General features: G+C 37.6%; 1 protein-coding gene, 2 non-coding genes and 1 pseudogene across 7 annotated transcripts; 2 read left to right on the top strand and 2 right to left on the bottom strand.

The window, feature by feature from the left end:
- Window positions 1-29,323: 29,323 nt before the first annotated feature.
- On the bottom strand, window positions 29,324-155,588 carry Chrdl1 (chordin like 1). Of its 5 annotated transcripts, XM_090326062.1 has the most exons (12): window positions 155,424-155,588; window positions 151,391-151,530; window positions 117,640-117,752; window positions 114,362-114,455; window positions 73,589-73,734; window positions 71,597-71,690; window positions 53,774-53,841; window positions 44,922-45,090; window positions 40,989-41,198; window positions 35,134-35,301; window positions 32,840-32,929; window positions 29,324-30,369 (listed from the first exon to the last, which is right to left on the bottom strand). In XM_090326062.1, exons 2-12 carry the CDS (start codon window positions 151,476-151,478, stop codon window positions 30,239-30,241), a joined length of 1,371 nt encoding a protein of 456 aa, XP_090182188.1. In that variant the 5' UTR covers window positions 151,479-151,530; window positions 155,424-155,588; the 3' UTR covers window positions 29,324-30,238. The 5 variants fall into 5 exon arrangements, with proteins under 5 accessions (XP_090182188.1, XP_090182187.1, XP_090182185.1 ...); XM_090326061.1 differs by lacking the exon at window positions 155,424-155,588 and having other exon boundaries at window positions 41,004-41,198; window positions 73,589-73,731; window positions 151,391-151,497; XM_090326059.1 differs by lacking the exon at window positions 155,424-155,588 and having other exon boundaries at window positions 73,589-73,731; window positions 151,391-151,497.
- Window positions 71,893-72,436, bottom strand: LOC150041344 (large ribosomal subunit protein eL18 pseudogene; annotated as a pseudogene).
- A 76,545-nt stretch (window positions 155,589-232,133) lies between the features above and the next one.
- On the top strand, window positions 232,134-232,301 carry LOC150041345 (U1 spliceosomal RNA). Its single transcript, XR_016533994.1, has one exon. It is a non-coding gene; the product is annotated as a U1 spliceosomal RNA (small nuclear RNA).
- A 20,571-nt stretch (window positions 232,302-252,872) lies between these two features.
- On the top strand, window positions 252,873-253,093 carry LOC150041346 (small nucleolar RNA U3). The gene has a single exon (XR_016533927.1). It is a non-coding gene; the product is annotated as a small nucleolar RNA U3 (small nucleolar RNA).
- The last annotated feature ends 10,335 nt before the right edge of the window (window positions 253,094-263,428 follow it).

A 263,428-nucleotide genomic window follows, 5' to 3' on the forward strand; every position in this document is an offset into this window, starting at 1 on the left:
CCTAAAGTCAAGGTGCCATGGAAATTCCATTTTGTATACACTTACTTTAGCAGAAATTCGGATTCTTTGTTTTCATGTCACCCAGAGAGCCATATTTTGCCTATTTGTTCAGTCATTAAGTCATTCAACACATGTTTTTTGAACACTTACTATATATTAGGAATTTCTTCTACCTCTGAGGATTTGATACTTGTACCCTTTGTTTAAATGTCGGAACTGCAGTAACTGGTACAAGGACAGACATTTAGACAAATGAAATAGAATAGAGAACCCACAAGTTAACTTCTACATATGTGGCCAAAATAGTTTTCACAAGGTTAAAAAGAGAATTGAATGAGGAAAAAAGATTCTCCAGAAAATGTTACTATGGAAACTGAATATCCATCTGAAAAAGAATACAGAGCTTTACTTTAGACCATATTTAAAAAATTAACCTAAATGGATCAAAAAAACTTGACATAGAAACCAAGTCATACAACTCTTAGGAGAAAACATAGAGGAAAATCTCATTGTATTGGACTTGGCTACGTGTTTTTGACTATGACATAAAAAGTAGAGGTAACAAAAGAAACAAAAATTAACATGGACTCCATAAAAATGTTTAAATGATTCCATCTCTATGGAAGAAAAGCTGGATGCAGTGGTCTATGCCAGTTATCTCAGTGACAATGGAAACCCTAAAAGTAGGCAGATCCTGGCACATACTGAGAAGAGATGCAAGAAGCTCTCCTAAAAATAATCAGTGAAAAACAGGGCTGAAGGTGTAGCTCAGCTGTATCCCCTCATCAGCTAAGCAAGTATGAGGCCCAGAATTTGTCACCCACCACTAGCACTACCACTGCCACCAGCAGCACCACTACCACCACCACCACCATTACTACTATTACTACCAGAAAACCTCTGATAATTCCATTGGAAAATGGAAAACAGTGCTAACCTCCCCAAAATTCTTTATAAAATTGTCATGTGATTAAATAATTTTGAGTTACATATTGAAAGCTGACACTGAATATTTGGGAAGCATTATTATTATTATTTGGTCTTTCGCAGGGCTTGAACTCTGGCCTTGTGTACTGTCTCTTAGCTCTTCAGCTTGGCTAGTGCTCTAACGACTTGAGCCACAAAGCCACTTCTGTTTTTTTGGTAGTTAATCGGAAATGAGTCTCAATGGAATTTCATTCCTGGGCTGGCTTTGAACCTAGATCCTCAGATCTCAGCCTCCTAAAGTAGCTAGGATTACTTGTATGAGCCACCAGTACCTGCCTTGAAAATCATTATTTATAGCAGAATTATTTAAAATAGTAAAAAAGTAAAAAAGCCCAAATAAACTATAATCCAGAAAACAATGGAATATCATTCAGCCTTAAGAAGTGAAATTGTGACTCATGCTTCACTAGGGATGAACCTTGAAAACTTATGCTAAATGAAGTAAGACAGACACTGATGAAAGAAATATTGTGAAAAAAAAGAAATATTGTGTGATAGTGAGACTAAAGGTAGATATTCTTGGGACAGGATAACAAAGGCTTGGTAGCTATGTGCATATGATCATATAAAATTATATCTAAGAAACGGAGTTTTTTGCTATTTTACTTCATGTTTGTGTTTTTCCCCTTTGTAGCTGTTTTTTTTCCAAATTTATGTACTTTGTGTCATGTATGTAAGTTTATCTGTTTTGTAGAGGGTAAGGAGGAGTACAGACTTGATGGGGCAAAGGGTAAAAAAATGCTTCAGTGATACTCACTAGATGGTATATTCAAAATGAACTATACAACTTGTATGGGATGGAAAAACTGGGAGAAAATGAAAGAAGTGACATTGTTCAAAAAGAAGTACTCTCACTACCTGACTTATGTAACTGTAACCCCACTTTTACAATAAAAATAAATTTTAAAATATATTGTGTGAGTTCAGCTATGTATCTAAATAGTCAAGTTCAGGAAATTTGGGGTGAAGGAAACGTTATGTAGGTAGATAATGAGGCTTGCACAATCATGTACATGCACTCAATGCCACTGAATTGTACAGTTTAAATGATTCAAATGATATATTCTATGTTATATGTTTTTACCACAATAAAAATCTTCAAGAATGCTGTCTGCAAGGATGTTTCTTTGCTTTCCACATTTGCATTGGCCTCATACCAATTTCCCACTGCCTAGGATTAAGCAGCTTCCCTCCAGTTCTCTAAACCCCAGCCCATCAGTTAAATTGCCATAATATCAAGCCACTGGAAAGTTTTTCTTTTGCAAGGATAAGTTTCCCAGAGATTGGAATGTCCATAGTGATGCCACCATGAATCAAAACTCTGCAGTAACCCTGTAAGGCAAAGAATTCCTTAATGATCCCTAGAAAATCTCCTTTCTTCCTCATATCTGTTCCATTGCCCATGAAAATATTCATTAGTACCACTTGAAATTTGTGAGGCATTTTAGATTTGATGAAATATATTCACATTACTGTTAACCTATGGTAAAAATCCAGAAGCCCAAAGCTCAACATTTTTAGTCCATTTTACAGAAGAGGAAATGGAGGATCCGGTTCTTAAACTGACTTGCTAGTCCAGTTCTGCTAGCTCCTATGTTGTATAGCTGGGATTTCTTGAACTGATATGACTGTGCTTAGATCTCTCTTTCCTTCGCAGGCATCTGTATGGATCGCAATTATGTTTGAAATTTAGCTCACTATGCCCTCCCCTAGTTCATCTCTCCTCCTGTGCTACCCACATTTGTGAATGGGGCCAATATTATTCCCAAAGCAGAAGCCTCAGAGTCACTGGTGATGCTTTCCCTTACTCTCTTCTCTCAGTCAATTTGCCAGGGTCTTTGTGGATTCTCCCTCTTAAACTGTTTTAAAATTATTTTATTCTCTTCCTTTCATGTTTATTGCCACTTCCCCTCATCTAGTCCATCATCTGCATCTAGACACATGCAGTAGTTGCCTGAGTAAGCTGCTTGCCTACAGTCTTGCCCTTCATAATCCATTTTCTTCTTCCTTTTTTCCTTCCTTCCTTTAAACGATGACCCTTGGATTTCAGGCCCTAGGATTATCAGTATGAGACCCCCGTGCCTGTCACAATTCATTTTCTTAGAACACACAGAGTAATCTTTTCATAATCAATTCCAATCATGTTTCATTTCTGTTGTTGGCAGTGAAGCTTTCTAAAAAAAGTAGTATTTAAATAAACTCTTATGCATGGGAATAGGAAAAGATGAATAAAATATATAGATTTAACCTTTAGGGAATCCAGATTTCTACACCCTTATAACCAATGTGTCTGACAGAAAGAGTGAAGAAGTAGACAATTCATTTAACACATCTGGGCTTTATTATCCTCAGTTCTAAAATGGGGACCTATTTTCAGTCTTGACAGGCTTGGGGTAAGGCTCCAGTATTCTAATAAATATAAAAGGGCTTAGTTAAATTTCCGGTTAAAATACTTACTTAGTACTTATTTAAAATACCTATTTAATACTGTAGAACTTTTTATGGAGAATGCACACTTTTGTTTGCCCTGTCTACTTACTCCCATCCCAAGAATAATGATTCCACTTTGGGAGTATATGTAGGTTTTAGTTAGCTGACCCAAGTACTCATGGAATATATAAACAAAAATAAGCTAGGGACTTATTTCATCCCCTAGATACAGTGCTTCATTTAGGATAGCCATATGATCCCAGCTGTTCTGTCAGACTGAATCTCAAGACTTTGAGTCAGAATACTGGGGGAAAATCTTTTTTCTGGTTTGACATGAATGGGTTAAAATGTAGCTTTGTATATAGCAGTCAAATGGCCTTGATCAAGAAGGAATAATTTACCTAAGAATGAAGCTTTTATCACAGAAGTAGTCTCATAAATAGGGAAAGAGAACACAAGACTGGGTAAACAGAAGTAAGCTCGCTGAAGTTTAAGTTTCTCCCTGAACTATCCATGTACATTCATCAGTAAGTTTTTTTAAGCCAAGAAAAATTGGGACAGATGTTCAGTAGATTAAAAGACTCTTGTCCTAACAGAATCGTTGCTATCATTTTACCTTTTAATTTGAATATGTTAATGTGTTTCTTCAGTCACACTCACACCCCTCCTCTCTTTTCACACTCTCTTCCCTACTGGTATCTCCCCAATAGCCCTCTTTTGGAATTCATGCCATTAGTTTTGTGTTCCTAATTTGTGTACTTTGATTTTCTTAGGCCTAGATTTTTATCAGATTGCTTAAAAATGAGTAAGAAATCTTTTTAAATACAACGAAGTCCTAAGAAGAATGGGTGGGTCCTGAGGTTGCATTAGTACACATCTCTCCACAGGATAGAAATCTTGCTAAGAAAGTGCCCTGAAAATGGATTGTTCAAGGTTTTCAACAGTTTCGTGCTGCAAATGATGTCAGCTGCTTCTATTTTGAAAGAGGAAAAGAGATATCCGCTTTCATACATTTGTTTCCTCATATGTAGTTGACAAGAGAAAGAAACCCTGGAAATAAAATCCTTGCAGGTGGCTAATGATTCTGCTCCGTTAGCACGTGTGATGAAATGAAGACTTTGGTTTGTAAAGAATGCCCCTCTAGAGGATCGTGGCTTTCAGAACTGAACAGCATGAGGAAGCCTGACGAGCCTCAGTCCACAGTGTTCCCTTCTCTGCACAGCTTCTTCTAGTCCCAAGGCTGAATCTGAAGAACAAATGCTTTTGAAACAATACAGCAGCCAAAACCCTAACAAAGGCACTTGCATTCATCATCCAAATTGCTGTTTTTCTCCAGTTGCCTTGCCTTCTTGACTATTTTAACACCCACGGGCATTTTTTCTACAGTTGGTTTGTGAAGAGTTTCTCAGATTTGGGGCAATCAGATGGGAGAATAAGCTTCTATATTGGTATAATGGTAGGTCTCGCTTTCTATAAACATTATCAGATCTATCCTGGAGGTAAAGTATGAATCATTCCCATACTTACCATGCATGATGAAGAATACAGACATTTAGGATTTGGGTCATGTCTTCTTTGAACACAGCGCTTAGTTAGCAAGACAAGAAAAAAAGTGTCACCCATCATGCCCCTTCTCAAAACATGTTTTTTTGTCTTATACATTCCTATCTATTTTCAGCCTCAAATAACATGTCACTAAAGATATCCTCTCTGGTCATATCCCTATGTAAGTCTACTTTTACCATTGACTACACTTGGATTTAACATTTGCTTGCTTGTATGTATTTTTTTCTATTTTTGTAAATTAAAGCCACTTTTCCCCAATAGATTCTACATTCTTTGGAGGTCTGGGTGGTTTATGCATTTATTTATTGATTTATTTAATGGTCTATGCATTTATGCATTTATTGTTTAACATACACTCATGCAAGTTTTACTGTCAAGCAATCTCTCAGCAGGTTATAAATACTACCTCATTTATTTCTACTTGTGGCTCCATAGAACATGATTATTGTCATGTCTATGGAAGCCACTGAGACACAGAGGTAGTGTCATCGCCAAGCCCACCAAATTAACAAGAGACAGGGCTGAGAGTCAAACTCTGGCAGTCTGGTTTCACAGTCCATGCTCCCAACCACTCTGTTATGGTACTTTGCTTGCCATTAGATCCTCAGTACATGCCACAGCCTGACATAAAAAAGTTCATTGAATGAATTAATGGATCTGGCAGTTGTAACTCTGAATGAAATAACTTCAAAATAATTTCAAAATCACACATTGATTTGTAACTCAAATATTTATTAAGTTATGCCTTACCTATGGCATGATATATTGTAGCTTTCTGTGTGATTATTTTGATATTCTTTGTTTTGTTTTTCCCCAGTCCTGGGGCTTGAACTCAGGTCCTAAGCACTGTCCTTGGCCTTTCTCAAGGCTAGAGCTCTACCACTTGAGCCTCACTTCCCACTTTTTCTATGTATGTGGGTACTGAGGAATTGAATTTGGGTCTTTGTGCATGCTAGGCAAGCATTCTACCACTAGGCTAAGCTCCCGGCCCCTTATATTCTTTGTGTTATGTGTTATTTTAAGCAGTACTGGAGTTTGAACTCAAATACTTACATAGATTAGTCAGACACTTTACCTTCCATTCGTTTTTGCCCTGGTTATTTTGAGATAAGGTGTTGCTTATATTTACTGAGGCCTGTCTCTAGACAGCAATACTCCTCGTTTACACTTCCGATTGATATATGGTACAATTGATACATTGCATGGTAGTCATATGCTACCACACTCCATTTCTTCTGTTGAGATGGAGTCTCACAAAACTTTTTTGTCTAGGCTGGCTTACAACAATGATTTCAGCATTCCAGGTAAAGTGAATGACAGATATCTGTCATCATGAACAACTGCCTATTCCATCTGACTTAAATTAGAGTGCTTTAAATTTCTATTTAGTGAATTATTGTGGAAATGTCCTGAAACAAGTTTGCTAAAAGATATGTTTTACTGTATATCCTATACACCGTACTGATATGTTCTAGTAGAGCCTTAATTCACTCAACCATCTTGAAAATAGCTGATGGAAATTTAGCAAACTATGGCCCATAGACCAAATTAGAGATTTAATGTGGAGCATTGTGAACAATAATCATATTTTGTACATTTGAAACTTGCTAAGATGTTAGGAGTTTGTTAATTTTGAAAATACATCAATTTGCCTGCCTGGCACTAGTGGCCCATGCCTGTCTAGCTACTCAGAAGGCTGAGATCTGAGGATTTCAGTTCAAAGTCAGCCCGGGCATGAAAATCCATGAGACTCTTATCACCAATTGACCACCAGAAAAACCAGAAGTTTAACCTGCTATTCTTTTGCCAGTTTTTCAATGTGGAAATGTAGAATGTAGATTTGAAAACAAGAATTATATATTGTAGGCCAGGAGTTTGGCCTAGTGGTAGCGTGCTTGCCTAGCGGTAGCGGGCTTGCCTAGCGTGCATGAAGACCTGGGTTCGATTCCTTGGTACCACATACATAGAAAAAAGCCAGAAGTGGTACTGAGGCTCAAGTGGTAGAGCACTAGCCTTGAGCTAGTACCCAGGCCCAGATTTCAAGCTCCACAACTGACAAAAAGTATCAATTTTAAATATGAGCACATGTGACAATAAATATTCAAAGACATAAGCAAAAAATGATTAAAAAATAAGTGAACAAGTCTATAATTATTGGTGGATGCTTCAATATTTCTCTTTTAATGAGTAGAACAAGAGATACAGAAAAATAAGCAAGTACAGAGCCTAAAACAAAAGCATCACCAACTTGACTAAGGTGCCATTTATAAAACATTTCCCTCAACAACAGAACAGAAATTCTAATATACAAAACTGAGGGTATATTCTGGATTATGGAACAAACATTAAAAGAAGTCATACAATGATCCCAAAGAATCATACTAAAGGCACTAACAAACTACTCCAATGCTCAGAAATGAAAGAACATCATTCTATATAACCCACAAATATTAATCAAACATTAATATGAAAGAAATTAAAACTCTTTTAAATTGAATGAAGGCAAAATCGCAACATGGTACAGTTGTGGGATGCAATTAAAGTGATATTTAGAGAAAAATTTATTTTTTCATATGCCTCACTAATCAATATATTGGTATTGTGTATCACTTAATATTATAAAAAATTTTGCTATGATTTTTGTTTTTATTATAATTGTCAAAGCACACCAGTAAGTTAACGGTTTTCACTGTAACATTTTGGAACATATACGTGCTGTATTTTGATCATGCCCATTCTCACTTCTACATTCTTTTGTTTTCCTTTTTTCTCTCCTTGCTTTGGTCCCTTCCCCTTTTGAATGAAAGTTTACAATATATAATTCTTTTTTTTTGCCAGTCCTGGGCTTGAGCTCAGGGCCTGAGCACTGTCCTTGGACTTTCTCAAGGCTAGAGCTCTACCACTTGAGCCTCAGCACCACTTCTGGCTTTTTTCTATGTATGTGGTACCAAGGAATCAAACCCAGGTCTTCGTGCATGCTAGGCAAGCACGCTACCACTAGGCCAAACTCCTGGCCTACAATATATAATTCTTATAAATAAATTATTTTCAAATCCACATTCTACATTTCCACATTGAAAAACTAGCAAAAGAATAGCAGGTTAAACCCAAAGAAAGAATAAAGCATAGAAAAGAAGAGCTAAAATCAATGAAACTAAAACCAGAAATATCAGTGAAATCAAAAGCTCATTCTCTGAAAAGATTATTATCATTGACAACCTCTGGCTAGTTGACCAACAGAAAAAGGGAGAGAAAATACAAATTATCATTATTAGTAATGAAAGGGGGCACATCATTAAAAAAAACCTTTAGATATGAAAAAGAAAGGGAATATCACATAACTTGATACCCATGATTTGACAATTTGGACAAATGGGAACTGGAATAGTGTAAAAGAATTCAAGAATACAGTTAGGAATGTATGGTTCAAAGGGATTAGAGAGACTATTAGCAACGTTTCTACCATAGAATACTGTAAATCTCTCTGCTATCAGTATCTTACTCAACATCCCACAATTTGTTGGGGACTGGTAGTTCACTGGTAGTTTTTTTTTCATTAAATGTGTTCCAAGTACTTAAAAAGAGAGTATTTTCAGGCTTCACCATGCCTATAGGATAGGTTTTATGATTTGTTGCGCCTACTTTGCTAATGAATAAATGTCTATAGTAGGCAAAATTTTATTTAAGCCCTGTTTTTATGGCATTCTGGTAGGGATAATACTAGAGAGTAGAGAGACCTCACCACTTAAAATACCATTGCCAGATATCATTATTTACTAATTAATAGATTAACATTACCAAATGGCCTTAGGGTAGTTTGAATCAGCTCGGTATTATGCTAAGTATTTTATGTCCATTAACTTATTATCTGTCAAAGCAATGCTAGGAGGCAAAAGTAATGAATATGATAACATAACAAGAGGCTCAGAAACAGATGAAGTACCTCAAATTCAGATGGCAAGCATGGAAATTCAGGCTGTCTGATTTCAATGTCACTGTTTTAGTCACATCACATTGGAGCTTCATGTTGTAAGTCATTGTCTCCTCTCAGAATAGACTAGCCTACAGTGAAACTGATGACAGTCTTAAGTTCACAGGCTCTGGTAATGGACCTTCAAGTGGCACAGATACTGGTAACTTAATAGGCAACTGTATATAGCTCAAAACATCTCTTGACACTCACTGAATTTTATTTTTATAGCACATCAAGTTACAATTCACATACTATCAATTGCACCCCTTTAAATGGTACAAGTAGATATGTTCTAGTATATTCAGAGAATTGTATGGTTCTTCTCCATTAACTCTATGGAAAGTGACTAGTATTGTTGATAGTAGACAAACTTTGATAAATGTTTGGGAATGTTTCCTATCAAAACTCGAACACTGACTATTCCTAATAACTTCCTCTAGCATTTGTCACCGCCGTAGATATTAACATGTGCATTTAGGCTGGCTTTCGGAAGCTTGAGAATATCCGACCCACAGAAACCAGCATCGGACCTGGCCAGCGAGCCGCGAAAGCAGCGGAACCCAGACGGGGAAACAGAACAGCAAGCAGCTGAACCCAGACATGGAACACAGGCAGCGGAGGAGACCCGAGGGGAGTGAAAGACTCCCCAACACCATGGAACACCCACAGACGGAACGTAGAGGTGTGAGTAGCACAGCGTGTCCCCAAACACATAGGGAAAGCAGAGCGGTGCCAAGCAATTGAACTTAACTCAGACCCCTCCACCACGCCCGAGAAAGACTGGCAGGAGCAGGGGGGCAAGGAATTTAGAATCCTGTCCCTTCCCTCAACAGCCCCCTTCCCCAGGCCATTGACTGGAGATTGACAGGCGGGCGGCACTAAGACCCAGCACCCCACCAAGGGAGGCGGAGCTGTCCCAATTCCCACCAGCCCAATGGGCTCAACTCCCAACCCTCTGACTGGAGAATGACAGGCGGGCGGACCCTAAGACTCAGCACCCCACCAGGGGAGGCAGAACTGTCCCAGCTCCCACGCGCCCACCAGGCTCCTCTCCCAGGCCACTGGATCTGGAGAGTGGAGGGTGCTGGGACCCTGCCTTACAACAGCGGGTAGGGTGTGCGGGAAAATAGGAGCCAGCATCTGCCCCCCCTTAATTCTTGAGCGGGGTATCCTCCAGCTGGGAATCCTGAGCAAGACAGCACTGAGGGGCCCCCCACAGTCACAGACTCTCTGACAAAGCAGTGGAAACACAGCAGGGATCTGAAGGGCCAACCAGCAGCCAAACTTGCCTTCTGAGACTCAAAAAGGCGTGGCTCCGCCCTTGGAGCCCACATCCTCAGCTGGGCACCGCCCCTGGGAACAGAGCAATCTCCTGCTGGTCCTACTGAGAGCCCCTGGAAACTCTCAAAGCCCAGACCCTTGACTGGGGGACGCCCATGGAAGCAGCACAGGAAAACGTCTGCCCAGCGCGCCCAGACTGAAGCTCGCAGATCCATCCCATGGTCCACTGTGAGGCCACTGGTTGGGCTAAGAGCTAGTCGTGCAGCAACACATAAGTTTTATTCTAACACTTTCTAAACTTTGTACTCAAATATGCTACCTACTTACCAACTTAGGTCAGTTAACCTTACACTATACCTTTTCTTCATTACAATAATATTCTTACACTCCTACGCTAATCCTCTTGTACCTCCCCTGACCTCTCTCATTCTATTTTTCTATATCTGGGCCTCTGTTCATTTTCAACCCTTATAATGCATGGATCTACACTATCTAGGTGTTTAATTATTCTCTAGGCTCAGAGGGACTTAAAGACAATAGAGATTGGATTGAGAGGCTTATTGTTTTGGGTATAAATCGCTTATCAGTGGTTGTATTAGACTGGTCTGTAAGTGCACAAAAAGAAAGAGTGATAAAACCAATCAAAAATTGTGAACATCTAGTGTCTGGCAACTACAGAGGTCTAGGTTGGTTATATCTGAAAAACTATAATCATGTTTAGTATTAATCTTGCTCCCATTTTCAAATGGGCAGAACAAGAAACTCAAGAAAAATGTCAAATCAAGAAACAACATCCCCCACCCAATGTAAATAGACAATGGAACAGTCACTGGCAAACCTAGAGGAGAGTCTTCCAAGTGCTATACAAATGCAATTGATAAACATCATTAATGAAAAATGTGAAAATATAAAGAAAGAGATAAGGGAGGAAGCCAAAGCTAAACAAATGGAAACCATAAACAAGGTGATAAGTGAAAAAGAAGAAGCTATAAAAGAGGCCAAATAAAGGTTTTTCAAAGAAAGACGGATGAATTCATAGAATCCACAAATAAAAAGATGACCGAACTCCAGCAAATGTCCAGAGAAAATAAAGCTACTGACCTAACCACTCAAATGGAAATCAAGGAGCTAAAAAAATCCATACATGATCTAAAAGAAGAGATGCAAGGCATCAAAAATGAGCAATTACAAGCAAGGGAGATGAAAAATAAAGTAGATAGCTTTGATAGCAGGTTAGACAATGCAGAGGAGAGAATTTCGGGGCTGAAGATAATTTAGTTATTATAGAGAAAGAAAAGAAAACGAGTCAATCCAAATCTAGGAAATATGAGAGAGCGCTTCAGGAGGTCCAAGATACAATTAGGAAGCCTAATTTAAGGCTAATTGGTATTGAGGAGGGTCTGGAGAAAGAGGTAAATGGTATTGGAAATATACTTCAGGGAATCATCTCAGAGAATTTCCCAAATATCTAGAAGGGCAGGCCCATCAAGATAGAAGAAGCTTTTAGAACCCCAAACAGACCTGACCAGAAAAGAACATCCCACCGCCACATCGTAATCCAAACTGGATCAATAGAAACCAAAGAAATGATCCTAAAGGCAGCCAGGGAAAAGGGATCAATAACCTATAAAGGCAAACCAATAAGAATAATCCAAGTTCTCAGCAGAGACCATGCAAGAAAGAAGTGATTGGAAGCATATATGTCATGCCCTTAAGTCAAATAACTACCAACCAAGAATACTGTACCCAGCTAAGCTCTCATTCATAACTGAGGGAACAATAAAAACATTCCATTCCAGGGAAAAGCTGCAACAATATATAGCAACAAAACCAACACTACAAAGAATTCTCAAAGATGTTCTACACATAGAAAACCAAAATAAATGCAATATAGGGAAAGAAATGGCACCTAAACAGCATACCATCTAAGGACCACAAGAACTGTCAAGACACAGGCCCTAATAAAAGCTTTTAAAAATGGTAGGAACTAATAAATATCTCTCAATCCTGACTCTCAATATCAATGGACTTAACTCTCCAATTAAACGGCATAGGCTGTCTAGTTGGATCAAAAAGCAAGAGCCATCGTTCTGTTGTCTTCAAGAGACACATCTTACCCAAAAAAACAATCATCTTTTGAAAGTGAGAGGTTGGAAGAAAGTTTATCAAGCTAATGGCCCCCATAAACAGGTTGCAGTTGCCATCCTCATATCAGATAAAATAGACTTCAAACTAAAATTAGTAAGAAAAGACAAAGAAGGTTACAACATACTACTAAAGGGATCTTTCCTCCAGGAAGACATAACGATCCTAAATATTTACACACCCAATCCCGGAGCTCCGAACTTCATCAAGCAAACTTTACTTACACTGAAACCATACATGAATCGAAATACAGTGATTGTTGGCGACTTTAAAACACCACTCTCACCTATGGACAGATCAACAAGGAAAAAACTCAACAGAGAAACCTTAGAACTGAACAACTATACAGACCAACTAGATCTAACAGACATCTGCAGAATATTCCACCCAGCAACAACACAATATACGTTTTTCTCAGCTGCACATGGAACATTTTCCAAAATAGACCACATCTTAGGCCATAAAACAAACCTGGACAGATTCAGAAACACTGAAATTATTCTATGCACACTCTCAGACCACAAAGGCATCAAATTGGAACTGAACACACATCTCCACCAACGAAAACCCTGTAACTCATGGAGACTGAACAACACATTGTTGAATCACCAATGGGTCATCGAAGAGATCAGAACAGAAATCCAACAGTTTATGAAATTTAACAATAAGGAGCACACAAAATACCAACTCCTTTGGGACACAGCAAAGGCAGTACTCAGAGGAAAATTTATAGCGCTGAGTGCCTACAACAAGTTGGAAAAATCGCAAACCAACAAGTTAATGTCTCACCTTAAGCTCCTGGAAAAAGAGCAACAAACCAACCCTAATCCCAGTAGAAGAAAGCAAATTATAAAAATCAAAGCAGAATTAAATGATTTGGAATCCAAAAAACTATAGAAAGAATCAACAAAACAAGGAGTTGGTTCTTTGAAAGAATTAACAAAATTGACAAACCCTTAGCAAGTCTTACCAAAAAAAGAAGAAGCATATCGAAATAAACAAAATCGCAGACGAAAACGGTAATATCACGACAGAAATTACCAAGATGCAGAATATCATGAGGGAATACTTCTTAAACCTTTACACCAACAAATTTGAGAATCCAGAAGAAATGGATGAATTCCTAGCCAACATTAACATACCCACACTGAACCAAGAAGAACTAACCCAACTCAACAGGCCTATGTCAAGCACTGAAATAGAAATGACAATAAGAGACCTTCCACCTAAGAAAAGCCCAGGGCCAGATGGATTCACAGCTGAATTCTATAAGGTCTTCAAAGCAGAGCTCACACAAATACTGCTCAAGCTCTTCAACAAAATTGAAAATGAAGGTTCTTTACCAAACTCATTCTATGAAGCCAGTATAATCCTCATCCCATAACCAGACAGAGATTCATCAAAGAAAGACAACTATAGACCTATTTCTTTGATGAACATCGATGCAAAACTTCTCAACAAAATACTGGCCAACTGTCTACAACAACACATCAAAAAAATTATACACTATGATCAAACTGGATTCATCACAGGGAGGCAAAGCTGGTTCAACGTACGCAAATCAATTAATATAATTCAACACATCAACAGGAGCAAGGACAAAAATCACATGATTGTCTCAATAGACGCGGAAAAGGCATTTGACAAAGTCCAACACCACTTTATGTTAAAAGCTCTGGAGAAACTAGGAATCCATGGAACATTCCTCAATATAATAAAGGCTGTGTATGACAAAACCATTGCTAGCATTATACTTAATGGTGAAAATCTAAAGCCATTCCCTCTAAAATCAGGAACGAGACAAGGATGTCCACTCTCTCCACTCCTCTTTAACATAGTATTAGAATTCCTAGCTAGAGCAATAAGGCAAAGAAGCAAGCATAAAGGGGATCCAAGTAGGGAAAGAGGAAGTAAAACTATCCTTCTTTGCAGATGACATGATTCAGTATTTAAAGAATCCTATAGACTCTACTCCCAAGCTCCTTGAGCTGATTCAAAACTTTGAATGGTAGCAGGGTATAAAATTAACCCTCAAAAATCAACTGCCTTCCTCTATGCCAACAATGAGAGGAACGAGGCAATAATCAGGAAAGAAACTCCTTTCACAATAGCCTCAAAGAAAATAAAGTACCTAGGAATTAGCTTAACTAAGAATGTAAAGGACCTCTGTGATGAAAACTTTAAAACCCTAAAAAAGGAAATTAAAGCAGAACTAAGGAAATGGAAAAAACCTCCCATGCTCCTGGATTGGATGAATCAACAATGTGAAAATGACAATCTTGGCAAGGGCTATCTACAAATTCAACGCAATACCCATCAATATCCCAATGGCATTCTTTAATGAAATAGAAAAGGCAATTCAAAATTTCATATGGAATAATAAAAGACCCCGTATAGCAAAAACACTTCTTAGCAGAAAGAACAGCTCTGGAGGAATTTCAATTCCAAACTTTAGTCTCTATTACAGGGCTATAATTATCAAAACAGCTTGGTACTGGCACAATAACAGGCCTGAAGACCAATGGAATAGAACTGAGGAACCAGATATTAAACCACAGACCTATAGCCACCTAATCTTTGACAAGGGAGCCAAAAAAATAGAATGGAAGAAAGACAGCCTCTTCAACAAGTTGTGCTGGCAGAACTGGTTAAGCACCTGCAGAAAACTAAAGTTGGATCCTTCTTTGTCACCTTGCACTAGAATTAACTCCAAATGGATCAAAGACCTGGAGGTAAAAGCTGACACACTGAAAACATTACAAGAAGGAATAGGAGATAAACTAGGCCTCTGGCACAGTACAAAACTTTCTTAATAAGGACCAAGAATCACAGCAAATAAGAGAAAGGCTGGATAAGTGGGACTGCATTAAACTGCAGAGCTTTTGTATGGCAAAGGACATAGCTAGTAAATTAATTAGAAAGCCTACAGAGTGGGAGAAGATCTTCACCAACCAAACAACGGACAAAGGCCTCATATCTAAAATGTATCAACAACTCAAAAAATTGAATCACTCCAAAACTAATCTCCAAAGTAACAACCATCCCATTAAAAAATGGGCCAAAGACTTAAAGAGAGTCTTTTCTGAAGAAGAAACAAAAATGGCCTATAGACACATGAAGAAATGCTCAACATCTCTGGTCATAAAAGAAATGCAAATCACTCCAGTTAGAATGGCCAGGATCAGGAAAACGAATGACAACAGATGCTGGAGGGGATGTGGCCAGGAGGGATCACTACTACACTGTTGGTGGGAGTGCAAACTCATTCAACCATTATGGAAAGCAGTATGGCAGTGCCTCAAAAGGCTAAACATAGAACTCCCCTATGACCCAGCAATTCCACTACTTGGCATTTACCCAACCATCCAGAATCTAGGGCATAGTAAATCCACTGGCACAACAATGTTCATTGCAGCATTATTCACCATAGCAAAGATATGGAACCAACCTAGATGTCCCTCAGTTGATGAGTGGATCAACAAGTTGTGGTATTTGTACACAATGGAATTGTATGCTGCTGTCAGAAAAAACGACATCGCCCCATTTGTTAGGAAATGGAAAGACTTAGAAAAAATCATATTAAGTGAAGTAAGCCAGACTCAAAGGAACTTTGGCTCAATGGTTTCCCTCATTTGTCATAATCAGTAGAAACCTTGGACTCTACTAGCAGAGATCTGCAATAGAGCAAAACCTTGATACATAAGGCCATATTGTATGAAGCTAATTGAAAGGACCTCCAGGATATTGAAACAAATCCATATAACGAATGACTGTTGTCCTTAATGTCCTATGTTATATCTCATCTCCTTTGCTGTCCCTTGGGTATCTCATATTGTTACAGTATCTCACTTTGTTATCTGATATATTGAATTTATTTGTATTTGGTTATTTGAAATTTGATAGGGAAGGGGGGAAAACCAAGACGTGGTGGGGTGGGGGGGGAGGGTAATGGGCACCAAGACATGTGAAAGGGTATCAATGTATGTCAATTAATGCACCTTCTATCTGGCAAATATCATGTAACCCTTTTATTAATTACAATAAAAATATTAAAAAAGAGAATATCTTCTTTTTGTCATCAATAGCTAGCCCTATACAGACTTCCTACAGAAAAACCCATGTGTGAGATACAAGAAATACCTTTCTTGCTGCCCTGTGGACATAAAACGTCACCAATACAAAACTTTGAAAGATTCTAACAGGACTGAAATTTTCCATTTCAATCATTTCTTCTGGTTCTGGCAGTGTTCTTAACATGGGGTTTACAACTCTCATGGAAGCCAGACAGTTAATATGAAGGACCTGAAAAATCTATCTGTGAATAAGGGGTTATTTTCAGAAGTATATTTATGTTTAGTAAAGCATAAAACAAAAACCATGTGACTAAATTCCAAGGAAGCTTTCATTATGCATTTTCTCAATCAGCAGATAATAGAAGAAAAACTCCTGCGTGGTCAGATAATCAGAGGAAGCTGTGGTGGGTAAAAAGGAAGTCATATGGACAGAAAGTTTTTTAAAAAATTGAATTAAATGATGTGAAGGAAAGTAGCAGAAAAGCGGGGGGGGAGGAAGAGAATTATGGGGAAGTGACATATAGGTATATGAGAATAGCATAATGAAACCCACTAAAATGATTAAAAGGGGGAAATAAAAGAAAGCTAACAAACAGTAATACTAGACATTGTTAATCTGATCAAAGTACCTATCTGGAAATATTACAATGAAACAATAAGAAAAAGAAATCGCATTCACACTTATTAAAAGATGTTAGAGATCTCTGTAAAATAAGCAATTGATTTTTGGAAGAAAACAAAGATCTTTCATCACAGAATATAATATCCTCACTTGGCAAAGGACCTACACATTAACATTTCATTCCACAGAGTAAGGATCAGAAAGGGCCTCAAGTAAGTATAGAGGAATATAGAAGTCAGCCTTTATGGTGCCTGAGGCATATCGATCCATCAAATTTGTATTTTTGATATTCTAATTTCAACACATGGATTGTTTGGTTGGTGCCACTGCACAGAATTAACTCCAAAATGCTCGCCTTCATTAATGCTCGAGGAATTTCAAGAGAAAATAAGACAATGCTGAGCACTAGTATGAAAAATCTAAATATGTGATCAAAACATTGTATACCCCAAAACTTTAGCAGACGACAATGTAGAAAAAATGACTTCCTTTCCTTGAAGGTCATTCCTTCTTTCTTTCCCCCCCCCACTCCCCCCCAAAAAAACCTTCCTGTCCTATACTTACTTACTTGGGAACTTTCCCCATCTCTTTAACCCAGAGGCTCATTATCTATCCAAAGCCATTCAATCAACCTGAATTCTCTGTGCTTTTCTGGAGGGGTTCCTCTTCAAAGTTAGCAGACTGTCTCAATATTCTTGGAGTTTTTCTTTAGATTCCGAAACATCAGGGCACTCTCACAGGCCACAGTTTCAAATGCATACTGACCTTTTCCTTTCCACCTAGCCCTTTCCCCATCCCTAGCCCTCCCAAGCCTGTTCTCTTGCTCCAGGCATCCCCCTGACTGTGTCTTGGGGTTAATATCTGGCCCTTTCCAATCCACCCTATGTGATTATAGTTTTGTTTCACATTCAGGAGAGTAATCACACTCAGACTGGGTCTTCACTAGCTGAAGCACAAGGGACATTTGAGGAAACAATAGGCCAATCCTTGCAGAAAGGTAGGGGGGAGAGGTTTGGTTGCCTGACAGCTGCCTGATTGCCTCAGTTCTTCTCTTTGTCTGCCCTGACCTCAGGGCCATAAGTGGCTACTTTCCCCAGCACGAACACACATGGCAAGTGTACAGTGATGACTTGAGCTACTTGAGAAGAGGCCATATCCCAAGAGACACTCGAGATCAATGATTTTCTTAAAAATTGTAGAGCAAAAGGCCCCCAATCACTGGGTTGAAAAATGTGCCTTTCTCCAACTTCTGTATGACTGCCACCTAGTGGTAGTCATGGGTGGGGGTGGAGGTGCTCCCACAACTGCAGTCAAAAACTGGGTGCATTGTTAATACATTTAAAAGCAACCTGAAAACCAATTAGAAGTTATCCCAACAATATTAACATATACTGGTTATTCCCAATAGTATTAGTAATAAAATATTTCTCTCTTTAAAATATTTCTCTCTTTAATGCAACACTGCCTCCACCCTACCCCACATTGTTTCCTGTCCTTTCTAGACTGCCATCTTTAAGCTTGACTTTTCAGATAATTGTTTAGATTCAGAACCTTTCTCCGCTGTATAGTTGGCATATTAAATGTCCCTGCAAACTTCTATGTTAAAGATTGTGTTTCAATGCAGCAGTGTTCAGGCTTTTTGGGGAGGTGATTGAGATGTTGGCTTCATCAATGAATGAGCTTGGGGCAAAGAGCTTTGCTATAAAAGTAATGAGCTATATCTATGTTTCTGACTAGTACATAGTGAACAGACTTCCTCTGACCCATTCATTTACCAGGCCTGTTCTGCCTCAATACAGGCATAAAAGAAATTGGGCTAAGTAACCACAGACCTAAACCTCTGAAATCATGAGCCAGAATAAACCTTTTATCCTTTAAGTTGATTTCTCTCAGGTATTTTGTTACAGTGTGGGAAAGCCAACTAATAACCTCCTCATGAAAATATTCCTACCTTGTGTTCCAGCTCCTTAGGGTAATGTTTTTTATTTTCCTTATTACAATTTCTTTATAGGGATGGTTTATAATAAGTACTCAGGTTTTCTCTACTAGGGAAACTTGCATTATAACAGGAGTCACCTGAAGAATTAACACTTTAGTGTGAGAGGGTTTTATTTTCCAACTCTTCTAATGCAAAGTGGCTCTGTTCAAATAAAGTATGATACAGAATCTCCAACTCTTAATTCTAAGTTTTGCCTTAATTTCATTTCATCTGGAACATTTTCCTTGACCTTCTACAGAGGATAAGTCCCCATGACCTACTATCTATCATATTTAATTGCATTTTTGGTGCATGTTTTCTCCCTTAGACTGTCACCCATGTGTAAGTAGATACTGTATCTATCTTATTCACCATTAAAATCCCACAGCCAAAACTAGTGCCTGAACCATTTGAAGTGAAGCTCTCCCAACACTACAGCCTGAAAGTAAAGGAATATCGGAAACAGCCATGACCCATGTTGTACTGCAAGGTTTTGATTGAAATTAGCAACAATTCGGAAGTTACTTTTTAGAGGGAAAATGTGGTTAATCAAGTTTTCCTACCTCATAGCTTTGGGATTCCATTTTGAAACAAAATGCCGTGGTCGTGGTCGTACTCCTCTGGCATCCAGCTCTCACTTGGCTTTTTCCACTGATAGCTGACCCTCTACCTCTTGAACCACACCCCTATTTCCGGGCTTTGAGGGATTAATTGGAGATAAGAGGCTCTAGGACTTTTCTGTTTTGGCTGGCTTCAAATCATGATTTTCAGATCTCAACCTCCTGAGTAGCTAGGATTACAGGTGTGAGACATCAGTACCCAATTCAGGCTAAAGCCTGTATACAGTGTTTTCTTTACCTTGTGTAGCTCCTGATGTAGGGACTATATGGATGAAATCTCAGGGTTTTTAATTCCTTTCCCATTGATTCTTCTTAGCACAAGCACAGGGACACACCCAGCCAGGTATTAAGGGACTGGTGAACAGACCATAGGTCTCAGAACCCATGGAGAGCCGCTACTCATCCTTCCTACCAGCATCTCTGTTGCTATGGCAGCTGTTATTTCCCATTATAAACAAATCCCCCAAAATTGGCATTTTAGAGAACTAGTAGGCTCACAATTGAAAGGATAAGCCAGGAAAGTAGGAAGGACATTAATACTCTTTACAAGTGATGGAGGTGGCACTGTAGGTTCTTAGAATTGACCCATAAAGCCAGCTAAGTGCTGCATACTTCTTCCAACCTTCCAAATCTCACCCCTCATATACATTTTATTACCTCCATTGTCCAAAAGATTTCATTTCATTTAGCCCTCTGTAATTTTGTACTTATAAAATTCATTTTGAGGGCAATAGAGAATACTAAAGACTTTATAAGCGAAAGGTATCTGGCAGTTAAAGCAACTGTCACTAAAGTTCACTAAAATTGCTTCCTTTGGTTGTTGAGGCAGGTGGTTAATATTGGTGGTGCCTGAGGTTTTATTGTTGTTTTTGTTTTTGTTTTTGTTCTGTAGAGCAAAGCAAGTTAGGTAGCTGGATCCAAATTGGAGAGTGTGAGAGTGTGTGGTGAGGTAGAGGGAGAGAAGAACTGTCAAGAAAAAAATATCTTAACTGAGATTTTTGCCTAGAGCTTTCTCTTTACTACTTCCCACCCATCTATCCCATCAAGAAATAAAATTCTCCACAAAATTCTTCTCCTCATCACCTACCCCTGCCCCTAGGACCAGGCTTAAATAGGTGCTAATTAGTACTGTATACAACTACATTTAAGGTTCAAGGGGCTTGTGTGGGCTGGCCTGGGAATCTCAATAGCAAATGGAATGGGTTTCTATAAGTAAATGATTCTAATTTCTAAACTTTTGGGCAATTGTCCATTCCCATATGAGGAGCTACTTAGAACTCAGAACTTCTGCTGCATACATTAATGAGTCCATGCCATGGGTCTCCTGTATGGGTTTATTGATAAAGGCTCCATAGACACTAGAGTGGAGTCCCTTAGACTTTAGTCACTGTGAAAAAATAACTTAGAAAACAAGTTAGGGAAAGACATTTATGTGTCCCACATTTTCTGGAGATTTCTAGCTATGGTTGATTGGTTCTGCTGCTTCTCGGCTTGAGACAATGATGAACATGATGATGAGAATATTTTGGTGGAGCAAAACATCACATCACAGTGCACAGGAAATAAAAAGAGAATAGAGAGGCCAAGGCAACAGACACACTCAAAGGACATGTCCCCAGTGACCTACATTTTCTAGCAAGGCCCCTCTTCAAAGGTTTCTACCACTTCCCAAAATAGGACCACCAGCTAGGGAATGAGGCTTAAACAGATGATCCTGTAGGGGATATTTTATATTCAAATCATAGCAGTATTTACAGACACACACACACACACACACACACACACAGATATACACACAGGGAAAGTATAGGGATAAATAGAATTGTAATTTGTAGCTATTTTAAATACACAGTAATACAATATAAACAATATACATAAAAGCAAAGATAATGTATCTGGGCTACAAATGATTTTTTTAACTTTGCCAGTACTAGTGTTTGAATCTGGGCTAGGAAAACACTCTTCCTCGTTAAACATGCCTCTAGCTTTGTTTTATTCTTTCTTGAGATAGGATTTTACTGTGTATTCCATGATGTCCTCAAACTGGCAGTCCTTTTGCGTTAGCCTCCCGAATATAGAGAATATTGGTGTGTTATCACACTCAGATGATCCTCATCAGTCATACTGAAATTATAGCAAAAACCCTTTATGGGATGCCTATGTCACAAATGCAGAATGTGAGTTATATTTTTTAAAAATAGGTGTACATCCACGGGCTGGGTGTTTATCCTAAGAGGTAGAGTGCTTGCCTAGCATGCATGAAGACCCAGGTTTGATTCCTCGGTACCACATACATAGAAAAAAGCTAGAAATGGTGCTGTGGCTCGAGTGGTAGCGCTCTAGCCTGGAGAAAGCACAAGGACAGTACCCAGGTCCTGACTTCAAGGCCCAGGAAAGAGGTGTACGTCCAATATTTATCAGTTATTTGTCTTATGGTAAATCATTTTGCAAGAAAAGCAATTTTTTTCATTTGTATTTCTCAACATAGATTTTGTTTTTTTAAGTAGATGATAAATAAAATCTCCTAATGTATTGTTAAGCATTCCATGAGCTGTTTTGTTTTCCTACTAGGAAAAGAATCTCAACAGATAGTATCTTCATTTTGCAAATATTTACTGAGTGCTTGAAAGTGCAGGGCACTGAGTCCCTGCCTTTTTAGATATCTCCAATCTAATTAGGAAGACTATAGGTGGACAAATACTTTACATTTTTACATATACAGCCTTGTTATGTGAGCCTGCCATTCTGAAACATGATGCACTATACTTACACAAACTTAGGTGGTATAGCTTATTTTAATGCTATATTTCAGAGTCCATTGCCTCTAGGTTACAAACTTGACTGGCATATTCCTGTACTAACTATTGTAGAAAATTGAAACACACTGGTATTTGTGCTATGTAAACCTAACCAAATATGGAAAGGATACAATAAAATTAGATTCTGCAAGAAAGTACGGTGTACTTGTACAGGACACATAACCATAGAGTTTGGAGTACTGGGACTTGCTTAGGAGAATTAAGTGACAAGTGTGTGGCAAGTGAACACCCTACACTGTACCCATACTACACTATGTATAAAAAAGTGATTTCTTTAGTACTAAGTAACCCAGTGTACTCTGACTTGATTACTTTAGAAGCTTCTATTTGTCTTATTTTGAAATGTAATAACCCTAATATGCATGCATTTTATACAGCCATAGAACACTTTTTTCTGTAAGACTTTACAGAGGAGCAGGCTTATCACTGTCTTTCACCTTCACATATTATCCCACTGAACAGTCTTTGGGGACAGTAACACAGGAGGAGCTACCACCTCAGATGGTAATGATGATATTTTTTAGAAATCACTCATGTGAAGGTTTTTTGAAGTTAGATTTTTTTGTGATAGCTATTGAACCCAGCGGCTACCGCTGACCTATATTCCCAGCCTCCTATTTTTTAAAGACTAATTTTAAAATAACCATAAAATTCTAAAGTATATTGTCCCATAATATAGTCATTTGTTATCATTATCAAGTATTATGTACTGCACATAAATATATTGCTGTCTTTCCAGGAGCATGAAACCTTTCTTTATGCCAGAGACCATTTAAATATTTATAACAATGTTCAAGAGTCATATGGATTATCAATACATATAGAGGGCCTAGACTACCAATGAGAAGCATTATATGCTTTACTCATCCTGTATCATGTAATTTTGAGGACTTTATATGATCTGAAGGATGGAGGTCCCCACTGTGCAGTAGGTTTGCTTGCAGTAGCATCATCAAAAATAAGAATAATGAGTGAGGGAAGGAGTAACACAGTCTGAAAAGAAGTATACTCATTACATGACTGGCACAACTGCAAACCCTGTGTACATCACCTTTATAATAACAATAAAAATTGAAAAATTTAAAAAGAAATAAAAAGAATAATTTCTCACACTATCGCATTACAATAGGTATAATGCCAATAAGTGGTAAGATTCCAGTTTCAATGTACTCTTATGGTATTAGTGCCATATATGCAGTTCATCATTAGCTAAAATATAGTTGGAGGACTTAGTACACAAGGAGAAGGGCTGTAAAAAACAGGAGAGGTTCAGGTAAGTCTTCATCAGGAGGGGAATGTTAGGGCTGGATCTGAGTTTTTTTCAGTCAAACAAGAGGGAAGAACATTCTTGTGATGGAAAAAGAATACTCAGAAGCACAAAGTTACAAATATGTCTAAAATATATGGAGAGAACTGTACAATGTGGCTGGAGCCTTAGATTCAAGAGGACACCTCTCTCACTTGGAGCTTTCAAATGTGTCTGGGAATTTCAAGTATGATTGCTGGAGTGGGGACCTTGATGTCAATTTTGAAAAGGGAAATCAAAGTAGTACATGTGCTCTAAAGGAAAAGGAACTTGAAGGAAAAGGTTATCTGTGTCCTGGAGGCTAGCATTCTGCACACGGAGAGTTGAGGCTTCAGAAAAAGGCTGAAAGTTGGAATCCAGAGGATTTGTTCTTAGGAAATGCTCTGATATGCTGGGACACAAGATTTTCTTTTGGTGCACATACAACAAAATACAATTCAATAAGCTTGGGTGTTGTCCCTGAGCTATATTGCTGTAGCACTCTACCTCTTGAGCCACAGATCCACTTCCAGCTTTTGTTGGTAGTTAGTCGGACATAAGAGTCTCCCAGACTCCTTCCCTGGGCTGGCTTTGAACTGTGATCCTCAGATCTTAGTTTCCTGGGTAGCTAGGATTACAGGTATGAGCCACTGGTGCCTGGCTAATATGATTTTCAATTTAAGGTGACAAAATAAAAACCCAGGTCAAAAGTAAGGCCATCATTCTATTTCTGCACAGAACACAGCAGTTTCTAGAGAATATAAAATCAATCTAGAGGAGTGATTTCAAGTGCCATTACTATGTTAACACTTATAAACTAGCACAATGAGCCCCACCAGCAATAGAACAGCTGGCAGTGGTAGTGACTATCAAGAGATATGTAGAGGTGGAGGCAGTGCATACACATGAGCTACTTCCTTCACTGTATGTCTTTGCATTCTGCAGGAGCGAGAAGTAAATTGTCTTGATCTGTTATCTCTACTTCCTCATCTCTCACTCTCTTTTACAATCCACTAGTGACTCTGGTCACATTTGCAACATTGCTATTGTTCCATATTGCCAAATCCAGTGCATGCCTTTCTGTCTTTATATTATGTGACATCTCAGGAACAGACTACTTGACACGTTTGATTATTCTCTTGAAGCCCTTTCATATTCTGACTTCTGTAATAGCACACATTCAGCTGGTTATTGAAGGTTTGAAGGATTTGTTTGGATCAACATACATGATAAAACTCTTCTTCGATACAAAACCCTATTCTCTACAGCACTTCTTTTTTAAAAATATTTTTATTAAAGAATTTATTAATATTGATTTTTAATTTCAACTGATGTATTTAACAAACAAGTATTCAAGAAGGGAATCTCTATATACAGTCACTGGCACTTAGATTTTAGAACATAATTAAAATTAGGCTGACATATATACATATTAATCTATGTATTAAAACATTATGTCTGTAGAGTCATAAATTTTTATGTCTACGTAGTTGTGTTTATATTTGCAGTACAATATCCATAGCATTGGGTATGCAAATATTGACTCCTCGCTCTTATGCTGTTTGGATCTAATAGCCACAGATTAAGGATACCATGCGCCTTTTGTTCCTTTGGTCTTAACTTGTCTCACTCAACATGATTCGCTCTAGATTCATCCACTTCCCTGCGAATGCCATTATTTAATCTTGTCTGTTGGCTATGTAGAATTCCATTGTATATATATACAACATTTTCTGTATCCATTCATCTGCAGTAGGACATCTGGATTTTTTCCATCACCTGGCTATTGTGAATAGTGCAGAGATGAACACAGTTGAGCAGGTGTCCTTATCATATCTTGGGTTATGATGTGGTATGGTGGGATCATAAGGAAGGTCAATTTTAAGTTCTTTAAGAAACCTCCCTACTGCTTTCCAGAGTGGCTGAACTAGTCTACATTCCCACCAGCAGTATAGTAGGGTCCCTTTTTCTCCACAACCCTGCCAGCAACTGTCATTGTCTGAGTCTAAAATCTTGGTCATTCTTGTTGGGGTAAGGTGGTATCTTAGGGTTGTTTTTATTTGCATTTCCTTTATGACCATGGATGATGAGCATTTTCTCATATGTTTTTCTGCCATTTTAACCTCTTCTTTTGATAAGTCTCTGTTTAGTTCTCTTGCCCATTTAGTGAATGGTTTGTTAGGTTTGGGGGATTTGTTTCTTGAGTTCCCTGTAGATACTGGATATTAAGCATTTGTCTGATGTATTATTGGTAAATATATTTTCCCAGTTGGTTGGCTGTCTCTCTACTTTAGTGGCTATGCTCTTATCTGTGCAGAAACTTTTTATTTTTAGGTAGTCCCATTTATCGAATCTCTCTCCAAACTGTTGTGACCCTGGGATTCGCTTCAGGAAGTTTTTTCCTGTGCCTATGAGTTCCAGTGTCTCTCCAACTCTATCGTGTTGCAGTTTCAAGGTTTCCGTTCTGACATTGAGGTCTTTGATCCACTTTGAGTTAATGCTTGTGCATGGCGAAAGGCTAGGGTCAATTTTTAGTTTTCTGCATGTGGCTGCCCAGTTCTGCCAGCACCAATAATTGAATAGACTGTGTTTGTTCCACTGTATATCTTTGGCTCCTTTGTCAAATACAAGTTGCCTATAGGTATGTGGTTCTATTTCTGGGTCTTCTATTCTGTTCCACTGATCTTCTGTTCTATTTTTGTGCCAATACCATGCTGTTTTTATTATTATGGCTCTATAGTAGGGTTTGAAGTCTGGTATTGTAATACCACTGCATTGCTCTTTTTGCCTAGAATTGTTGTGGCTATTCTAGGTCTTTTCTTGTTCCATATGAACCTTTGGATAGTATCTTCTATTTCAGTAAAGAATATCTCTGGGATTTTGATGGGGATTGCATTGAATTTGTATATCAATTTTGGCAGTATAGCCATTTTCACTCTATTGGTTCTCCCTACCCATGAGCATGGGATGTCTTTCCATTTCCAGGTGTCCTCTTTAATTTCTTTCATTAGGCTTTTATAGTTTTTATTAAATAATTCCTTTATATCTTTAAGTTAATTCCTAAGTATTTTATTCTTTTGGGGGCTATTGCAAATGGGATCATTTTTTTGATTGGCCTTCTCTTTGCGTATTATTGGTGTACCAGAAGGCTAGTGACTTTCGTAGGTTAATTTTGTATCCTGCTACTTTGCTAAAGTTGTTTATTAATTCTAGGAATTTGGGAGTGGAACTTATTGGGTCACTCAGGTAGAGGATCATGACATCTATGAATAGGGATAGTTTAATTTCTTCTTTCTCTATGGGGACCCCTCTGATGTCCTTTTCTTACCTTATTGCTCTGGCTAAGGATTCCAGCACTATATTCAAGAGAAGTGGGGAGGGTGGGCATCCCTGTCTAGTTCCTGATTTTAAGGTAAAAGTTTCCAGTCTTTCTCCATTTAGTATGATACTGGCTCTACAGTTCTTCTTGCTTAAAAGTTTGCAAACAGAAGATCAAAGTGGTGATTCTGTTAAAAACTGCCAATACTCCCAGTTCTATTCCTCGGTACTACATACATAGAAAAAAAGCTGGAAATAGTGCTGTGGCTCAAGTAGTAGAGCTCTAGCCTTGAGAAAGCCAAAGGAGAGTGCTTAGGCCTCGAGTTCAAGGCCCAGGACTGGCAAAAGGAAACTGGGAATGGTTCAGAAGGAGGCTACAAACCAATGGTGAATTTCAATGCCTCGTTATCTACAGTCAATAATTGAGGCTTACTATGCATCAGACACTATTCGTAATGACTTTATAGGCATTGAAAAAAAAACTTGCCTGCAAGATTGCAAGCAAAGACAATACTCTCATATCATCCCAGTTTATAGTTGAGGAGATAGACAACCACAATTTTAAGGAAAAGAGCTGACTTGAAAATCCAGGGAATATGACTGCAGTGTTCATAATATGAACCACTATCTGATAGTGTGAAAGGTATTACCCATCTGCCAGTTACAAGGTCATTATTGACCAAAGAAAGATTCAATCAGTCATATATAACTTGCTGCACAGATGAGTTTTCAAAATTACAGGTTTATTAATTTAGAGATCCAGAAACACAGTGACTACATAAATAAGTACCATTTATTGGTACATGTCCCGTAAGAACAGTGAAAGGGTAATACTGTTATGTTACTCTTACTTGTTTACATGAGCTAAGTAGAAAGTGGCTATTACTGCAAAATTGTGCTATGGTCTTATTGTCCCTAGTGTGTTTATGATACAAATAAATACACAAGAACCATATCCATTCTTCTTTACTAACTACAGGTGGCTTAGCCTCTTTTTGTTATGTCCTATTCCTGACACAACACTGAATACTGAAGGGTTTCCATATTGACTTTACTCAGCTCCCTGTTTCCTGCTTCCACAGCACTTTGGAAAGGCATGTCCTAGCACCTAGAAACAGAAATCTATCTAGGGAAGTTCTCTAGGGTTTCCCTTAAGTTTGAGCTTTCCGAGAACAGCTGGGTGGGAAGGCTTTGGGGTGAATCATTCCCAAAGGGGAATCACCACTTTGCTTCGGAGATCTGGTTGCTGGTCTCTACACTATGGCAATACTAACACCTTTAATAGGGAGACTGTTTACCCTTCTCTCTCACAGTATTGCTCTTTACCTTTGCATCACAGGATGTTCTACCTCCCTCTCCTGAGGAGAATGTGTGTGATGAGCTAGTGAGAGGCTTGTCCTGGAAACAAGGCCCCTGTGACTATTTTATGGAACTGATTCTTTTATGTCAGGTGTTTGTAATGGCTGGATGACTTACATTTCTCCCTATCCATGTCAAATACACTACAGAAAAACATGTCATCATACTGGTGGTCTTGGAGTGAAAAGTATATTTCTGAGTTCTTAATATATCTAAGTATTCACTAGAGTTCATTCATGCCCCTCATAGGGGATGAATCTAGAAGACAGGCTTAAGTACTTTTGCTCTAAAGAATTTATTGTTTGAGGGAAGGGATGACACTGTTCAAAATGAAATGTACTCTTTCCCTGACTTATATCATCGTAACTCCTCTGTTCATCACCCTTACAATAAAAATTAAATAAAAAGGAATTTATTGATTTTACACGAAAGTGATTTCTAAAGCCAGGCCTTAAGAGTGGATAATTTATGCTGTGGTATTTGGTCTGCAAACAGACATTACAGAAACAGCCTTCTCTAGGATCTCCAATTCAAATCCATGCTTGCTGGAGAATACAAGGTTCAAAGTAAAATTTACAGAAAAATATCTCTCAGAATTCTCTGCTTCCTAAATGAACAATAACTCTCTTACCTCTTCAGTCAACATTCAGAAGTTCATCAAGATTGAGTTTCTTTGCAAAACAAAAACAATCCTCCCCCCCCAAAAAAAAATAATTCCTATAATTGGAGGAGGAAAACTGCCCTTTGAAGGAGCTTCTAGATTTAATAATTCTCTTTACATTTTCTGACTAGACAAGTATATATTCAAGAAAACAAGTGAGTATCCATCTACTAAATGGTAAGTTTTTGCTGTGATAACAAAATCATAGCCTGCTGGACTTTTATCATTTCCTATCTTCAACTTACTTTGTCATATATAGATTCGGTTTCTGAGAACTTTACTCATTTCTAACATCTTTATGGAGTCATCAAAAGTCAGACACAAGAGAAAGGAGATGGTTAGGGGAAAGTTCTTGATCATTTCAAAGTGAATAAGGCCAGAAAATGATGTGTCTATTCTTCAGTCTGCCACTACATTTAATGACTACAACATCCACCTCAAAGACTTACAAGAAACTTCTGTACCTATAATTCTTTATTCTCCTTGCCACCAACAACTGCCTATGTATTTGGGAGCTAAAGAATGCCAAAATGGAGGCTATTGTTTGATGTGTGTATGTATGTGGGTATGATATCTGTGTCTGGGGATGGGAACTTAATGTTTTCTGCAGTGCTGGGTATAGAGCTCAGGGCCTCAAGTATGCTATGCTAGCACTCTACTACTGAGCAATATCTGTAGCCCCAGAGTTGGTTTTCTTTTTTTTTTAAAGAACAAAAGACACACTAACATTCAGAGTCAATTAATTGCTCTGTACTCCACACACTCACTAAGTAATTCCCTTCTCTTTCATTGCATTAACTGTCTACATACAAACATTGGGGTTCTGTTTACTCTTTCACCTGCAAATAAATGTGATTCTCCAGTAAACTAGAGATACGTTGTGTTATTCCATCCTTCCTCCTTCCAGAAATCATTCATGAGTCTTCTAGTCTCTTTAGAGGAGCTAAGGGCTGACACACCACTGCACAAAGAGGAGCAAATTACACTGTGCATGGCGTGAATAATTGACTGCATTTGTGTTTGGGTTTTAGGGCACTGTTGACTTAAGCGAAATAAGCTGGCAGACCAGCTGCAGCTTGAGTTTTCTTGCTTAACACTTATCCAATCCCTGTTGGTTTTGCTTAGCAATGGCCCTTTTCAGACCTTTCCAGGTACAAAACTTTGACCAAATCTTCCAGCTCTGTTCTGCACACTCGACTTGAACACATCTGGCTGATCTGAGATTCTCCTTCAGTGAAGATCTTCCATTGGCCTACAAGGCAAAAATAAAATGGCTAAGAGTGTAAGAGGAGAGCAGAGCAAATTAGGAACATAATTAACTCACCTCATCCTTGCCATTTATTCCTAGACCCTCCATGGGGTTAGAAATAAAAATGTCAGATGGTTTCAGTGAAATAGCCATGAAACACTTTGCTGGGAGCAGAGATGAAAGGAGTTTTTACTTCAAAATTTGGTTTTGGTAAGAATCCCAAGAATAACATATGACTTATTAAGAGCCAAACCTAAGCATTCTTGTTTGCTAGTTAGGTAGCTCACTTGGCATAAGGTCAAAAAGAGGCACTGGATTGGATTACTTAATATATTTTCTTGAGCACCGTCTGATCACATAGGAGCCCCATATGATGGTGTGGGGTTACCACATTGGGCCATCCAGATTACCGAATTTGATCTCTCATTTCTCACTTCCTCTGGCAGCAGAGTGCAAGGTACACATTACCTTCTATCACTGTACATCTTCACTTCTAATGTCTGTGGGTATAGAGTATATACAAATCATCTTTCAGGTCTTCTGAAGCCAAGCATTGTGACTTGCTCATGGTATGAACTTCAATATGTTTTTGAAGTTAATAGTAATTTCATTAGTTATATCATTGATTCTAGAGTCCTAGGGTCTGTCTACCACCTTTAACCCCACACTCTCACGTGTAAGGATCTTAACATATTGTAATTTTCATAGTGTACATTCTATTTTCTATTCATCCTGCAGCAGACAAATAATTGACCTCATCAATTCTATTTCTAGGTGTCTATGAATTCTTCTCAAATGTCCCTCAGGAATTATAATCTGACCCACGTTCCAGGTAAAGCTCTCTTTCTGATTTTCAATACCTACTTGTTCTTCAGTTTCCCACTGCTAAATCGTGTTCTTACTAAATCATTCCAGACTCATTTCTCTCAACACCCACCTTGCTGATTTAACCAGGGATATGTCTCACATAGTGACTCTTTTTCAGTATCTCATTGTTTTATTATAGCATAGTAACATCCAAGTTTATAGACAATTGCTAATAGCCTATCACTCTATCCTTCTACACGGAAAGCACCTCCTCCTAAAACCTTAATGCATCATTCATCTGCTTAAGATTTTCCCCTGTGATTTTCTGTCCTAGTGATCTAATCCAATTTCTTAGCCTGGTAAACTAGATTGTTTCTTCATAAGGTGACTACACCGAAATGATTGCTGGATGAATCTATACAATAGCCCAGAAATGCCAGGTGCCAGTAACTCATGCCTGTAGTCCTAGTTACTCTTGTAAGCCTGGGAAAGAAAGTCCACAAGACTCCAATTAACCACCAAAAGCTGGAAAGTGGTGTTGTGGCTCAAATGGCAGAGCACTAGACTAAAAAAAAATGCTTAGGGACAACCAGAACCCAGTTCCTGAGTTCAAGCTCCAGGGCCAACACAAAAGAAAAGCCCAGATATACATTTCCAAAGCAGCTCTGTGTCATCAAGATGTTATTTGGAATTTTTGAGCAACTCCCTGTGTTACCTAAATGATGTGAACTTTTCACTGGCTTCTTCTGGGCCTTCTGATTACTTCCTACCAACTCTTCTCATCTTTCAGTGCATCCTATTTGGGCTTTGTGATCATTCCTCGCCCCCACCTATATTTCTTGTTTGCTCCTGTCTGAGTCTTTTAGGCTACACCCTTTTCCTGGACTGAGTTTTTGACTTGGTGCCCAGTCACACCCTTCTCTTTCAAAACACACCTCCTCCCCGAAGCCTTCCCCGACTAAGCCCACCTGGCTCTTATCTCATTGTTCTTTGAAGATTCCCCTAAGCACTTTAGGTATTCAAGTTCTCTAAACTATACAAATTCACACTGAAGGCATTTTCATGTCCTGTCTCGTCCATTAGAATTCCCAGCGGATAGAAATTTTGTGGCTTTTGTCTCATTAAAGCTAATTCCCCGCCCCTACCATCACTGCCATCCCAGTGCCTCACAGTATCTAGTCCTTCTGCTCCATCTAGCGTAGAAAGTGGGAGAGTTGCAACTCTGAGTGAATTCCTGAGAGCATTCCAAAAGACATGACTACTTGGGAGTGGCAGGGAGGTAGTTCTAAAAGAATCAACACAGGAGCGGATATGTATACCTTTGCTCTCTGAATTTCATCCCCACCATCAGAGCACATGGCCTTTCAGATAAGAAGTCTCCACAATTGGACTTGGAATTCTGTGAAGCTTTCTTCAAACCTACTTGGCTTAGTAGTTTCCTAAAGGACAGTCCAAAATATTTGATTACAGATAGCTAATGCTGGGACTATGTCTGGGACTGGATTCATCATGTTCAAGCTTTATAGATCACATTCAGCCACGCTATTTACTGCTAAGTCTCCTAGAGGAAAGTAGAATATCCTGTGATATGATTTTCATATTGAACATTGCTAATGTACATTGACTTCACTTTTGGTGGGAGCAGTGAAAAAAAAGTTCCACTTACTCAAAGTTGTCCTGGTCACCAGTTTGAAGTGATGAAGTTCCTCAAACATCCTCTTGGGTATCTTCTCAATGTGGAAGTGCTGGAGGATGCCTGGGGCCAAACAGAAAGTGGGGCAGGAGATCAGGCATTCTTTATCTCTTTCTGCAACCAATAACTCCTTTCCCTGCCTGGGATGGACATATCATGTCATGTATTGGGGCTTAGGAGTATTGAGCATTGTGTAGGAGTATTGAGTATTGTGCAATGTGCTTAATCAAGAACGCCAGGGCTTTAATTGACTCCATGTGTTTCCTTGGCTCATTGACCGCCTGTTAGCTTCTTCAGGGATTTGAATAAGGGAAGTAATACTGGGGAGCATGGGACTCTATCTTAAGAAAAGCCTCATAGAATCAAGCATGGGTGCTGGATGGAGCTTCTGTAGCCACAGGCAGTATTAGGAAACCTGCCTCTGCCCCAAATCTGCATAGACTACAACCCTGCCAAACCACTGGGCTGCCTCTTGGCTAAACAAGGAAGCCAGAAGTAGGACCAGAAGCATGTGATTTGTGTAAATGTACAAGCTATCCCAGTTCTTGAACTCATTGAAGAGCATATTTTTTCTTTGGGAAATATTCACAGGTCCTTTAGACTTCAGTTTTTGAAAAGAATGATGAGAGTTCAAATAGAATGGTCTACACAGTGTTAACCTTGCCTGTGTAATTTTCATTAGAATAAAAGGTAAACAACTGAAAATTGTCCAATATTCAAAGAACAATATGTTATCATCCTCCTTAAATAATGTTCTACAGGCCTATTGTGGCATAAGAATATGCAGCTCCACTATGCATCTGCAATGCCACACTATGATCTTGCAATGTTGAGAAGGATGCTATGTAGATGCTTCTCTAGCAAGTCACACCTGGGATGAGAGATGGGTGAAGAAGAATGGGCTCACCACTTGGGAAGCATCAGACCAGTGTCTAATCATAGGACTAGTCACAGATGAGCTATGAGGTTAAAGATGGCAAACAAATGTATCTAGGTCAAAATAATCATGGGCAAAACAAAACAAAAGAAAACATGTGCTTGAACACTTTTGCTCAAGGATAGTGCTCTGCCACTTAAGCTGCAGCACCACTTCTGGCCTTTTCTGTGTTTGTGGTACTGAGAATGAACCAAGGGCTTTGTGAATGCTAGGCAAGCGCTCTACTACTAGGCCATGCTCCTTGCCCCCATTCTAGAATTTTTTAAGAGTGGGGAAGGAACATATTCTTTAGACAAAGAGGGGTTATTGGGAAAGGGTGAGACAAAAGCCCTAGACATTCTGCCGTAGTATTTATGAAAATATAGTCCAAGTATCACCTGTGTTATTATCAGCAGGCTATGACTTGTAAATATTCATACACTATACAATGCCTACTGAGTCCACATCTCGGGCTTAGGGCCAGGTAGCTGCCTTCAAAGGCTGAAGCACATGGAAGTTTGAATGTCTTGAGCCTTCTGTGGTAGCCAACAGAAAAAAAAATGTATGTTATGTCCAAGTAAAATCTCACCTTTACACTTGAGTTCCTAGAAAACATGTTTGAACTAATTAACACTAGTCTTGTACATTCAGGGGTGTGTGAAAATATGTGTGATCACAGTGAACATCATTCTACTTGTTACAGTATTCACTTGGAATAGTTACAAAAAGTGTTGTGCATCATGAGTAGGATTGTTTGTCCAATAAAACTACAATCTTCTTGAAGACAGGGATGAGGATTTTAGTTTGTTATATCCCAGAGTACAGAGCATGATTCTAGTCTTTAGAATGGAGTTTATAAGTTTACAGGGATGTAAATTAGAAATATAAGTAAAATACACTGCCATTCTGTAGTTTGCAACCTTGGTTGAATCTGTGGACCTTTATGAAAATACACTGATGGCCAGGCTCTGCTTAGACAAATTAACCAGACCAGGCACTTGGTATTAAAAAACAAACAAGGAGAAGTTCCCAAACAAAACTAAACAAAAATCACCCTGATGAGTATGATATACCTCCAGAGTTAAGAACACCTTTCCAACTTTTTGATGGTGTGCAAAGAAAATTTCTAGAACCCATGAGGTTAGTACTTAACAGAGACATGATTAATAAAACATGGTCGTGTTTAATTTGCAAGGCCATAATAATAATTGTGTTAGATATGTTTCAGTTTCTAAGCAAAATGGAGAAGTTCTGACTGAAACACAGGAATATGTTAAAACCAAATTAAGGTGAGTCTTCTCATTCTTTTCTCTTCTCCCTTACAAAGACAAAAAAGTAATATCTTGCTCACCCTTTCGAATGGTCCAAATATGGACTTCTACCTGAGGTGGTCTCTCAGTCTCCAGTGCGATTTTTCTTGTTGTCTCTCCATCTTCCATGAAAACAGACTCATACACAGGCATCGTTTCTTCTCCACAAAAGTAGCCTTTGCTGTCAAAGTTTTGGCTTGGAAGTTCTTCTGAAGTTAGGAAGCAAAGAGAATTTTGGCATATTTTCCCAAAATTAGAAGTGAACTTCTGTATTTACCTGTCTCATTGTTTATAACATTTTCCACTTTTCACAAGTGGATAATCAATAAGAACATCCTTACAAAAATAGAGGTACCAATTCTTTTTAGTCCTGGAGTTTGAATTCAGGCCTTCATGCTGCATTGTACAACTTGGGCTTCACCATCAGCCATGTTTTTTAGTTTCAGTTGTTTTTCTGAGCTTTTGTCTTGGGTCCAGCAAGGTCTCCAGCATAGCTGGGATTATAGGTTTGCCTACAACACCCTGCTCATTTATTGAGATGCTGTATTACTATTTTTCCTGTGCTATACTGTCTGCTATACTCCCAATCTGCCTATCAAATGGCATGGGTTACAAGCATGTGCCATTACATTCAGCCCCAGAGATCCTATCCTTATTTTATTAGTTCATCTCAGGTTGCCTCTGTAACAGCCACTAAATCACAAAGAGATGCATAACCTCTCGTTGAAGTTCACGCAATAAAAGAGCCCATAATTGTGCAGACTACAATTAAACTAGATCTCCTTACTGCTGAGAAATAGCTAATAATGAGATGGAAAAATGTAGACAGATACAAACTGATTAGGTGCTTGAAGAAACACAAGATTCTCCATATTGTGTCAGATTCACGCTCTCTCCAGCCTAGTTGTTGCCAAGAGAGGCCCAGGGAATGGGTTGAAAGAGGGCCTTAACTTTTCTGACATCATTTAGGTATACTTAGAAAACATTCATGACACTCATTTATGTGCATATACTTGCCCAATGGATCTATCCAAATTGCCTTGACATTTCTGAATGCTCTTTGATTTGTTTGTAAGGGGAATGATAATACTGGATCAACACCAGTGCCAAAGCCTAGATGTCAGATTAGTCATATGTATGCTATGCCAAATAAATGGTTGGGAGACACAAAAAAATTGGTCAAATCCTTCAACTAGAGATCATTTAATGTGCAAACTGTTGGATTTCAGCTCCCTGGCTTAATAAAAGTACCAGCGTCTTAGTACTTCATTCTACCCCACTCTTCCTTTTCCTCAGCCCTCAACCAAACCTGGTTTATTTTTGCTAGCTTTGCAATCAGCGCCCTCTTCAGTTGTGTATTCAAAGTGTGTATTCAATCAAGAAAGACAAACTTTAGACCTTCTGAAAACTGAGTATACCATCTGTGAGAATATCTCAGTGGTTGAGGATGAAGCTTCTGGACTGCAGTGTGTTTTGTATCTGTGATTTTAATTGGGGAGACTCGCTGTCAGCCAATCACACACAGCTGGACTAGAAGTTATAATCAAATTGCTATTGTATGTCTTTTGCTGACTTGATTAGTTTCCCCCTCCCACCATTTGGCACTGGAAGAACAAAAACATCATGTTCTCCTGACAATTCCAGGTTGGATTACTCAATTTGTGGATTATTCTAGAATCAAGCTTCCTTTCTCCTTTTGTCTTTTTTAAAAGCTGTTTAATTACTTGGCAGGACACTTCTCGGTGATGTTAGGCAATTAAGGGATGTGTGCTAACACTGTTCAACTGAGGAAGAGCAAGTCACTGAGTGTACAAGGACTTCTTCATATTCAATTGTTACTTCCAGACTGGGAGCTAAATTCAACTGTTAAATTTTACTCACTTCCTTAATATTGGCTATGGTTCTAACTGACATGAAACTCAGTCCAAGATGGCACTGGAGTAATACGTTCAAAGTCCTCCCAGGATGTTGTAGAGTCCTCTTACACCACCACCTCTCCCCTCTTCATGAGCTGAACTTACTATACGGAAAGGATTTTCAAACAACAAAAGCCATTAGTGAGTGAGTCAGCCATGCCTGGCACTTGAAAACATGAAAAGGTCCAAGTTTATCTTCAGTAGGATCTACTCAGCAATTTCTTCCACTTTCCTCCTTGCACACTTCAATGTGATTTCTGATCACTCAATGCTCACCTGTTTTCCTTTCTTTCCAGGGAAGTATGCCAGGCCCCTAGTTATATCTGGCGATTCCCATTTCTCATGAGAATGTTCCTGATTGTTAGAACAAACTGAGAAACCAGTCTCTATGGAAGTAATGGTGATTGTTGAAGAAGATGCATCTTTCTTGCCCAGGAAACTTTCAAGTCTTAACACGGGCATTTTATGGGGGAAATAATAAAATAACAACAAAAGGAATGTGTAGGGAATTTGAGGTGTTTGGGTGGTATAGGAGGTTTAAGAGGTTAGTTGGGGAACTTTTCAGAAAACAGAAGTCTTACCCAGTCCTAATGTGTGAGGTAAATGCATGAGCCTCTACCAGAGCAAAGAGATATGGTCCTGGTTGGTCACTAGAGGAGCCTGCAATCATTTACCATTGCAAACATTGTGCCTAACTTCTATACAGTCTTTTGTATTCTAAAGAAGATAGAAACACTTTGTTTTAACATAAAAAGTGATCAAAATATGCATTGGTTGGTGTATCTTTTTTCATATTTAATACATTACAAATATCCTTCCAGGCTACCTAATCTTGGACTACAATGATTTTAAGGACTGTATAATTATCTTACATAGTACAACTGTACCATACTTTGGCTGCACCCATACTTGTGGAATTACAATTGTTTCTAATTTTCCACAAATATAAACAGTTCAATAGCAAAGCATTTTGGCTTTCATGATCTCTCTGATTTCTTTCTTATTTGGAAGTGAAAATAAATATCTAAATGTTTCGGTAATTAACATTACCAATGTGAGGGAAATAAGTTAAAAGCAATGCCTGATGTGGGTCTTATTTTTTTCAATTTTCCCCTTTTTATTTGAATCACCTGTATCAATAGAGTTAACAGCACATACCTAATGGGATTTGGTCTGAAGGCATGAGATTCAAATAGGAATATTATATAGTGAGAGGGCAATTTAAGTAAGTACTAGTACAATATCCAAGAAGTAATGTACCTACTACCTGATGAATGTAACTTTAACTTCTCTGTATATCACCCCAACAATAAAATAAAAAAGAACATCATCTCAGAAATACAGAAGGAAACTCAGATCTCAAGAAGAAACAGAGTTTATCCAAGATGGAGCACCAGAATAATCATTGAAGCTGCTGTGTGTCATCAAAGAATTATCTTTACAATAAAAGACTTCCAAATTGAAAAAAATAAAAAATAAAAATAAGGTAAGTAATAGTTTTTATCTAAAGTTATCCTGTATTACTGTTTTAACTTTACTTTACCAGAAAACTGTATTGGTGAAATTACAACTGAGTGATGCTAAGAGATTTGGAGATCCAGTGCAATTACAGACATGGATGTTATAAAAGGTCATGTTTGGGGGCCTCTAAAACCCATATAGTTAGAATGTGCCTATTCTCTAACTCTAATAAGCAATTTTCCTTGTGAATTTCAATGTCTCTTCCTCTGCTCATTATTAGCTAGTTCTTGTCTTTCCCAGACACACTTTGTCCCATTTATTCTGAAAGACAGAGATTGTTATATTGTGGAAGATTTTGTTTGGGACTTGAATTAGTGCTTCCTAAATGTAATGTATTGGAATCACGTGACGATCTTGTTCTAACCCAGGTTTTAGTGCAGTAGATTGGAGTGGGTTCTTGAGAATCAGCATTTCGGCCTATAGCAGTGTTTCCCAACTTCCCATTCCCTCTCCCTCTCCCACTTTTTCTCTATCTTCTTCTCCTTCACTTTTTTTTCCTTCTCCTTTTCGCTCTCCCTCTTTTGATATTAGGCACCAAACTCAGGATCTGAGCACTGTTCCTTAGCATTTTTGTTCAAGGTTGGTGCTTGAACACTTGAGCCACATCTCCATTTCTGTCATAGTGCAATCTCCTTTCACAACTAATATATGCTAAGAAAGATGTGAAAAATAGCAAATTAAAAGCTCTGAGAATAAACTTACAAGGACTTTGTCTAGATGTGGCTAGGATGCATGATTACCCATCTCTTACTCTGCCACTGCCTGCCAATACTATGGAATATATTTTGATTTAACTCTTATCTTAAAACCATAGTTTAAATGAAGTACCTTTAAAACAATCAGTAAACATTTCTTTATGGAAAAGACAATGGCCTGGAAGTAAGCTAACTTTTAGGCCTTGTTTTATCAGTTAGTTTTTTGGCTCCAAACAGGTCACTGTATGCATCTCAATTTGCTTCTTTTGAAATGCTAAATAATATATTATTGGCTCACATATGTAATCTTATCTATGTAGGAGACTGAGACCAGAGTATTGTGCTTTGAAGTCAGCCTACACAGAAAAGTATGAGAGACTCTTACCAAAATAACCAATCATAAGTAGCTCCATGTCATTGACATGAATTTGGAGACATAAATATATATATATAGAGAGAGAGACATATAAGTCTATAATAGGATATATTCTATAGATATATTTATACATTATATTATATTGATTTATATGTATCTGACATACAGACTCAGCTTAATTTTAATTATATTTTTAAATTTATGTGATTGCACATAGAGATTTTTTCTTGAATACTTATTTGTAGAACATGACATTTGAAACATGATGTAAAAACTCAGTGTTAATAAAAACCTTGTAATAAAAAAAGTCAATATGAGGCTCTGAGTTCAATCCCCCAGTACTAGCAAAAAAAAGAAAATGATAAAAGGCAAATTATTTTGTGGGTCATAGGACTTGAACTTGGCCTGGGCGCTGTCCCTGAGCTCTTCAGCTCAAGGCTACGCCCTACCCTTGAGCCAAGCCCCACTTCCCATTTTCTAGAGGTTAATTGGAGATAAGAGTCTCAGGTTCTTTTTTTCCCTCCGGGGTGGTTTGGAAACTTGATCCTCAGATCTCAGCCTCCTGAGTAGCTAGGATTACAGGTCTGAGCCACTGCCCCCAGCTAAAGATGAATATTTTTAGTATTGTTAAAGGCTGAAAAGTGAGATAGCTGAGTGAGCTAGAGAGGTACATAATATGTAGTTAAAAGGAGTTAGTTCTGGTGCATAGTAGGGTAACTACAATCAACAACAATTTAAAATGTATTTCAAAATGATTATTAAGAGTTTGAAGGTTCCCAACATAGTAAAAATGATGCTGGAAGAGAAATAAGTGATAATTACCTTGCTTTGATCAGTTTGTCTTGTATATGTGTCTCAAATGATCACATTGCACCCCATAAATATATACAAACATTATGTTTTAAAACTTAAGCAAAGAGAATTTAAAAAACTAAAAACATTCGAACTTGGAGATCCCTTTAACCTTTCCAAAAGAGGCTAATGAGGCCCAGAGTTTCTATTGCATGTTTTTAAGGTCACACATGATTTATATTTCAATTAGAATCTAAACTCCTTCCACTATAACTTACCTGTCTCTTCTCCTATCTGAAAAGGGGGATGGATGTAACTTGTGATATATTAGTGAGAAAATGAAAGGCATGATTGTTTTTCCTTCTAATAACCATGTTGATGTAAAGTCTTCACATTTTAGAAAAGGGTGAGCTAAGTAGTGTGGCTATGTGGGAAGTAGCAGACATAGAAAATCTTCACTATAGCTCTCAAGGAAAAAATGACATGCATTTTTGTAAGTATTATTTCAATCATAGATCAGTTATATTTTTCATACCCAAATAAAGTTGAACATGACTAGGTCAGTCAACCAAAGACAGGGCTTCCAACCAACGCACCTTTTGTCTTTTTACCTGGACACACCTTGCAGCATTTTCCATCTATTTTTTGAGGATACTTGCAGGGGTATCGGCTGGGGCAGTGGATTTTCTTACACTCTTGCTTCGTGACATTACAAGTGCATAGTACACACTCCACAATGCCAAATGCCCGGAGATTTGGGTGCCAGGACTCGCCATGGGAATAGGTCTTTCCATTGGAAACACAGACTGGAAGAGAGTATGGGACTGGTGATTACAGAGCTAAGATGGCTTTATATGCTTAGAATCCAAGCCCTGGATGCCTAATATCCTTTGGTTTTGTCATACATATAAAGACACATATAAAACTGTCATTCTAATTCCAGGGATGGCAGTACAAATCTGTAACCCCAATTCCTTGGAAGGTGGAGATAGGAGGATCCAGAATTCAAATTCAGTTTGGACAAAGTAAGTGAAGCCCTGTCCTTAAAACAAAATAAAAACAGGACTGGGTAAAATTTCAAGTGGCTGACGGCTTACCTAGAATGCATAAGGCTCTGGGCTCAATATGAAAACCATCCACAAAATAGAAACAAAGCCCGGTGCTGGTGGCTCACATCAGTAATAGTAGCTAGTCAGGAGGCTGAGATCTAAAGACTGCAGTTTAAAGCCAACCTCAGCAGAAACGTCAGTGAAATTCTTATCTCCAATTTACCACCAAAAGCCAGAAGTGGAGGTATGGTTCAACAAGTTGAGCATCAGTCTTGAGAGAACAAGCTAATACTGCCTGTGGCCCTGAGTTTGAACCTCAGTCGTGGCAAATAATAATAACAACTTGATAAAGAATCTCTAGTAGAATTTAGCAATATCATTATCTTCAGTGTCATAAAAGTTCATATAGAGACTGGTGCTCTTCTCATGCATGTAATCCTAGCTACTCAGGAGGCTAAGTTCTGAGGATTGTGGTTTTAAGCCAGCCCAGGCAGGAAAGTCTATGAGACTCTTATTTTCAATCAACCACTAGAAATGGAAGTGGAGATGTGGCTCAGAGTGGTAAAGTGCTAGTTTGGGGTGAAAAAGCTCAGAGAACCATATTGTGAGTTCAAGCCCCACAACTGATAAAATAAAAAAGTTCATATAGTCCATATGCATAAAAATTCCCTAGAGAGATTTTCTATCTAGTAAGTCTAGAAGCAAAAACTACTGCTCTTTCCAAAGTGCCAATTCATCTCAGATGCAGAAGAAAATCTGTTTAGAATGTTAAGTACTATGGGACTGATCCACCTGCACAAGTGAGCAGCGAGCTTCCTTTCTGCTATGGGCAGGGAGGTGTTAAAACCAGACTGAGAGGCAAGGAACCAGTGACTCTCTAGTAACTTGTGAAGGGCAAGCCTTTTATGCCTCTAATCTCCAGGCCATTAATATAGTCTCATATCTTCTCATGTTAGTAGATTATTTTGCTATAGTGAGTTATTGATTGCTCCACAGATATCTTTTGGAACTCTGCATGTGTTGACTGGGAAGTTTTTTCTGAGGGGCCTTGAAAGACCAAACATCTGGACTGCAGGCCCATGCATGGACTATGAAGAAGAGTACCATGAATGTCTTTCCATATAAATCAATCTAAAACTTATTAGGCTCCTAATTTAAGGCACAGAACTGGGTTACGGGATAAGAAATGTGCAGAGCTATGAATGAGGAAGACTAAGAAAAAATTTTTCTCCCTTTTTGAGAGTACTCAGACTGTGGATATTTCAAGCCCTGACTGGGTCTGGGTATGTTTATCATTATTAACATCACCTCATCACACCCAGGGAGACCTGTCGGCATCCCAGGCATCCCAAATCAACAACATCTCTAGGGTAGGATATATCATTTTAGGCAGGGCTTGGGGGGGATGAAATAGCCCCACTTGGGGCGTTTCTAGGAACAGAATGATTTGGCTGCAAAACAATAGGCTCAAGATGACTCATTGGGCTATTTCTTTCTCATCAAGTCCACTGGGGCATATTAAGAACTATGAATGATATTGGCTGCCTTTTACTGTCCTTTGCAAGAGTTGCTAAAGTACTGGACAGTCTTAACAGGTCAGTCCATGTAAAGATTTCCAAGAACCTAAACTGGCAAGGCTCCCAATCATAGTGAGTCAGAACAGATATTGACACTGTGAGACTCAAATCCGTGGGCAGAATCACATAAAACAAGTCAGATGTGTTGTTTACTCTTCTCCTCAGTGACACTCCCTCCTAGTCAATGGGATCAGGAAGGCACATAGTCTTCTTCAAGAGTATTTGGAAGTTCAACTTCGAAATTGTAGGTTCCTTACTCCTTCCCTTTGACTTTAATAAGGAGCCAAAAGATGGACCACATTATTGGAAGGAAATGGGAGGTGAAAGGCGACCCATGCTGGGAACATGGAACGCAGGAATCTTAATGTTATACTGCTAGGTTCTCTGTCCCTTCACAATCTTGGGACTAAGGGAAGCATCCAGACTAGTTGAGAGTCCATACTGCAGTGGAATACAGTATAGTCAATTCTCAACAAATTCTTCAGATGATTTTGAATCATCTAGCTGTGCAGTTGGGAGTTGGTGTGGAGACAAGGATTCTTCAGTGAACTCTGATAGAAAGGTCAGAAGAGAATTGCTGCATTCTGATCAATAGGTAAGATGCCTAAGTGGATTCCAGCTGAAGATTTTGTACGACATGGGAGACACTGAATGATGGGAGTTTCCCCTGGAAATGAAGAGGCCTTAAGGAAATTTTGGGATTTAAGGTCTTCAAGGATCATTTTGCCACTCTTTTATGAAATGCTTTTCAGAGTAAATGGGATATATTGCAAGATATTTCAAATTGTAAAACGAAAATGAATCTTTAATTCCTTTTTATTTCATGAACTTGTGTCAGAAAGCTTTGAAAATTTAAAAATAATACATTTCAAATCTAACAGATCAATAATAAATATTTCTCATTACTTTAATATGCCATTTTATTAAGTTATATTTATTCTTTTAAGCCTGTAGGTTTCAAAAGCAATTTTGTTTTTTATCTGTAATCTAAAATTTATATCTAAGTAGTAACAGATGTGATCAACTAGCTTTGGCTTCACTAGGTATGTTGAGATTTATAGTAGGATTTCTTTGTAATGGACTGTTTTTTACCTCTATCATTCAATCATTTGGTTTAATTTATTATTTTAACCCATTTAGAAAACTGCCTTGATTTGATTATTTTTCTCTAAAGGAAAGAAAACTTGTCTGTGGTTTCGTTAAAAAGGAACCAAGGAGCTGATTGACAGAGTGCCCAAAAAAGTAAGAAGCAGTCCACTGTTTCATTGAATTCCCTCCTCTTCTCACCTCTGCTTCCAGGGTTGAAATGGTGGAGGTCATAGTTCTGCGGGCCATGGATATGTGTGAGATGTTTGTTGCAGTCTGTCGGTCAGCTGAATGGGCTACAGGTCAGTGTTAACCTGAGCAGTTGTCCTGGCACTCAGCCAAGAATTTCCTGGATTTCTAGCAGGACTTCTCATTGCTAAAGAGAATTTTGTTTGCTACACATGGAACCACAATCTCCACACAAGGACAGAGATATCTAACAAGAACGACAGGAGAATCTGATGTGCTTGAAGTGTGTGAAAGATATAGGTATACATAGATGCTTCCAAAATATGGGGCATGGACTCCTTTTTAATTTGAGGTGTCTGACCTGTTAAAAACCCAAGGAATTTTCCCAAATAAGCTATAACCCTCAGGGATAGTGGAAAAAGTGCTGGTGGCTGCTTCATAAACTCAAAGGGGATGGAGGGAGCACTTAGCCAAAGGTTCATTCCCACTTTGTACACTTGGCTTTGAGTGATGCAGATGTAAATATGCACTATATGTGGGTGGGGGGGGGAAGAATCCTTTTCTAGCCTTAACTCTCTCAAGACTAAGAATACTAAGTTTTTGAGGAGGACAAAAAGACACCCCTTACCTTGTCCATGTTTGTGTTTGTTATTGATGACGATCTGCACGATAGTCCCTGATGCTTGTTGAGAATCTATAAGAGCTCCCCGGTGACTTCTGGCCCCAGGGAAGCGAGGTAGACCTCCAGCTTGTCGACTTGGTGGGGGATCATAGTGAGAACGTGGGTAAGAGTGTCTCTATAAGAGGACAAGAACAAATACATTCCAAAATATCCACTAATGAGATGGCAGAGATTGAGTTACATACATTTGAAGGTACTAGATTCTTTGATAATTTGGATTTTTTTACATTATAAATTATTTTCATTTTTCCTAAATTGACTCAAGCAATTTGTAGCTTATTTGTCCAATAGTAACCAATATATATGTATAAGAATTTCAAACAAATTTAATTCATATTTGTCAGTCATTTAAACATTCAAGACATTAATTTTCTTCTCTTTTCTTTCTTTTTTTTTGCCAGTCCTGGGGCTTGAACTCAGTAGCCTGGGCACTGTCCTTGGATACTTTTTGCTCAATGCTAGTGCTCTGCCTGTTGAGCCACAGCACCACTGATTGTGACTGCTTATCCACCTTATCATAACTTTACACCAATGGAAACAAGGATGTGAACACGCTAAGGAAGCACTGTAACTTGCTGGGGTTTTTCCCTCCTGTCATTGAAAAGATTCATAGATAAAATCCTCAGGAAGAAAATAACTAAAAAGGCAAAAGTGTGCTTCCTTCTCTCAGTATCTCATACTTTCCAAGCTAAGAATTTAAGGTGACAGAGGCCACAGGAGAGATTTCAAACACTATGTAAATCAGGAGGAGTAGGAGAGCTGCTAATCAGGGATGGATGGTGGCATGGGCTGTGAAAACTGGTTAAGCTTTTTACAGGCATTTTGTGGGGAATATTTCAAGAAGACGTTTCCCAGGCTGAGAAGGTGTAGAGGAGAACATAGAGTCCATAAAAGGAAACAGTTGAAGGATCACATTCCTAAAGGAGGTTAGAGCCAGATCATGGAAGACTTTACATGACAAGCTAAGGAGTGAGCCCTTTATTTGGTAAGCCATAGAAGTGGGTTTGTAGAAGTCTTTGGGATTTTTTTTTAAATAATAGAGAACTTATCAGAACTATTTCAAAGTAATGAACCCTGATGATATTTAGGGTGATCTGAAGAAGAGGAAAAGAAGAGGCAAGTATAGTGCTGGCAATGGTATAAGATCATAAGTAGGCATTTCATAGACAGCTATTGCATTGGTAGGAGATAGTATTACACTAAACTCCCACAGAGCCCAGGCCTTTTTCTCTGCTTCCTGCTGAATACTCAGTTCAAAGAAGAGTGCCTAACATGTATAAGAGTTTAATTAATAATTGTTTAATGAATGAAACTGTCACCCCTCAAGAAAGCTAAAATTTTGCAGTACAAATAAGGACTTATTCTTTCAGTAAGGGTTCAAGACACGTGATCAAGACACCCTTCTGCTCCCTAATCCTCTTGCAAAATCGGAGGTAGACTGCTGAGAGAGGAGGATGAAGTGCATGGCAAAAGCCAAAGAATGTTAACTGTTTTAAGGGTGAAGGAGGTGAAACCCATCATAAATTTTCATAGGAAATTACAAGGGACGATCCATATATTCAGTGATAGAAATAGTAGAGAACTTTGGGAAGAGAGTTAAACATTTATTAACGGTATGTGTCATAGTTGCACATGTTGCAAATTTTGCTTTGAGGGCTAATATTGCTCTCTCTGGAGGAGGGACGAGTGAGTACAAGCTGGAATAAGTGGACCTTTTTTAGTCTTTTGAAAGAAAAAATTCTCTATATGCCCTTCCTGGTACGTTGCCATAAAAATTCAAACAAATACAATTTTCATCATTTTTTAACATGCACATGGACAGGATTCTCAGTGCAAATATTTCTCATTCCCACAATGGCTCAGATGTCTTTTTTTCCTGCCATAAGCACTCACATTCCACACAGGCCATTACAGATTGTTCTGTCCTTTCTGGAGTTTGGTAAAGTTTTCCAAAGAACAGAGAAAAGATACTTTGCCTGGTGGGTGTCCCATTGATGCTGAAAGGGACAAAATTAAGAGTCACTGACCCAGGATAAGTTGCAAGTACAAAAAGTTCTCTGATTCATGATGGTGAGCACTAAATGAAAAGCTGTTATTCAGCATCAGGGGCTGATATTTTAGAAAATGATTCAAGACAAAAATTTAAAAGTAAGAACAAAAGCCTTACGGGTTTTGATAAGAGGCTGTATTGTAGAGTAAATCCCCCCTCCCTGCCACACACAGCTGAGAATTCTCTCAGGACTTCACCTTGTCAAGCTTTGTTTTAAAGACTGAGGAACTAATGCCAGATGGGAGAGGTACTTTATTCAGGAAGTAATAAAGGTTGAGTTTGGGGAGCTACTGAGAGGAGGAAGGGATGTCAGAAAGATAAAAGAGAAGAGGAAGAAGAGAATGAGTAAACTACAAACACTGGCTGAAAACTGCTTCAAAGGGACATTCTTTTAGACAAAGAATTTGTTTCAGGTACACTGTTTCATGTATACACTATTGGCTTTCCACTGTGCTACTCGTGATAGTCACTTTAGGAGCCATCAAAAAGGGCTAATGTTGGCAGGGAGTTTAGCCTAGTGGTAGAGTGCATGCCTATCATGCACAAAGACCTGGGTTCAATTCCTCAGTACCACATGCATAGAAAAAAGCCAGAAACAGTATTGTGGCTCAAGTGGTTAGAGCTCTAGCCTTGAGAAAGCCCAAGCACATTGCTCAGGCCTTGAGTTCAAGGCCCAAGACTGGCCAAAAAAAAGGCTAATGCCTCGGCTCTATTCTTAAGCATTGTGATGTAATTGGTATGGGGTGAAGCCTGGGCATCACGATATTCTATTTTCCAGATGTCTGTAATTTGAAGCCAACATGGAGAATCACTGACTTAAGTCATCTAGAATTTGCGAAGAGGACTGGGATATGATACTGTGTGATTTTGATTTAGGGATAATGACTCTTTTTGAATCATCATCTGTAAACAAATGAGAAAGACTTAACAGGAGCCATGATGAGTTTAAAACACTGAGCAAGAGAATTGGAGCTAATTTCTGAATGTGACATTGGAGCTATCTTAAAAACTAGTACCAAATATAGTGAGTGAGAGAACAGGTAAAAATCTGTTTTTTAGAAATGACCAGAAAGCTATATACTGTATTTTATTTTGTTCAGTGTTTTGGTATTCATAACTTCCTGACTTAAAGGACTGAAAAATATTTCAGGCTTTTGAGGTTGTTCTAAAAATATTTTTTTGCTATTGTCAAAAAATCCACTCCAGAAACTTTTTATTTTTAGGTAGTCCCATTTATCAAGTCTCTCTCCTATCTGTTGTGACATTGGGATTCTGTTCAGGAATCTTTTGCCTGTGCCTATGAGTTGCAGTGTCTCTCCTACTTTATCATATAGCAGTTTCACGGTTTCCGGTCTGACGTTGAGGTCTTTGATCCACTTTGAGTTAATGCTTGTGCATGTGAAAGGCTAGGGTCAATTTTTAGTTTTCTGCATGTGGCTGCCCAGTTTTGCCAGCACCAATAATTGAATAGACTGTGTTTGTTCCACTGTATATCTTTGGCTCCTTTGTCAAATACAAGTTGCCTATAGGTATGTGGTTCTATTTCTGGGTCTTCTATTCTGTTCCACTGATCTTCTGGTCTGTTTTTGTGCCAATACCAAGTGGTTTTTGTTATTATGGCTCTATAGTAGAGTTTGAAGTCTGGTATTGTAATACTACCAGCATTGCTCTTTTTGCCTAGAATTGTTTTGGCTATTATAGGTCTTTTCTTGTTCCATATGAATCTTTGGATTATATCTTCTATTTCAGTAAAGAATGTCTTTGGGATTTTGATGGGGATTGCATTGAATTTGTATATCGATTTTGGCATTATAGCCATTTTCACTATGTTGGTTCTCCCTAGCTATGAGCATACGATGTCTTTCCATTTCCTAGTGTCCTCTTTAATTTCTTTCGTTAGGCTTTTGTAATTTTCATTGAATAATTCCTTTACATCTTTGGTTAAGTATATTCCTAAGTATTTTATTCTTTTGGGGGATATTGCAAATGGGATCATTTTCTTGATTTGGCCTTCTGTGTGATAAATGGGACTACCTAAAAATAAAAAGTTTCTGTAGAGATAAAAACATAGTTGCAAAAGTAGAGAGACAGTCAACCAACTGGGAAAAGATGTTCTTCGATAATACATCTGACAAATGCTTAATATCCAGTATCTACAGGGAACTCAAGAAACTAATCCCCCGAAAACCCAAGAAACCATTCACTAAATGGGCAAGGGAACTAAACAGAGACTTAAAAGAAGGAGAGATTAAAATGGCAGAAAAGCATATGAGATAATGTTCATCATCTATGGTGATAAAGGAAATGCAAATAAAAACAACCCTAAGATACCACCTTACCCCAACAAGAACGGCCAAGATTTTGAACTCAGACAATGACAGTTCCTGGCGGGGTTGTGGAGAAAAAGGAACCCTACTACACTGCTGGTGGGAATGTAGACTAGTTCAGCCACTCTGGAAAACAGTGTGGAGGTTTCTTAAAGAACTGAAAATAGATCTTCCCTACAATCCCGCCATACCACTTATGGGCATCTACCCTGAACATCATAACCCAAGATATGGTAAGGACACCTGCTTAGCTATGTTCATCTCTGCACTATTCACAATAGCCAGGCGATGGAAACAATCCAGATGTCCTACTACAGAGGAATAGATACAGAAAATGTGGTATATATACATAATGGAATTCTACATAGCCAACAGACAAGATAAAATAATGGCATTTGCAGGGAAGTGGATGAATCTAGAGGGAATCATGTTGAGTGAGACAAGTCAAGACCTAAGGAACAAAAGGCGCATGGTATCCTTCATATGTGGCTATTAAATCCAAAGAGTATAAGAGCGAGGACTCAATATCTGCATACCCAATGCTATGGACATGGTAATGGAAATATAAACATAACTATATGGACATAAAAACCTATGACTCTATACACATAATGTTTTATTTCGTAAATTAATATGTTTCTATGACATAAAAACTCTTAGCCTAATTTTGATTAAGTTCTAAAGACTAAGTCCCAGTGATTGTAAATAGAGATTCCCTTCTTGAACACTTGTTTGTTAAACCTGCCATCTAAAATATGATGTAAAAATCAACGTTAGGTAGATACTACCTATAAATTTCTTCCTTATTTGTTCTCAGGTTTAAGACATAAAGGTTTGCATGTCCATTCTCTTGTGTAGAAGTCAGTGCCATAGAAGTTGAGAGTAGAATGGTGGCAATCCAAGACAGAGAGAATATAGGGAAGGAGAAAGTGGGAGAAGTTAGGCAATGGCTACCAAGTTAGATAGGAACAAAAACTATTGGTATGGTTTTACATAGAAGGTTGTTTATACATAACAATGATGAACTGTATATGCTAGAAGAAAGATTTTGGAAAATTTACATTAAAACAAATGATAAGTGAGGTCAGTGGTATATTTAACATGATTTACCACTACAGAATATATACCTTATTGAACATCACATGTACCTCATTAATAAGTATAACTTTTCTATTTTATATAAATTATTATTTTCAAAAACATGTAAGGATGTTATTGGCAGAAAATGGAAAACATTAGAGTTCAGCCAAGGCTTTAAAAGGGTCTTTATAGTTATTATACTTTATTATAAACTCAAAGATATCACCATTGGCAAGAGTGGGCAAAGAAAGGCATAGGATTCTTTGTAGTATCACTTAAAATTTCAAGTTAATCTAGAGTTATCTCAAAATTAACATTTTTAAGCTCTAGGTATGTAGCCAAGTAGGTAAAGCATTTGCCTATCTTGAAAAGGGCCTTAAGATCCATCCTCAGCATTGCAGACAGTTTAATTTGTGCCTTCAGAATGAGTTCTCAGCTAGACAGCCATGAAAACATTAATCATTACTAAACTGTAGCTATCCCTGTTTGGAAGACTTTTTAAGCCAGTTTCTTTCCCAAACCACTATTCTGACAGCATGAATAAGACATGGACTTTAAAAACTGTTTCATGTCTTTCAATCTCAGATGATTTCACTTCTGTAATGGTTAAGTTCAATTTAATTTACTGGGGTTGGGGCAAAATATAAGAACCTGGCTGTTGTCCCAAACTGATTATGTATGCTTGCTTCCATGCTTCCTTGGCTTTTCTACACACACACACACACACACACACGAGAGAGAGCGAGAGAGAGAGAGAGAGAGAGAAAGAGAGAGAGAGAGAGAGAGAGAGAGAGAGAGAGAGAGAGAGAGAGAGAGAGAGAGAGAGAGAGAGAGAGAGAGAGAGGAGGGGGGGACAGCAAACACACAAGGAATGATTTATGTGAAATTATGACCCGGCAATCAGAATGTCTTAAAAGTTGATGCATTTATTGGTTCCCTATCCTATTTGCTTCATAAAATTAGTAAGCTGATAGTATTTAGCCCACTTGGCAAAATAAACCAATTAGGTATGTTTCTGGAGAAGTGACATTTTAAATATTTCTCACAAATAGGAACAGACTAGTGAATAAGATCTGATTTTTTATTATCATGTAGAAGTTAGGCCCACACAAGGTACTTAGAAGAGATTTTATTTTTTATCTTCTCACATTAGACTCTTCAACAAAAAAATGAAGAATTTCTCTGTGAGGAAAAAAATCTTGTTTCTTAAAATTAATGCAAAGCTCTCCGTAGCTTCCATCACTACACATACTTCACTGCAAATACCAATTCATTCAACACGTGTTTATTTATTGGGTGCCTACTATGTGCCAGGTACATATTTTTCCATGACTACAGATGGTATGTATTATTCAAATCATATCCCACAATATCTATCCTTTTCAGAACAAAGGAAAATATTTACTTACAATAAAGTGGAACCATCTGGTCATTTTAGTCCAGCAGTCCCAAATGTTTGTTTCTAAAGATAGGATTTTCAACTCCTTTGAAAATCAATCACTATCTCAAGGTCCTCTATTGTGTATCTAATGTCTTTTTCTACAAAAGTCTTCCAGTAAGTCCTTCCTCGTGGATAGTTTACAAAGAATAATAAAGCTGAAAGTCAAGAGACTGAGGTTTGTGGGCAGCATAAAATTAAGTCAAGAAGAAAGGCTAATTAATGATATTACCAGAAAGATCTCCGATGTGGCATAATGCTTACTACAGTGGCCAAATATCTTAAAGTTATTGATCTAAATTTTATTTGGAATCACATCTAGTTGACAATAAATAATTTTAGCCTCTGTCAAATTCTTACCACCACAATGAGAAAATGGGGCTGAGAAAAGAAGAAATTTGTGCTGCAGAAAACTGAGGCTGATATTATCTCCTGTCAGGACCTGGGAGTAAGCCCACTATAAATCAGACAAAGCTGAATGGAGAAAATCTTCTTTCAGTGTCTATATTACCCAGCAAATGAGAATGCACACTGTCTCTTGTGGGATGAATCTGTTCATGGGAGATGTTTGTTCAGGATACTACTCTCCACTTCACATACAATCTTTCCACATTCATTTAGAAAAAGCAATACCCAAAAAGCAATACTACTAGTGAGTAACACATATCGAAAGTACTTGGTCCCTGGTGAATCTTTGGCAGGGTATTGATAAACGGGGAGCATAAAAGTCAGACTGGCCCAAGTAATGATTGGAAAGCTCAGCCTAAGTCCTGTCTAAATCATTCAATTTGTAAGCTCTATGAACCTCTTCCTCACATACTCACAATCCTCAGGCCTTCTCTATAATTTATCAGGCTCCTAGACGTCTTATCTGCAATGTTTGCTGAAAATTTATTCCTAAGATTTTACAAAATCACTTTAATTTTACTCACTATAAAATGAATTCATGTTCATGGAAAAACATCAAATAATATGGGAGAAAGTAAAATCAAGGTCTACTTTTCTTCTTGCTACTCCAAGATTATGTTCTTAACACACTTATATATGACCTTCTATATAATGTATGTATACACACACATACATTCACACACACACACACACACACACACACACACACATATGTGCACACAGTTTTAACAAGTGCAAAATGTCTTATAGATTTGGTATATTTAATAAAGACTCTATCCATAGATTTTTTAAATCTCCATTTGTGTTTATGAAAACAACTATATAATGGAATACCTGTTTATGAACAGCAAACACTTCTGAATATTTCCTAAGTCCCTTAATAGGATTCTTTCTTTGAACTGGAACATCTCCTTTTCAGACTCTAATATGTTTGAAGAATAACACTTCTGAGGCATGCTCTTTTAAAGAGGGTTTTTTTTTGTTAATTACTTCAAGTCTAAAAGGAACAAAACTTACTAAATGGAGCAAGATGGCTGTATAGCAACCCTAGTCTGAGATTTATGTTCCTACACAACAGAGATTTATCAGAATGAAGGGAAGATAACTTTATTACTACATGACCAAGGAGCCTTAAAACTTATGAGAAACATGTGGACATGTCCAAAGTGTCAATCAAATGCTACCCACGAGGTAGCACAATCTTACAAAGGGATTCCTTATGGAGGACATAAAGATTTGATAAATCATCCAACTTCTGATCTACATGAAGGGCTACAGTTTGTGTATGTGGTATTCCTGCCCTGTTTACCAATTATGCAGAGCATTTAAATAGTTATAGATTAGTGATGATATCATTTAAATTTTTGGTTAAGGGAAAGAAAAGTAGTGTTTGAAATGGGCCCTTTTTTGGATTTGCTGGGATAGTAGCCATGGGGAGAAGCAAGTTTGGCCTGATGCTGTGGTGTGTTGAATTATTTGAGCTATTCACACTTACTGCCTCTCTGTTGGCAGGTTGCCGGAAGATATCACCATCAGAATGTTCCCACGATAACTCTCCATCTCCTGTTTATTAAAAAGGAATAAAGAAAGAATCATACATACATAGAAGGGAAAACTATCACCCTTATGACCCAGCCACATTTTTGCAACTATGATTCTAAAGTTCTCAAGATGCCTTAGCTCTTGTGGCCGCCTTTCAATAAATACCACCAACATATCTCCGGGTGAGCCTACGTCTTCAAAACAACTCTGAAGAAACAGTTCTTTCTCAACAGATCACCTGGCAACATTATCTAGAATACGAAATATAAAGGGGAAATAATCACTTTTCACCCTAATAGAGTCATCATTGACATTTTTTATTATTTTATTCCAGTGACAGTTAAGTATTTTGCAGATCATATTTAAGTCAACTTTAAAGTATCATTAAACAATGAATTTTGAGGATTTGATATGTCTCTATTGTTATGTTCACTGTGATATCTCTGGGATGTTATGACCTGATCTGAGAATAAAGGTAAAGCTCTCTAGAATTAATTTAAACCACAAATATCCAAAATATTCACCATTATTTTTGCCTGACACATCCCATTTTAGTTCTACATTATCCACTCTTTAGACAGCAAAACCTTATCACTGCTGTCTTCCAGAATCTCTTAAGAGGACGATATTACACGGAGCCTTTGGAGAAAGAAAACGCAACAGACATGTGGCTATTCCTCAGCTGATTAAAACACAAGAACAATAGGATACTTTCCAAGACCATTTTGTTACCTATGTTCAAGCAAGCAGATGGGAAAAGAAACCTTGTATTTGAGATATATGCAGCACGCCAAATGCTTACTATTTTAACTATCTATCTATCTATCTATCTATCTATCTATCTATCTATCTGTGAAGATAAGCAATATTCAATTATCTATTTAATGAGATACCAAAGAATATGGAAAGCTAAACTTATAAAGAATTTTCAGCTTTAATAATTCTAAGCTTTCAAATACCTAAAACTGAATAGTAACATGTTAGTAGTTCAAGCATGTGTTAATAACTTCAGGGAAAATTATGTAATAGCATTGCATTTTAGGGCTTGAAAACAACTAAAAATCAATTTGATAGCAATTTTAGGATTGACAGGTTATTTATTACAAAGTATGGATTTAACTCTTTATGATTCAAAGAGCATCTATCAATGAAGAGTTTTAAAGATGTAATTATGAGTACTAGGTTAATCTTAAAACACTAGTTTTACTATATAATAATAAATATTCCTTGACCAGAATCTTCTGATAATTCCCATTTAAGACTATAGTCAGCCCTCATCTTTTTTCACTGAATGTCTGCTTTCTAATTCTATCAATGTCTCTATAATGGGAACCCATTCTTACTTCTCTGCTTTAGCATATGATATTTTTCTTTTGAAATTACTTTAGATAATTTAGGGTTTTTATTCTTTAGAAGTCTTACCCAAACACATTTCTTTCTGATGGCCCAAAGGACTTAGTATCCCATCGCCTTAAAATGTAGAAAATTTTAGGCAAAACTTAGTCTAACTATTTCATTGAACAGATGGAGAAACCAAGGCCCAGGAAACAAAAGTAGCTATTACTAGTCAAATAAGAAGCATGTGAAGATTAACACCAAAAAATCCAGGTTTCTTGGTTCCCAAACAAATGTGTCTAAGTTTATTCTTTGTGTTCTTTGTGACTATTATCACCAGGATCAATAACAGTTCCTAACAAATTGTAGTTACATGGTAAGTATTTACCAAAGATGGAATTGGAAACATCTGACCATCCTATACAATTTCAGCTCTCTTTTAATGTTTCTTTTCTCCTTTCATCCCAGCCCTTATCACTAGCCTCTATTTTTTATTAAAAAGATTTTATTAACACTGGTTTTTTATGTCGTATTTCAAATGTCATGTTTAACAAGTATTCAAGAAGGGAATCTCTATATGCAATCACTGGCACATAAATTTTAGAACATAATTAAAATTAGGCCAAGAGTTTGTATGTCATAGATACATATCGGTCTATATAATGTCTAAGAGTATATGTCAAATCATATATTTTATACCTCTGTAGTTATATTCATATCTCCAAGTTCATGTCAATGACCTTGAGTACACGAGTGTTAAGGCCTCATTCTTGTACAGTTTGCATCTAATATCCACTGATATCAAGAAGACCATGTGCCTTTTGTTCCTTTTGTCTTGACTTATCTCACTCAACATGATTTTCCCTAGTTCCATCTACTTCCCAGAGAATGCCATTATTTTTATCTTGTCTGGTGCCTATATAGAATTCCATGTACCACATTTTTTTGTATCCATTCATCTATAGGGGGGCATCTGGTTTGTTTCCATCGCTTGACTATTGGGAGTAGTACAGCGATGAATATGGACTAGCCTATATTTTTAATACTTTACTTATTTTGTTCGTTGTCTACATCCTCCATGACACATAATTTCTCCCATAAAAACAAAGGATTTTGTCTGTTCTCTTCATAGTTGTAACCTAGTACCTAGAACAGTGATGGGCATAGTACTCATCCAATATTTGGTACATGAATGAAGAACAAAACATTGTTTTCTGCTTTTGTTTCCTAGTCCTGTTTATCTACATGGACAGACTAAGAATCCCCTGAAATCGGAGAGTATGTCTTAGACTATCTTTGAATCTTTTTTAAATGAAATTTTATTATTTATAAATTGCCTGGTCTTACTTTTTGTTGTTCTTTTTGCTAGTTGTGGGGCTTGAACTTAGGGCCTGAGCACTATCCTTGGGCTTTTCTCAAGGCTCCCACTCTGCCACTTGATCCACAGCACCACTTCCAGCTTTTTCTATGTATGTGGTACTGAGGAATAGAACCCGGGTCTTTGTGCATGCTAGGCAAGCACTCTTACCACTAGGCCAAACTCCCAGCCCTACCTTTGCATCTTTTTAATAACTATTTCTCAAAGTATGGTCCCTAACTAACAACGTTAGTATCATCTGGGAATTTGTTAGACATACAAAATTTCAAACTTCTTGACCTACTAAATCAGAAACTCTGGGGGTGAAGACTAGTGACTTAGGTTTTGATGAACTCTCCAGAGGTTTTTGATGCACAGAGAAATTGGGCTGGGCCACTTGGCATACTGCTGGATACATATCAGGTATTCAATACATGTACTAAATTAAACTATATAAAAATATAGAATAAAAACATGAAGCCAGTATTCTCTCCTCTTTATGGTCATTCCACATTTGAGTGAAGATGCATGAATACCTATGGGAATGCTGACTACTATGCCCAAAATTCAGTTAGCATTCACTGAATGGGGATAGGATGTAGCTAGACACAGTAGAGTCACATGCCAAGCAAGCATAAGATCTAATGTTCCAATCCAGTACTTCACAATTAAAAATGTATTTGAATGCATGTTGGTATTCAAATACATCAATATTTCACAGAAGGAAGACAGAAAACAAGGCTGCTCAGAATATTTGCTCCCTGATTGGAGGTATAAAAAATCCTATTTCAAATACTCTAAGAACAGGGCTGGAAGCATAGCCTAGTGGTAGAGTGCTCACATAGTATGCATGAACCCCTGGGTTTGATTCCTCAGTACCATATACACAGAAAAAGCCAGAAGTGGCATTGTAGCTCAAGTGACAGAGCACTAGCCTTGAGCAAAATGTGTCCAAGGACAGTGCCCAAGCCCTGAGTTCAAGCCCTAGGACTGGCAAAACAAAACAAAACAAATATAAGAACGTATGCAAATCAATATCTCAAAATACAAATGGACTATGTGTGCTTAGGAGATACTAAATTGGAGAAGTAAGCCGTCAGATGTAATCATGGAGAGATTCCTAGAGAACTGAGTGCCATTTTTAGAGATAGAAGCTACATGGTATAAATACACTATGATGTGAGCACAGAAAATCTCAAAGGAAGGAAACAGCATCTGTAAAGAACCAGAGCTTTGGAAACAATAAGTCAAATATTGGAAGAAGAACACAAGATGTGGCTTGAAGATCAACTTCAAACATAGAAACAAGAGAAGTGAGGCTAGTAATTTCACTAGGGGAGAAAAAGAGGAGTAGGAGGGGAGAGAGAGAAAGAGAAAGGAGGAGGAGGAATAAATGAATGAGTTGTTGAGGAAAATAGGAGTAGGAATAACTACTGGACTTCAAAAACAGGCAGAAAATTTGCAATTGATTCTGTTACCAGTTTTGATGTAGGGTTCTCTAGGGTTCAAAAAAAAAGGTATTTCTGGGAGCTTTTTTCTGGCAACAGAATGAAGAGTAGCCAGAGAGCAACTGGAAGCTGTGAGGCCAAGCAGGAGTCTGCTGTGGTGATAGGTAATAGGGTACAAGTATCTGCTAAATGGAGAAGAGTTGACTCAAACTACTGCAAAATATGAAGCAAATGGCAAGACTTCTGGGAGATTAGATCATGGTTGAAAGCAGAGAGGAAAACAATATAAATGGCCATTAGGCTGCAGATCTTGAGAACTGCAGGATGCTATTAACAGCGACTGAGGAACTTAAGATTCTCTTGTCTTGTTTCAGCTGTTAATGGAAGGTTTAAGCCAAATTAAAATTGACCAGAAAGAAGATTAGAAAAGAGGAAAAGATTCCCCAGCAATTGGCAAAATGAAATGCAAAATCAAAAGGATATGGCTTCTGCTAGGATCTAAGTAGCTAAAAGAGAAAACAAATTACAAATGAAAGTTATAGAATGTCTCCTTTCATTAAGTATCTTTTTTGTTTCATGATTGGCATTAACAGAAAGCACTTCATTACCATGGCCTTCTCAGAAGTGCAGTTTATTGCATTTAGGCACTGGAATTTTAAAGAGGCTTCTAATTAAGGAATGTCTTTAAGTACTTAGAGTGCAGTCAGAACATGGACGTGGTTTAGAAGCATATAGTCCCTGTTACAAATGAGCAGAGCGGTAAGATGGCAAAGCAATGAGGCAAGACGGTGTCAGGCATGACAGGAGAAGATTAATCCCCTGTAACCCAAGTTCCAATGAATGTGTCACAACCTGTATGTGAAAACCTGAGCACTTGTAGACAGACAAGTAGCTAAATTGTAATTATTTTACTTCACTACTTGAACATATGCATTAAAGTTACAAATAATATACTATAGGAATATATAAATATGAATAACTGCTATTATTTCTGTTGCTTTTGAGTTTTCAAAGTCATCAAAATGACATTATATAAGTTTGAATACTACATTTCAACATGTTAGTTACCGTATTTAATCTACACCACAGATAGACTGAAAGGATCTTAGGTATTCACATTTTGTATTGGTATGAGTAGTTTTCAGACTGAAAAGGCATCTATCTTCATAACTAAAAACAGATACAGTGTACCAATTTACAATCTTAGATATAATATCCCAGGAAAAATAGGTACCAAATACCCTAAAAAGTTATCGCTTTGCTCTTTTTCCTGACTCACTGGACAATTTATCTTGAGTGATATGGAACCTTTTTCTTTCAGCCAAGGCTTTGTATAAAAAAATACAGTGATGCTAGTGGAGACAGATGGATTGTAGTTAATTCTGAGAAGCAACAAGATGTAATTTTAACCAATTTTTTAAACTAAAATGAAAAACAACTCTGGGGTACTGTATGTCAAACAATATTCATTTAACCTTAAAAGCCACATGTGTTTATTCAAACTTCAATTATGCTCTGAGTGGTACCCTATGGGGCCAAAATGGCTTGGCTTTCTGGTAATGGGAGAAACGGAGAGCAAGTATTTAAAAAATGGTCAAAAGTTAGGCTAAAATTCAGACTGTTTATAACTTCCATGGCTTCCATTAACCTCTAGTTGGCTTGAGCAGGTCAGGGAAGTAAATCCTGTTCTCTCAAAAGACTAAGTGTATGAGGAGACTCTGAGATACCCACAAAAATATGTATTAGACAACAAAACTACACCAGCATGTGGCCACTTCTGAACCACACAAGATATCAGAAATAGGGTGGTTAGAGGGCCCACATTATCTTGGATAATGTAATTTTTAGTGCCTATTTTTTCAGGCAGGGATAATTATTATGATTCCTCCATCTTCCTTCCAAAAGTGGCTTGGTTGAGATGGTAAATGATATAGTCACTAATCATAAGGGAAACAGAAATGAAATGAAACTCTGAGACAGAGGAAGTGATCTCTATATTTTCATAACAATGAGTTGAAACCAGAAGAGCATGGACAAATAGTGAAAGGGTTCTGAGAGAAAGCAAAAGAGTGTAGATAAAATCTCTACCTGCCATGTGCCAGTTTCCATGTGAGCTCAGTACACCGTATTCAAGCTGCAGATGAAATAGCAGGTGGAAGAAGATAACCTTAGAATACATCTGCCCAACATTTAATTCTTCAGATTCTGTGAGGAAGCAAGTGTGCTGAAACCCGAGGAAAGTTTCCCCCCCCCCATGAAGGAAGTTTTAACCAACCATGAAAGAATACTTCCCTACTGATAAACTCTTTAGCTTTCAATACATGATATGCTATTGGTAGTATGAGAAGTCTTCCACCATCCTGGACAGTTATTTGCCTTTTTAGAAAATACTTTATTGTCAAATAGAGCAATTTATTGTTTGGGATGCCCATACAGGTTCTTAGCATATTAAATAAAATAGGCCCTTGCAAAGTATAAAAACAAAGAAAATAGGGAACGTCCTGCCAATAGTAGCAAGCCAAATCTGAAGAGTACAAAAAGACTTATCCAGAGATGTAAAATATTTTTTAAAGCGTACTGTAGAAGTCTATGTATTTTTTAAAATCAGGAGACAGGAGATAAATCAACTATTTACTAGATAATGCCTATGACTTACACTCTGTGTTTTCAAATAGGATGTGGTTAAACAGATCTAAGATCATCATTAGAAATGGGAATCTTTGCTTCCAAGAAGAGTCCTGATTGTCTGCTGAATGGCTACTCTAACCAGTCACTGAGAACATGATCATCGCAAGCTCTGTCACTTCAAATAGCCTCTAGGAGAACAGAATTCCTTGTGTAGCTTCATATCCACAAATTGATAGTATAATGTAATAATGGTTAAGGGAACAGACTGGAAGTAGACCTCCTTGATCCAAATTTTGTCTCTATTCTTCTTGCCTGTGTGATTTGGGGACAAATTAATTTCTTTGTGTCACAGTTTTCTTTTTCTTTTAACAAGGAAATAATGCCTACTTTATAGACATATGAATATTAAATGATCAGCCCCTACAAAGTGCTTGAAACAGTGCCTAGCACATGAAAAATATCATACAAGCACTGTGTGTGATTCCTCCTTACCTTTTCTCCCTATCTTTTCCTTTCCCCCAATACTTTATCTTACTCCCAAGATGACGCATGGTAAAACCAAGTTTAAGAGTCTCTCACAAGTATATAATTCACAGAAGAGGATTAAACAAATTCCTAGCAAAGAGGAAAAGTATAACTTCCTACAGTAGGGGATTCATTTTGTTTCAAAGTTATCAGAATCTGAGGTCTTGGACACATGTGCACATGCATGCACATGCACACACACACAGAAACACACAGTCAAATGGCTACAGAGATTCTTCTTTCAGCTCAGGCATTCTAAATTAGCTTAGATGTTTTTATAATTATGCTAGTCATCTATAATTGAATCTTTTTGAGTAAAAACATTTGCAGCTAGGTGTTTGTCTTAGGCCTATAATCCCAGCACTGGGGATGTTAAGGCAGGAGGAGAGTAAGTTCAAGGGCGACCTCGTCTAAAAGAAGGAAAGGACGAGAAAGGGGAAGTGGAAAGGTAATGGTGAAGGAGAAGGGAAGAAATGAAGGAAGGAAAGAAGGAAGGAAAAAGAAAGAAAGTGGGGTAGGGAAGGGAGGGATGGAAGTATCTTAAACCCCTTTTCTCCTTTTGCTGAGAGTAAAAAAGGATAGATGTCTGCTTCATCTGGAAGCAGTCTAATTTTTATAGTTAACAGAATGTTAAAAATTATAATTATCACAGTCATGTGTCATCCCATTATGAAGTAAAATAAAAATCGAATCAGACTACTCAAGGGCTATTCAATGATTTACTTGTACTTACTGGTCAAACTGGACATGAGGAGCACTGAGGTTCTATTTCTTTAAATGAACACCACTTTGAATTTCTCGCTTACATAAAGAAGTGTGGACTACTAGTGGAAGTGGTTGACAGTGCATCTGATTTTAATGGGTAAAGCAAAGCTGTAAGTGAATGCAGTCATCCTGAGTCTTTGCTTGAAATGAGTGGAAAATTATGTCAACTGTCCACTTTCCACCTTACCTGCACTCTTAACTGTTATGGGTTAGGTAATATTCAAATAAGACTGCTCTACCTGACTTGAGCTTGGGTGGGGGGGGGGTGTGTGTGTGTGTGTGTGTGTGTGTGTGTGTGTGTGTGTGTGTGTGTGTGTGTGTGTGTGTGTGTGTGTGTGTGTGTGTGTGTGTGTGTGTGTGTGTGTGTGTGTGTGTGTGTGTGTGTGGTTGTATTGGCTCTACCACCAGCCCTATCCACTTTCATTAATTTTCTAATAGAGGGATGTATTTATTCTGGAGCTGGCCTGGACTGTGTTCTTTTTATTTTTGTGTCCTGCTATAGCTGTGGGAATTAGTTTTCATTGTTGCAACAAGAGACTTGGGAACTTTTTGCCCATGTTGGCCTTGCCTGGAATCACTATCCTCCTGATATCTACCTCCCAAGTAGAGGGATATAGGACTAGGACTTCTCAGGACCAGATCATTGTATCTTTTGTTTGTGGTAGTAGGGTTTCAACTCAAGTCCTTGTACTTGCCAGGCAGGTTCTCTAATTCCTGAGCTACACCTCTGCCTTTTGTTTTTCAAGACTGATTTCCATGTGTTTATAATGTTAATCATTAACTCAGAGTGAATCTTATAAGTGTTGGAGGCTAACATCAAGAAATTTTTTTCTGCTATGAACAATGGGCACATTTAATGACTTGGATCTGGGAAGCCATAACATTCCTTGCAGTAGTTAGAAAGAATACAAGTTGAAGAAGAGTGGTTTTCACCACCCATGAAGAAATAATTGCTGCGAAATGTTTCACTGGGAATCATTTATTTTCATTGTAGAACCAGACTCAGAGATACAAAAAAACTCAATCCAGCCTCACAGGAAGAAGGCAAATTATTGACCCTGACAGGATAGCCCAGATGGTCAGTTAAAATCCATGGTTATTAATTTGTTAGGCTTAATATGAAAATCAATGCTGTCTTGTCTTGACTATATAGTCTCCAAAGGATTATCTTTTTACAAGGCAATATTGTAGCTACAAGTCATTCCAATAAAGAACACAGTGACCTCATAAGGGTGAAGGTTCTAGAATAGTCATCAAGTCTTTGGAGATGGAAGTCTGAGCACAAGGAATAGAGCAAGAACAAAAACAACCTGTAAAGTTTCTGTGGAAGGAGACAGATTCTAGTTAGGATTTAGAAGAGAAAAGGTAGGTAATGATGGGAGAAATCTCTAAGAGGGTTGATTATATTGAGAAGTAAATGATTCATTCTTGTAAAAGGAACCCAAATAGGGACCAGTGATTGTATTGCTTTTGAAGTATAGATGAGAAAATACTAATTGAAAAAGTATTAATTCACTTTTAAATGTTTTCTTTTACAGTGGTAAGAATATTTAAGATGTGATATGTTAAATGTGCAGTCAATTTTATTAACTATAAGAATGATATTCAGCAGATCTCTAGAACTTATTCTTCTTAGAAGGGGGAACAGTTGCTAGTCAACAGGCATAAAATTTCAGTTATTAAAAATAGATTCTTATTTTTTAACTCTTCATATCTTTAGAGTTTAAATTTTTATTACCTTTAAATAGTTGTACAAAAAGTTTCTATTTAACAATGCAGTTTATGAATAAAACGCATCTTGATCACATTCTTAATTTTATGTCATGTTTCTTATTGCCAATCTTTGCTTTGATTATAATATCATGACCAGGAGATAGTGGTGTTTCTGTAGGAAATTTGGGCCCATACAAAAACAACTCAAGATTGATTTGTGAAGATTTATAGTTAGACATGTTATTTTCTCCAGTTTTCTTTGATTTTGAGAACTTAGATAATTTTTCTAATTTTTAAGTGTGTTTATGAAAACATAAACTATTTTATCCAGTCTTTTCCACATGATTCCCATACTCTAATCAAGCTGGCAACTGAAGTACAATTTTTCTGCTTTTTGGTAAGAAAATGAAGCAGTAAGTATAATGGAAGTTGTCTTGAATGCTGAAAAATTTCTTTTAAACAGGTGCTTCCAGTTTCAGTTACCTTGAAGCAGTTACAGAAACATCTCAGTTTAATGAAGAGAGACTTTGCCTTTTTCCAGGGTTTACTCAAGATGGACAAATGAATGATGAATGGATTTTCATGGTGGTTACATGGACTTGGATTGAAAAAAAATGCAAGTATACTCATTTCTCCTGCTTGCCTAGCAAAATTAGCTTTTGGAAACCTGGCAAGTACTTTTGTGATGGTAGTTCTGATCCATGTTAAGAAATCTATCCTCAAGATATACCATTAGTAATATGTTAGAGGAGACATGGTATTTGGTTATTTGAAATTTGATAGGGAAGGGGGGAAAACCAAGACGGGTGTAGGGGGGAGGGTAATGGGTACCAAGACATGTGAAAGGGTATCAATGTATGTGAATTAATGCACCTTCTATCTGGCAAATATCATGTAACCCTTTTACTAATTACAATAAAAAATAAATAAAAAAAATAAAAAAATATGGTCTTTAAACTTGTAGATTTTCCAAAATGAGAAATTAAGATACAATAAAACAATGAACAGCACAAGAACATACTTTTCAATGATGAATTCTTGTTATGATTTACGGGTGTCTTGTCCTTGCCAAAACTCATAGTATTTTGGTTGCCAATTATAGTAGTGTTGGGAAATAGGGTCTTTAAAGGGATTAAAAACTTTCTTGGGAGATTAGTTTAGTTTTTTTGATAGCAGTAAATTCCTTTCAAATTTTTACATGCATGAAGTAGCCCTCACCAGAAGCTCAGCAATTGAAACACCTGAATATTTGATTTCCAGCCTAAAGGACTCTAAGCTAAATAAATCTTTTTCTTAATAAACTACCAAGTCTCTGATATTTTGTCACAGCAGCAAAAATTCACTAAGGTATGTGTGAACTAGAGTACTCCAAAGAGTCACAGAAGATGATCACTGAGGACTACAGTGATCAGATAGGACTTTTGAAAGAGGTGCAGCATTGCAGTTATGGTCAGCTGATTCCAGACAAAAGGACCAAAAATATATGTTAAAGAAATGATAACCTCTTCAACAAATTGTGTGTGGGAAATTGGCTATCCATATGTGATAGACTGAAATCAGATCCCTATCTTTGGCTTGTACAAAAATCAACTCAAAATGGATCAATGATAAGGTAAAACATGAAACTTTGAAAGTACTAGAGGAAAACATAGGGAAATCACTAGAAGATATAAGCATAGGCAAGAACTTTCTGAATAAGACTCCAATAGTTTTAATGGGAAATATTATTTTTAAGATTAATTTATTAAGATGGTATTTCTAATACAAATCAGAGCAAGTATTAAAAATCGTTTGCATCAAGTTAAAAATCATTAGCATATCAAACCAAACAATTATCAGAGTAAAAAGATAGCTATTCATCTGGCAAGGTATAAATATACAATAAAGAACTAATAAAACTAAAACAAAAAAAAGCTCCTCAGATTATATAATGAGTTATACAATTAATAAATGGCCTAAAATTAAAGTTGTCGAAAGTAATGGTAATAGTTACATTAGAAATAGTCAACATCCTGGGTTAAGGAAATGCATAGCAAAACTACACTAAGATTCCATCTCATTCTAGTCAAAGTGGCTATTGTCATAACAAGTAACAAATGTTGCCAAGGTTGTGAGAAAAGGAACCCACATACAATATTACACACTAGTGTAAATTAGTACAGCCACTACGAAAATCAGCATAGACTTTTCTCACAAAAGCTAACCATGGAACTACTATATGCCCTGTTATAGTTCTGGATATATATTTTAAGAGATGTAAGTCAGCATGAAATAGAGATAGCATGCACATTTATTTTTTGTTGATGTACTATTCACACTGAACAAAATAAGGAATTAGTCTAAGTTCCCATCAATATTTGAATGGATAAATAAAATGCAATATTACACTTTGAAGAATATTACTCATCCATAAATAAGAATGAAATCATGTCATCTGAAGGAAAATGGATGGAATGGAGATTCAGAAAGTCAAATTTACATATATTTGCTCATATGTGGCATACAGACCTAAAAATTGAGTAAATATAAATATAAGAGGAAAGCTGTTGGAGGGGATTGAGACAAGCAGTTGGTAAGAGGAGGAAGAAAGAGTAACTGAAGATCAATATGATTCAAGTACATTACGTATGTGTGAAAATAGCATGATGTACCCTATTAAAACTATGAAAAATGAGGGGAGAAGAACTTGAGTAGGTAAAAATAATAAAGACGGGATGAATTTTATCAAAGTGTATTGTATGCATATCGTAAATATAATGAAAATCCTTGGTACAATAAATTTATGCTAATATATATTTAAAAATTAAAAAAAATGGGACTCTGGAGTCAGAGAAACTATGTCCAATATTCAGTTCTGCCATTTAACTACTGTGTGTTTCTGGAAGGTTACTTAACTTTTTTGCCTCCTTTTTCTCATCTATACACTGAAAATAATAGAGTTTTTCATCACAAGGGTCAAATGAGTTATTATACATGTAAATATTTACCCAGCCTGGCAGAGAGTAAGTGATATAGACAGATCATTAATAGATTAAATATAGGCAGTTATAGATATGATATAGATGCATTTACATGTATCCTAACTATCATATACATATAATGGTATGTATATATATATATATATATATATATCAACTACCAAATTTATCAAATACATACTTGGCTTTCAGTACAGTCAATAGCTTACCCCAAATACTTGAACCTTGTTCACAATCCAAATATAGTCTTTCCCTTTGTTCAGGTAAGATAAATAGGAGACAAATGGAGGGAAGATGAGTATGGGCTTATATTCAGGTCTATCCATTTAGAAAATGGCAGTAGTACAAATTCCAAAGATTTTTTTTTTCTTTTGATAAAGTCGCCCTTCAGCTTCTGGTGGCTGTTTGGGCTGGGCTTCTAAACAGATGAGGTTTGCTGAAGAGCCAGCAATGACATGCACTCTGCCAGCACTCTGTCAACTACCCCAGCCTTGAGACATGTCTAAACAACAGAGACTGAGGCTCACATTCAATCTGCACTGAGAATTGCTGTCTGACCCAGGTAGAAAGGTACAAATATGTGTTTGGTGACAGTGTGGACAGGTTGCTTCAATGGGGCTCTTTATATGAAGGTTTTCAAATTCAGTACTGAAAAGCTTATTTTTTCTCTTCAATATTTGGCGTGCAGTTAGGGTGGTAAGAGCAGGGCAGAAGTGTCTGAGTTCCCTGCTGCTTGGGTAATATGCTTATACAAGATACAAGTCTGTGAAAATATCATTTCTACAGACTAAAATAACTAGGTGCTTCACAAATGAGAACTTCAAAGGAGTTTCAAGCACACAATATACAACTGAAAGTTCTAAAGATATTGAAAGCACAGAAAAAACAACTTTTATGGAAGTACAGGTTTTAGTCTTTATGAGGAAAGATGAAAGAAAATAATATATTTAAGTAGGAGAAGACATGGCAAATTATTGAATTGTCAAGTGTCTGAAGGGACAATAAGTGATCAGCAATAATTAGCTTTCATGTGCTGCTTCTGAGCACATAATAACAGAAAGGAAATTTAAATTGTGACAAGAGAATTGAAGACAGTTATCTCCAGAACCAGTTACTACAAGAAGGACTAGAAATAAAGCTCTGTCTATGGAGATTAGGTAAATAAAAAGACAAAATGATTGCAGACAGAAAAGGTTCAGTTCTACCTAACTTTAGGATAATAATGAGTGCTTCTTAAGCTATCACTTTACCCTGGGCCCTCTTCTAGAACTCTGTATCATATCAGCTCATATTGTGGGCAGTGAATATAATCTCCATTTTTACGGCTGAGCATGGAGTAAGGAGGCTGAGTGTAATGTAAGTCTTACAGCCATCTTGGTGCCGCTTGCTAGATGGAGGGAGTTCTGCAGTCAGTGCTGAAAAGCCTAGAGGTGAGAGAGGCTATTCATTGAATGCAGCTGCCTACCTCAAGGTGAGCCAGGAGAACTCTGCTTCAGACAAATGCAAATATCATAGCCTTAGGGAAGCTTTGCATAGAAATGCTCCTCCAATTCTGCCTGGATAACTTCCCTAAATGGCTTGAATCACCCACCTCTGGACAAACTCTTGAAGCTACTTGAGGTGGATCTTCCCTAGATGGAAAAGTTCTCCTGGTATTTGAGCTTATACCTGAGTATGTCCATATAAGGTCTGCTTTTGTTAAGGCTTGATCTCTACCCCAAGCATGTGGTTGTCTTTAAAAGCTTGGTGCAAGCTCTGGTAGGGGCTGCTAGTCTTTGAGACAGTAGTCCACCATGCTTCTCTGTTCTTTCACCTATGGCAAGAATGCAAAGGTTCTGAGAAGTAGTTTTTCCCAAAGTAACAGCACAGGAAAATGGGAACCCTGCAATGAGAAAATGATGTCCTGGCTTCAGAGCCTCATTCCATGACCTTGAGAATAAAACATTCTGTCTTTTCATGATTCTTTTTTTAAATTTTTGCTTTTAGTAATTGTTCTTCAGTTTGGATTTCATATAAGCCTTTCTCCAAATAAAATTATCTTGACCTAATTGGACTACGAAGCACAGCTGGCTCTATTAATAATCACATGTAGATTTCTGCTTAGTATATGTTTTTTTTTAAAAAAAACATTGGGTAAGTTCTAATTAAGTTGGGGTGAATGAGAAGGGAGGTGAAAGACAAAATATCTATTTTTTTCTGACTAAAATGTAATATCTTCCCTGTGGTGAGAAATCGGTATAGAAGGACACAGAGCTTTATTGAAGTAAGTGTAAGTCAAATTGTCCTGCAACTGAATCCATATTTACTCATAGGCCTTGGACAAATAGTATATTAGAAGTAATAATAAAAGTATATTAAATGGTAGTCACAATAAGGCCAGTACCTCCCAAAGAAGTACTAACTATAGTGTCCTAAAGTGAAATAGTGAGAAAAGAACCAACTTAGCATGCTATAAATTAGGAACTTGCTAATACTAAAATAAGATAAAACTATGATGTTTGTCTCCCAAACTTTACATGTGCAGTTGTTTTAGAGGCAGCCATTTTGCCTTTTGCTCATCTCAATTACTATAAAATAGCTGTTACTCTCTTACCTCAAAAATTGTGGCCAAAATTATTGGAAATAGATAGTTTCCCCCACCAGAGATTGAAACAGATTATTTTTTTATTACTTTATTCAGGTTTCAATAATGGGTTTAGTTTTAGTGCACTAAAGATAGATGTAAAATCACCATTCCAGGCTTTTATCAATTGGCTAAAAATGATCCTTGGAACGTTTTCTCAAAGTGGTGAAGCACACACCACCATTTTGTGTGAGAAAGAATTAATAGGTCAGTTAAAATGCAGGCTCTGGGACCAACTCTAAGGATATTACATTGGAATATTTGTGTGATCCAGATGCATGAATTTCAGCACATACCCTAGAAAATTGAGAAACATGATAGAGAGAGAGAGAGAGAGAGAGAGAGAGAGAGAGAGAGAGAGAGAGAGAGAGAGAGAGAGAGAGAGAGAACAGAATAAATATTCAGGGGTAGGAGCTCAGAAACAATATGGGTGAAATATGAAGTATGTGAATGTAAAAATATCAGCCTGACATGTATACTAGTGGCAACAAGGGCCATTCCTTTAAATGGTAAAGTGGCATGGATCTGAGCCTGGAATCTAGATGTTGCCAGGATTCAAATTTAGCTGTTGGGCTCACTGCTTTCTGAACATGGACAAAGATCTTAACTTATTGGCATTAGTTTTTTCCTACATGAAATATGATAGTAAAACACTCATCTCATAGGGTTGTCAGGTGATTAAATGAGTTCATAAATGTAAAGTTCTTGGAATTAGAACTAGAATGTGGCATGTACAATATGTGTCAGTATCAAGACTTTTTGTTTTGTTTTGTCAGTCATGGGGCTTGGACTCTGGGCCTGGGCACTGACCCTGAGCTCTTCAGCTCAAGGCTACTGCCCTACCACCCCCCTCCAGCTCCACTTTCAGTTTTCTAGTGGCTAAATGGAGATAAGAGTTTGAACCAGAATCCAAAGATCTCAGCCTCCTGAGTCGCTAGGATTACAGATGTGAGCCACTGTGCCTGGCTAGATATCTAGACTTTCTGACAGAGGTATGCAGAAATTAAGACTATGGTTTTGGAATATTAAGATGACAGTAACACATAGACGTTATTTATTCCACTACCTCAGTGCTTTTCTTGGATGCACATTTCAGTCACCTCTCCTGCTGCTCTAGGCATAAACATCATAATTTCAGTCAGAATCAATGTTTTATTTGCATCCCATTTTTGAGTGCTCACTATAGCCAATATATTGTTGTAGATCCTTTCTTGTATTATTTCACTTAAAACTGACAACCATTTTAATTCACTTTAAAGACTGGTACAATGTTGGGGGGAAATCATCCAACTCAAAATTTCCAGGGCTAGCATTCAAATTGAGGCAATCTTGCTTCCGAGGCTGTTTTTACAAGTAGTCTATACCATGAACTCAGTTCAAGCCAGGCCTCTCATACTGGAGAGGTTATCATACTAACTCTCTTACAGGTCTTTCCTTTTGTATTATTGCTAACCTTTGAGAGCCAGTGAGATCTTCACAGATAGATTTTATTGTGCTATACTCACAAATTTCTACCGGTTTCACAATGCCTAAAAATTGAAATTCCAATTCCTGTCCATGGCCTTCAGAGCCCTGAATAGTCTGACTCCTGCTCACCTCCTCAGCCTCAACTCATCTCTTGCCAGTTTCAACCACAACCACTATATTGCAGCCACACTATTCGTTAGACTCCAGGAATGCTCCAGGCTCTTCCCTGACTTTGAACTTTTCTCTCTGTCTGAAATGTCCTTCCACAGGTTCTTTGCATGGATAGCCCCTTTTCATCTGTTAGATCTAAGCTTATAGGTCACCTTCTCAGAGGACTTCCTGATCACTCAAGATTTGTTTTAAAAACTCATTTCCATCTCAGTTTTCTGTTTATGTTATAGTACATATATACATATATTGTTTATATTTATATATCTGATTATTTATTTTTGTCTTTTCTGGAAGAATGTGAAATCTATAAGAGGGAAAAACTTGTTTTCTAGTATGTGTATGTATACGTGTGTGTGCATGCACACACACGTGCATATGTGTGTATGTCTTTGTGCATGTGAAATGTATTGTATATATATTTATTTGGTTATTTGAAATAGGATAGGGAAGGGGGAAAACAAGATGAGGGGCAATGGTGGGGGGGATATGGGGACCAAGACATAAAAAAGGGTATCAATGTTTGTGAAGTAATGCACCTTCTATCTGGTGAATATTATATTACCCTTCTATTAATTACAATAAAAATATATGAAAAAATAAAACCTCCCAAAAAAACCCAAAAAACAAAAGCTATGTTTTGTGTTTTTCTTTCAGTGAAAATATTTCTAAATATCACAAATTAGCCTATCACAGAAAATTCCTTTTATCTAAGAATCCTTACTAAGTCATGATAGCAGAACCTATATCTAGGATATGGGACACATACCTCTGCATACCCGGCAACAGGAATCTGGAACTGAGACTGGGAAAGCACAGGTCAATTTGGGGCAAGTCTTGAGACCACAATATACATTCCCCTCCTGCCAAAGACAAACAGAAATAAGATCAGAATTATCTTATATAGGTTAACAATATCTGAGATAAAGTTTAAAATATCACACTGCTCGTTTACAATCAGTTCCGGTATGTCATATATTTTATGATGCATTGTTTTTTTTTCCTGTCTCTCTCTCTCTTTTTTTGACATCCAAGATATCTTTAATGATGGGAGAATGTCCAGGATTAGTTTTTATAGCCTTGGCTGGCCCGTCAGCCTCTGGCACGTTCGAACTTCCGGCCCTCGGAGCTGACCACAAGTTTTGGTGTGGCCGTGCGGAGTTCCTGGGCCTTGCCAAAGTGCGAGTGCCAAAGTGTCTCAGCCAGGGAGCAGCCTTTCAGGGAGTCCTGGGCCAGCTTTTCAAAGGTGAGGATCTTGCCCCCAGCGTTAAGGATGCAGGTGCGGGCCTGGTCGGTCACACACAACACACACACCTTGAGCTTGGGCACCTCCAGGACGGGCCCATCGTCTGTGACCGTCCCCATGATCACTGCTGTCTTGTCCTCCCAACCAGGAAGCTTCATCTTCCAGATCATCTGGGACAAGGACAGGGGCGGCGGGTTGGTGCGACTCATGCATAACCTTTTCAGCACCACTTGGTTGAAGGTAGAGTTAGTTCGTCAGGCCAGAAGCCTGTACAGCTTCACCAACAACCTGAGGTAGATTGTCCTGGCTCTTGGGTTCTTTGTGCCGAACCCTGGGGTCCTTGTGGCGGATGTTGACAGCCATGATGGCGCCGCCTGCACAGCCAGACCGGGAAAGGCATGGTTTTCTCTTATTTACATTTTTTTTTTCCATGCCAGATGAATTAGAAATCCTAGTTAGTTCTTTTGGTCCAATGTGAGAAAAATATTCTGTGAAGGCTGTCACTGAGCTTTGAACCACCAAATAATAGTTTCCCTCCTCTTCTCTGTTCACTGCTCTTTGCTTGCCCAAAACCAAAGATATAGGCCTTTCTTTGAAGTAACACAAAATTATTCATCATCTCATTTACATAGCTCAATAGCATGCAAGGTAAGGAAGAAGACTCATGGTACTTGGGGTTTTATATGTCCTTGCAATAGTTTCCACTCCCTAAAATAATACCTTTCAAATGATATTCCCTAAACCCGCCCTTAGTTCTCAGAAGTATATCCTTGTAGAGCTAGAAAGAAAACTAGGCCATAACAAAATTCTCTATATTTTTATAAAATTCTAAAAAGAAACTATCTTCCGTTGACAAACCAGTGTTTAATGCACCTCACAAATAGAAAAATTGTTTATCCACCCAACTTTTCTCCTTCATGCTTCATTTTGAATAATTTTACTCCACTTCCTAGTTCTATGTAAAATATTCTTTAGACTGCACAATTAGGTAAACGGGTAATTTGGGATACTTTATTTATGGAGTATGCTCAGTGTATTTGACAAGTAATGTCATGAGAATGTCCTCATTACAGGATGCCAAATTTGTAGAACCTTCAGAAATGGGAACCAAGTGACATCTCATTTTCTTGTGAATTGGATCAATTGGCCCTACAATGACAGCGAATTTTCTATCCACAGCAGTACAAACACTTCAATAATTATATAAGACCTTTCATAAAGGGTTAGGTGGTGTAACTTTTATGAAAATAAAAAGCCAAATCAATTTAAACAGCTCATCTTTTCACATTTAAGCATTCTTTACAGCTTTGAGTCCTGGGTTCATATTTTCAATAGAGATTTTCAAAGTTGATGGAGATGAGGGAGTTCAGATCAGCAGGGCTGCTTCTGCCTTAAATGCAAATAATTTTTCATTCAATTACCTTACAGTGCAAGCTCATATGAAAAATACAAGTACAGAGAAAGCTCTCTTATTTGGGTATGGATTAATACAGACGTTAAGACACAGGATCTTACCGAACAGCTGCACTGGGTGCATTGATTCGGTTGTCGATTCTGAAAGAGTCCTTCCACCATGAACAGCTCTCCATGTTGGTAAGTGGTCCCATTATACTCACACGACTTACTGGTCACTTTATTGTTCACCTGGGGTAAGGAGTCTTCTGGAACAGGTTGTAGAAAACAACACAACATGTATTGGTTTTCATCATTGCAAAGAAATTCATAAATCCCAAGAGCAGATGGGGCTGTACTACATGAGGTAGTTAAAAGACAATCCTGGCCAATGATTATAGATATTATCAGTCAAAGAATAGCAGCTGACATTACCATCCATTAACCTTTTGTTAGTGGAGCATTTATTGACCACCTCCTATGTAGCAGATACTGTAATAAGCATTAGAGAGAGAAGAGTGAATAGGGCTTTGACTTGGTGGAGCTAATCATTCCAGATGGATATTGGTAACTTGCCAGAAGGATGGAGTCCACAATATTTCTATTGAGTCTTTGATTCCCTTAAAATAGGGATGGTTGACTGTATATTAAACTATAGTAGAAGGCTTTGTCCCCATTCATATTGAAATCATTTGTTATATGCTTGCATGTTTGTTTTGGCCTATGGAGCTTTTGCTTATGATCTGTATATATCAAGGCAACTCATGCCAAAAGAATACAAACCTAGCACTTGAATGTTTTTGGAACTCACATTTGTGAATTATATTAGCCTAGCAAACTACATACAAAGGCACTTCACAAATACTATAATTGGCCTTATAAATCAAATAGGATAGACTCTTTCCTTCATTTTTCATTTGATGAAAGCAATTACATTGAATGACTTATATGAACTCAAAAAGCTAGGAAATGCTCAGTTAAAGTCCCATGACTGACCCCCCCCCCAAAAGGCTATGAATGGTTAAGAGAGGGAATCAAATTCCGGTCTTCTGGCTCTAAACTTCAACATCTGGCAATACACACACACACACACACACACACACACACACACACACACACTAGTGTTTGGTAAGTACAACACTAAGTCTCTTCACTCCATGGAATGTAGCACAGGGTTCCTGTACAACAAAAAAGTCAAAGCATTCAGTGAGTTGATGCTGGGAATGATCTCTACAAAACATTTCAATAAGGATACACTGCCTGTGCACAAATGTATACACATCTACACACACATACACATACCCACACATACATATACTAAAATATAACATATAGCAATCAACAAGTCTTAAGACTCAACAGATATTAGCACTGCCTAGCTCTCTCCTACAAAAAGAGAGAACCAGGGAGTACCACGAGCCAACTATCTTAAGAAATCCACAACAAACTCAAGAAGTAACAGAGAAGGACTCAAACCAGAAAAGAAATCCAGATAAAGCTCACATCCAACTTTCTCAAAGAATTCGGAATGCGAGGACCCCTCCCCCACCCCTCGCCGCCAGCTCTGAGCTGGGAAATGCGGCGGAGGGCTCGGGGCTGGGCAGCCATGACTGCCGCAGAAACCAGCATAGGACCGGGCCAGCGAGCCGCAGAAGCAGCAGAACCCAGATGTGGAACCAGAACAGCAAGCAGCGGAACCCACATGTGGACCACAGGCGGCGGAGGAGACCCAAGGGGAGTGAAAGACTCCCCAATACCATGGAGCACCCACAGACGAACGCAGAGGCGTGAGTAACACAGCGCGTCCCCAAACAAATCGGGAAAGCAGAGCTGGTGCCAAGCAATAGAACTTAACTCAGACTCCTCCACCCCGCCCGAGAAAGACTGGCAGGAGCAGGGGGGCAAGGAATTTAGAATCTTGTCCCCTCCCTCAACAGCCCCCTCCCCCAGGCCATTGACTGGTTACTGACAGGCAGGCGGCGCTAAGACCCAGCACCCCACGAAGGGAGGCGGAGGTGTCCCAGCCCCCACTCTCCCAACAACTTCCTCCCCAGGCCTCGGACTGGAGACTCACAGGCGGGCAGGTGCTAAAACCCAGCACCCCACCAAAGGGGGTGAAAGTGTCCTTGCTACCACCAGCCCAAGAGGTTCCTCTCCCAGGCCATTGACCTGAGACTGAAAGGCGGGAGGGCGCTAAGACCCAGCACCACACCAAAGGGGGCCGAGGTGTCCCAGCTCACCCGCCTAAACAGGTTCCTCTCCCAGGCCACTGGATCTGGAGAGTGGGGGGCGCTGAGACCCTGCCATCCAACAGCGAGTGGGGTGTGCGGGTCAGAAAGGTGCGGCTTCACCCTTGGAGCCCACATCCTCTGCTGGGCCCTGCCCCTGGGAACAGAGCAGACACCAGCTGGTCCAGCTGAGAGCCCCTGGAAACCCCCAAACTCCAGACCCTTGGCCGGGGGCCTGCCCCTGGAAGCAGCACAGGAAAACCAACCATCTGCCCACAGTGCGCTGAGACTGAAGTGCGCAGACCCATCCCACGGCCTACTGTGAGGCCACGGGTTGGGCTGAGAGCTAGTGGTGCAGCAGCATACAACCTCTGGGAACAGGCCGAACACTCACAAAAACTGCACAATCTGACCTAGTCAGCAGCAGAATCAATTTGGCTGAGAACCACAGGTATTCACATAGTCCCAGAACCACCGGTCCCAATCCAAGTAAAGACTGCCACATACAGACCACAGAGTGAACTACAACAACAGTTCTCCATGCCTAGGAGAGCACAAAGACGAATTATGACATACATAAATAATCAAAGTGCCACGCAAAGCCCAAAAGGAAACAAGAGCGAAGGGGCGAGAGAGATGTCACCATCCCAAGAAATGACACCTGAAGAGACACGAAACATGACTCAAATCAAGGAGATCATTTTGGAAATGAAGGCTGATTTCCAAAAACAAAACCAAAAAATTTCCAAGGAATTCTTCGAATTCAAAAGAGAAGTGGAAGAAAACTTCAATACCCTCTCAGCAGACTTGATCAGCTCAGTGTCCACACTTCAAGCAAAAATGGATGCATTAAGCAGTAGATTGACTGAGATGGAGAATAGAACATCAGAAACGGAAGATAAAACACAAGAGCTGGAACAGAGAATCACCACCTTGGAAAGATTAGTCAGAATCCACCAGAGAGAACTCCAGGACATGGCAGATGCAGCAAAGAAGTCTAATCTACGTATAATAGGGATTGTGAGGGGGCCGAATTTCAAAACAAAGGAATGCAACCCTTATTCACCAAAATCATAGCAGAGAACTTCCCCAACCTCAAAAGGGAAACTACTCACATTATTGAAGTTTTCAAGACTCCAAACAGGCAAGATCCTAGAAGGAACTCATCTAGACATATCATAGAAAAGACACTAGACCCAAATACCAAGGAATTGATCTTAAATGCTGCAAAAATGGAGAAAGAACTATACTACAATGGGAAAAAATTGAATTATAGCAGATCTCTCCATGCAAACCCTAAATGCAAGAAAAGCTTGGAAAATATCATTGATGTCCTGAAGACCAACAACTTCCAACCCAGACTGATATATCTAGCAAAACTAGCATTTACATTTGAGGGAGAAACAAGAATATTTCACACCAAAGAGAAGGTTTATGAATACATGCACACTAAACCAGCATTACAAAAATATTAATTAATCGAGAACAAATTGTAGAACATCAAGAACCCCCATCAAGGAGCAAATATCTATAATTCACTAAACACAAAAGGGGGGAAAAAGAGAGAGAAAGAAACTTAGATGTAAAAATAAATAATGACAATGGACACTGACCACTTCTCCATAATTTCCCTAAATGTGAACGCGCTGAACAATCCAATCAAAAGACACAGAGCAGCAGACTGAATTAAGAAACACCACCCATCCATATGTTGCCTCCAAGAGACCCACCTCACCACCAAAGACAGAAACAAATTCCAACTGAAAGGACAGAAATGAATTTTCCACTCCAATGCACCATGCAAAAAAGCATGAGTAGCAATCTTAATCTCAGACAAAATTAACTTCTCAGTAAAATCAGTACATAAAGATAGAGCCGGCCATTACATATTAGTAAAGGGTACAATCCATGCCCATAATATTACAGTTATAAACATTTACTCCCCCAACACGGGAGCACCCAAATTCGTCAAACAAACTCTCTTAGAATTACAGAACAAGATAGCCTCAAACACAATCACAGTGGGAGACCTCAATACACCACTCTCAACAAATGACAGGTCAACTCAACAAAAGTTAAGCAGAGACACCATCAACTTAAACGACACCATAGCCCAGCTGGGCTTAACAGATATACACAGAGTCTTCCAACCAATGGTGAAACTTTTTACATTTTTCTCAGCAGCACATGGAACACACTCCAAAATTGATCATGTAATAGTTCATACAGAAAACCTAAGCAGATATAAGAGGTCTGATAGAATACCACCATGCATTCTATCAGACCACTGTGGAGTCAGACTAATTCTGAAAAATGCAGTCAAAGTCAAAAAACATTCAATCACTTGGAAACTGAACAACACACTTCTGAATAACTCCTGGGTGACAGATCAAATCAGAAAAGAAATAAAAAACTTCCTTGAATGTAATGACAATCAAGAAACATCACAAAGGAACTTAAGGGACACACCAAAGGCAGTTCTAAGAGGCAAATTTATCGCACTAGGAGCGCATATTAAAAAGACAGAAGAAGAGCATGGAAATAACCTTAAAAAAACTGAAATACCTAGATGAGCAAGAAAAAGTTAACTATAAAACAACTAGAAGGACAGAAATAACAAAAATAAAATCAGAAATACAGAGATTGAAATAAGATCTACTATACACAAAATTGATAAATCAAAAAGTTGGTTGTTTGAAAGAGTCAACAAAATAGACAGACCCCTGGCAAGATTAATCAAAAAAAGGAAAGGGGAGACTCAAATAAACAAGATTAAAGACCCCACGGGAACAATCACAACTGATTTCCAAGAAATTAAGTCCATAATGAATAAGTGCTACCAGGGCCTATATTCAAAGAAACAAGAAAATCTAGTAGAAATGGATGATTTCTTAAATAAATATAGGCTACCCACACTGAACAACGATGAGGTAAACAAACTGAATCAACCAATCTCTTACAATGAAATTGTGGAAGCAATCAGGGAAATGCCAACCAAAAAGAGCCCGGGTCCAGATGGTTTCACTGCGGAATTCTACAAGACGTTTAAAGATGAAATAACTCCTATACTCTTGAGACTCTTCTGAGAAATAGAAACAGAATGAGCAATACCAAACTCATTTTATGAAGCTAATATTAATCTCATCCTTAAACCAGGGAAAAACCCAACAAAAAAAGAAAACTACAGACCTATCTCTCTAATGAACACGGACGCAAAACTCCTCAATAAAATATTAGCCAACAGAATCCAGAAACAAGTTAAAAAAATCATACACTATGATCAAGTAGGCTTCATCCCACAGATGCAAGGCTGGTTTAACATTCGCAAATCAATCAATGTAATACATCACATTAATAGAGCTAAGGATAAGAACCATATGATAATTTCTCTGGACACGGAGAAGGCATTTGACAAAATACAACACCCATTCATGTTGAAAGCACTAGAAAAAATAGGAATAAGAGGTACATTCCTCAAAACAGTAAAAGCCATATATGAAAAACTTACAGCCAGTGTTATACTAAATGGTGAAAGATTAGAACCATTCACCTTAAAATCAGGAACTAGACAGGGATGCCCACTCTCTCCACTTCTCTTCAATATAGTGCTGGAACACTTAGCCAGAGCAATAAGGCAAGAAAAGGACATCAAAGGGATCCACATAGGGAAAAAAGAAATTAAAGTATCCCTATTTGCGGATGACATGATCCTCTACTTGAATGACCCATCAAACTCCCCCAAGAAACTTCTAAAATTAATAAACTACTTTAGCAAAGTGGCAGGATACAAAATTAATCTTCAGAAGTCAGTAGCCTTCTGGTACTTCAACAATACATAAACAGAAGGCCAAATCAAGAAAATGATCCCATTTGCAATAGCCCCCAAAAGAATAAAATACTTAGGAATATACTTAACCAACGATGTAAAGGAATTATTCAATGAAAACTACAAAAGCCTAACTAAAGAGTTAGAGAGGACACTAGGAAATGGAAAGACATCCCATGTTCATGGCTAGGGAGAACCAACATAGTGAAAATGGCTATACTGCCAAAATTGATATACAAATTCAATGCAATCCCCATCAAAATCCCAAAGACATTCTTTACTGAAATAGAAGTTATAATTTAAAGATTCATATGGAACAAGAAAAGACCTAGAATAGCCAAAACATTTCTAGGCAAAAAGAGCAATGCTGGTGGTATTACAATACCAGACTTCAAACTCTACTATAGAGCCATAATAACAAAAACCCCTTGGTATTGGTACAAAAACAGACCAGAAGATCAATGGAACAGAATAGAAGATCCAGAAATAGAACCACATACCCATAGGCAACTTGTATTTGACAAAGGAGCCAAAGATATATAGTGGAACAAACACAGTCTATTCAATTATTGGTGCTGGCAAAACTGGGCAGCCACATGCAGAAAACAAAAATTGACCATAGCCTTTCACCATGCATAAGCATTAACTCAAAGTGGATCAAAGACCTCAACGTCAGACCAGATACCGTGAAACTGCTACAGGATAATTAGGAGAGACACTGGAACTCATAGGCACAGGCAAAAGGTTCCTGAACAGAATTCCAGGGTCACAACAGATAGGAAACTCAATAAATGGGACTACCTAAAAATAAAATTTCTGTACAGATAAAAACATAGTCGCAAAAGTAGAGAGACAGCCAACCAACTGGGAAAAAGATATTCACCAATAATACATCTGACAAATGCTTAATATCCGGTATCTACAAGGAACTCAAGAAACTAATCCCCCCCAAACCCAATAAACCATTCACTAAATGGGCAAGGGAACTAAACAGAGACTTAAAAGAAGGAGAGATTAAAATGGCAGAAAAGCATATGAGAAAATGTTCACCATCTATGGTGATAAAGGAAATGCAAATAAAAACAACCCTAAGATACCACCTTACCCCAACAAGAGTGGCCAAGATTTTGAACTCAGACAATGACAGTTGCTGGTGGGGTTGTGAAGAAAAAGGAACCCTAGTACACTGCTGATGGGAATATAAACTAGTTCAGCTACTCTGGAATGCAGTGTGGAGGTTTCTTTAAGAACTGAAAATAGACCTTCCCTAAGATCCCGCCATACCATTTCTGGGCATCTACCCTGAACATCATAACCCAAGATATGGTAAGGACACCTGCTTAGCTATGTTCATCTCTGCACTATTCACAATAGCCAGGCGATGGAAACAATCCAGATGCCCTACTGCAGATGAATGGATACAGAAAATGTGGTATATATACATAATGGAATTCTACATAGCCAACAAACAAGATAAAATAATGGTATTCGCAGGGAAGTGGATGAATCTAGAGGGAATCATGTTGAGTGAGACAAGTCAAGACCTAAGGAACTAAAGGCGCATGGTATCCTTCATATGTGGCTATTAAATCCAAAGAGTACAAGAGCGAGGACTCAATATCTGCATACCCAATGCTATGGACATGGTAATGGAAATATAAACATAACTATATGGACATAAAAACTTATGACTCTATAGACATATTGTTTTATTTCATAAATTAATGTTTCTATGACATAAAAACCCTTAGCCTAATTTTGATTAAGTTCTAAAGACTAAGTCCCAGTGATTGTAAATAGAGATTCCCTTCTTGAACACTTGTTTGTTAAACATGTCATTTAAAATATGATGTAAATATCAGTGTCAATAAAAAAAAAATACAATTGTTTAAACATTATTTTCCAAATGTATTGAAAACAATAAAGGCTAATAATAATAAAAATTCCATCATAAAAATGTAACAATAGGAGCTGGGAGTTTGGCCTAGAGGTAGAGTGCTTGCCTAGCATGCACAAAGACCCGGGTTCGCATCCTCAGTACCACATACATAGAAAAAGCCAGAAATGGTGCTGTGGCTCAAGTGGTGGAGTGCTATCCTTGACGGAAAAGCCCAAGGACAGTGCTCAGGCCCTGAGTTCAAGCCCCAGGATTGGCAAAAAATTGTAACCATAGTTAATATTTATCTTGTGTGCTGCATCCAACTGTGAGTATTCTTATATTAATATTTCAATAGCATTTCCAATGTAGATCCGATTATGCCCATTTTGTAGCTGAGGAAACTAACCTTTTTACAAACTAGAATGTTGCCTAAAAAAGTAGCGAAATTGTCAATGTATTTTTCTCTAATTTTAATAGTTTTGGGAATCGTTCTATATTATGTTGCATAAGTTAATCTAGAGTTAATTTCCAATCAACTCACTTTTTACATTTTACTAATTCATGACTCTATGGCATGTAAAGCCATAATAATATGATAACATAAGGTAACCTAAATAATGTTACCTTAAAAAGGAGAACCTTTAGTCCAAGAAAGAGTTTAACTCATATCAACTGAACCTTTGTCTAGGCTAGGAGTCCATGCCCCTGCCCATGGGTGCATACCGTGTTAAAGGACAGCTGCAGCTGGTAGAGGTGAGTAAGTCTGATCAGAGGGAGGACAGGAACAGGGCCTGTGCTCTAATTATTCCAAACATCAGCATTTTGTGGTAATGGAAAAATACAATTACCTACAAAATAATATTTGCCATGGCTCTTACAGGAGCTGGCAGATCTTTGCAATAAAAAATGTTTGAAAATATTTTTCCTCAGAAGAATGTAGATTGAGTTTTGAGCTGTCCTTCCTCTAATGTATCAATGGTAAGACAACTGTAGGTTGAAGTTTTCTGCTGGAAGCATCACCCTGAGAGCCTCTTGAAGTAGTCTTCTCAGTAACCTTATCCTGGAGTCTATTAATCTACTCAACAAAAGACAGGGGTGAGCAAAATACAAGTAGACAAATGAGAATCAAAGAGAAAGACAGCAATAATGGTCAAATTTACAACTACTTTTCAGCATTAAAATTATCTTAACATCTCATTTATTATTTTATTCTTTTAACATCTCTAATAGTGTAGAGAAAGAATTGTGAAAACAAGGTTATTATCACAAAATATTTCCCCCTTATCAAATAACCCCTCAATAGGTGAGCCAACTCAGTAATATGGCTTTATTTCTGTCAAGAGCTGTGTGCTTTTTTCATAGAAGACATATTAACATTTCAGTGTAGAATCAGATTTAGCTAGCTCAGGTACCAACTCCCCGTAAGCTTGTAACAATCTCTTTTACCTCACTGTGGATTGATTTTTTTTCTGATAATGGGGTGTGAGTCTCAGATCTCTTCTGAATCTTTAGAGGGCCAATACAGTATGTTCACAAACTACCAAAGCAAGGACAGCCACCTCAGTCTACTGTCTTCTAGCCTCTCCCTTCCCAGATTTTCCGAGGTGGCTGGGCTTCTAATCAACTATGCTTGGAATACATTTGGCATTACTAGCCAAAACTGGCAGAATATCAATCTAAAGCCAAGCTGGCTTCAGGACTCCTCAGAAGAATAAATAGTACAAAAAATGACCAGGCACATTCCTTCTAACTTCCCTTCCCCCTCCTGTTTCTAGTCAAATGCTTGCAAAGTACTAACACCGAAGTGTAATGGAGAAGGACATCATGAGGGAAGTTGAAGAGAACCAAACCATTTCATACAGATAAGATGGAAAGAAGCAATTTTTCTCCCTATGTGAGGGATGATCTTATATGTATATATGTGTGTGTATGCGTGTGTGTGCATGTACAGTTACACAGAACTAGAGGTAATCAGAAAATATCTCTTATCCTAAATGTCTCATCACTTTTTCCTCTCTCTACTTTGGGCTAAATGGCTGCCATTTTGCAATCAGATTTTATAATCCCAAGACTTTCATGAAAGACTACCCACGGTCACTAACATCGTGGGCTCTTTCCCCTTCATAGTGCTAGTAAATTATACTAAGTCATCTGTGGTCTTATCCCATTTCCTTCTGCACTGTTCTTTCCATGCCTGCCACTGCCTTTTTTTCCTACTCTCTGGAGCCTCAAAGTATTTATGTTGGTTGTTCTTTTCCCAATCTCTCTATCCACAAGTTGAAATGTTCTTAGGAAAGCAGTTTTTGGCTAGTCAAATAAAGCAGTCTGAATATCAGATCAATAAGCTCCCAGTGTAGAAGATAAGTGCAAAACTCCCCAAAGGATTGAAGGATTAGTTGCTAAGTTTGCTGATTGAACATGCCATTCCTTTTCTTGCCATTGCTACCATTACTCTGGTTTCAACTTTACTTTGGATGGCTGAGCCTGAATCTAACTTTGATCTGCCTCTCTGATATTTTACTGATAGAGTCCTATAATATTGTCAGGCTACTTGGAACATTGTGATGGAGATGAAGGTTTAGGCTTGAAAGAGGTTATATTCTGTAGAATCCAAATGGTTATACTGTCAAAAATAGAAGGGAGAAGAATCCAAATAAGCTAAAAGAGGGAGCTGGTATAGGGCTCCATTTATAGATAATGTTTTCCTTAACCCTCAATGTCATGATGATAAAAGAGAAAAAAATTAATCCTGGTCTTTGGGGTTTACCCACACAGTCTTTGGGGTTCCACATGCTGTGATTTGGGTGTTTGTCTTACCCTAAAGTCATAAGATGAAATTCTAGCCCCTAAGAAGTTCATAGGAGGAGACAGTACTTCTTGGCATGTGCAAAGTATGAAGATTCTAGTTTTAGAATATTAGTGCCCTAAACAGAGACCTGTCAGTAGACACTGGAGATATATGATCAGTCATTAATGCCATGAAAGTTTTATATATTAACATATAATCTCTCTATGCTGATATAGAAAGACATTATTCAATGAAGACAGTAATAAGGCATAAAGGGATTTTACACATTTTATGTGTAAAAGAAGAGCATTCATTCATATTTTTTTTATATTTTCCTAAAGAAAACCTAGAAAGATATGGAAGAAAGTACTAATAATTATGGATGTACTTCATACTCGGTGTGCATATGTATGAGTGATAAAAACTGTGCAGTTGTAGGATAGTGATAAATTAGGTATTTTTCTGCATACTGTTCTATATGTATGCACATATAATCATGTATTTATATATGCATTCATATACTTAGATGATACAAATGCATTTCTCATTCAAAAAATAATTCAAATAACTATTGGAGTGGTTCAAGTGGTAGAATGCCTACTTAACAAACATTAGGCTCTGAGTTTACTCTCCAGTACTACCAGAAAAAATTAAATTTGAAGACCATATTTGAGAAACTGTTATGTAAAACGCTAGACTAGAAGGTCATTTTGGGTCCTTCTAATGCTACATAATCAATTCTATGAATCTAATTATGTGAAGCCCAGTTCTAGTCTTATTACTGGAACAAATCCTAACTTGCATTCTGTTCTTAATCTGATTTCATCGAAGGGGTTCTCTCCTACTACTGGTGGTTTTCAGTATCCCTGAGGAAACTGGGGGCTGTAATATTTCTTTTTTCCATATATTTTTATTGTAATTATAATTAATAGAAGGGTTACATTATATTCACCAGATGGTGCATTACTTCACAAACATTGATACCCTTTCTCATTTCTTGCTCCCCATTTCCCTCCCCCACTCCCACCCCTCATCTTGTTTCCCCCCTTCCCTATCCATTTTCAAATAACCAAAAATGCATATATACAACAGATAACAAGGTGAAATACTGTAACAATATGAGATCACCAAGGGACAGCAAAAGAGATGAGAGATAATCTAGTACATTAAGGACAACAATCACTCATAATATGCCTTTGTTTGTATACCCTGGAGGTCCTTTCATTTAGGGTCATACTATATGGCTTTATGTATCTAGGTTTTGTTCTATTGTAAATCTCTGCTAAAGCCACGGTGTAAATTTGGAGTGGCTTTTAAGCCTTCTTGTAAATGGAGGGAAAAAGGCACATAAGAGTGCTAATATGGCCTCTGACAGAATGATAACTACAGTAGGGAAGGGACACATGAGTACTGTGTTGTGGTGATGCTAAGTCAAAGTATAAAGCAACTCTGCAACTCATCTTACAGAGTGAGAACTTCCCATACAGTAAAGATTTGTAGTTTCCCTTAAAAATTCATGGTATGAAACCAGGTGAGTTTGGACAGGTTTTTCTTTAGGAAGCTCAATGAGATCAAATGGGTCTCTCACCTGAACTGATGACCTGCCATGCAGATCCTTCACTTCCCAGTTAAACTCCACCAATTATATTTTTCCCTGGTGCCTTTTGATGTGATGACCACTAGATTTGCTTTCTTTGGTCATAAAGACTTCATACTTCTCTGGCTCCTCACACTAAGGTCCTGCCAACAGTCCTTAGTACTAATTCCATTAATTTATACCATACACCAGAGGAAGATAATATTTCAAATAGATATTTGCTTCTATTTCCCAGTAATAAAATGAGGACAAACACAATTGTTTTTGGAAAGGCTCAGGAACTGAAGAAGTAATATGACACTTAGGTGGTCTCCAGCTTCCCAACAGGCTTCCATCTGGGACCGAAAGTGATTTAGGATTGTGTCTGCTCTAGAAGTCCAATGTTCACAGCTGACAACATACTTTTCAGGTTCTGCTAACTTAGCACACACCCATCAACTTGTGATTTGCTGCCTTTGCGGTAGGAGGTCTAACTTTAGAGTGGCAGTCATCTACCTATGAGCCCCCAGGGCTAAAGCCACATAGACAGGGGACATCACAGTATGACCCAACATGGGTATAAAAAGTATCTCAAAGGCACCTCTGGGATTTAACATTATCCTGAATGCTCTACTGCCTGATCCCTGGCCCCTCTGAACTTCTTGTCATTTCTGCCTTGACTCATGCTAAAAACAACTACCCTCATATACTATCCTTGGCTTACTCACATCCTCCTCAGTCCCAGGGTATTTCAAACACACTCTGTTTTTTGTAGCAAATCTAATGGTCTGTCTATACTATGTTCTAAGTGATGAATAGGTTCAAGTGACAGGGCCTATGTCTTATACTTCTCCATCTTCTGTTCAGATTGTGCCAGTTTCTCCTAAGTGTTCTATAATACAGAAGCCCTGTCATCATTATCACAATACCAAGCCAAGGTACCTGTGATACTTCAACAGCACTAGATCTCTTTGTGCGACTCTGTCCACATTGCACACAAGCTTTCTGTTTGTATGTGTGCGTGTGCGTGCGTGTGTGTGTATGTGTGTGTGTGTGTGTGTGTGTGTGTGTGTGTGTGTCTGTGTCTGTGTCTGTGTGAGCATGTGCACTTGTGTATGTACATGTGTATGATGAAAGTACTTACTGGTAGACCTTTATCATAATCCAGTCATCAGAGGGAATTTTGACATTCTTCCCTGCCCAATTCTTTCCACTTTACTGAGCAAATTTATGATGAGCAGCAGCATTATTCAGCTCATGGACCATTTTGACCTCATTACAGAAGCTTCCTAGGGCTTCTTATGTATATCTCTTAAGAGAAACCATAAATGGATTTCTCTTTAGACAGACAGAAATGAGATTACAAGCTACAAAAAAAGACAGGAATTTAATACCAAAACAAGGATTTGAACTTAGGTCTCTTGATTTTACCTAGAGCCACAAAATATGAAGGCTAGACAAGACCATGAAAATAATGTTCAATAACTAAGAAAACACAAAATAAATCTTTGTTTTCAGAGGTAATTCCTCAATCTCAGATCTTCATCTGAAGGAAAAGAAGTGTTTCCAAAATGTATCTGATTGTGTTTATTACTCCTTTGTGACTATACTGTGGGTTTTTAAAACTTCTAATTACCAAAAGGTATTATAAATGGACTTGTGGTTGCAATGGAAATGTTAAATCTATTATTCTGCATGATGCCTAATTGTTAATGACATTTTTTGTGGTAACATGTGTCATTCACTGCCTTCCTCTTCTTAAATAAATTAAGGATGAGTTCTACTATTACTTGGTTAGTTTAATCCTTTGGGACCTAGGCTTCTTTGAAGGCCAATGACCCTTTGAAATGGACAAATTAGTCACTACCCTCAAGCAGCATTTACAGAAACAATGTGAAGCATCTGGATGAGACAGTGGGGAGTTCAGTCAAGCATTCCTTTGTATTGCCTACACCAGCATTTCCCAAGGCTGCTCTGCAGAGCAATACTAGTCTGCAAGATGCTCTCTGAAAACAACATTCTGAGCTTCAATAGAAGTGGGGGAAGGATCCATAATTGTGGCTCACAATGTCCCTCTTGCTAAAAAATCAGAGAAAGCCCATAGTATGACGCTTATTTAATGTAACTGAGCATTTTGTTTGAAACCCAAAGTTTGTTATTTTATTTGGATAATAGCTATGAACAATATTATGTAAATGCTTTGGAAAGCATTGCCCGGCACTATTTCTAATACCTAGATATATTGAGAATCTGGATATTTACCATCTCATGGACACTATTAACTAATGAATTTCAGACCCTACTCTCTCAGTCATCAAAATTTCAGCTACACCTTCTATCTGGCAAATATCATGTAACCCTTTTATTAATTACAATAAAAAAATTTCAGCTACAACACAACATATCATTCTTCCTTCACTTCCCTTTTCCTTACTTTTCTTCTTCCTTTCCCTTTTTCCTACCTTTTCATTTTTATTTTATTTTCCTTTTCATAACAAGCATTATTATATCAAAATTTCCCCACCCCTACCTAAGTAAATAAAGTATATTTTTAAAACTGGACCATATGCATTGATACTTACTCAAATGACATCAGGTAGCTGTGGATACCAAAAAATTATGCCCAAGATTTTACTGTTTACCTGTATATGATGAGAAGCCAGTAACATGATTTAAGCAAGGATGTGATTTGGCAAGACACTGAATTTATGAGAATGTTCTGAGATGAGTGGAGCAGAGACAATAAAATTGAAAGGAGTATGTGGCAGAAGACTTAAAGAGCCTATTACTATCACAGCATATAAGGAAGTAAGGAGGAAAGGGAGGAAGGCAGGAAAGAAGGAAAGAAGGAAGGAAGGGAGGAAGAAAGGAAGGAAAGGAGGGTGGGAGGGGAGAAGGGAGGGAGGGGAAAGATTTGGTATTTGAAGATTAATGGAGAAAATGTATCCCAAATCATGTGTTTTGCTGTATTTATGAAACCTTTATTTAGGCTTCAAAAAGAAAGCAGTTTCTGAAATCTGGAGGGAAGAAGGGTAAATGGGTAAAAGATGAAACTTTGGGGGGCCGTGAGTTTGTCCTAGTGGTTAAAGTGCTTGCCTAGCATGCACGAAGACCCGGGTTCAATTCCTTGGTACCACATACATAGAAAAAAGCCAGAAGTGGTGCTGAGGCTCAATTGGTAGAGCTCTAGCCTTGAGAAAGTCCAAGGACAGTGCTCAAGCCCTGAGCTCAAGCCCAGGACTGGCAAAAAAAAAAAGATGAAAGTTTGGGCTTTAGGTTACTATAACAGGTTCCCTTTTCCTAAGACAGAAAGGAGGAACTATTAAAAGGAAAATTAAAATGATCAATTTTCTCTTCATAAGAAATTCCTTTAAAATCACAGCCAAATCCCTTGTGAAGGGAAGGTAATTGAGACTAGAGTACACAATATTGAGAAAGGAAAGAAACGATACTAGGGAATCTAGATTCAAAAGAACTCCACTACTGGTCGCCATGGAAATTCTTTCCTTGGAAAAGAGGGATCAAGGACAAAGAAACTTCAAAGATTATTGAAAATGTCCAGTTTGAAACTATGATGCTTCTTTAGACAGATATACACTTCTGCCATGATGCTTTATTTTCATATTAACATAAAGTTATTATAGGAAAAGTTGATTGTAGGGCTCATCAACTAAGTAAATAAAGTGTGTCGCCATTTTTGGATTTACCAAGGCTAGGAAAGTAAGGAAGTTCTATTACTGTTTTTGGCCAGTTATTCTCAAATCCAGAGCAAGGAGACCAGAATCTCTGGTAGGCGTGGTTTCAAACTCCAAACATCATTTCATCTTTGATTTGAAAATATTCTTTTTTTTTGCCAGTCGTGGGCTTAAGCTCAGGGCCTGAGCACTGTCCTTGGATTTTTCTCAAGGCTAGAGCTCTACCACTTGAGCCTCAGCACCACTTCCGGCTTTTTCTAAGTATTTGGTACCAAGGAATCGAACCCGGGTCTTCGTGCGTGCTAGGCAAGCACTCTACCACTAGGCCAAACTCCCCGCCTGAAAATATTCTTTTAGTGAGAAAAGTCACTGATGAGAATTGAATATATTTGTATAGCACAGACACAGAAAGGAATCTGAAAATCAAGGTTCTTATCATTACAGTAATCACAGCAGTTATATTAACAAATAATATTTATAGATTTGTGCTTATACTGAGCATGCTTGATACTGAAATCTTTAAGTTCATATTCATTAAGTCTTTTCTCCCCGTGGCCACCCTCTAAGCTAAGTAATGCTACCATTTCCTGTAATACATGAGGAAACTGAAGTTAGGAAGTAATCAAACAAGAATTAGAACTAAGGTAATTGCAGCATTATTTACCATTGCTAAGATATGGAACCAACCCAGATGCCCCTCAGTAGATGAATGGATCAGGAATGTGATATTTATACACAAAGGAATTCTATGCTGCCATCAGAGAAAACGACATCACCCCATTTGTAAAGAAATTCAAAGATTTGGAAAAATCATATTAAGTGAAATAAGTCAGACATAAAGAAACATAGGCTCCATGGTTTCCCTCATTTGTAATAATTAGTGTACATCTAGGATTCTCCTAGCAGAGGTTCACAATAGTTCAAAAGCTATGTACATATGAACATATAGGATGAGGATAAGTGAAATGAACTCCAGGATATGGAGATAAGATATTTATATTTGTAGCTATTGTGTTTAATGTATTATGTGAAGTTATTTCTTCTTTTTTTTTCTCTTATGGTTCATCCCCTGTTGCTACTGTATCTGACTTTGGTACCTGGTATATTGTATATAGGTTGATTTGTTTATTTGAATTAGGGAAGGGAAGAAGAAAAACAAGATGATGGAAAAAGTGTGATATTCACAAAATAACATGTGGAATGGGGAAGTAGAAGAAAACATGGAAAGGGTAACAGTGTTTGAGAAGTAATGTACTTACTACCTTATGAATGAAACTGTAACCCTTCTATACTGTACCCAGACAATAAAATAAAATTTAAAAAAAGAATTAGAACTAAGAACTATGACTTCAGAAGTGGAGTTCTAGTATATTTCTCTGGAGATAGAGGTTGTATTATCTGAAGGCATAGTTAGAATGAAGGGACTACATACATACATCTTTCTTGTCCACTCTAATAGCTTTTCCTAAATTTTCACTATTACTCTCAAAAAGAAACCTCTTTTTTGTCTCTCTGTCACACACACACACACACACACACACACACTGTACAGATATATAGATAGTCAAAAATATAGAAGGGGTGATCGATAGGACTGACTACCTGTTACCACTGAGACTTAAATTGTAGAGAGGAGAGGAACCTATCGCTTTTTTTGTACCTTGTTGTGAGTTATCTATGGTATGAGCAATGTTGAGGAGCCAACTGGTTACAGGCCAGTGGACTGTTTAGAAGGAAATAATTTCCATTATAGAATCTGTAAATGATGGCTAGCTAATTGGACTTATCAGAGCCCAGTAGTCTTCCCTGCAAACATATGTACTGTGGGAACCAGCAACATTGCTGTCACCTAGGAGCAAGTTTGAAATGAAGAGTCACACATGTCCCTTTAGGTATCCTGACCCATTGCCTGAACTTCTATAGGACATATATTGATTCATATGGTCAAGTTTGAGAAGCAATATTCTTATTTTTGCCAGTCCTGGGGCTTGAACTGAGGGCCTGCGCACTGTCCTTGGGTTTTGTCAAGGCTAGCACTTTACCACTTGAGCCACAGCACCACTTCCTGCTTTGTTTCTGTATGTGGTACCGAGGAATCAAACCTAGGGCTTCCTGTATGCTAGGTAAGCACTATACTACTATGCCATGCTCCCTGCCCAGCGATACTCATTTGTGCTTCAAACTCATCCCAACCTTTGGCTTCTCAAAACTGAGTATTAATATCATCTAATGAGAAACTGATATACATCCTATAATACAAAGGATTACCACAAAGAATTACAGAATCTCCAAATCAGTGGGAAACTCTTGGCTACAGAAAATAACAAATACAAATGATAAGACTTTTAAATATTTAAAACAAAGCTAAGGAGACAAGGAACCTGAAAGGCTTTTACAGATTTATGTCAGACACTAAAGCTCTAGCAGCCCTTGAAGGAGTGATGTACTTTCTTGAACTTTTCTTCTACCTATAATTCTTCTCTAAAATTATACCATGAAACCAATTGCTGAAGAAGTCACAAGACACATAAACTTTTATTGTTTATTTGAAATAGAGAATGGAGGGGAAAATCAAGATGGGGATACAGAGAGAGAAAGGGGGAGAAAAACATGGGGAAGGGTATCAAATTTCAAGAAGTAATATACCCACACTACCTGACAAATGTAACTGCAACCCCTCTATACATCACCTTAACAATAAAATCCAACTGAAAGAAAAAATAAGAAAATACATGGAGAAAACATTCAAAAATATTTTCACAAATATTGGTCTTCAAACTTAGTATTAAATAAAATAAGAAAAACATGTCTGTTTTCTCCTTTCAGTACATACCATCAAGTATGTACTGATGATATGGGAAATTTATTTTATGACATCATAATAAAAGGCTCCTGAGAGAAGGATTAGTTTCTTATTTCATCAAGGCTAATAATGTTCCCTAAGTAGCAAATATTTCAATGTGGAGAGTAGTTGGTGACAGTGTCAGTCTCACTTGGCCAGTTTAACCTCTTTCTTAATAATTCAACTTTATTTCCATCATTATACAATAGTACTCAAAGCTGTGTACTCATCAATTCGAATATAGTGTAGTATATCCAGCTATACTGTATTTCACACCCTTACTTGAAGCTAGGTGGACCCCACATAAATGAGTTCTAGTGGAAATGAGGTGAGAAACACCTTACACACATCTTAGAAACATGTCCTATATAATCCTCTTCCTTCAGAATGATATGAGCTGAGGTTCCAACAAGGGCCTCTAAGGCACTAGAGTAAGAAGAGGTCACTAAAATGAAAAAGACCTGAATTTCTAGATGATTCCATGGGGCAAATACCCCTTTGCAGTCTCCCTCCCACTCATATTCTGGTGTTGTCTTTTCTAACAGACTAAAATCACAGGTTGTAAATTCCACTTCAGTCTATAACATTACATTACTACCACCTATACACTTTTTTTCCTTTTTTTGTCAGTAATGGCCCTACGTGCTATCACTGAGCTCTCAGCTCAAGATTAGCATTCTACCACTTGAGCCACAGTGTTACTTCCCACCTATGCTTTCTATCTTCACTTTCCATAGCCCTTTCCTATCTTGACAAGTAAGTGCCCTCCACAGCAGTTAAGAGTGGGAATTGCCTAGAGTCAATGTGCTTAGAATTCCCTCTCTGATTCAAATTCCAATCAAAAGTAAATAAAAGTGAAATCAAAACCAGAGACATGGGAGGTCCAATTGTTCTTAGGCATGTTGCCCAATGGCAATCAATCCTTGGATCCAATGGTGCATAGGACCTGGCTCAGAGACCTGACTTCATGTTCGTGACAGGTCTACATAGTATCTGAAAGAATGCTTATTGTCTCAATGAGTTAGTCCCTAAGCTATGTTCCTATGTGTCAATGTCAATGACACTCTGAGAAAAGCCATGCAGGCTCAGGCAAAATAAAAAATCAAGATAGATTAATCCAAAGGCTAAGCAAGGAAGGCCAGAGAGAAAAAAAAGCTTAAAAGTAGGAAGTAGCTCATATAGAGTATATGTTTGTTAGGCTCATTCATCAATATTCCTCTATACAAAAACATAGTACTATTGAAACTCTGGGTGCTTTAGAAATCAGGTCCTAACAATGTGACTTTCTCTTATCAATGAAATATGAGCAGAAATAATCAGTGGCACTTCTAGAGTTTGTAAGAGCCAAGGCACCATTTGCTGTTTCCTTCCCAGACCCATAGATCTAAACTCCAGGTGATACAATCTATTAGCCAGTGTTTTTGGAGAAGAATGATGTGCCAATCTGATGTGGACATAAGGATGTAACAAGTCTTTCTTATTGTTTTAAGCTCTGAGATTTGTGGGCTCTTAATTTATCTTACTCTAGTTAATTATAACCATTATATGTCATCTGGTAAGAGAAATGAACTTTGATATTCAAAATGGAGTGAAAGTATTACCGTGCAATTTCTATATCTCCACCTCAGAAGAAGTCAGGATAAGAGTGATACCTTCCTGAAAGTGATCCTTATATGCACTGTAAGCAGTTGAAATGATATCTACTAATTCATGCCATTGTTTATCTAAAAGAACCAACTTTAACCTGTTACTTGTCTTTGTAAATTAAGTTTTATGAGAGTGAAGCCATGTCTTCTCATTTACATGTCATCGATGTCTAATTTCACACTGCACTAGAAGAACTGTGGCAGGAATTCTCTGCAAATGCGAAAATATTTATTATCTGGCTCTTTATTGGAGAAAAAATTCTCTGGCCTAAAAGAAGTCAACTGAAAACAAATCCATGGAGGGTCTGGAAAAGAAATTGAATATGCAGTGCCACTCAGTAAAAAAGTACATATTCTTTGTAGCCAAAACCATACAGAGATAAAGAGTTGGTCTGGCAGAGTTTTTCTTTGTGCTTCAGGCCTTTATTGAGACACAGAGGCAAAGGAAGCCCTAATACAATAATTTCCAAGGAGAACATTGTTAAAGTTGTTGTTTATGCTCTAGCTTCCCCAGTATCAGGATAGGGACAGGATCTGAACAAAGGATATACACAGTATATGTCAGGATTAGTGAACCTGACAGTCCTCAGGATGACTCAGTGGAAAGTTGCTTAAGGGCTTGCTTGAAATGATTCACTGCCCAGAAAGCCCATGGCAAGTCAGATTCTTAGGCTAAACTGGGTGTTACAGTTTGTCCATCTCCCTGAACTCAGCCCAGGGCAAGCAGGCAGGCAAGAAGTGCAGACACTGGTTCTTGGAGGGTTTGACAGGGTCTTAGCCTATTGGATGTCCTGTGCTGTGGCCACTGGCTGCCCTCCAAGGGTGGGGGGATATGGTGTGGCTGGAATGCTAGGAATCCTGGGCTGGCTTAGCAGGCTCTCTAATTGGCTTGGTGTTCTACATGCTCCAAAGACTTTCTGTAGTGTCTTTGGCATTCAATGTCTATATTGGGCTTCAGAGTTTTAGAACTGGGTGGGTCCCTGGAAGCCTTCTATCTCAGTACCACATCACTCCTTCATTAGGTGGTACCAGAAAACAAGCTGGCCATTCCACTGCTCACAGGACACAGGCTATTTAGCTCCTTGCCTTGGCCTGGCTTTTGGCAGGGCTGCCTGGAAGAGTCAGCTGCCCAGCTATTAACAGGTTTTTCTTTAATTTGACTACTGCTGAGTTACTCTTGGTTGGCTCCAGGTTGAGGGCAAAGGCCTGGAGTGGAAAACACACAAAAGAAAGATGAAAGGGTACTTCACTTAAATCACCTGGATGCTTCCTTCACATAAAGTGACCGAAAATTCAAGCTTTAGGTGGTCTTGGAGGCCAAAGTGCCTCGGAGTGTACAGAAGCCTCCTATGATTCTCTAGTGTATGCCTGAACACTGGCCTGGGCCAGGTCTATTAATAAAGGCCATGTCTCTCTAGACTTAAGACAGCATGAATTTGGACTGACTCAAAGGCAGTAAGACAGAAGCAAGGTCACCTTGCAAAATACACCATAAAGGCTAATAGGATGGCCTTAGAGAATGAATTCAACCCAAAAGCATTTGTCCAGAGCCTACTTTGTGCTTTGGCATATGAGAAGATACAGACGGGTTCTAAATTATTTCCAAATGTCAGGGGATGAATTTCAGCTCTAAGCAGTAATGACAGTGGACACAAAGAGGGTGTTTACTCACTTAAAATTGGTCTTCAAGAGATGTAGTAAAAGCACAATCTAGGAGAACAAGTAACCTGGATCCCAGGCTTGCAAATATTATTAAAGAGCATTGTGGTTTTTGGCTTCTGGTTAAGTTCCTCAGTTTCCCAAAAATATGTAGTCAAATTCAGAGGAAGGTGATTAGAAAAAATATTTCTTGATACACTGGTATAAATTCATTGCACAAAGGGGTGTCGTTACACCATTTCTGCATGTGCATACAATATACTTTGAGCAATATTAGCTTCCAGATAAACTAAGGAAATAAGAGTTGTGGGAAGGCAAGTATGTTTACATAGACAAAATATCACTCTAAGGTAAAATTTTCTGTAGCTGCAGAATATATGAGTTTTGCTCCCAAGACATTTATGATCTAGTTGCAGGAATGTAAACAAATGCATAGAAGGTATAAAATTAAATTCTTTGTTAAATTTAATTCAAGATGAATGTGTCCAATGAATGGTTGTGCCATCTACTATAGTAAAAATCTCTGGTCAAAAGTGTCAATTAGCACTTAAACTAATTACTCTTAAATGCAAGTTAAAGCATAGCTCATTTATCTCACAGCATTCACTACATGTCCTATGGTGACATGTGCTATTGGATAGTATTCTGAAAGATAACATGCTCCGGAGATGCCCAGAGAACACAGAACTTCCTTCCCCTCCTAGGCCTGAGCTCTTGCTGACTGTTTAGCTATAACCAGTGGGATGAGCTCTGCTTGTAGTCATGATTATTGCCTTACTCAGGGAGCTGAGCAGCTCCACACTCCCCATTGTCTCTCTTGCTTTGATCTTTCCCCAGAGCCTATGGGAAAACCATAGCCATCAAGTCCTCCCATAAAAAAAATCCATTTTAAGCAATACTATGAATAATCGAGATAATCCAGGAATTCATGCATCTTTTAGAGCATCCTGGGCTGTTTGCTCAAGAGGTATTGTATGCAAAGTCCCACAAAGACCAGCTTGATCAATCAAAGTCAATCTTATACTTATTAGTTTGGAGAAACAATCATGAAATAGGACTGAGGAGAAAGTCCTCACATGCTCTCGGCACAGCACTATTAATAACATGAAAAAATATCTAATGTCATCCTGAAGACTGATTTCAAATCAAAACAAAGCAAATAAAGGAAAGCAAAACAAAAGAACAGCAAGACAAGCACAAGGGCTCCCCAGGGTACCTCAAGCTTGTGGGATGGGTGTGGGTGAGTGGGAGAATATATGCGAGGTCACACGCTTCAGAATGCACACAGTTATGTGGGTGAGATGGGGCCTGGGGAGGCAGATTTACAAGCCAGGCAAACTGATGTGGAGGAGTCTGTTTTTGTCAGGTTTCTTTTGGTGGGGGTGGGGAAGAAAACTTAACTTTTGTCTAACAATCTCATGCCTCTGATCCCTCTAAAGGGGGGCAGAGAGGACAGTGTCATAACACAGTGTTAATGACTGTTATTTTAACAATCTAAACTCACTGCCCCAGGGCGCCAGGAGAAACTAAACAGTCTTACTGCAAAGGATGCAAGTTTTAAAAATCAAATAAATAGCTGAAGGCACACTCACACTGAACTTGTGCCCAACTCAGTGTCAATCAACAAGTTTCCATTGAATGCTGGACAAGCCAACCCCTCTTGCAAAGAGAACACAGAAAACATTGTAAGTTCAATTTGGGGGCAGCTGGATGATCTTATGTATCCTGTCCTTCCCATTTTTTTCCCCATTCCTTTTGCTCTTGCTTTGTTTCTCAAGCTAAGACTTTTGTTTCTAATCTAGTCCCTCCCAAGTTACTTTCTTTCTAATGCAGCAACCTGGTTCTGGCTCCAGTACTGTGGTTCTTCTCTGTTGTGTTCCCATATATAAGGGCAGACTTGTGAACCTGGGCTTCGAGAAAGATCTGTGCTGGATTTCTTTTTCACTGCTAGGGACTAGAACCCCCAGTCCTTATGTATACTAAGCAAGCCATTTCCCATTGAATTATATCCTGTAGCACATATTTTTATGGAACAAGCTCTTACTATATATCTCAATCTTACTCTAAACTCATATATAGACAAAGCTGACCTTGGATACTTGATCCTCTTGCTTTTTGTCTCCAAAGTACTGAGCTTACAAGTATATGGATCCATTGCCTGTGGTGGGTTGGTACTTAATAAAACAATAGCTTCCTACCTGCCATGTGCTCAAGACTCAGAATACTCAAACATTCAAAAAATAATGCTGTGGTTCCACATGGCAACTTTTATGCTTTGATAAGCTAACATACTAAAAACTTATTATCACAGTGTTAACATGTAGGCCTACTGAGATATTTAAAACTGGCCACACATGGCCATCAAGTATTAGCATAAAATTTACACCTCCACCTGGTCTACTTTACACTGAAATAATAAAAGTATAGCTCGTTCTGAGGCTTGTACTCAGGGCCTAGGCACTGTCTCTGAACTTTTATTGCTCCACCACTTCAGTCACCACAGCTTTAGTTTTGGCTTTTATTGGTAGGTTACTGAAAATGAATTTCATAGACTTCTCTGTCCAGATGGGCTTTGAACCTTGATCCTTAGATCTCAGCCTCCTTGGAAGATAAGACTATATAGGTGTGAGCCACCAGCACCCAGCTAAAAATAAGTTAAGTTTACTGATGGTTTGTTATGGACTAGACTATGTGCCAAACAACTTACATGCCTTCAGTTATCCTCACAATCTGTTCAGGTGGAGCCTGTTCCTGTTATGGTTCTATTCTCTCTCTCTCTCTCTCTCTCTCTCTCTCTCTCTCTCTCTCTCTCTCTCTGTCTGTCTCTGTCTCTCTCTCTGTCTCTCTCTGTCTCTCTCTCTGTCTCTCTCTGTCTCTCTGTCTCTCTCTGTCTCATCTCTCTCTCTCTTTCTCTCTGTCTCTGTCTCTGTCTCTGTCTCTCTGTCTCTGTCTGTCTGTCTGTCTGTCTGTTTCTGTCTGTCTCTGTCTGTCTCTGTCTCTGTCTCTGTCTCTCTCATTCACTCTCTCTCTCTCTCTCTCTCTCTCTCTCTCTCTCTCTCTCTCTCTCTCTCTCTCTCACACACACACACACACACACACACACACACACACACACACACACACGTCCAGTGATAGAACATACAAAGAAGGTCCTCTGAGACTAGGCCTCTCTCACTGTGACATTTCCAGCTTCCTTCTTCCTGCACAGACTATACTCAACTGCAGTCATAGGTCACACATATGGCTTTGTATGTGTCCTCCCGCTTTCCCCTTCTCCAACTGGCAAAGTCCCATTGGTCTGTCAGAACCTGGCTCGAATGTCAACTTCTCTTTAAGACCTTTTCTGACTTTCTGGCTATTGTAGCTTGTGTCTTTCTCTTTTCTTTGCCTCTACAGGCCTTGTCCACACTTCTATACTAGTGTGCTTATAATGTTCTGTTTTAACACTCTTGTTATGCCTGCTGTCCTCACTGTGGTGTGGGTTCTTTGAGACAGGGATTCTCAAAACAAATCTGACACCTAGCATAAAGTTTACATTCTGTAATGTTTGTGAAATTAGTGAATGATGGAGTAAGAAAATAAACAATGGGATTCATACCACTAAATTCTAGTTAGGCAACTCCTTTCCCTGTGCTTCTCTGCAACAAACAGCTATCCTTCCACAAATAGGGTGAAAGGGTTGCCACTGGAATTTTTTGTGGGACACTTCTTCACTGCATTGTGCTCCTACTCAAGTACTGCCCACTAAATGCCAGTGCCATGCCCTATCACATCACTGTAATAACCAAAACAGTTCCAAAGCCCTGGGAGAACTGGATCAAAGTCAGTCTTTCTTGGTTTGGAAGCAGCCCTACAGTAATAGCTATTTCCCTTATCTCAGTGGTCTGAACAGCCCTCTGCAACAAGGTCATGGGGTGCTCATTCACGAGGTGGTAGATGACAGGTTTCCACCAATGCATAAATTAAGAAAGGAAAGAGCAAAGCAGTCCTGGCCAGTGTGCACAAGAATGATAGCTGTTAATGAGCACATGAGAGTACAATGAATCCTGTTCACTGATGAATTGGAATTACTGCAGCCTGGCCAAAAACAACAGTCCTTTCAAGGTTTTAAGTTAGGCTCAAGACTTTTCACCTTGTCTGTGAGTCCATTCTCAGCATTACTGCATGTTTCTGTTAAAGGATTGCTCACCTTTAAATGTCAGCCTTATTGAGTAGCACAGTCATTCAAGGCGCCCCTGAGAATGTGTTATAAGACAATGGAAAGGCAAGGTAAAGGGGATGCTAGAAACATATGGTTACTGTCTGGCTAGAGTTACTGTCACTGGGATCTGTATGACCAAATACCAGAATGCTAAGCTTCCAGCTTTTTCATAACATGTCCCTGTCCAGATGCAATCTGGGGAACTAGGATTTCAATTCCTCTTTTCCATTGTGGAATAGTATCTTACTTATATAATATACTTATTTACACTTTGTAAAGTGTTTTTCATCACATTTATACACAATTCTAGATGAGAGAGTTTGGTTTTGCCCATTTCTATTAACGGAATTGTTTTGCATGCATTTGTACATTTTTCTGTTTCACTTTTAATCAATATTAAGCTTGCAATTAACTTTACATTAGTTTTAAATTACTTTGTTCCTCTTATTAATGCCAGAAATACCTCTTTATGACTAGTTTTCTTATGCTCAAATTCATCTCTGACCATTCTCCCTTTTAGAAATGGAATGAGAAAGTTATTTTATCTTTCTGAAACCAACTGAAGTCTCCTCTGTATTTCTTTCACCAGGCTCAGTAATTACAGTTTTCCTTCAACATTGTCTCATAGGTTTGATACTCTAATCCTTTAATAGTATTTCTATAATAAAACCATCTTTTTTGTGTGTGTTTCAGTCTGGTGGGGGGGAGGGGTGGGACCGCCTGGGCATGCTCCTTCTTCAGCTTTTGTGCTCAAGGCTAGCACTCTAAAACTTGAGCCACTGCTCCACTTCCAGATTTTTTTGTGGTTAATTGGAGATGGACTTTCCTGCCTGGGCTAGCTTTGAACCACAATCCTTTGACCTCAGCCTCTTGAGTAGCTAGGATTACAGGTGTGAGCCTCCTCAAACTCATATAATAAAATCATATTGAATATCTCCAGACATGATTTCCTCAGAGGATAATGCCAGAGGGGCATTTCAAAAATGTACTTTTCACTTAGAGCAAAACAGGGATATTTTTCTATGACTAAAGCTGGTAATCAGCTCATAATGAATGACACTCATTGAAGTTCCCTAGAAAACATTAAGAAGAAGTATGTCTGTCTTTTGAAGCATAGAAGTTTCTACATCCATTAATGCTAGTTACTGCTTGTTATGCCTTTCATTGTCAAAGAGAATGTGGTCTCTGGAATCCTCCTCATTATTCGAAGCATGTGAAAATCAACATTTGCTTGTTTCCTCTGAGACTGCTTGGTTGCCATAAGATTTTATTTCTTCAGATCTGTCATTGACCTCTTCTCTAATGCATTCACATCCTTAGTCTCAATATATGATGGAAAAGAACTCATCACACAGATTAACCTTCAAAACAATACTACAGGAAACAATATCAGTCCCCAAAGGTCAAACAGTGTATGATTCTGCTAACATGAGATAATTCAAGTATTCAAATTCATAGAAAAACAATTGATTGATGGATATCAGAAAGGTGAGGTGGGGTACAGAAGAAGAGAATTTATGTTTAGTTGGTAGAGTTCCAGTTTGGGAAAACCAGAAACTTCTGGAAATGGACTGTTCTGGGGTGTGGATGGTAGTACAAAAATGTAGATGTTTTTGATACTATTAAATGTACACTTAAATTGCTTAAATGGTTAATTTATATTATATATGCTTTACTATGATAAAATAAAATTTTAAATAGAAAAAGGATAAAATAAAAAGGAAAGAACAGATGGAAGGAAGGAGAGAGAATATGAAGAAATCAAGGAGGAAACAAAGTTATATTTCCCTGCTTTGTACTTCATAACCTCTATTTCTCTTCTATTAAAACAATAAATGAATAGAACATATGAACAGGTAGTGGTGAGTGTGGACTGTGATTTGGCCTATGATTCCTGGAGGCATGATTTGTGAGTGTGGAGAAATCAAAGCTGTATGTATTTGTTAATGGAAAGATAAGAGGGTTTGTGTGGAGATTCACCTTCATATCTAAAAAATTTCTATTCCCTTTCACCTCAAATATAATCTCCCATCTACCTCCTGAAAGCAATTTGGATTTAGAATTATTTCTTAAAGGTGTAAAACTGTATATTTACTTCATAGACAGTCCCAGTTCTGGGAGTAAAGCTCTTGAAAAAACATTTTGCAAGCAGTCACACATAGATTACTAAACTACTTTCCACTGCTTTTGTCTTAATGAGTATGTGGCAAAGACAAGGGATGACAAACATTCAGCCATCTGGAAAATACACTACTTATTGTATCTGATTTTGTTACCTGGTATATTATATATACGTTTATTTGTTTATTTGAAATAGGAAAGGGAAGGGGGAAACAAGATGATTGGGAGGTGATGGGGGAGGGAAATGGGGACAAAAACATGAGAAGAGGTATCAATGTGTGAGAAGTAACGCACCTACTATCTGGTGAATGTAACTATAACCCCTCTATATATTACCCTGACAATAAAAAATAAAATAAGGGCTGGGAGTTTGGCCTAGTGGTAGAGTGTTTGCCAAGCATGCACGAAGACCCAGGTTCAATTCCTCAGCACCACATACATAGAAAAAAAGCTGAAAGTGGTGCTCTAGCCTTGAGAAAGTCCAAGGACAGTGCTCAGACCCTGAGCGCAAGCCCAGGACTGGCAAAAAATAAAATAAATAAAAAAATGGAGCCCCATGAAGAGGTGGATGTTGGAATATATCTCAATAACCAGTATCCCAAGCCTTCCAGTTTCTAAAATAATTTTAGTGAATATCTGACAGTGTAAAAAGTTAAACACAGAATTCAGACAAAATTATTCTAATAAGAACTGCTATTTATCTTAGTGGTTTCAAATAATCTGGCAAACCTTTGGGGTTATAGCTATTTTACATCCAAAATGTTGAACTGAAACCCTTTGGCTCTAGGCACTAGATAATAAGTATATTTGGTTACTTTGAGAACACATCCGTTTGAAATCAACAATTCCAGAGTCAAAATTTGGGGAGTTGACAAATCATCCTAGGAACCAGTGTGTCCTCTACCATGAATAGAGAACTAACTAACTTTTAATCTTTGGAGGAGGTTTGATGTTCCCCAGCACTGTCAAAAAGAGTTGTCTGATTTCCCAGATTCCTCTTTCATGTTCTAAATGTCCAAAACTCATTCAGGGGCTCATCTTAGCTGGTAACCTTGGGATCTTTTCCCCAGCACAGCCTTTTCACTCTACAATCAAATTCTGTTTTCTAGAGTGTCTGTTCTAATTATATTAACTATGATTATCAAGAGTTGAGTTTACCACTGTCAAAGACCTATGCACATATCAAGAGTTAAAGCTGAAGTGGGTGCGGTGGCTCACAGTTGTAAACTTAGCTGCTCAGGAGGCTGAGATCTGAGGATCGTGGTTCAAAACAAGCTGGGGCACTAAAGAACATGAGACTCTTATCTCAAATTAACCTCTAGAATATGGAAGTGGGGCTTGCCTCATGGTAGGATGGTAGTCTTGAGCTGAAGAGGTCAGAGACAATAGCCAGGCCCAGTGGTAGGGTGGTAACCTTGAACTGAATAGTTCCGGGACAGTGCCCAGTAGTGCCCAGGCCCAGAGTTCAAGCCCTACAACCAACTCAAAAAAAAAAAAAACCAACAAAGAATTAAAACTAACATGTAAGATGTAATTGACAATTTCAGGTGTCAGGCAACTTGGTCGGCAAGTGGGGGTGGTAGTGAGCAAGCTTGATACACTAGCTCAACAGGCCTTGTAATCACAGATCACAGGCAATCAAGGTACCAATCACTTCCTCTACTCACTCAAGTAGAACTTTGGTTCAAGTTAGTAGTCCTGCATCTAGGATGAAAGCCCATTAAAGGACTTTTACTTTTCCTCAAAATACCCTAGATGTGAATTTTATTTCAAATGAAGTTGAAAACAGACTAAGCTGAAAACACTGATTTTATTTTAAACTACGTTGATTGCTTTTCCCTTTGAGACTTTCATTTGTTTATCAGCAGAAATTCCTGGGCCAGTTCCGAGAAATGCCATTCATTTCTGGCCAACAGCAAGTCATGAACGATGGGTGGGGTAGAAGGGGGTGCTCCCCATGGAGGGGCGTGCTTTGTGGACGTGACAGCCAGTGGCCCTGTATGTTCATAGTAGCAGAAGAGAAAAGCTTTGGGTGGGAACACTGGGCAAGCAGGGGTGTCAGGCCAGATGGCATGCTACACACATTACTACTGCATAGTTGGACTTTGGCAAATGCCACATGTACAAATTACTTCCAGGGTGCCTACCTTCCCCATTATCAGACAATGTTGTCATATTGTCCATAGCCCTTTGCGGATTCCCAGGTCCCTCCCTTTTTTCATATATTTTTATTGTAATTAATAGAAGGGTTACATTATATTCACCAGATAGAACGTGCATTACATCATTCAGATAACAAGGTAACAATATGAGATAAACAAGGAACAGCAAAAGAGATGAGAGATAATATAGTACATTAAGGACAACAATCACTCATTATATGGCTTTTGTTTCTATATCCTGGGGGTCTTTTAATTTTTGTGTCTACTATATAGCCTTGTGTATCTAGGTTTTGCTCTATTGTAAATCTCTGCTAGGAGAGCCCAAGGTTTCTACTGATTATGACAAATGAGGGAAACCATTGAGCCTATGTTCCTTTGAGTCTGGCTTACTTCACTTAATATGATTTTTTCTAAGTCTTTCCATTTCCTTACAAATGGGGGCCCTCCCTTTTTTTTACGAAGTCTTATCCAGGACCGCTTTCTAGAATCTTCTGACCTCCTTTCTGAAAGTCTCTCTTGGGCCCTATTACTTTGGTGCATTCCTCAGTCCAAGTGATCAGAAATAATAGGATGCTTGTTTTAAATGTAGTCCAACTCAACTCAAATTTTTAATTTAGGGACTGGTACTCATCATTTTATCAAATGTCCAAGCTTATTCTTAAACTGTTAAAAATTTAGCACATAGGATGAGCTTAGGACCTAATGAACTCCTCTAAGTTAAGATACTGTTTACATGAATAAATTCTAGGGACTAAATGGTATGATCTAATACTTCTTATAGCATATACTAAAGAACATGAATCTTACAAAATGCTCTACAATAAACATCCTGAACTGGAGGCATGATTCAACTGTCAGAAAGCTAGCCTAGCATGTATTAGGTACCGAGTTCAGTCCTTAAAACCATAAAAAATAATTTTGAGTCCTAGAGCTGAAACACTTTGTATTCTATTACATTTATGAGTATATTAATAAAGTATAGTAATATGTTAAAGGATCTAGGAAATTGAATATTGAAAGTTTAAGTTTGTTTTAGTTGGAAACTCTGAAATCTATTTCACAATATAAGTATTTGCCCAAGGAAACACTCTTACCATCCCATAAAACTATGTTCCTTAGGGCAAACTCTGGGCATGTAATCTAAAGAAAACCGTTATAATATTGAAAATTTCTTAATATGAAACATTATCTACCACAATGAAAAGCTAATTCCCCCTACAAGTCTTATTTTCATATAACCCAGGACTTCTGACATAATAACAGAAAATCACATTCTTTAAAAAAATTACTTTTGATCATTTGATTTTTAGTAAGTGTTCAAGGACAAGTATATGAGCCAAACTAATGGAAACCAAGTGTGGAAAAAAGTTAAAAGGGTCTGTGAGAGTGGTATGTATAGATATAGAGGCTGTAATAATCAGTGGTGGACCTCATCTCTGGCAACTCTTAGCAACAGACAATATAAGGATGTTAACAATAATAAAATAGCAGTAGTAATAACATAAAACCTCTGATATACAGTGAATAGCATTTTAGAATTGTGAGGATTTTGGAAAGCTTTGGTCAGAAAGGGGTGTTTTTTTTGTGGTTGTTGTTCTATTTCACCATACAACTCAGGCTTTCCTTAAACTCACAATCCTCCTGCCTCATCCTCCAAATAGTGGGATACAAAACATGTGTGATTATACTTGGCAAGGATTTTACTTCATTTTGTTTCTTTTTTATTTCAATATTCATTTTGTTTCTTTTAAACTCCCATAAATCTTTTGCAGCAAAGCACTGGCTGTTGATCAATTATTGTCTTTATTCTCAGGCTGCTAAAGCAAAAGGACAAGCTAACTGGCTGTTATTCTTTACAAATAATTGATATTTTCGATAAAAATCTAAGTGGCAGACGGTCATAGAATTCAGAACAGGACAGAATATGAAAGGTGAAAAGGGTAGAGATAAGGCAGGCATAATGGCAACAGCAGCATGTTGGCAACAGCAGTAAGTCAACAACAACCCCATGATAATGGCAGGTAGGAGATAACAAGAGGAGCCAGAAGAAAAGGGAAGCTTAAAATATGGGCAACATTTTTCAGTATGTTAAATATAGAATTATCACATGACCCAGGAATTCCACTTTACTCTATTTACAAATCTGCTACAAGTATTTGGATATAACTTTCGTGTGGCATGTGCTTTTAGCAGATTTGTTCACAGAAAAGAGTCGATACAACCCTGATGATGACCATCAACTAATGAATTCATAAATGAAAGTGGTATAACCATACAATAAATTATTATTCGGTCATGAAAAGGATTGAAATACTGGTATATGCTACAACATGTACAAGAGATTTGAAAGCATAATGGCAAGTAAAAGAATCTAGAAGAAAATAGAATACAGTGTGATTTGTGTGAAATCCACATTGGCAATTTACAGAGACAGTAAATTAATTGTTGTGAAGAGCTGAGTGAAACAGAAAATAAAAAAAGTGACTTGTAATATACATAGTTCATGCTTTTAGGATAGTGAAAATTTCAGGAACTAAATTAGTGGTGATGGTTGAACAACATCGTAAATGTTCTTCATATCACTGAATTCCACACATTCAAATTGTGAATTTAATGTTATATGCACTTTACTACAACAAAAACAAAAAACTCCTCCTTGAACTTATGCCCTAAAAATCTAGAGGGAGCAAAAACAACACTTCACATCTTAATTATTGTAATATTGGAAATCACAGACATAGCTATAAAACAAAACCTCTTTTTAGACAAATGCATGGGGTGGAGTAAAGGGCAAAATTCTCAAGGTCAGTGTTGAAAGACCAAAAGCCAGTTTCAGAATGGTCAGGTGATCTTCAACTCTCAAAACTGTCAAAGGTAACCTCTCTTTTCAGCAGCCACAGACAAGTCAGCCACTTGAGAGAGATGAAAACAAAGCTTCCCTAAAGTTATTTAAAAAAAAAACTGTCAAAGGTAAAACAACACATATATAACTTTTTATCCTGGTACTGAAACTCAAACACTGGGCCTCATAATCTCACTCAAGGCTGGTTACTTAGAGATAAGAATTTGTTAGATTTGTCTATGTGGGCTGGCTCCAAACTACAGGTCACAGATCTCGGCCTCCTGAATAACTATGCTTTAGGAATGAACCACTGGTGCCCAGCTCTAGCTTTAGCCTTTTGTAGCCTGTTCTGCTATAGTATAGATTTGTACTATGCAAAGCTCTCTGTGTATTTTTGTGTTCATGTATCTGTGTGTCTATGTGTTTTAAAAAAAGTAATGTAAAATGTAAACCACTTTCATTCATATACAATTTTCTCAGAATATTAATAATTTATGCTACTGACAGTAGCTGATTGCCCACTACATTAACTCAACAGAAATCAGAAATCTAAGAAGAAATAATAGTACTCTGTCCTATTTTTTTTCTCCTTTAATTCTTTTTGGCCACATTCTCTAGCTTTTTGGTGTTTAGATTGTGATTCTGTTATGCTTGTGTATTTTCTCTTGTTTCTATTAACTCAACAGTCTCAGTCCTTCCTTCAAGCCAGTGTCACCATTAATAAAGTGAAGCCTATATTCTCTCTCTCTCTCTCTCTCTCTCTCTCTCTCTCTCTCTCTCTCTCTCTCTCTCTCTCTCTCTCTCTCTCTCTGTGTGTGTGTGTGTGTGTGTGTGTGTGTGTGTGTGTGTGTGTGTGTTTTGTTGATGTTCTTAGCCAGTTCTGGGGCTTGAACTCAAGACCTGATTGCTGTCCCTTAACTTCTTTTGAGCTTGACCATTTGAGCCACAGTGCCACTTCTGGCTCTTTTCGAGTGGTTTATTGGAGACTGGAGTCTAATAGACTTTCCTGCTTGGGCTGGCTTCCAACTGCAATCCTCAGATCTCAGTCTCCTAAATTGCTAGGATTATAGGCATGAGGAACCAGTGCCCTGTAATACTCTTTTATTAGTATAACTGTTTTGCCACTATTCTGGTGGCTAAGTTTTGAGTGGTATTTCTCCAGACTCATTTTTTTTTGCCAGTCCCGGACTTGAGCTGAGGGCCGGAGCAATGTCCTTGGACTTTCTCAAAGCTAGAGAGCTCTACCACTTGAACCACAGCACCACTTCCAACCTTTTCTATGTATGTGGTACCGAGGAATCGAACCCAGGTCTTTGGGCATGCTAGGCAAGCCAGTAGGCCAAACTCCTGGCCCTCCAGACTCATTTTTAAAGCTCTATCTTTTTCAGTATACAGCTGAGCAGAACATATAGATTTTTAGAAATGCATAATATTTAAAAAATTCCTGTGTTTATTAGTCCACTCACAAACTACCACTGAAAAATAATGACATAGGGCTTTCCAGCCTTCTCCTTATGAGACTATGCAGCACCACTGGAAAGTTTATTTTTTTAACTTATCTGGAATTTAAAAGACTTGGTAAGGAGTGCCTCTCCTGGCAAACCACACTGTCACTATCCCTAATAAAACCATTTCATAGAGTCAAACTTTTTCACACCTAACCGAAAAGAAATTGTGGATTAGGTCCCTGGTAACCAGATCAAATCAGTTATTTTGGCAATTTTATAACAGCTCTTTAATAGTCCAGGAATGCTGGAATGCCTCCAAGGGAACCCAAATTTGTTAATTCTGAATAGCAAATCCTCAGTGGAATGACCATTTAATAGACAGTATCACAATTTAGGTTCCTGCTCAGTAGAAAAATCTTTCTTTGGTGATAAAAATTATATATATATATATATATATATATATGTATATGAAAGAAGTGATACAGTTTCTCTACCTCTTCTCCTTTTGCTACTTCATTCTTCTAAGAGAAAATATTTAATCCCTACAAATCTCTGATTATCAAGGACCACATTATGTCCTACTTAGAGAGCAGGAAGAAAGTAATGACTTGATAGACTCCTGTGTATATTTTACTTTTCTTTAAAGAATGTTCAGCTTACATGTCCTACCAGTAATGATGGGCCCTACAGACATCTGTGGTATATGATCAAGACTTGACCTAATCCATAGAGATTAGGACAAAGGGGCTGGGAGAGTAGCCTAGAGGTAGAGTGCTTATCTAGCATGCACAAAGACCTAGGTTCGATTCCTGGGTATCATATACACAGAAAAAGCCAGAAGTGGTACTGTTGCTCAAGTGGTAGAGTGCTAGCCTTGAGAAAGCCCAGGGACAGAGCTCAGGCCCTGAATTAAAGCTCCAGGACTGGCAAAAAAAGAAGAGATTAGGATAAGTGCTGCAGAAAACAAATTTTTATTTGCTATTTATGGAAACCAATACAGATGTCTTTCTGATAATTCTAGAAAAAGAAGTAGACATATAATCTCTGATGTAACAGGAACTGCAGAAAACATATTCAAATATAGGAAAGAGCTTTGGAAGGTAAGGAAGCTTTGGAAGCTTCACAGGTAAGGAGTTTAGAAAATAAGAATGAAGGAAAACTCAGAGATAAATGGGAAGAGATGGTGCCTCTGTCTATTCCAGTGGAAAATGACTTCCAGCATGAGGCTGTGACTATCTAGCTGAATGTTTCCCTGTGTTACATTGTTATTGAACAATGTGAGAAAACACTACCACACACACACACACACACACACACACACACACACACACACACACACACATATATACACCTTTCTCTTTTTGCTGTAGAATTTGTTAATTATCTATTCTATTTTTAAGTGAGGTATTTCCATCATAGTACCTCTACTGGATTAAGACAGAAAACTAGAGCCCCTTACTTTCACAAAATATTTCTGTGGCCCTGAAGGCATGAGTTTCTTCATGCCTAACAATCACTGGGCTGGAAAAAGTTCAGAAGAGTCATCATATCCATTCCCAGTCTCAAAGGACTACCACAGCTGTAGCTCATATGAATGAGTATGTTTTGCTTCTATAAAAGTTCAGTAAGGAGACTAACATCCATTTATTGTAGGATTTAGGATACTGGGATTGTGGCCCAATGTTCTTCCTTTTATCAAACCTCATTCCACTCTCTGCTGTTGTTTAAGCTCATTTGTTTCCTTTTAGTTTTAATAGAAAGAAAGAATAACTGTTTACTTTCTGATTCCATATGTCAAATATGTAATTTTCCAAACAAAGAAGAGTAATAACATGAAAAAATTGAAAAATAAATGAATGAAAGTTGAAACAATTTTATTAAAATGATATTCTGGGACATAAAATATAGAGTGAAATACAGCAATAAACCTGGTCCCAAGCTATATGGTCCAATGGCAGTTGGGAGTAGGTACAGATAAGTTGGGCTTCTTCTCCTCCTTTCCCATTCTTTCCTGGCTGCTATGAGGTGAACTTCGTCCTCTAACATACACTCATACTATGATGCACTGTGTCACCTCAGGATTAAAGGTAACATTGCCAAGTAATCAGGGACAGAAATCTCTGAGCTCAGGAACCCAAAGAAATTTTTATTAAGACTTGGAAAATATCAGTTTAAGTGATGTAAGCCAGACCCAAAGAAACATAGGCTCCATGGTTTCCCTCATTTGTGACAATTAGCATATGTTTAGGATAACAGAGAATCCTAAAGGATTCTAGAGGATCATAACAGCTCAAAAGCTATGTGCATATGTCCACAAAGGATGAGGCTAAGCAAAATTAACTCCGGGATATGGAAACAAGAGTTTTATCTTTGTTGTTCTTAATATACTATGTGAGGATATTTCTTTTTCTTCTGTTCCTTTTAAGGTTTATCTCATATTGTTACCATACCTGGCATTGTTACTTGGTATATTGCATATGTTTATTGTGTATTTGGGAAAGTAAGGGAAAAATAATACTAGGGGGAGGGGGTAAGAGGTAAGGGGGGAAAAACATGGGAAGGGGTAACAATGTCCAAAAACTAATGTACCCACTACCCGGTGAATGTAACTGTAACCCCTGTGTCCATCACCCCAACAATAAAATAAAATTTTTCAAAAAAGACTGAACTCACAGTATCTACAAACATAATCTTTCCTCCTTTAGACTCACTTCTCAGTTATATATTACCATAATAAGTGAAAACTAAGTAATATATTTGGAGATTAAATCATATTCCTCATATAGAAATGGGGCAGACAGCTCTGTACACCCAATACAATTTCTAAGTTGTAACTGAAGTCCTGGTTCAAGGTCATTCTCACAGACTAACATTACACAAGGCAACAGAAGCAGAGAATCAAGCATGAGAAGTCTAAACTTAGGTACCAATAGTTGACTTAGAGTAATTGCGCTCTAAGTTCTAAAATGATCAACCATTACAAAAGGAACAGAAAATTCATGCAAGATGCAGTGTCAATTGATAATGTTCTTAAATAAAATCTAGAAACTCAAGAAAAATACAAAACTAAAACTGCCATACAAAAGATCAGAATTTATATAAAAATACAGATATATGAACAATCTAAAGTGTGTTTCAAATAAATATTTAACATTTCAAAGAAACAAAGGGACTAATATCCCAAGAAATGGTAGCAGATTACAAGATAGCAACACGCAAACTTTTAAAATTACAAACTTGGGAGAAAATATAGTTATTGAAAATAAAAAAGGGTGGGGGGGGGAGGGTAATGGGTACCAAGACATGTGAAAGGGTATCAATGTATGTGAATCAATGCACCTTCTATCTGGCAAATATCATGTAACTCTTTTATTAATTACAATAAAAAATATATTATAAAAAATATAATGAATGATTGTTGTCCTTAATGTACTATGTTGTCTCTCATCTCCTTTGCTGTCCCTTGGTTATCTCATATTGGTATAGTATCTCATTTTGTTATCTGATATATTGAATTTATTTGTATTTGGATATTTGAAATTTGATAGGGAAGGGGGGAAAACCAAGACGGGTGGGGGGTGGGGAGGAGGGAAATGGGTACCAAGACATGTGAAAGGGTATCAATGTATGTGAATTAATGCACCTTCTATCTGGCAAATATCATGTAACCCTTTTACTAATTACAATAAAAAATGCAGAACATACTCAGCAGAAAAAAAAAGAAAACTCAACATATATCCTAAATAGTATGCATGGAAAGAATTTGTGAATTGAAGAATAGAGATAAAGTAATGTCATTATGGGATATATGTTACAATGGAAAACCTATGGCAATATTAAGAGATGTAGAGAATAAATTAAATGAGATACAAAAATATACATCGAAGACAATTTTGCCATAGAGAAAAAAGATAAAGGGAGAAAAGGTAATTTTCAGAAAAATGACTAAAATTGAAGAGATAAGTCCTTTGACTGAAAACATCATTCTAAACAGGCTAAAGAAACATAAATCACACATTTAAATATCTCATTGTGGTCAGCAAAGAGGAAAGAGAAAATCTTAAAAGCTAGACCGAGAAGACAAAAGAACTTAAAAGAACACTATGATCAAACAACAGAGTTCTCATCGACATACAAAAAAAAAATCACAAAGTCATTAGGTAATATCTTCAAAATCTTGAAGGAAAATGAAAATGCATCTATAATTTTATAACCAGCCAAACTGTCTCCAAGAATGAGGGCAAAATCAAATTATTTTTGTGCATGAAATTCAAGAACGTTATCATTATTACTTACAGAGAATTGTTGAATAGTTAATGAGAAGAAAAATGGCCTAACAAAGAAACAAGCTGTAACAAAAAGTAAGAAAAGAAAAAAAATAAAAGTTTCTGTATTCCCCAAAGCAAACTTTTTACATTTTAAACACAACAGTATTTACTTCTTTCAATTTTATCTGTAATTTATGGTCTCAATTGAAACATATTTTTTGTTGGTTGTAGGATCTGAACTCTGGGACTGGGTGCTGTCCCTGAGGTCTTCAGCTCAAACCACCACCCTACCCTTGAGCAACAGCACCAGTTCCAGTTTTCTAGTGGTTAATTGGAGATATGAGTCTTGAAGTCTTTAGTGCCCTGGCTGGCTTTGAACTGGGATCCTCAGATCTCAGCCTACCGAGTAGCTAGGATTACAGGTGAGAGCCACTGCACCCAGCTAAATTGCAACACGAGCCATTAGCGCCAGGCTTCAACACTTTTTCCTTTAATATAATTGGTAGCCTATACTTTCCACTTTTCCATTTCCTAACAAATGTGGCAATGTCATTCTTTCTGACAGCAGCATAGAATTCCATTGTGTACAAATACCACATCTTGTTGATCCACTCATCAACTAAACATAGAGCTCCCCTATGACCCAGCAATTCCACTACTAGGCATTTACCCAATTGTCCAGAAACAAGGATATACTAAAGCCACTAGCACAACGATGTTCATTGCAGCACTATTTACCATAGCAAAAATATGGAACCAATCCACGCAAGAACTCTTAACTCAAGAACTCAGTCTGGGAGCATGGCCTAGTGGTAGAGTGCTTGCCTGGAATGCAGTAAGCCCTAGGTTTGATTCCTTTGTAACACATATTCAGAAAAAGCTGCAAGTCGTGTTGTGGCTCAAGTGGTAGAGCACTAGACTTAAGAAAGGCCAAAGATAGTGCCCAGGCCCTGATTTCAAGACCCAGGACTGGCAAAAAAGAGAGCTTCAGAGAAACATAGAATCACCCTATAGGATGACAGCACTTCTACTCTGAAGACCTAAACAGGGTCATATAGCTTTCTCTGGGAATGAGGATGGGATGACAGGCATTCTCTGAAGCATTCCATGTCTCCATGTCTTTGCTGTGGGAATCAGGCCTCACTTGGAGGGAACAAAATGTCATTGAGAGAACCCCTGCCTCAGAAAATTACCCTAACCACAAACTGTGAAAGGTAACATCCTAGCAACCATGTGAAAATGTTTCTGCCTGGCTCCCCCCAGAGTTATTCTTAATGTAATAACTGTGCAGTCTGAAGGAGTCAACTGGCAGTCAGCTTTATACTGTCATAAACCTCTTTGGGTCAGTTCGTTTGATTTATGTACAGCTCCTCATCATTTCCAAGGTATGCTTAGATGCAATTCCAACACTACTTGCACAGGACACATGCCACAATGGTACATCTTCCCTGATGCCTACTGTCCATGGCAAGATGAGGTTGTTTACAGTCCCTACAACACATCTGGCAATGCCTTTTAAATGATTAAAGGTCCAATGGAAATTTGTTGCTAGTTACTCAGTAACTTATCGGTGTCTACATGTCTCACATGGGCTGTAAACTGTATTGAGAGGCCAATTTGAGCTGCCTAAATATGTCCTATTGTTATTTCTGTATGGAAACTTCCCTTCAGAGGACTTGGGATGGATTGGATGAAGAGAAAAAGAAGTCTTTTACCTGGGCAGCGAGGGCAGCACAGATGAGGAATATGCACAGGAGAGAGGCAATGAAGATTTGGACATCTGACTCTGCTGCAAAGCACATTCCCATTCTGAAAGAAAGAAGGCACCAAGTAAACAGAAATGTCTTTTAAAGGTCACTGGGATTGTGCCAGTTTGGGAAACAGTCACTCAAGAAACTGAATGCAGCAAGAACTTTTCTTTTTCTCATCACCAGCATCACTGCTAGATAGATTGAAAAGTTATTGGCAGGTTATTCTATGGCTGTGATCATGGCTGTTCTATATTCAAAGCCTCCCATTAATTGTGGGAGGCTTCCTCTGGCGTGGCTCTGTGGCATTTCTACCCTTCCCCTATTCTCACTGCATGTCTTTTCCAAGAGCCCAGTCTGAATTTGTAATCATCTGCTTGATGGCATGTAAGGGAAGGAATAATGAATAATGGGTCCCCTGAGCTGCTACCCACCCCTGTGCAAGAAGGCATCCCTAGCACGTGAATCCTGGATTCTATATAACTCTGCCTTGGTCCAGTAGACTGAGTGACTCCTCTCCTCATTTCACTTTTCAGCCAACATTTTTTTAAGAGTTGGGAATTGAGCTGATTAGCTAGTACTCCTGGGTGGGGCAACTGGGTTCCTGCCTGATTCTCTGTTAGATGATCCCTAGCTTTGACAGCTTTCAGCTATTGCTAGAACAAAGGATGACTTTGGAAGTATATTTTACATTTACATTTCTCATCCATAATTCCTTTGAAGCAAAGGCTACTTGTATCTGTCAGGCTCTTATGGGGAAAGAAGGTGATGAAACACATGGAGAAAGAAAAGATGCCTAGTGTGTGAGCTGTTGGTATTTGAATTTTATTAACATTTACACTGCCCTGTAGACATCAAAGTCTCAGCCTCCAAGGGTTAGCTATCTGTCTCCAATGTGTCAGATCAAGAATGTGGCAAAAAGAATGCCATAATTAATCAACTAATCTGTTACTGAATGTTATATGTAATATATACTCTGGTTGTTTAAAGAGGTAAACTATTTCTTTCCCAAATCAGAATCATCTTACCACATCCCCTTTCCTTTTCTAGTTTGCTTTCTAGACTAATTTGTTAGAATGCAACATTTGGAGGGGCTGGGAGTTTGGCCTAATGGTCGAGTGCTTGCCTAGCATGCATGAAGACCCGGGTTTGATTCCTCAGTACCACATACATAGAAAAAAGCCAGAAATGGTGCTGAGGCTCAAGTGGTAGAGCTCTAGCCTTGAGAAAGTCCAAGGACAGTGCTCAGGCCCTGAGCTCAAGTCCAGGACTGGCAAAAAAAAAAAGAATGCCACATTTGGAAACGCCACAGAGACTCCTTACGTATCACAGTGCTTAGAGTTAGGTAGTATCATCTGGAAATGAAATAAGTGAACCTTATCAAAAATCACACTCCCGGGGCCAGGAGTTTGGCCTAGTGGTAGAGTGCTTTCCTAGCATGCATGAAGACCAAGGTTCGATTCCTCGGTACCACATACATAGAAAAAAGCTGGAAGTGGTGCTGAGGCTCAAGTGGTAGAGCTCTAGCCTTGAGAAAATCCAAGGACAGTGCTCAGGCCCAGAGCTCAAGCCAAGGACTGGCAAAAAAAATCACACTCCCACTCCCCTTGCTTGAGTGCTAAAATGAATCTTTAATATTGTGCACTAAAATTCATTATAGAGGTAGGAAATTAATAATTATAATGATAATTATAGTGCTAATAATGGAGATGGCAATAAGAGCTGTTAAATTGTTTGAATGTTTACCATGCCCAAACTTGTTTTAAGTGACTTAGATTACTGAATTTAATCTTTACCAAAATTCTTCGAAAGTGGTGATATCATCATCTCATATTAAAGAAGGTGAAGGAATTTTCAGAGGTTGAGTAACATGCCTGGCATAGCATGGCTTATAGGTGGTAAACTCAAATTTGGAAACTTGATTCATATTAATTCTAGAACCTACAGACTCTTAGTATCTTCTGATCTTAACTGAAGATTAGGTTTCTACATGTAAAAAATTCTAAACACTCAAAATTCTGCTCAAATGGAAAAATATCCACCCTTGTAAATGACACTTCCTTCTATGGTTGGGCATGATGTGAGAGTTGAAGTCTTTGCACATGTCCAAAGTAACAATCTGGTCTTGAAATGTCTTTCTGAATTCGGAATTCTTAATTCTTTTGTGTGTGTGTGGTGGAGATCATGGGGTTTGAATTCTGGGCCTATGCACTATCCTGAGCTCTTCAGCTCAAGCCTACTGCTCTATCACGTTGAGCCACACTGCCAGTTCTACTTTTCTGGTGGTTAGAGATAAGAATCTCATAGAATTTCAAAGCCTGGGCTGGCTTTAAACCGAGATCCTCAGATCTCAGCTTCCTGAGTAGCTAGGATTACAGGAGTGAGCCACCAGCTCTCAGCCAAAAATTCTTAATTCTTATGCCAAGTGTAAAGTTTCCCTTCCCAAAGGTCTTAATGCAATAGTTCTCCATCAAAGGGAACTCACTTATATCTGAAGACGGTTTTGGTTATCACAACTCTACTTTGTGCTATTATCATTTAGTAGGTAGAGGTATTTACCAGGGTTGCTGGAAAATACCTTACAAAAGACAATCCTTATCACACAAAAAAATTCTGTCCTCAAATGTCAATAATATGGAATTTGACAGACCCTAGCCTAATATGATCTTAGGCACTTATTTAGAAATATAAACCAGAGCTGTAGTCCTAGGACACAGCTATAGAAAGAAGATGGAACTACCTATTTTATTTATTACAAAGATGATATTCAAGGTATTCAAAAGCCTGCAAGTGACTGGATAGAAGCCAATAGCAAACCAAGACAATTGTAATCCTTAACAAGGTACAGGCCAAGCTTTTAGAATCTTAGCATAATTAAAGTTATTAGCTGAGGCAACATAAAATACACTTTCCTAATGAACCAGTGTATAATCTCTTTTAATCTCCTGTCTAAAGTCCAGGTATAAAAATTAGTTTCCACAAACTATTTGATCTTACAATTTAGGCATTTTTTCCAATTATCAAGTTCTTCCTTCTCCCAACATGTCTTACAACATTAGCCTAAATGGCTGTAGATACCTGTCCATAGCAAATACTCACAGATCCCATGAAAACAAAGTCAAAAAGCAATAGAAAAAGCAAGGTCTGTTTTTCCTTGTGTCTTAATTTTATTTATACTTTTATGCTGGCTATATGAACATCAGAAGCCATTCTGCACACTGAGGAACAAACATGAGAAATTGTACCTCTGAGCAGATGCAGCCCACACAGTAAACCAACCCATATGGTTCCAGGTAAGGATGCCATTTCTCCCCCACTCTATACTTCTTGTCTTGAAACATACAATATGTCTCTGAATCTGTAAGAAAGGAAATAAATAATATGTCTGTTAGAAAATATGTGCCAAATCACAAAACCAAATGTGTTCTCAGATTCTATCCACTTTCATATCATGTTAAGTAATTACACATCCCTTATGACTGGCTCAGTGTTTTACATACTTTCCTTTCTGGATTCTCACAATGATCCATAAATACTGTTAGTCTTGTTTATACTCTGAGGGAAATCAAGAGTTGTATAAATGATAGTAGCTGAGAGTAAAAACCCAAATTTTAACTATAGTTCCCTTATAATGGCAAAGTGAACATATCATTTGGGAATATAATTTGAAATTCAAGCTAATATCTGAAAAATAGACAGTAGAATTTTTTAGAGTAAGTATCTTTCCCTACATATGTTGACACTATCCAATCACTAAATATTTGTGCACTTGCTGTTTCTCAAGCACTATACTAAGTACTAGGAATAAAATGATGAGCACATTTTTTTACACACAGTTCCTGCTTCCATTTAACTTTCAGACTTCCTCTTTCATGAACAACTCAACAGTTAACTCATTTCATTTATTGGCATAAAAATTTTGGCAACCCATGATTTCATGTATGTCACATAAAATTTTGAAAATTAATGCAACTGTTTTCAGGAGGAAAATAAAAACTAATAATTGATGCTATTAAAAATTTTGGCAACCATAACTTTTCTGTACCCTTTTAAACTTGAGCACATACCATATTATTTGTCTTGCTTTATATATCTTCTTTCATTATTAGGAATGTCAGAAAGTAGACAAATTTTATTCTTCAGCTTTTCCCATCACATGATCCAACAAACTCTGGGACAATGAATGTAATCAATTTCGAATTTTCTGGTAAATTGAATTTCTAAATCAAGTGATTTATCTTCCGGCTTTTCTTTATTCCTTTCTTTCTTACTTGCTTGCTGGCTTGCTGGCTTGCTTGCTTGCTTGATTCCTTTCTTGGCTTAAACTCTGGGCCTGATAGCTGTTCTTGGGCTCTTCAGTTGAAGGCTAGTGCTCTGCCACTTGAGTAACTAGAATTATAGGCATGAACCACCAAAGCCCAGCTTGTCCCCTCTTTCTTATAAAAAATGAAAAATAAACCAATGCTCTTCTTGCAGCAAAGACATTATTTTTCCTCATTTCACTACAGATTTCTCTATTATTAAAATTGAAAGAGTAAGGTGCATGTGGCTCATGTCTAATCCTAGCTACTTAGGAAGCTGAGATCCAAGGGTCAAGATTCAAAGCAAAGCCAGACAGAAAAGTCTGTGATATTCCTATCTCCAATAAGCTCAGAAAATCCAGTAGAGCTGTGGCAGCAAAACAGCTCAGAGACAGCACTTAGGCCCTGAGATCAAGCCCCAGAACCAGTAGAAATCAAAATGAAAAGATTAAAGGAAATACAGGCAATTGAAGAACTGAGTTATTTTCAATAAATAATAAATGTTATCAGTACTGCAACTATTTTAAATAATTGAGATCAACTAGTTAAAGATAAAGGGGTAGGGCCAGAAGTTTGGCCTAGTGGTAGAGTGCCTGCCTAGCATGCACAAAGACCAGAGTTCAATTCCTTGGTACCACATACATAGAAAAAACCAAAAGTGGTGCTGTGGCTCAAGTGGTAGAGCTCTAGTCTTGAGAAATGTCCACGGACAGTGCTTAGAACCTTAGTTTAATCCCCATGACTGTCAAAAAAAAAGGAATCTGAAGTCAATCACACACACAAAAAATACAGTGTCAGAGTGCTAGCTTTGAGGGAAAAAACCCCAAGGACAGTGCTCAGGCCCTGAGGTCAAGCTCCAGGACTGAAAAAAAAAATAAAAAGGGGAATGTCCAGGATTGTGATGTAGTGGTTGAATGCTCACCTGGAATGCTCAAAGCCCTGGGTTTAGTCCTTGGTACTACATACACAGAAAAAGCCAAAATTGTGGCGCTTTGGCTCTAGAGGCTGTGTGCTAATCTTGAGCAAAAAGTTTCCAAAACAGTACCCAGTCCCTGAGTTCAAGTCCTAGGAGTGCCAAAAATCCAATGGAAAAAGTATTTAAGAACATGAAAAGGCATTTTTTGTTGTTGTTGGTTGTTGGCCAAGATGTTGTCCCTGAGCTCTTCAGCTCAAGGCTACTGCCCTATCCCTTGATCCACAGTGTTACTTACAGTTTTCTGGTGGTTAATCAGGCTGACAATGAACCATGATCCTCAGATCTCAGCCTCCTGAGTGACTAGGATTACAGGTGTGAGCCACTGCTCCCAGCAATGAGCAGGCAATTCTTGGGAATAGAGAATGCATGCAAAATGATGTTTTTACCTCCCTAGTAATCAAATATATCTACAATAAGAAACATGCCTCACATCACTTATAGAATCTATGAATATTTCCAAATGCCCTTCATATAAATTCTAATTTCCTTTTCTTTTCTTCTTTTACTTATATGTTTTGTAAAGGTGATGTACAGAGGGATTACAGTTGCATAAGCCAGGTAATGAGCACAGTTGTTTTTGAACAGTGTCACCCCTCCCTCATTTTTTGACAGTCCTGAGCCTTGAACTCAGGGCCTGAGCAATGTCCTGGGCCTTCTCAAGTTTACAGCTCTAGCACTTGAGCTACAGCACTACTTCCAGCTTTTGTTCTATATATAGTACTTAGGAATCGAACCCGGTTCTTTGTGCATGCTAGGCAAACACTCTACCACTAGGCCAAACTCCCGCCCCACCTCATTTTTGCCCTGTTTTTTCCATTACACTCCTTCCCCAATTTGTACAGTTTATTTTCAACATAGTATCTAATCAAGATAACTGCTGAATTGATTCACCCTTACTTCTACCATTTCCATGCTTCCAATTTCCTTTTCAAACCTTTATAACTTTTAAAAAATAAACTAGGAGAGAAATCTGGATTTGGATTCTAATTAACACTAGCTGTGTGATATTAAACATGTCCCTTAAACTCTTTCAATACCAGTTTTCAACATCTATGAAAATGGATTATATTTCTTAAGCAGGTATTAGAAGATGACATGAAAGTAAGTTATAAAGTATTTTGAATGCAGTGATTTTTCTATTTACTTTTTCTCTATAAAGTGACACATACATGTTCAATGTAGAAGATTAGAAAACAGACAAACACAAAATCACAATAAAATCATAAAACTATGTAAATATGCACAGAATCCCAGCATGAGAAATGATCATTTTAGCATGCTAAAAACATATAAATTACCCATGACTGAAGAAATCCAAAAGGAAAAAATAGAAACTATTTTCTACTAAGTACAAATGAAGACTCAATATATCAGTTAGGTAAAATTCAGGAATAATTTCTATAAAAAATCATATTTAAGTACTTACAGTATAAATGGAGGAAGCGTCAAATCAGTACTTTAAGAAAGCAGAAAAGGCAAATCACAAAATCCAAAGAAATAAGGAAGAAAAGAAATAAATGATATTCATTGGTTGGGTACAGGCCTACCCAGGTTCAATTCCTCGGTACCACACACTTAGAATAAAAGCCAGAACACAAGAACAGGCCTGAAGACCAATGGAATAGAATTGAGGACTCAGATATTAACCCATAGACCTATGGCCACCTAATCTTTGATAAGGGAGCCAATAAATAGAATGGAAGAAAGACAGCCTCTTCAACAAGTGGTGCTGGCAGAACTGGTTAAGCACCTGCAGAAAACTAAAGTTGGATCCTTCTTTGTCACCCTGCACCAGGATTAACTCCATATGGATCAAAGACCTGAAGGTAAAAGCAGATACACTGAAAACTTTACAAGAAGGAATAGGAGATACACTAGACTTCCTTGGCACAGGTCAAAACTTTCTTAATAAGGACCAAGAAACACAACAAATCAGAGAAAGTCTGGATAAGTGGGACTGCATTAAACTGTAGAGCTTCTGTATGGCAAAGGACATAGCTAGCAAATTAACTAGAAAGCCTACAGAGTGGGAGAAGATCTTCACTAACCTTACAACAGACAAAGGCCGCATATCTAAAATGTATCAACAGCTCAAAAAATTGAATCACTCTAAAACTAATCTCCAAAGAAACAACCATCCCATTAAAAGATGGGCCAATGATTTAAAGAGAGTCTTCTCTGAAGAAGAACTAAGAATGGCCTACAGACACATGAAGAAATGCTCAACATCTATGGCCATAAACAAAATGCAAATAAAAACTCAATATTAATTAAATATTAAATATGCAACTAAAATATTTCTATATTTTTTTAAATTTAAAGTTGTTGAAAACTATCATACAATGAACAGTCCAGGCAGTTTCACTGGTGTATTTTAGCAAACATTCTACTTCACTTTTTAACAAAAACTGAGCAGTAAATGCTTTGAAATGATGAACTTGATGAAAGAGCCATTCTATCCCAATGCTAATCAAATATGTTAGAACAGAAGCTACACATCAATATTCCTCACAAACATGGATGATAAAAATTATCAACAATATTTTAGTGAATTAAATCAAATTAAATATTAAAATAATGGTATATGAACAAATAAGTTTCATCTTGGAAATGTCAGCGTAGTTCAACCTTCCCAGTTCGATTAATGCAATGCACCACATTCAGTGTATAACCCACACTGTCACTGCAATAGGTGCAGAAAAATCATGTGACAATTATACATTCATTCAAGACTAAAACTCAGAAAACTGGGAAGAGAACTTCTTCAATTCGATAAACAGCATCACAAAAAAAAACCCTAACATTACAATTTAAAAAATCTGAATTCTTTCTATGTCTGAGATTCAGCCAAGGATATCAACTCAACCACTTCTGAAGATCTTTACCAGTAAAGTCAGACAAGAAAAAGAAACAAAAGGCCTACACATTGGAAGGCAAAATGTAAAACTTTCCATTTAGAAATGTCACAATTTCTACACAGAAACCCCAAAGAATAGATTAACATGTTACTATAACTTGTAGGAAAATTTAGCAAAATTGAAGGAGAGAATCCCAATCCACAAAAAAACTGAAAGAAACCAAGTACACTTATACTTTCTATAACAAATAAGTGGAAAATGAAACTGTGTTAGCCACCATTTACAACTTCTTCAACACATGAAAATCTTGAGGTATAAGTCTATAAAAAAAACTCTATTCTCAGAAAACTGCAAAGAATTGATGAAAGAAATAACTAAGATCCAAGAAAATGGGAAGATATATGGTTTATTGTGGATTAGAAGATACAATATTATCAAGATGTCAATTCTCCTCAAACTGAATTATAAATTCCATGGAATTCAAATCCAAGTATTTGTAGGGTATTTTGTAAAAAAAAAATGGTAATCTAGTCAAAATTTTATATGGTAAATCTAAGGAAGTAGAATAGCTAAAAAAGTTTGAAAAAGAAAGATGTTAGAGACTTAATATAAAACTATGATTTCAAAAACACTATAAAGTTGGCAAAAGGTTACATAAACAGATCGATAGACTATCAAATAACTACCTATACATATGTAGTCAATAGATTTTCCACAAAGGTTCAAAGGAAATTCCATGGAGAAATGATAATGTTTTCAACAAATGCTGCTGCAACTTTTGCATAGTCACACACAACACAAAAAGATGAAATAAACCTTACTTCATATCTTACATCACATACAAAAGTGAAAATATTAAACCTAATATTTTAAAACTTTCAGAAGAATATATAGAAGACTATCCTGGTAACCTCGGGTTAGGCAAAGAGCCATAAGCAAACAGCATAGCCTATAAAAGAAATACTATTAAACATGACTGTGCTCAAAGAACAATGACAATAGCCGGGAATAATGCCTTTGAGGAAGGTGGATCATGAGTTCAGGCTCAGCTTGAGCTATATATTGACATACTGACTGAAAAACAAAACATGAAAGGGGATGAAGAGAAAATCCACACTAAACGTGCTTATTGCAAATTATATTTGATAAATGACTATTTTCTACATTATATAAGTAAATGAGAGCAAATATAAAATATAAACACATTTTTAAAAAAAGAGTACAGTTTAAATTGACCTTTTACCAAAGAAGATAGAGAAATGTCAAACAGATTAGTCATTCCGTAAATGTAAATTGAACCTAATAAGCCAATTATTAGCATGACAAAACTCAAACAACTTGACAATTTCAAGTGTTAGTGAAGATATGAAACAACTGCAACTCTCATATTCTGCTGGTAATACAGCCACTCAGGAAAACAACTTGGCAGTCTCTTATAAATTAAACATAGACTTACTATACACCTCATCAGTCTCAATCTTAGTTATTTTCCCAAGTGAAATAAAATGTATATTCAATCAACAATCCGTATATCAGTGCTTAAAAGTGCCTTAATTTATACTCAACAACAACTGGAAACAATTCAATGGTTCTCCAGCTGATGAATTTATAACCATCTGGACAATGGAATATTAGTCATCAACTTAAAATAACGAACGGCTGATCATAAAAACATTCATGAAGCTCAGAGACATTACACTAAATGAAAAATGTCAGTACAATTACAGTTATTTGCATTCTGGAAAAGTCAAATTCATAGGACAGAACATGGATGGCAGTTGCAAAGACCTGAAGTAGAGAAAGGAATTGGCTACAAATCGGGAAGTGTCAGTCTTTGAGTGATGGGAAAAATCTATATTTTTATATTGAGGTGCCAGCATGACAGAATGCATTTACCAAACTCACAAATGTGTTTTATTTGTTCTTTTTCTTTTTTTTTATTTGTTGTGGGACTTTAACTCTAGGCCTGGGCATTGTCCCTGAACACTTTAGCTCAAGACAACCTACCCCTTGAGCCACAGCAACATTTCCACAAAAGTGTTTTCTTAAGATCAAATTTTACTGATTGTAAAATACATTAATATAAAAACACTTTGTTATGCAGTTTTATGCATTTTTGACAAATGTATAATGACAATATCCACCACTATACTGTTATCTAGAATAGTTTCATAGTACTGAAAATTCCCTCACTCCTCATTTCCCTGCCCCTACACATGGAAACCACAAATTTCATTTTTTCATATATTTTTATTATAATTAATAGAACGGTGACATTATATTCACCAGATAGAAGGTGCACTACTTCACATACATTGATACCCTTTCACATGTCTTGGTCCCCATTTCCCTCCCCCCATCCCTACCCCTTATCTTGTTTGCCTCCCTCCCTATCTGACTTCAAATAACCAAATATGCATATATACAATATATCAGATAACCAGGTGAAATACTGTAACAATATGAGATAACCCAGGGACAGCAAATGAGATGAGAGGTAACATAGTACATTAAGGACAAGACACAAATTTCATTTATTTTCCAGTCCTGGGCTTGAGCTCAGGGCCTGAGCACTGTCCTTGGACTTTCTCAAGGCTAGAGCTCTACCACTTGAGCCTCAACACCACTTCTGGCTTTTTGCTATATATGTGGTACCAAGGAATTGAACCCCAGTCTTTGTGCATGCTAGGCAAGCACTCTACCACTAGGCCAAACTCCCGGCCCACAAATTTCATTTTTAACTCTTTCGTTTTATCCTTTCTAGTATGCCACAGACATTAAAAAAATCTGTTAAAATAAGCTTCCATTTAACCATATTTGCCTAAAGTTCCTCCATGGATTTTCCTCAATTTCTCTCTCTCTCCTCCTCCCCTCTCTCCCTCCCTCCCCCCTCTCTCTCCCTCTCTTTCTTCCTCTCCCTCTCTCTCCCTTTTCTTGTGCCAGTCCTGGAACTTGGACTCAGGGCCCAGATACTGTCCCTAAGTATTTTTGCTCAAGGCTACAACTCCACTACTAGCTTTCTTGGTAGTTTATTGATGATATGGGCTTTCCTCCCCAGACAGGTTTGGAAACATGATCCTTGGGTTTCAGCCTCCTGAATATTAGGATTAAGGCATGGCCACTGGTGCCTGGTTCCATTTCTTTTTATTGCTGGGTAATATTCCATTACACAGATGAACTAAAGCCTATATATCATTTCTCTCCTAATAAATATTTTGGAACCATTTTGTGGAAATGTTTATTGAATTAAAGATTCCATAAGTACTAGAGTACATGTTTTGGTGTGGATATAAATTTGAACTCCTTTAGGTCATGAGTAGTAGTATATTTCCTGGATTGTATGATAAAGCTATATTTTGCTTTCAAAGCAATTGCCAGACACAGCTTCATTTCTAGCTTTTTGGTAGTTAATTGTACTTTCCCATTGGTCTGGCTTCATATTGCAATCTTCAGATCTTAACCTCTTGAGTAGCTGGATTACAGACATTAATCACTGGTGCCCAAAAAGCATGTCTTTCAAATAATTAGTCCATTTTGTCTAAAGTATCAAATTTGAGGATATAGAACAGGTCACAGTATTGTCATTTATTATTTTAAAAGTATAAGATCTTTGTTTCATTCCCATATTCTTTTTGTTTTGGTGGATCATGGGGCTTGAATTTATCCCGGGCACTGATTGCATTTGAAAAAATTGCAAACACACAATTTATTATGTCACCTTAAGCACCGGAAAAAGAGCAACAAACCAACCCTAATCCCAGTAGAAGGAAGCAAATTATTAAAATCAAAGCAGAATTAAATGAATTGGAGTCCAAAAAACTACAGAAACAATCAACAAACATGGAGTTGGTTCTTTGAAAAAATTAACAAAAATTGACAGACCCTTAGCAAATCATACCCAAAAAAAGAAGGGAGCACACCCAATTAAACAAAATCACAGACAAGAATGGTAATATCACAACAGAAATTACCAAGATCCAGAGCATCATGAGGGAATACTTTTCAAACCTTTATGCCAGCACACTGAAGAATCTAGAAGAAATGGATGAATTTCTAGCCAATATTAACATACCCACACTGAACAAAAAAGACCTAATCCAACAAAACAAACCTATTTCAAGCACTGAAAGAGAAATGGCAATAAGACACCTTCCATCTAAGAAAAGCCCAGGGCCAGATAGATTCACAGCCGAATTCTATAAGTCTTCAAAGCAGATCTCACACCAATACTCCTCAAGCTCTTCTACAAAATTGAAAATGAAGGCTCTTTGCCAAACTCATTCAAAGAAGCCAGTATAACCCTCATCCCAAAACCAGACAGAGAGTCATCAAAGAAAGAGAACTATATACCCATTTCTTTGATGAACATTGATGCAAAACTTCTCAACCAAATAATGGCCAACCACCTTCAACAACTCATCAAAAAAATCATACACTATGATCAAACAGGATTCATTACAGGGAGGCAAAGCTGGTTCAACATACGCAAATCAATTAATATAATTCAACACATCAACAGGCGCAAGGACAAAAATCACATGATTGTCTCAATAGATACAGAAAAGACATTTGACAAGATCCAACACCCCTTTATGCTAAAAGCTCTGGAGAAACTAGGAATCCATGGAACATTCCTCAATATAATAAAGGCTGTGTATCACAAACTCACAGCTAGTATTACACTTAGTATAATAAAGGCTGTGTATGAAAACCCCACAGCTAGCATTGTACTTAATGGCAAAAAGCTAAAGCCATTCCCTCTAAAATCAGGAACTAGACAAGGATGCCCACTCTCTCCACTCCTCTTTAACATACTATTCCTAGCTAGAGCAATAAGGCAAGAAGCAAGCATAAGGGGGATCCAAGTAGGGAAAGAGGAAGTGAAACTTTCTCTCTTTGCAAATGACATGATTCTGTATATAAAGAACTCTATAGACTCCACTCCCAAGCTTCTTCAGCTGATTCAAAACTTTGGCAAGGTAGCAGGGTATAAAATTAACCCTCAAAAATCAACTGCCTTCCTATATGCCAACAGTGAGAGGAACGAGGCAACAATCAGGAAAGCAATTCCCTTTGCAATAGCCTCAAAGAAAATAAAGTACCTAGGAATTAACTAAGAATGTAAAAGACCTTTTTGATGAAAACTTTAAAACCCTGAAAAAGGGAATTAATGCAGAACTGAGAAAATGGAAAAATCTCCCATGCTCCTGGATTAGAAGAATCAACATTGTGAAAATGGCAAACTTCCCAAGGGTTATCTTCAAATTCAACACAATACTCATCAATATCCCAATGTCATTCTTTAAAGAAATAGAATAAGCAATCCAAAATTTCATATGGAACAATAAAAGACCCCGTATAGCAAAAGCACTTCTTAGCAGGAAGAACAGTGCAGGGGAATTTCAAAGCACACTTTAGACTCTATTATAGAGCTATAGTGAGCAAAACAGCTTGGTTCTGGCACAAGACCAGGCCTGAAGACCAAAGGAATAGCCTGAAGAACCACAGAACTATGGTCACCTAATCTTTGACAAGGGAGCCAAAAAAATAGAATGGAAGAAAGACAGCCTCTTCAACAAGTGGTGCTGGCAGAACTGGTTAAGCACCTGCAGAAAACTAAAGTTGGATCCTTCTTTATCACCCTGCCCTAGGATTAACTCCAAATGGATCAGAGACCTCGAAGTAAAAGCCGATATACTGAAAACTTTACAAGAAGGAATTGGAGATACACTAGGTCTCCTTGGCACAGGTTGAAACTTTCTTAATAAAGACCAAGAAACACAACAGCTCAAAAAATTGACACTCCCAAACTACTCTCTTTTCTCATGTCTTGGTCCCCATTTCCCTCTCCCGCCCCCACCCTTCATCTTGTTTTCTCCACTTCTTTATCCAATTTCAAATAACCAAATACAAATATATGCAATATATCAGAAATAAATCATGAAAATCATTGATAATATCAACATGTATACTAATTTTCAAGTAAACATTATATGTCCTATTTCATTATTATGGCTGAATAATAGTTCATTATATATATACATATATGTGTCAAAACTTCTTTATCCATTCAGCAATCGAACAACTAGACTGATTTCATAGTTTGACTACTGTAAATAATGCTATGATAGACAAGGTTAGGTAATTGTCCTTAGTTAATACTGACTTACATTCCTTTGCATATATCCTCAGGAATGGTAGAGCAAAGTCATTATATTTTTCATGATAACACATGAACTTTGACACATATGTTCATTCTCGTTTAATTTATTACGAGACTGCTTCTTTGGCCTATGAGTTATTTGGAAGTTGCATTTATCATTGATACTGGTCTCTAGTTTAATTTCAATATGGGCTAACAACATACTTTATATGATTCCTACTCTTTAACATGTGCTAAATTGCATTTTATGATCCAGAACGTGTTCTATTTAAGTAAATGTCACCTTAAACCTTGTGAAGCATTTGTATTCTGAAATTGTAAGATGCACTTTCTTTATCAATCTATATAGCTATTAATGTATTATGTATCTGTCTATCATCTGTATATCAGATAATGTTGAGTAATAATTATTAGTCTACATAGGTACTTACTGGTTTTCTGCCTGTTATCTCGGTTTATTGCTAATAAAAGGGAGTAGAACTTTCTAACTGTAATGGTTTGTCTATTTATCCTTAGGTATATACAAAATAAACATTGTGATGCCATTTTTTAATTGACATTATTTTTCTATCTCTGGTAGCTTGCTCTGAAGAAATGCAGCAAATAAAGCTTTCTGTGGATTTTTAAAACTATTGTATGTCTTTCTCCATTTGTTTGCTTTTGTTTCAATCAGCATAATGTCATCCAGGTCCATATATATTGTGGCAAATGGCAAATCCCCTTATTTAAAAATGAACATCCTACTGTACATATTATTCTAAGTCAAACAAACCTCATACCCAGTGAAAAATAAAACACAGGGTATAGAGAGGAAAAGAGGACATGATACACAATAGATATAATGTAGGATGAATAAGTCTGAAGATGTGATATATAGTTTAAAATATTTTATTTCATCCAGAATTTTGCTCCATGAGTAATACTAATTAGTACTGATGTACTAATGTGCTAATGTAAATGGTATACCCATCTCTTTCAAATTCTCCTTGTACATTGCTGGTATATTGAAAAGCAATTAATTTTTGTATATTACTTTTTGCTTCACAGAATGGACAATCTTGTTATCTGTGAACAAAGGAAGTCTTCTTTCTTCCCTCCCAACTACATACCTTTTATTTCCATTTCCAATCAGAATGTATCTAAGAAGAATTGCTTCTTTTCAGGTCATTCAGCTGTTTTCTTGTTATAATACAAGTGAAAATTTCCAAGTCCTTTGTATGTCAAACTGGAAAATAGAAAGCCTTTCTGCTTCTTCAAACATCAGAAACATTATCATAATACTGTTATCTTATTAAAAATAATGCCTGATTCTACACTAATTATTAAGTATGCTGTTGCACATTTTTTAGTTAGTCCTTGGCATGGACTCAGGGCCTGAGGATTGTCCTTGGGTTCTTTTTCTCAAGGCTAGAGCTCTACCACTTGTGTTACCATGGAACCCGGTACCACATCGAACCCGAGTCTTTGTGCATGCTAGGTAAGCACTCTACCACTAGGCCAAACTCCCGGCCCTGGGTTGTTGGATTTCTGAGGATTCAATTTTCAAGTTCTCTGTATGGCCTGGATACTAGACCCATGTCTGATATATAGCTGGCAGAAATCTTCTATTCTATAGGCTGTGTTTTAAGCTCATTGATTATGTCCTTTGCCATGCAGAAACTCTTTGATGCAATCCCATGTATTAAGTCTTTTTTTAATTTGCTGTGTTTTTTGGATCTTTACTTAGAAAGTTTCTACTTATACCTAAAGTTTTCCCTACTCTTTCCTGTAACTGTTTCATGGCTTTAGATCTTATTTTGAGGTCTTTGATCAATTTTGAATTGATGCTGATACAAGAGGATAAATAAAGATCTAGTTTCAGTTTTGTGCATGTGGATATCCAATTTCACCAACACCATTGTTGAAGAGGCTTGCTCTCGTGTATGTTTTTGGCTGCTTTATTGAATATTAAATGTCTATAGGTCTGTGGGTTTATTTCTGGTTGTTTTATTCTATTCCATTGATGCCCAGGCCTGTTTATATGACAGTACCAAGCTGTTTCCATATCATGGCTCTGTAATAATGTTTGCTGTTTGGTACTGTTATTCCTCCAGCACAAGTATGTCTCTTGACATACTTAGCTATTTAGAGTCTTTTTTTGTTCCATAAGAATTCTTGTATTGCTTCCTGTTTCTCACTGAAGAATGTTGGTGTGATTTTGTTGGGTATTGCATTGAAGTTTTAGGTTGGTTTGGAAAGTAAGAATGGACTAAGGAGCTAGAGAGCCATCTTGGAAGAAGTAAAAAAGACCAAGACACAAATGGAATCCTGAACATATCTGTCTATAAAGGAAACGCAAATCAAAACAATGCTGAAATTCCACCTTACCCCAATTAGAATGACCATAAAAAATGAACCAAAGAAAATGATAAAATGGTAACAAATGCTGGCAAGGATGCATCCAAGAATCCAAGAAGGAGCCCTAATACACTGTCGGTGGAGTAGACTTTTATAATCACTCCAGAAATCAGTGCAGAGGTTTTCAAAAAATAAACAGAATTACCCTATGACCCACCAATTCCATTCCTAGGCCTTTATCCAAAAGATTACAAACCAGAATACAGTATAGCCAATAGAATGCCTACATTGATTGCAGCAGTATTCACCATAGGCAAGGTATGGAATCAGCCCAAATGCTGCTCAGTGGATGAGAGGATCAAGAAAATGTGGTGTATATACAACAGAATCTGACACATACATTAGAGGGAATGACATCATATCATTCATAAATAAATGGAAAGAAAAAGAAAAAATTATATTGAGTGAAGTCAGACCCAGAGACACAAACATTATGTATTTTCATTCATATGTAGAAGCTATAATTAGTTTACAAATGTATAAGTATTTTGGGTGGTATACACAAATGTATTAAATGAAATATAGTAAATTCACAGGAGATTTTAAAGAGTGTAACTCCTTAGAAAGCCAAAGTAAAACACCAAGAACTGGATAGAGGAGTAGGCCAATTGGGAAGGAATAGAAGAATAAAGAGAAGAGGGGGAGAACCAATCAAAATGCTGTGTATATTTTACAAAATTAAGAAGAATGCGGGAAAGAATTGGTGGGGGAGGGATAGATGAGAATGTTGAATGGGATAACACTGATCAAGATATATTGCATTCAGAAAAGCATTTTGCTTAATGGCAAATCTTTTGTATAACTACTTAAAGGTAGTAATTTTTAAGATTCTATACTAAAATATATTTGAAGCATAATCTATTAAGTATTCATCTGTTTGGAGCTATTACTAGGTTTTCATTTCATACCATTTTTAAGTTCCTTGACAAACATATTCTGGTATATAAATATCTTTATGCAACATTGGTTGTTTCCTGAATATATTCTTATTAGCAGATTTCCTGAGTTTGGAATTTTTTTCTATATTACCAAATTTCTCTACAGAAAACCTTCACTAATTTCCCAACCCATTAGAAACTGGATGATAATGCTTAGCTATGAATATTTTGTTTCCATATTTGGTAATTTTATAGAGGAAATATGACTGATAATTTTTATTATTAGCAATGTTGTGCATATATGTGCATACATAATCATTTTATTTAACATTCTGTAATAGTCCCATTCTCCTTAATATTTTGTATTAATTTATATTTCCTCAGTAAGAATTTATATTCGATATCATTGATCATCTGAGATAATAAGAAAAACTAAATAGTACTTTTTTATTAAAGAATGTATTAACATTGATTTTTTACATCATATTTCAAATGTCATGTTTAACAAACAAGCATTCAAGAAGGAAACCTCTATATACAATCACTGGCAATTATATTTTAGAACATAATTTAAATTAAGCTGAGGGTTTGTATTTCATAAGTACATATTTTTTCATGTATTTTTATTGTAATTAATAGAAGTGTTACATTATATTTGCCAGATAGAAGGTGCATTAATTCACATACATTGATACCCTTTCTCATACCTTGGTCCCCATTTCCCTCCCCCCCACCCACACACTTCATCTTGTTTTCCCCCCTTCCCTATCCAATTTCAAATAACCAAATACAAATATATCCAATATAACAAAGTGAGATACTGTAACAATATGAGATAACCGAGGGACAGCAAAAGAGATGAGAGATAACATGATACATTAAGGACAACAATCACTCATTATAAGGCTTTTGTTTCTATATCCTAGAGGTCCTTTTATTTAGCATCATACTATATGGCCTTATCTGTATGGCAAAGGACATAGCTAGAAAATTAATTAGGAAGCCTACAGAATGGGAGAAGATCTTCACCAACCATACAACAGACAAAGGCCTCATATCTAAAATATATTAACAGCTCAAAAAATTGAATCACTCCCAAACAAGTCTCCAAAGAAACAAACATCCCATTAAAAGATGGGCCAAAGACTTAGAGTCTTCTCTGAAGAAGAAACAAAAATGGCCTATAGACACATGAAGAAATGCTCCACATCTCTGGTCATAAAAGAAATGCAAATCAAAACAACTCTGGGATTCCACCTCACTCCAGTTAGAATGGCCAGGGTCAAGAAAACTAATAACAACAGATGCTGGACGGGATGTGGCCAGGAGGGTTCACTACTACACTGTTGGTAGGAGTGCAAACTCGTTCAACCACTATGGAAAACAGTATGGCAGTTCCTCAAAATACTAAACACAGAGCTCCCCTATGACCCAGCAATTCCATTACTAGGCATTTACCCAATTGTCCAGAAACAAGGACATACTAAATCCACTAGCACAACGATGTTCATTGCAGCACTATTTACCATAGCAAAGATATGGAACCAACCCAGATGTCTCTCAGTTGATGAGTAGGTCAACAAGATGTGGTATTTGCACACAATGGAATTCTATGCTGCTGTCAGAAAGAATGACATCGCCCCATTTGTTAGGAAATGCAAAGACTTAGAAAAAATCATATTAAGTGAAGTAAGCCAGACTCAAAGGAACATAGGCTCAATGGTTTCCCTCATTTGTCATAATCAGTAGAAACCTTGGGCTCTCCTAGCAGATACTTGCAATAGAGCAAAACCTAGATTCATAAGTACATATTAAGGTATGTAATAAAACATGTCTATAGAGTATATTGCCCATCATAGCTTTCTATGTCTGTGTAGTTATGTTTGTATCTCCAAGACCACATCCATATCATTGGGTACCCAAATATTGTGTCATCGCTCTTGTATTATTTGGATCTAATATCCACATATTAAGGATACCATGCGCCTTTTAAAAAGTACTTTTTTACACAGAATTTCTGTGTTTTTCAGCTAAATCTGAAAAATACAGCTTTCTTTTACAGATACAAATTAGACTTCTGTTCCAAAACATTTAAGGATAGAGCAAGAAATATTTAACTGATGAGATCATAAGTTTCCCATGACTAATGTCTAAATAAGGAATGTTTCCCTACCTTGCAGAGTAAAAGGAAAGAGATTGTATATGAAAATAAATGTATAGTTCCAATGTCCAGCACTTCAGTGATTTTCATTTCAAATATACAACTTATTTGAACATTTCAGAAGGAATCTGAGTACAGTTGGAAGCAAATCCATGAGAAGGTGGTACCTTCAAGTGGAATTACCAGGCTAGTAAAAAAATCATATGTATATGGATTCAGAGCACTAAGCAACAAGTTATTTCATAAGTTTATGTCTACATTGCAAAGCAAAGCACAGTAGAACTTGAATACTATGTATTTGATTTTATATTGTTTTCTTTTTTTGGATTAGCATTGCTCAAAATTTGACATCAGATCAACCTTAAAAGATGAAATCGGGCCAGGTACTGGTAGTTCATACTTTTAACACTAGCTGGTAAGGAGGCTGCATTTGAGGATCACAGTTCAAAGCTAGCATGAGCAGGAAAGTCTGAGTGTTATGCCAAATTAACCATCAAAAAGACAGAAGTGGAGGTATAGCTCAAATGTTAGAGCACCAGGCTTAAGTGAAAAAGCCATGTGAAAGTGTGCGGCTGAGTTCAAGCCTTAATATTGGCACAAAAATAATCTGAACTGCAGAAGTGGTACTCACTACAGTATGTTGCAAACAAACTATCAACTTGTGTGTGGGGACTAAAAGGAAAAACAGGGAAATAGCAAAGGAAGGGATGACATTGTCCACAAAGAAGTATTCTCATTACCTGACTTATGAAACTGTAATTCCTCTATACATAACCTATATAATAACAATAAAAAATAAAATTGAAGCCAGGAGCAGTGGCTCATGCATGTAATCATGGCTACTCAGGAGATCTGAGGATCATGCTTCAAAGCCAGCCCAGGCACTAAAGAACATGAGACTCGTATCTCCAGTTAACCACCAGAAAACTGAAAGTGGTGCTGTGGCTCAAGGGATAGGGTGGTAGCCTTGAGCTGAAGAGCTCAGGGACAATGCCCAGATCCAGAGTTCAAGCCTCATGACTGACAAAAAAAATAAAATGTAAAAAAAATTAAATTGAATGAATGGGATGCTTCTATCTGTTATACACTCTGCATGCCTGGATGATTTACTCCTTTCTTAGTCTAAGAATAAATTGGGAAAAAGAAGATAAAGAAGACCTCAGAAAGGCTAAACAATCACTAAAACTAGATAAACTAGCTTATATTGGTTTCAAGTGCATTTATATATTTCTAACCTCTCATTTAAATTGTTAAAAAGCCTAACTTGTAGGAAAGTCTATAATAAAAAGTCTGTAAATATTGAAGCCACAAAGTTATTGTTTGTCACTTTTAAGTAAAATACATTCTTTTCACTAAAATCGTACAGAATATTTTCACTGACATAATTAAATGAATAGTTTTAGTGTGCCTGACCATATCATTGTTCACAAACGACCTAAATAACTAAGTGCCACTTTCTCCAAATTCAGATTAATGAGGACATGAGGATGAATGTTAGACAATCTGTGAATGATATGCATTTTCTGATTTAAATTTGGTTCCAAGGCCAGAAGACAAGTGATGAGTGAACAAAGTTGCCAAGGAACAAAGTCTTAGAATGGGAATGACAGTGATAATAGTAGTGAAAACAATGTACTTTGTTATTCGAGCTTCTTAAATGAGACAAGGTTAAAGGGGATCAAGGGTAAAAATAAAGAACCAGAATTTTAAAAATGTGTGAATAGTCCCAGCAAAATGATAAAGAGGCATAGCAGGATTTCCTGTTCTGAGAAAAACGGAAGTCATCTTAGGCTAGATTCTTCTTGATTACTGAAAACCACTCAAGCCCTTAATTCATGCACTACTAAAAATATTTTGACTTAAGGCTTAATACCTTTCTACTTGATCCAGGCATCAAACTGTTGAGCACTTTTTGTGAGGAAGGTTCTAACAATAGTGCTAAGCTATGGTACATTATTAGCTGTGTTTAACAGAAGAAAAATAAATGCAAAGCACAGATAACAAGTCTTGCAGGTGGGTAACTTGTTCAGGTTGACATTCCAAGTCGAGTATGAAGTGGAATACAAATCTGAATAGTCTCAGGTGGAAATCAAGGACTTAGAATCATTATACCATTCTGTCTCTCTTGCTATGTGGTTCAGAAGGAACCACTCACCACCTACCTTTAGAACTTACAAGTTGAACTTTCCCATATATTGTGGCCTAATCTTCCCTTAAATTTTATTCTACCCTTGAAACACATCTCTTATCACCTTTCAAAGAGCTAGTGTTGTTTTCAGCAAAGTCAGCTCACATTCAAAACTATACAAGGTAGCACAGATGACAGAGACTTTTTCAATCAAGGCTGATGGTGTAGCACTTGAGCCATAGCGCTACTTCATTGACAGATTTCACATTTTTTGTATCTATATTAATGACAAAGCACAAATACTACTAATACTACACCCGCCCCCAATGGCTCTGAAATCAGCTAAAAGTTTATTTTCATTCTTTTTCAAACATAAAAACATTTTCCTCCAATGCGCACATGGCATTGATCCCATATTACTGTACCAGTGTCTTCCAAACTATGCTTCTTGAGCAGGCAAAGATCTTGCTCAAATTCTAACTGCTGAGAGAAACCCGATCTTAATGCAAACATAATGGCTTTTCATCAAGTACATTAGTCTTATTATCTCTACAGTATGGGATTTAGCCAGTTATACCCCAGAGAGAAATCCACAACTCCTTGAATGAATATAATTCAAGAACTAGGGGCAGACAAGGAGCTGAACAGTAACTTCATTGATGCTATTAAACAGGGCTCTGCAATTACTGACATTGATATGTTTTCAAGCACATAATAAATGTAAATACCATCATCTTTAAGACATGTTAAAGCAAACATATCCATCCAAAATGGAATGGTTAGCACACATTCTGTTATCTCTATGAATATATTAGACAAGTATTAATTTTCAGAAACTATGATAAACTTAATTTTAGTTTGTACTTAACCATTAAGAAAATTCTCACCACATGCAGGAAAATTTAATGAACTACACCATATAGTCAGCCATACCTAATATCCAAGCATAACAACCTGGATAAGAACTCCAAAGAGTCTGATTTTATTGAAACAATGAGACCCCAGTAATGTTCAGGAGATATAGGGAAGAAAAGGTAAGGGGATTCCTTAGTAATAGCTAAGGGATACCATCTGAAGAATGCATTTCATATTATTACCTAGTGGTATCTGGGAATAGAATTTAGTTGATAAGCAATTCCAATAACATGTGAGATGCACCTTCAACCTGCATCATCATAGCTACTTTCCAAATGCCTCACCTGGTCTTATGGAGGTGAATATCCCTGTTAATAGAAAAATTGATTATAAAATGTCAACAACAAAGAGATGTGTGACCATGCCATAGGTGTTTTTCCCAAGCATTACTCCCCATCTTCCAAGGTTGAGCAAAAAAGGTAGGTGTCACTGTAATCCTAGCTACTCCGGAGGCTGAGATCTGAGGACCATGGTTCAAACTCACCCTGGGTTGGAAAGTCTGTGAGATTCTAACTTGCAATTAACCGCCCAAAAAAGCTGAAGTGTAGCTATGGTACAATTGATAGGGCACTAGTCCAGGCTCTAATTTCAAGCCCAGGACTGGCACAAAAAATAAAAGATTAAGTGAAAAGCTCAGTAACTCCATCATCAATTTCAAAATCAAGAAAATGTTCCTGTGGGCTTTTGCTAACAGCTTAACGTAGACACATTACCATGTGAGTATTACTATATTTATTCTAACACATATTCTTCAGCAGAAATAAAGAGATGAACCTTTTCTGTTCATTGTGTTATGTGGGCATATCAAGAAAACAAATGACTTTATAATTATTTCCTTAGAAAGCTCTCAGAACAATGAGGAAAAAGGCATAAATAACTTCTCTTCTGAGAAGAGTTATTTGTCAAGCTTGGGGGAAAATAAAGGGGCATATACATACATTTTTTCTTATGTCTCTGACATGGAGTTTCTAGAGTTAAGTAGCTGATCAGATTCTATAAGAACTTCGAAACTTAATTTCCAGTCTGTGAAAAACAGTGAAAAGAAATTCAGGAAGAAACCAAATTCTTCCTTCTGTGCATACAGCTTACTTCCTTATCCAGGAATTATCTCTTTCTTACTCACTGGATCATTTACCCTAAACTAATTAAACATTGAGTTTTGTATTACTGTTATGGCCCTCCCATTACTTGCATTGTGGGTATTTGTGTTTACTAGTAATAAGTGGGAAAACCCAATGAAAAGGATCTATAGTTTAAACAGGTTTGAAAGGGAACCAAAGTGACACCATTGGTTAAGATGACAACTGGGGATTTGCCATGACATTTCAATCCATTGTTCCTGTCTATCTCTGGATCTCTAGGAGTTGATGGTATTCTCATTCGTTTGTACTATAGAGTTGTAAGGTGATCCTTTTACAGAAAGACTATTTGGCTGGTGAAAATTGACCTCATTTTTCTTCTGACTAAAATAATCTGTTCTGTGTCATATGCCATAGGACTTTAGGCAACAATCCAAGCCCTTGTTCAAAAAAATTATTCCTATCATCACTTCAGCTTCACAAGTATCAACTAATGCAGACTTTTTGTTTAGAAGTGAATATTTTCTACTTGGTTAAGAATACAAGTTGGAAACTTGAAATTTTCACAATAGAATAAATTTATATCCCACCCAAATTTCACTTCAGACAAAATAAGCTATATATACACTATTACAGAGAATCCATTGTCAAATTGACATAATAAAATAAATTACTTACACTACATCATTTTATAAAAATATGCATGGATGTTTGAGCTTAGAAAAAAAGACTATAAACATATATATTATGCTTATATATCATATATTATATCACATTCATTATATAACAACTACTGTTATTGCTATATGTTGAAATGTCTTAGCATTTTTCTTTTTATTATCATGGTGATATTACAGTTATATTCCTAAGAGAGTGGGTATGTTACTTCTTGAACATTGTTACTCCTTCCCATGTTTTTCTCCCACTTTCCCACCTTCTACCCCTCCCAAGTTGTAGAGTTCATTTCCAACATATTGTCTTATGAATATTGTTGTTAGATTGGATCATTCTTTTTCCTTTGACTCATTGTCTTGTTTTTCCCTTCTCTTCCATGATTCAGATAAGCAAATAAATGACTATACAATATAACAGGTGCAGAAGTCAAATACAACAACAACAGAGGATAAACCATAAGGGGAAAAAAAGAAAAAGAAAAAAATAAAAATAAAAGAATAAAGAAATACCCTCACATTGAATTTTAAAAACAACAACGACAAGAATAAATCTTGTTTCCCTATCTGGAAGTTTATTTCACTTAGCCTCTTTCTATATGGCTATGTGCACATAGCTTTGGCGCTATTGTGATCCTTTCCTAAGAGAAACCTAGATGTATACTAGTTATTACACATGAGGGAAATCAAGGAGCTTATGTTTCTTTGGGTCTGGCTTAATTCACTTAATATGATTTTTTTACAAGTCTTTTCATTTCCTTACAAATGGGGCAATGTCATTTCTTCTGATGGTAGCATAGAATTCCACTGAGTATAAATGTCACATTTTCATGATCCATTTATATACTAAGGGGCATCTGGGTTAGTTCCATATCTTATCTATTGTAAATAATGCTGCAATAAACATGGTTGTACTGGTAGATTTAGTATGTCTTTGTCTCTGGACATTTGGTTAAATGCCCAGGAATGGGATTGCTAGGTCATAGGGGAGTTATATGTGTAGTGTTTTGAGGAACCACCACACTGCTTTCAAGAGCGGTTGAACAACTTTACACTACCATGAACAGTGTAGTAGCTTCCCTCTGGCCACATCCCCACCAGCATCTGATGCTATCAAATTTCTTGATAATGGCCATTCTGACTGGGTGAGGTGGAATCTCAGAGTTGTTTTTATTCTTTTATTTCTTTTATAACCAGAAATGTCAAGCATTTCTTCATGTGCCTATAGGCCATTCTTTTTTCCTCTTCAGAAAAGTCTCTTTAAGTCTTTCACCACATTTAGTGGGATGGTTGTTTCTTTTTTTCATATATTTTTATTGTAATTAATAGAAGGGTTACATTTTATTCACCAGATAGAAGGTGATTTACTTCACAAACATTGATAGCCTTTCTCATATCTTGGTCCCCATTTCCCTCCCCCCACCTTTGCCCCTCATCTTGTTTCCCCCCTTCCCTATGTGATTTCAAATAACCAAATACGCATATATACAATATATCAGGTAACAAGGTGAAATAATGTAACAATATGAGATAACCTAGTACAATTACTCATTATATGGCTTTTGTTTCCTTATCCTGGAAGTCCTTTCTTTCATCGTCATCCTATATGGCCTTATGTATCTAGGTTTTGTTCTATTGTAAAACTCTGCAAGGAGAGCCCAAGGTTTCTGCTGATTATGACAAATGAGGGAAACTATTGAGCCTATGTTCCTTTGAATCTGGCTTACTTCACTTAATATGATTTTTTCTAAGTCTTTGCATTTCCTTATGAATGGGGCAATATCATTCTTTCTGACAGCAGCATAGAATTCCATTGTGTATAAATACCACATCTTGTTGATCCACTCATCAACTGAGGGGCATCTGGGTGGGTTCCATATCTTTGCTATGGTAAATAGTGCTGCAATGAATATTGTGCTAGTGGACTTAGTATGTCCTTGTTCCTGGATGATTGGGTAAATGCCAAGTAGTGGAATTGCTGGGTCATAGGGAAGCTCTATGTTTAGTCTTTTGAGGAATCGCCATACTGCTTTCCATAGTGGTTGAACGAGTTTGCCCTCCCACCAACAGTGTAGTAATGATCCCTCCTGGCCACATCCCCTCCAGCACTTGTTGTTATTAGATTTCTTGATCATGACCATTCTAACTGGAGTGACGTGGAATCTCAGAGTTGTTTTTATTCTTTTATTTCTTTTATAACCAGAGATGTGAAGCATTTCTTCATGTGCCTATAGGCCATTTTTATTTCTTCTTCAGAGAAGACTCTCTTTAAGTCTTTGGCCCATCTTTTAATGGGATGTTTGTTTCTTTGGAGACTTGTTTGGGAGTGATTCAATTTTTTGAGCTGTTGATATATTTTAGATATGAGGCCTTTGTCTGTTGTATGGTTAGTGAAGACCTTCTCCCACTCTGTAGGCTTTCTAGTTAGTTTGCTTGCTATGTCCTTTGCCATACAGAAGCGCTGCAGTTTAATGCAGTCCCACTTATCCAGACTTTCTTTGATTTGTGTTTCTGGGTCCTTATTAAAGAAGTTTCGACCTGTGCCAAGGAGCCCTAATGTATCTCCACTTCTTGTAAAGTTTTCAGTGTATCTGTTTTTACCTCCAGGTCTTTGATCCATTTGGAGTTAATTCTGGAAGAATGGTTGTTTTTTTGCAGGTTTGTTTTTGAGGGATTTAATTTTTTGAGCTGTAAATATATTTTAGTTATAAGGCCCTTCTCTGTTTTATGGCAAGTGAAGTTCTCCCACTCTGTGGGCTTTCTATTTATCTTTCTGGATATGTCCTTTGCCATACAGAAGCTCTGCAGTTTAGTGTAGTCCCATTTTTCTAATCTTTCATTGATTTGCTGTGTTTCTGGGCCTTTATTAACAAATTTTAGCCCATACCAATGAGCCCAAGTGTATCTCCAATTTCTTCCATAAAATTGTTAGGGTATCTGCTTTTACCTCAAGGTCTTTGTCTTTCATCTATTTGGAGGTGATCCTGGTGCAGGGTTACATATAAGGATCCAAATTTAGTTTTCTACAGGTGTTTAGCCAATTTTGGAGAGGATGTCTTTCTTCCAGCCAATTTTATGGCTCACTTATCAAAGATTATATGGCCATATATCTGCAGGTTCATTTCTGGGTCTTCATTTCTATTCCGTTGGTCCTCAGATCTATTCTTCTATCAGGACCAATATGTTTTTATTACTATAGCTTCACAGTAAAGTTTGAAGTTTGGTATTGATATTAGTCCAGAACTGTTCTTTCTGCTAAGGATTGTTTTGCTATAGCCAGTCTTTTATTATTCCATGTGAATTTTTGGATTGCTTCCTCTATTTCTTTAAAGAATGATGTTGGCATATAAATGAGTATTGCATTGAATTTGTAGATAGCCCTTGGCAGGATTGCAATTTTCACGTTGTTAATGCTTCCAGTCCAAGAGCATGGGAGGTTATTTCACTTCCTCAGATCTGCTTTAATTTTTAAAATTTTCATTATAGAAGTTCTACACTTCCTCGGTTAATTCCTAAGTATTTATTTTCTTTAAGGGTATTGCAAAAGGAATTGCTTTCCGGTTGCAGCCTCATTCTTTTCATTATCGGCATATAGAAAAGCCATTGATTTTTACATTTTTTGTCAGTCATAGGGCTTGGACTCTAGGCTTGGGCACTGTCCCTGAGCTCTTCAGCTCAACCTAGCACTCTACTCTTGACCCACAGCACCTCTTCCAGGTTTTGGTGGTTAACTGAAAATCAGAATTTCATGGACTTTCATGCCCAGGATGGCTTTGAACTGTGATCCTCAGAACTCAGCCTCATGATTAGCTAGGATTACAGACATGAGCAAGCAGCACCTGGGTGATTTTTGAGGATTAATTTTATACCTTGTCACTTCACCCGTGCTTTGTATTAGCCTGAATAACTTAAAGTTATTCAGGCTAATACAAAGAGGGAAAGTTTTATTTCCCCTTTTCCTATTTGGACCCCTTTTTATGTTTTCTTTTTGCTTTATTGCACTAGCTAGGAATTCTAATACTATTTTGAAGAGGAATGGAGACAGTGGACAGTTTAAACAAAGCTGATCCCTAAGTAATTAGATTGATCTAGACAGAAAAGGAAGATACCTCCATGAGTACAAATTAAGCCCAGGTCAACAACGAACAATTGTAGATCAACTAACTAAGGAATTCCTATAAGGAGCAGGTGACCAGTGATAGATGGCTATAATGAAGGGTAATGGGAGAAAGTAAGAGAAGAGGGATGTATGGAAGGAAAGGACTGAGGGAAAATAACTAAGACCTAAATTCAGTAAAAGGAACAAACATGAGTGACAAAGACCAACAAACAACAAAAAGAGTAGAAATAAAATGTATATGTGTGTGTGTGTGTGTGTGTGTGTTGGTTTGCTTGTCAGTTCCTGCCACACATTGGCGGTAGTTGTGCAGGGATCAGCAGCCCCTTAGGGCCTTTGGGATGGCTAGTGAAGTAGGGAAGATAGAGTGCACGCATCTGTGGAGATCTGCCTGGGTCCAGTAGAAGTCTTGATCCTGTTGGATCACTTTGGGTCCTGAAGTGTTTCTAGCTGGCTATAGCTTTGATAGGCATGGGAAGGGCTTGGAGAGTGGTGGGGTGGACTGCTGCTGTGGTGTTCCTATGGTCTCGGCAACAGCATCAACAGGAACTGTATAGTGCCCGAAGGTGGCAGAAGCAGCTGGAAGTCATTCCTGCGGAGTTTGGCTAGGGCTGATAGGTTTTTGTTTTTTGTTTTTTTGTTTTTTTGTTTTTTTGTAGTAGCAAAAGCCCTGGAGTGGCTTGCTGAGCTGTGTGGCTGTCATTGTGTAGCAGGTATCCACATGCTGCTCTTCGGGTTTTTTGTTTGTTTGTTTTAATCTTTTGGCTCTTCACGTAGTGAATTCTTTGTCGACATAAGTCTATCTGTTTAGAGGTTCGATGGCACGGGAATCTTGATAGAAAGCGTGCCCTTATGCTCTAAGTCCCTGCCTAGTCCGAGAGAGATAGGGGATTTATCCATGAGAGTGTTGCCATCTTTTTCCTCGGTGGATTTTTTGCTTTTCGTATGAGATTTATAGATTTTCTGTATGTTTAAACATGAGGATCCATGCTTAAATCAGAAAAATACTGTATTAATATAAAGGATACTTAAGGTATTTGACAGTTGACAATCCAATATAATAGCCCTATTAAATATCCATTTGTTTAATATTCCTTTTCTATCTTCCAATTAACTAAGGTTACTCAAATGTCAAGTACTTGGGACACATTTTTAGTACTTACAGAAAGACCTTTGCCAAGTTATAATTTAATATTTGACTTCTTCCTTTATGAAAAGTTAACAAAAGAAGCCAAATAGACAATTTGTTATTATATGTTACAAGGTTACACATGGTCTTCTTGTACCACACATACAGTCCTTAGTTCAAATCTCTCATGATCATATTGCTTGGGAGATGAGAGGTAGAAAAAGTCTACAGAAAAAAAAAAACTTTTCCAACAACATCAAGGTTTTTCTTTTTATCCTTTAGGAAAGCATAAGCCAAAGGTAAGATGTAAATGCTGTAATATACCAAAATATGCATTAAATATATTTACTTAACTCTTTAGATGGCCTCTGATAGCATCTTTATAATCATTTTCTTGCACCTCACCTTTCATCTTTAGCCTGTCTCTAATCTTACTTCAAGCAGGTAGGCCATAAATCTTAACTAAGTAAAATTCTCTTTGCAAAGACCTTGTGAATGCATTAAAAGTCTAGGTAGCTTGCTCAAAGCACTCTAAAGCAGTGCCTTGGTTTTTCTTGTCCCATCTGCCTAGCCTCTGTTTTGTCCTTTAATTCTCTGTCCAGAAAGTAATGATTCTTCCCAGTTTATATGTAAAGAATATTTACTTCAGAGAATATAAATGATTCAAAAACATTACACAGCAAAAAATGAAAAGAATGTGCAGAAACTAGGACTCCAAACTTAAGCATAGTCCTTTTTCCATTAAACTCCACTGGTATTCTATTCATACTGAGAATTCAGAGAAATCTAAGAAATACAAAACATACACATGTATATATTTAACCTCCTGCACAACTATCCTTTGGATTAATATAGGTTTCTGAATAATTTCAATCCTAGTCTCAATCTATTAACCACCAAATACTATATTGCCTCCCTTAAAAATTCTTGTTACAAAGTAAGATACTGTAACAATATAAGACAACCAAGGGACAACAAAAGAGATGAGAATAACATGGTAAATATATTAAGAATAACAATCACACATTATATGGCTCTTGAATTTTACCTTGTTTTCTGGTATATTGTATATATGCTTATTTGTTTATTTGAAATAGGATAGGGAAGGGGAAAAATAAGATGAGGGAACGGGGTGGGGGTAAGAAAATCGGGACAAAAACATGAGAAGGGATATCATTGTATGTGAAGTAATGCACCTTCTATCTGGCAAATATAATGTAACCCTTCTATTAATTGCAATTAAAAATTCAAAAAAATCTTGTTACAAAGTTCTATATTCATTTACTTGGATAAATTCATACATTAAGTAACTGCCATGTGTAAAACACTGGGCTTGCCAGAGGCAAGCTGATAGATGTTGTAAACAGAATGCTGAATTTGTAGACCTGGGGTTTAGTTCTGACTCTGGCTGGAAATTGTCTTTCAACAAAGTCATTTAACCTCATTGAGTTTCAGATTTTTCACTTAAAGACATCACATCATTTGGTTTATAATAAAGAGTTGCTATAGGGGCAAGGAATTTGGCCTAGTGGTTGAGTGCTTGCCTAGCATGCACGAAGACCTGGGTTCGATTCCTCGGTACCACATACATAGAAAAAAGCCAGAAGTGGTGCTGAGGCTCTAGTGGTAGAGCTCTAGCCTTGAGAAAGTCCAAGGACAGTGCTCAGGCCCTGAGCTCAAGCCCAGGACTAGCAAAAAAATAAAAAAGAAAGTTGCTATAGTCACAACCATTCTTTGAAGTTAACTGTTGGCTGGATACTAGTGGATTACACCTTAATTCCTATCTACTCAGGAGGGTAAGACATGGAGGAGTTCAAATCAGCCAGAGAAGAAAAGTTCATTATATTTTGTGTCCAATCCAAAAGCCAAAAGATTTTTAGAGCACAAGCCATGGGCAAGAAAGCAAGGCAAACATGCTTTGTACACAAAAAATAACTGTGTTAGGCACTGTGCAAAAGAATTCAGTATACACAATTTCATTTATTCTTCTAATGATATGGTGGTACTCATTATTCTATTATTTCTTCCATTGTATTGATAAAAATTAAAGGTGAAGAGGTAAAGATACATTCCTAAGGTACATGAAACATTCATGGAGCTGAGTGCTGAATTTAGGCTAATCATAAAGTCTTCATGCCACACATAAGTTATAGCTTTTTTTGCCAGTCCTGGGCTTGGCTCAGGGCCTGAGCAATGTCCTTGGGTTGTTTTAAGGCTAGAACCCAGTTCTAGCTTTTTCTATATATGTAGTACAGAGGAATCAAACCCAGGGCTTTATGCATGCTAAGCAATCACTCTACTCCTAGGCCATGCTTCTCCCCCCTTTTTGGTACTTTTATCTATAATATCGAGGAGAACCTAGAAAAATTACTCCTCGCTGGCAATATTTTAAAATAGACACTGATCCTACGTGGGTTTGTATGGCTGCATTTCACACATCTAAAAAACTTTGTAAGTATTCTCTTCCTTTTTTAACATTGTGGTGGCTCACCTTTTAATAAGCAATTCCAAAAATATGAATATCAGACAAATTTGACTGTCAGAAGCTTGCATCCTAAGGAGAAAAGATAAGTGAGGATCTAGTCCCTTAACCAGTGTTAAGACACATTACAAGGCCAAATGAGCTCCATGAAATACCTGAACATATTTTTTTTCCATCCAGAATCTTTGCCAGACTTAGTACTGGCTGATCCATTGAAAATGGATAAGTATATACTCTTAACTGAATTCTTCAATTTCACTTTGATCAATCATTCATTACCCAAGTTAGAGATGCTAAAATGGGGAAAACTCCAGCCCATTTGTTCCATATTTGTATGAATATTATACTGAGAATGTTATGTTCATTTGAATGTTAAAAGAACTTTTGGTCTCATTGACTAAAACTTGACCAACAGAATATAATAAAGTTATAGAAAGATATTTTCTGGGCTAAAAATCTCAAACTTTGCTGATGCAGGACAGTAACAAATTTTTGTATACACAACAAGTGGATCATTCATCCACTGAAGTACACTGTCAATATTTCCTCCAGTCATCCTATTTGTGAGAGCCCTGGTCTATAAGCTAGCAGCAAGGGGCAGCAAAAACTTGACCATTTCTTGGGGGAAAGAAAGCACTTTTGCAAGACCTCTTCACATTTCTACAGCAATTTCACTATAACGGACACCTAAAATCCACTACAAACAGGAGAACAAATAGGCCACATTCACCTACAAGCTTATATTCAAACAGCCCTGAAAGATTAAAAACCTGGGCTTCCTTGAAACACATGGAAACAGGCAATACGGAGAGATATAAAGTTTTATTATTTCTACATTTACACATTTCTTGAACTTTTCCCTTCTTTTTTATTTTTTTTTTTATTTTTTTTGCCAGTCCTGGGCTTGAGCTCAGGGCCTGAGCACTGTCCTTGGACTTTCTCAAGGCTAGAGCTCTACCACTTGAGCCTCCGCCTCACTTCTGGCTTTTTTCTATATATGTGGTACCGAGGAATCGAACCCGGGTCTTCGTGCATGCTAGGCAAGCACTTTAACCATTAGGCCAAACTCCAGGCCCTCCCTTCTTTTTTAATTATAAAAATAACCATCTTTTTTCATCAACAACCATAACTTCCTTTCCCTAGGTGTGGACAGCACAAGTATGGGAAATGATATGTCCTTGTACTTTAAAGGACTTTTCCCCTATTGTAAAAGTAATTCTTGCCAATTGTGAAAAGTTTGGACTAGATAGAAGCAGCATAAAGAAGAACAAAAATAACATCCAAAACCTATCAGGCAGAGATTTATAAAAAAAAAACTGATATCCCTATTGTATACCGTATGTGAATATAAATTTCGGATGGAATGGAGAACTCTGGATAAACTGCCAAAGGATGGCAGCAGCAGAAACCAGTGCAAGAATATAAGGTGGGAAAGGCCTTCCTAGGAAGAAGAAATTCAGCAGCTATGAAGGAAATGGATAACAAGCCTAACTACATAAAAATGTAAAACATGGATGTGAAAATACAAATTGTACAAAGTTAAAGAGAAATTTGGAATCACAAAAAAACATAATCAAATAAGCTTTTATAAAACAGACAATCCAGAAGAAATGCAATTTAACTAAAATTCAGTTTAAAAGGCTCTATGGTAATAAAAAAATATCAAATCATCCACCTCACTCCAGTTAGAATGGCCAGGATCAAGAAATCTAATAACAACTGATGCAGGAGAGGATGTAGCCAGGAGGGATCACTACTACACTGTTGGTAGGAGTGTAAACTCTTTCAACCACTATGGAAAGCAGTATGGCAATTCCTTAAAAGACTAAATTCCACTACTTGGCATTTACCCTCTCACTCAGAAACAAGGACACACTAAATCCACTAGCACAATGATGGTCATTGCAAAGACGTGGAACAAACCCAGATGCCCCTCAGTAGATGATTGGATCAATAAGATGTGGTATTTATACACAATAGAATTCTATGCTGCTGTCAGATTGCCCCATTTGTAAGGAAATGGAAAGACCTGGAAAAAAATGATATTAAGTGAAGTAAGCCAGACTCAACGGAACATAGGCTCTATGGTTTCCCTCATTTGTCATAATTAATATAAACCTGGACTCTCCTAGCAGAGATTTACAACAGAGCAAAACCTAGATACATAAGGCCATATAGGATGAGGCTAAATGAAAGGACCTCCAGGATATGGAAACAAGAGCTATATACTGTGTGATTGTTGTTCTTAATGTACTATGTTATTTCTAATCTCTTTTGTTGTCCCTTGGTTATTCTCATATTGTTATAGTATCTTACCTTGTTATCTGGTATAATGTATATATGTTTATTTGAAATAGGATAGGGAAGGGGGAAACAAGAGGGGCTGGGGGGAGGGAAATGAGGACAAAAACATGAGAAGGGGTATCAATGTCTGTGAAGTAATGCACCTTCTATCCAGCAAATATATTATAAACCTTCTATTAATTACAATACAAAAGAAAATATCAAATCAAATGTGAAATATCATTCCAAGATAAAAGAATAATATTTATGAAGGAATTTTTGGCCAGTCCTGGGGATTTATTTTAGGGCCTGGGCACTTACCCTGAGCTTCTTTTGCTCAAGGATAGCACTCTATCACTTTTATAATTTGTGTCACCACTGCCCTTGAGATTGGTGTGTCCATTGGTGACTGCTTCTAACTTTTCAGTTAGAGCTGCAATATAAATCTCTGTGCATATGTACTTGTGTGTATGGGGGGGTAGCATACACAGGAAATATGCTTTACATTTCTCCTTTAGTGGAAATGATTTGTGCAAATTCAGGACAGCAGTAACATTGATCAGGGAATAATAATAACCTTTGCTCTATCAACTAATAACTATAATCTTAAAATATACTAGAAGTGGTACTTTGCTCCATCCATTACATAATCACTTTGATAGGAACCAAATATTAAAATGGCTTGGGAAATTCTCATAGGCACCAGGAAACATGAGTAAATATTAGATTTGTTCTCTATATATTTTTAGTCTATAACCATTTTCCCCTGGTTTTTCAAAATCAATCTCATAGTAAATGTCCCCCACTCTTCATAAATATGAAAAGTTTCCCCAAAAAGATGATCTCATGAGAATTACAATCTTCCATCCATGGTAGTTTTACTAAGTAGTTGCCATTCAACAAAGCAGTTTATGAATATAATGCATCATGATCAACATTTTAATCTCTGATGATTGTGAGTTGAAATGTAAGAGAATAAACAATATTGCTATTTTAGCTATGTAAACCAAGAAAGATTTCTGGAAGATTTTTAACATGGACTGTTCTTAAATGGAAGATGAAGGAGGTAGTATGGGGAATATAAGCCTAAACTACCTTTTGTGTCTCTATTATAGTAGATACTACTATAGATATTCAAGCTTAAAAACCTAATAAAAACTACTCTTTTTATGGGAAGAAAAGTAACCTTACCATAAAAACCACAGTGAACCAGAAATACACTTAACAATGGAATCGGCGTGGCAACTCCCTTCTTGTCTGCAAGTTTAAAGTCTCATATATTTAACTTGTGCTGATAAAGAAGATAAATGTTTAAGTGATGGGCTTCAGATGCTGCTGGGGCTTCTACCAAGAATATTTTCACAGCTCCTTCTCATGAATAAGTTCAGTGAAGCAGAGAATGCAACTCTTGGACCAATTTACTTTGTGCTTCTTTTTGATAGAGCCACAGATGGGGAACTAGAGCTCTGGGGTTTTCCTTCAAACTTAGTACAAGCATTTACCTCAGAACTGGCTGCCAATGGCCCCAAGAAAGTAAAGCCACACTGTATAAAAGCAGTACATATGTCAACTGTTACTCATAAATTTCCTAAATGTGGCAGCAAGGAGGATTAACTATGCTCCCCCTCCCTTTCTCTCTACTTGGTCCAATGTGTTAACCCATTATACAGATAACTGACTTTCTAGCAATATTCTTTGGTTTCATAAAAAACACATCCAGGTGCCTGGAGTCTGGCCAAGTGATAGAGTGCTTGCCTAGCATGCACGAAGACCAGGGTTCTATTCCTCAGTACCACATACCTAGAAAAATCTGGAAGTGGTGCTGAAGCTCAAGTGGTAGAGCTCTAGTCTTGAGAAAGTCCAAGGACAGTGCTCAGGCCCTGAGTTCAAGCCCCAGGACTAGCAAAAAAAATAAAATAAAAACACATCGAGTTTACTAATGTTAGCTAGAATCGCAGCTTCCTCAAAGGATTTTTCATCTGATTCCAGTTAATGTGAAGATTCCTTTTTCCTCTTTTTGTTCATAAGGGAATAGACAGAACCTGCTTTATTTTTTTTGCTTTCCCCTGTTCTTCTGTTTTCATAAAATGAAAAGCTTTGCTGAAGAGTCTGAATGTTGGGAAAAAATCCAGCTCATCTGTCAGATATTTCTAGAGTTATGTAAAATGGAATGGGATTTGTACAGCTTAGAACAGGAAAGGGGAAATGGGCTAATGTGGTATGTGTTCTGTGAGATGAAAACTATATGAGAATCAGAAAAATAGCTCCACATTGAGCTGGTCTATTTCAAAGCTCTCATTCTTCTATAAACCCATGCATAAACCAGTAACATTTTCTTTCTTCTCATAAAATAATGGCACAGACACGTTTGGGCTAATTCATCATCCCTGCTAGTTATAAAAACACTTACAAAGAAATTAGCAGAAAATTTCACATTTTTGAAACTCCAGACACTTACGTTTGACTTGCTCTGTTTTGTTTCCTTCAAGATACACCAAGAACAGCAACAAGGAAAAGGTGTATTTCATGCTTCCCATTTTCCACATTTAGGATTCTGCAAAATGGAACTCAGAACCTTCAAGGCGTGGTGTCACTCAGCTGTTGGGTAAAAGAAAAGCAGGAGAAAAACAGAATTAAAATAGATCCACTGCGGGTGGGGGGTGTGGGGGGGAGGGAAATGGGTACCAAGACATGTGAAAGGGTATCAATGTATGTGAATTAATGCACCTTCTATCTGGCAAATATCATGTAACCCTTTTACTAATTACAATAAAATAAAAAAATATGCATGAAAAAAAATAAATAAAAAAAATAAAATAGATCCACTGCAACTGATAGACATCACAGACACCATAGGCTTTGAACTTGCTAGAAAAAAATACGGTAGAATTAAGATTCTCCCTGAAAGCATTGTTTGCCTGCTTAGGAGAAAGGACTTGTCTCTCCTGTCTTGCAAAGTTTGTAAGACCAAGTTCAAAGGAGTGACTATGCATTTCAATGGAACACTGAGGGTTGATCCTTATAAGTAAGTCATAGGAAAACAAAAATATATTTTGAAATCTTCCCTTCTAAGGGAATGAATGTTGATTTCTCAAGAGATGGGGGGCTGAAGTTTGCAAAAGGGTTATTTTGACAATCAGAGTGAAAGTAGTAGCAGAAGCCAAAAAATAATGTCTAAATGGAAGTTAACCAATTAGTTTTAGACCACTGCCATCATGAATCCTTTCAGAGATCAAGCACTAATTGATCAATATTTCTCCTGTGACCTAGCAGTGATACATACTCATCTGTAGTTTGTGTACTTATGTTTAAAAAAACATAGCAGTAGGGGCCAGGAGTTTGGCCCAGTGGTAGAGTGCTTGCCTAGCATGCACGAAGAGCTGGGCTCTATTCCTCAGTACCACATATACATAGAAAAAGCCAGAAATGGTGCTGTGGCTCAAGTGGTAGAGCTCTAGCCTTGAGAAAGCCCAAGGACAGTGCTCAGGCCCTGAGCTCAAGCCCAGGACCGGCAAAAAAAAAAGATAGCTGTAATTAACAAGTGGATGCAGTTCAACACTTGAAAGGGTTTATTGCTTGAAAAGGTTCAGACATAATCCTCTCCATCAAGTCCATAGAGAAATAATTTAAAATAAGCTATTTTAAGAGACATCTTTTCTCTGACACCACCATGCAAAAAACTGCTAAAGCAACTGCATTTCTTTAAAAAGTCACATTGGCACTTGCAGGCTAAGGACAAGAAATATTAAGACTTTGGATCCTTGAACACACACACACACACACTCTGATGGATCTAGTCACAATCATTTCTATAGATTAATTTGCAAAGCACTTCCCACAGGAGATTGAAAAATGTTTCAATATTTGAAAAGTACTGCATTCAATCAGGGGTTAGGAAGTGAGTTCTGGGATCTTTTCAGTCCAACCTGAATAAAGAATAGGTAGGAACAAGCATCATGACCATCAAGCCTTTGAAAGAAGATGCACAACTGGGAAAACAAAATCTGATTTGGCTGTGAAGTGGATGCCACAGCTTCAACTTTAAATGCTATAAACTTTCCCGGATCATTCAGAATCATTTGCTTCAAAGTATAAACATGGAACTCCGGGCAAATCGATCCCAGAGGTAATCGGTGCTATCAGGGTGCACCTGGCAGTGTTCTTTCTCCTCCCAGCTCTTTAATCAGTGATTCAGTTCTCCTCGTTCATCACCTTCCAAATGCCTGAGTACTGCTATCTTGGTCCATTCTGTGAGTTTGTGATTTACTTCACTCACCCAGAATGTCTCTGTACTCTGAGAGCTTACTATTCCCTTGAAACAAGGCATTTGCATGAACAATTTAGCACAGTTAATCACCCCAGTAATTTTCTTCCTGAGATTATTTTAATCAGGTGGTTCCCTCAGCCTCTCCAAAGACAGAATTTTTAATTTTTAAAATCTAATTCATCACAATCATATATAGATCTCAAAGGGTGTTTTGGAAACCAAGGCTTTTGGGTCTCCCTGTGCAAGAACCAACAGGATTGTTATTCTTGTACAATGGTTGGGCGATTTCGTGAACAGTAGCATTGCTTCATAACTCAAGCTGGCAAGAAAATAGCCCTGAGTTCTTTTTATTATTTTTTATTTTTTTGCTTTTCTTGGGTCCCTACTAATGTTATGAGCAAGTAGAAAAATTGGTGACTAGAGAGCAATTAATCTTTTTGGCATTGCTGTCATCTGTGTGGGCTCCTAGGTGGTGATGGAGAACATCAGAAAATGAATCGTGTTATAAATATTCATTTTTGATTTACAAGATTCTGAAGTCCTGCCTTTGTATTCTGTGCAGAAATAGGAACAACAAAGAGTTTCCTCCCCAGGTTTCCCCATCATTCAGCTTCTCTTTATTTCTTTACCTTTTAATTTGGGGGTGATTCAAAATATTTGTTGGAAACGTAGCAGTAAATACTGTAAACATTTCTCAGAAAACATCCAACTCTGTTCGTGCAAAGAGCCAAACTGTCCTTAATTTTTCAAATTATACTTTGACCCAGTTAACTGGAGTTATTTCTGCATTAACTCTGTGTCTGCTTCACACAGGCCATTGTACCATTGAAACTGGACGAGCTCTTTTGCAGGATACTTAGAAATGTAGCCACCAATATGTTTTGGGGGCCTTCCAATATTCAAAAAGAAACAACAAAGAAAACAAAATTGTAACTAACAGTGGAAGTGAGGATTGTATGAGAACATGCGCGCTCTGCTTTGAAAGAAGTGTGTTGGATGCCACTGAAAAGGTATCTACTTAGTGCCTACAAGAACAGTCACATTGTTACTTTGCATACAGCAAAGAGATTAACTGCTCTTTTGTAACTGCAAGGTAATCAGAGCCATCAAATGACAGGCACCAAGTTTCAGAACAGATCTTCTGGGAAGAATTGGACCAAAGGTATCACAAAGGAAAGCCAAGGGGTGAGCACATGTCAGCCTCTTCTTCACACCCTACCATGTCTCTTTAAGCCTTCTGAGAAGCTTGACTGGCCTTATAATCTCACATTCACTATCATCTGTCCAACAGCCCCTAGGGTAGCAATTTCCTTCTGACAAACAATACAAAAGACACTGGAGTCTCAAGCTCTTCTCCATCAGCTAAAATCCTCTTCCCACATTACCACCCAACAAGAAAAGCTCAGTTAATTCCTGGTGGGATGCCACAGAAAATGGCAGTTTTAGCCCTAGGTATCTCTTGTTAGAGGCAATGTCTTCATCACTCCTCACGATTGGCAAACATTGTCTGCCTTGCCTTTGGCCTGCAAAACACCTTCCCATCTCTAATTTTGCTTCATTTCACACAACTGTGCCTTCAAAATAAATGGGACAAATGGGGAGCAAGGGAGAGGAGTGAAAACTCTAAGGAGTTGAGTTAGTAGCAAGGCTGGGAAGCAGGGGGACAGTGGAAGGCAGGTTTTCCAGGCCCTGTGTTCTGGCAATACCACTTTGCTTTCTGAGTAAAGTATCTCTAACTGTCCCCAGTAGTCTGGAAGAAAATGAAGCAGATTCTCAGAGGCCAGAAGAGCCTCAGGTTCATTCACTCTGTCTCATTAACTTTAGTTCGTATTAATCATAATCAGCACTGGTCCAGAGCACTTCAGTTAATAAGAAAACAGGCTGCAGCACAGTAATGAAGGAGGGAGGCCAAGTTCCTTAAGTAAGCTGAATGATCTGCTTCTGAAAGCCTAAGATCCTACTCCAAACTGCAGACCAAGCGGAGTGGCGAGTAGTGGATTCAACTCTAAAGCCCCCCAACCTATATAGGCCCAGTTCTCTGCCCTTCACCTCCATCCCGGTCACTGGCAGCCAAAGCTTGGAAAGATTGCATTCATATGTCGGTAGAGTTCAAGGCGCCCAGAGGAACTTGCAGAGCTGGCTTAGGCCAATAGAAGACACCCCACCTGTGCAAGGGCTGGCAAGGAAAGTGGAAGAAGGGGGCGCAGGGCACTTGCTCACTGACCTGATCACTGGCTTCCTCCGTCTGCCACGCGTGCACGCGCTTTGAGCTCTCCGGGGCGCTCCTCCGAGGTCTGAGACTGGCAGGTTGTGGTGTGAGTTAGAGTGCGCGCGGGAGGAGGGGGGACTCCAAAGTGGGTGGGAGGAAAAACATCACCGCCCTCACACCACGAGGGAGAAGCGGCTCCCTCCACTCCCCTCCCCGGGGCAGAGCTTAGGCGCGGGCCGAGCGCTGCAGCCCGGGGCCACCTGCCCGCGTGCTCCCCACTTGGACCAAAAGGCCAGCAGCCCTGCGCAGGCGGGAAGCCCACAAGCACGCACCCCTGGCCAGTTTTACACTACCGCTTTATTCCTGTTCTCCGTTCCCTGATAGTTTAAAAATCAGGAGAAAGTGTAAGGCTCAGCCAGCCACTTTCCCACCACACAGCGCCCCCACAACACCCCCCTCCTTTGGCTAGGCGAGCTTTGGGGTCTTAAAGGGACCGCACATCTTCTCCGGTCCCCTGCCCCGCCCCTCTGCACTGGATGCATACAGGAGCTCTTTGGCACTGGCACAACCCAGGAGATACTGCCTTCTCTTGACTCTCCTGATTGCAAACACCCGCGCCCTTCCTCTTGCAGGGCAATGAATGGTCTTGTTTCTGTCTTCAGAAGGGCCAATATCATCCATCTAGCCCAAGCATTGCTGGAGAAGTGGATTTCACTGTTTGTAAAGGAGAGGGTGGCCTCTCTGAAATGTTGACCTCAGGGCAAAATGTCAAGCACTACCTGCTGCTTAGGTAGCCATACATCGCCATATGTATTCAATTTGTGCTGTAATGGATTAGTCTGAGCTTGGAGATTTGTCGCCTTAGAACTGTTTTCGTGCTGCTTTAAGGTGCTAATATTTTGTCTCACTAAAGTGCGAGAACAAGGGCAGTTTAGTTTTCTTTGTATGTGCATTCCCCAGTCCTCATTATCACTTCTAACATGCTTACAATGTTCAGAAGAAGAACAGAGTTCAAGAAATAATCTTTGACAGCCATGGATACTACCATTTGCAATAAACATTCCTTGAAATTTAAAAGTTCGGTTTTCTGTTTGACTAAAAACTACTCGCTCTCTTTGGTTGCTGTAGCATTTAGTGTATTGTGTAAAACATCCCCCAAACTAGTGACTTAAAGCAACTTATAATTGTCGGTTGGTTCTACTGAAACAGTCGAATCAAACAGTCGAATCAAACTTGCTTAAAATTTTTTGTACCTTTGCAAGCAGGTGTATGAGGGGAGAGTGCTGTCATTCTCTGAAATATCTTTCATTTGTGTAAATGTTGTCACTGGTTTACTTGAGTCTTGATTCACACCCAATTTGGGTACATCCTAACAAACTTCCTAACACAGCTTATACTAACTAAACTGATTATCATTTTTATTTTGCTAGTCCCAGGGCTTGAAATCAGGATCTGAGCACTGTCCTTGGGCTTTCTCAAGGCTAGTGCTCTACCATTTTAGTTACATCAACATTTCTGGCTTTTGTCTATGTATATGGTACCGAGGAATCAAAATGAGGTCTTGGTTCATGCTAGGCAAGCACTCTACCACTAGGCCAAACTCTGGGCCCCTAATTATCATTTTTTAAAACAATGTTTTTATACATATATATATATATGGTGATGAGAAAGGGGGTTACAATTACTTAAGTAAGGTAATCAGTACATTTGTTTTTTAACACTACTACCCCATCCTGCATTTTCTCTCTCTTACTCCTCCCTCCTCCTCTCTCCCTAAGCTGTAGGGTTCATATCCAACATAATGTTAACAGACTATCAGAGTTGCATTAATTCATTTATCCAGCTGTTTCTTTGATTTCCTTTCCTTTCCATAGAACTGATAATTATCTTTTTATGCCCCTTTCCTCTGTTGAGTATGTTCATGCTCCTTTTGAAAAATTATTTTTTGCCAGTTGTGGGGCTTGAACTCAGGGCCTGAGCACTGCCCTTGGACTTTTCTTAAGGCTAGAGCTCTACCACTTTAGCCAAAGCACCACTTCCAGCTTTTTTTTCCTATGTATGTGGTACCAAGGAATCAAACCCGGGTCTTCATGCATGCTACGCAAGCACTCTACCACTAAGCCAAACTCCCAGCCCTAATTATTTTAAGATAATGAGAAATTGACAAGTTTTAAGAAGTAAGTATATACCCTTCACCCAGTTTCCATCATTGAAACATTATGCATAAATGTACATTACTATCACAGTCGGGTAATCAAAATTGATAAAGAAAATCTCTTTACCCATATTTCATCAGTTTTGAATATACTCTGTATAGAGTTGTGTGCAGTTGTATCTTGTGTAGGCTCACCACCAGAGTCATGACGCAGAATGTGTACACAACACAAGGATTCCATACTAGCTTTTTTTTTTGCCACTTCTGGGCTTTGAACTCTGGGCCTGAGCACTGTCCTTGGACTTTCCCAAGGCTAGAGCTCTACCACTTGAGCCTCAGCACCACTTCCAGCTTTTTTCTATGTATGTGGTACCGAGGAATGGAACCCAGGTCTTCATGCATGCTAGGCAGGCACTCTACCACTAGGCCAAACTCCCAGACTCCCAGCCCATTGTAGCCTTTTGTAACAACAATCATCTTTTTCCTTCCTCCTCTTACCCTGGCAGCCACCAGTTTGCCATCATTAAAAATGTTGCACCCAACTATACAGAATGGAACTTTTAGAGAGTGACTTTTCCCCCAAACATAATTCTCTAGAAAACTATTCAAGTTGATCCAGGTGCTAATAGCATTCTCTTTTTAATTGCTAGTCTTCCATAGTACAGATGTGTTTAGCCAGTCATCTTTTGAAGGGTTTCTTCCATATTTTGGCTAATACTAATAAAGTCACAATGAATATTTGAATATTTGTCTAGAGATTTTTGCAGAAACATATTTTTTTATTTCTCTTGGATTAAAGCCCAACTGTGCAGTTCTTGAGTTGTGTGCTTCATTTTAAACTTTTTTAGAACAACTGTATTCACTTGTATTCCTATCACCAATATTCAAAAGATCCCAATTCTCTACATCTTTGCCACCATTTGTTGTCATTGTATTTTAACTTTAATAATTTTGGTAGATGTACAAATATAACTCATTGTGACTTGAGTTTCTATTTCCCTAATATGTAACTCCTGATATTTTGTTTCTTTGTTTTTTTTTTTTTCGCCAGTCCTGGGCTTGAGCTCAGGGCCTGAGCACTGTCCTTGGACTTTCTCAAGGCTAGAGCTCTACCACTTGAGCCTCAGCACCACTTCCGGCTTTTTTCTACATGTGGTACCAAGGAATCGAACCCGGGTCTTCATGCATGCTAGGCAAGCACTTTAACCAGTAGGTCAAACTCCCGGCCCCTTATTTTGTTTCTTTTATTTTCCGGCTCCTCCTATTCCTCCCTCTTCCTCATCCATGACTGGAGACAGAGTCTTGCTTTGGTAGACAAATCTGGCCTCATATTCATAATCCTCTTGTTTCAGCCTCCCAAGTGCTGGGATAAGAGGCATGTATCACTACACCACATCCTAATAATATTTTCCTTCTTCTCATGTATATATTTAACCTCTGTATACCACAGCAGATACTTTTTCTCATTGTGTAGTTTATCTTTCCATCCTCTTATTGTGAGCTTTTACACAAGATAAGTATTTCATTGGATAATATCCAATTTGTCAAAATTTCTTTTTGTCTGTGTGGTACTGGGGATAGAACTCAGGCTTTTGCACTTACCAGGAATTGCTCTACAACCTGAGCCATTCCACAAGTTTGTTTTTTGTTTTTGTAGGAGTGTTGTCTATTTGTTTTGCTTTTGGTTCATTTGCTCAAAATATTCTCAAAATGTCATCCTCCTATTCTACCTTCTGAGTGGCTGAGACTATAGACATACACCACCATACCCAGCTCTCAAAATTTCTGTTTATGGATCATATTTTCATATTAAGTCTAATTTCTCTTTGACTAGCTCCAGATCAATAGTATTTTTCTACTGTTTTAATTTTTGCATTTAAATCTAAGATCTATTTTGAGTTAATTCCTACCTAAAAATGTGAGTTTGATGTTCATAACTTTTTTGTGGATATCCAGCAGCTCTACTGTCATTTGTGCAAAAAAATCTATCTTTCCCTCCATTTAATAATTGTTACATATTTGTTAAGCATTGCTTTGTCACACTTGTGTGATTCTCAGATCTCAGTTTTCTGAGTAGCTGGGATTAGAGGTGTGTATCCTCAGCCCTCAGTATGTTTTTAATGCCTCTTTTCTGAACAGAACATGAAAAAATCAGGTTGTTCTATTAACTTTTAAAATAGATGGATTTGTAATACATTTATGTGTTTATTATGACAAGAGTTTCGTCTTATCCAAAAAATCAGGATCAGGCTGATTATGATTGAAGTACTTTGAAGGTATGTATGCAAACAGGATAAGGAAACCAGTTGAAAACTGTTCAGAAACAGAGAAGGGGGATCAGGAAAGGGAAATGGTATGAATTTGATCAAAATATATTATATACATATATTGAAATATCACAATAAAAGCCCATTGAACAATGAAATACATATTAGCCCAATGGAAGAAAAAATAAATCAGACTAACCTAGTGTGTGTAATAATTAGATATTCTATTCAATATGTAAAAGTTGACAATAAGTCATTCTAACTACCTTTACAAAGCATTAATCATTAAGTATTGACACCTTTAAGTATCAGCCTGCTCCTTTGTTGCTTGTATGAATTCTTTATCACTGAATTTTTGTCTCTGTTATATTTTCCTCTTACCAGTGGTTTCTAAAAAGTATTAGAAAACAGATTAGTTGTTAGTGTGGTTCATCTAATATTTCTAGCTTTCTTCCCTCTTGTGATTTGGGCTTGGCCATCTGATTTGCTTCATTTAATGAAAGTGATGTAGAACATTTAAGGATGCACAAATTACCTAGTTTCCTTCTTCCTACAGGAATTCCCTACAGTAATAATGGGTGCAGGTTTCTGAGTGACTAAAATAAACAAAGCTCCCAGCTGTTTTATTTTAGATACATACAGTGAGTGGTAATGGAATCTTTGTGTGCTAAGCTTTGAAGATTTGGAGGTTGTTTATTTTTGCAGCATAGCGTAAATAATCCTTACTGTCACCATCAACTAAAAGAATTCTGTTTCCTGGAACTTTAAGAAAAACAGAAAAATAATAATAAGTGGCTTATAGAACTTTGGAACCAGTGTTAATACAGACAGGTACCTTTTTGTATCCATGGTCTTGTACAAGCTAAGCATACTTTCTATTATTGAGCTTCAGTCAATCCTAGAATTAGATACTTTTGGTTCAATGTATTATGTTTATTGAAGTTGCCAGATTCCATTTATGACTTTTACTTATTTGAAGGAAAGGAAAGCAACAAGATAATTTTGATTTTTTTTGCCAGTCATGGAGCTTAAACTCAGGGCCTGGGCACTGTCCTTGTACACTTTTTGCTCAAGACAAGCACTCTGCCACTTGAGCCACAGCAGTGCTTTCTATGAATGTGGTACCAAGGAATCGAACCCTGTATACTTTATGACTAGGCTTCAATCCCAGCCATGATTAGGTTTTGTGTTGTATATGAAGAGTATTTTTATAGAAATTAATTTTTCCTTTAAGTGATTCTAAGTAATTATTTTCCAAAAATAATTCACATCTCTGGATTTATAATATAGGCCATTGCAAAATCCACATTTGTTTTTCAGGAAATTTAGGGAACAAATTTATTTCTTAAATCAAGGTAAGCTCATTATAGTACATATGGTTACAGAAAACATGTAAACAATAAAAGGAGATGACTATTTCATCCAAAGTTATAGTTATCATGAATGAATCACATTAGCAGAGCGTAAAATACATCACTTTTGATTAGAACTTTGTTTCATATATTTTAACTGCCTTTCAATAGTTAAAAAAGCAAATGTGTTAAAGAAGGATATCATAAAGGCAAGTGAGAAAGGATATATCCAAGTGTTTGCTGTACAAAGAAAAATACAATATAGTAGAATAAAATATACCTCTACAAGGTCTCTTGCTATAGAATGCTTCATCTCTTCAGTAAATTGACAGCTTCTTTACTAGCTTACTGTGCCACTGCATGGTGCATATAGTTTCCTAGAATCCCCATAAACTTCTCAAGGCAGTTCAACTTTATTCCCAGTGCTAGCTAGCAGATTAATCCATTACTATTTTTCAATAGATTTAAGGAAGTAAACATTTTGTTGTTGCAAGAAGTGTTGCTCTCCTTGTGGAATATGAGGCACTCCAAAGAAAGACCAAACACAGTGGACTTTGAATCCCCAAAAGTAATATAACCTTTCTGACCCTGTAAAGGGGAATGATGATAATGTTGCTACTGAGATTTACTGGCCAAATGTAGATGGCACATAGTAGGTACCAACTACTTTTTGTCACTACCAATCATCTTCCCTTCCTACTGCTAGCCACATAACCTAAATATAAAAGCTACTCAACAATCAGTGAACTCCTTTACTAGCTACTCTAGTTCCTGTGTGCCTGTCTTTAGAAGAGGATAAGAAGAAGGAAGAGAAGCAAATAATTAGCCCAATTTCCCACCCTGTGGTTCAAAGCAGGGAGTGAGCTGGAGAGCAGAGTACAAACCTGCCTTCCAGTGGAACAGTAGAGACTGAGACCATGATGAAAAGTACCCTTCTCTTATACATAAGCACCATGTATCGTCTGGGTGCCAGGTGCATATCAAAAGGCATGAGGTATAGATTTGAGCTAGGAGCTTTCCTTCTAGCTTCATGGCATGTACATTAGAAAAGAAGACATAAGTTGCAGTAGAATTATAAGAAGCCACTTAGATATGCTCATATTCCTAATGCATGTTCTTTCCATTTTCAAGGAAGAAAAACTTGTTTCTGATTGGGAAAGATGCCAGAAACTCAACATGGGAGCTATAACTCAGGGGACAGAAACAGGGATTAAAGACAAAGATGGTAAAATGCTGACTAAGAGGCTGAGGAGATCTGGTCCATGTGTTTACCTGAACTAAACATGGACCTTAACAAACAGATAGCAGCAATCTTTCATTTTTATTGAGAGATTCTATCGAGTTGGATTCTTTTTAAAAAAAATTAACATTGCTGACCACTGAGCTGATCTTTGCATGGAAACACAACTGTTTCTTAATTTCTGAAAGCATATTCTTTACTAGTGTACAGTCCTCACCACTCTCTGTTATGCTCCATTTGTAACTCACGGGCCTCTTTTTACTCATTCTCACTACCTGGATAGGCCTAGAGGCATTGGAGTCTGAACTCTGGAGTATAGTGATAACTTTAAAAACTGACACTCTAGGGAAAGATAAAAACTTCCATTTCTAACCATTTCCAAATTCTGTTGTGTGAATATATCCAATACAGTCAATTTCTAAATAACTATGTGTTATTGTCACTCACTGTAGACTTAGTAAAAGCTATGGGTTCTTGCCTTAAGCTGGTAAGAATTTCAAAGAACATTAATGGCTTAAATCAGGTCAAGAAAACTTCAGCAAGCTAATGGATGGTCAGGAGCATGAGCCAGATGTTATTCACAGACTAGGAGTCAGAAATCAACCAGAAAGACTTCGATTCAACGCCTGACATAGAACCCATCATTAGATTCACACTGCTTTCTTGTTCTCCAACCTCTTTTTTAGAATTCCACAGGCCAATTATGCAGCCTTTGGGTACGGGAAATCTGGGAGAGAGGTGTGGGTTGAGGAAAGATTGGCATAGCATTATGAGGTCAGGAGACAATTATAGGACCCCTGAAAGTACTACTGAAATCTTTCTGTTTAGTGCTACTAGACTCCTTTTTCCCTTATGAGGACAAGACTAAAGGAGGGAACTGGAGTAAGCTGGGAGCTGTATAGATAGAAGCCAAGTTCAGAGTGAAATGGAAACAGGCAGTGAATCACATGCGAAAACATCTTCTCACATGAAAACTGTGTGGCTGCTGACCCCACAGATAGCAAAGACTTCAAGCTGCGCCACCACAGTCTTCTCCCACTACATACTATAAAATGACTATGTATAGAAGGTATCCTAGAATGTAAAAACTATAAAGCATGTTAGAGACAATGTAGCCTAATTATGGTTACTTTATACCAGGAGAAACTGAAACCCCTAGGTGTGGGTGGGAGGAGGGATACAACACAGCCTGGATGGCAGGTTTTCTTACAGCCAGTCTGGGCTTTTACTCCTGCATTTCGAAGAGTTAAAAAGTGAAAGATTTGGTCTACCAACAGAATTCGTTTTGCCAAACTAGCAACCTGAATAATATTTTTGACTGAATCAACTGTCTGTTTAGGCATCGTGTAGACACAGTCAAACACTCATCTCCAGTTTTCTCTCTGTTTGGATGATTTAAAAACTTAGCTGAGAATCTGCACGTCCAGGGAGTTTTGCCAAGAAATCTGAAAATCTAAACAGTAAGTCTCACATTGCCCCTATAACCAAGTGTCCAAGTCTTTTTTCTTCCCTTTTCATTTTAGAGCAAATATAATGTTCTTGCCACAAGAGAAGCACCATCTGAACTGGAAGGATCCTTCAAGTGCAATTTAAGACTCTTGGCTCTTTGGCCTTTGTCTTTATTTTGAGCAGAACATACCCTAACTTCCTGCTCCTTATGATCCTCAAGTTTCTCCATCCTTAAAATGCAAAAATTGGACTCTCAGATTCTTTCAAGCACTGCCCATCTTCAGATGTAAACTTGAGTTCCAGATGCCTCCCTTGCACTGTCTGTTGGATCTTTTCTATCTATATTAATCTGGCCACAGGAAATTTTGGAACCCAAGTTGTGCTTCTGAATCCCTGCAAGGCTTTCTTTACCCAGGCTTTCTTTACAGAGTCATTTCCACAGCAGTGAATATAAACAAGCAGCCCCAAATTTCTATTCTCGTTAGGACCCCTTTTGCTTGTGCCTTTAAATTTTCTTGATAACCTCCTAAAGATTTTTTAAAAGCTCCCTGAACATGAAAAGAAAATGAAAAAGAAACTTGAAGAATCATACCTTTAAAAATAAAAAGCTTAAATATAAATGAACCTTTTACTAGATTATGGGCTCCAGTGCTTATTCCTCAAGGGACTCTTGTGAAATCAGAGACAAAAACTTGAGAACAATCAGACAAAGAGAAATGTCAAACTAAAGGTTTGGGTTTATTTAATTTTATTGTTTTCAAATCCAGCATGAGTTGAAGGGGGAGGGAGTTAAAAGAACACAGAGAAACCCACTACCAGCTACAAAGTCCATGTGCTAAACCGTGTTTTTCTGTCACTTAGAGTTCAGCTTTCTCCAATATTAATGGAACTTAAGCCAAACAAGAGCTCCTTTTATGCTTTCTCCCCCAGCGCCCTGCTTGCTAAGTCCTGTGCAAACTTGCAGCAGTTTCCAAGCACACGGCTGTGAAATTATCAGGGCTGGCCTAATGCCAGTATAAACCAATTTATTGGGGTCCTAAAATTAACTAAAACCTAGAAAGCTTGATTAATTGTTTCATAGCACAGCAAGGAGCATTCAGGAGGGAGGCCATCCGGCTAGAGTGTACACCCTGCAGACAATTCTGCCTCTCCTCGATTTTCTGGGCATATGAAGAAGAATTCCTTCTGTGGATAGGACTGTGCTGCTCTTACCACTTATTCATACCACACAAAAATGTCCTTTTCTGAGTCCAGCAGGGAAAATGATAGTTAGTGGGTCTTAGTTACCTATGTAATCAGCCAATCCCATAATAGTAGTTCTTGGGATTAATTTCATTTAATTTAATTATCATCTTTATGCAGCTCATTTGACAAGCTCTACTTTTTTTCAAAACATTGGCTAAATATGCCTTTGGAGAGTCTTTGTGGCTAGCCAGTGCTTCTGTGGTTTCTTAGGATCTTATCACATATGAAACAAGGAGAGTGACTTTATAACAAAATGTCACTTGAAAAATATGGTCTGTAGCTCACTAAAAATAAAAGGATGGTGAGCATAATAAAGATGTAGAGAGGATGAATTTGATCCAAGTACAATATATGCCTGTATAGAAATCAAGATAAGCGGGGGTAGGGTGGGAGGGAAATGGGGACCATGTGATGAGAATTTGTGAAGTTATGCACCTTTTATTTGGTGAATATAATGTAACCATTCTATTAATCACAATAAAAAATCTTTAATAAAAATAAATAATAATAATAATAATTAAAAAAAGAAAATTCACAATGTGACACCATTGTATAATTAATGTATGCTAATAAAATGAAAGAAGATAGTATTCAATGATAGGATAAATTTATAGATATATGGGTGATTGAAATAATTTAATAATTTGGGCTGGGAGTTTGGCCTAGTGGTATTGTGCTTCCCTAGCATATATTAAGGCCCAGGTTCAATTCCTCGCTACCACATACACAGACAAAGCTAGAAATGGGGTTGTGACTCAAGTGGTAGAGCTCTATCCTTGAGAAAGCCCAACGACAGCATTCAGGCCCTGAGTTCATACCCCAGGATTGGCATAAAAATGAAAATGAAATAATATAATAACTCCAAAACTTATGTCCTATGCATGTTTAATTTTTGACTTCTTAAGATGGTAGCTCATATACCCCTGCCTTTCCCTTCCCTTTCTATTCAGAGCAATACTACTTTGATCAATGCAACAAATGAGATGTAAAATTGCAAGTTCTTAACATGTAATGACTGCTGAGTTATTAGCCCTTTAAGTCACTGTCTTTTATGATGGACTCAGTGGAAGCCAGAAGAGACCTTGACTTTAGGAGCATTTTAAACGGCCACTTGTCAGTATTTAGAAGACTCAAACTCCTGCCTCATTACTTTAGAACCCTGGCCTGGCTATAGTTGTCTACCACTTGAATTTGTATAGCAGCCATCTCTGTTTGGTTCCATTTGTCAGCCCCAGACCTAACCTATCTGACTATATATACCCAGATCACCTGGGTATAACAGTATCATCTTTGTAGTCTTGCCATTGGTAAAGCACTGAAAATTGATCTTCATTCCTGGGGACATTTTCGTTGCCTCAAGCCTAAGGGAGTATTCCCTGCAGCCTCCACTGCACCTAACAAAATTGAGTTCTTGCCATAATCCACAATGAAAGAATACTGCCTAGAGTGGCAGAAAGCCTTTAAGTGGGCCTGCTGGACTAGAATTCACTATTTTGGATGTCACTCTGAGTACATTACAAAATGTCTTCATTGCTGCAAATGGTAAAGAAACAGTTACTTAAAGAGGCAACATGATAATTTGATGAGACAACACCAAAGCCATGGGCATTCACACTTGCTGCAGACTCCTAATGGAGCTTAGATATTTGCTACATGGCTTGATCCACAGTTTGCAGGGAGGGAGGCAGCTAAGGCTTCTGAAAAGTAGCTCTTGTGGCTCTTTCTCTGCTGTGATCTTCCATAAGAAAAGGCTGTTTTTTAGGGATGGAAATTCCCAAATAGATATCACTAGGCTTTTCAATAGTCTTCAAATGATCCTTGTTACAATTCTGCCAATATCTTAGTATATAATGTGGAGTGGAAAGATCTTTAGAAAAAAACTTCAGGTGACCCAGAACCTAGTCCTTTTGCTACCCTTTTACAAGTGTCTTCACTTCACTTGAGTCCAAATATCTTTCTATGGACAACCAAACTTCCGAGCTGTCAGATTCTATGGATTTGAGTTCATTTTTAATTAGATCATTGACTTCAGTGTTTACTGTGTATTAGGCATGATGCCATATACTTGCATGCACATTTTTGGCCAATCCTGGGGCTTGAACTCAAGGTCTGGGCATGGTCCTTGACCTTTCTTGAAGCTAACAATCTACCCTTGAGCCACAGCATCACTTCCGGCTTTTTCTGTGTATGTGGTACCAAGGCATTAAACCCATGGGTTCGTGCATGCTAGGCAAGCACTCTACTACTAGACCATACTCCTGATTCACACGTATGCTTTTATTCAGACCCCACAACAACCCTATTAAGTACTACTATTTATAATGCATATTATATATATATACATATACATTTTTATAATTGAAGTAAAAAGGAGTACAATCAGGGTCAGCCATATCAGCTTTAATTTTAAAAAAAGCAAAAACTAAACCCTGTGCTCTTATCTGCACTCTATCGCACCAATTCTGTATCTTCATGTCTTCAAAATTGCAAGCCATGGGCCGTCCGTTTGGCCCGGATTGGATTCCTCGGTACTACATGCATAGAAAAAAGCCGGAAATGGTGCTGGGGCTCAAGTGATATAGCTCTAGCCTTGAGAAAGTCCAAGGACAGTGCTCAGCCCCTGAGCTCAAACCCCAGGACTGGCAAAAAACAAACAAAAAAATTGCAAGCCATGTGTTGGTATGCACATAAATCTTGGTATGTACTGCTATCTCTATTTTCCTTCTCTCCCCTTTACCTGATAGTAATTACTTGGCTTCCCTATCACCAGATTCTTAGCTCACTAGACAACTGTCTACCAAATTTGATTTCCCAAATCTTCCCATCTCCACAGTGTTTCATAAGCAAATAAATAGAATAGGCAGGGACCAAAAATTATACACAGATTCTTTTAAAAATAAATAGACCCACCTTCTCTCTTTTGAGGTTGAATTAGAAGAGGGCTGTCTGATTACATTCATGACCCCAGAAACTGTTCTCAAGCAAAGACAGCCAAGCCAATAATATTTGGAAAAATAACAAAAATTGTCTGTATTTAGCTCTACAGAGAAATCCAGCTGGCTATTCTTGGTTAAATATTAACATCTCAGCTGTTTCTAGCCATCTGAGTGACAGGCCATAGATTTGGTTAAATGACCCTCTACAACCCAGTTTGATAATAAACTTTTCAGAGGAAAATAAGAGTTGTCTTTATATTAATAGTTAGTGATCCTAACAGGATGCTAGCTGGGTATATTTTTGATATAAAAGATAGTTATATACTTTGTAGAAACTTAAAGGAATGTGTCAATTTCATCGGTTTTCCTTGTATTGCAGGTGAGAAAATGAAGGGAAGAGTTGTACCCAAAGTCATACAATGAGTTATTGGCATGGTCAACAATTTGACCTGGGCTCTAAGCCCTAATTTTATATAAGTGGAACTGAGGCCCAGGAATTTCCTGAAGGTAACACAATTATTGGCAAAGGTAAGGCTAATTTATCTATTTAGTATCCATACTTCATATTCCTAGACAATTCTTGGAGTCCATCAAAAATGTATTCAGGTAAGAGTTTTATATCTGTTATGTAAGGAATAAAATATCCTATATTCTCCCACTCATAAATCTCATTTCTATATAATGACTTTCTCCAAGCTAGTACTGTACTCGCCATTCCAGTCACTTCTCGTCAATTCAAGCCCCTTTCTCTAGAGTTATGTCCAAATTCTAGGCAATTTCTAAAGCTTCTCTAGAATGCGATTGGAATGGTATGGTGTGAGATGGGAAATAAGGGTAACTTGGACACCAATTCATCTGATCCTTGGGTGCAGATTCTGCATATCCTTTGTCTTCCATCACAAAAATTCTTCAGATCTACCTGTCAGAGTGTCCCTCAAACTACATGGGAAACAGGGCCCACCCTACCTTCTTACCTGTCTGAAGCTATAGGAAAATCAGTAAGATTAAATCAGGACTATCTGTAAATATTTAGGGTCCTGGTCTTTCCCCAGCCCACAGGATTAGTCTCCTTATGTGTTTTTATCTAACACAAGAACCTTGCTCATGGGTCACACTACACTCTTACTTTCTACCGCCGTCCTCTCTCACTTCCTGACTTCCCCCTTTAGATCTTTAGATTGTTGTGGGTGTAAGAAAGACACTCTCTATAGATACTGTTAATGGCCAGGATAACAGGAAAAAGGCTAAGAAAACTCAAAATCTGTTGTTATCAAATAAATTCACTCTGTGTTGAGGTTATTTGTTATTATCTGGTGTTAAAAATTGTTCTTCACAAATACTGACAAAATTAAATTTAATTCTTGCTTCAAGACAAACTCATCATTGTACTGTATATGATTAACTATTGATTAGCCAATTTAGTAATTGACAACTAAAACATTCCATTCAAAAAAATCTAGAGATGTGGTGCTGTATGCCTGAAATCTTCCCACAGAATTTTAGAATCTTGACCTACAGATAACTACATATAATGTCTACATTTTATTCCTACCTTCCCCTACTACTTCCTGTCTGACTGTACTGAAGCCCACACATTTATCATTTTCTTGCTTTCTTTTTGTAACATTTTCTAGAGTTTATGTGAGTCACAAAATAGCCTTAATTTTGAAACCATGGTTTTAATTTGATTAAAAATATTCATTTATTGCACCCACCATCTTATCACTAATTCTATTAACACTGTTTTGTATAACTGTAGATCATTCATTTTGATAGAAACACAGTGTTCCACTGTGTGAAGCTGTTATAGCTTACTCATCTAGGATCAACTGATGGGCATTTGGTTTGTTTATATTTGAACTTCAAAAGACTGCAATTGACTCATTTCTTTTTTTTCCTTCCCATTATTTATGCTAGGATGGTTCTCCTCTGAACAATGAATGTTTTATGATGAATTTGCCTGAATGGGGGAAGGGTAATGGAGTAACAGGAAATGCCTGGAATGAAAGCACACATTTGTGAATATGTCAAAAATTATCCAGATACAAACCCTAAGCATGGTATTCATTGGTCAAAAGGAGCAGTGTCTAGGGACCGTGAAGTGACAATAGCACCCATCCACATAGCTCAAGTACTGAAAGACCACCTCTTTGCATGATGTTTTCATAATAAAATTACAGTACATGAATTAGTCTGTTTTCTCCTCCCCGTCTCTTGATGGTTTTACTCAGAAAACAGGATAGGTGGGGTAGGGAAAGTTAAGAAAGAATGTGCTCACTGGCACAGCAGTAACATTAGCATCTTTCAATCATGTTTTAGATTGCCTCCTAATTTATGGGAGAACATTGGCTCGCTAAAGTTACACTATCATTACTGCCCAATGCAATTTAAAGCTAGATTTCTTAACATATTTCTCTTTCTCTGTCACTATTAATTATATCATGATACTGACAAGTGCCACTTAGAGGTAAAAATGCTGAAAACAAATAATTTTCCTGGAGCTTCTGGGTGTGAAGTATGTTTAGAAGAGGAAGGAAGGTGGTTTCCTGGGTTTACAAAATTACTTAAAGATAGTTTGCTTTGAGGAGCTTTTCTCCCTTCAATTCCTCATACTTATGAACACTGATAGGGGCAACAGATCAGGCAGCTTGGCAAGGTGGAAGTAAAGTTCATGATAGTCCCTGTTTTAAGTTTTTAGCCCAGTTCATCAATCAGCTACTACCTTCTGCTTCTTTAGTTTAACTGTGGTTTCCAAGGTCAATATAGACTTCAATTCTTCCAAAAGTTACCGTGGACTTACAGCTTGGAGAACTATTTAATAGAATCTGTGATTTCTGTTTTAAAGTAGAAAAAGAAGTCAAAAATTGCTGTGGAAATGTATTTTTTTTTGATTTGCAACCAGTCACCACTTCCAACATGGGAACTGCACAGAAAGTAAAGGAAAAAGGATAAGGCAAAAATACAAATAAGGTAGTGATAATGATGAAAATACTATGTTCACATAACATATACTAAAGAGTAATTCAAAGTGGCTATACTTAGCAATTATATTTAATAAATCTGTGGTTTTGTTCAATGTCACACTTACAAAATACTTGCAAATTAAATTTTACATTTACAGAATGTTACAAAAGTTGCAAGGAATAGGATTCTCATATAAACTTATATGATTATATTATGTCAAAATAAGAGACTAACCTTGATACATTGTTCTTAATTAAATGTCAGCTTTTATTCAATGTTCTCCAGTTTTTCCTTTAATATCCTCTTTCTGTCTCAGGATTCCACTCATGCTACAACTTTGTATTTAGAAAATTATATTTTAGTTTTATTTTTTAAAGATTTTATTAGTTTTTTTATAATTTTTATTATAATTAATAAAAGGGTTACATGATATTTGCCAGATAGAAGGTGCATTAATTCACATACATTGATACCCTTTCACATGTCTTGGTACCCATCACCCTCCCCCCCCCACCACCCATCCCCAGTCTTGGTTTTCCCCCCTTCCCTATCAAATAACCAAATACAAATAAATTCAATATATCAGATAACAAAGTGAGATACTGTAACAATATGAGATACCAAACAGACAGCAAAGGAGATGAAAGATAACATTGTACATTAAGGACAACAATCATTCATTATATGGCTTTTGTTTCAGTATCTTGGAGGTCCTTTCAATTAGCTTCATACTATATGGCCTTATATATCGAGGTTTTGCTCTATTGCAGATCTCTGCTAGTAGAGCCCAAGGTTTCTACTGGTTATGACAAATGAGGGAAACCATTGAGCCTAAGTTCCTTTGAGTCTGGCTTATTTCACTTAATATGATTTTTTCTAAGTCTTTCCATTTCCTAACAAATGGATCGATGTCATTTTTTCTGACAGCAGCATAGAATTCCATTGTGTACAAATACCACAACTTGTTGATCCACTCATCAAGTGAGGGACACCTAGGTCGGTTCCATATCTTTGCTATGGTGAATAATGCTGCAATGAACATTGTTGTGCTAGTGGATTTAGTATGCCCTAGATTTTGGATGGTTGGGTAAATCCCAAGTAATGGAATTGCTGGGTCACAGGGGAGTTCTATGTTTAGCCTTTTGAGGCACTGCCATACTGCTTTCCATAGTGGTTGAATGAGTTTGCACTCCCACCAACAGTGTAGTAGTGATACCTCCTGGCCACATCCCCTCCAGCATCTGTTATTATTCGTTTTCCTGATCCTGGCCATTCTAACTGGAGTGAGGTGGAATCTTAGAGTTGTTTGATTTGCATTTCTTTTATGACCAGAGATGTTGAGCATTTCTTCATGTGTCTATAGGCCATTTTTATTTCTTCTTCAGAGAAGACTCTCTTTAAGTCTTTGGCCCATTTTTTAATGGGATGGTTGTTACTTTTAGTTTTGGAGTGATTCAATTTTTTGAGTTGTTGATATATTTTAGATATTAGGCCTTTGTCCGTTGTTTGGTTGGTGAAGATCTTCTCCCACTCTGTAGGCTTCCTATTTAATTTACTAGCTATGTCCTTTGCCATACAAAAGCTCTGCAGTTTAATGCAGTCCCACTTATCCAGCCTTTCTCTGATTTGTTGTGATTCTTGGTCCTTATTAAGAAAGTTTCGACCTGTGCCAAGGAGACCTATTGTATCTCCTATTCCTTCTTGTAAAATTTTCAGTGTGTAAGCTTTTACCTCCAGGTCTTTGATCCATTTGGAGTTAATTCTAGTGCAGGGTGACAAAGAAGGATCCAACTTTAGTTTTCTGCAGGTGCTTAACCAGTTCTGCCAGCACCACTTGTTGAAGAGGCTGTCTTTCTTCCATTCTATTTTTTTGGCTCCCTTGTTAAAGATTAGGTGGCCATAGGTCTGTGGTTTAATATCTGGGTCCTCAGTTCTATTCCATTGGTCTTCAGGCATGTTCTTGTGCCAGTACCAAGCTGTTTTGATAATTATAGCCCTGCAATAGAGTCTAAAGTTTGGAATTGAAATTCCTCCAGCGCTGATCTTTCTGCTAAGAAGTGTTTTTGCTATACGGGGTCTTTTATTATTCCATATGAAATTTTGAATTGCCTCTTCTGTTTCTTTAAAGAATGCCATTGGGATATTGATGGGTATTGCGTTGAATTTGTAGATAGCCCTTGGTAAGACTGTCATTTTCACAATGTTGATTCTTCCAATCCAGGAGCATGGGAGGTTTTTCCATTTCCTTAGTTCTGCTTTAATTTCCTTTTTTAGGGTTTTAAAGTTTTCATCAAAAAGGTCCTTTACATTCTTAGTTAAGCTAATATTTCAAATGTTATGTTTAACAAACAAGTATTCAAGAAGGGAATCTCGATATTCAACCACTGGCACATAGATTTTTAGGACATAATTAAAATTAAGCTGACGGTTTTTATGTCATAGATACATACTAATCTATATAATAAAACATATCTGTAGAGTATATATCCCATCATAGATTTTTATGTGTCTGTATATATGTGTCCATAATCTTCGGTGCCCAAACATTGAGTCCTCACTCTTGTACTGTTTGGATCTAATATCCACATATCAAGGAGACCATGCACCTTTTGTTCCTTTGGCCTTGACTTATCTCACTCAACATGATTTGATCTAGATTCATTCACTTCCCTGCAAATGCTGTTATTTTATCTTGTCTGGTGGCTATGTAGAATTCCATTGTGTGTGTGTGTGTGTGTGTATCACATTTTTTGTATTCACTCATTTGCAGTATGGCATTTGGGTTGTTTACATTGCTTGGCTATTGGGAATAGTGCAGAGATGAACATGGCTGAGCAGGTGTCCTTATCATATCCTAGGTTATGATGCTCAGGGTAGATGCCCAGGGGAAATTTTTAATATTTTAAATAGAGGAGAATCAACAAATTAGAGAGGCACGTAAGAGAAAACCCTCTCTGCCCAAAGCACATTACTTATTTGATTTCCCAGTTTTTACTTGTGTCTGAGGATAGACAGTAGAGAGTAAAAGACAGTGGGAGGCCCAAAAAAAGCAGGTTTAATTTAAAGGTGCTCTAAAAAGAGGCAATGTTTTTGGATAAGTTCATCCGAAGTCCTTTTTCTTTTCAGAAAGATCACAATGATAAACACATTTAGAGAAATGTGTTAAGCCGTTATATCATAAGAAGGTAACATGGTTTAGTGGAAAAGGTATTGAGTCAGAAGTAAGGAAACAGATTCTGGCTTGAACTCCATTCTTAGACATTTATGGGGCCTTCTAAAATTCAGTAAAGAGTTTTTTCTTCTCTCTTTGGATTATATGAATATATCTCCACATATATGGAATATATATGTGTATATTCGTGGACTGTATGAATTATGGGATATTACATTCTACATAATCAAAGCAGACTTTATACAGATGCAGGAATATATGTATATATCTCTCGCTTTATATGGAATATATGTGTTCTTTTTCTTGGAATATATGTATTCTATATAATGAAAGTAGAGTTGTACTTACTTGATTCTTCTCAAGAATTAGATGCATGGGGCAGATAAGATAAAAATATGTGGTTTCTCTTGAGTGAAATAAGACAAAGAGCTATTTATAGACTTATTAATAAAAACCAGAATTTTCATTTTATTCAAAACAAAGTGGAATAAGTCTCCATCATGAACTGTTGTCTAGATTTATCCAAGTTGTCTCAAATCTCAGTTATTAGTACTGGTGATCCAACATATAGCATAGCAACTATAGTTAATAATATTATGCTATCTCCAACGATTTTTCCAAAGACTGATTTTTAAATATCATAAAATTGTACTGGTCTCGTTAAAATCACTAGCAACACCTACATTGTACAATCCAATGATTACTTCTCAGTTATCTTAATAGACCCACCAGTACATTTTTCTGTAACTAGTCACTCATTCTCACTTTTTTTATTTGATTTCTAGGGTTTTAATTTGTCACTTAATTCTATGATTATTTATTTTTTATTATCTCTTGCTGATTTTACCTCATGTTATTGACTCCTAAGGGTAAAAATGTCCATGGAAGCTCAGCACAGTGGCTCATGCCTGTAATCCGAGCTACTCAGGAGGCTGAGATATGAGGATCACGGTTCATAGCCAGTTGGGGCACTAAAGACGAGGAGACTCTTATCTCCAATTAACCACCAAAAACCAGGAAATGGTGCTGTGGCTCAAGAGGTAGGGTGGTAGCCTTGAGCTGAACAATTAAGGGACAATGCCTAGGCCCAGGGATAGGGTGGTAGCCTTAAGCTTCAGAGTTCAGGGACAGCATCCAGGACCAGAGTTCAAGCTCCATGACCCACAACAACAAAAAAAAGCACAAAAATGTCCATGGATCATTATTCACATTTATTCTATCTACACTCATTCATTAGAAGCAGATTTCATGTTGGATGTTAATTTCATACATTTTTAATACAGGAGTCCAACTATCTGGTTAACAAACACATTTAGATCTTACACATGTTAAACTTAAAATTTATAATATTGAGTTCCTGGTTCTCTTCCAATTTGACCCTACTGTAATATTTTTCATTTCCGTAAATGGTACTCTATTCCTTTTAGATCTGAAACCTTGAGTATATCTAAACCTCAAGCTTATATCTGAGTATGATGTCAATGTTACATTCAAATTGCATTGAGAAACACATTGCTTCTTATCACATTCACTTTCTACTCTGGCCCAAGCCACCATCTTGTTTTGCATGGAGAACTACAAATTGTCTTCAAGACAGTGCTCTTGCTTCTGTACTGGCCCAAATCAAATCTATTCTCAACATAAAATCTTCTACTCCAAGTTCCCCAATAGTCCGCCATGTACATCAAAATTAAAACCAACACACTAATTGGAACATTTAAAGCTTGATGGCAGAGAGTGTATCCTAGTGGTAGAGTGCTTGCCTAGCATGCGTGAAGGCCTGCATTCAATTCCTTGGTACCACATACACAGAAAAATTTGGAAGTGGTGCTTTAGCTCAAATTGAGAAAGATCAAGGACAGTGCTCAGGCCCTGAGTTCGAGCCTCAGGACTGGCAAAGAAAATGAATGCTTTGAATGATCTAGCCTTATAAGATGGGTTACTCTAACACCAAACTGAAAACTCCACCCATCCTCATCAGAATAACACCCTATTGTTCTTTCTGCTTTACAAGCATTGGACACTAAGTTGTTTATATCTTGCTTATATATCATATTTGTCTGTCTCTTCTACCTCCACAAAAATGTTTACTCCATGAAGGCAAGACATTGCTGTCTGCTCTATTTTGTTAACCTATATTTCTTGGAGCCTGTAATAATGCTTGCCATGTAACTGATGTTCAGTAACAAATAAAAAAAGCTGGAGATGCATTATTTACTAACATAAATAATTTATATTATATTTTTTCTGAATAGCTCAAGTTCAGGATCTTATTCGGTATTCAAAACAAATCAGTTATCATAGTAGTTGAAAGCATTGGTGCTGGATGGTCATAAATAGTATGCATTGACAAAGCTGGATGACTTAACTTTCCTATTTCCTTTTGGAAAAGTAAGCTTCAAGTGGGACAAATCATGTAAGTTGTCCACTTATCTGCAAAATGGGTCAAAGCATAAATTACAATTGTGAAGAAGCTAATAGTGAAAGTGACTCAAAACCAGTAGGATTATAGATCCCAACTCATAGCTCCAGGTTGAAGACATTTCTACCCTGACTAGAATGAGATATTCAAGGTGATTCATTAAAAGTAAGATTCATTAAGTTCATATAAGATATGTATGACATTGACTTAGTCATGACATTGATTCAGGTCTTAACTTCGCCATTAATTAACTTCTTAATTTCCTTCTGAATACAACAGGAATAAAGGTAACTACTTTACTATAAGACTTCTTGTCACAAGAAGTAAAGGAGATATAAGTACAGTATATGTTGGTGTTATAATTATTTTTTATAGGAGCAAAAATTTCAGATAGTTTATTTTCTTTGGAATTCATATAACTTTAGGACAGATCCATACATTTTACAGATTGATTGAGAAGAGATTCTTCTTGAAAGTTACTGCTATAATTATTTTTTCATATTCCTCATTCATGTGTACCAGTGTGCATATATGTGTGTGCATGAGTGTGTATGTGTGTGTGTGTGTGTGCGTGTGTGTGTGTGTGTGTGTTTTTGTGTAGAAGAGAGAGGTATGCTGATCCTGGGGCTTGAACTCAGTGTTTGGGCTGTTTACTTGAGTTTATTTTCCACAAAGCTAACACTCTACCACGTAAACCACAGCTCCACTTCTGGCTTGTCTCTGGTTACAGTTTCATGGACTTTTTAGCTCCTGAGTAACTAGGATTACAAGTGTGAGTCACTAATATACAACCTTTTTTATTGTCTTTAAATAGTTAGATAAATGAGTTATCATTCAACATATCCATTTATAAGCACAAAGCATCTTGATTGATAACACCCCCTTTCATCTTCTCCTCTATTCCTCTCAACCAAACTTTTCAGGTTAGGAAACTAATTCGTAAGAAACATTAGATGTCACACAAAAACATCTTCAGTATATTTAGAAGTTCAAATTTGAATCAATGTTATTTGCTCATTGATGTATAACTGGTGCCCATTACAGCATTCTCCATTTGTATTTATGGACTGAATCATAGACACCAATTGCACTTTCCAGGAGTATCAGGGGGCAGGTAAACACGATATGGCCATTATTTATATTTGTCCTTCTGAACTAGTTGCAAAATCAGGAAAAATGTTTAACACTTCAGAAAGAGATACAATTCAGAAAGTCAAAAGACAAAATGTTTTTTTCTTTAATTTGAATATGTTCAATTAAATTGAAATCCACCTAAATAAGACATATAAATAAGGAAGGGAAAAGGGGAGGTAGAATCTATTTTGAATGGGAATTCCTACTGACCCAGCCTACCTGATGTATTAATATCCAATTTAATATGAAAATTCTTATAAAATTATTCCAGAGGCTTCTCTTATTTACCTAAACAACTACTGTTTTCGAAAGTAATGTTGCACAGTTACACATAGTCAAAATATCTAATTTAAATTTTCCATTATAATCCCATTTTTTTAGTTGACAGGCACATTTAATGCAAAGTTCTATTTCTTGCTTTCGTTGTTCTTTTTTGTTTTTTGCAAGTCCTAGAACTCTACCACTTGAGCCCACCACACCATTTCTGGCTTTTTTCTATGTACGTGGGTCCAAGGAATCGAACATGGGTCTTCGTGCATTTGTAGGTAAGGACTCTACCACTAGGCCAAACTCCCAATTCCTTCTTTCTTAATTTGAAAAAAAATCTCACGTCATGTCATATGCAAACATCTGAGCCTCCACAGGAAAATTTATAGCGCTGAGTGCTTACATTAAAAGCTGACACACTGAAAACTTTACAAAGAGGAATAGGAGACAAACTAGGCCTCCTTGGCACAGGTTGAAACTTTCTTAATAAGGACCAAGAAACACAACAAATCAGAGAAAGGCTGGATAAGTGGAACTGCATTAAACTGCAGAGCTTCTGTATGGGAAAGGACATAGCTAGTAAATTAATTAGGAAGCCTAGAGAATGGGAGAAGATCTTCACTAACGATACAACAGACAAAAGCCTCATATCTAAAATATATCAACAGCTCAAAAAATTGAATCACTCCAAAACTAATCTCCAGAGAAACAACCATCCCATTAAAAGATGGGCCAAAGACATAAGAAAGTCTTCTCTGAAGAAGAAATAAGAATGGCCTATAGACAAACTTGAAGAAATGCTTGACATCTCTGGCCATAAAAGAAATGCAAATCAAAACAACTTTAAGATTCCACCTCACTCCAATTAGAATGGCCAGGATCAAGAAAACGAATAACAACAGATGCTGGAGGGGATGTGGCCAGGAGGGATCACTACTATACTGCTGGTGGGAGTGTAAACTCATTCAACCACTATGGAAAGCAGTATGGCAGTTCCTCAAAAGACTAAACATAGAGCTCCCCTATGACCCAGCAATTCTAGTACTTGGCATTTTCCCAATCATCCAGAAACAAGGGCATACTAAATCCACTAGCACAACGATGTTCATTGCATTACTATTTACCATAGCAAAGATATGGAACCAATCCAGGTGCCCCTCAGTTGATGAGTGGATCAACAAGATGTGGTATTTATACACAATGGAATTCTATGCTGCTGTCAGAACAGCATGGCCCCATAAGCTCAATGGTTTCCCTCATTTGCCATAATCAGTAGAAACCTTGGACTCTTCTAGCAGAGATTTGCAATAGAACAAAACCTAGATACATAAGGCCATACAGTATGATGCTAAATGAAAGGACCTCTAGGATATAAAAACAAAAGCCATATAATGAATTATTGTTGTACTTAATGTACTATGTTATCTCTCATCTCTTTTGCTGTCCCTTGGTTATCTATATTATAGTATTTCACTTTGTTATCTGATATATTGGATATATGCATATTTGGGGTTTTTTTGCCAGTCATGGGCTTGAGCTCAGGGCCTGAGCACTGTCCTTGGACTTTCTCAAGGTTAGAACTCTAACACTTGAGCCTCAGCACCATTTCTGGCTTTTTTCTATGTATGTGGTACCGAGGAATTGAACCCGGGTCTTCGTGCATGCTAGGCAAGCACTCTACCACAGGCCAAACTCCCAGCCCCTGGATATATGCATATTTGGTAATTTGAAATTGGATAGGAAAGGGGGGAAAACAAGATGAGGTTGGGGGTGGTGGGGAGGGAAATGGGGACCAAGACATGAGAAAGGGTATCAAGGTATGTGAAGTAATGCACCTTCCATCTGGCGAATGTAATGTAACATTTCTATTAATTACAATAAAAAATGTATGGAAAAAATAAAAAACAAAAAAATTGGAATGATTGCAAACCAACATTTAATGTCGCATCTTAAACTCTTGGAAAAAGGGTAACAAATCAACCCTAATCCCAGTAGAAGGCAGCAAATTATTAAAATCAAAGCAGAAATAAATGAACTGGAGTCCAAAAAACTATAGAAAAAATCAACAAAACAAGCAGTTGCTTCTTTGAAAGAATTAACAAAATTGACAGACCCTTAGTAAATCTTACCAAAAAAAGAAGGTAGCACACCCAAATAAACAAAATCATAGATGAGAATGGTAATATCACGACAAATTACCAATATCTAGAGCATCATGAGGGAATACTTTTCAAACATTTATGCCAACACACTTGAGAATCTAGAAGAAATGGATGAATTTCTAGCCAATATTAACATACCCACACTGAACCAAGAAGACCTAATCCAACTAAACAGACCTATTTTAAGCACTGAAATAGTAATGGCAATAAGAGATCTTCCACCCAAGAAAATTCCAGGGCCAGATGGATTCACAGATGAATTCTCTAAGGTCTTCAAAGCAGAGCTCACACCAATACTCCCAAGCTCTTCAACGAAATTGAAAATGAAGGGTCTTTACCAAACTCATTCTACGAAGCCACTACAACCCTCATCCCAAAACCAGGCAGAGATTCATCAAAGAAAGAGTACTATAGACCCATATCTGTGATGAATATTGATGCAAAACTCCTCAACAAATACTGGCCAACCGTCTTCAGCAACTCATCAAAAAAATTGTACACTATGATCAAACAGGATTCATCACAGGGATGCAAAGCTAGTTCAAGTCAATTAAAATAATTCAATACATCAACAGGGGCAAGGACAAAAATCAAATTATTGTCTCAATAGATGCAGAAAAGGCATTTGACAAGATCCAACACCCCTTTATGCTAAAAGCTATGGAGGAACTAGGAATCCATGGCACAATCCTCAGTATAATGAAGGCTGTGTATGAGAAACCCACAACTAGCATTATACTTAATGGTGAAAAGCTAAAGCCATTTGCTCTAAAATCAGGAATAAGACAAGGATGCCCACTCTCTCCACTCCTCTTTAACATACTATTAGAATTCCTAGCCAGAGCAATAAGGCAAGAAGCAAGCATAAAGGGGATCCAAATAGGCAAAGAGGAAGTGAAACTTTCCCTCTTTGCAGATGACATGATTCTGTATATAAAGAACAACAATCCCAAGCTGCTTGAGCTGATTCAAAACTTTGGCAAGGTTGCAGGCTATAAAATTAACCCTCAAAAATCAACTTCCTTCCTATATGCCAACAGTGAGAGGAACAAGGCAACAATCAGGAAAGCAATTCCCTTTGCAATAGCCTCAAAGAAAATAAAGTACCTAGGAATTAACTTAACTAAGGATGTAAAGGACCTTTTTGATGAAAACATTAAAACCCTGAAAAAGAAATTTAAAGCAGAACTGAGGAAATGGAAAAACCTCCCATGCTCCTGGATTGGAAGAATCAACATCGTGAAAATGGCTATCTTGCCAAGGACTATCTACAAATTCAACGCAATACCCATCAATATCCCAATGTCATTCTTTCAAGAAATAGAAGAGGCAATCTAACATTTCATATGGAACAATAAAAGACCCCGTATAGCAAAAGCACTTCTTAGCAGGAAGAACAGTGCAGGAGGAATTTCAATACCAAACTTTAGAGTCTATTACAGGGCTATAGTGAGAAAAACAGCTTGGTACTGGCACAAGAACAGGCCTGAAGTCCAATGGAATAGAACTGAGGACCCATGGGGCCGGGAGTTTGGCCTACTGGTTAAAGTGCTTGCCTAGCATGCATGAAGACCCGGGTTCGATTCCTCGGTACCACATACATAAAAAAAAGCCGGAAGTGGTGCTGAGGCTCAAGTGGTAAATCTCTAGCCTTGAGAAAGTCCAAGGACAGTGCTCAGGCCCTGAGCTCAAACCCAGGACTGGCAAAAAAAAGAAAAAAAGAAAGAAAAAAAAGAACTGAGGACCCAGATATTAACCCATAGACCTATGGCCACTTAATCTTTGATGAGGGACCCAAAAAAAATAGAATGGAAGAAAGACAGCCTCTTCAAAAGTGGTGCTGGCAGAACTGGTTAAGCACCTGCAGAAAAGTAAGGTTGGATAACTTCTTTGTCACCCTGAAACAGGATTAACCTCAAATGGATCAAAGATCTTGAGGAAAGCAAGTACACTGAAAATTTACAGGAACCAATAGGAGATGCAAGAGGTTTCCTTGGCACAAATTGAAACTTTGTTAATAAGGACCAAGAAACAAAAAATCAGAGGAAGTCTGGATAAGTAAGACAGCATTAAACTGCAGAGCTTCTCTATGGCAAAGGACATAGCTAGCAATTTAACTAGAAAGCCTACAGCATGGGAGAAGATCTTCACTAACCATACAATAGACAAAGGCCTCATATCTGAAATATATCAACAGCTCAAAAAAATTGAATCACTCCAAAACTAATCTCCAGAGAAACAACCATCCCATTAAAAGATGGGCCAAAGACTTAAAGAGAGTCTTCTCTGAAGAAGAAATAAGAATGGCCTACAGACACATGAAGAAATGCTCGACATCTCTGGCCATAAAAGAAATGTGAATCAAAACAACTCTAAGATTCCACCTCACTCCAGTTAGAATGGCCAGGATCAAGAAATCTAATAACAACAGATGCTGGAGGGGATGTGGCCAGAATGAAACAGTACTACACTGTTGGTGGGAGTGCAAACTAGTTCAACCACTATGGAAAGCAGTGTGGCAGTTCCTCAAAAGACTAAACATAGAACTCCCCTATGACCCAGCAATTCCACTACTTGGCATTTACCCACTCGTCCAGAAACAAGGACATATTATATCCACTAGCACAACGATGTTCATTGCAGCACTATTTACCATAGCAAAGATATGGAACCAATCCAGGTGCCCCTCAGTTGATGAGTGGATCAACAAGATGTGGTATTTATACACAATGGAATTCTACGCTGATGTCAGCAATAATGACATTGCCCCATTTGTAAGGAAATGGAAAGACTTAGAAAAAATCATATTAAGTGAAGTAAGCCAGACTCAAAGGAACTTAGGCTCAATGGTTTCCCTCATTTGTCATAATCAGTAGAAAACTTGGGCTCTCCTTGCAGAGGTTTTCAATAGAATAAATTCTAGATAAATAAGGCATATAGTATGACTCTAAATGAAAGGACCTCCAGGATATAGAAACAAAAGCCATATAATGAGAGGTTGTTGCCCTTAATGTACTATGTTAGCTCTCATCTCTTTTGCTCTCCCTTGGTTATCCCATATTGTCACAGTATTTCACCTTGTTATCTGATATATTGTATATATGAGTATTTGGTTATTTGAAATCGGATAGGGAAGGGGGGAAAACAAGATGAAGGGCGGGGTAGGGGGAGGGAAATGGGGACCAAGAATTGACAAAGGGTATCAATGTTTGTGAAGTAATGCACCTTCTATCTGGTGAATATAATGTAACCCTTCTATTAATTACAATAAAAAATATATGGAATAAAAGACAAAGAAAACATCTGAGCCTCAATATGTAACAATCAATTTGCTTTCAAAGTACACAGAATATAAAACAACTAGACACTATGAATGAAACTAAGAATGTGAACTTTAGTAAAAAGAATATTTTTCTCTTTCCCCAGCTACTGAGGTATAACTGGGAAATAAAAATTTTATATATTTAAGTGGCACAAAATGATGGTGGGTTTTATTTGCCAGCCCTGAGGCTAAACTCAGGTCCTTGGTGCTGTTCCTGGGCTTTTTTGCTCAAATTTAGTGCTGTAGTACTTGAGCTACACTTGAGCTCTACCACAGTTACACATCTGTCTTTTTTGTTACGAAATTTTAGATAGTAATCTCATGGACTTTCCTGTTGGGCTGAATTCAAGTTTTGATCCTCAGATCTCACTCTCCTAAATAGATAGACTAGGAGGTGGGAACCACTGGCACCCAACTCTATAATGTGATGCCTTGATACAAGTATGTATTTTAAAATTAATTTCTCGGTGTAGCTCTTTAACACATCCATTATTTCACATACTACCCTTTTTTTCTTTTTTTTTCTTTCTTTTGTCAATCATGGCACTTGAACTTTGGGCCTGGGCATTGTCCCTGAGCTGTTCAGATCAAGGCTTCCACCCTACAGTTGAGCCAAGCCCCACTTCCTGTTTTCTAGAGGGTAATTGGAGATAAGAGTCTCAGGTCCTTTTGTGCCCAGGCTGGCTTTGAACCTTGATCCTCAGATTTCACCTTACTGAGTAGCTAGGAATGAGCCACTGCTCTGAACTTCCATGGACATTTTTACTCTTAGGAGTCAATAAGATGAGATAAAACCAGCAAGAGATAATAAAAATATATAATCATAGAACTAAGGGACAAATTAAAACCCTAGAAATCGAGTAAAAAAAGTAAGAGTGATTGACTAGTTACAGAAAAATGTGCTGGTGGGTCTGTTAAGATAACTGAGAAGTAATCATTGGATTGTACAATGTAGGTGTTGCTAGTGATCTTAATGAGACCAGTACAGTTTTGCACTTTGTTTTTGTTTGTGTGCATGTGTATGCTGATCCTGGGGCTTGAACTCATTTCCTAGGCATTGTCCTTCAGCTTTTGTGCTCACACTTCGTGCTGTATCACTTGATGCATAGCTTCACTTCTGGCTTTGTGGTGGATAATTGGAGATAACATTCTCACAGATTTTCTTGTCTCTGGTTGACTTCAAACTTGGATCCTCATGTTTTGGCTTCCTGAGTGGCTAGGATTACAGGCACAAGCCATGAGTGCCAAGCTAAGAATGATATTTAAGTGATGGAAATCAACAAACATCTCATTAGATTAGGATAAATGAGATGTGACGTAAAGAAATGAGCAGTTGTGAGTAAACGGTGTTTTTCTATAAAGAGAAAAAGAAAACCATATCTAGAGGGAAATGGAGAGTCAAGTAGAGTATTTTGGTTTAAAGATGGGAGAGATAACAGTGTATTGTTGATTAGAGAAGATCCAGTAGACAGAAATTTCTTAAGATTCTCATCCACCAAGTGTCTTAAGTTTGTGCTGACCTTATTGAACGTGTGTAATGTTGGAATTACTTTAGGAGCTAATCTTTTCTAAAATATTAAATCTAGATCAACTAAAGCAGAATGTGTGTGTGTGTGTGTGGTGTGTGTGTGTGTGTGTGTGTGTGTGTGTGTATGTGTGAGTGAGTGATGATTATTAGTGGATTCAGGAGCATTAGGAAAGTCACGGTTGCCCCCATTTAGTATCTCTCCCATCTTTAAGATCCTTAAAATTGAGATATTCTCCATTTAGCTGCAAAGGAGATAAAACAATATGCCACTATCAATTATTAACATCTTAGAGAAAATGGTTCCAGACCTTTGCCAGTATGACAATACGGGCTTTGGCAGAGGTGAGAGATAGCACAGATAGCTTTCCCTATCTGGTGTGCATTTCTAATTCCTTTGATTCCACATCACAATTACAGTTATTCTTGTGAGTCAGAAGTGCACAGCAGGCTGCCTGTCATAGCCTTTGTTTTTCACTTGCCATTGCAAGCAGAATGCTGCATATATGACAATGTATCAAGACCTGCCCTCACAAACCCAGGATTTCTCATGTAATAAGTGATTGAGGCATGAAATCTTTCCCCCTCTTTTCTTGCTAAGGAGAATCTTGGTGAACTATCAGACAAATGATAATCCTATATTGTCCCTGAAGAAATCACACACACTGAGCATCTTAACCAAGTACTAAGAAAGGAAATATAAAGGAACAATTGATTCTGGTGATACTTTATTCACAGATCGATTCAAGAAATAGTTGTTGATCATTTTGTTGTTCCCCTTCCCCTCCCTAATTCAAATAAACTAATATATATTTACCAAAATCAGATAGAGTAACAACAGGGAATAAACTACAAGGGTGAAAAAGTAAAAAAAAAAAAACTTCACATAGCATATTAGAAACAACAACCACAAAGATAAATCTCTTGTTTCCAAGATGATGAGACAAAGGCCAAAGGATGAGCCAATGTAACAGTGATATTCACAAGACAATATGTTGGAAATGAACTTTACAACTTGGTAGGGGGTGAGAGGAGGGAAAGTGGGAGAAAACATGGAAAAGGGTGAATCTGTTCAATAAATAATATACTCACTACATAATGAATGTGACTGCAATCCCTCTATACAACAGCCTGACGATACATTTTTTTAAAAAAATAGTTGTTGAATACCTATTAGGATCTAGGATTGTTCCGGGCAATTGGAATTATATCAATAGAAAAACACATTTTGTGAATTTTTATTCCAACAGACGAAGAGAGAAAATAAAAATATGAAAGGTATCGGGCTGGGAGTTTGGCCTAGTGGTTAAAGTGCTTGCCTAGCATGCACAAAGACCCGGGTTCGATTCCTTGGTACCACATACATACAAAAAAGCCGGAAGTGGTGCTGAGGCTCAAGTGGTAGAGCTTTGGCCTTGAGAAAGTCCAAGGACAGTGCTCAGGCCCTGAGCTCAAGCCCAGGACTGGCAACAAAAAATATGAAAGGTATCTTTAAATTTTGTCTTTGAATATCCATTTATCTATGTTGTTTTCCATGTGACTTTATCATTTTTTCCTACTAGAGACTGAGTATATTATTAGTGTATATTGTCCTATTGATGTTGGTCTTGGCCAAAGGCTTAGTTTAGCCACTGGAATATTGGCAGAGTTTGTGGGAAAAACACTTAAAAATGTTCTTGTGTGGTTGAGTTTGCTTTCTGGTGCTAGTGTGATAAACTTGACAAGAATATATCCATGATAGCTTGCAGGTCCAAAGAAACTTCTTAGACCAACTTTCCAAGAAAGCGCTTTTCTATATAAAATGTTCTTTCAAGACTACCATTTGCACTTGAAAGTTCTTATTACTTCTGGATTAGTTATTGTGAATTTGTTGAAGTACCAAACCCTATGAGTTATAACAGATGATTTCCTACTCGTACTCAGAATGACAGAGAATTTTTAATTTTTTTACCTTGTATAAATCTCTTGAGAATTATTGTTGTTAAAAATGGCAGTATTAAAATTGATATACAAATTCAATGCAATCCACATCAAAATCCCAAAGACATTCTTTACTGAAATAGAAGATATAATCCAAAGATTCATATGGAACAAGAAAAGACCTAGAATAGCCAAAACAATTCTAGGCAAAAAGAGCAATGCTGGTGGTATTGCAATACCAGACTTCAAACTCTACTATAGAGCCATAACAACAAAAACCTCTTGGTATTGGCACAAAAACAGACCAGAAGATCAGTGGAACAGAATAGAAGACCCAGAAATAGAACCACATATCTATAGGCAACTTGTATTTGACAAAGAAGCCAAAGATATACAGTGGAACAAACAGTCTATTCAATTATTGGTGCTGGCAAAACTGGGCAGCCTCATGCAGAAAACTAAAAATTGACCATAGCCTTTCGCCATGCACAAGCATTAACTCAAAGTGGATCAAAGACCTCAATGTCAGACTGGAAACTGTGAAACTTCTACATGATAAAGTAGGAGGGACACTGGAACTCATAGGCACAGGCAAAAGATTCCTGAACCGAATCCCAGAGTCACAACAGATTGGAGAGAGACTCGATAAATGGGACTACCTAAAAATAAAAAGTTTCTGTACAGATAAAAACATAGTCGCAAAAGTAGAGAGACAGCCAACCAACTGAGAAAAGATATTCACCAACAATACATCTGACAAATGCTTAATATCCAGTATCTACAGGGAACTCAAGAAACTAATCCCCCCCAAACCCAATAAACCATTCACTAAATGGGCAAGGGAACTAAAGAGAGACTTATCAGAAGAAGAGATTAAAATGGCAGAAAAGCATATGAGAAAAAGTTCATCATCTATGGTCATAAAGGAAATGCAATAAAAACAACCCTAAGATATCACCTTACCCAACAAGAATGGCCAAGATTTTGAACTCAGACAATGACAGTTGCTGGTGGGGTTGTAGAGAAAAAGGAACCCTACTACACTGCTGGTGGGAATGCAGACTAGTTCAGCCACTCTGGAAAGCAGTGTGGAGATTTCTTTAAGAACTGAAAATAGACCTTCCCTACAATTCCTCCATACCACTTCTGGGCATCTATCCTGAACATCATGACCCAAGATATTATAAGGACACCTGCTCAGCTATGTTCATCTCTGCACTACTCACAATAACCAGGCGATGGAAACAATCCAGATGCCCTACTGCAGATGAATGGATACAGAAAATGTGGTATATATACACAATGGAATTCTACATAGCCAACAGACAAGATAAACTAATGGCATTCACAGGGAAGTGGATGAATCTAGAGCGAATCATGTTGAGTGAGACAAGTCAAGACCTAAGAATCAAAAGGCACATGATATCCTTAATATGTGGCTATTAAATGCAAAGAGTACAAGAGCAAGGACTCAATAACTGCATACCCAAAGCTATGGGCATGGTAATGGAAATATAAACATAACTATATGGACATAAATACCTATGGCTCTATAGACATAATGTTTTATTTCATAAATTAATATGTTTCTATGACATACAAACCCTTAGCCTAATTGTGATTAAGTTCTAAATACTAAGTCCCAATGATTGTAGAGATTCCCTCCTTGAACACTTGTATGTTAAACTTGTCATTTAAAATATGATGTAAAAATCAATGTTAATAAATTCTTAAAAAAGAATAAATGCAGGAAATTTTCAGAGTTTCCAAAAATGGCAGTATTGGCCATTTTTATTTTCTTTTCAGAGAAGTCTCTCTTTAAGTCTTTAGACCACCTTTTAATGGGATGTTTATTTGTTTGATAATTTGTTTTGGAGAGATTCAATTTTTAACCTTCAGATATATTTTAGATATGAGGCCTTTGTCTGTTGTGTGGCTAGTGAAGATCTTTTCCCATTCTGTGGGCTTTCTATTTAACTTGCTAGCTATGTCCTTTGCCATACAGAAGCTCTGCAGTTTAATATCGTCCCATTTGCCTAAACTGTCTTTTATTTGTTGTGTTTCTGGCTCTATTAAGAAAGTTTCAACCTGTGCCAAGGAGACCTAATATATCTCCTATTCCTTCTTGTAAAGTTTTCAGTGTATCTGTTTTTACCACAAGGTCTTTGATCCATTTGGAATTAATCCTGGTGCCTATAGACACATAAAGAATTGCTCAACATGTCTGGCCATATAAGAAATGCAAATCAAAACAACTTTAGGATTCCACCTCATTCCAGTTAGAATGGCCATTATCAAGAAATCTAATAACAACAGATGCTGGTGTGGATGTAGCCAGGAGGGATCACTACTACACTGTTGGTGGGAGGGTAAACTCATTCAACCACTATGGAAAGCAGTTTGGCAGTTCCTCAAAAGGCTAAACATAGAGCTCCCCTATGACCCAGCAATTCCACTACTTGGCATTTATCCAACCATCCATAAACAAGGGCATACTAAATCCACTAGCACAATGATGTTCATTGCAGCATTATTTACCATAGTGAAGACATGGAACTAACCCAGATGCCCCTCAGTAGATGATTGGATCAAGAAGATGTGGTACTTATACACAATGGAATTCTTTGTTGCCATCAGAAAGAATGACAACACCCCATTTGTAAGGAAAAGGAGAGAAGTAAACTAGACCCAAAGGAACATAGGCTCAATGGTTTCCCTCATTTATAGTAATTAGTACACACCTAGGACTCTCCTAACAGAGGATTACAATACCTCAAAACATAGGTACATAAGGTCATATTGGATGAGACTAAATGAAAGGAATGCTAGGATATGGAAACAAGAACTGTATTTTGTGTCATTGTTGTTCTTTATGTACTATATTATTTCTCTTCTCTTTTTTTGCCCTTATGGTTAATCTCATATTGTTACTATATCTGACTTTGCTACCTGGTATATTGTATGTAATGTTTATTTGTTTATTTGAAATAGGAAAAGAAGGGGGGAAAACAAGATGATTGGAAGGGTGTAGGGGAATGGAAATGGGGACAAAAACATGAGAAGGGGTATCAATGTGTGAGAAGTAGTGCAGCTACTACCTGGAAAATGTAACTGTAACCCCTCTATACATTACCCTGACAATAAAAATAAATAAATAAAATACAAAACAAACAAACAAACAAAAAGAATGGCAGTATTGATGTCTGATTATCATTTTAATTATTTGCATTATTATGTACTGCATACAAAATAGATATAGATAGATACAGTGTATGTATGTATATTTGTATATATGTATGTATTCAACCTCAATTTTACTTCTGGATATTTATTCCTAAAGGACAGCTTTCTATATTATGTGAAAAAGCATATACTAGGGTATTTATCAAGTTCTTAATCATAAAAGAGAAAATGTGGAATCATCATGTTTACAGTCAACATGTGAGATAATGGGAAAGACAAACTTGATGCACAATGCTATCAAACATAATAAAATTCCCAGAAATAAAATCAGGATATTATTAAGGAACAAAAGGATTGTTGGATTTCCAGCATTTATTGATGGCTTAATATGTCCTAAGTCCTCAAGATTTTATATTAGTATATATGAATATATTTTTATTTCATATAGAATGATCTGAGGAAAATAACACACTATCAATGCTTATTCTGTGGTACAGGAATGAGTCAGTATGAACTAAGAGAAATTTTCCTTCTGTCTATGAGTTCTGGAAATGTTACAATAATAAATTTCTTCAATTTTATTTTTATTATCTTTATGTAATTTTACAAAGGAGTTGCCATTCTACAAATCCATTTTAAGTACAAAACATCTTGTTCAATATTTAAAAATGAATAAGTTATAAGAAAATAAATCCCCAAAGTACTGAATGCTGATACATGCTACATAAGTCCTAGAAACATTATTGAGAATCAAGTCAAACATAAGAGGTCACATATTGCATAATTCACTTCTATGAAATATGTAGAATAGAAAATTCCACACTAAATAGATTGGCCTAAGGATGGGGAGAAGTGGTAGGTGGGGAAGTGACTGCTAATGATATGTTATAGGATTGACCAAGATGTTCTAAAATTAGATAGCACTGATGAGTATATAACCTTATAAATATACAAAAAATAATTTCTTCACAATTTAAGTGTGGATTTTATGTTATACCATTTGTACCTCCAATAATGTGGTTACAGAAAAAGATAAAAAAAATACATAGCTATATATTTTCGAAATGAAAAATATTTTTTGAAGAAATGTGTTCTACTTCTGGTAATGGCCAACTAGTTTCTATTGAATCAGTCCTTTTGAAGATGGAATAAAATATATAAATTCTGGGCAAAATTAGAAAAACTACATACTCAAGGGTATGGAAAACAATTGAAAGAAAGCATTAACAGCTGGCCAAAGAAGATAACAAAGAGTATGTTTCCTTTCATTACAGCTTCTTGCCTGAGGGCGGGCCACGAAAGCAGCTAATTCTCTGATGGAAAACTGGCAATTTGTATGATTGAGTAACAAAAGGATAGAGTTTGGGCCAATTGCAGATATTGGAAAGGGAATGGAGATTCTCAGAAAGGAAAGCAGTAAAGAAGAGACACAAATTCTTTTTTTAATGTATTTTATTGTCTTGATAATGTAGAGAGGGGCTACAGTTCCATTCGTTGGGTAATTGATACATTCCTTTCTGAACCTTGATACCCCTTTTCATGTTGTCCCCCACTCCCTTCCCCTCACCCTCTCCCAATCATCTTGTTTCCCCCCTTCCCTTTCCTTCCCTATTTCAAATAAACAAATAAGTGTATATATAGTATACCAGGTAACAAAGTCAGATACAGTAACCACATGAGATTATCCATAAGTAGAAAAGAAATAACTTCACATAGTACATTAAAAAGAACAATCACAAAAATAAACTTCTTGTTTCCATAACCTAGAGCTCATTTCACTTAGTCTTGTTGTGTATGACCATAAGTACATAGGTTTGGAGGTATTGTGATCTTCTGCTAGGAGAATCCTAGATATGTACTAATTATTACAAATGAGGGATGCCATGGAGCCTATGCTCCTTTGGGTCTGGCTAACTTCACTTATTATGATTTTTCCAAGTCTTTCCTTTTCCTTACGAATGGAGTGATGTCATCCTTTCTGATGGCAGCATAGAATTTCATTGTGTGCAAGAACCACATATTCTTGATCCATTCATCTACTGAGGGGCATCTGGATTGGTTCCATATCTTAGCTATGATGCTGCAATGAACATCATTGTGATTGTAGCTTTAGTATGCCCTTGTTTCTGGACATTTGGGTAAATGCCAAAGAATGGGATTGTTGGGTTATAGGGGAGCTCTATGTTTAGTCTTTTGAGGAATTGCCATACTGCTTTCCATAGTGATTGAACGAGCTTACACTCTCACCAACAGTGTAGTATCGATCCCTTTTGGCCACAACCCCTCCAGCATCTGTTGTTATTAGAATTCTTGATAATGGTCATTCTAACTGGAGAGAGGTGGAATCTCAACATTGTTTTGATTTGCATTTCTTGTATGGCTAGAGATGTTGAGCATTTCTTCCTGTGTCCAGTCTTTGGGCATGCTAGGAAAGCACTCTATCCCTAGGCCAAACTCCTGGCCCCATTTAATTTCTTTTTGATAATTTTGGCTGCTCTGTCTCCTGCAAGGACAACTTCTTTAAAACAACAACAACAACAACAACAACAACAACAACAAACCAAAACAGCACTGGGGTTTGTACTCAAGGTTTCATGCTTATTAGGCAGGAGCTCTGATACTGAGCCAGGGCTTCAATCCTTTTGTTTGCAGTGGTGATTTTGCCCAGGTGTGTTTCTGGATCATGATCCATCTACTTACCTTTTTGTTTGTAGCTGGATGGACATATGTATCACTATACATATGACTAGTGTGTAACACCGCAGGAGTCTCATATGTATGCTTGAGCCATGGTCCTACTGATTTCAACCTAACAAGTATCAAGGATTAGGGCATGAACTGGCAGTGCCCAGTTAATGAACAAATTCTCTATATAAATTCTTCTCAGTCTCTGATCTCTAGATTTCAAATGTGCAGTAGTGTATCAAGTGGTAGAGCACCAACCAGTCTTGAGTGAAAAAGCCAAGGAAGAATGTGATGTCCTGGATTTTATTCCCAGTCCACCAAGCACACACACACACACACACACACACACACACACACACACACACACACACACACAATAAAACATTCAAAAGATCACATCAAGCTGGGTGTGGGTAGCTCATATCTGCAATCCTAATGACCCAGTAGGTTGAAATCAAAGGATTGTGGTTCAAAGTCAGCCTAGGCAGGAAAGGCTGTGAGACTCTTATCTCCAATGAACCACTAAAACACTGGAAGCAGAGCTGTTGTTCAAAATGGTAGAGCACTAGCCTTGAGCAAAAAAGTTTGGGGATAGTGCCCAGTCCCTGAGTTCAAGCCCCACAACTGGCAAAATAAAAGATAACATCAGAAATATAAATTCCATCTATGCTTAACTGAAAAAAGAGGACAAAAAAAGAGTCTGAATTTGAAGACTAATCCATTCATATTATCCATTCTGAAACAAAAGTGGAATAAGGTAGTTTTAGGGACTGGTAGGACAATACCAGCGGTTTAAATTGTGTGTGTGTGTGTGTGTGTGTGTGTGTGTGTGTGTGTGTGTGTGTGTGTGTGTGTGTACGGAGTTTCAGAAGGAGAAACTAAAATAAAGAAAACATTTTAAAGCATGATGTATGAAAATACTATAAGTTTGGTGAAATATCTTTTATTTACAGATTCAAAAATCTCAGTGAATGCCAAGTAAGATTTTGAAGTATATATAGCCAAATCATAGAATCATAGTCCAGCTAAGGAAAAATGAAAGATGCATACAAAATCTTGAAAACAGTCAATTGTAAGATTATTTGAAGAATCTACAAAAATGCAGATGGTAAAATTAAAAGAAACATGGATTTCCGAAGACAGTGAAATAATATCTTTAGAGAAAAATCTCTCTTAAACTAGAGTTTTCTATGAATGAAAGTTTCCATGAAGAATTAAAGTGAAATAAAAATAGTATTACTTAGAAGTTAAGCAAAGAAATATTATCAACAACAGATCTGTACTATAAAAATAACAAAAAGGATTTATTTGGGCTGAAGGGAAATTATACCAGATGAAAACCAAATTCTCAGGAAGGAATAAAGAGTCTCAGAATTGTAAATGACAGCCAGGTATGGTGGTTCAAATCTGTAATCATAGCTACTGTGGAGGTGTAGATCAAGGACTAAGGTTTGATGTCAGACCAACCATTAAAGTTTGGAGAATCCATCTCAACCAATGGCTTGGCATGATAGCATGTGCTTGTTACCCCAACTAAGGAAAAAGCAAAATATCTGGGCACAATAGGCACACCTGTCATCTCTCCATGGTAGAGAGAAATGTAAGTGTAAGGATGGCAATCTAGACTAGACAGGACATGAAATGAGATCTTACTTCAAAAATCACCAAGACAAAACAAGAATGGCAGTTATAGCTCACTTGGAAGAACACCTGCAGAGTAAGTGTGAGGCCTGGACTTCAATCTCCAGGACTGCCAACACAAATGAAAAGAAGAAATGGGAAATGCCTAGCAAATATTAAGATCATTTCATCTTAATTTTCTTAAAACACATACAACTGTTTTAAAAGCAGTCTATAACATTAACATTTGAGCTTTAAAATGTATCCTGATATAGTACATAGATGGAAATAAAATGACATATAAATACTAGAAAAAGCTCATACTTTAAATCCAGTGAATTTTATTTAGTCTTTTGACTAATTCCTTAGTAGCTGGCAAAAAGTTAAGAATGTCTAAGTCTCTAGAGTAGCCCATAAAATTATAATGCAAAGATACAGAACTAAAAATAGCTTTTTAATTTAGCAAAAGAAGGAAATGATCAAAAATAACTCAGGAAGGAATGAATAAAAATTACAAACAGAAAATACATAATAGAATATTACTCATGTAACAATATCACTAATCATATTCAATGTTGACTAATCAATTAGATTTAGTAGAAGGCATTGTCAAGTGAATAAAAATAACATTTAGCTTGTAATGTGGGAGCTTTTCATTTTTTTTCAATAAGAGTTCTTTTTAAAAATCTTTAACCACTATAGAGTTCATTAGGAAGATTTCTCATAAAACATTAAACATAGGGTTACCCTATGATCCAGTGATAGCACTTGGGCATTTATCCAAAAGACAGCACATCAGGATAAATAAACCACTGCAATCCCATGCATTGCCCAGGAAGCATAGGCTCTAACTTCAAGCCCACTAAACACTGTATGGTTTCATTTATGTAAAGTTCTAGACCAGGCTACATTAATCTGTGGTGAAAAAGAAAATAGTGACTGCCTGAAACAGGAGGTAATGCCTCGGATTCACTGGAAAAGGACACAAAGAATTTCTTGAACTGTAGGTAATGTCCTATGTCTTGTAAAGGGTTTGGGTTACATACAATGTACTATTCATTTGTTACAACTTTCTGGTGATTCAATTAAGATTAATATATTTCATTTTATGTAAACAATTTCAAAAGAGAAATGTGCCAGTAACAAATTATGAACTCTTAGTAATGCTGAAATCTTTAAAGAGAAGCCTTTGGTTGTCCATTTAGTTAAAAAGATATCAAGTGGTAGTACGCTAGCTTTGAGCAAATGAGCTCAGCGACAGTGCCCAGACCCTGGGTTCAAGCCCTAGAAAACAGAACAAAAAAAGGAAAAAGATCAATTGATTGGCCAGGTACTGGTCAGCAGGCTGAGATCTGAGGATCTGTTCAAAGCCAGCCCTGGGCAGGAAAGCCCATGAGAATCTTATCTCCAATTAACCACCAAAAATATTAAAAAGCTGGAAGGGGAGCTGTGGCTTATGTGGTAGCATGCTAGCTTTGAGCAAATGAGCTCAGAGACAGTGCCCAGATCAGCACCAAACCAGCACCAAAAACAAGAAAAGAAAGGAAGGAAAGAAGGAAGGAAGGAAGGAAGGAAGGAAGGAAGGAAGGAAGGAAGGAAGGAAGGAAGAAGGAAGGAAGGAAGGAAGAAAGAGGGAGAGAGAGAGAGAGAGAGAGAGAGAGAGAGAGAGAGAGGGGGGGGGGAGAAAAGGATGAGCAGAGGGATAGAGAAATGAAGCATATAATAATCCAAATTAGGATGAACTGGAAACTGCAAAATCCAGGTGCTGAGTATACTGATGATCATCGTGAAATCCCTTCAACTTTCTCTTTTTTAAAAACACTGATGAAAAAGGAGAGAACAATATATAATGTTGCCATTCCTGCAGAAATATTCTTTAGGTTTTGTGGGGGGTGGTCATGGAGCTTGAACTCTGGGCCGGGGCACTGTCCCTGAGCTCTTCAACTCAAGGCTACCACCCTACCCCTTGAGTCGCAGCACCACTTCCAGTTTTCTTAATTGGAGATAAGAGTCTTACTTTCTTCAGTGCAAGGGCTGGCTTTGAACCAGCATCCTTATATTTCAGCCTCCTGAGTAGCTAGTATTACAGGTGTGAGCCACTGAGCCTGGCATCTTTAGGTTTTTCTATGTCTGCTTTCTCCACGGTTATCCATGAATATCACATCCTATGTTGTTCTCCGTGTTATTGCTTGTTTCTTCACACCTTTTATGTTACAGGCACACCTGTACACTCTCATCCAAATTCCATTTCAGACTGTGTTCTGATAAAGGATGGAATCAGTCCCTCTGCTGGACTTCTGCAAGAGACTCAACCCATATGATGGAACTTTCCATCTCAGACTCCAGAATCCTTCACTTGCTCCTGTGGACACAGATTACAAAGAAGAAATTGAACTTGGCCTTGTGCTGGGTTTCTTATCCTTTTTTTTTCAGTTGTGGGACTTGAACTCAAAGCCTGGGCGCTGTCCTGAGCTCCTTTTTGCTTAAGGCGAGTACTCTACCATTTTGAGCCACAACTCTATTTGTGGTTTTGAGAGACTAATTGGAAATAAGAGTCTCATAGGGATTTTTCTTCCTAGGCTGTCTTTGAAACTCAGTCCTCAGATCTCAGCATCCTGAGTACCAAGGATTATATATGTGAGCCTCTGGCACCTAGCTCAGGGTTTCTTATCTTATACCTAGACCTTACACTTAGATTAAATATAGTTACTTCCGTGTACTGCAGTGATAATTTATACTGACAGTAGAACTCAGGAAGTGTCATAAAGTCCTTCCCCCACAAGCCATGGTAACCTTGTGTAGGAAACCAGAATCTTTTCCACAGTTTTAGTGAAGGTCAATGGTCTTGTTCAGTCATTCTTATTCTATCTCTGTCTCTGAATAATATTTGTGAGCTAAGCTTAAGCACTCCATAATGCTCAAAACATCCATTCAATTGATTTTTATCTTTACTATTCCTTAAAATGACCTACACTTTGGTGAGTATTTAAGACTCTCTAAATAAGCCAAGCCAGTAGGCAGTTCGGTCAGGACACACTGGAATAGCTATACTGGAAGTATAAAGGATGGAGAAGTAGTTTGGTGAAGTTGATAAATACCCTCCAATACAAGTGCCCTAGATATCTATGTCTCCCCTTAAAACCCCCAGAGCTTGGCCAGTCAGTAACTAAAGGGTTAATAGTTGGCCTAGCAGGAGTCCTCCAGGAAGCTGCTTCAGCAGTTAGCCAGATTCCATTCTAATTAATCAGTGCCCAGTACTGTACCTGTTATGAAATGATTTGAATACCAAGTCTGCAGCCAGTGCTGAGAACCACTGATCTAGTCAATTCTGAATACCATAGCATTTTTCTCTGGACCACCAAATAACTATTCAATTAGACACTGTGTTGCATTTATGGTGATCTGAGTGAGTAATGATTTTTTTTCTGCTTAATGAGGGTGTGAAGGACATATATTCAGTAGAAATCACACCTCAAACATGAATTTTATATTTTTTAAGTCTAACAATATGGGAACTAATATTCTCCTTGCATGAAGTGAACCATGCTTCTGTCGACACTCAATAGCAACTGTGACTCAGCAGGGACAAGATTGCTCAGTGTGGATATTCAGTAGGCTCAGCGTATTCAAAGCTTTTTTTCATCTTATGGTGATTATTGTCTTATGATATATGGGGGTGTGTGACCATAACCTTATAGTGCATGCAAGTACACCAGTAATTTTCTGCCTTCATGTATGCACATAAGTGGCTTAGAACCCTAGGCCAGTCATTCTTGGCTCTGATTCCCATCTGAAAACTAACAGAGTTGAAATGGGTTCTCTTTAAGGAAATTGGAAGTTTGTATTATGTACAATTCTGAATCATGATCTCAGTAGAGTTAAAAGGCTCTAACAAATGAGAGGGAAAAAGATGCTGACTTTTGTTCACCAACCCAAACCAGTTTTCTAAAGGTCTCAATCCCTAGTAATTTTGTATTTGTTCTTCATAGGATACAAGATTCTTTTCTGAAGTTCCATCTTCCATAACCCTACCAATTATGGACTTGGAACTTAAAGTATAAAGATGAATTCTCCTTACTTAGGACAAAGATGCTAATGCTATTAGAGATGAATTTAGCCCATCCATTTTTGAAGTAAGGTTCACATATTTCCATTTACAGCTCCCTACAGTAGTGACTTCCACAAAAGAGTGACACAAGCAAACACAATTCATTTGTGTTTGTATGCTATTGGTTTTATTGAGTAAAGCCTTGTTTGTGAATTACAAAGAAGAGGAGTTTTTATTGGTCCCTGTAGAATTTTAAACAGCTTCCAGCTGTCCTCCTCCATTCCGTGGATCTCTAAAGCAAAATGTTTTTTAATTGATTTTATAATCTCACAGCAAACTTCAGTTCTAAGACTCTTTAGACATAGTTTATTTTATCTGGATGGCCTCACTTCACTCTTGATCGTTTGTAAGAGAAGGTTCTCAAGCAGTAACCAGAACAATTCATATAATACCCTGAAGTGAGATGGGGAGACAATAATTCTAATCATTAGGGAATAGCCTGAATTATCTAGATCATGTGACCATATTGATAAGCAAAATGACTGTGAAACTTCCTTTCATGTAGTACTTACAACTTATGTTAATAAATGAGTTGTTAGAGCACTAGTCTCTTGTCCCATGTGTGACACTGATGTCTCTCAGAATAGCAAGGTCAACTCAAGTTGTACTGTGAAACCTTAATACAAAACTCAGAGCCTCCACACATCCTTCTCCAACTCCATACACTCTACTCCCTGTGTTACAGTACTGATTCTTCTCAACATACCCCGAGCCAGATGCCAGCACCCACGTATGAGAAAATATGATATAATGATGCAAGGGAAGATGTGATTCATTTACCAGTCAGGGCTCAGTGGAAGGAAGGGGCTGGACTCATTTATCAATTGAAATCCTGATTGGGTAAGACTTCTATGTTGTATAACATTCTGAATGTTCATAAACACTGGTGAAGATCAGGCCTGAATCTTTTTCCCATAACTCTATCATTTTCTGCACAGCATGGACAAAATATTTCCCAAAAGTGCCCTGTACTAAGACTAACACTAGTAGAGTCACTTCCAATACTCCTGAAATTCAGATTCCTGCATCCCGTGAAGATCAATTGATAAGACCTAAAACTGAAGAACCAATGTCCTTTTTTTATTTGCTCAGTTAGCAGATAAAGTGATTGCTTTCATACTGACAGGGTTTCTTAGAAACATTTTAGACTTATATAACTCATGGTTACTTTCCCCTAATGTGTCAAAAAGTATCTCTCTTCAACTGAACAGCCTCCCCACATCAACTTTTTCACATATCTCAGTGATACCACGACAGTCATATTATCCCACAATTAAGCCTTAAAGTCAACAGTAATAAACTAGGATGACTCTATCTTCTAATTTTCTTTTTTTTCTCCTTTTCTCTTTCCCCTTACTTTTCTTCTCCTTTTCCTCCATGCCTCCCTCCCTTCCCTCTTTTATTCATTTTTTTCATATTTTTATTGTAATTAATAGAAGGGTTACATGATATTTGCCAGACAGGAGGTGCATTAATGGGACAGGCCCCCATGTTCTCTTACTCTGGGTCAGTTTTACCCTGATCTATAAAATTTCTCTTCTCACCCCCCCAAACCAATCTTTATGTATACCTGAAGCCTTTGTTTATTATTGCCAAAATTAGAAAGTGCCCATATTCATTATCTAACAAGAACCCTACATTTATACTATCAAACATTCTCTTTGCCATGCATAGTGGCACAAACCTACATTTGTAATTCCAGCACTAAGAAGGCCAAGGAAAGAAGATTGTGAGCTCAAGATCAGAAGCTGGGCATAGTGGCTCATGCCTGTAATCTTAGCTACTCAGGAGGCTGAGATCTGAGGATCAGTGTTCAAAGAAAGCCCAGGCACTAAAGGACCTGACACTTTTATCTCCAATTAACCTCTAGGAAACAGGAAGTGGGGCTTGGCTCAAGGGTAGGGTTGTAGCCTTGAGCTGAAGAGCGCAGGGACAGTGTCCAGGCCCTGATTTCAAGTCCTATGACCCACAAAAAAAGAAAGATCAGAGTGAACTACATAAGATGACACTGTCTGAAAGAAAAGGAAAGATAAGAAAAGATTCCCATTTATGGAATTCTTATTGTATGGCAGGCACTAAACAGCTTGCAAATTACATAGCCAAGCACTGCACTCTCAGGATTCAGTCCCAGTCAGTGTGATTAGAAAGTCTATGTTCTCAACTACTACACTATAACTGTTAGCAGCCTACCAGGAAGCTAAAAGTTGTGTGTGAAAAAAAATATCAGAACCTCTTTTTTTTTTTTCTGTGATTTCTAACAGAACAGTGAGAAGCTTCTGCTAGGAAGTTGGCAAAGACTTTGAAAGGGCTCCTGCTGCTACCTACCTACAGAAACAATAAAGAATCCTATGAAATGATAATAACACCATTTATGATAGAGGTAACCTCCGGAGGAAAAGCGGAGGGTAAGAAAAAGGCACTCTGGTGAATCTAACTTCATTGCTAAATATTTAATTTTGTTAGACTTAGTAGTTGATATGTATATGCCTTTTATATATCATTCATGTTTCATAATAAAAGGCAATTTCAATAGCCTTTCACAATTTAAAAAACTCCTGAGGATTTGACTGTTTTAGACAGGAGGGAATCTTCAGATTGTGGTATCAGCTTGAAAAATCTAGACTTCTGCTAAGAGACAACCTTTAGATATATTGCAAACATTTTAAGATCTGCTGATGAAAAAGAGCTTACCTTTACATATTCTTTTTTTTTGTCGGTCGTGAGGCTTGAACTCTGGGCCTAGGCAATGTCCCTGAGCTACCGCACTACCCCTTGAGCTACAGTACCATTTCCTACATATTCTTTTATGTAATAATTCTAAGACTCCAGGTTTTCAAACATAAGTGGAGCTAGGCACATGTGATCCTTGCTTATAATCCTAGCTACTTAGGAGAGAAAGTTCTGAGGGTCATACTTCATAAACAAATCGGGCAGAATAGCCCATGGTATTCTCATCTGCAGTAAAAATCTAAAAGTGGAGGTGGAGTTGTAATGATACATTTTTAAAATGCAGAGTGAGAGAGTGAAACCCTGAGTTCAAGCCCTAGTACTGACACCAAAACAAAATAATCCTTCAAAGAACTGAGCGAATGTATATGAGGAGGAAGGGAGCAAGGAAGGAAAGTAAGGAGAAGGAAGCAAAGAAAGAAGCACTAATGGAAACGTGAATATTAAAATAAACTTTGAAGATTGACACAGAGAAAAGAAATAAGAGCAGAAAAGGAGAATATTGCAGCCTCGACTCATAAACATGGACAGAAATGCAAGAGGTGAGGGAAAGATGGTGGGAGGAAAGAAGATATCTTGAAAGCAGCGCAGAAGATGTCAAGAAGAGCAGAAAGAGGGTCAATTCTGTGCAGATACTACACCAAGCACACTACAAGTATTACCTTATTTCATTCTCCCAATTATTCCATGTTAACAAACCCATATTTCATAGATGAGCTTGAAATTAGCTGAGAGATTTACCTATGACTATGCAGCTTGCAAAATGAAATTGGACACAAGTTCTAAGTGACTTCAGAAACTAGCAGATTAGCCCGTGGCTTTACTGCCTCTAAACAACACAAAGTACAAACTGAAGGTAGCGAAGACCTTTAAAATGTATTGGGAGGGGCAAGAAGTAACTTATACAGTCAGGGAAGGAGACTTGGCAGGCTGGCAGCACACTGCAGAGAACCTGCCTCATCGAAGAGGGACTGACTTCTCAAAATCCAGCGGATCTCTGCATGATTATAACCTGAAGGAAATAGGAGTTAGGGTTACAAGAGACTGCAATCTTCAAGGAAAGTGTGAAAGCTAGATGTTTTAAACAGGAAATATCTTGATGATTTAATTCTAGAAAACAATTTATTATGAAAAACCATGTGGTGAGCCAAATAAAACCCAACTGTCAGCCAAATTTTACTTACCAGTCACCAATTTGTAACCTCTAGATAACAGCAGATAGACCAAGTTAGAAGTTCAAACAGTAATAAAAAGTAATAAACGATCAACGATATGAAAGAAGATAAAGCAGGATATATATTTTTTCTTTTTGCCAGTCCTAGGGCTTCAATTTAGTACCTGGTCACTGTCCTTGAGCTTTCTTGAAGTTATCACTCTATCCTTAAGCCACAGCACCATTTTTGGCTTTTTCTGTGTATGTGGTACTAAGAAATCAAACCCAGAGCTTTGTGCATGCTAGGCGAGCATTCTACCAGTCGGCCACACTCCTGGCCCCAAGCAGGATAATTTTTAAATGGGAAAAGAGCAAAAGATCAAATAAAGAGTGCTTGGTGGGAGAGGAAAAGAGGGAGAGGAAAAGAGGGAGAGAAGGAGAGCAACAGGGAAGTAGAACCATGGAACACCCAACAGATAGTAAGCTAGTGGGGAAAGAGAAGAGAGCTGAGGAAAGAAGAAAGTTAAGGAAGGAGAAGGATGAAGGGTAGAGAAAGGAATAAAATGAGACAACACAGATGAGAACAAGAGAAGAGCATGTGGAAGAGACTAGCCTCTAATCCACAATGGATGGCTAATTCTGGATCTGATTGGGCCTACTGAGGCATGGTTGAATAGCTCCCTGATGTCTTGGGAGAGCTTTCTCTTTGAATGGTAGTGTTCTCTTGAATAGCAATTGTGTCATGCACGTTACAGAACACCAGGTGGCAGCATCTGCAGGAGCAACAGTAGCTTTGACCTCTTCGTGAAGCCCTTCAGGCTGTCTCTGGAGCCTCCAACAGTAGGCCATAGAGCCCTCTGCTGGCCAGCACTGCGGAGGTTAGGGTGCTTTCCACACATTATTAGCCTTCCAAGGGAACAAGTTGGCTACAGTCTGCCATGCACCCTTTCCGATAGCAGCCAAGAACTTTTGCAATAAAGCAGTAGCCATGGTAACCATGTGCTACTACCCTGTTTGAATTCACAGAGGGGAGCTCAATTTTGCATCATTACATCTGTATTCAGAAAAGGCTAATCCAGTCTCTCCTAGCACCCTACCTCCCCTCCTCTGAAAGTCTCTGGCAAAACTTGGAGAGAGGAAGAGTAGACATAAGAGATTTATTAATCAACAGCTCTTCCCATTCCTAAACTCACGTTTCTCCTGAGAGGCCCTTTTCTGACTAAAGATTCACAAGCCCTCAAGGTTGGAAAGGATTTCAATGATACTTCCTGTATAAAACTCCATCATTAAACTTCATCCACTATATCTGTCCAAAATGACACTTTTAGTCTTACTTTGGAGTTCTCAAAGAACTAGACACACAAGGGCCATGTGTAGATCTTAACACTGGTCAAGATACATTGCACTCAGAAAGTGACATGAGGAATCAGAACCCCTTTATGCAACTATTTAAAGATAACAAAAGCAGTTTTTTTTTCTTTAATTCTATTTTACTGTCAGGGTGATATACAGAGGGGTTACAGAGTCAACACCAGAAATAATGCTTTCTATTTATATCATTTAAGCAGAGAGTAATTTTTTCATTTTTTCATATATTTTATTGTAATTAATAGAAGGGTTACATTATATTCACCAGATAGAAGGTGCATTACTTCACATACATTGATACCCTTTCTCATGTCTTGGTCCGCATTTCCCTCCCCCCCACCCCCACCCCTCATCTTGTTTCCCCCGCTTCCCTATCCAGTTTCAAATAACCAAATACGCATTTATCCAATATATCAGATAACAAAGTGAAATACTGAAACAATATGAGATAACAAGGGACAGCAAAAGAGATGAGAGATAACATAGTACATTAAATATAACAATCACTCATTATATGGCTTTTGTTTTTATATCCTAGAGGTCCTTTCATTTAGCGTCACACTGCATGGCCTTATGTATCTAGGTTTTAACAAAAGCAGTTTTAAACGATGATATGTATTTTTATTGTAATTAATAGAAGGGTTACATTATATTCGCCATTACTTCACAAGATATGTATGTATTTTAAATATCAAAACACTCCAACTGTGTTATATTTTCAACATTTATATGGGACAAAGTTACACTTTGAACCTCAAACACACTTATTAGGTTTGTTTCAGATACTTTTTTTTGCCAGTCCTGGATTTGGGCTCAGGGCCTGAACACAGTCCTTGGGTTTTTCTCAAGGCTAGAGCTCTACCACTTGAGCCACAGCACCACTTCCAGCTTTTTTCTATGTATGTGTTGCCAAGGAATCCAGTCCAGGCCTTCGTGCATGCTAAGCAAATACTGTACCACTAGGCCAAACACCAGACCCCTCAGATACTTATAAATTATTTAAAAATTATCTTTAAGTAGTTATACAAAGTGGTTTTGATTCAAAACGTCAATTTATAAGTATAATGCATCTTAATCAATGTCACTCCCTCCATCATTCTTTCCCACATCTATCTGAACCTCACCCATCCCCTCATCTCCTAGTTTCATTGTTATGTATGCACACTGAGGGATATAACTGTATTTACTCACCATTCTTCTCTCCATTTATCTATATCCCTCTCTTCATTACCTACCTCCTCTCAGACAGGGCATGTTTCAGATTCCTGGTATTTATTTTGTTACACAGTTAATTGTTCAAATGGGTTACACTGTGGAAACCCACCCTTATGTCAGTCAATTTGATCCTGTATTTATGCATATGACCTGGTATATGTCTTTATATATGATTATTTTAGATCTAACTTTAACATAAGAGGAAAAATATGTTCTCATTGTCTCTCCTTGAGGGACTCTACCCCACCAAGTTTCCTAAAGTCTCAGGGAGGTTAGGAAAGCTGACAATAGGGTCAACATATGATCCAAGTAATCTCATTTAGAATCTACATATTTAAATGGGCCAAGGGCCCTATACAGATGCCTATTGTTAATTTTACTAGGACAATGAATCTGATCAAACTCCATTATATGTATGTATGGAAAATTACAGCACTTCTCTGTACTATTAGCATATAGTAATAAAAATAATTCATTAAAAATAAAAAATGTTTCTGGGTACTGGGGGCTCAATGACTGTAATCCTAAATACTCAGGAGGCTTGGATCTGAGGATCATGGTTTGAAGCCAGCATAGGCAGGAAATTCCATGAGACTATCTCTAATTAACCACCAGAAAAACAAAAATGGAGCTGTGGCTCAAAGTGGTAGAGCACTAGCCTTGAGCAGTAAACCTCAGAGACAGTGCTTAGGTTCTGAGTTCAAGCCCCATGACTGACAAAATATATAACTATTAAAAAATTAAAAAATGTAGTTAGGCTTGCTACATGGGGCATCCTTCAGTCTAACAATCATACAACATGATTTGTTTGGCCCTCAGTGAAATTACTTTTGTCACTATCTATTGCTTATTTATTTTATTTGTCTCTGATTGTTCCCTGGTAGAACTCTCATGGCAAGAAGAATCTTGTGACACACAGGCTCTATGAAGCAGTTATGTTTAGACTATCTTTAATGAAATAAAATGTCCTCTTCCCCATAATAAACCTCATGGAGCATGTATTGAAATCTCAAAAGTTACCAAGTTTTCATTCATCCATCTTGCATTATAAAGCCCTAAGTGCTTTTATCACTTAGTGAGATAATCATTAAATGATTTTCTTGAAAACAGAGGAAAAATAAACCGGTTTAGACCCTTGAGAGTTACAACTAGATTTTTCTAAGACTATTTGTCTAGGTTATGGTACCTGAGGACTTAGAAAATAAAGGCTGATATTTTCATCCACGTTAATCTCATTTGTGGGATTTCTTTCCATTAGCCACCAGTCTTTGATGGCATTAGATTACAATCAGATTATGTCTCTCTCTTATGCCATTGATATGGTGGGTCATAATGAAAATGTCAATCTTTCTGTCTTTACAAATAACGACACAGGAAATGAGTTGGGTGCCTTTATGTCACAGGCAAATAAGATACAACAAGGCTTGATCACAAGACTGTCTTTCTTTCCTGGTTTGAGTTCTGCACCCATTTGTGCCTAATTTCCTTCAGCTGAATTAGAAAAGAAGACACAAGGACTTACCTTCTCTTTCCAGATGGACTGGTCCTCTTTGGATTTTAAAGCAGGTTTTTCTAATGTAATTTCATGGCATAAAATATGTCCTTTAAAGAAATATACAATCCAGTATAACCCTCATCCCCAAACCAGACAGAGATTCATCAAAGAAAGAGAACTATAGACCTATATCTTTGATGAACATCGATGTAAAACTTCTCAACAAAATACTGGCCAACCGTCTACAACAACTCATCAAAAAAATTATACACTATGATCAAACTGGATTCATCACGGGGAGGCAAAGCTGGTTCAACATATGCAAATCAATTAATATAATTCAACACATCAACAGGAGCAAAGACAAAAATCACATGATTGTCTCAATAGACGCGGAAAAGGCATTTGACAAGATCCAACACCCCTTTATGTTAAAAGCTCTGGAGAAACTAGGAATCCATAGAACATTCCTCAATGTAATAAAGGCTGTGTATGAGAAACCCACAGCTAGTATTACACTTAATGGCGAAAATCTAAAGCCATTCCCTCTAAAATCAGGAACGAGACAAGGATGCCCACTCTCTCCACTCCTCTTTAACACAGTACTAGAATTCCTAGCCAGTGCAATAAGGCAAGAAGCAAGCATAAAGGGGATCCAAGTAGGGAAAGAGGAAATAAAACTATCCCTCTTTGCAGATGACATGATTCTGTATTTAAAGAATCCTATCGACTCTACTCCCAAGCTCCTTGAGCTGATTCAAAGCTTTGGAAGAGTAGCAGGCTATAAAATCAACCCTCAAAAATCAACTGCCTTCCTTTACACCAACAGTGAGAGGAACGAGGCAATAATCAGGAAAGAAACTCCTTTCACAATAGCCTCCAAGAAAATAAAGCACCTAGGAATTAGCTTAACTAAGAATGTAAAGGACCTTTTTGACGAAAACTTTAAAACCCTAAAAAAGGAAATTAAAGCAGAACTAAGGAAATGGAAAAACCTCCCATGCTCCTGGATTGGAAGAATCAACATTGTGAAAATGACAATCTTGCCAAGAGCTATCTACAAATTCAATGCAATACCCATCAATATAACAATGTCATTCTTTAAAGAAATAGAAGAGGCAATCCAAAATTTCGTATGGAATAATAAAAGACCCGTATAGCAAAAACACTTCTTAGCAGAAAGAACAGCGCTGGAGGAATTTCAATTTCAAACTTTAGACTCTATTACAGAGCTATAATTCTCAAAACAGCTTGGTACTGGCACAGGAACAGGCCTGAAGACCAATGGAATAGAACTAAGGATCCAGATATTAAACCACAGACCTATGGCCACCTAATCTTTGACAAGGGAGCCAAAAAAATAGAATGGAAGAAAGACAGCCTCTTCAACAAGTGGTGCTGGCAGAACTGGTTAAGCACCTGCAGAAAACTAAAGTTGGATCCTTCTTTGTCACCTTGCACTAGAATTAACTCCAAATGGATCAAAGACCTGGAGGTAAAAGCTGACACACTGAAAACTTTACAGGAAGGAATAGGAGATACACTAGGCCTCCTTGGCACAGGTCGAAACTTTCTTAATAAGGACCAAGAATCACAACAAATCAGAGAAAGACTGGATAAGTGGGACTGCATTAAACTGCAGAGCTTTTGTATGGCAAAGGACATAGCTAGTAAACTAATCAGGAAGCCTACAGAGTGGGAGAAGATCTTCACCAACCAAACAACGGACAAAGGCCTCATATCTAAAATATATCAACAACTCAAAAAATTGAATCACTCCAAAACTAACCTCCAAAGTAACACCCATCCCATTAAAAAATGGGCCAAAGACTTAAAGAGAGTCTTCTATGAAGAAGAAAAAAAATGGCCTATAGACACATGAAGAAATGCTCAACATCTCTGGTCATAAAAGAAATGCAAATCAAAACAACTCTAAGATTCCACCTCACTCCAGTTAGAATGGCCAGGATCAGGAAAACGAATAACAACAGATGCTGGAGGGGATGTGGCCAGGAGGGATCACTACTACACTGTTGGTGGGAGTGCAAACTCATTCAACCACTATGGAAAGCAGTGTGGCAGTTCCTCAAAAGACTAAACATAGAACTCCCCTATGACCCAGCAATTCCACTACTTGGCATTTATCCAACCATCCAGAAACAAGGACATACTAAATCCACTAGCACAACAATGTTCATTGCAGCACTATTCACCATAGCAAAGATATGGAACCAACCTAGATGTCCCTCAACTGATGAGTGGATCAACAAGTTGTGGTATTTGTACACAATGGAATTCTATGCTGCTGTCAGAAAGAATGACATCGCCCCATTTGTTAGGAAATGGAAAGACTTAGAAAAAATCATATTAAGTGAAGTAAGCCAGACTCATAGGAACTTAGGCTCAATGCTTTCCCTCATTCGTCATAATCAGTAGAAACCTTGGGCTCTACTAGCAGAGATCTGCAACAGAGCAAAATCTTGATACATAAGGCCATATAATGTGAAGCTAATTGAAAGGACCTCCAGGATATTGAAACAAAAGCCATATAATGAATGATTGTTGTCCTTAATGTACTATGTTGTCTCTCATCTCCTTTGCTGTCCCTTGGTTATCTCATATTGGCATAGTATCTCACTTTGTTATCTGATATATTGAATTTATTTGTATTTGGATATTTGAAATTTGATAGGGAAGGGGGGAAAACCAAGACGGGTGGGGGATGTGGGGGGGGAGGGAAATGGGTACCAAGACATGTGAAAGGGTATCAATGTATGTGAATTAATGCACCTTCTATCTGGCAAATATCATGTAACCCTTTTACTAATTACAATAAAAAGTAATAAAAAAGAAAGAAAGAAAGAAAAAAAAACAGTAATAGCAAATTTCCTTAAATAAAAAGTGACAAAGAAAATATCTTACAGCCACTGAATTTTGTGCTTTCTCAGTCCATGAGCTATCTTGTTGATGCCACTGAATATTTTTTTGCCAGTCCTGGGGCTTGAGCACTGTCCTTGGATAGATCTAGAGCTCAAGTCTAGAGCTCTACCACGTGAGCCACAGCACCACTTCCAGCTTTTTCTATGTGGTACCAAGGAATCGGACATGAGTCTTCATGCACGCTTGCAAGAACTCTACCCTAGGCCAAACTCCCAGCCCCAATGTCAATGAATAATTCTGAATGAGTTTAATTTGTTGCAATATCTTACAAATTATGTCTTATATAATCCCTTATCAAAATAATTTCCTATTTAAATGGGTACCAAGACATGTGAAAGGGTATCAATGTATGTGAATTAATGCACCTTCTATCTGGCAAATATCATGTAACCCTTTTACTAATTACAATAAAAAAATAATTTCCTATTTAAAAAAAATAAATATACAATCCAGTGCTTTTCAGTATCCTTGCAACGGGGCAACCATTGTTCCTACATAATCAAAGAATGCTTTCATGGCTGCCCAAATGAAATCTTCATATCCACTCCATTCCCACCCATCCCAGCCCTCTGACGAATAATATGCTTTATGTTTCTCTGGATTTTCCATTCTATACATTTCATAGAGCATAAATGGGATCAGACCTCTACTTCTACCCCTATTGCCCTTCTTCCCCCACCTCGTTCCCTGCAAGCACATATAAATTCTGACTGCTGCACAGCGATGCTTAACCTAGCAATGAGGACTTCTCAGTATACTCAAGACAGATTTTCTTTTCTTTTTTTTTTACTGATAACTTCTTCAATTTTAATTGTTCACTTTAGCATTTTCCATATATTTTTATTGTAATTAATAGAAGGGTTATGTCATATTCACCAGATAGAAGGTGCATTACTTCACATATATTGATATCCTTTCTCATGTCAAGACAGATTTTCTTTTCTCCCTTTTCCTGGCCTGCAATCCTAGCTTTCCTTTTTAAATTATCTTCCATCGTCATCTACATTGACTCTCAACTATTGAATGCTAGACACAAAGAACTAATAATATATGAAACTGAACACTTAGAAGGACTGTTACCTGTGTTAGCTATTGACACAATAAAGGACTAAGATAAACATTATTTATTATTATTATTGTTATTTTATTTTTCCATTTTACCGACAGACTGAAGCACACACACAAAAAATAAAGGACTTGGCCACAGCTACTTAGTTGCAGAGCTAGGATATCTACAGTGATTTAGGCCAGAGGGAAGAAGGTAGGAGTTCCAGGAGCACAATCAAAGAAGACCCAGTCTCTTGCCTCCAGGAGTTGAGACACAAGACCAATCACATCAGAAGCATGAATCAATTACAGACAGTAATCACTCATCCACATGCTATATTGAAACTTCCTCAGTCCGTTGTTTTCAAGCATTGCCCTGGGTTACAACCAGTCCTACAGAGGCTTAGTAAAGCAAAAATAGCCAAGCACTACCTCCAGGATGTTTGATTTTCTAGGATCTGCCTTGGGCTAGCCTAGGAACTGATGCTGCTAGCCTAGGGACCTCAAATGTGAGAACCACTGTGTTAGAGAAGAAGTGCCTGATGGTGTATTGAAATGAGCTGCAAGTAGCATGATCATGCAAACTTACTGCAAGTCCCAGCCTTGTAATGCAGGTAAATCACTGGGAAGTGAAGGTGTTAACTGTGCCAAGATTCATGCCCTCACCCTGGTTTGTTTTGTTTCAAATGTCTATTTTTACCCTCTATTTCATGGCCTCTTGGTTTCAAATACTGGCTCTTTCTAGCCATAGAACTTAAGACAAATTGGCTATCTTCTCTGTGCTTCGGTGCACTTCTCTGAGAAATTGGAATAGCAACTTTTCCTTTAACACAGAATAATAGTAAAGATTAAACAAAGCAATGCTTATAAAACACCCAGAACAGGGTGTAGCACAAAGATATGTCAAAGATACGAAACAATCTGAGTGCTGGTGGCTCACACCTGTAATCGTAGCTACTCAACAGGCTGAGATCAGTGAATCAGAGAAGCAAGCCCAGGAAGGAAAGTCTACTATTAATCAACAAAAAGATGGAATTAGAGTAGTTGATCAAGTGGTAAAGCATTGAACCCCAAAACACATGGATAGAGCTCAGGCCCTGAGTTCAAGAACCAGAACTAAGGAAAAGCACATTCCCTATTATTATTAATTTTATTAAACACAGATTTCGTATTCCCTTGATCAAAGTTTCCCCCATCCCTCTCAGTTCGATGCCCACTAGCATTGTTGATGACTCACTGTTTTTCATGGAATGGCTCTATAATTGAGGCATGCTTCTGTCCAAATTCCAGCCTCAGTATTTGTTGTCCGTATTACTGTTAGCAAGTCACTTAACTGCTCCAAAACTATGTTTCCTTATGTGCAAAATGGAGATGATAGTAGCTAACATAATGATACCCATCTCATCATGTTACCACTGGAAATAAAAATGGTAATATTTGAAGGAGCCCTTAGTGTACCATTCATCTTTATTACAGGCTTAATAAGTAAATAATTGCCAGGATGACTTTGAAGTGCATCGTGTGATTGGGAGAAATGAAGGTATTATTTCTTCAAGAAAGTGGAGGATGATATTATCTCAGGAAGCACTTGGGTGGGAAAAGTCCCTTCATGGATTGGTTCTTAGTTGTAAGACTATTATCATAATTCTTTGATTTGACATTTTTATATACCAGTTTTTCCTATTACTAAGTTCCCCAGCAACCAACATCCCTTGCCCTTGTAGGTTTTTCTGCTAATTCCAATTGGAGTCATAGGCTGCAGAAGGACTTCTTTGAGCCCCTGGATACAAGTGGGTATTTCACACTACCCCATCACCATGCACATGGTATGGTTGTGTATCAGTCTACGCATCGACTTCTACTACTAAACTATACTATGCCTTTCCTAAGTGTCAGGACTTTAGCTTCATCTTTGACAACCTCCATCAAGTTCAGCATTTTCAATATAATTTGAGCTCAAATAAGTTTTCATTGTGATTGGAGTCTGAACTCAGAGCTTCATGCTTGCAGGGCAAGCACTATGCCACTTGAATTACAACCTCATCCTTTTGGCTTTAGTTATTTTTTTCAGCTAGGCTTTCACATATTTCCTGGGCTGGCCTAGGACCACAATGTTTCCAATCTTCAATTCTTGAATAGCTTGGATTTACAGTATGAGCCATGGATGACACTCATCTTCGAAGCGTATTTGAAGTACACTAAGGAGATGCACCTATTCTCAAACAGATTCAAGGTTGTTAAAATGCCAACAAGTTGCTAAAGACAAATCCCCTTTTCTGAAATTATACTATGGAAAGCCTCTGGGCACTCTTTTGCTTGCAGGAAAGATGATTGATTTGACTCATGAGAAAAAGGCACTAAATGAAACGAACCATGTTGTGCTGAGAGAAGCTTGGAGAACACTGCCATCTAGTGATAAATTTTAGAAATACATGAGAAGGAGTACTGAAATTCTAGCTCCTTGGAGCATACCCAATTGTGTGACTGTATGTTTTAAATGATACTGATGTTATCTCTATGTTTTTGGAGATTCAGCTAGAACTATTGGAATTATTTGATCTTGAAACCTTCCTGATTCGTCTATAAGCACAATTAAGAAATATTACAACCTAACTGCGATGGTTAGTTTTTATTACAAATTTGACTGGGCTGAGAAAACCCTAGCAGGTTAGAAAACTCCAATACTGGTTGTGTGTGATAGTGTTTCCAGAGATCTTGAGGTCATGAGGCCATGAGTAGCCAGACCTGATAGATAAAGTGTTTGATGACATTATTTTAGAAAATGGTGAAATGTAGGAGGTGAAGGCTGTTTGAAAGTAGTGTGTTGCTGAAGGGTGTGTCCTTAGGGATGTATGTTGCTGTGGAGTCTTCTTCGGTTTCCTCCCTCAGCTTCCTGATGCCACGGTAAAGCTTATCCATCACATGATCAGGCTCCACTGTGTTTTGCCCAAGTGCACAGGACAAGGTAACTGCACTGAAATATCTGAAACCACGAACCAAAATAAGTCTTCTCTCCGTTAGGTTGTTTCTGTTAGGCATTTTGTCATGGTGATGAAAAGTAACTAACAACCCACACCATTACTACCTTTGAATGTGTTCTGCATGTATAGTTAAGCAGGTTTAGATTCCAATTGCTCTTCTGTCACTCACAAACTATGTGAATCTTAGGCAAATTACTTAGCCTGTTTGTGCCCCTTCATCTATAAAACAAGAGAGAAAATAATATTGATCTCCTTCAGACTTCATGGACAGTACGTGAATTACACATGTAAAGACTTCCAAACAGCAGAGGACATATAAGGAAGTATACATTTTTAAATAAGTTCTTCACAGCCACTTCTTTATTATTCTGAATCTACACAGGAAAACATGATTATACACTACTTACTGAACACACAATTGAATTGATATGTATATGAATATACATAAATATGAGGAAGGAGAAATAAGAAGAAATTATTTGTGATAGAAAAGTGATCAAAGATTCTGGACCCTCCATACTAGAAGATCTAAGGAAATAGGCATAAATAGATAGAAACACCTGAATATAGATATGAAATATGCAATCACAGATGGGGCATTTCATTATCCACTCAATTACCATGCTCAGTCTTGCTGTTGGCAATGGGATCTTCAGACATGTTAAACAACTCTTGGGAGAGTTGTAAACACAACAAAGCCCAGATTTCCTTCAATTTGCATGGTAGTTGTATTTCAGGAAATTCCAGCATATACTAAAGTAGTACAAAAATTCTTAGTGTTTATGTGTGAAACAGAATTATGTTGTGGACACAGAACTACTGACAGATTTTTAAACAGCCTGAGTAACTGGGCAGGGGCAGATGGACAGAATATGAGTGTTGTTCTGTGTGAGAGGCCATCCAGACTATCAGCATGTCCAGCATACAGATCTCTTTTCCACTAAGTATTTGCCCAACCTTGTAGAACTTATCTTCACCTGGTATACACTCCCATGTACACAAGACTACCAAATTAGACAGATATAGAAACAAAGTCTAAAGGGAAAAGTATGGATTCAGATCCAGTGTGAAAGAAAAGAACACTATGCTAGAGATTGAATGAATGTGGAGAAGGGCCTTTAAACCTGAAGGTGTCATTTTGTTTTGAGTCTAGTGAGGCATAGAGGGAAGGGATAGAATAGGAGCCAGGAAGACAGGTGAGGACAGTAGAAGAGAGGGCAGAATATAAATATTGATGACTGAATAGGGAGGAGGATAGGAGAGAGCTAACCCCCTGGCTCAAATTAGATTAGAGCTCTGGAAATTCAGCAAATTGGGAACCATGGCAACAGACAACAACTAGAATTGAATCATAGGCAGAGTGAAGAATGGGAGTCTGGATATAAACAGACTGTTCAGCTGAGAACAAGCTGGCATTGGAGTCACATGGACCTGGATTCAGACTCTGCCTCTGCTACTGATTGTGGGATCATTCAACTACAAGTCTCTGTCATATGTAAACATATGTCTCTGTCATATGTAAACAGATAATACTGTCAGTGCCTTCTTCCTCCTTCACACAGTAGTCTCAGCAATGACACTGGAAATGATAGAAAGTGCTAGCTCACAGCATATGCATTGTGTCGGCTAGTGGTGATTATTACTACATTCCTTTTTTTCCTTCCGTGCCTGCGCCTCTTTGACCAACTCAGGCATCCAAATTAGAAACCTGGAGCTGAGGTTTAACCTGTTTTCCTTATGCCTCATAATCCTGTGGCACAGCCCATGATTTCAGCTTATCGTTTATCATCTGTACCTTCCCTGTGTTTGGATCCCTAGAGCTTGACATGGGACCAGGAGTCCTGGAGCTTTGTCTGTGTAATAGTCTTGGTGGCTGAGTTCTAGTGGGAAAGCTGTTTATTTAGAATACATGGAGCAAACAAAAATTTTAAAAGAAACTATAGTTTATAGCGTTGAAAGGGTCTTAGCAGTGCTATTATACAACAAAGTACACTACAGCATAGGGACTGACCCCATAGAGTATACACTTCATCTGATTTGGAAACCTTGCCATTTGCTGGCTGATTTACCTTGCCAAATTACTTCTCTGGGCTTTTGTTTTGTCATTTCTGTGTGGAATTAGAAATATTTTCTATATCAGAGAATTGTGGTAATGATTAAATGGTTTACTATATGTGAAGGACTTAGAATGCTGTCTTGTGAATAACAAGCAAATAAAGTGCTTAACTATGATTAAAAATGTAAGGTTACACAAAATAGACCTTTTTTCTTTTACTTTTATTTTCATGGTAGAAATGGAGACTGAAATGAGGTCCTTGTGTTTCCAGTACAAGTGATTTGTCCCTTCAGCTATAAAAATAATAAACTAGAAAAAAAAACACTCAGGAAGTTGTTGATCAGAAAATGTTCCATTGTATTTCCCATTGCATTGTTCCAGGAAGATTGACATCTTTAAGCAATACTAATCTAGAGACTTGTTAATATATTGAATATGAAAAGTAGGGATCTTTTACCAAGCTTTAGATATATTTGTACAATATCTATATAATTAAATACATGTCTAATGAAATTATTAAATATCAATTATACAAATTAAATTTTAAATTATCTAATGAGACGATAACTTAAATTAAATTAGAAATTCTTTCCTTTAAAAAAATAAAGATGGAGTCCAGGTGCCAGTGGCTCATGCCTGTAATCCTAGCTACCTGAGGATGACAGTTAAAAGCCAGCTTAGGCAGAAAAGTCTGTGGACCTCTTATCTCCAATTAACATTCACAAAAGCCAGAAGTAGCTCACATGGTAGAACAGTAAATTTGAGCCAAACTGCTCAGGGACAAAACCTATGTCAAACAACAACAACAAAAGCAAAATACTTTGTCACTTCAGGTTTAAATGAAAGTTTTAGACCAGAAGACCATGTGGACAGAAAGTCAGCAAACTGACAAGTCTGTGCCTTTCAATCTGGGTGCAATGCTTTTTGCAATGTGGATATCTTTATAGGGCCTAGTCTAAGGCTGGAAAATTCCACTATTGGCTGCAGTTGCAGCTGGGGCCAAAGATAGCATGTAGCCAGAGCAGGGTTTACTGATTGCAACAGTTTCAGTTACGCCTGGGAGGAAGGCATTCCCTTGCTGTAGCTGGAGGCTACTGGGCACTGAGGTGGGAGTTAAGAATTTCAATCTGATCTAGTCTGGTCATCCGATTTTGGGGAAAAGGCTGAGGACCTAAAATGGATGTTGTTAAGTCAAAATGGAGGAGGACCTACTGACATGCCCCCGTTTGTTGTTAGTAGGTAAAGGCACACTTTGCAATGGTAGTTTCCTTTGAAACTACTTCCTGCTGGAAAGGACCAAAGTAATTAATATGGGTTCTCCCTGAGTCGTTGTTCAACTGAGTCCCATCCCAGAAGCATTACTTTGGCAGTCTGATTAGTAAAGGTCCTCGCCCTCTCCTAAACAGGCAAGGAGCAATTAATAAAAGGCAAAGTATTTCTACTAGTGGCTTTAAGAAGGGAATAAGCAAGGTAGTGACTGGTCCCCAAAAGGAGCTATCATCAAGGTGTTACTTACCCCGAGCTGGGTCCTCTGATTCCTCAATAACTCAAGGAAGGCCGCGTCCAAATTTTTTTGTGTTGTTTGTTTTTGTTTTTTGGGGTTTTTTTTTGGTTTTTTGTTTTTTATTGACAGAGACAGAGGTGCACAAAAGACCCGGAGACTTTTATCTCCAATTAACTACTCGAAAACCGGAAGTGGTGCTGTGGCGCAAGGGATAGGGCGATAGCCTTGAGCTGAAGAGCTCAGGGACAGCACTCAGGCCCTGAGTTCAAGTTCCACCACCTACCAAAAAAAAGACAAATAATAGGATGTGGTTGGTGGGGGCCTATAGCTAGCTAGGTCAGGCCCCAGAACTCAACTAGCGCAGAATACGTAGCACCTATACCCACAGAAAAGAAATAGGACTACATGTAACAGTGATTGTTACCCTGGGCTCCTTTGTGGTGATAAGAGTGGTCAAAGTAGAGAGTCCAGGGCCTCCTCACTCTTCCCAGAAGATGGAAGATGGGTGGTGAAGCTTTGGTGGCTGGAAAGCAATCCACTAAAGCACTGTTATCTAAATCATCGTTTTGTTGCGTCAGTATGGAATCCAGGAACTTGTACTTACTAGGCTAGTGCTCTGTCACTGATTTCCATCATCATCTTCTAGTTATATAAATACTAAAAATTATTTTGTAAGAAGGGAGAATTGATGCCTCTTTACAAACATTAAACCTAATGGCAAGTCTCTACTACCAAACTTTCAATGTTGTAATTAGCACGAAGGATATTTGAAGGCATTGTAATGCAGCTATTGAAATGTGCTGTGCAATCGTCTGTGACTTCCACTAATGGCAAAGTCACAGGTACTGTGAATATCGCTATGGGTTATTGGTTATATTTATAAGGGCAGTGAATGCTGCACTAAATTGAAGGAAATTGAAGGTACAGGTTAGTAAAGACAAAAATGACTTTTTAAATTTTTTTCCATATATTTACTGTAATTAATAGAAGGGTTACATTATATTCATCAGATAGAAGGTGCATTACTTCACATACATTGATACCCTTTCTCATGTCATGGTCCCCATTTCCCTCCCCCACTCGCACTCATCTTGATTTCCCCCCTTCCCTATCCAATTTCAAATAACCAATTAAGCACATATAAAATATATCAGATAACAAGGTGAAATACTGTAACAATATGAGATAACCAAGGGACAGCAAAAGAGATGAGAGATAACATATATATTAAGGACAACAATAATTCATTATATGGCTTTTGTTTGTATACCCTGGAGGTCCTTTCATTTAGTGTCATACTATATGGCCTTGTGTATCTAGGTTTTGTTCTATTGCAAATCTCTGCTAGAAGAGTCCAAGGTTTCTACTGATTATAGCAAATGAGGGAAACCATTGAGCCTATATTCCTTTGAGTCTGGCTTACTTCCCTTAATACGATTATTTCTAAGTCTTTCCATTTCCTTACAAATGGGGTCATGTCATTTCTTTCTGACAGCAGCATAGTATTTCATTGTGTATAAATACACCATCTTGTTGATCCACTCATCAACTGAGGGGCATCTTGCTTGGTTCCATATCTTTGCTATGGTAAATAGTGCTGCAATGAACATTGATGTGCTAGTGGATTTAGTCTGTCCTTGTTTCTGGATGATTGGGTAAATGCCAAGTAGTGGAATTGCTGGGTCATAGGTGAGCTTTATGTTTAGTCTTCTGAGTAACTGCCATATTGTTTTCCATAGTGGTTGAATGAGTTTGCACTCCCACCAACATTGTAGTAATGATCCCCCAAAATGACTTTTTTTTTAACTTCCAAATGATTAGATTCCTTTGATGGATGAGCCCCATCTCTGGAGGTCAGGTTGAAAAATCTCTGCTTTAACATGCATTGTTGGTTTGGGCCAGGATTTCAGCTTTGTCTATCCCCTTGGCATGCTCTTAGATGATGCTTGGAGTCAGCGGTAGTGGTGCACACCTGTATAACCAACTCAAGAGGATGGATGTAATAACAACCCGGATCCTATCTCAAAGTAAAAACAAAAGGGCTGGGAATCTGGCTCAAATTGTGGAGACCTTGAAACTTCTGTAGTATAAAGACAAAAGAGAATGATTGGGAATTTCATGGAACACTTATAAGGAAACTGAATAACTAGTGGAGTTACCACCACCACTCTATGCCCAATATCTTACTACTCTACAGTCAGGCTCTTGCACAAGGTCTATGGTCCAGGGAAGAGAGGGCTACAGCTTCAGATTTCACTTTTCTGGAATCATTTCCTCTTTCCTCCAGTGGGTGGCATAGAGGCAGAGCTGAAAATCTCTTGCTAGCTACACCCTGAGGCATCACTATACACAGAGGAGCAGTCCTGACTTCTGTGACTAACTTAGCTTTCAGAAAGCTCAGGAGAGAGGAATCTGCCCTTTGCGCCTTCCATGTTTGGTGACAGGAAATGAGTGACAAAGATAACCTGCTTGACTCATGATGTGAAATCTGGAGCCTAGGGCTAACCCACCTAGGAAGAAGGAAAACAGTTTTAACTGTGGTTTGGTCCTGCAGTGCTACAGGGAGAAAAACTCTTCTGATTCAGAGACAGCATGGACCACCAAAATAGGAAGGCCAGTTAAAGTCACCTCTTGTATAGAAAAAATAAAACTTGGTTACTAGACTTAGTCATAAACTCAAGTCCAAGGCCCAATGATTGCACAGATGTCAGTCAAAAGACTGAAAAGCCAGAGGGCCACACCTTAGCAGAGGTGGAAAGGGAACAATTAACAGAATAATTATCATGATGAGAAGTTAAGGAGCCTTCCTAATTTATTAATATGGACTAGAAGGTGTCCATATTTTGTAAGGGTAGGGAAAACTGACTTCAAATGTTCAGGGTAAGTGAGTTGGAGATAAAGGAAAGTACTGAGGGTATATCTAAAACTGTAATGTTCTGAATGGCACACTTAGATATGAAAAGAGTACTTTGGGACTTCAGTAACAGAGACTTAAGGCTTTTATACTCTTCTCATGTACTCTTCTGCATAAGGAAGTGACATGGGATTGGGGGTAATGCAAGTACTGACATCTGGTTGTTTAGCTTTACAACCCAGGTCTGCTTGTTACCACCGTGTGACCTTGATCAACCTTTCTGTGCCTCTGTTTCCCTATCTGTAAACTGAGGATGAATGTGATACTCACCTCAGAAGGTTACTGTGAACGTTAAATAAGAAAAGGCATATCTTTTTATTAAAAAAATAAGGTAATAAAGTATTTAGAACAATGCTGATATACAGTTAAATCTCTGTGTGTATATGTGTGTGTGTGTGTGTGTTTGTGTGTATTACCATTTTTATATGTTGTCAAGTGTAATAGCCTGGCAGGCTTAGCTGCCAAATTGTTTTTGTTCTTTGTAAAAATGCTTAACCTGCTCGACCACCTGAGAGTGGTTACGACCACCTGCACGTGGTTTCATCCTTGTGGTTATTGACTGGACATCTTAAGATGACATCATATGGTGACTAACAACTGTGTGTGGTGTTTACCTGTAGAAGCTCAGCCTCACTGAACGTCAGGTCTGCTCTCAATCAGCCCTAAGGTGGAGAGTAGCCGCTGTGCTGCTATTAAATTGACTTTTAGCTTGGTTCACTGAGTGCTGGTGACTCTATTGTTGAGGGGTTCAGGGCCCCCTCAACATGGCTGAGATAGCACAGCAAGAAGCAGTAGAGCTGAATGGCATAGGTTTAGACAGAGTTTAGTTAGATCCTAACTCCATCAAGCATTTTCTGTGCAACTTGGGACAAATTATTTGATCTCTCTGAGTCTCTACTTACCTATAGAATAAGTATATTAATACTAACTGATTTCACTGTAATGTTATAATGACTAAATAAGATAGTGTGGGTAAAGTGTACATAGCATATATTCAGTATTACTCTTCTAACCTGTGAGTAGAAAACAGATTTGAAGCACATCTCCCAAGTCAGCAGTTGATAAATAGAAAACAATTGTAAGGACACACAAGACAACTATGGACGATGATTTCCTTTACAAGATGGGAAAATGAGAACGAAATTAATGTGCATTTTGGAAGTTTTGCAATATTTTCTTACTATGTGTGAAATACAAAATATGAGAACTACCAATGGGTTAGCAGTAATTGTGCACCATCCATGCTTGTATTATATCTTATTGTGTTTCAAAAACGTGTAAAAGATTACGTTCTGGAGCCTTTGATCAGAGCATCTTGGTGTGAGTAGCCTTAGGTGGAGTACTCTTCAGTAGAAAACAGTGACCAGGGGTGAGTGAGGACACCTGGGTGTCTGGTATGAGGGAAGATGTGTTGTAGTTGTTGGCTTTTGACAATGATTTCTCAGTTCCTGACTGAAAATTGCATTAATCTTTTCAAATGCTCTATTACGGATAGTGGGTCAGTTCAGCCCCTCCCTAGTTATGACAGTGTCTTCACCACAACATGTCTATACCAGCTAGTGAGAACTAGCCAATTCAATACTTGGACTTTAGGATCTCCTATGACTAAAGCCTGCACCAATTATACACATTCGTGGTCTAGCGGCCTTTTCTCTGAGGCCTGTGAGCAGTGGAATGACATCTTCTCTACAAGAAGGTATTTCTCTCCCTTTTTTTTTCCAGAGCTGAGGACCAAAGTCAGGGCCTTGCAAATCAAGAGCTCTTTCGTTAAGCTAAAACCCCAACCCCTCTTTCTCTGCCTTTTAAGGCATATGTGTAGTTAAATCTAGTAGGCAGCCTTTTTGTCTCCTTTGCTTCCCAGGCCTCTATTGTGTTTATCTGCCAATCTTCCTTCCCAAACAGGGTTGCTAAGTGGTTGAAATTCATAGCTCTGACCAATCAGGTGGCTGAAACATTGTCTACTTGGCTGTTGCTTTATTCCGCACACTGTCCTTAGAACATGTATTCAAGGGCACACACATGCTTAGCTATTAACTGATTCATGGTGTCAGTGAAGGAAAGATCAACTAGTATCTTTTTGAGGGGATTCATGTGATTATCACATAAGATTGTATATATGAATGCCTAGCATGCTTCCTAACCACTTTTATTAAGTTATAACAGATTTTATTATCTCTACTTGCTTCTGGACTATGTTGACATCCATAATACTGAGTTCAGGTGCATAATCCCTGCAATTACTCCTAACCATGCCATATTAAAATTATTACAGATTCTCCAAGAAAGATGCCCAGGTAACTGGTAAGCAACAGAAGCTTGTGAGAAGAATCTTAAAGGGCGACTAGAAGTCTACATGCGTCCGTGATTCTTGTTGTTCAAGTGGCTAAAAGTTGATCTGCCTTGCAACTTTATATGTGGCCTTGAAACTTGGTAGCCGCCTCATAGCAAATCCTTTTCTACTGGTCCTTACCCGAATAACAGTTTTTCAACCCCCCAAAATTTCCTCTCAACGAGGCAACAGTCAGGAAAGCAACTCCCTTTGCAATAGCCTCAAAGAAATTAAAGTACCTAGGAATTAACTAAGAATGTAAAGGAACTTTTTGATGAAAACTTTAAAACCCTGAAAAAGGAAATTAAAGCAGAACTGAGGAAATGGAAAAACCTTCCATGATCCTGAATTGGAAGAATCAACATCGTGAAAATGACAATCTTGCCAAGGGCTATCTACAAATTCCACGCAATACCCATCGATATCCCAATGTCATTCTTTAAAGAAATAGAAGAGGCAATCCAAAATTTCATATGGAACAATAAAAGACCCCGTATAGCAAAAGCACTAATTAGTAGAAAGAACAGTGCAAGAGGAATTTTAATACCAAACTTTAGACGCTATTATGGAGCTATAGTGACCAGAACAGGCCTGAATACCAATGGAATAGAACTGAAGACCCAGATATTAACCCCCAGATCTATGGTCTCCTAATCTTTGATAAGGGAGCCAAAAAAATAGAATGGAAGAAAGACAGCCTCTTCAACAAGTGGTGCTGGCAGAACTGGTTAAGCACCTGCAGAAAACTAAAATTAGATCCTTCTTTGTCACCCTGCACTAGGATTAACTCCAAATGGATCAGAGACCTCGAAGTAAAAGCCGATACACTGAAAAATTTACAAGAAGGAATTGAAGATATTCTAGGTTTCCTTGTTCTTAATAAGAACAAAGAAATACAACAAATCAGAGAAAGGCTGGATAAGTGGGACTGCATTAAACTGCAGAGCTTTTGTATGGCAAAGGACATAGCTAGTAAATTAACTAGAAAGCCTACAGCATACAACAGACAAAGGCCTCATATCTAAAATATATCAACAGCTCAAAAAATTAAATCACTCCAAAACTAATCTCCAAAGAATCAACCATCCCATTAAAAGATAGGCCAAAGACTTAAAGAGAGTATTCTCTGAAGAAGAAATAAGAATGGCCTATAGACACACTTGAAGAAATGCTCGACATCTCTGGCCATAAAAGAAATGCAAATCAAAACAAGTCTATGATTCCACCTCACTCCAGTTAAAATGACCAGGATCAAGAAAACTAATAACAACAGATGCTGGAGGGGATGTGGCCAAGAGGGATCACTACTACACTGTTGGTGGGAGTGCAAACTCATTCAACCACTATGGAAAGCAGTATGGCAGTTCCTCAAAAGACTAAATATAGAACTCCCCTATGACCCAGCAATTCCACTACTTGGCATTTACCCAATCATCCAGAAACAAGGACAGACTAAATCCACTAGCACAACGATGTTCATTGCAGCACTATTTACCATAGCAAAGATATGGAGCCAAGCCAGATGCCCTCAGTTGATGAGTGGATCAAGAAGATGGGGTATTTATACACAATGGAATACTATGCTGCTGTCAGAAAGAATGACATGGCCCCATTTGTAAGGAAATGCAAAGACTTAGAAAAATCGTATTAAGTGAAGTAAGCCAGACTCAAAGGAACATAGGCCCATTAGTCTCCTTCATTTGTCATAATCAGTAGAAACCTTGGGCTCTCCTAGCATAGATTCACAATAGAAGAAAATCTAGATATATAAGGACATATAGTATGACACTAAATGAAAGGACCTCCAGAATATAGAAACAAAAGCCATATAATGAGTGATTGTTGTCCTTAATGTACTATGTTATCTCTCCTCTCTTTCACTGTCCCTTGGTTATCTCATATTGTTACAATATCAGATATATTTTATATGTGCTTAATTGGTTGTTTGAAATAGGAGAGGGAAGGGGGGAATCAATTTTAAGGGGGGATGAAGGGAGGGAAATGGGAAACAGGACATGAGAAAGGGTATCAATGTTTGTGAAGTAATGTACCTTCTGTCTGATGAATATAATGTAACCCTTCTATTAATTACAATAAAATATATGAAAAAATTCCTCTTAAAAGCTTTTTTCTGTGCAAGCTTTTACTAGCTGGTATGGACAGCCCTTCTTCCTTCATATCTCGCAGCTGTGCAGTTAAGAATTGTTTTCTCAGTCAGGTTACTAACAATAGGGAAAATGGAGCTCAGATTTCCATGTGTATTCAAACTTCTTGGGGACTTGCTAAACACGTACATTCTCATGCCATCCAAAAGTGTAGCCGGATAGAATTGTCATGGATTGAGCCTGGGCATGTATACCAGGTGGTTCTGATTAGGATTTCCCAAGGTCTATATGGCTTGCTTTCTAGGGTAATCTTCTATTGGAAGGTTCTGAAGGCCTTTATGAGGAGGCCCAATGGAAGATCCTTAGGTCTCTGTAGTTGAGCTCTCAAATGTGACTGAGGGCTTAGGTTTGTCTCCATGATGCAATCTGTACTCCGACACATGTTCCTGCCATAATATGTGAATTTCAGCAGAGACCACCAACTAGTGGACTGACCCCTCCTTAACTGTGAGCTAAAGTGCACATCTCTGCTTAATGTGCTTGTATGAAACACTGGCATCAGCATAACCTAGTGTTTGCTTAAAAGGATTATTCATTGGCACCAAACATAATGAATCAGTCTCTTAGACTTAAGGTATGACTATGGCATTGTACTGAATGAGTGCCCCAAGACCTTCACAGCATTGGCATCATGGTAAACTTCCTAGATATGCAAAATCTTTAGCCCCACGTCCGATCTAGCAAATGTGTAATTTTGTGGTTGTTCGAGGCCTCCATGTGATCTGATAGATGTACTATCTGCTGGGGATAGAAGCCAATTTGGGCTTCCTCTGGAGGAAATTCCAGAAAACATTGGCCCCCAGCATGTACTGGGTAGGTCTTAGGATCCTCTTGGGACAAAGTGAACATTCTGTCACTTATGGGAGGACTCTAACTCTAAGAGTCAGATGTGAACCAGGGCAGAGTGTCAAGGGACTAGGCAGAGGTAAATTGGCCCCAAATCTACTTGGAGTCTGAGAAAGCTTTGTTTCTACTTAAAAAGATAATTTACAAGATATTTAAACTGAGGAGATGGATGAGCTTTTTTTCTTAATTATTTCATTGTTAGTTTGGAGGTGCTTGCCACTTTTGTCTTAGGAAGCCATGTCCTGCCTCAGCCAGGACCTGGCTCAGGAATTTATTCATCCTCTGTGTTTTCAACTATGCCTCCTAGATGATCTTTTATAATTATTGTTTTATATGTCACTTTTATAATCTACATGCCACAAAACTGTATTGAGAACTTTCTTCAAGTTACCTCATTAAAATTCTTATATCAGTCCTGTGACTCACGCAAGAAATTGCGGCTTGAGGGAGACTTGACAATGTCAGACTGTTGGTAAGTAGCAGAGCTGAGATTTAAAGCTAGGAATGTTTGATTCCAAAGTCATACTCAGAACCATTCATTCAGTTGCTTGATCACTGATTCATTATTTATCCATTTAAGAATTTATTTATTGAATCAATATTATAGAACAGACACAGTGCAAGTATTCAATGTGTGGTATCAAATTTGAGAAAAATAGATTTAAAAATAAACCCATGGTATCAAATAACTTGCACTCTAATGTAGAATACAGAAAATAAACTAAGCAAATAACTAAACTATAGGATGTGTAAGGTTATCATTAGTTTCAAAGGAAAAACATAAAGCAGAGAGGGGCTGATATAATGTGCTTAGAGGGGAGGACGTAAATCAAGGTGGCCACGAAAGACCTCATTTAGAATATGACATATAAAATGTAACCAAAAATAAGTGACAGAGCAGCCAATCAGATATTGGGGAGAGAAGCTTCCAAGCAAGTGCAGAAACTTTGAAGTGACAAGTCCCTCTTCCTGATGTACTAGAGTAATAGGGAAGTGGCATTTGGGATTCCTATATGACAGATTTTATATTTGCTGGTACCCCTGCCCTGAATGTTCTCAAGTTGATTTTGGTAAGAGTTTAAACTCTGTCTGCTAAAATGCATTCATGTGCAACTTTAAATAAGTGATTTGTACACTGTTAGGATTACATCTCAATACAGATCCCTTTAAAGGTAACCAGTAGAAGCTTGGACCAAGAGGAAATAATAAAGAGGGGAGAAATAGATTTGGAATATATTTTGAAGGTAGGGTGGGCAAGCTTTGCTGAGAGCTTAAATTTGGGGTGACAAAGGGAAGGATCAATATAAGCCCAAGATATTTTTATTTGTAGTTGAGCAACTTGAAAAATGAAGTTGCTTATTTAGCAATATGGGAAGCCAATGTGAGAACCAGGTTGTGGATGGGAGTAGATACGTATTTCGTTATTGGATACATTAAATACAGAATGTTTATTAAACCTCCAAATAAGTAGTGGAGGAGTCTACCAGAGATAAGAACTGACAGTCACAGGAAAATCCCTGATAGGAGAGAGAAATCTGAAAGTCTATGACATGCAAATAATATTTCTCTGTGGAGGGGCCGGGAGTTAAGCCTAGTGGTAGAGTGCTTTCCTAGCATGCATGAAGACCTGGGTTCGATTCCTCGGTAGCATATATATAGAAAAAAAAGCTGGAAATGGTGCTGAGGTTCAAATGGTAGAGTTCTAGCTTTGAGAAAGTCCAAGGACAGGGCTCAGGCCCTGAGCTCAAGCCCAGGACTGGCAAAAATAATATTTCTCTATGGAGCAATATAATTGTACCCTAATGTCCCTCATCTACATGCCAGTACTGCTATAATAATTCTAGAACTGTCTAAACTAGTAACTCATGGGGGAACCAGATCTTCAGGGTATGTCACTATGACCTTGAAACAACTGATTAGTTTCAATCTTGTGGATGGTATTACTCATAAGACATGGCTGTATCCTCGAGGCATTGCATGTTGCAAAGGGAATCATTAATAGTTTAACCCAAAGAAAGTCTGAGCGTCTACATTTCATTCATTTCTACTTTGTTATAGAGAGGAATACGTGCTCCGTTTAGATGCAAGTTTACTCTTTGAGCTGATATGACACTCTGCTTGATCACAATGGGTTGCAACTCTATTAAGGTATTGTCAGCATTCCCACACACCTGATTTTCTTTATGTTCATTCAAAGTACTGACTACAGGATAGTGTTTCCCAGGAAGTTTGTATAATTTAGAAAGGAGAGGTCTGGTGTATTAGAAAGGATGAAGGCTGTGAAGTAAGCCAGACCCAAAGAGACATAGGCTCCACGGTTTCCCTCATATGTAATAATTAGCACATGTCTAGGATACTCCTAGCAGAGGATCACAATAGCTCAAAAGGTATTTACATATGGCCATAGAGGATGAGGCTAAGCAAAATGAACTCCAGGATATGGAAACAAGAGTTTTATCTTTGTGATTGTTTTTCTTAAAGTACTATGTGAAATTGTTTCTTTTCTCCTTTTTCCCCTTACAGTTTATCTCATGTTGTTACTGTATCTCATGTTGTATTGTATCTGGGACCTAATATATTATATATATGTTAATATTTGAAATAGGGAGTGGAAGGGGAAAAACAAGATGATTGGGAGGGGATAGGGGAAGAAAAGTGGGAAAAAACATGAGAAGGGCTATCAACGTTCAAGATGTAATGTACACACTACCCACTTGATGAATGTAACTGTAACCCCTCTTTACACCACCCTGACAATAAAATACAAGTTTTAAAAAGACTGTAGGCTCCAGATAAAGAGCTGTGCACTGGAACTTATCTTCCTTTGTTCCAAGAACGTTTCTGAGGGAACCACAGTTCTACTTAGCCAGGCAGACTCTATAGCAACTTAGGTGATGTCTTGGCCCAGTTCACAACATAAAGATCCAGAAGGACAAGGACCTACCAGAGGGAGAGATTTCTAGTTTTGCAGGGCTAATGAAACACAGAGGTATTACATTAAAGAAATTTCTATATATTCAGTATTGTTTCTAATTGTATACTTGTTGTATACTTGTCTCTTTCTCTATCTCAGTCTCTATCTCTCTGTCTGTCTCTTACCCTGAGACAGTCATGAACAAGAAGAAGCAAAGAGATAAATTTTAAAAGGTCAAGCCCAGTAAAACAACCATGAGCCCCCATGGCAAAAGGTAAGAATTCTATGAAAGAGTATCCAAAGTCAGAATGGAACTGACATGGCAAACTTGAACCAACTACAGCATCAAATCCAAGCCCCCAGGGATACCATTATCTAACTTTCCTTTGTCCACTCTCAATCCCCTAGCCATGTATGGATGAATAATAGCCCCAGTGGTAAATATTTAATATAGAAGAAATAATTCCTGAACTCACTTGCTTTCCCAGTAATGTATGAAAATTCATTAAGACTTGCTGCTGAAACCAAGCCAAGTTTTTTCTTTCCATGAGGAGTTGAAAAATGAGATCCATAATGATCTCAGAGATTCAGTAAATGTTTTGGTAGATATGAAGAAACCAAGAACTTCACTTGGTGTATTTATATCTCTACATGGTATTAAAGGGAAATTACATAACTACATATAACACATTATTTTAAGGGCTCTGATAAAAGATGCTGTTACAAGGGGCTCACTAGTAAGGTGGAAATGGACCACTTCTCGTTGGGGAAGACAGGTAGCTTCATTTAATGTTGAACTGACTTTGGAAACACAAATAAAAACGCTGTAGATAGTGGGAGCAATGTGAATGAAGGTGAGAATGCCTGGTCCAGGAGGAAAACTGGGAAGAGATTAGTATTATTGGAGTAACTGGAGCTAGAAACAAAATCACTGAGCAGTGTTCACTTTTGTTTTGTTTTTTGCTTTTTTTGAGGTGCTATGCTTTAAACTAAAAGCATCCCACTTGCTAAACAGGTGTGCTGCCACTTGTACCATACCCGTAGCCCAAGAATACAATCTTTTTCCCCAAACTTAACTTAAAACATGCTTAGAAAAATCAATTTGATAAACTATGACAAATATTTTATTAAATTATAAGGCCTATAATAGACAATAATGTAGTGTACAACATATAGTAAAGTGAGAATTGTTTGGGGAAACTTTAGTTTTGATGCAGATACATTTTTTTTATTTTAGTCTTTTTTTATTGTAATTAGTAAAAGGGTTACATGATATTTGCCAGATAGAAGGTGCATTAATTCACATACATTGATACCCTTTCACATGTCTTGGTACCCATTACCCTCCCCCCCACACTGCAGATACATTTTTATACAGGTATGTACAGAGCTGAAATGTAAGCTACACTTGGTACTGTGTATCACTGTCAAAATGTTTGACATTCTTTGTCGCAAAGGACCTTACCATCCCTGCCAGCACTTTTCGTTATTCTTTTGTCGGCCATTACAATCTATTCAACTATTTTAAGGAAAGTGATGGCATGATCCAATTTATGTCTCATTTAAAAGTTAACCATCTTAGATCAAATTAAGCATGAAAAAGGTGTTGGAATCAAATTAAGCTCAGATTGGCAGCTGATCTTTTCAAAATTAAATGTTCAAGCTAATTTAATCAATGTTTCACAAGGAAGGCCCTTCATCTTGCACATACTCATTTATTTGACAAATATGTTTGGAGTGCATATCATGAATCTAGCCACTGCTCTGGATACTGAATAAACAATATAATGATGTAGAAAATTAACACTGATTTCACATTTAGGGAGTTCAGTCTAGTGAAAGAAACAACAAACAGGTAGATTACCACCACTAACAAAATCCCAAAGAATGGCTAGATAGGATGAATTGGCTTAGATTAGTGCAAGTTTACTGCAACAAATACATTTCACTTGGACCTTGACATTAAGAGAACACTTTTGCCAATAAGTCTTAGTTCAGGAATTACATTTCAGGGTTTTTTTTTTTGCCAGTCCTGGGCTTGAGCTCAGGGCCTGAGCACTGTCCTTGGACTTTCTCAAGGCTTGAGCTCTACCACTTGAGCCTCAGCACCACTTCCGGCTTTTTTCTACGTATGTGGTACGGAGGAATCGAACCCGGGTCTTCATGAATGCTAGGCAAGCACTTTAACCACTAGGCCAAACTCCCTCCCCTATTTCAGGGTTTTTATGTAAATATTTCTCATAGTTTGTCCTAAGGGGAAAAAAGTGAAAATGTTATCAACTTGACAATACTCTATCCACGCAGTAGTGGTATACCTTACAATTTGCTAGTTGCTGAATATTTGTATCTTCAAAATTCAATATGCTAGTATTTTTATGTATTGGCAATAAATATCCCAGAAAGGAAGTCAAGAAAGCAAGTTTGTTTACAAAAGAATAAAAATAGTAATAAATTAAACTTAGGAAGAACAAGTCTTGTACACTGAAAATAGTATTGAATTAAGTAATACGTAAATAACTGAAAAGACATTTCACATTTGTTCCTTTATTAGAAGACTTAATATTGTGAAGATGGCAATGCCAGTCAGTTTATGTAAAAACTTACCGTGTTCATCAAAATCTCAATACTGTGTTTTCAGACAAAAAATTTAACATTTGACTTTTAAATCCATTTGGAATTACAAAGAGTTTCAAGTAGCATAAGAAATCTTGAAAAAGCACAAAAATAAGAATTCACATTCCCTAATTTCAAAACATATTACAAAGATTTCATAATATATTTGGTGTTGTACTGGTGGAAGAATAGATGGACCAAGGTAATAGAATGTAGAAACTCATGTATCTATGGTGTATTCATTATTTTAATATAATCTTCATTTAACTACTCAAAGGATAGTCTTTTTAACAAATGATGTTGGACAAGAATCCAATCCAGGGCCAGGAGTTTGGCCTAGTGGCAGAGCGCTTGCTTAGGATGCACAAAGACCCAGGTTCGATTCCTCAGTACCACATACATAGAAAAAAGCCGGAAGTGGTGCTGAGGCTCAAATGGTAGAGCTCTGGCCTTGAGAAAGTCCAAGGACAGTGCGCAGACCCTGAGCTCAAGCCCAGACTGGCAAAAAAGAATCCAATTAAGAAAAGTAAAGAAAAGGGTATGGAGGGGACCAATGGGTGTAAATGTTGAAAGGGTGGCATCGGTCAAGATATATTGTATTTATATGCTGCTTTGTTAAATGGCAACTCCTTTGTATAACCACTTAAAAATAATACAAAAATTATTTTGACACAATTGGTCATCCATATACAAAACAATAAAGCTGGATTCTTATCTCATACTCAAGGTGAGTTAAAGACCTCAGTGTAAGAGCTAAAGTTATGGTAAAGGCATTGCGAAGCATATATGGAGGTCAGAATTATATCCCCAGTCCAACATAAATTGTAAATAAATACATAAATAAGTAAAAGCTCTTAGAAGAAAACATAGGGGAACATTTTCTTGCCTTTGAATTTGGCAATGGTCTATTAGATATCAATATCATATGTAATGCAAGAAAACACTAGAAAATTATAAAAATCATGAAATTTAAAACCTTTTGTGAATTACCTGATACTGTCAACCGAGTGACAGGATATATCACAGAATGTGAAAGAGTATTCACATATCTGACAAAGTTCTTGTATCTAGAGTATATTGAAACAATTATTGCAATTCATAAACGGACAAGTGAATACACTAGTAGAAAAGATTCTAAGGATTTGAAAACAGAAGTTTCTCCAAAGAAGATATACAAATGACTTGGAAGGATATTCAGTGTCACTAATAATTATGGAGATACAATCAAACTCACCCTGAGATACCACTTCATACTCACTAGATAGCTATCTCAATAACAAAATCCAAAACCAAAAGTGTTGGTGAGAATGTAAGATAAAACATAGTATTCATACTTACCAGGCAGGGAAGATAGATAGCATGATCACGACGGTGGTTTTTCCAGGGCCAGGCTTATCCATTGCATTCCAGATGTGCTGACCCCTGCAATTTCCCCAAATGTGGGAAACTCAACTGCGTAATTTGTGGTAGTGGGGGATTGTGTTCGTGCTCTCCCCTAAAAACAAAAAAAAACACAAAATGTTCATTCACTCATTACTAGTATAGGTGTGAAATTACATAGCAAGTACAACAGTTTTCATTTTAGCAACTACCACCACCACAAGGAGGTCGGTGGTTTCTCTCTAAGTCCAGTAATTCCACTCCTAGGTATACACCCAAAAAACCCAAAAACTTGTACTCTGAAAGAAATAACTGTGTACAAATGGTCATAACAGCATTATTAACAAAAACCAAAAGGTAGGAACAAACTAAATGTTATCAATATGTAAATGGAAAAGCATATAGTAAAATAGTACTGTTCATAAAAAGTAAATGAAGTAATCTATGGTACGACATTGAAGAACCTTGAAAATATTACCTTAAATGAAAGATAATCATATAATATATTATTTCATTTATATGAAATATGCAGAACAGGAAAACCAATAAAGACAGAAAACAAATTAGTGCTAGCCAAGGTTTATGGAGGGAACACAATAGGGAAGGGTTATCTAATAAATATGGAGTTTACATTTGGAGCAATGAAAATATTCTGGAAGTAGATATTAGGTGTACCTAATGCCAGTAGATCATACACTTTTGGATCACGGAAATGGTATTTTTGTTACCTGTATGCTGTCACAATAAAAGATGGAAACAGAAGACAAAACCTTTAACCTTCATTTGGTGGAGATAGCTTGATGATGTCCTGGACAAATCCTCACCATTGTAATAAGTGTTCATTGCAATTATACCTGTAAAATCAAAGTAATAGTAGAGTTGTTGGGGAAGGGATAATAGAATGTATGTACTTAGCATATTTGCTGGCACATGGTAACCTACTGGGTTTGGGGCCCAGGACTGACAAGTGGGATAGGATACAAAGGGAGTAACCCTATAAAGGTAATGTACATTCTAGAAAATAGCAAAAAAAATGTGGACTTCTAGCATCCACAGTCTAGAGAGACACCGTAAAAGTGGACAGTGGGTAAATTGTAGTGCTTACTGCTGCTTCTGATGAGAAGCATTTGAAAGCCACTGTCATGAGAGCTCTAGGATGCTGTGCTAACTCTTTTGGACATTGTCCTTCAGGCAATATGAGTTACTGAAAGATTTAAGCAGAGTAGTGGCATGATCTAATTTTGTGTTTCATCAAGAGTTAGCCAATAGAAAATGTCTTTTGATGTGCTCTCAGTATTTACCTACATAGGATCTTGTCTAGCAAGGATTGTAAATCATTGCCAGCTTTTAGTACAATTAGAGGCCCATGTTTTTCTAATTTACAATGTTAGGGAGATGGTAGCATGCTGTAGGTACTTGAAGAATACATAGACAGCTTTAATAAGTATCATCAAGAACCCACATGAGCAATGTAATCCTTTGGGCTTCTGAAGAGTAGACTGTGGTTTCATTAAGCATGTCTGTGAGAATTATCTCATGTGACAACACTAGATATTTTGGTAATAATGTTTCTGTTGCTCTGATTTGGGGAGGTCTAGCCTATAGAAAATATCCAAAAGTACTAACCTTTGACTTTAAATGTGTCAGATTGTGAATTCTTCTAGGCTACTAATTTCCAAGGTTACTAACTGGCTACAGGTGTGTTGTTGATGCTAACAATAAAGTAAACAACAAAGGCTAAGACTGAAGCTGCTGCAATAGGAGGTGTCTCCAATGCAAGAGTCCACTGAGGTATAATAGGAAACTTGTGCCATGCTGAAACAGATGAATCAGTCACATGGCTGACTGGTGGTGTATATAAGCAGAAAACTTCTAGCATTAGACTGGTTCAGTTCTTTGACTCAAACAGTAGAAGGATGAAGCTTGGCCAGGTGTCTGGAAAGTCCACACAGGCACTGTACCTCAGTTATTGTGGTTATAACAGTACATTTTCCTCTAGTAAAGGTTTACTCTTAACAATGGCAGGGCAGAGAAATGGTGGGAATCAAACATCAAGCAATTCTTGGTGAAGCTCAGGCAGCTATGTGCAACTTTGATTAGCCCCTGTGGAAATGACTCCTGGTTTGTGTTACTTCAGCATCCTTCTTGACTGTGTTCAAAAATTCTACCTTAGCTGTGAAATGTGTACTGAAATCAGTGTAAGTTCAAGTGTGATGTTATTTTAGGAATTGTGGGCATGTCAGGTAAAGCTTATATTTCTCTTGTTTTGTTCTTGAAATCAAACTACATGATCCAGGTAGAGAACAGATTGTATGGAGGTCAAATAGAATGCTGAACATTAAAGTAATAATAACTAACAATTATTGGGCATTTATTATATTCTTTCTCTTATTTTTGCTTCTGGTTTATAGATTACAATATTGACATCAAATGGATAAGTAATTTGTCCCAAGATCATATAGGTAGTACGTGGAAGAGCTACAATTCTAACAAAACTACTTTGTGCTCTGGGCACCTTTGCTAAACAAGTGCAAAATATTGTGTTCACTTCCTTTATAGAATGCTAGGACATATTTAAGATATTACTCAAGCCAAATAATATGCTAAATTTGACTTGGTCAAGGTACAACTAATGATTGTCATTTACCAGGAAATTAACAAAGCTGTAGGCCCCCAAAGTTCCAGTTTCATAATAAAGCCTCAGAGATTAAAATGGAAATGAAATTGGAAATGAGCATGCGCCCGTGGTAAAGATCATGTGGAGATCATTGGCATCTAGGAAAAATGGAAATCTTCATATTTCCAAATTAGAAATAAATCTGGAGTCTCCACAATGGAAGCAAATAAACCACTACCATAAATTGCTGTATTAATTTTGGACTCTGAGATGGAATGTGGAAATGGGGCAGTAATCTAAGCTTTAGAGTCTAGAATGAATAGAATAGCTAGCCTCCAGGGTAAGTGCAGTTTCCTTACTCACTACCAGGAAAAACCCTTGTGATGAGTAATGTTCTATATAACCCCAAACTAAAGGAATATGTAAGGCTGTGCTAAACTGTGCCATGAAATGGGAAGTCTGAATTATCCAGGAGATAATAACTTGAAGGATTTCTATGTAAGAATAAGGGCCCAGAGAAGGGTAAACCCAAGTGTAATAGACTGGAGAAACTTCTCCCTGTTTTCTTCCATATTTAAATTAATGGAATGTTTCCTTACTTCCTGAGTTCCCTCACAGATAACATCTGTCAGTGGTGTTTATAGTGATAGTAGTAGGAGTAATAATAATAATGGACATTTTCCCTAAAATATTGCATTTTATTGCTTTTTAGTATTATGCCACAATTTTTAAATATTTTCATAATCTTCAAGTAGTTGTATAAGGGAGTTGCCATTCAACAAAGCAGTTTATGAATACAATGCATCTTGATTACTGTTTATGGACATTACTAATTATGCCAGGCACTGTGGTCAGAACATTGTATACATTATTTCATTTAAGTGTTTCAACTGCTTACATTGCCTATTCTATGGTGATACTATTTTTAAAATGAAAATATTTAGACAGAGAGAAGTTAAATAATTTGCTTAGGGTCACAGAATAAATGGCAGTATCAGTAACAATCTTAAGAAGATTAAATCCAAAACTTATTGTGTTAACTAACAGAATGAAAATAATGAAAAAAAAGGAAATAAATATGGCTTCTTCCCATCTAAGTCATAAATTACATTTGCTGATATTTCTCCTTGAAACATTTTTCTCCAGATAGTCATGTGGGGCTTCTTTCTCTTTATTCAGCTCTCAGATTAAATGCTATCTAATCACAAAGACCTTTCTTGTTTACCCAATCTAACATGGTTGCCCACTGACTAATGCTTGTCATATAATCTCATGAAATATCATGTTATTTGTGCTTTCCTTCTTATATATTTTCTATCTTCCCCATCACAACCAAAATGAAAATACTATGAAGGGGGAGAATGCTAATCTGTTCTGATCACAGCTGTACAGCTAGCATCTAAACCAATGACAAGTACTTGGGAAGAAACAGATAGATAGCAATATGAATGAACTACCAATACTATGTTATCTCAGATCAATGATGCTTTGTATTGAGGTAATTGGAACTTTCAAGCCTTGGTCTTGAGTAAAGAGCCTACTTGCTACAAAGACCTCACATTTGATAACGTATGTGTCCTGGATGTTCAATGTTATTGGGCTGAATTTGTTCCTGGTAGGTGAAGACGTGGGAATAATGATGTTGTAATAAATGTTCAGCCCTCCGTTTTCCCAAAGGAGAAGCTCTGTGGATTTTCATAGTATATGCGCTCCCACTATAGTTCAAACCATCATGTTTCCAACTGCAACATAATAGCACTAAATCTGGGGTCTAAAGGCATACGCAGTAGCACACTATCAGATACAGTAGCCATAAATAACTTCAACAGCAGGGATAAGAATAAGAAAATATAGAGAGATATTTAACAAACTAAATTTTGGGTATTTGCAGATGTCTTTGTTTTTGAATGTTTGTAATCACAGATTTGTGTGATTTAATACTGACCATGTTTCACACCTATCTTATAGCATTCTTAAATATTTAACAATTGGTTTTCACCAGCCAGTATAAGCCAAACCAAGTACATGACTGGACCAGTGTCCCCTCCATCCATCCCTGAAAAGGAGGCACAGCTGCTTTCTCAGGCTTTGGACATAATCTCCACACTTGTCAATGAGTAATGTGTGCAGCTGCTGATTTTGCTGTGAGTTGGAGGGGCAGTATGAGCAGCTGCAGTGGACAATGCAGGTGGACCCTTTATAAAGTCTATCCTAGGGTCTGATGGTTTTGCATTTTCGTGGGGCTTGGGATCTGGATATTTGAGATCATCTCAGAATGGTGCTAATAAGGAAAAGAATAAAATTTTCTAGTGGAACAGAAATGCATTGCTAAGAAAACTTTCTCCCAAGTGAAAGTGCTAATCACAAGTTGACTCTATTGAGGGGGCATAATATTATGCCATAACAGGATACCTGTGTAGATTTTCCTGTCCATAGGTAACACAATGTGCTTAAGAGCATGAAATCTAGAAGCAGACTGAGTGCTTCATCCAAAATCTTGACTCTATTGCTTATTGGTCGTGTTAAACTCAAGCAAGTTACTTCACACTTTATGCCGCCAGGTCCTTGTCTTTAAAATGGGTGAAGAATGGTACTCGTGTTAAGGTTTATGTCAGAATTAAATTAGTTAAAACTCTTAAATAGTGAGAGATGTCTAAATTATATATAAGTATGTTAATGTTTTTGTTATATGCCTGCTAATAGGTTATGAATGCAATGCATCACCATTCTCTTACATTTCTGGAAGAGAATGGCTTCAGTGGAAAGCAAAACTACCACATTGAATCACTGGTAACTTTTTTTTCTTCCATATATTTTTATTGTAATTAATAGAATGGTTATATTATATTCAATAGATAGACGGTGCATTACTTCACAAACACTGATACCCTTTCTCATGTCTTGGTCCCCATTTCCCTCCCCCCACTCCCACCCCTCATCTTGTTTTCCTCCCTTCCCTATCCTATTTCAAATAACCAAATATGCATATATACAATATCTCAGATAACAAGGTGAAATACTATAAAAATATGAGATAACCAAAGGACAGCAAAAGAGATGAGAGATAACATAGTACATTAAGGACAACAATCACTCATTTTATGGCTTTTATTTCTATCTAGATCCTGGAGGTCCTTTCATTTAGCGTCATACTATTTGGGCTTATGTGTCTAGGTTTTGTTCTATTGTAAAGCTCTGCTAGGAGAGCCCAAGATTTTTGCTGATTATGACAAATGAGGGAAACCATTGAGCCTATGTTCCTTTGAGTCTGGCTTACTTCACTTAAGATGATTTTTTCTAAGTCTTTCCATTTCTTTACAAATGAGGTGATGTCGTTCTTTCTGACAACAGCATAGAATTTCATTGTGTACAAATACCACATCTTGTTGATGCACTCATCAACTGAGGGGCATCTGGCTTGGTTCCATATCTTTGCTATGGTAAATAGTGCTGCAATGAACATCATTGTGCTAGTGGATTTGATCTGTCCTTGTTTCTGGATGATTGGATAAATGCCAAGTAGTGAGATTGCTGGGTCTTAGGAGAGCTCTATGTTTAGTCTTTTGAGGAACTGCCATACTGCTTTCAATGGTGTTTGAATAAGTTTGCATTCCCACCAACAGTGTAGTAATGATCCCTCCTGGCCACAGCCCCTCCAGCATCTGTTGTTATTAGATTTCTTGATGGTGGCCATTCTAACTGGAGTGAGGTGGAATCTAAAGACCTCATATCTAAAATGTATCAACAGCTCAAAAAACTGAATCACTCCAAAACTAATCTCCAAAGAAACAACCATCCCATTAAAAGATAGGCCAAAGACTTAAAGAGAGTCTTCTCTGAAGAAGAAATAAGAATGGCCTATAGACACACTTGAAGAAATGCTCGACATCTCTGGCCATAAAAGAAATGCAAATCAAAAACAACATTGATAACTTTTTGATAGCAGTTTGTCACTGATCTACCTTCCAGTCCGTGCTCTTACTTCTGATCAGCAATGAGGGCGAAGAAAATTCCAAACAGAAAACCAAATGGTCTGGAAGGGGATTTGCCCCTTAGAGGAGTATTGTAGTTGATTATTTGTATCTTATTCTGAATAGGTTTGGTTTTTTTTAAAGTACAATTGTACCTATTGTGGTTAAGAGCATACAAGGTTTCCTGCAAGAGTTCATCTGCCAGGTGTCTCATTGGAAGATTGTGACATGTAAATGAAAATGTAAGTATCTTGAACAGTACCCTCCAATGCAAGGATAAAACCATTACTTTCTAGTGAGAGAGCAGGTGACGTCAAATCCTTGGGGATGTTTGCTTGAGGATTTTAGTAGCATTGTTTGATGCTATTACAAAATAATTCATAGGCTGCTTAAATAATGATGTTCTTAATCACTGAATTATCCTGTAGAAGTGATGTCAGCAAGATGGAAGGCCAGTCAGTCTCAGACCACATGTCCTACCAAACAGTAATTTTACAGCTATCCACTGACAAAAGCAACTCAAGAGAGCTCTGGAACACAATGAAGAACTTCAGAAGCTCAGTGAATTGCAATTAAAAAAAATAAACCAATGTTTAAAAAATAGCTGCATACTACTCATTACCTTACTTGTGTAACTGTGACTCCCTTGCTCTTCACTTAAAAAATAGCTATATAGAAAGAACTAGGAAACATTTTTCTGCTAAGAGAGATTCCTATGAACCATTAACTGTTCTTATGGAGGAAAAGAAATGCAGGATTACTCAGACATCTTTCATTACTAAGGACCTTAATAACTCTTACTGCTTTCATAGCAACCTATAACTTTCATAAACATATAATATATATGCAGTATTCACCAGTATACTACACTCAACTACAGACCCATGTACCTGAAGTTCTCATATCACTTGCCAATTGTACCATTACACTACCATGTGGATACCTGTACCCTCAATTGGCATTGCCACTACCACACATCCATGATTTGGTGTTGATGTAATGTAGCCATACACATAATATACCACTCTGGAAGCATGTGAGATTGATTTTGACAAATTTACATGGAGAAAAGAACAAGAAAAGGATCAACAGTTAGAGGTCTTTGTTAGAAGAATTCCAGTTGCCCTTGCTACCACTATCAAGGAATCCATTAGCATTCACTAATATTGTAGTCAGTATGAAGTCCATGTGATAAGGGGCTGCATAGAGCCACTCTATCCTACCCAGAAAATGTCCTATACTACTGTAGTTAAAAATTGCTTCTCATTGAATTCATACATGAAGTCAACAAGAGATGATAACAGCTCCTTCCAGTGTGTAGGTATCAACACAGGGTCTAAGGAACATCATAGAAGAAGAGACAGACATGATACTAAAAACACATAGAATTCCCAGTGACCAACCACAAAGAAATGGGGATCTTGTGAATAGACTCATGAAGAAATCACGTTAATTCAATTTTAAGAAGCTCTGTGAACTGCACAAGAACACATACAATTCAACAAATTCAGGAAAACAAATACATGAAAAAGTTACATGTCAATATAGAGATTGAAATCATAGAAAGGAAATAAAAACTGGTGCTGAAGAATTCAATGAATCAAGTGAACATTTCAATAGTCTTAAGAGTAGATTTCATCAAGCAGAAGAAAGGATTTGAACTTGATGAAAAGACTTTTGATAGAGTAGAAAAGAATAAATGAAAAAGACTGAAGAAAGCCTATAGGATTTATGGAATAATAATCAAGCAAACCAATTTATATATTATGGAAGTGTTAAAAAGAGAAAATGAAAAGAAAACAAAGCTTATTTGAAGAAATAGTGATTGAAAAGCAGAATAATACCTTAATGCAATGAGACTCTCTAGCTATCATCTCTTCACAGAAACAACAGCGTGGACAATGATTTGTGAACAAAGCTTTGTAGTACAGAAACAGATGCCTCTCTTTCATGGGAAGAAGAGGAAATGTAGCCAATACCAGGCTTGCTATGGTGGGTCAGAGCCCCACTATCCTTGCTAATATACCGGTTCCTACATACCCAGCTATTACATCCATATTACCCTAGTGGCTAACACACGACCTCCAGTACCTCTTACTTGATCTTGGAAAACAAAGTTTGAAAAGTCAACCTTATAAGATATAGGACAATGAAGTGAAAGCCTTGTGACTCATTGCTGAGATGATGAAATCCAGTACTGGAAGGAGGCACTCAAAGTTCCTGCTCCCAAGCTCATATTCATAAACAAGGACTTTGAACTTTATCATCATGCGAGATGGAGACTTGTAGTTATAATTAGACTGACTCCTATCCCAACCATTATTACTTAAATGAAGAAAGATGATAGGACTTTTGTATATCATTAAAGAACAAGCTATTCTGATTTTGGGAATTCAAAAAGGACTTGAGAATGCAAACTAAGAATGTTCCAAAATATAAAACAGTGTACAAATATCTATGTCCAGGAAAGTCCAAAATGATTAGTTTTATGAAGGCTATCTTCAGTTTAATGAAGTCTACCTTGAGAAATATTATAATCAAGTTATCAGAGGTTTAAAAATAAGGAAAATAAAAAGAAAAAATATAGCACATAATGATATTCAAATTTTCTCACAGACAGCACAAATTTTGCATATCAGGAAGTTGTAAGATGATATTAATTATACTAAATGAAAATAGTTTCATCACAGTAAAGCTACATTTAAAAATATTTTAGAAATTAAGACATTCATAAACATAAAAAGCTGAGAAAATTTGTGACTAGAAGATCTTGACATTACAAATGAACAAGCAAATCGCAGACGTTAATTACATAGTCTAGAAGAAATGGATGGATTCTTTAACATATACATATTTCTAAGACTCAATTCCAAACACGATACCCAGAATAAATGGATAATGATTAACAAGATTATCCAGTAATAAAGCCATCCATTGAAGAAATAATTAAGGAAATACTAGTGCAAATTTCCCCCAAAAATGAAGAGGAAGAAATTCTTCTGAACTCATTTTACAGCTTTACTGTGACACTCAAATCAGATACATACACCTACACAAACAAAAAAAAGAAAAGAAAATGAAGCTACTGGAAAATCTTCATGATGAACATAGATGTAAAAATCCTGAACAAAATCTTAAGAAACTGAATCAGGCAGCAATTTTTTTAAAAAAGTTTATGCCATATAATGAATGATTGTTGTCCTTAATGTTCTGTTATCTCTCATCTCTTTTGCTGTCCCTTGGTTATCTCATATTGTTACAGTATCTCACTTTATTATCTGATATATAGGATATATTTGTATTTGGTTATTTGAAATTGGATAGGGAAGGGAAGAAAACAAGATGGGGAGGTAGGGGGAAGGAAATGGGGACCAAGACATGTGAAAGGGTATCAGTGTATGTGAATTAATGCACATTCTATCTGGAAAATATCATATAATCCTTCTATTAATTACAATAAAAATATATGAAAAAAGTGTATTCATCATGGTCAAGTGTGATTTATGGTTCACTGCAAGGATGGATTAACATACACAAATCAATAAAGAAGATTCTCCATATCAATAGAACAAAGGATAAAAACGTATGTTCATTTCAGCAATTGTAGAAAATTCCTTTGTTGAAGTTCAACCATTCTACATGACAAAATTTCTGGAAGAATATATAAGAAATATACCTTAACATAATAACGGTCATATGTAATAACACATCACAACAAATAAAGTAAAAATGTTTCTCTGTGAGATTAGCCTGTCATAATAGACTTTACTTTTATTTTGTGAATAAAGAGGGGCTAGAGGAACATTTGAAGGCAACCAATTTCTACCAGTTACATCCAAGGAAGTCCTTACTCTTCTTGGGAAGGCTATTCAGTTAGGAATGAGAGGAGTCAATGTTTTTTTCCTGTCCAACCAACACCAGTCTACTCTAACTCTGATTACTAGGAAAACTATAAATCAAAGCTCTAGCAAAAAATCTTTACAGCACGCTCCATATCCAATGTTCACAGGTTCTGATCCCCTTCCAGCCTAATTCTAAAACCTTTTCTCTTTTTACCTCCTTCAATCCTAACAAACACTCACACTTTAGACTTTGTCTCTCAGTGAGCACCTCAGCCAGGTCAGCTCAAGATTTTTCTGTTTTAATTTATATGGTGAGATGGAGGTTTGCTTTTAATAGGTGGGAACATGAATGCTAATAAGAGAGCCAAGTTCAGTTCTTGAATGATATCAAACACCAAGATTAAAGATATTATGGAATATTCTAAATCAAAGTTAAGATAAACTATGAAGAGCCAAGGAAATGAGAGACCAGTTCAGAAGTGAAGCCTAAGCAAGTCATAAAACTCCTTTTACAATGTGGGTTGCTAAAGAGGCAGGGATGATAGATGTTATTGTTTAGTGTTAGTATCAAGGTGCAACCCTCCTACTCAGACCACATAGTGCTTCTAAAAGTCTATAGTCACAGTCTGACTCCAGCTCTATAAAACAGTATTAATCCTCCCTACGTATTGTACCAAATCCTTGCCAGAATCTACCTATCCTCATCCATTTATATTTCTCATTTTCCTCGGTACTTTTCTGTGTGCTACTTTTCCTGACTGGAGTGACTTAGTCATCTTTTTTCCTGGTGCATTCTTCCTCATTTTTGATCTTGGAACTTCTCTGTAAATTCTACTCCACCTACCATCTGTGCAGAATGGATAAGGCTTTCCTTGTGTGTCATTCAATGAGAATAAAGGTAAGACATTGATGACAAAATCTGAAGGCCTTAATGACAGGGTGGATGCTGTGGATGGCAGACAGGTAGAAGTTAAAGGTGTTCCCACCATTCTTTCTCAAACAGTTGTGTAGCTAACAGTACCATACACTAACATAGGGAACACTGATGCAAGGTTACAAAAGCGATGAGTTCAGTTTTGGAACTATTCAACTGTAGAAGCAAAGTGCATAGTTGAATATACTGATGTACAGCATGGAAATAGACAGAAGTTCTAAACTATCCAATATGGATAGTTTGGAAACTGATGAATTGCTCAAAAAGATTACAAGAAGATCTAGGCCAGAGCCTCAACAATCACTAACAGCACAGAGAAAAGGAAGGTATTTTTGTTCACGAGCAGAATCTGTTTCAGGTAAGCAGTGGTCTAAAGGAAGCTTTTTTGCCTGAGTTAAATTTGAGCATTACAACCAAGAAGAAAATAAGCAATGATCATAACAAGCAATGTGCATAAACATCCCCAGAAAGTTTGCTTTTTCATAGGGTATGTAGGTATAAATATTCTAGCGAAAAGGTACTGTGGTGATTCTAGTGACTGGGAGAGGGAAGGGAGATTTGGAATAATGGGTATAATATTTTTGTTTTTGAACAGGAAGAGTTTTGTAGATATTAGTTGTATCATATAGTGAGTGTACATCGTTCTATTGAACTATACAATTAAAATAGCTAAGTTAGTATATATTATAAATATTTTACTAGCATTTATCAAAACTCTCAGGTAAAGAAGGATTGAAATTTAGGGGAAAAGAAATTTAGAATTTTCTTTTCCTTTCCTTAGTAGTTCTTTTGTCTTTGAGATAATTATTAGCAAGAATCACTTGTGCAAAGTGATTTCATTGTGATATACCCCAATCAAATTCCTCCTTTGCATCTCTCTCCTTACCCCTGACCCCCCTTCTTAAAACCATTTCAACAGATTTTATTCTATTTTATATATGCATATATATGCATATATTCACCCTCAATCATCCTCTTCATCAGCTTTGCCTCCTCCTGCTGCTACACACCCCACAATAGAACTCATTTTATTTTCCTCTCATTCATATTTTTCAATTTTAAAAGTTCTTTGAACACCCAAGGACACTGTATAGTCCTATGTCACCCCACACACCTAATTCAGTGCTTATCAGAATTCATTGTTTGAAAATCCCTCCGGCTATTGACTACAGTCTAACTCTGAAATAAAATGGCCTACTATTTCAACTGATTAATACAGATTTCCTCTGTGCCGAAGAATGCTATTTCAAGATATAAACCTTGCGATTCTCAGGAGTATTCATTTCCCTGTGGTATTCCCCAGCTTTATAGACAGCAGCCTGTGTTTCCTGCTACATGCACAAGGGCTTGAGTTACATGGGCCTGGCAGGCTGAGTGAGGCTGCTTTGAATATTACCAAATGCCAATCACTCATCCTTGGGCTCCAAAGAGAATAAGAAAAGACAGTGAAATCTATCTCCTAAGAGTTAGGTCAAATGGAAGCTTCTATTTCCAGAATTTATCTTTAAAGGAAGCATATTTTGCTCCATGTGAAATACAGAGAGTTAATTTATAAAAAGGGAATGGGCAAGGCAGCAGGGTATTAGCGAATATGTGTGGCATGTAGGAGAGGGAGAAGGTGTGAACAGTGTGGTTCTGAGCATGAATACAGCATCATTGGTAGGCCCCTCTCAATCCAGTTTCTCTCTATAAATGTTGCCTGGTTCCTGGGTACTCTAGTCCGCCCTTGGTTCCAACCCAGACTTTATAAATAGATAACTCACCTCAGTCTCTGTTACCTCAGCCTTATTGTCTAATTGGGGAATGATCTAGGGCAGATTGCAAATTTTTTAAAAAGATTTGTAAATTTCAAATAAGATCATTGTTCTTTTATTCACATTTTGAAAGTTTTATTTTATTATCAGAGTGATATATAGATGGGTGACAGTTACATTCATAAGATAGTGGGTATATTACTTCTTGAACATTGTTACCCCTTCCTATGTTTGTCTCCCACTTTCCCTTCTACCACCCTGCCCCAAGTTCATTTCCAACATATTGTCTCGTGAATATCACTGTTACAAGGTTCATCCTTCACCTTCTGACTCATCATCTTGTATTTCCCCTTCCCTCCCCTGATTCAAATAAGCAAATAGATATATACAATGCACCAGGTACCAAAGTCAGATACAGCAATAACAGGGGATAAATCATAAGGGGGGAAAAAGAATAAAGAAATATCTTCACAAAGAACATTAAAAACAACAACCACAAGGATAAATCTCTTGTTTCCCTCATTTAGTTTTCCAAAGAGGGAGTTCGTTTGGACATGCCCATATATGCATACCACGCACTTGATCGCATTCACCTCCCTGCTGCTCTCCCCCATTTCCCCTTCCTACTTCCCAAACTAATTTCAGCACAATTTACTATTCCATTTGCACACGCAAATCAAGTATTTCAACCATTTTCACTCCTCCATACACTCTCCCTTCTCCTTCCCCTTCCCATTAGTACTCTCAAGTAAGACCTGTTTTACCCTCTTGTCATGCATTTTTATGTATGCTAATTGATGAAGGGGGTTTCACAATAGTATTTCATCACAGACATACACAGTACATTAGTTAGATGGAACCCCTCACTTACTTTCATTTTCCTCATCCTCATGCTCTATTACACAATAACTGTCAAGGTGATGTCTGTGACGGGAGCACTCAAGCCTTGAGTTCAAGACCCAGAACTGGCCGGAAACAAAAAGTCAATGAACCAAGTTTAGTAAACAGGCTATCCTTGAAATTTTCTGGGCCCAGTTCTCACAGTGTAACATCAAGAATTCTGGAAAATATGAGGAGTAAGAAAAAAGGGGAAGCCCTCATTCTAACCTGAATTTGAGGCAAGCCTCAACCTACTTTTTCATCACAAATACCATGTTATCTGGTGTGCCCACAATCACACCTGGGTTGTATATTATCTCTAGCATATATTTGCTTTACCTTCCTAATAAACTTTCTTAGTCTCTACCTCAGTAAGTCATCAGATCCATTTTCACGACAGTGTTGAGAACTCGAGTTTTTCCTCCTTTTTGGGGAAACTTCTTCTTTGGAGCAACACTGGTCATTGGACCTGGTAATCATATAATATTATGCAATAATTATTTTCCTATATGTGTTTTACTTAGCACAATGGCCTTTTATTAAGGCTGTTTTTCCATTGTTAATAAAATTTTTTCCCTTTTTTGTGATGCTGATGTTTATAATCAAAGCATTGCAGATCCTCCTGCTAGCTTGGCAGATGCTCCACCATTTGAGACATGCCTCCAGGCTTTGCTTTGATTATTTTTCATATAAGTCTTACTTTTTTTGGTAAAGGCTGGCCACACCATGTTTTCCCTACCTCTCAATCTTTGCATCTTTCTCAGGAGTTTGTATTATATGTGTGTACTATCACACTTGGCCTTTATCAAATCTTCTTTATTCAGTTATCTATTAATAGATACCTAGGTTGGCTCCATACGTTTCTTTCTTTCTTTCTTTCTTTCTTTCTTTCTTTCTTTCTTTCTTTCTTTCTTTCATTCATTCTTTCTTTCTTTTTGCAGTCCTGGAGCTTGACTCAGGGCTTGGGGACTGCCACTGAGTTTCTTTTGCTCAAGGGTAGTACACTATCCCTTGGCTACAGCACCACTTCTGATTTTGTTGTTTATGTGGTACTGAGGAATTGAACTCAGGGCATTGTGCATGCTAGGCAACCTCTACCAATAGGTTATACTCCCAGCCCCAACATTTTGATTTTTGTTTCCTTGAATATATACTCACAAACTGTGTTGCTGAATCAGAGCTGCCTCTTTATAGTTCATCTAATAATGCTGTATGTGCTCATTGAGACCCCATTCTGTGAATTCAGGATTGTTATTGCTCAAGGCAATGACGCTGGAGAGACAGAGCTAGGATGATCATGAAGCTGCTGAGGAGATCAGGGTCAGAGTACAGACATTGGTTTCCAAGGTAGCCTTTCTCCATACAGCTGACAGTGAATAGCAGCATGCCAACAGACTCTTTCTCTTTTCCACTTAACCCATAACACACCTTTGTGCAAACTATAAAATGAGTCTCTCCTAGTTTGGTAGATTACAAAGGATCACTTTCTACAAGCCTGACAAATGAAGCAAGTATTTTGTTTATAATTTAACTAGTCCATTGCTCCAATTTGGCTGCATGCATTTGTAGAATACAAAAAAAGCATATCTATCTGTTGTGGCCCTAGCTAGAATGCTGCCAAAAGTATAGATACTGGGATTTTCCTCTGTCATATTTTTAGCCATTTAAAATAATCCAAAAAGGAACTGAAAATTCTATTATTTGTTTTCTGTGCTCAGGAAATGAGAAGGGTAGGGGCAGACTCCTGGAAAGTGTGACTGGGAAGGTTAGTATAGTAGTGCTGTGACTAGAATCTATGGTCTGATCAGCTAGAGTTCAAATCCCATATCTAAGTGTGCAACCAAAGTGCCCAACATGTTGTAAGCACTTGAAAGATGTTAGCTATTATTTTCTTGCAAGCTTATGTTACACAAGAAAGTACTGCTGTGTCCTCAGTAAGTAGGGGTTTCAGCCCAAGGAATCAGGAGGCAGTGTCTTAGAAGAGCTGTCTCTGTCACATCCTCAAACAGGACTTTCACTCCAGTTAACACTCAACACGTGGTGGATGGTGGGATGAGAAAGAGCCAATTGCCATCTTCCTTCTCAGTATTAGGTCAGATGCAATTGTTCCTCAGCTATCCTGACATAAATGTGACTTTTCTTCCAGGCTAAGGTCTCCTGGATTGATAGGCATTTACTGTAGCAGAGAAAGTATGCCAACCTGATTTCCACATTTTCTCCTTGGTTGGGAATGAGTCAGAATATGCAGTTATTTTCTCTTTAGAAAGTATTTCTCACAAAAAAAGAATGAAAGAAACCAAAAGAGAGCTCTATGTGTTTGTTAACCCAGCTCTCAACAAAACGGTATTAGGTAGTTGTCTTTGGCTGCTTTCCACTTTCCTTTTCAATTCTTCACTTCATTTCAGATCTCTGGTTAATTCCTACCAGCTTTTTATCTACGCCCACTTTTTAAAATTATTTGACATGAGAATGCAGGAACATAAAATTCAATGTGTGCCCCTTTAAGATGTATTTTCCCAAAGAACTTGCCAGCTGTTGGGAAAAATCTGTGATGATTTTGCCCAGGGGATTTAGGAGGTTCACATCACTTCAGGTGTTACCCTTTCTCCCAAACCCACATAGATTTTAAACTCCCAGAATAAAACTGAAGCTAGGTTTTTCAGCTTGCTGTTCCTCTCAAATCCATATATTAACTTAACTTATTAAGAAGAAAAACTCCACTCCTTGGCATATATCCAAATGTCCAAAAACAAGGGCATACTAAAGCCACTATCACAATATTCATTGCAGCACTATTTACCATAGCAAAGATGCGGAACCAACATAGATGCCCCTCAATAGATGATTGGATCAACAAGATATGGTATTTATACACAATGGAATTCTGTGCTGTTGTCAGAAAGAATGACATCGCCCCATTTGTAAGGAAATGGAAAGACCTGGAAAAAAATCATATTAAATAAAGTAAGCCAGACCTAAAGGAACATAGGCTCAATGGCCTCCCTCATTTGTAAAAATTGGTACATATCTAGGACTCTCCTAGCAGAGGATTACAATAGTGCAAAACCTAGATACATAAGTCCATATAGGATGAGACTAAATGAAAGGATCTCTAGGATATGGAAACACGAGCTTTATCTTATGTGATTGTTGTTCTTAATGTGCTATGTTATTTCTTTTCTCTTTTGCTGCCCTTTGATTAATCTCATATTGTTACAGTATCTGACTTTGTTACCTGATATATTGTATATAGGTTTATTTGTTTATTTGAAATAGGAAAGGGAAAGCCGGAAACCAAGACGATTGCGAGGGGTGGGGGAGGAAATGGGCACAAAACATAAGAAGGGTTATCAATGTGTGAGAAGTAATGCACCTACTGTCTGGCGAATGTAACTAACCCCTCTATACATTACCGCAACAATAAAAAATAAAAGATAGGAAAAGAAAAAAAAAGTAAAAGTGTAGGGCTTGAAGTTTGGAGTGGTAGAGTGCTTGCCTAGCATGCACCCAGCCCTGGGTTTGATTCCTCGGTACCATATACACAGAAAAACTGAAAGTGGCGCTGTGGCTCAAATGGTAGAGTACTAGAAAGCTCAAGAGCAGTGCCCAGGCCCTGAGTTTAACACCCAGGACTGGCAAAAAAAAAAAACCTCCAAGATCATGGCTCAAAAAAAAAAAACCCAAAACAAGAAAAGTGAAAGAAATCACCAACTGCAAATACTGAAAATGTGCTACCATCAATTAGCATTGTCAAGCAGCCATTATGAATCAGGAAGTGCCCTTGGCATCTTCTGAATCATCATTTCATCTAACCCTTCCAGTACTCTTAGGAGGTATTATCTTGATTTTTGTATTTGGCTAAGTTTAGGCCTAGAGCTGTGCAATACACACGTGTGGTGTGTGTGTGTGTGTGTGTGTGTGTGTGTGTGTGTGTGTGCGCGTGCGTGCGCGCGCGTGCATGCATGCTTATTGGTACCAAAACTTGAACTGAGGGTATCCTGCTTACATTTGGATTTTTTACCCAAGGTTGACACTCTACCACTTGAGCCACACCTCCAATCTAGCTATATGGTGGTTAACTGAACATAAGAGTCTCAGATTTGTCTGCTTGGCCTGATTCTTAGATCTCAGTGTCCTGAGTAAGTAGGATTACAGGTGTGAGGCACCAGTACCCAGCACTAAAGACCCCATCTCTAAATATCATAGCCAGATTTTCTACTATTTTAAAAACTCAACATAGATTAAATTTTAGCATGACTTCATGGGGGAACAAATGATATCATTGTAGCACTCATTGTATTAGAAAACTACTAGAAATTACTAGAAAGAGTAAAATGGTTGAATTGAAATCCCTTTGTGCAAGTACTTAACCATAATAGTAAATAATAATAAAAAAAGAAAGAGCAAAATATCTAACAGTATTGAATTACCTAAATAAATTGGGGTACTTTTAGTACATGATGTAGCATTTACTCAGCCACTTTTGAAAAGAAAGTAAACCAAATGAAAAATAAATGCAGAACTGACATAGATATTAGAATTAGAAAAGATATAAAAAGGATTTCCTTTAACTTTGTCCATATGTTCCAAAATTTTAGTGGAAACATGGAAGAATTTTAAGTGACTTAAATACTGCTTTAAAGATAAAGCTACAACGTATGAACCTAAAATATACTGAGTAGAACTCATAGTTGATTTGAGATTGCAGAAAAAGAGTAGTAAACTAGAATGCACAGCAATAAACTAAAAGTAGGAAGGGGAAAGTAAATAGAGAGATAAGCACATCAGCATTCAGGAAAACACCTTCAGGCACAATGCAATAGTATTTAAGATCTTGAAAGATAACAAGGAGGGGAAAAATGTTTTGGGGGCAAATTAATTGAGAAATTTCTAGTTTTGATGGAAATTCTAACCCTACAAATTCCAGATGCTCAGAAAATCCAAACACAAGAAACCTGAACAAAACACTACCAAACTACATCACAATCAGATTCATCAAAATCAATGATAAAGAGGAAAAAGGAGAGCTGAAGAAAAAAAAGGAGTTATATACTTAGGAGCAAAGGTAAGGATGACAGTGGATTTCTTTTTAGAAATGGCACAAATAAGAAGAAACTAGAAAAATGTTGTTAAAACACTAAAAGATAACCCTCTTTCTATACCCGAGTTCATTTCGTTTAGTCTGATCCTGTATGTACATAGCTTTTGAGCTATTGTGATCCTCTGCTAGGAGAGTCCTAGGTGTGTACAAATTATTACAAATGAGGGAAACCATTGAGTCTATGCTCCTTTGGGTCTGGCTTACTTCACTTAATATGATTTTTTCCAAGTCTTTCCATTTCCTTACGAATGGAGCCATGTCATTTTTTTCAGATGACGGCATAGAATTCCTTTGTGTATAAGTACTACATCTTCTTGATCCATTCATCTATTGAGGAGCTTCTAGGTTGGTTCCATATCTTTGCTATGGTAAATATTCCTGTAATGAACATTGTTGTGCTAGTAAGTTTAGTATGTCCTGGTTTCTGGACATTTGGGTAAATGCCAAGGAATGGCCATAGGGGAGCTCTATGTTTAGTCTTTTTAGGAATCACCACACTGCTTTCAAAGTTGTTTTGATTTACATTTCTTTTATGGCTAGAGATGTTGAGCATTTCTTCATGTGTCTATAAACCATTCTTACTTCCTCTTCAGAGAAGTCTCTCTTTAAGTCTTCAGCCCACCTTTTAATGGGATGGTTGTTTCTTTGGGGATTTGTTTTTGAGAGATTCAGTTATGTTAGCTGTAGGCATATTTTGGTTATAAGGCCCTTGTCTTTTTATGTCTAGTGAAGATCTTATTTTTGTGATTGTTGTTCTTAATGTACTATGTTATTTCTTTTCTCTTTTTCCCCCTGAAGGTTCTAGCCTATGCAGATGGATCTTCAAAACTCCCTCTCCAATTATACCAGAAAAAAAGCTGATATGGAGATATAGGTTAAGTACTAGAACACCAATCATAAGCAATACAGTCAAGATAGTAGCTAGCCACTATATATAAGCCCTGGAATTTGTTTAAAAAGGGGCTTGGGGGTAATCAATTCATTTTATTAACAAATTAAGTCATAGGGACATGCTGTAAGATCTTTTTAGTGGATAAAGAGACTCATTTGTCAAAACCCAACATTCATTCCAGATTAAAAAAAAAACAGAAATAAAAGTAAACTTGTTAAGCCTCATAAAGAACATTTAAAATCTGCAATGCTAACATTAGATAGCACCATGAAATACTAAATAGTTTCCCTCATTATATCAATAACAGGGAAAAGATGTTTGCTTTTAACTTCTATTCAACATTGTACTAGGATTTCTGGATAATGCAAGTAGGAAATCATTATAAAAAGATTTCCAAATAGAAAAGGAGGAGAAATAAAACTGTCTTTATGCAAAAATTGCAATTTATTTTAAAAACCACACAGAAATGTTTAAAAAGGATAGTAGAATTAATAAATGATTTTAGCACCATTGCCATACATAGAACCAATATTCAGCTATTTCAATCAGTAAATGAACTTTAAAAGGAATCCAGTCATAACCTTCAATGCATATGCTTTGAAATGACAAAAACTAAAGGGATAGGTTGGAGGGATGAGGGCAAATGACGAAAGGGGTCATACTGTTCACGGGATATTTTTACTAATAAATTGACATAATAAGACTATAGTGTCAGGGATCATTGCTATAGTTGTTTTTTTTTTTTAATTAGAGACATCTCACTGATCGTGTAGAGTGACAGAATGCATGAGGAGAGGCAACATTCTCTCCCGAGCATGAAGCCAGCATATGGTGTTGCTTTGCTACAACTATCCTTTGCCATTGATGATCATCATTCTCTTCCTCTGGGAGAGCAAAAGGGAGAGGACACAGTCTGAGTGGCTTCTAGTTTTAAAAAAAGAATAAATAAAATAAATTGACATGTTGAATGGTAATCCCATTGTGTAGCTACTATGTCGTGCTCAAAATATATTCTAAAAATAACAAAACCTACAGGGAAAAAGGTACAATTAATAGAGAAATATATGGAACACACGTAGATGAATCTGTTTAAAGACTTGAACAAGCTGTTTCCTGAAAACTAACAAGCCTTTTCAAATTGGTAAATAGTCAATAGTGAGAGTCAGAGTGAAGATAACAGCAAGCTTTGTGTAAAAATTAACAAACCAATAGTAAAGTTCATACAGAAACTTAAAAGACCTAGTATCACCAGATATTTATAAAAACTTAGAGATCTAGTGTAATTGATCTAGTGTAAAGCCTTACTTCAATTTGTAGTAATCAAAACTGAATAGTATTAGTAAAAAATAAACAAAATTAAGAGTCCAGATAAAGCAGATAAAGACTCATTCTTTTTTTCAAAGATGCAAAGGTAATCCAGGATAGAGACAACAGCTTTTTTTTAACAAAAACAATGCTGATACAATTTGACATAATTATATAAAAATCATTAACTTCAGTCTCTATTGACTTGGGGAAAAATCTCTGCAAATCAGGCGAAGAGTCTGATTCGGCATTTGTCAAAACCTAGTTTCCATCCATAGCAACACAAAAGATAATAACTTACAAATCATATATCTGAAAAATTACCTGTGACAAGCCTACATTAAGGACACAGAAACTTCAAGAAAAAAGAAAACAACTCAATGAAAGATGGGTTATAGAGCCAGGTACAGGTGGCTCATTCAGGAGAATCTTAGGATCATTGTTCAAAATCAACCTGGGCAGGAAAGACTGTGAGACCCTTATCTCTAACCACCAGAAAATCGGAAGTGATGCTGTGGCTCAACTTGGTTGAGCACTAGCTTTGAGTTGAAGAGTTCAAGGACAACACCCAGGTCCAGAGTTCAGGCCCATTACCATTAAACCAAAATGGGTAACAGGCAAGGAAAAAATTGTACTTACATGAACTTGTGCTGGTCCTCTGCAAGGAAACCTGAAAGAACTGAACCTTGAAATGTACTTTACTCTTCAAAAGTTGTTTGGAAGCTCAATATTTTTTTTATTGTAATTAGTAAAAGGGTTACATGATATTTGCCAGATAGAAGGTGCATTAATTCACATACATTGATACCCTTTCACATGTCTTGGTACTCGTTTCCCTCTCCCCCAGACCCCCCACCCATCTTGGTTTTCCCCCCTTCCCTATCAAATTTCAAATATCCAAATACAAATAAATTCAATATATCAGATAACAAAGTGAGATACTATACCAATATGAGATAACCAAGGGACAGCAAAGGAGATGAGAGACAACATAGTACATTAAGGACAACAATCATTCATTATATGGCTTTTTTGTTTCACTATCCTGGAGGTCCTTTCAATTAGCTTCACATTATATGTCCTTATGTATCAAGATTTTGCTCTATTGCAAATCTCTGCTAGTAGAGCCCAAGGTTTCTACTGATTATGACGAATGAGGGAAACCATTGAGCCTAAGTTCCTTTGAGTCTGGCTTACTTCACTTAATATGATTTTTTCTAAGTCTTTCCATTTCCTAACAAATGGGGCAATGTCATTCTTTCTGACAGCAGCATAGAATTCCATTGTGTACAAATACCACAACTTGTTGATCCACTCATCAACTGAGGGACATCTAGGTTGGTTCCATATCTTTGCTATGGTGAATAGTGCTGCAATGAACATTGTTGTGCTAGTGGGTTTAGTATGTCCTTGTTTCTGGGTGGTTGGGAAATGCCGAGTAGTGGAATTGCTGGGTCATAGGGGAGTTCTATGTCAATATTTTTTTTCTAGGACAAACTCTCTGCATATATACAGTCATGTATACAAATTTACTGAAATATTATTTACAATTTCAAACATAAGCACGTGTCCAGTGATAGCCAAAAGGTGATTTACCCATTATCACCTAAAATGTACCTTAGCATAATACAGAAGGTAAAATGATGTAGAGATGCAAGCCTTGACATGGAAATAATGCTGAACTCCGTGAGTAGAGAACTGCAAGCTGCAGATCATGTATCAAGCGCACCACGTTATCCCAAAGCCATGTACATAGACATGAAACCTTATTTAAATGATATGAAATGACACTTATCAGACTTTCTACAAAGAGGAAGATGGATGTAGGAGAATTTACGTGTGTGTGTGTGTGTGTGTGTGTGTGTGTGTGTGTGTGTGTGTGTGTGGTGCTAGTACGAGTACTTAAACTCGGGGCCTCCTATGCTTACCAGTCCTTACTTGCTCGTGGAAGGCTTTCTACTATTTGAGTTATACCTTCAGGTCTGATTTTTGCTGGCTAATTGAAATGGAGTCTCTCTCTCAGACTTTTCTTCTCAGATTGGTTTTAAATCCCAGTCCTTCAAATCTTAGCCTCCTGAGTAGATAGAATTACAGGCATGAGCCACTGGTATTTGAAAATATGTCATATATTTTTATGTTTTTTAGTAATAGTTTTATAAAAATTCAATTCACATAACATACACATCACACATTTCATGTTGTTGTTATGGTGCTGAGTATCAAACCCAGAATATAATGCATGCCAATCAAGAATTATACTACTAAGCCACATACTCTCATCACCAATTCACACATTTTCACATGTGAAATTCAGTTGTTTTTAATGTATTCATGGAAACTAATCTCCAGAAAGTTAAATGGCTTACTCCAGATCACGGCTAATAAAAGAGAGAGCTGAGATTCAAACAACTAATGTCTAGGTTCAAATTCTGTTCCTTTAACCATAATATTACATTGCAAGGATATCATCTAATGCAAGATGGCAGTATTGATTATGACATAAGTCATGAGTTTGAGGTCAATGCTACAGTAATTAAAGGGTGTGTCTGAAGGTTGGCAATGGGCATATTGGTCTTCCAGATCCTTCTAAGTGTTTCCTTGATGACAGTCTGTGGAGTTCAAATGCTGATTTACTGTGCTAGATATAGGGCCACTATAAGCCTTGCATTCTATGTTTAGGTTTTGAATAGGCCCCTGAAATAGTCATTATCCCTACCAGAACACTTTGCCAGCAAGTAATTGACATTGACCCTTCCATCGTCTTTACATTAGAATGTTCTGTCCCCTCTCCCAGGCAATGTTGGTGTACAGGGACCATATGGTAACAGATCCTTTTACCTACCAAAGTCTCCAGGTACACTTGACCATAATGACAATAAAGCCTTATAAGACAGGACATATACTTGCTGGGATACAGTAAGTGAAATTCTACCTCCACCAGAACAGGATCATTTTATTAGGAAAAACTAAGCTTTGCATCTTTTTTCACAGCATATTTTGTTTTGTTGGCCATGAATCTTGAACTCAGGGCCTGGGCACTATCCCTGAGCTTTTCTCCTCAAGGCTAGTGCTCAACCACTTTGTCACAGCACCACTTCCAGTTTTCTGGTGGTTAATTGGAAATAAGTCTTGTTGATTTTCCCACCCGATCTAACTTCAAATAGCAATCCTCACATCTCAGCCTCCTGAGTAGGTAGGATTACAAGCACTAGTCACCACCCCTCAGGCAAATTTATGTGTATGTACTTGCCAATCCTGGGGCTTGAATTCAGTGTCTGGGTACTGTCCGTGAGCTTTCTCTAGGTGCTACCACTTGAGCCACAGCACAACTTCCAGCTTTTTATGTGTATATGGTACCGAGGAATTGAACCCAGGGCTTCATGCATGCTAAGCAAATACTCTGACACTAGGCCACACTCTGGCCCCCCCAAGTATATTCTTTTAAATTTAAAAAGTGGAAAATAATTACACCTGCAGCAGATTTAAAAAAAGATAATGTGGAAAAATACAATGTATTTTTGAAATGTTTAGTCTGAAAGTGCATATAGCCTTAGAAATAAAAAAGGAAATTTAGAAAAAGTGACCAGAAGTACAAAACTCAAAAAGCCCTCTAACCACTCAGGTAAAGGAATTGACACTTAAACATCTTATTTCCACAAAGAAGACACCATGCCAATAGTGCCTGATGGACAAATTCTACCAACCATTTCAGAAAACTATTTCAGTATCAACCAAACTTTACCAAAGCATAGGAAATTAGTAATACCCCTTAAGTTAATTTATTTTGATAAAAGAATGCGATCTTGACAGATAACATAATCTTACCATAAGTTTGCATTTTATTTCAAAGAAACAACTTATGGTTTAGTCAATATTGCACTTTTGTTTTATATTTCCTTCATATTTTTATTTCATCCCCTCTGCTTCATTGGGAATTATTCTGATATTTTTCTTCAGTTTCTTAAATATTTTAGTTTAATTTAAAACTAAATTATATAGCTAATTCTGAACCTTCTTTGTATTGAAACCTTTTAAGTCTTTTCATTTTCTTCTAAATATCCATTTGGCTCATTCCACAACTTTGATATAAATATTTTCATTATCTTTTAGCTCTAAATATTTTGTTTAAAATCTAATTTTCCATTATGATTTTTTTTGCCTGTGACTTTCTAAATATTGTTTTTCAAGTATCCACATGATGGATTTCTTCTAATTATATTAGTTGATTTATAACGTATTTATATTTTAACTAGAGGTTATGCTGATCTTTGAAATTTGCTGAAACTAGCCACGTCCTCCAATTTTGTGTACATTCCTTTTGTGCTTTAATAGGACATATATTCTCTTACTGGTTTTTGAAATTTTCTATATTTGTCTTTGTATCCAACTTGTTAATTATGTCCTTCAAATCTTATCTCTCCTTGGGCTGGATATGGTAGCAAATGATTGTAATTCCAGCTACTTGGAAGGCTGCAGATAGGATTGAGGTCAGAGGTTACCCTGGTGAAACAATGCAAGATCTTATTTGAAAAAATAATACATAAAAAGTTGGGTGTCTCTTATGGAATTGTGACTGCATAACCTGAACAAGGATCTGAGAATAAACCCTAGTACTACAAATATATATTTTATGTCTCTACTGATATTTTCTGCTTAACTTCACAATTGAAGAAAAAGGTATGCTTATGTGATAATTTATTAAGTTCCTTTGAACCTCTTAATAGAGGATCATCACATATTTTCTTTTTATATCTTATTGTGTCACTTTACCCATTACTACTTTTTACCCTGTATAATAACTTTGCTTAAAGTTTTGTCTGATGTTTAAATAACTGCTGAAATTTTCTTTGGGTTACTTTTTGGGTTACATTTTCCATTATTCAACCATGAGTCTTTGTGTCTTTACATTGACATATAATGAAAGTATATCTCTGCTAGGTGATATGTCCTAAATGTTGTTCATTTATTTATCCTTGGCATTTTGATCAAAATTCTTAGTACATCTATTGTTATAGTTATTACTGATGTTTCAGAATTTATTCTGATTATTCTCTTTTGTGTGTGAATGTGTGTTGGTTATGGGGCTTGAACTCAGTGCTTAAGCATTGAACTCTTTTTGCTCAAGACTAGCACTCTATCACTTTGAGCCACAGTGCCACTTCAGTTTTTTGGCGGTTAATCGGAGATAAGGGACTCAAGGACTTTCCCAGCTCAAGCTGGCTTTGAACCATGATCCTCGAATCTAAGTCTCCTGAAGAGTAGGATTATAGGCTTGAGTCACTAGTGTTCTAGTGTTGATTTCTTATGTGCTTTTTATTTGTTTCTTTTATGTTTCATCTTCCCTCTACTATTTTGAGTTTGGTTTAGGTATTTTTTTAACTCAGTCGGGGGCTTGAACTCAGCCTGGGTCCTGTCACTGGGTTCTTTAGCTCAAGGCTAGCACTCTACCAATTGAGCCACAGTGTCACTTCTGATTTTCTGGTGGTTAACTGGAGATAGGATTCTCATGGGCTTTCCTGCCCAGGCTGGCTTTGAACTGTGATCCTCAGTGCCTGGCTATTTGCTTATTATTTTAAAGTGTATTTTCCTTCTACATATTTTGAGATTATATAGTTTACATCTATTCATTTGTTGGTTATTTAGTTTTTGATATTACATGAGTTTGAACTTAGGGCCTCATACTTGCTAGGTGGGTGCTATAGCACATAAACCATTCCTCCAACCATGTTGGACTATTATCCTACTATTTGTGCTTCTCTTTGTTGCTTGGATGACTCGGTATGTACCACTGTGCTTATGTTACTGGTTATTGTAACATGCATAATATAAAAAGCCTAAAATCGTATGACACTAAATGAAAGGACCTCTAGGATATAGAAACAAAAGCCATATAATGAGTGATTGTTGTCCTTAATGTACTATGTTATCTCTCATCTCTTTTGCTGTCCCTTGGTTATCTCATATTGTTACAATATCTCACTTTGTTATCTGATATTTTGGATATATGCATATTTGGTTATTTGAAATTGGATAGGGAAGGGGGGAAAAAGATGAGGGGTGGGGTAGGGGTGAGGGAAATGGGGACCAAGACATGAGAAATGGTATCAATGTATGTGAACTAATGCACCTTCTATCTGGCAAATAATATGTAAGCCTTCTATTAATTACAATAAAAATGTATGATAAAAAGCCTAAAATCAACTGTTCTCCAATCTGGCAATTGCTTATCCACTATCACTACGTATTACCTCTAGCATAGAAATCTAAATCCTTTCTTTCTTTCTTTTTTTCTTTCTTTCTTCTTTCCTCTTTTCTTCTTTTTGTGCTAGTTCTGGATTTGAACTCAGGCATGAGAGCTGTCTGAATTTTTGGCTCAAGTTTAGTGCTCTACCTCTTCAGCCACAGCTCCACATTTTTTCTTTTCTCTTTCTTTAATTGCTTCCTTTCTGTTTTACTCCTTTCCTTCTTTTCTTTCTTCTCTTTGTTTCGTCTCTCTCCTTCTCTTCTTGTCCTCCTCCCTCCTCCTCTTTCTCCTTTTTCTTTTTCTTCTCTTTTCTTTTCTTCCTGTCCTCTCCACCATCTGAGATAGAAGTCATTCTCTTTCTCCTTCAGGTGTAATCCATCTACATAGCCAACCTCAGGGTGGCTTAAGAGTGGCCTTGAAGCCAAATCCTCCTGTTTTCAGCTCTCATGCAGCTGAAATTATAGGCATGCGCCACTACTATCCTCAGGTCTTTCCAGTTTTTTTAGAGGATAGGAGCCACATAATTTGAAAACCTATTATGAACAATTTTACACATATTTACAAGTAACAAGTAGACTATTTACTGACTCCTCTATGAACTTTTCAATTCAAAATAACCATCAACAGTTTAGACAGGAAAAGCGGAAACAAACAAAAGGAAAGGAAATTTCAGTTTGGTTGGGTTTATATTCCTTTTTTTGGCAGTCCTGGGGACTGAACTCAGGGCCTGAGCACTGTTCTTGAGCTTTCCTCAAGGTTAGTGCTCTACCACTTGAGCCACAGCACCAGTTCTGGGTCTTCTTGCATGTTAGGCAAGCCCTCTACCACTAGGACAAACTCCTGGCCACTTATAGTCCATTTTTAAAGTCCACATTATTTTAAATCATTTCTACGTTTTAAGACTATAGTAAAACTCGAACACAACTCTAAAAATAGAAATTTGTGCCAACTAGTTTCTTTCCTTATTATGTATTTTCAGTAGTGTTTCCCCGTAATCTGGTCATAACAATACTCTATTTTTAATGTGATACTCAAAGAGTAACCTAAACTCTGTCCACTCTCAGCCTTGTCTTGTAATGTGAATATCATATCTAGTTTTGGATATCTGGCATGCCGTAGACCATTTTTTCATATCAATGTTATTTAAAATGCTTCCAGAAGAAGCTATTTAGGAAAATGACTGTGTACTTTCCTTTTTTGTCTCTATTCTAACTTTTGGGCCATGGATGTATGCTTGGGTTGGAGTAGTATAGTTGTGTGCAAAGGGTTCTATGCTTGAAATTCAAGTTAAAGCCCTTTATGGGTGCCATGAATCCTTGGGAGTCATTTAACTTTTTGAGAATCTGTTGGATTGCCTGTAAACAAAGCAATTGAACTAGAGATGATCATTAATTTCTCTTACTGATTTCAGTTTCTGTTATATCATGAGTTAAAATTCCAAGTTCTTATTTTATTCATGAAGAGTCTCACACTGAATATGATTTGAAGGCACGGAAGTATTTATATTCTCTTCTTCTGAAAAATGCCTAAATCTCTACTGTTAGCGATCCATTTGTTCGAGTTTAGTTTTATATCTTTCTGCTAGTCTTCCTTTTGAAAAGAGAAAGGCACTTTGTTGTGAATGAATTACTCATGTCCCCTTTTCTCTGCTTTGACATCCTGAGATTGGAAGAGTGGAAAGGAAAGGGTGTATACAGAGAAACCAGAAGCATACCAGAGACAGATTTTACTTCCTTCCCAATTTTTCTGCAGCTTGGCTCTGAGCATTGTTATGACTCAACCTCCCTGTTCTTGGCAAGATTCAAGTAAGAATAGTCAATTTGGTAGCAGATTGGAACAGGGAGTTCCTGGCTGACTATCAGATTCAGGTATTTCTGATAGATACTGAATGGAGTTCTTTCTTAGGTCCTTAGACAAATGGGAATTTGGAAGAGTCAAAAAAACCCCTTGACTAAACCATGAACATTGTCTCAAGACCATGAACAGGCATATTGCTCCAAGCAATCACATAACCAAGAGTAGCAAGAATCTGGGTCATTGCTCAGTCCTATGTGAACTCTTTTTTTTGCCAGTCCTGGGCCTTGAACTCATGGCCTAGTAACTGTCCTTGGGCTTTCTCAAGGCTAGAGCTCTGCCACTTGAGCCACAGCACCATTTTTGGCTTTTTCCTATGTATGTGGTACCGAGGAATTTAACCTGGGTCTTCGTGCATGCTAGGCAAGCCCTCTACCACTAAGCCAAACTGCTAGCACTCTTTCAATCATTCTCTTCCAGTCCTGTTCTCTTCTCAGTACCCCATTGGTCTCAAGAATCACATAGAATCCCTCATCTTGACTTAGCAAACTTATCCTGGAGAAGAGCAATTTGTTTCTCTGCAGTCCCTCTACATTGAGGCAATACTGATAATGAATGTATCGTTAAAGAACTTCAGTAAAGATATTATTGCTATTCTTTTCTCTAATGATGGTATGTATCATTTTCTGAATCTTACCATGTCACAAACGCTTGTATTGCTTTTGTTGCCCTGTACACCTCTCTACTCATTTCACAGGAGCATCATTCATACCATGTCATTCTCCAAGGATTTCCAGCTATGGCCATATGGTTCCAGAGCTGAATTTTTGGCCATCCCAGTTAACTATTTTGTGGATTTCTGTTTTGCCTGATAGCCACACTGTCAGAAATGAAATTTCATTAAAAAAAAAAACTTAAGAAGGAAGTATGGCTTGGAGTTAGAATGACCTGGCCACAATTCAAAATCAGCCGATTATTTTAGGGAATTTTAGGCAAATCCAGTTGATATTGTGAGACCTTAGCTCATTGTCTGTAAAATAAGAATGATGATGTCTTCTAGGCCTAATTCACAGAGATGTTATGGAACTTAAGAAGTTCTTTAAGACAGTAGTGAATGTCTAAGCGCCTGGAAGTATAAGCCAGTAGGCAAAGCAAAGCAAGATGTTCCAAAGATCAAGAGTGGGAAAGTGGCTTTCACCAAACAAGGAGTTCACAAAGGATGGAATCCTGAAAGAGAACTGTGTCTTCCTTTGTTCCCCCCCCCTCCAAATCCTGGCATTTGAACTCTGGCCTTGGATGCTGTGTGTCACCTGAGCTCCTTTTTGCTCAAGGCTAGTGCTGTAGCACTTGATCCACAGGTCACTTCTTGCTTTTTCTGTGATTAATTGGAGATAATGGTCTCAGGGTATTTCTTGAGAGGGTTGCGAACCATGGTCCTCAGAGCCCAGCCTCCTGAGTGTCTAGGATTACAGGCAGGAGCCACCAATGCCGGGCATATTTTCTAGCTTTCAGTGTAAATTAGGTCTTTAGCTGAATCCACTAAGATCATGAGCCTTCCCACCCTAAGAAGTCCCTTTTCATTCTTCTCTAAACTGATCACAAAGACCAGAGGGGAAACTGTGAAGATGATGTGACTCTCCAGCCACTATATCAAAAAAGCCAGAGACTTGAAGGAACAGACTTAAAAGGAAGCAGATTGCATGTCATGTACTAAGATGTAGGCAATGGAAGGAGAAGGGGGCAGGGGAAAGGTATGATGTAGTTCAGGTATGAAATTACAGGCACTTTATGAAAGTCACCGTCAGTGAGAACAGAAATCATCGTGTGAATAATGCACATAGTGGCCAGCATGGTGTGAGCACTCCCTCAAATCGCTGTGGTAGCAGTGGGGAAAGCGCTTGGTGTCTTTCTT

The sequence above is a fragment of the Megascapheus bottae genome, chromosome X, assembly GCF_031878675.1.
Source record: "Megascapheus bottae isolate mThoBot1 chromosome X, mThoBot2.hap1, whole genome shotgun sequence".
Lineage (NCBI taxonomy): Eukaryota > Metazoa > Chordata > Mammalia > Rodentia > Geomyidae > Megascapheus > Megascapheus bottae.

Excerpts from the sequence above, each read along its gene's own strand:
- Chrdl1 (XM_090326062.1), bottom strand. The coding sequence starts at position 151,478 with ATGTGGAAAATGGGAAGCATGAAATACACCTTTTCCTTGTTGCTGTTC. Across the intron at positions 114,456-117,639 it reads TGGGCTGCATCTGCTCAGAG|AATGGGAATGTGCTTTGCAG; the intron begins GTACAATTTCTC and ends TCTTTCTTTCAG. Across the intron at positions 73,735-114,361 it reads GTGCTGCCCTCGCTGCCCAG|AAGACTCCTTACCCCAGGTG; the intron begins GTAAAAGACTTC and ends AACCTGTTCCAG.